At 40.6% G+C, this 288,358-nt stretch overlaps 2 protein-coding genes across 3 annotated transcripts in view; one reads left to right on the forward strand and one right to left on the reverse strand.

Moving 5' to 3' along the window:
* The first annotated feature begins 80,827 nt into the window (after window positions 1-80,827).
* Window positions 80,828-228,005, forward strand: crhr2.S (corticotropin releasing hormone receptor 2 S homeolog). Of its 2 annotated transcripts, XM_018268553.2 has the most exons (13): window positions 80,828-81,006; window positions 123,820-123,913; window positions 165,991-166,110; window positions 206,517-206,602; window positions 209,703-209,809; window positions 211,000-211,117; window positions 211,924-212,077; window positions 214,775-214,835; window positions 216,925-216,997; window positions 220,969-221,054; window positions 223,185-223,320; window positions 223,528-223,569; window positions 226,975-228,005. In XM_018268553.2, exons 1-13 carry the CDS (start codon window positions 80,974-80,976, stop codon window positions 227,113-227,115), a joined length of 1,251 nt encoding a protein of 416 aa, XP_018124042.2. In that variant the 5' UTR covers window positions 80,828-80,973; the 3' UTR covers window positions 227,116-228,005.
* A 45,646-nt stretch (window positions 228,006-273,651) lies between these two features.
* gars1.S (glycyl-tRNA synthetase 1 S homeolog) overlaps window positions 273,652-288,358 on the reverse strand; it is a 23,275-nt gene continuing 8,568 nt past the window's right edge. The window contains 13 exon segments of the mRNA NM_001096451.1: window positions 273,652-273,966; window positions 275,187-275,377; window positions 275,867-275,960; window positions 277,096-277,205; window positions 279,330-279,415; window positions 280,311-280,456; window positions 282,012-282,119; window positions 282,978-283,142; window positions 283,338-283,500; window positions 285,315-285,464; window positions 285,582-285,727; window positions 285,885-285,961; window positions 287,518-287,606. Of these exon segments, the coding sequence (NP_001089920.1) occupies window positions 273,841-273,966; window positions 275,187-275,377; window positions 275,867-275,960; window positions 277,096-277,205; window positions 279,330-279,415; window positions 280,311-280,456; window positions 282,012-282,119; window positions 282,978-283,142; window positions 283,338-283,500; window positions 285,315-285,464; window positions 285,582-285,727; window positions 285,885-285,961; window positions 287,518-287,606 (1,651 nt within the window). The 3' untranslated portion in view covers window positions 273,652-273,840.

Here is a 288,358-nt window from a genome sequence, read left to right on the forward strand (position 1 = left end):
TCGATATTCGAAGTCGAAGGATTTCAATTCGAGGGTCGAATTTCGAAGTATTTTTAACTTCGAAATTCGACCCTTAGTGAATCTGCCCCTAATAGTTTCTAATTTCTAATAGAAATGTCATGAAGTGTAATTATAATTTAAATTTCCGCTTTAATATGTATTTTAGACATTCCAAAGCTATAAGTGGACTAATTTCCCAAAACACATTTCAGAGATGGAACTATTAAGAGCTCTATTTCTTTGCAGTGTGTTTCTATTGAGCCTGTTGGCTAGCGGACACACGAGTCCTGTGTGATTATGAATATAGCGAATGAATAAACAGAACATTTCCACATTGGGTCCCGGGGGGATTGTAGGTCATTTCAGTATATCACGTAAAAACATCCAGATGTGCTCTTTCAATCTGTGGGAATAGCCGCAAATTTACAGTAATCGATGTTTTCTGATGTTGCCTAAAAATAAGGATTTACATACCATGAAGGAGATGTGAGCAGTGTTGGGATTTTACTGGTTTTACTGGTTAGGATGGTCTCCCTGCTAGTGCAACTTATCTCCATAATAATGAAAAGGATGTTCCCTCTGATGCTTCCCATGGGCAGAAATTCAATGTCCCCACTCAGAGTTGCATGGGTGTCGTCCTCTAGGTCAGGGGTCCCCAACCTTTTTTGCCCCAGGGACTGGTGTAAAGCCAGAATTTTTTGCAAGGACAGAGGGAAATAAACTGTGTGCACCGCTTCAAATTCTCGCGCGCCAGTGTCTCGTGTGCATCAGCGTCAAATTCGTTGCGTCCACATCACATTGGGTGAGTCCAAATCAAATTCGTTGCGTCCACATCACATTGGGTGAGTCCAAATCAAATTTGGTGCGTCCAGGTATGTCTGTGGCCCAGTGGTTGGGGACCCCTGCTCTAGGTGGCTGTGCACTTTTTACGTTGAGCATCTGAATGATATGTAGGTTTGGAAGGGCCATTACGGGGGATGTCTAAGTGCCCTTCACAAATAAAGCCCTTTCTGTTATTATGGGGGTTACAAGTCTTTGTGTATTGTTTTGGAGCCCATAGACCTGCATCAGTCTTTCAAGGAGTGGGGCATGGTTGCAAAGTGTAGAAGACATGGTTGATTGTTCCCATACTTTATATCTTGCACCCTACCCTGCCCTACAGCTAATACATCCCCCTCTAGCCCCATACCAGCCCTCAAACTTGAGTATCATTCAGATGCTTTAGTTATTCTTCCATTGTATAGAGCACTGGTAAGGCCCCATCTAGAATATGCCGTACAGTTTTGGTCTCCATCACTCAAACAGGACATTATTGTATTAGAGAGGGTACAGAGAAGGGCAACTAAGCTGGTAAAGGGAAAATCTTAGCTATGAGGAAAGACTGGCCAAATTGGGGATGTTCACTCTGGAGAAGAGGCGCTTAAAGGGTGATATGATAACTATGTATAAATATATAAGGGGATCATATAATAATCTCTCTAATGATTTATTGAACAGTAGGTCTTTCCAGCTGACACAAGGTCACCCATTCCGATTAGAAGAAAAGAGGTTCCAGCTAAATATTGGGAAGGGGTTTGTTACAGTGAGTGAAGATGTGGAATTGTCTCCCTGAATCAGTGGTACAGGCTGATACATTAGATAGGTATAAGAAGGGGTTGGATGGTGTTTAGCAATTAGAGAAAATTTGCACAACACGGGGGTTATTTATCAAAGTCCAAATTTATCTCAATATTTTCTGCTACAAACTCCGATCGAATCCGCTCGGGTTTTTTACTCTTATTTATTATTACATTTTCCCGAAAAAATGTTCTTTACGGAAAAAATTCAATTCAATTTTTTGGTTGAATTTTCTCCAGTGTTATGGAAGATCAACTAGACAATTCTTGAGAATTCTCTTGTAAGGGAAGGAGAAAGCAAGCTGGGGATGGATATAGACTTTTTGTACATATTTTGTGCTTATTTACTTATTTCGCATCTCCAACTGTAGCTTCTGAAGCCCAATCAAATTCATATTTGTGAGACTGAGATAAAAAAAAAAAAACAAGTTTTGTCCTACTGGGAAAGTTCATCTTAAAGTTAAATGTACAATAATGTCAGAAAATGTTGCATCAAAAGCATTTAATGCTCACAAAAGGGACAGATGTAGCAAGTTTAGAAAATTCTTCCTGTGTATGAAAAATGTCATGAGATTTTTCTCATGTTTTTTGGATCATTGTTTGCTTGCATTTTCTCAAACATGAAAACTCAAGATTATTTTTTAAAAATATTTTTGCAGAATTCCTATGGAATTTAATGCCAACCCATTATTTGCATTATCCTTTATTTATAAAGTGCCAACATAGTCACCAGAACTCTTGAGAATTCTTAAGCGGCAGGGACTGCTCTTTTGAATGAGAGATTTTTACATGGTTTTTCCATCTTTCAGTCTTCAAAAGATAGAAGATTGAGTGATAGTCCCCAGTGGGGTCAGGCATACAAGTCCTGCAGCGGGTCGGGTACCCGCAAAAACCTGTGGTACCCTGCGGGTTGCGTTTAGAAGTTCCAGGTGCGGGTATACCCGCGGGTCGGCGTTTCTGCGGGTTTGCGGGTCACGTCTACTTCCAATGATGTCACTTCCGGTTTACAATGACAGCATTTCCTGATTCTTGATGGTCAGCGGGTCGCGGCTCCGGGTTGCGGATAAGATACTTGCGGGTAGGGTTGGTAGCGGGTCGAAGCAGGTAAGAATGTGGGTTGCGGGTCCGGGTTGCAGATTGCAGGTTGCGGGTACGGGTCGTGTTCGGGTTCCAAAAAATGGACCCGCGCAGGACTCTAAGCTGAGACACTAGTAAATATCCAGGTAAGTGGTGATAAAAAAGGCAATGACAAATAATAAGAATTTGATCTAAAAGTTGATTTACATCTTTGATTAGAACTTTGGAAATCTCAGCAGCAGTGATGAAAAAATTTGTGAATTTTCAGCAAAATTCGCGAAACAGCGAAAAATTCGCCAAAAAATTAAATTGATGGTGTAAAAGTCATTGGGCGTCCGAATAGTGTTGACGTGCGGCGATTTTGGTGCGAGCCACTTTTCGGACGCGCGTCTAAAATTTTTTGTCTCAGGCCAATTTTTGCGGGAGATTCGCAAATTTATTCACCGGCGCCAAAATGCGGAAATTTGCCGCAAGTTCATGACAGGCGAATTTATTCGCCCATCCCTACTCAGCAGAATACCTAGCCATATGGATATATAGAGGAGAGGTTACAGCAGAGTGGGAGTAGTGCTTAAACTGTAAACCAAATTAGGAAGCAAAACTACATTTATCTTGTATGTTTTTAGTAAATTGCAAAAATAGGAAAGTTGTGATGGCACCTGACGAAGGATTCACCCCTGAGCAATGACAGAAAGAACATACAGAACACCTTTTGAATTAGCTCCCGTGTTATTTTGTTTTTGTTAACTCTATAAAAAAAATCTGCCTTCATATTCATGAATATTTATTCTAATAATATTAATAGAGTCAGAGGGTCACATTTTTCAGTAAATTATACTGTATTTTATCACAATTCAAGAAAAAATCCTCCACAGTGCCTATTCTTGAGAATATTTTTTTAAATATTTGAATAGTCACGGTTTAGCAAAGAAAAAAGCCATGAAAATTTGCATGAAACTCAGCAAATGAAAATCAATAGGAATTATGTCAAGCAACTTTTTTTTCCAGTTTATTAACCCTTTCCCTGCCAGCCGTTTTGTCCTAGATGCGAACATCTACTGCCAAGCAGTTTTTAGATATTTTGCACTCTTTCACTTTAAGGGCCTTTCCTGGGGTGGTCTTTTAGTTAACCCAGGAAAACAATATATTGTTTTTTTCAGGACAACCTGAACTTTCACAATATGCAAGAATTTTGGTGTAATTCTACTTCTCTAAAAAAATATTGGATTCTAAGTGTCAAATAAAATGAAAAAAATCATGTTGCACGAAGAACAATCACATATATCAGAAACATCATTCATTTTACGTACGAGAACACAGCTGATTTAGAAAGGTCTATGTCTCCTGAACGCGACAATACCAAATATATATAGTTTTATGGAGATTTCTCACTTGTATAGCTCAAAATCTACAAGCAGTACACAACCAAATTTCCAAAGCAACACTCCCCAAACGGCATACTTTTGATTTCAAGGCCAAACATTCCACTAACAGTAGGTTTACCCAAGAAAACTACCCATTACTAGAAAGAACAGATTCTGGTGAATCAAAAATGGGTAGAAATATCTTTGTACTCCAAACCACCAAGTTGCAATTGTTTCCTAAAGTTATAGTGTTTTATAGAAATTGGTGAATTTTTTGAAAAATGACCTCAAAGCTTCCACTCTACAGCAACATATCTCCCACACATCATTAGGTATCAATGTAAAACACCCCAAATATAAAATCCTGGGTCCACTGAACAGTTTGATGCCCAATATGAATAGATGTACCCAAGCACGTGGCATAGGAGGCCCCAAAAGGAAGACCCCCCGTTTGTTCTGTAATTTCAGATACTGCAAAATCAACACATTTACATCGTTTTGGGGGGCGGCAAAGGTAGAAAACAGTACGTTCACCCCAGAAAACCATATATTTTCGGAAAGTACACATTCCCCTGAATCTAAATTGGGTATGCATGTCTTTCTACGCCAAAGTACCAAGCCGCAAATCATTCCTAAATTTGGTGATTTTGGGGACATTTCCAAAAATGACTTCAAAATTTCGACCCTGCAGCATCGTATTACCCACATACTTTTAGGTATCAAGACAAATCACCCCAAATATGAAAGCCTGGGGTCCTCTGAACAGTTTGATGCCCAATATGTATAGGTGTACCCAAGCACGTGGCGTATAGGGGCCCCAAAACGAAGACCCCCATATGGTCTGTCATTTCAGGTACTGCAAAATCAACACATTTACATTGTTTTGAGGGGGGCAAATGTAGAAAAAAGTAAGTTCACCCCAGAAAACCATATATTTTCGGAAAGTACACATTCCCACGGATCTAAATTGGGTATGCATGTCTTTGTACTCCAAAGTACCAAGCCGCAAACCATTCCTAAATTTGGTGATTTTGGGGACATTTCCAAAAATGACTTCAAAATTTCGACCCTGCAGCATCGTATTACCCACATACTTTTAGGTATCAAGACAAATCACCCCAAATATGAAAGCCTGGGGTCCTCTGAACAGTTTGATGCCCAATATGTATAGGTGTACCCAAGCATGTGGCATATAGGGGCCCTAAAAGGAAGACCCCCATATAGTCTGACATTTCAGGTACTGCAAAATCAACACATTTACATTGTTTTGGGGGGGCAAAAGTAGAAAACAGTAAGTTCACCCCAGAAAACCATATATTTTCGGAAAGTACACATTCCCACGAATTCAAATTGGGTATGCATGTCTTTCTACGCCAAAGTACCAAGCCGCAAATCATTCCTAAATTTGGTGATTTTGGTGACATTTCCAAAAATCACCTCAAAATATCTACCCTGCAGCATCGTATTACCCACATACTTTTAGGTATCAAGAGAAATCACCCCAAATATGAAAGCCTAGGGTCCTCTGAACAGTTTGATGCCCAATATGTATAGGTGTACCCAAGCACGTGGCATACAGGGGCCCCAAAAGGAAGACCCCCATATAGTCTGTCATTTCAGGTACTGCAAAATCAACACATTTACATCGTTAGGGGGGGGGGCAAAAGTAGAAAACAGTAAGTTCACCCCAGAAAACCATATATTTTCGGAAAGTACACATTCCAACGAATCCAAATTGGGTATGCATGTCTTTCTACGCCAAAGTACCAAGCCGCAAACCATTCCTAAATTTGGTGCTTTAGGTGACATTTCCAAAAATCACCTCAAAATATCTACCCTGCAGCATCGTATTACCCACATACTTTTAGGTATCAAGACAAATCACCCCAAATATGAAAGCCTAGGGTCCTCTGAACAGTTTGATGCCCGATATGTATAGGTGTACCCAAGCACGTGGCATACAGGGGCCCCAAAAGGAAGACCCCCATATAGTCTGTCATTTCAGGTACTGCAAAATCAACACATTTACATCGATTTGGGGGGGGCAAAAGTAGAAAACAGTAAGTTCACCCCAGAAAACCATATATTTTCGGAAAGTACACATTCCAACGAATCCAAATTGGGTATGCATGTCTTTCTACGCCAAAGTACCAAGCCGCAAATCATTCCTAAATTTGGTGATTTAGGTGACATTTCCAAAAATCACCTCAAAATATCTACCCTGCAGCATCGTATTACACACATACTTTTAGGTATCAAGACAAATCACCCCAAATATGAAAGCCTAGGGTCCTCTGAACAGTTTGATGCCCAATATGTATAGGTGTACCCAAGCATGTGGCATATAGGGGCCCTAAAATGAAGACCCCCATATAGTCTGTCATTTCAGGTACTGCAAAATCAACACATTTACATCGATTTGGGGGGGGCAAAAGTAGAAAACAGTAAGTTCACCCCAGAAAACCATATATTTTCGGAAAGTACACATTCCAACGAATCCAAATTGGGTATGCATGTCTTTCTACGCCAAAGTACCAAGCCGCAAATCATTCCTAAATTTGGTGATTTAGGTGACATTTCCAAAAATCACCTCAAAATATCTACTCTGCAGCATCGTATTACCCACATACTTTTAGGTATCAAGAGAAATCATCCCAAATATGAAAGCCTAGGGTCCTCTGAACAGTTTGATGCCCAATATGTATAGGTGTACCCAAGCACGTGGCATATAGGGGCCCTAAAAGGAAGACCCCCCCTTGTATGTTCTGTCATTTCAGGTACTGCAAAATCAACACATTTACATCGTTTTGGGGGGGGGCAAAGGTAGCAAAAAGTAAGTTCACCCCAGAAAACCATATATTTTCGGAAAGTACACATTCCCACGAATCTAAATTGGGTATGCATGTCTTTCTACTACAAAGTACCAAGCCGCAAACCATTCCTAAATTTGGTGATTTTGGGGACATTTCCAAAAATGACTTCAAAATTTCGACCCTGCAGCATCGTATTACCCACATACTTTTAGGTATCAAGACAAATCACCCCAAATATGAAAGCCTGGGGTCCTCTGAACAGTTTGATGCCCAATATGTATAGGTGTACCCAAGCACGTGGCGTATAGGGGCCCCAAAACGAAGACCCCCATATGGTCTGTCATTTCAGGTACTGCAAAATCAACACATTTACATTGTTTTGAGGGGGGCAAATGTAGAAAAAAGTAAGTTCACCCCAGAAAACCATATATTTTCGGAAAGTACACATTCCCACGGATCTAAATTGGGTATGCATGTCTTTGTACTCCAAAGTACCAAGCCGCAAACCATTCCTAAATTTGGTGATTTTGGGGACATTTCCAAAAATGACTTCAAAATTTCGACCCTGCAGCATCGTATTACCCACATACTTTTAGGTATCAAGACAAATCACCCCAAATATGAAAGCCTGGGGTCCTCTGAACAGTTTGATGCCCAATATGTATAGGTGTACCCAAGCACGTGGCGTATAGGGGCCCCAAAACGAAGACCCCCATATGGTCTGTCATTTCAGGTACTGCAAAATCAACACATTTACATTGTTTTGAGGGGGGAAAATGTAGAAAAAAGTAAGTTCACCCCAGAAAACCATATATTTTCGGAAAGTACACATTCCCACGGATCTAAATTGGGTATGCATGTCTTTGTACTCCAAAGTACCAAGCCGCAAACCATTCCTAAATTTGGTGATTTTGGGGACATTTCCAAAAATGACTTCAAAATTTCGACCCTGCAGCATTGTATTACCCACATACTTTTAGGTATCAAGACAAATCACCCCAAATATGAAAGCCTGGGGTCCTCTGAACAGTTTGATGCCCAATATGTATAGGTGTACCCAAGCACGTGGCGTATAGGGGCCCCAAAACAAAGACCCCCATATGGTCTGTCATTTCAGGTACTGCAAAATCAACACATTTACATTGTTTTGGGGGGGGCAAAGGTAGAAAAAAGTGCGTTCACCCCATAAAACCATATATTTTTGGAAAGTACACATTCCTGCGAATCCAAATTGGGTATGCATGTCTTTGTACTCCAAAGTACCAAGTCGCAAGCCTTTCCTAAATTTGGCGATAAAAGCAACTGTTTTTACATTTCTGAAAATCGCCTAAAAATATTGCAATTGGCCGCATTTATCTCACCCAATTTCTTACATACAATTGTAAAACACCATAAATATTGATGCCAAGGGTCTACTGAACAGTTTGATGCCCAATATGCATAGATATACCAAGGCAGCTGGCATGTGCGGACCCCAAATAAAAATAGTGAATATGAGTTTTCTCCGCTGCCCATTCGCCTTCTGTGAACATAGACCCTTGACTTCATATTATTTGCCTCAAGACCCTCCTAACAGCAATGACCCCCCAAAACCATACATTTTTGGAAAGTACACATTCTGCCGATTCCAACAAAGATAACGACGTCTTTCTACACGAAACTACCAAACTGCAAAGCTTTTCTAAACATATAGGTTTTTACAACATTTCTGAAAATCGCCTAAAAATGTTGCAGTTTGCCGCATTTATCGGACACAATGTTTTACGTACAAAGAAAAATCTCTCTAAATATGGACGTCAGAGGTCTAATAAATAGTTTGATGCCCAATATGTATAGATTTACCAAAGTATGTGTTGTGTATGGACCCCAAATGAAAAACGTAACTATGAATTTTCACGCTAGCCAACTAAGCTGCAGAAAAGAGAACCCTAACTGTACGTTATGTGCCGTAAGACCCCCAAACTGTAAAAAGACCCCCAGAAACCCATATATTTTTGGAAAGCACATATTTTGGCGGATCAAACTAAGTAAAATCTATCTTTCTATACCAAAGCACCAAACAGCAAAACGATACTAAAGATACATAGGGAACAATAATGCAGGGATAAAATTGCAATAAAACCACAAAAATAGCGTAAATCAATGAAATAACAAAATAATTGTTCTGACAGCGTAATTAGTGGCCGAAATCGATTATCCAATAGTCACGCTGCCAAAATAACACGTTTTTAGGCAAAAAAAACAAAAGATAACAGTATAATGAATTCGTAAAAAAAAAAAAAAACACCTGTTTGTGTATACATATTTGTGCACTAATAAAAGTTATCTGAGTGTGCAAATACATGTAAATAAGTGTAAATAAGTGTAAATAACTGTACAAAAGGGACCAAGTGTGCTAAAATTAAAAAAAAAAAATTTAAAAAAATTCCAATCTTTACTAAAATGCATAAATGTACTGTAAGTATGTGTAGGTGCAGGTAAGTGTGTAAAAAAACGTGCACTTACCGTTTTTGGAGCAGGAGAATCGCTGTCTTCTTTGGAGGAGTCCTGGCAGCGTGTCTGCAGAGTTGCTGCGCAGCAGGAAGTGCGTGGGCGGCTCTGCAGGCAGGAAGAAGGTGAGTGTAGTAGCAGACGCTCCATGCGATGCGTCTGCTACTTTGAAGTCGGATCTGCGACAATCGAGTCGCAGATCCGACTTGACAGCCCCCCAGCCTCGTTGCCTAGGGGGCTGTCTTCTCTCCCCACTCTCTGCGGAGGCGGCAAAAGCCGCCGAAGCAGAGAGAGCGCTCAGCTGCTAAAGAACGTACAATGTACGTTCTTGGCAGCCTGAGCATTTGCCTGCCAGCACGTACGCCGTACGTGCTTGGCAGGCAAAGGGTTAAACCATTCAAGATTTTCAGCCTCATTGAAAACTAATGGAACAATGTGATTTTCCTTTGTGTGTGGCTTTTCTTCTGTGACAAAACACAAGCGTAACCATTCTGTGCACGTTTTTAATAAACGTTATAATAACAAACTGTGTTTGCAGAAAATAAACTTTTTTTTCCCCCTCAAAAGCAAAAAAATTATAAATCAGACCCTATTTGGTCAATTTGTTATAATCCGAGATTTTGTTTTATTCTGTGATTTGGAATAATCGGTCTACAAATGCTATCTCCAATTTTTTTTCAAATTTAAATTGAAAATTCGAATGAAGTAACGGTAAGGGGCCGATTCACTAAATTCGAGTGAAGGATTCGAAGTAAAAAAAACTTCGAATTTCGAAGGTTTTTTTGGGCTACTTCGACCATCGAATGGGCTACTTCGACCTTTGATTACGACTACGACTTCGAATCGAAGGATTCGTAGTAAAAATCGTTCGACTATTTGACCATTCGATAGTCGAAGTACTGTCTCTTTAAAAAAAACTTTGACCCCCTAGTTCGGCAGCTAAAAGCTACCGAAGTCAATGTTAGCCTATGGGGAAGGTCCCCATAGGCTTGGCTAACTTTTTTTGATCGAAGGATATTCCTTCGATCGTTGGATTAAAATCCTTCGAATCGTTCGATTCGAAGGATTTTATCGTTCGATCGAAGGAATAATCCTTCAATCGAATTTTCTGCGCTAAATCCTTCGACTTCGATATTCGAAGTCGAAGGTTTTCAATTCCTAGTCGAATATCGAGGGTTAATTAACCCTCGATATTCAACCCATAGTGAATCAGCCCCTAGGTGTGTTTTCAACAATTGTGTTGTTTTTTTTCCAGCTTTGTAGAACTGAATGAAACAATCCGATTTCCATCATGATTGAGTCTCCATCTGCAATGTAACTGCAAATTATTTTTTTCATTGTCAGGTTTTGAAAAAAGACCTGATAATGATAAATCCTTCTTGTCAAAAGTGAAGGCATGGGTTAAGAAAGAGAAGCAGGTTTGCTAATTCCAGTAGAACATATCTGCTTTCTTTGTAGTAGAAGTATAAATATTATTACGATACAGGAATTTGATAGGTCTGAATTTATATATAAAAAAATTGTTGCGGTGAAAAAAATTAGCTTTTTTTTTTAAATTCCACTGCCTGTTTATAAAATGTCTACAATTTAAAATTAGAATGTGATTCTGACCTTGAAAAACAAAAAAGCAAGAGCATGATGGTCTAAGAGTAAGAAAGGGAACGTATAAAGCTTTTCCCCTACTTCTCTAAGGTTACTGATCTCTTTAGGGTGAGCTTGTTAATGGGAATTTACTCTCCAGGCTTTCAGCACATCCAACCCTGGAAATAGATGGAGACCAAAGAGGAAGAGCCAAGTTCTCCCTCCTATTAAATAAGCTGCAGACAAGAACTAGTCACCAGATCCTTGAGCCAGTGGTGGAATTGTCCCTACCATAAGGCAAAGGTAACAGGACAGGGTTTTTTTGAGCAGTAGGGTCCTACATAGTGATGTCCGGATCAGCCCGTCATCCCCAGGAATAAGCGTGCTTAGGCTGATTTCTGCACAAAATTGTTGGGTCGCAGTCGGGTTCAAGTTGAGCTCTTCATTTGATTTTACTGTGGCGGCATCCACCTTCAGCCTCTATTTATAGGAATGTGCCTGGTCCGGTCCCATCGGACATAAGAGATGGGCAGTTCGGGCTTTGGTCTATAAATATAGTGATGGTCGGGTAGGGTTCTGGTTGGGAGGATTTGGGTTGGGAAGGGTTGGGTAGGGTTCCAGTTGGCAGGGATCGGGTAGGGTTCCAGTTGGCAGGGGTTGGCTAGAGTTTGGGTGGGGAGGGGTCTGATAGTGTTTGGGTAGGGTGGGGTCGGGTAGGGTTTGGGTAGGGAGGAGTCGGTTAAGGGTCTGGTGCAGGTCGATTTTCTTTTCCTTTTCAATGGATTAATGATTCCTTAGATTTCTGGTACTCCCCAACTTATGTTACCTGAGTGACTCTCAGCCCTTCTGCAAGCTTTCTTTCTCTCTCTTTGCAATTGTCCCCCAACAAACATGACCAGACATTCACATATAAAGAAATGGAATGAAAAAATAAAATTTTTGTTAATTAATAAAAACAGGAGAAATAATGTTAATATTATAAATATAATGTAATACTAACATAAATATTATAAGTAATATATATGTATGACCAAGATCATATCCCATACACCAGTATATAGTGAATAAAGTACCCCCTCTTGTAAAATATAAGGATATTATTAGTTACCGAGGAGTTTCATGACCATATAAAAACACGAGGCCGAAGGCCGAGTGTTTTTATACAGGTCATGGAACTCAGAGGTAACTTCTAATATCCTCATATTTTACAACTGGGGGTACTTTATTTATTATAATACACAAATTTTAGTAAGTCATGTGACAGAAATGACATCACTACTCACCGTTTATAACTGATGACATCACTACTCACCGTTTATAAGGATATAATTTACAGGATATTCATGGCTTTTGTGTATTATATACATATAATTTATATGTTTATTGATTGTTCCATTTCTTGGTTTAACTTATAGATCTAAAAGAAATCTTCCAAAGGGTAAGGTAAAGGCATCGTTTTATCTGCACAATCTTTATATCGAACAGTCCAGCTGGAATGTAACATAAAAGCCCAATTTTAACATGTTATAAGCCTGGTTAGACAATGTCTTTAGACACTGAGCCATCAACATGGTGCGTTTAAAATCAGTCTAAAAAATCGAATTCCATGTTACTCATTAGACAATTATTACATTGCGGATTTTAATTGAATTGAGCACAGTACTTTTTAAAGACCCTATTGAAGAATTATATTTTATTTTTGTTACAGATAATTGATGGGCGAATGCATTCGTCAGACACAAACTTGCTGCGAATTTCTGTGTTTCGCCACAAGCAAAGATTTGTGAAACTTCAGCGAGAATTCACCGGTACAAAATCTGCCAAAAAAATAAAAATAAAAATAATAAAAATTGTCATCCGTCAAGTATATTTGGACGCACATTGGGGGTCATTTATAAACACTGGCCAAATTTGCCCATGGGCAGTTACCCATGGCAACCAATCAGATTGCTGCATTCATTGTTCTACTTGCAGCTGGCTTTAAAAAGCTAATCGCTGATTGGTTGCTATAGGTAAATGCCCATGGGCACATTTGCCCAGTGTTGATAAATGAGCCCCATTGACTTTAATAAATTTGGACCAAATAGTCACGCGTATAATTATTGTTGCTTTTGTCAAAATTATTTTGATGCCCATTGACTTCAATGGGTTTTGCACATTTTTTGCCGTTTTGCGTATTTCGCGGTATACAGCACAAATTCACCCATCACTATTCAAGATAACATTTTCCAATAATTTGCTGTATAACCTACTGTAAATAAGCCCTGTTATTAAAAGCATCTACAAATTCAAAATGTTTGCATTTGGCCACATTGCTAATTCTCCACAAAAGCTTTGCCCCAATACCATAACAAATCTGAATCCGACTTTGGGGTAAATTTATCAAAGAGTGAAGTTCTGCCACTAGAGTGAAATTCCGCAGCTCTCAATTCATTTCTATGGGATTTTGAAAGGCGTATTTATCAATGGGTGAAAGTGAAAGTTCACCCTTTGATAAATACGCCTATAAAAATCCCATAGAAATGAATGGAGAGTGGCGGAATTTCACTCTAGTGGCGGAACTTCACTATTAACTTCACTCTTTGATAAATATATCCCTTTGTATTGTGAAATTTGAAAGTTAAACTTGCTCCATGCGTTCGAAAAGAGAAGTCTATTTCCTGATCTTATATGACTATTTCTATGGCCTTTCAGGCGAAAGAACAACAGTTCTGTCTTACTTTATGGCAGGAGTTTCGAGATACAGGAGGATCAGATCTTGTGGTTGAAGAGAAACAGACCAGGCTCATCAAAGATACAGCTGCCTGCGATTGTCTTTATTATAGATAGAAGTCTAATGAAGTCTACTTGCAAAGAAAACCCTTGTACCTTTTGTCAGCCAACAATAACCTGGAAACACTGGGCGGCAGGCACTTTTGGCCTCCAGTTCTCAAAAAGGACATTACTGGGGTAGAAAAAAGTACAAAGAAGGGCAACTAAGCAAAACGAGGGAATGGGAAGTCTCAATTTTGAAGACAGGCTGGACAAGTTGGGATTGGTATGGGACCTGTTATTCAGAATGCTCGGGACCTGGGGTTTTCCAGATAACGGATCTTTCCTTAATTTCGATCTTCATACCTTAAGTCTAGTAGAAAATCATATAAACATTAAATAAACCCAATAGGCTGGTTCTGCTTCCAATAGTTGGGATCAAGTACAAGGTGCTGTTTTATTATTACAGAGAAAAGGGAAATCATTGTTAACATTTTGGATTATTTGTATAAAACGGAGTCCATGGGAGACGGCCTTTCTGTAATTCTGAGCTTTCTGAATAATGGGTTTCGGGACAACGGATCCCACGCCTGTATAAGGGGACCATATTCCCCAGTAGAGTGTTTTGAGGAACCAAGAACATCCCACAAGAATTGGGGAATTTTTTCAAAATGCAACTTATCATGTAAGAAACCTGAACAAGTAACGTAACAGAAAGAAAACATCATATGGAAAAGAAAAAAGAATTATAATATGGGATCAAGACGAGTTTACTGTATCCCTTATGTAATAACACGGGGAAGTAAAAAAACCACAATAGTTTTGGCTAAAGATGGTTTTCCTTTTGTTTAAAGAAGACCAGTTGAACAAATACCGTGTAGGCTCCAAGAGCTATACATCAAGGACCATTCCGATTTCATCTGATTTCAATGTTTATTTACATTTCACGCTCCCCTCCTCTTGCTCAGCCATAAAAGAAATCTACTGCCTAAATCATCAGCCGTGTTTCTGCGGAGATTAACAGCTTCGGTCAGTGTTTTTAATGCTTAATATAAACAGCTTCTCTGCTGCAAGAATTGTATGTTTTTTTCTTTTGTATCTCAGCCTGTTGGACCTGCATAGTTGTGTTTCTTCAGCAAGAGACATGAGAAGGGCATAACGTATAGGTTCACCCCTGGGGCCCAAAGCAGTAGATTGGGGTCCCAGGGTGAGATTTGGGGTCAGTGTTGTATCTTGTCCTTAACTATTGGCCTGGACAGCAGTTGAGGTGAGATTTGGGGTGAAAACTTAATTACTATTTACCTTTATAAGCAGAAGACTACTGGTGTAAAGGAAATGAGCAATGATGAGTACGTTATTTGTTGCATTCTACAATGTTGCATACAAGTGGTGTGCAAAACTTGTAGGCTGGTTTCAGGAGAGAGGTTTACTTTTTAGGCAGATGGGTTGCAGGGCCAGGATCTTGCCTATCCATGATGCTAGTGTCCTCACACAGCAGACTATTGTGAAAGGGTCTGGCTGGCCGAATCTGACCCTGTCCTGGCCCATTCTGACATATCTCACTGGCTCAACGTTGGCACATTTAATTTATATACTCCTGTCTACCCCCTCCAATGACTTCAGAGATGGGTGCATCGGTGCAGGTAAATGAGTAATGACCCAGGCTTGGGGAGAGAAGGTTGCCAATTTGTCAAGCTGTGCCTTATTATTAAATACAGTTACCAGAGTTTGAAATTTCTTAACACCTCTGGGGAGCTGAGATACATTTTACCAAATAAGGATTACTCGGCCTGCAAATATTTTACCTGTTTTAACTGTGATTGACTTACTTTCAAATTATTTTCTGATGGGTCTGAAGTCGCTTTTGAGTTGCACAGTGAAATAAAAGAATGACTGAATGGCTGTAATTTTGTCTTGGGACCAATATAGAGCAAGACAATATAGGGCAGTAAATAAACACTCACCCCAAATCTCCCCATAACTGACCTTCAGACGGGGCCCCCTTGGCTCATAACAAGGTTACAGATATATAGAAACATTGGGGTGTCACCCTGCTATAGTTCTAGGGGTACCCAGGGCACAAATAAACACTCACCCCAAATCTCCCCCTAACTGGCCTTAAGACTGGGCCCCCTTAGCTCATAACAAGGTTACAGATATATAGAAACATTGGGGGTGTCACCCTGCTATAGTTCCAGGGGTACCCAGGGCACAAATATGCACTCACCCCAAATCTCCCCCTAACTGACCTTCAGACTGGGCCCCCTTAGCTCATAACATGGTTACAGATATAAAGAAACATTGGGGTAACAGTCACCCTGCTATAGTTCCAGGGGTACCCAGGTCACAAATAAACACTCACCCCAAATCTCCCCCTAACTGTCCTTCAGACGGAGCCCCCTTGGCTCATAACAAGGTTACAGATATATAGAAACATTGGGGTAACAGTCACCCTGCTATAGTTCCAGGGGTACCCAGGGTACAAATAAGCACTCACCCCAAATCTCCCCCTAACTGGCCTTCAGACTGGGCCCCCTTAGCTCATAACAAGGTTACAGATATATATAAACATTGGGGTAACGGTCACCCTGCTATAGTTCCAGGGGTACCCAGGGCACAAATAAGCACTTGCCCCCAAGGGGTGTATTTAGAGAATGAGACAGTTCATGTTATGCCCCTACTCTCAGGCTCTGGAAGTTGTTTCATTAGTAGACAAAAGACATTACATAAAAATAATTACAGATGGACCTGACTTCACACGAGACAATGTTAACAGTCCTACATTTGTTTTCTCACTAAGGCTTAATCCACACAGATGGGACAGTCAGAACATATGTAATACATGGCATATTCTTTGAGGATCATATATCTAACACAATGGTAGGAATGTGAAAGAGAGCAGAGTGGGGCAATTCAGACAGAGGGAAAATAGTTCTCCCAAAGCCCCTGTCTGCCCTATATTAAGGCACATGTGTAGCCATCTTCGTCTCGGCCAGACTGAAAATAAGAATAAATGAATGTGCTTCAGTGTGTAGTATGAGAGCCCTGCAGCTGTCACCCCACAGACAGGAATTAGAGCTACTAGAAAAATATAAATACAGCTAAACAACTGAGGAGTCCGTGACTTATACTATTACTCGTATCTCTTCCATAAGTCTGCTCCATGTCAGCAGGGAAGTTGTTCATTGTTCTTGATTTTCCTACATGTACAACATGTGTGTGTAATGTAGCAAACACTGAGGCCTATGGGAGACTTAACCACCACTTTGTTTAGGTGGAAAAGATCGTAAAACTCACTATACCAGAGCATCCATCATCATCATCATCATCATTTATTTATATAGCGCTGTCAAGATACACAGTGATGCTATCCACATAGTTAAATGTCACCAGCGGGCTGATGGCACCACTGGAGAACTCTAGTGATCAGTTGTCTTCTGAGACCTGCTTTCCAACCATATGAATGGAAAATGTGCTATTTATGAAGGTTGACATAACACAGTTCCAAAGTAGATATTTAACAAGCTCAACAGAAGGTCCTCCCTATGGCAGCCTGAAACTGATATACCTTTATCCAAAGACTCAAAGCAGATGTCAACAGGACAAAAGGATCTACAGGTCCAACAGAAGGTCCTCTCTATGTCTGAAACACTGATATACCTTTATCCAAACACTCAAAACAGATGTCAACAGGACAAAAGGTTCAATAGGTCAAACAGAAGGTCCTCTCTATGTCTGAAACACTGATATACCTTTATCCAAACACTCAAAGCAGATGTCCACAGGACATAAGGTTCAACAGGTCCAACAGAAGGTCCTCTCTATCTGAAACACTGATATACCTTTATCCAAAAACTCAAAGCATATGTCAACAGGACATAAGGTTCAACAGGTCAAACAGAAGGTCCTCTCTATGTCTGAAACACTGATATACCTTTATCCAAACACTCATAACAGATGTCAACAGGAAAAAAGGTTCAACAGGTCCAACAGAAGGTCCTCTCTATGTCTGAAACATTGATATACCTTTATCCAAAAACTCAAACCATATGTCAACAGGACATAAGGTTCAACAGGTCAAACAGAAGGTCCTCTCTATGTCTGAAACACTGATATACCTTTATCCAAACACTCATAACAGATGTCAACAGGACAAAAGGTTCAACAGGTCCAACAGAAGGTCCTCTCTATGGCAGTTTATGGCATGTACAACATATGTGTGTAATGTACAAAAAGTTGAGGCCTATGGGGGATTTAAACTCACTATAACAGAGCATTCCCATACATGTTTATCTGCATTGTTAAATGTCACCAGAAGGCTGATGGCACCACTGGAGAACTCTAGTGATCAGTTGTCTTCTGAGACCCGCTTTCTAACCATATGAATGGGAAATGTGCTATTGATGTCACTTCTTCAACAGGTGGGAATGACTTATGAAGTTTGACATAACACAGTTCCAAAGCAGATGTTCAACAGGTCCAACAGAAGGTCCTCTCTATGGCAGTCTGAAACACTGATATACCTTTATCCAAAGACTCAAAGCAGATGTCAACAGGACATAGGGCTCAACAAGTCCAACACAAGGTCCTCTCTATGTCTGAAACACAGAGATGACATCATCCTGAGATCTAGTTAAAATGTACCAATGTCCCTTTTGCTGTCCCTGAGCTGAATATGTATTTTAGGACACAAAACGCATAAGGACATCATTTTTAATACCATGGAATAAAGGTTGATTTTAATCCAAAACCATTGGTGGAAGGAGTGTGCTCTGGTTTTCTGGATTTGCCATGCATGCACAATGTAATAATGATTCTATTACCCATTATATTTTGTAGCCTTAGGGTCCCTTCTTAAATTTAGAACTCAAGTCAATCGTCCTCTTTTTCCTACCCTAATCTCAATCCTGCTACAGAATTATTTATAAAATTAAAAAAGATAAGGTTAACCACATAGTTCAGACTTGACAGGAGCTAATAGGGACAACCCCACTGCCTACTTCAGATGACTTTCGCAACCTGTTTAATGTCTGATAAATCTCTAATTTTTGCTCTTAACAAGGAGTTATTAATCTGTAAGGTGTCTAGTGGCCCACTCATTGCCCAATACCGAAAGCAATAGAGAAAAGGATTAAATATAATGTGAAGTTACCCTTGAGCTAATAACATCAAGTGCTAAATAAACAACTGAATAAACAATGGGTTTACATGTAATGTGTATTTTGTAATTGACTTGAGGAAATGTTGTCTGCAAAACAACTGAAATATAAACTGATGTCATGAAGGCACATTGACTATACTGTAGATGGTATCAGACTAGACCAACCTGTAACCAATGAAAGCAATGGCATGTTCACAGGAACAAACTGAAGTCAAGTTATTAAAACATTGGTCATTGAAAGGTTCCCAATGAAGGAACAGCAACCAAATGCAGGTCAAGTGCTCTTCACTAACCTACATATATTAAGGGGCTGATTCACTAAGGGTCGAATAACCCTCGATATTCGACTGGGAATTGAAATCCTTCAACTTCGAATATCGAAGTCGAAGGATTTAGCGCAAATAGTGCGATCAAAGGATTATTCCTTTGATCGAACGATTCGAAGGATTTAAATCCAACGATCGAAGGAATATCCTTCGATCAAAAAAAGTTAGCCAAGCCTATGAGGACCTTCCCCATAGGCTAACATTGACTTCGGTAGCTTTTAGATGGCGAACTAGGGGGTCGAAGTTTTTTTTAAAGAGACAGTACTTAGACTATCGAATGGTTGAATAGTCGAACGATTTTTACTTCGAATCCTTCGATTCGAAGTCGTAGTCAAGGTCGAAGTAGCCCATTCGATGGTCGAAGTAGCCCAATAAAAACTTCGAAATTCAAAGTTTTTTTACTTCGAATCCTTCACTCGGAGTTAGTGAATCGGCCCCTAACTGTTCAGTGTTTAGATTTCCAATTCCTTTTTGGCTTGAACAACAGGATTGGAAACAAAAAAATTGAGTTGCACCAGATCCTCCATCAGTCTCCCTTAAACTGTGAACTTTAGCTTGTATGAGGTCTTAGAAGAGGCACATTAACTTCAATTAACTCAACTTTTACCCTCTTTCCGTTATTTAGTTATCAGAGACTCACTTTAATTTTAACTTTAGAAATGGACCAATGGCCATACTCGCTAAAGCCTGCATTTATCTTACCTTCTTGCTAATTTGTGCTACTCTAATAATACTGGCCTTTAGATTTTGGGTTGGACTAATGGATAGAATACATTTGCATCAATGCTTGCCCCTACCTATTGATGGTTTCTCTTAGACTTCCTTGTCTATTCCATGCATGCCTTTGCCTTTCCGCAAGTTGCACATCTCCAACACCCCATCTGCCTGATGTGCCCCAAAATCCAAACCTCTCTCTGAGGTCAATGTTAAAAAATCAGCAAAGCCTACCATAAAGTTGTATGCATACTACAGTATGTCTGGACAATAGACCATTGCCCATATTATCGCAGTTATTAGGGCATTTATTGATGTCTTATGTATATTTAGGATAGGGTTCCTAACAGGGGTTTTATTGCATTTATAGGAACCTTTGAATCTACTACTCAGGATAGGCTTGAGTGTATGGGTGGTCAGTCTAATTGAAATACATGGATTTTCATAAAGGCATAATATTTGAATAAAGTCTGCTTGCAAAATCATACCCCAACTGCATTTTTTTCCATTCTTCCATGTAGCTATGTAAGTGGCATCATAGACATGTGGACTTCTCCTGGGTGTAAGGGTTCTGAGAAGCAGTTACTATAGGGTTACAATGTTGGGATTTCTTTATTAGAAATGGTCCATTTGCCCCTATTTATGGGTCAGCGCATTCACAGCCTGCATTGTTGCGTCATCCCATCATTTAAACAAACACATTCCTTCTCAAAACTGCAATGGAAGTAACATATTTCTGAATAACGTGGGTGGTATCCTTTCTTTTTCTATTGACCAAGATGAAAGGTAACAGAAATATGCCAGATATGAAAGAAAACAAAAAAAATGTTAAATCTGTCTCTTTATAAAAAAGCCAAATACTAAACCTCCTTTTATACCAATATCTATATCAGAAGTTAACGTTTACCCCTGGTTGAAACTATTTGTGTCGTTGATCTCCCTCTCTTTTTCGCAAGTGTTTTGAACATGAAGTACCATTTAATGTGTTTAAAAACAGCCAGAGGGGACTCTTTTGAACAATGCCTGTTCATGTTTAAATATTTACCCATCGCTGCTTCTTTAAACATACGAGAGGGACTGTCATTGTTTTTGACAATCTTTTCAGCACTGTATAATGAATGGGTGAGCACTGAGCTGATTAATGCCTCTCTGTATAGAAACAAATGACGAATCGTGGCCCCTGTGTTGCGGGGTATTTGAAAAGAGGGCGTCATATTAATCATTTTGACAGTTCTCTCTATCGGCTGCTAGGTACATACCTTTCTGCAATGTTCCACGTTACGCTAAGTTAAACCTGCAGGAATGGCAGCACTTGTAGACTAATGACTACCAGTGAGGCAACTCCTTTGAATATTGAAAGGTGGGAAGGGGGCCACAGTGTTATGACAAAGGAGGCTGAGGGTGTGTCAAAGCACCTGATCATCTAAGGAAGAGTCTGAGAATCTAATGGAGGCAAATGAAATTTGCCTTGTGCTTTCATTTTCTCCAGCACCTGTACGGATGTTGCTCCTCAACTTTCTGTTGAGTTTCCCAGAGCTCAGCAACAGTAATTTCCTAACCATAAAAACCAGGCCCAGGGACTAATGGCCAAGCGATGATGGTTTGACATTATTAAGGTGTAGCTAGCCATAAACAGTCAACAGGTATAACCTCAACTGAATACTTTCTCTGTTCTGAGAAGATGAATCCACCTAAGAAGCCACCTTAGACTTTCAACTTGCAAGTTACACCAGGAATGCTTTTGTAGACGGTAAGCTGGAAAAGCAGAAAGAATATATTTAAACAATTACTTCTATTAGTTATAGGGGGCATATTAATGTGTCAGTGCATTATACTCCTCTAAATATACTGTAGGAGGTATGTGCTGAGCAAAGCTGTGTTTTGGGTTGATTTATTGAAAATTTCTCCACAAACACTACCAGTCCCACCAATGAGTTCCACTGACTACTTTCCTCAGCTGTGAAGGAGAGCGGCTCTAGGCACATTGCACTGAAGGATAGGAGCCAATCAGCAGCTAGGCCAACCTGACAGTCTATCTTGAATGAATGCTCAGTTGAGATTGTCTATCCAATATCTATTGTGCTTTTGGCAGTGACTGTTAGGAAATACCCACTGTGCATGCTTTGGGCTGTTTGACATGGATTATACTCAGGTACTTTTTCAAGCCTGGCAATAGCTTTTATTAAACCAAGCCCAATGATATGCTTACTTTAGAATAGAAAGTAGAACTGTCCAACCTGTGGCCCTTTATTTACAAAGTCACGATTTGGCCCTGCTGTCACCAATTTGTCTTGCTCTATTGTCACTTTCTGTAGCTACTGTCATCATCTACTGCCACCATTTTTCTTACTGTCATCATGTTGTCCTACTATTGCCATCATGTTATACCGCCTTGTTCTTTTTTGCTGCCCCATCTTGCGCTACTGTCTTCCTTATATCATCTGTTTGATGCTTGTCTTATAGGTACTATTTAGCCATGCTATCTCTGTCTCTGTCCCAATGCCACCACCTTGCCACTGTTTCAATTTCGTCTTACTGTCACCATCTTGCTCTACTTCATTCCTTGTGTCATTTCTTGTCCTATTTTCTCTGTCTTGTCCTGTTATCATCTTGCCCTGCTGTCTCAATCTAGCCGACTGTCACATCATGCACTACTTTCACTTCCTTGTGTTATTCATCTTGTCCTACTGTCACCATCTTGCTCTTCTGTCCTACTGTCACCATCTTGCTCTTCTGTCCTACTGTCAGTCACCATCTTGCTCTTCTGTCCTACTGTCACCATCTTGCTCTTCTGTCCTACTGTCAGTCACCATCTTGCTCTTCTGTCCTACTGTCACCATCTTGCTCTTCTGTCCTACTGTCAGTCACCACCTTGCTCTTCTGTCCTACTGTCACCATCTTGCTCTTCTGTCCTACTGTCACCATCTTGCTCTTCTGTCCTACTGTCAGTCACCATCTTGCTCTTCTGTCTTACTGTCACCATCTTGCTCTTCTGACCTACTGTCAGTCACCATCTTGCTCTTCTGTCCTACTGTCACCATCTTGCTCTTCTGTCCTACTGTCACCATCTTGCTCTTCTGTCCTACTGTCACCATCTTTCTCTTCTGTCCTACTGTCACCATTTTGCTCTTCTGTCCTACTGTCACCATCTTTCTCTTCTGTCCTACTGTCACCATTTTACTCTTCTGTCTTACTGTCATCATTTTGCCCTACTGTCACCAACTTTCCCAATTGACACCATCTTGCTCCACAGTTGCCATCTTACCCTGTTGTTATAACATTACCCTGCTGTCTCCATCTTGTACTACTTCCTCCATTTTGCTCTACTCCATCTTCTCCTTATGCCTCCATCTTACCCATCAATATTTATCATCCCCCACTCTCCTATCTACATGTGCTCTGTACTATGTGTGCCCCTATATAGACAAGCTATGGATGAGTTTAAGTAATATTAATACAGGTATATTATCCGATCTTGAAACCCGTTAACCAGAAAGCTCTGAATCACGGGAAGGCTATCTCCCATAGGCTCCATTTTAACTAGATAATTCAAATTTTATCTAGATAATTAAAAATTATTTTCTTTTTCTCTGTAATAATAAAACAGTACATTCTACATGACCCAAACTAAGATATAATTAATCCTTATTGAAAGCAAAACCAGCCTATTGGGTTTATTTAATGTTTATATGATTTTCTGGTAGACTTAAGGCATGAAGATCCAAATTACAGAAAGACAACTTAATCAGAAAACCCCAGGTCCTGGGTATTCTGGATAACAGGTCCCATACCTGTACCTGCAAATGACTGTAAATAGTTAGCACTACTGTTTTTACAGTTTACCCATATAATATACCCCCAATTGAAGTCTGTATTCCAAGTATCACAGCCTAAAGCTGTCACTCCCCCACCCCCCATGATATATACTGTACATACTTGACTTAATTTAAGAGGGGAGATTAACAGATTGGTGTTGATTAATATTTAAACATGTTAATGCCTTCAGAATTGATGGTTAATTAAGCGATGTATTTCTAGCAAATGAATGTTTCGCTAAAACGAATAAGAGCTGAGAGTTTTTAACTCAATCATTCCAAGGATTAGAAGAGAAGAGGAGGAAAAGCAATAGTTCCGTTGCCACAAGAGACTTTATATCAAACATTACAATCTGCCTCCATCAATTCTTTTTATGTTTTCTGCTCCAATCCTTTTACTCTAACGTCTGCTAAACGTTTTAATTAATAAAAAAAATATTCTGTATTAAAACTCTCCAGTTCAGGGCTGTACCTTGTCGCCATGTTTAAAAAAAAGGGTAAAAGTTCAGACACTCATATGTTTCACATTGTTTCCACCTATGGACTTACCATGGAGAGGCCTAGACGAGTGATGAGCGACTCCGTCCTGTTTCCCTTAGCCGAAAAATTCACGAAACTCTGAAAAAATTAGCAAAACTGTGAAAAATTAGTGAAATGTAAAGAAGTCAATGGGTGTCAAAATGTGCGTCAATTTTTATGCGAGTGACAATTTTTACACGCAGAACGTTTTTGTCTAAATGCATTAAAGTCAATGGACGTCAAAAAAGTTTTTTTGTTGCAGCAAATTTTTCTACAGCAAATTTTCGCAGCAGTAAATCCATGCCTGACAAATGTAAATGTAAGGGGAAAACAACTGCTCCAACACAGCCTTTCTGTTTTATTAGCTCCATCTGCTACTGCTGTTTTGAGTAATTTATAATTCTAAAGTGCAATTTTGTATATTAATCTAAGAATACAGTTTATAATGGGCAACGTCCTGCTCAGATCCATCCCCAATACCCATAGCCTTCATATTTGTGCTCCGTTACAGGATTATGTGCAAACGTGCCAGTACATGAATGTGAGGCAACTAATTAAGTGCCGATCGGTTAATTGCATTCTTTACATTTTTCTACTGTTAAAAGAACCGCACTGTTTTTTGTCCCTGCTAATAACATTCTTTGCACTAATCAAAATTCTGCTCTTAAATACACAGCGCCTCGTTATTAGTCTCGCCGCTATTCCTGATAATCGCTGAAAGTGAAATGACTGCAGATCCCACTGATCTCCCCTGGAATATCATAAAAACGGGGGGGGGGGGGGAACAAAAATTGCAATTTGTTCTGTTTTGAAGAAAGTGTATTTTTGTCTCAAGTAAGAAATGCTGAAGTGATCAGTTTCAGTACAGTCATACTGAGTTCTGAGCTGGAATTCTTCCATATAAATACATTCTCTTGGTTCTACGTTGGGTAGTAATGATATTTATTATGTTTATTTTCACACTCAGGTATTCAGGTGTTTTTTCCAATTGTTCCATTCATTGTTAAAGGGGAACAGAACCTAGCTGACTTGGGGTAGGCAGAAGAGGCAGTTGGTGATGGGCGCTAGGACCCCAGGCTCAATACCCATACCTGCCGTCGTGTAGCCCTTGTGTTTGTGCTCTGTTACACGATTATGTGCAACTATATCAGTACATGAATGTGAGGAAAGCAATAAAGTGCCGGTTAATAGCGATCTCTTTTAAAGGAATTAGTTAGACAGCCTCCATTGAATATAGGAGCTAAGCTAAGACCCCAGGCTGACACTCCTGTTCTCTAAAAAACGCCCCCATCTGAGGTGCCTCCTACTGTGGGTTCTACGCCGCCATCTTTGTTCAGAGATGTCCTGGGATATCTCAAGGAACCTCTAGATTGAACAAAGATGGCGAAATGGTGCTTACCCCAGCCGGGTTTGTTTTTCAGTAACAGAAGCTCTGGTTTTTGGGGTCTAAGGTTAAAGACTATGTTCATTTGGGAACACCCAACTCATTAGCATCCCCAGTGAATAGCTCTTTCTCTGTGTATTAAATCTAGGCTTGAAGGCTTTCTAGATAAACCTTCTGGTTGATGTTATTAGATGCTTCCCCTCCTCTCCAGTCTCTTGGCAGGGGCGATCCTGGCCCCCCCTCCCCCGGAAATTCGCTCTTAAAGTACCAGGAGCAGCATTTTTGCTGCCCCTGGTACCTAGTGGGGTGCTGCCTCCTGAGGCGACAGCCTCAACTCGCCTCATTGGCGAAGCACCCCTGTCTTTGGATATGATCAAACACGCCCAAAAAAAGGTTGCACTGGTCACTCACATGCACAATGCAGCCAGGATTGGATTTACAAGCAAATTAGCTCTGTATGTTGTCAGTTCTCCATGTTAAATGCAATTGGAATGGTGCAGTTAGAAATCACGGTGCCCCATACAACAACATTTTCGCCAGCCCCCAAGCCCCACCCCAGATCCCGCCCACTCCACATCACAGTTAAAAGACCACACAGACATCAGCATTAAAAAAAGGTAACCCCCCCCCCACACACACAAGTTATAAAAAGCTATTTGGGACCAGGGCCCCCCTATAAGTTAAAAAAAAACATTGGCGCCAGGGCCTCTCATAAAAGTTTTTAAAAAAAATCATTGCTGCCGGGCCCCCCTTTACAAATTAGAAAAAATTGGGGCCCTAAAGAAAGTTTTTAAAAAAAACATTGGTGGCAGGGGCCTATGGAGTATTAAAATAATACATTGGTGGCCAGGGGATTAAAAAAAATAAAAAAACACACATTGGTGTTCAGTAAAATTGAACTTGTGGCTTCAGGACTTCAACTTCACCTCCTTTCATGACTTCGGGTCTTTTCGCCACTTCAGGGATTCAATATCAGCTGTTTCCGAGACTTTGGGTCTTTTCGTCACTTCAGGGATTCAATATCAGCTGTTTCCGAGACTTTGGGTCTTTTCGCTGCTTCGGGACTTCAGCTATTTTCATGGCTTCGGGTCTTTTTGCCGATTCGGGACTTCGGAACTTTCGGCACTTCCGCATTTTGGCTGTTCGGGACTTCGGAAGGAGGCAGCACAGCTTCAGCTCTGCCAAGAGGGGCCCGGTTTTTTTGAAAAGTTCAGCACTGCTGGGCCCCCCTTCAGGCACGGGCCCGGTACACTTGTACCCCCTGTGCCCCCCTGATGGCGGCCCTGGGTGCAGTTAAACACCTATGTTAGTGTCATAGTAATGGTCACTTTCTTGTACATGATTTTTAACATGTGGCTAGCACTAGCTCAATGCTATGGCCACATTGGCCTCAGAACAGTTCCGATAACCTCTCCCAAACTCTGTCTTTTCAGTCATTTCCCTGAACTGTACTTTTTAGTCTGTAGTTTTCTTTACCCTCAATCTCTATCAATCATTTACCTTCTCATTTCTCTGATTCTATTCCCCTGCCTTTCCCTCTGTTCCATTCACTCCAACTTTGTTTTGTTGCCCTTTGCTCTACTATTATCCTCTGTCTGGCTCTTACCCAGCAATCACTCATTACCTGCCCTTCATTCATAAATTCCATCATGTACTACACAAAGAACTAGAGGCATCATCTTAAAGAGTTTCCCTTACTTTATGTTCATCTAATCTTTATTATTTGGTGCAGTGAATAAGGGAAAATAGAACCACTAGTTGCTGAAGGACCCTGTGGTGTCCTGCCTGATGCCCAATGAAATATATCTTTGAGAAGAGGGTTGGGTACCCTCAAAAGCTTTTGCTGAGGAGCCTGGGAACTATCGGTGCCTAGAAGTAGAATCTAACATATTCAGGTGACTACAACACAAAATCAGTCATTTTAATGTTTCATCCTGAATTGTAAAAAGCGCTCCCAGCTGGGAAAGGTGCCTGTAATTTGTACAAGGACATTGGCATCTGCCAGGAACACCGTGCCTTATAATTTTCACTTTATGTCATACATGGTCACATCTGTCGAGGAAACCATTACTGCTGATAGATTGGACCTTGCGTCGCTGTCAGTACAAGAGAACATTCCTCTGGAACCGCAGGATGATTGTTCCGCTGAACGCACATGTATCCGAGAGCCTTGACCAAACTGCCTGGGGAAATAAGGCAACTCTTTTCATTATAGATTCTATTTGTAGCTATAGGGGGAGGAAACTGTGGGCTGTGCATGGGTCCCTTAAATATACTTTGGTGAGGATCCCAGAAGGCAATCTTATCCCCCTGGCCATGCCTCGGACATGAGACAAAGTGAAAGTCTTATCTCCAGCCAGTCTGAAAGAGACAAAAATTTTATTTTCAAAACTGAATTTTGGCTCTTTTAGTGCAGAGAGCACAGTTGCCTTCTCACCAGTAGCAACACAGCCTCCCCCCCTCGCCTTAATCTGTGCCAAATATGCCAAAAGTAGGAACAAGGTGAATCCCTCCGGCATTCTTTAAATGGTTGTTGAACTTTTTTGGCTCAGGTCCCCCCCTTGGAGGACCAACCTTAATTGAGCCCCCCATTATTATCTCATAACAAAGTTACAGATATAGTAATGTGTTGTGTAACTGTCAATCAGCCAGAGTATCAAGAATGTATAGTGTCCTAAATCTCACCATAACGGACCTTCAAACTGGGCATGGGAACATCTGCCTTTTAAACGATTTGAAGAAAACTGAAGGTAGAAAAAACACATGCCCAAAATGAAAAAAAAAAAACATGATGAAAAATGTTTTTAGAATTTATGGGAACAGTTTTCATAAATTAAAAAAAAAATATTATAGAGAGAATTGCTAAATTTTACCCATAGATATCAATGATGCCATTCAGATGTAGGACCTGACCAAACCAGGGTTGAAGTTGGTTTCAATATATAATTCAGTAGATGGGCACACTCATAGTAAAAAAATAGTAGTAATCTATTCATGGTCTTCAGTTCAGCAAAGATCTATAGGCACCAGGCACATACTACGTTCAGCAGTAAGTCCTAGGTCCGTGGTGGGTTCGGGCTAAACTTAAGTCTCCATTCTCCGTAGCCTTCTTTTAAACCACCTCCACCTCTGCAAGTGCCTTTTTACATTCTCACTCAGGCCCCATCCCTTTCTTAATGTCACATCGGGACGGGCACAGGTATACAAAGAGGGGAACGCATCAGGTTAGAGTTGGGTGCGGACTGGGGCTCAGCTAGTTAGGGTGTCAGTTGAGTTTTTATCGACTCGTACATCACTAGCACATACCTTTTTTGTCACCTACCCCTGTCCCCTGTCTCTCCCCTGTACACTCTCCTCACTCGTCCTTTGCATTTTCAACAGACTTGCAATGAGGCTTTCCACGTCTGTGTCCACAGATGGGAACCAGTTCACTCAGGCACGGGCACACTTACATGCTCTTTAGAGGGTGGGAGGCAACACAACCAACCAGGTTCCCTAGGGCTCTCAGCCACCATGGTCCAGCACTGAAGTTACGTTTTGGAAAGAAAACATTTTATTGGTTTCTTCCCAAATTCATAGTCTTACTAAAATACTTGCTCATTTTTAGTTCTGGTGAGGCTTGTGTAGAGGGCTTGGACCTTGCTCTTAATACAAAGCCATTTCCATTTGCATCTTCCGCTTCATCCTCAGATTCACCAAACACAAAGATCAGTCCTCCTTCAGGTAGGACTCTCTGTTGTTCTGCTCTTCCCAACCTGTTGCACTGCTCTTCCCAATCCTTCAATAGAAACAATCCAATATATAGGTTCTTGCGCTCCAAGGTACAGGAGCAGGATGCACAATATTATTTAATCCATTAAAAAGCTGCCTGATGCATTTCAAGCGTCTATCACTTACTCATAGGCACAAAACCTAATATAGAATAAAAATATATAAAAACACATCACAAAATAAAAATCACACTAATCACATTTTCCTGCCTTCTCTGCTGGTCATTGTCACATTAGTATAATACAACCCCACCCCACCCTTCTATCGACTGTCTCCAGACACCTCGGTGTTTAATTAGAATGAATACGGGCTTCTGCGGTGCTGAAAATTGATTTACAAGGGGTTATTGTCAGACAATGCCCAAGAGTGACCCATCGAGTTACATTTCCTTAATAAACTTTGCATAAATACTTACATGGCGATTATTAGACTTCTTGATAACAATCAGTTCCCTTAAATGCAGAGCTGGTACATCTGTAATATGGAACACGCCATTAGATTAATTGCACTGTGCCTGCTTTAAACTTTGGGTGGGCTGTTCCATTTGCAAGGGTTCTTAAGGTGAATCTGCCTCTAGACTGAATTTGTGGACTTCATCTCATCCCATAAGGACTTGGAGTTTTTTTTTGCCACAATGTGTTTTGTTCCAAGAATTCCAATGACATTGTGGGTGCAACAGGGCAATTTGCTTGGCACAACTGTAATGGGTCTTCCACCATTGTGTCTGATTCACAAAAATAGACACAATGGTATGTGTGCTTCATTGCAAGTCTGTCCTGCACCATTTTTGGTGTTCACCGTATGAGTGATGTCTCCATTTCAGGTTTTTTTGCCAGTTTTTTTCAATTTGAGTTTTTTTATTGAGCTTGTTGAAAATCAAAATTAATAACTTATCACCCCCCTTACCCAGTAATGTGTCGAGGGCTGGTTCCCAACCTATGAGGCTTGTTCCCAGAAGGGAGAATGTGGGTTTTCTCTTATAGATTCAACTGGAGGCCCAGCTTGAATGTTAGGGGGAGATTTTGAGTGATTTTCTGGGGTGTTGATGCCTTTGATGTTCTAAGTATAGCTGATTAGTGATGGGGGAATAAATTTGGCTGGCACGAATTTGCGGTGAATTTCCGTGTTTCGCCGCCCGCGAATAAATTCTCGAATCTCCTATGAAAATTCGCCAATTTTTTGGACTTTTCCGTGACAATGTCCGAATTTTACTATTTTTTCTCGAAACTTTCCGATTTCATGATTTTCACGCCAATTTTTTTGAAACAAGAGAAATTCGCCAATCACTATAGCTGATATGCTTGTATTTTCTTACATCTATTCTTTTACATGAGCTAAGGGGGGCCCTGATCTAATGTTGAACCCTAAAGGAGAACTAAAGCCTAACTAAAGAAGTAGCTAGAAATGGTTTACTTTTTGTTTTGGGCTTCTGTACCAGTCCAAGGCAACCACAGTCCTTTAGCACTAAAGATCTGTGTCTCCAAAGATGCCCCAGTAGCTCCCCATCTTTTTTTCTGCTGATTCACTGCACATGCTCTGTGCTGCTGTCACTTACTGAGCTTAGGGAGCCACTCACAATATACAGTACCCATAGAATAGAAATGTCACAATATAAGGCTGATTAGTAATTAATACACATAATTACTACATGGCAGCACAGAAACCAGTGCAATTAGCATCAGAATTTAATAATCAGCAAACCTGTAGCATCAGCTTATATTACAGCCAGGGAAGCTCATTTTCTGCTGGATAATTAGTGACGAGCCCTAAGCTTAGCTTCTCAACAGCCAATCAGAGCCCACTGAGCATGTGAGTGTCACAGACACTTTCCAAGATGGTGACCCCCTGTGACAAGTTTGAAGTCCTGGATCATTGCTGCTATTGACAAGCTCAAACTTTAGCCTCGTGCAATAAGTTCACTATATAAAATATGCCATTTTTAACCTCATTCATTTCTAGGGTTGAGTTCTCCTTTACGGAGGCCATAGATGGAACAATTAGGATCTTTCCTGTGACCATTGGTACAGCAAAGATTTTTGGTTTTCACTACAGACATGTTAGAACTAAATTGTCAGATATACAGGTAGGAACAATAGAATTCTGATGAGTTAACACTTAGGGGGGTATTTATTAAACTTAAACAAATTTTTCTCGTTATTTTTAAAATAAAAATTAGACTTAACTCCCATCCGTGATTTGGCGCAATTTACTGAAAACTATACTTGTGGGCAAGTTTGTACAACAATTTTAATTGTGCCAGAAAAACTCACATTTTTAGAGTTTTTCAGCGAAAGCCAGCGTCAAACAGCCCGAAACCCTCAAAGATCATGAAGGCTAAAAACATCTTCCAGTTGTAAAAAGGGACATCTGCCATTGACTTTTAGATGACTTCTGTAGCTTTTAGCTGGAATATTTTTGGATGCGGATTTTTAGCATAAAAATAATTGGAGCATAATAAATCTTGAACATTTTTAGTTGTTTTTTCCTTTAGAAATTAATTTTTTTTCCCCTCAACCATAAAAATATGATGCTTAATAAAAAAGGCCCCTAACAGTGGGCAATGTTCAGGAGCCTTCAAAGGCGCCCAATCAAAATTTTCCAGCCAGTCTGATTGACGAGCCGCCGGATATCCAAGTTTTCTGCTGATATCGGTTGGCTCGTCTCCCGCCATACACTATTATTGGTGGATCTATGGTAGGGTTGCCACCTTTGTGCTTCTCCCAATCTGGGCAGGGGGTGGGATCATGATGTCACAGGGGCGGGTCTGTGGTCAGGGTGTGATATATCACATGGGCGGGGCTATGGTGTGGGCTACCGGGCAGGATCTCCCCTGATTGACAAGGCGATCAGCCAATCGCTGATCGCCTTGTCAATCAGGGGAGATCCTACCTGGTTTTCCTTATTTGGAAAACCGGGCAAACTGTCTTGACCTGGGCAGCCCTTCTGAAAACTGGACGTGTGGCAACCCTAGTCTATGGCCACCTTTAACATGGACCCAGGGCCAGGCCAAGTAGGACTTAAAGTGAAAAAGTCACTGGTCTGGGGTATGTTCTGCACAACATAAGGACATTGTTTTTAAGAGAATCTATGCCCCACACATGTACAACTCAAACAAATGTATTATTAAAGGACCAGTAACATAAAAATATTTTTTTTAAAAAAATTAGTTTGTACTTAACGAAAAAAAAACACCAAGACACTTTTAACTTTAAATTCGCAAAGTCTTTTCTCCTCTTTAGAAACGGCGACAGGGCGACTATCCATGGTGCGGCTCGATTTCTCCTCCCTGGCTATCTCCTATAGAAGGCAGGGAGAAGAAATTGAGCGCTGCACGATGTCGCTGTTTCTGAAGAGGAGTGCAAGTGGAGTATCGGTAAGTTATTTCTTAATAAAAACTTTGAGAATTTAAAGTTAAAAGTGTCTTGGTGGTTTTTTTTCGTTAACGAAAACAAATTCTTTAAAAAAATGTTTTTATGTTACTGGTCCTTTAACAGAAGCTCAAGGTGCAGTCGAGGAAATGGCAGGTGTTTTGATGGGAAATCAACTTCCTATGCACGTTTATCACTTCCTGTGAATAGGGGATGGGCGAATCTGTCCTGTTTTTCTTCGCCGAATAATTTGCGAATTGGCAAAAAAGTTTGTGAAATGGCAAAAAATTTTCAAACGTATTGAAGTCAATGGGCGGCCGAATAATTTTGAAGCGCAACAATTTTTATGTGTGCAATAATTTTTCTTTTTGCGGCAAATTTTTCAATGCAGTTTCACGAAAACATTAGTGGGAGGCAAATGCGGAAATTCGCCGCAAATTCATGCCTGCCAAATTTATTCGCCCATCACTACCTGTGAAGCATTTCAACTTTCCCTGGACCGTGAACAATTGTTATGCGCCCGACACAATAACTGCGGCACCTCCCAACAAGGGGTTACTCCTCTCCTGTGTTTGGCTACAATTGCACCTGCCATTTATTCATAATATTTAATAAAGATTTATATCTCTGACATTAAAGGATAAACTGTTCTTGAACAGTGACGGGGAATAACATTTAATATTTATGGCACAATGATATGAATTGAGTTTAATGTCCCCGGCGCAGATGTTAGGCACCCACTGGCTTTTAAAGTGAAACAATATTCATACATCAATTTGTGGCATCAACGGCCGAGTCATGATTTGTTTGTGTTAGTGCCTGGGTAATTAGTATTTGTGCTGTCAACAGAAAATTGGTTTGTTTGTATTGGTGGATGGGTAAATAGTGTTTGTGGTATCTGCAGGAAAGGATGAGTGTGTAGATATGATGTGTGGGTAGTAACCGTGTAAGAAGTTTGGTAAAGGGCAAGTAGTGATGAGCAAACATTTTCGCCAGCCATGGATTTTTTTTGCAAAACTGTGGCAAAAATCCCCTGCGAAAAATGCACCAAAAAAGTCACCAAGACAAAATTGTCGCCAAAACAAAAAAGTTGCCACGAGGAAAACGCCCATGAACTTTAAAGCATTTGGAGTGAGAAAAAAAAACTACTGTGTGCGTAAAAAAATTGTCCTGCCTAAATAAATGTTGACGCCTATTGACTTCAATACGTTTTGTGAATTTTTGGCCGCTTCGCAAATTGTTTCTCAGTTTCGCAACTTCTTTGGGGAAGAGACACCGGACAGATTCGCTCATCACTAAAGGCAAGTTAATATTCAATATGACTAGAGTCATTACAAAGTCAGGTAAAGGATACAGGTATGGGATCCGTTACCTGGAAACCTGTTATCCATAAAGCTACGAATTACGGAAAGGCCGTCTCCCATAGACTCCATTTATCCAAATAATCCAGATTTTTAAAAAATGGTTCCCTTTTCTGTGTAATAATAAAACAGTAACTTGTACTTGATCCCAACTAAGATATAATTAATCCTTATTGGAAGCAAAACCAGCCTATTGGGTTTATTTAATAATTTAAATATTTAATGCTGCCACTTTGCAGAGTGATTTGTCTAAGTTGGAAAACTGGGCAGCAAACTGAAAAATGAGGTTCAATGTTGATAAATGCAGGTTATGCACTTAATATGCACAAAATAATATAAATGCAAGTTATACACTAAATTTCAGTGTGTTGGGAGTTTCCTTAAATGAGAAGGATCTTGGGGTCTTTGTAGATAAATGAGCTGGAGAGAGTGCAGAGACTAAGTGCAACTTAGTTTTGTTAGAAGGAGGGAAGAGTTAAATTATGAGGGGAGACTGTCAAAGTTGGGCTGTTTTCTCTGGAAAAAAGGCACTTGCGAGGGGACATGATTAGACTTTACAAGAACATTAGAGGACATTATAGACAAATAGCAGGGGACCTTTTTACCCATAAAGTGGATCACCGTACCAGAGGCCTCCCCTTCAGACTAGAAGAAAAGAACTTTCATTTGAAGCAACGTAGGGGGTTCTTCACAGTCAGGACAGTGAGGTTGGGGAATGCACTGCCGGGTGATGTTGTGATGCTGATTCATTTAATGACTATAAGAATGACTTGGATGATTTTTTGGACAGACATAATACAAAGGCTATTGTGATACTAAGCTCTATAGTTAGTATAGGTATGGGTATATAGAATTGAAGTAGAGAGGGGTGTGTGTATGGATGCTGGGATTTCATTTGGAGGGGTTGGACTTGATGGACTTTGTCTTTTTTTCAACCCAATTTAACTATGTAACTATGTAACTATGTAATCTGCAATTCATTCTGAATCAGCAGTTACATAATGTGCCTTCTTTGTAAACAGTCTCCATTCGCAAGGATGGTGGAGGATGCGGGAAGTCAGCCTCATTGTCTCAATCTTGTGAATAAATATGTGCAATAATTTGCACTCCACCTGCCCTTTGCCATGCATATTTTCTTTATAAACACGTGGAGTCAAATTTATACCTATAGAGCAGCAGAAAAGTCACCATAATATACATCCAGGTAAAAAGAGTGATACTTCTAATGCAAATTATTAGGTGAGGTTTATAATAACACAGGTTTTTACACAGGTTGTTGACTTCAAAGCTGTATTTCAATTTTAAAAGAAAAAGCCTTTAGAGATAGGCCCCTAATCAATATGCCAGTAATTATATGATTGGTACAGGGACCTGTTATACAGAATGCTTGGGACCTTGGGTTTTCTGGATAACGGATATTTCTGTAATTTGGATTTTCATACCTTAAGTCTACTAGAAAATCATGTAAACGCTAAATAAACCCAATAGGCTGGTTTTGCTTCCAATAAGGATTAATTATATCTTAGTTGGGATCAGGTACAACCTACTGTTTTATTATTACACAGAAAAAGGAAATAATTTCTAAAACTATTGGATAAAACTGAGTCCATGGAAGACGGTTTTACATAATTTGGAGCTTTCTGGATGAAGGGTTACCCCCCTAATACCACACTAAGCAGAATGCAGAGATATGAATAAATATATATGTTCTTTATGTGTATATATATATATATACATATATATATATATATATATATATATATATATATATATATATATATATATATATATATATATATATATATATATATGTATATATATTTATTTATTTATTTATTTGGACTCACTTGGAGAACAAAGTCCATTGCTGGATATTGCAGAGCATAGAGCAGAGCGCAGAGCCTTGTAGCATAACCCATTGAACATTAATCAGTGCTTTTAAGATCCATTTTCTCTAATAAGGACAGTCTAGGAGCAGAAATTAAATGGACACTTAGGTCACTTCCTTTACATCGCTATTAGTAAAATAAATTCCATTTCAGCACCCGACTGCCATTTGTTAATGTAGGTAAGCCTCACATTCAGGTTAATTACCTTGACCCCTGTAAGAGCATTTCCTTTTGCCGGGCGTCTCTAAATGGTTTCTTGACTGTATATCTGATCGATGCTTTTAGATGTGAAACACTGTATTTCCTCTCTCTCGGCTTCGGTTACTGCATGATAGATTGCCGCATTGGTTTTTATGTTTCAATTTACAACATAAGCCACGGCTTTTAATCTCTAACCCTTCTCCTTTAAAGCACCTGTAAATGGGCTGCTCATTTTTGCAGCATGTCGCCGGATGTAGCGCCCCTGCGAGTGAGCATTAAATCTTGTTTGGAGTCTTGTTAAGCAAACAAGCACAAAAGGCCATATTTATCAAAATCCGAATTTTTGGGATTTTTTTAATAAAAAAATTCCAACCAAACTAGAAACCACGATTGGACCTTATTTATTGTAAAATAAATGCACAATTTAATCTAAAAAAAAATCTCAAAAAAGCAAGAATTTTTCCGATTTTTGCCTGAAAAGTCCGAAAGAGTGGGATTTTCTGGCTAATTCCAGCGTAGACCACAGAAACGTCCAAATAGGATAGGGACCTCTCCCACTGACTTATATACAACCTAGGTAGGTATGAGATGCTGGATTTTCAGATTCTGACTTTTTCCATCCTCAGGGTATAATAAATCTTTTTTTTTACTAAAAATTTGGATTTTATAGTAAAAAAAATTTAAAGTTTTTGGCAACTGGACTTTAATAAATAACCCCCAATATGTATGCATAGTATTTTAGGGTTCCCTTATTTTCTTTATGCCTGTAATAAGACAGTAACTGTATCATCAGTGATCCCCAACCAGTAGCTCAGAAGCAACATGTTTCTCACCAACCCATTGGATGTTGCTCCCAGTGGCCTCAAAGCAGGGGCTTATTTTTGAATTCATGACTTGGAGGCAAGTTTTGGTTGTATAAAAACCAGATGTACTGCCAAACAGAGCCTCCTGTTGGCTGTCAGTCATATAGGGGCTACCAATAGCCAATCACAGCCCCTATTAGGCACACCAGAGACTTTATTCCTGCTTGTATTACTCCCCAACTCTTTTAACATTTGAATGTGGCTCACAGAACTATCCTATTGGGTTGTTTATAAGTTTTTAGCCTGGTGCTCCACATTATAAAAATGCAGTTTGACTGCAAACATATGTCTTTACTATAGGAAAGGAAATAGTAAAGGAATAGGTTGTATATGGCTAAAATTGAAAACAAATTAAAATTATATATACTGTATATATATATATATATATATATATATATATATATATATATATATATATATATATATATATATATATATATATATATATACAGTATATATAATTTTAATTTGTTATATATATATATATATATAGAGACAAATACAAGAGTCCTCTGCACTCAACCCATTATCAATATATTTAAAACATTTTGTGCATACTGCTACTGAAAAATGCCTTACCCTTTAAACAAAACAGGGATTGTTTGTCCATATATTGCAATATATTTAAGCTGAACAACTACGTTAGTCATCCCATATCTGGCCAGTCCTACGCACAATTTCATCTGATTCATTAAGAATTCTATTGCTTCATTATACATTTTACAAAAGGGACTAAGTTTTACCTGCAACTTACTTGCTGCTTTCAAAGTAAAACTCCCAAACTTGGCTGCCCTTTTATTAGACACCATTGGGATCACCTGACTATAGCTGGGAAGGGTGGGAGCTACAACATGGAGCTGGTCACTGCTCCTGTATAACTATAACAAACAAGGGAAAGTTGTGCTCATCACTCATTTTTAAAACTATATATATATATATATATATATATATATATATATATATACCATTTCCCTGGGGTAATTTACAGAGCACAAAAATGGGATTAGAATTAATTATGAAAGGTATTGTAAGTACTTCTGTGTTGTTTAATACTATTGGAAGAAACTATGTTGCAGTATTAAAAGGGATCACAGAGAGATCCAACCAAAGTGCATGGGGGTGAGTGCATTATTGGGTCCCGACCCAGAGTTTAAGGATCCCTATCTTAATTGTGGCCGATGGACCAGGGTCCTACAAGTACAGTTGCCGGTAGCAGCCAATCAGTCATTCGTTTTGAAAAGTCTACTACAAGCTAGAATATTAAGACAAATACCTGATTGGTTGCTATGTGCATAAATGAGCCCTCTAATTTTAGGAAGAGAGGGTTTGTGCTGCGCCACATGTGTTGTACAACAGTTTAATTGATGCTCTGTGGGGCTCTGTACCTAGAAATCAGATGAGGTTTGACTGTAAACAGACACTTGCCTGTTCCCAAGGTACAAAGAAGCGTTTGGGCAATGCGAGTCAGGAGACATGATATTTTTTTTTCTTTTTTTCGTTTTTTCTAAGTGGGAGATGCACTGACTCACAGCGCAGGGGCCAAGCAGGTAGGAACACTGTATCATTCATGGCAGGATTATAATAGCGAGCACTGTGGGCCGAGGGAACCTTTGAATGATTCTGTAGCTAAGTACAGAGACACAGATCTGGTTGCAGAAGCTTAAGCGTACAATCTTTGTCTAAGGAAGCTTGAGTAAAGGTGGCCATAGACTCACTGATAATGTCATAAGAAACACATTTTTATACAATATTCAGTGCGGGTGGTGGGAGACGACTTCGATATCGGTCGGCTCGTTGATCGGGCTGACCAGAAAATTTTGATTGGACACCTTTGAAGGAACCCGAACATCGGCCATTGTGCTACATCATCAGATACAGGTAGAATTCTATTGTATCTACCTGTATATCTGACGATTCAGCTCTACATTGAACAAACAATCTTTCTTGGAAATATTTTTTTTCCAGGAAAGATCATAATTGTTACATCTATGGCCACCTTAAATCTGGAAGCCCACACAGCATATTCCAATATCACTGGAGCTGCCTACTAAGACCATGCTTTTCCATATATATTGCTTAAGGGCTGTTATTACTAATAGAGCTGGGGCAAATTATCCTTTTTTGGAGCCACATTGATTATAATGTAACTTCAAGCTCTTTAGCACAAGTGGAGACCATCCAGATGTTGTTCAGGTTGATCTAGCTGCTAATATCCAGCTCACATCAGAGTTGGAAGGCTACAGGTAAATCTAAGGTTTCCATAAAGCTTTGTCTTTTCGTCACTGGTAAAATAACTGCATGTTTCCAACAAGAGGGGACTTGGCATTGTAAACCCTAAAGACAACTCAGGTGTAAGATGTCATGTCACTTATTAAGTGTTGACTAACTGTCACTCCCCCAATCTGCAGTGGAGTTTTTCAGCTTCCTTACTGTTACAGCTGTTGGTTCCACCTTGAGGGGCCTGTGGTGGTGAAACCGATTTACTCCCACCAAAAAGACATCTATGCACTGTGGGGCCATATGGAAAGTCAGTTTAAGGTTCATTAATGAGTCTTGAGGGTTTCCACATATACAGTATTAAGCAGACTTCTATTTGCTGCCTTGTGGCATTGTACCTGAAGAAGGTGTTCTTCTGACCTTGGTAGAAGTGTCCCTATCTGATGTTCACTTAGTTCTCTGCAGTAGAAATCTATTCCTAGGTGCCCACCCCCTAGGCTCCAGACACTAAAAAGAAAACACAGCCTTATTCTGCCATATCCTGTCAATTAAAAGTTATTGTTCTGTGTTCTAAAAGAAGTTCCATCAACCCCAAAAAAAGTGTGTTTGCACTCCTGTACACACACATAGACCCACCCAGGGGCCCAACCTTGGAAAAGATACATTCTGTACATACACTCTGTATCCCTCTCTAGAAGGGCAATAGCCAACTCATGGGAACAGATAAAGCAAGATCTTGGCCTTCATCCTTATCCCAGATGCTTCTAAACATTACAACCACCATGATTTCCCCTTTGTGTTCCATTACTGCATGTCCTCCATGCCCCATTACCTTTATTGTTCTGAGGATGATTAATAGATTTATTATGTATTTGCGGTTGCTAAAGAGATAGTAGTAATATTTGCTACACATAGAAATTCCTTGGAGACATGTGTGTGTGTCAGCATTTTATCAGGCTGTATATTTTTGGCCAGACAGTGAGGGATGTTTTTACAGGACGCATGCAGAGCAGAGTGTGCATTGGATAATGACACAACATGAGTGAAATGCTAAACAGAGTCGTTTAGAAGATGACTTTTGTTTTAAGGCAACGTGGGTGGTGAGGTTTCATATCTTTGTTTGGCATGTATATCATCAATAAAATGGAACATGAGTCACAAAGCTAACAAATTCACTGCACCAAGGCCAGTTGTCACTAAGAAACAACAAATCCTTTGCATTTGTTGTTATAACTGCAGTAGACTCTGGTCAAAGCTTTTCTGAGGGTTATGGCCTGGAGTTTCCTCTGTGGGTTATGGACTGGCCAGGATTTTTTGCCATAAGTCAAGGTGAGACCCGCTCATCATTACCCTAGTACCCCAGAATACCTTTGACAATCCATATTCTCAGAGTCGGACTGCAGGGGTCTGGACCCATAGGGGCTGCCACATCAGGGGTCTGCACACACCCCTCTCTGTCACCCGCATGGACCCCACTACAAATCCCCTTCTGTACCTTCTTCAAGGTGCGTTATTTCTTCATGCAGTGTGGGGGGGGGTTGAGAAGGAACAAAGTCCGAGGCAGCAGCTGCAAGCAGGTCTGAGCTTGTGGGGCCCATGAGGGGTGGGGGCTCACGGGGTTTTTTTCTGGTGTCCCGTTGGTTCAGTCCAACCCTGCATATTCTCCACAATTGAGAACGTTGAGACTAAGCAACTCTATGTGTATTGAGACCCACCCATACCAACCGATATCTGTGTACTATGGATATAACTTGGTTTGAAATCAGCTAAGATTGACTATGTTATAGGATGAAGCACCTTCTCAATCAGTGTGTGGTGCATGACTAGAAGAGTAAGTGGAACCACAGCTTTTTACATGAACAAACTTAACAATAGAAAGGCAGACTTGTACACTTTCAATCCATAATGTTAATTTGTAATATAAAGCCACGGTATTCTACTAAGGAACTTTAGATAAACAAATTGAGTGGAATGAGGGGTGACCTTCTTCTGCGGTCCCCAAAGCATTTATTGTGTCCTTCTCTTACCTTGGAATGGAAGTCTCAGTGGAATGTGTAATCATTTTTACCCACTGACCAATGCAATGTCATTCAACCCTTACCATTCCTGCAGTGCAGATATTGGGGTAGTAGTGGGGTTCATTGTGGATCAAAGCAAAAGGAGACCATTAACACATATCAAACATCTCAAAGAAAACTCCAATGACATTTCACACCTGTTTGTTGAGCAGGGTGTGTACATGCCGGGATGAATTTGGTCTCCTGCAGTAGAAGTACAGAAGCTTATAAAGTTGCTTTTGCCCCCTTTTATAAATGACCCTTGAGTTGTCTACAGACAGTACAAAGATGTTTGAAGATCAATTCTTCTAGGACGTAAGGTGTCTCCCCTCTTTTAGGATGCAACCAGTGATGATGGGCGAATTTGTCCAGTTTCTCTGAAAAATTAGCAAATTTCCAGTGAAATTCACTTAATGGGGAAAAATTAGCTAAACACGAATTTTGACGACTGTGTCAATTCGTGACAATTTTGACACTCACGTCAATTTTGGCACCTGCATTAAAGTCAATAGGCATCCGAATAATGCTGGCGCACGATAGTTTTGATGTGAGTGACTATTCCAACACGTGTCCAGATTTGCACTGTAGTTTCGTGAATTTATTCGCAGGTGGCGAAATGCAGAAATTCGCCGCAAATTTGTGCCTGCCGAATTTTTTTGTCTGTCACTAGGTGCAAACCAATGCCAACTCCAAGTGCATCAAACCAAACTTAAATTGAGGGTTCCTTGGGTATCAGCAAGTGCCCCACAGAAAGTCCTACAGAACAGTGACCTGACAGGACTATTCCTACCAGTAGATGTTCTTTTCATTGCCATTATTATTATTATTATTAGTATTCTGTGTATAACGTGCCAACATGTTTATGCCCTACTTCAAAGATACTGGTCATCATTCACATGAAATGTTACCCAGTTAAGTAATGGAACCTTCCTAAATAAGGATAAGTATCCGGTGCACTGAAGGCTTTATTAGGTAAGTTATAAGATATAAGTTATAATAATAAGAAATCATGTAGAACATGGACAGCTGTTTCATTCCACCCTTCCAACGCTAAGACCAAAACATGTTACAACAAATTAAGTTCTGTTAAACGCTTGAATAATCCACAATACACATTCAGATACTGTCTTGTACCAATTTCCCCCCTTTGTTGCTTTACTATATACAACAACCGATCTCTAAATATCTACTGTGTTATTCTTTTCTGGGATGTATAATTCTCTTAATCCCTTTTTACACCTGTTTGCTTCTTCTGAAAGATACACAAGTAAAATTAAGAGGGGCGATTTTATAGATAGAAGGATAGAGAAATAGAGATAGATAGATAATGGATGGATAGATAGATAGATAGATAGATAGATAGATAGATAGATTGATAGATAGATAGATAATAGATAGATAGATAGATAGATAGATAGATAGATAGATAGATAGATAGATAGATAATAGATAGATAGATAATAGATAGATAGATAGATAGATAGATAGATAGATAGATGATTGATAGATAGATAGATAGATAGATAGATAGATAGATGATAGATAGAGGGACAGATAGATGTATTTATAGAAGAGAGGCGAGAGAGAGCGAGAGAGAGAGAGAGAGAGAGAGAGAGAGAGAGAGAGAGAGAGATGGAGAGAGAGAGAGAGATGGATGGATAGATAGATTATAAATAGATAGAGGGAGAGAGAGAGAGAGAGAGAGAGAGAGATGGATGGATATATAGATGATAGATAGATAGATAGATAGATAGATAGATAGATAGATAGATAGATAATGGATGGATAGATAGATAGATAATAGATAGATAGATAATAGATAGATAGATAGTTAGATAGATGATAAATAGATAGAGGGACAGATAGATGGATATATAGATCGCTAGAAGAGAGGAGAGAGAGAGAGAGAGAGAGAGAGAGAGAGAGAGAGAGATGGATGTATAGATGATAGATAGATAGATAGATGATAGATAGATAGATGATAGATAGATAGATAGATAGATAGATAGATAGATGATAAATAGATAGAGGGACAGATAGATGTGTTTATAGAAGAGAGGAGAGAGAGAGCGAGAGAGAGAGAGAGAGAGAGAGAGAGAGAGAGATGGATGATAGATAGATAGATAGATAGATAGATAGATAGATAGATGGATGGATGGATGATGGATAGATAGATAGATAGATGGATGGATGGATGGATGGATGGATGGATGATGGATAGATAGATAGATAGATAGATAGATGGATGGATGGATGGATGGATGGATGGATGGATGGATGGATGGATGGATGGATGGATGGATGGATGGATGGATAGATTGATAGATAGATAGATAGATAGATAGATAGATTGATAGATAGATAGATAGATAGATAGATAGATAGATAGATAGATAGATAGATAGATAGATAGATAGATAGATAGATAGATAGATAGATAGATAGATAGATGGATGGATGGATGGATGGATGGATGGATGATGGATAGATAGATAGATAGATAGATAGATAGATAGATTGATAGATAGATAGATAGATAGATGGATAGATAGATAGATAGATAGATAGATAGATAGATAGATGGATAGATAGATAGATAGATAGATAGATGATAGATAGATAGATAGATAGATAGATAGATAGATAGATAGATAGATTGATAGATAAATAGATAGAGAGAGAGAGAGAGAGAGATAACCCACTGAAAGACACTGTCCGATGGGAACCCAGAAACCTACAAAGGAGGTTCAGTTTTACTCCCTTCTCTGCCGAAAATAATACCTAAGTAATAGTTAATGAGAGAATCTTACCTGTTATGCCCAAAAATTAGAAAATAACGAAAATTATTTTTTTCAACATTTTCCAAACTATGCAACTTTTTTTTCTATACATTAGAGTGCATGGACATTTTTCAGGGCAAAACTTGTTGCCCATTACTAATGTGGAGGATTTTAAAGGGGAACTATCGCAAAAATGAAAATGTAATATAAGCTTCATCATACTGAAATAAAAAACTCTAAATACAATCAATTAAACATTCTTCATGGTTTCTGAAATATAGGAGAACCCCTATAAGATATATTGGATCTAACTGTCAGTGATTATCTGACACCCAACTGCTGCATGAAGAGAGAATGAAGAGAAACAGATGCTGAGAGAGGAATAGTGAATATAAACTTGATTATTTCAGAAACACTACAGAATATTTAAATGATTGTATTTAGAAAGTTTCTTATTTCTATATGATGAAGCTTATATTAAATGTTCCTTTTCATGATAGTTCCCCTTTAAGTATGTTTACAGTATATTGCCCTGCATCAAACCCCTACATATAATTTCCTAACAGATACCTTCAGCGTTACTTTATTTGCATTTGTTTACTTTGAGATTAGAATTAATTAGGCTTTCTAATTCTTTCCATGTGTCACCGGAATTTACTTCTGTCGAGAGGGAAATACGTTTCTGCTATTATACAATTACGGTGAAAAAAAAAATGGCAGGCTTTTTGTCAACTTTGATTTGTGTATTTTTTCTCCAATTAGAAAAGGTAAACCGGCATAGTTCAGTAGAAGATTGAAAAGTCTCAGCACTCAGCTCATTCGTATGCAGGAGTCGCCTCTCTAATTCAACACCCAAGTGAGGTACGTTCTCTCATGGCTACGCTTATATCAAAAACGCATGTAAATGTCCACAGAATCCTGATTATTTTGTTCTTAGAACTATGCACAGAAGAAGCCATAGTCTAGATGGCCTTTGCAGAAGTCTTTTGCCACATCTTATGAATCTTCCCTTCCAACTGGCGCAGTTAGGGATGGGCGAATTTGACCCGTTTCGTGTCGCCTAAAATTCGATGCAGACGAAATGTCGGCCACGCCCATTAAAGTTTTTATTTTGACGCAGGACGCCATACAAGTCTGTAGGCGTAATTTTTTCGGCGAAACAAGCCGAAAAAAATTCACCCATCCCTAGTCGCAGTCCGTTGCATCAGAACCTAAAAATATACTTGGTCTCATTTTAGCTGCGTAGTTAGAGTAGTTAGTAATACTCAGAGGAGGGCATACTAGTTAAAGGAGGGGTGTAAATACTTAAATGCAGCTTAGTTTTATCCATCTGTAACCCTGTTATACATTGTCTTGATGTATAACAGGGTTAAAGATGGAAAAAAGTGGTCCCCAAGTGATCCCCAACCAGCGGTTCGTGAACAGCATGTTACTCACCAACCCCTTGGATGTTGTTCCCAGTGGCCTCAAAGCATGTGATTATTTTTGAATTCCAGGCTTGGAGGTAAGTTTTGGTTGTATAAAACCAGGTCTATGGCCAAAAAGCAGTGGCGTAACTACCGGGGGAGCAGGGGGTGCAATTGGGCCAGGGTCCGCACCCCCCGGCAGCTTGCGCGACACTGACTCGGAGGGGGGCGAGGGCCCGGCTGCACGTCCCGCGCCAGGACCCGCCCCCCTCTAGTTACGTTACTGCAAAAAAGAACCTCCTGTAGGCTGCCAATTCATACAGGACTACCAAATAGCCAATTACAGCCCTTATTTAGCAACCCCATGAATTATTTTCATGCTTATGTTGTTCCCCAACTCTTTTTACATTTGAATGTGACTCACGGGTGAAAAAAAAGTTTGGGGACCCCTGCATTAAAGGAGAACTAAAGCTGAACCTGAGAAGTAGGCTAGAAATTCTGTGCATTACGTTTTGGGCTTCTGTACCAGTCCAAGGCAACCACAGCCCTTTAGCAGTAAAGATCTGTGTCTCCAAAGATGCCCCAGTAGCTCCCCATCTTCTTTTCTGCTGATTCACTGCACATGCTCTGTGCTGCTGTCACTTACTGAGCTTAGGGACCCACTCACAATATACAGTACACATAGAATAGAAATGTCACAATATAAGGCTGATTAGTAATTAATACAGATAATTACTACATGGCAGCACAGAAACCAGTGCAATTAGCATCAGAATTGAATAATCAGCAAACCTGTAGCATCATCTTATATTACAGCCAGGGAAGCTAATTTTCTGCTGGATAAGCCCTAAGCTTAGCTTCTCAACAGCCAATCAGAGCCCACTGAGCATGTGAGTGTCACAGACACTTTCCAAGATGGTGACCCCCTGTGACAAGTTTGAAGTCCTGGATCATTGCTGCTATTGACAAGCTCAAACTTTAGCCTCGTGCAATAAGTTCACTATATAAAATATGATATATTTTTTCGGTTTATTTCTCCTTTAAGAGGACCTGACTAAATGTTTGACCACAAATGAAATTGAGGTATATCAAGAGAAGTAACAAAGAAAAATGCTATCAGTACAATTGGATTTTAGATTAGGGTAGGAAGGGTCCCCAGCCTCAATAGGACCCCTTTTTCTTTGTAATGCCACTTCTCTCTATAACTATATATAATAATTAGTGATGGGCGAATTTGCGACGTTTCACCGAAAAATTCGCGAAATTCGCGAAACTGCGAAAAATTTGTGAAACCGCGCCGGCTTCTCATTTTTTATGCGAATTTTTGCCGTGAATTTTCGCGAATTTATTCGCTGGCGGCGAATCCCGCAAATTCGCCGCAAATTCATGCCTGCCGAATAAATTCGCCCATCACTAATAATAATGTCCACATATAAGATTCCAAAATGCTTCATGTTACAGCATCACTTTCTTCTGCACTGATAATCTAATTATTTGTGCCATTGTAGCTATGGCATTGGTCTCTTCTGCGCAGCACCCACTCACCCTTGTGCACTTGGATTTCCAGAATTCGGTATAACAATTATAGGCCACCGTAGTTTCAACCTAATCCACTTGACTTCCATTCTGAAGTTTACCCTGGTTTCTATCTAAGCAAGGTGTTATTTTTCATACCCCTTCACCACCAGTCTTGATGACTTCTTGACAAGCTATATTGGTCCAAGCATCTCAATGGGTCCAAATTAACCTTGTATGGCTTAACCCAATAGGATAAACTATTGGGTTAAGTCATACAAGGTTAATTTGGACCCATTGATATGCTTACAAAGAACAGTCTATAAAGCTTGTCAAGAAGTCATCAAGACTGGTGGATGGTGGAGGCTGTAGGGCTGGCTGGTTTATGCAGAAGATATAGATAACCTCAGTGAACCCTTGGTTGGAAGACTCTTTGATAAGCTTGAGACACATTTGTCTTACTTTGGGAACTGCAAGTGTTTGTTTTCTAATACTATTACTATACAAGAGGAAGCATAGTCCTCTGTTAACCTCCCTAATGACTTCTCCCTTGGCTTCTGAATTGAGCCTTTTACCCTTCCTGTACATGTTCAAACCTCATTTAGTCCACATGAAGGCGCAATAATGATTCCCTGGCATAAGTGATCCAATAAATCATTATTTCTAGAGTTCCTGCTAAGAGCCGGTCATTAGAACCACGGCAAAGTTGTACTAAACAAACTGTTCAGCACAGAAGTTTGATGAGACTTCACATAAGTAAGAATCTGTTTGTGTGATTGATGCCTCAAATCCAGGCATAACTCTCTGTGTCATTATGGATTATTCAGATTACTGGTTTCTTGGCTAAAACACTTGAATAATCATACGAAGGCAACAAATGCTGTATTTATATATACACGTTCTGTATGGGTTACCGTTCATTTATTTTTCTTTAAAGGGGAACTATCACAAAAATTTTAATTCAATATAAGCTTCCTCGTACGTAAGTAAGAAACTTTCTAAATACGATCAATTAAAAATTCTGCATTGTTTCTCTTAATTCTGTCTTCATGCAGCAGTTGGGTGTCAGATGAATGATCCAACATATATTATAGGGGGGCTCCTTTCCTAGCAGATGTATTAGAGCTCAAATGCCAAAGTAGCAAAGATTGCAAAAGCAGGAAAAGATGGCGGCCTTTGCAGTACCGGGCCAAGATGACTGGTCACCTCTTCTACCCCATGTAGTGGCAGCATGGTGCAAGACATGGTTAAAGGGATACTGTCATGGGAAAACATGTTTTTTTCAAAATGCATCAGTAAATAGTGCTGCTCCGGCAGTGAAATCTGTTTTTCAAAAGAGCAAACTGATTTTTTAATATTTAATTTTGGAAATCTGACTTGGGGTTTGACATATTGTCAGTTTCCCAGGGCCCCCAGTCATGTGACTTGTGCTCTGATAAACTTCAGTCACTCTTTACTGCTGTACTGCAAGTTGGAGTGATATCACCCCCTTCCTTTCCTCCCCCCCAGCAGCCTAACAACTAGGGATGCACCGAATCCAGGATTCGGTTCGGGATTCGGCCAGGATTCGGCCTTTTTCAGCAGGATTCGGATTTGGCTGAATATTAGTGCCTGGCCAAACCGAATCCGAATCCTAATTTGCATATGTAAATTAGGGGTGGGTAGGGAAATCAGGTGACTTTTTGTCACAAAAGAAGATTTTTTTCCACTTTTTCCTTTCCTGACCCTAATTTGCATATGCAAATTATGCATATGCAAATTAGGATTCGGTTCGGTATTTGGCCAAATCTTTCATCTAGGATTCGGGGATTCGGCCGAATCCCAAATAGTGGATTCGGTGCATCCCTACTAACAACAGAACAATGGGAAGGTAATCAGATAACAGCTCCCTAACACAAGATAACAGCTGCCTCTAAGATCTAAGAACAGCACTCAATAGTAAAATCCAGGTCCCACTGTGACACATTCAGTTACATTGAGTAGGAGAAACAACAGCCTGCCAGAAAGCAGTTCCATCCTAAAGTGCTGGCTCTTTCTGAAAACACATGACCAGGCAAAATGACCTGAGATGCACCTACCCACCAATAATACAACTAAAATAAAAAATATACTGGTTGGGTAAGGAATGCCATTATATATTGTAGAGTGAATTATTTCCAGTGTAAACAGTGTCATTTAAAAATAAAATAAAAACTACATCATAAAAATCACAACACAAGTCATGGGGGGGATGGGGCAAATTAGGGGTAGGCAGCCAGACAAGGTCGGACTGGTGGGTGTAGGGGCCTCTTCACCCCCCAAGGGACCCCTGCTGTGCTCCCACACCCCCTTACACAATATCAAGAGAGTAGGACAAGTGGTGGTACTGGAGCAAGTTTGGGAATGGAGACAAGATGGCAAAAACAGGACAAGATCCCCACAGTAACACATTGTATTGATCTGTTGTTAAAATACAACTCCTAAATCCCACTGAAAGATGAAATCATTTAATTTCATGATTCTGATCCAAATTCAGTTGCGGATATATTTAGGACAATACATTTGAACACTCAGCAATGTTTGTTTGAACCTGATGGAGATTTCGATGAATATTCACCCTACCTGTTACCTGTTGCTAATAGCCTGGTAACACTGGTTTTGTTATTCTGCTCCAGTGAATGTCGGCCCACCCTTATTAGCACTCTCTCTGCTATACCGACTCTCTTTGTCCTGACAACTCCCCAGTATTATATCTGATGTGCATCACTTAGTGTCACAGGAAAGTTTCCCTTTGTTGAACTCTTGTGGTTGACAACAAAACTCTCACGAACATATTCATCTCGCCATACCCAGGCTGCTTTGCTCCCAGCGAGAATGAAAAGTCCCTGAGCCGACAAAACCCGTTGTACTGATCCCTTGGCCTCAGCTAATCTCTATGTGCCGGTATCTCCGACAACTCCAATAAACAGTCACTCACTGCTTGTTCTAACTAAGGCTTTTTACCCTCTTTTAGATTTTAACATCAATAACAAGAAGAACAGAGCAGACACTGGCTGAAACCAGTAGGAAAATAAAAGCAGAATAAGTGATGATTATATAGTGAATAAAGTACCCCCTCTTGTAAAATATAAGGATATTATAAGTTACCGAGGAGTTTCATGACCATATAAAAGTACGAGGCCGAAGGCTGAGTGTTTTTATACAGGTCATGGAACTCCGAGGTAACTTCTAATATCCTCATATTTTGCAACTGGGGGTACTTTATTAATTATAATACACAAGTTTCAGTGAGTCATGTGACAGAAATGACATCAGAACTCACCGTTTATAAGGATATAATTTACAAGATATTCATGGCTTTTGTGTATTATAAATGTATATTTCATGAAATGATAAGACTCTCTTTTTTGTGCAGTATTTTCCCAATGTTTCAGCTCATAAGTCATGAATAACCAGCAAAAATACCATCATAAGCAGTGCTCACTGTTATCATCTGGCATCACAAGACTCATTGAGCTTTGTATAGGGATGACCGAATTTATTTCACCGTGAAAAAATTGTCGCTGAGACAATAAGAAAAAAAGGCCATTGACTTGAATACATTTGGACAAAAACGGCACCAAGACAAAATTGTCCCTGAGACAAAAAAATGGTCATTGACTTTAATGCATATGACGTGAGAAAGAAAATGATGCACGCATAAAAAAACATTTTGACGCCCAATGCGTTTCACAAATTTTTTTTTTTGTCGTTTTGCAAATTTTTTGGGAAAACTGGACAGATTTGCTCATCACTAATTATGTATTCTACAAAAATAATGTATATGAGGATATAAAACCAATATGACTTTTTTTTACTTATCTGTCTTCATAGAGACACATCTTTATGCCACTGACGTACAACATGTAATGTAGGGTTTCCCAAAACCCAGAACTAGCAACAAGGTCCCGGTCACGGCTCACAATTCTGTCTATAAACAGTCGCCTTTCGCTTCAGGAGGAGCCCGCCGCTACTCAGGTCTTAAAGTGAGAGGGCCAAGGGGCGAGTTCTGGGCAGACAAGGGAACCAAACATAAACTAGATGGACGGGGAACAGGAAGAGTAGTCCAAGGTCAAGCCGAGTTGGTCAAGCCGGGCAGTGCAGTACAAGATCAGGAATCACAGACGTGGTCTGGGTTTCAGGCCAAGGTCAGAACCAACAGAAGCACAGTACAGTAACAGGATCCAAGTCAATAACAGGCAGAGGCCAGGACAGGCAGCAGACTAGAAATGGTCAGGGACAGGCAAGGTCAGTAACAGGCAAGACAACTAGAAAAACACACCCAGGAACTATGGCGAAAGACCTACGTTGGACAAAGAATGTTTAGACAAGGCCCCTTTAAATTTTGAAATTTGCGCTAAACGCAATGACATCACGCACGTCCAAATATCTGGAAATGAGTGTCAAAGGAGAACATTGTGCAGAAGAGGAGGCTGCAGGCATCTCCGCAATGAGTGTGTCCCCCATCACCCCACTAGACCACCAGGTAGTCTCACAGCCAAAGCCATCAGAGATATCTCACTGTAGATTAATGGAAACCTGTCACCGTCACTGACAGATGGTTTTTAGACTCAAAAAAATATTTTGGACCAACTGTTTATCACAAGCTGAGCTAGAGTCACACGACTGCAAGAGATCTGATATTCCCAAGTATACTAACCAAATAATCCAAAATGATTTCCTTTTCTCTGTAATAATAAAACAGTAGCTTGTCCTTGATCCTAACAAAGATATAATGCATATTTATTGCAAGCAAAATCATTATTTGAGAACTAAACCCTAAAAATGATTATGGTTAAAAATGCCATGTTTTACATAGCTTAGGGTTGTCACAAATTATCCATCAGAAAATGAGCTTCCCCTGTAATATAAGATGATGCTACAGGTTTGCTGATTATTAAATTCTGATGCTAATTGCACTGGTTTCTGTGCTGCCATGTAGTAATTATGTGTATTAATTACTAATCAGCCTTATATTGTGACATTTCTATTCTATGTGTACTGTATATTGTGAGTGGCTCCCTAAGCTCAGTAAGTGACAGCAGCACAGAGCATGTGCAGTGAATCAGCAGAAAAGAAGATGGGGAGCTACTGGGGCATCTTTGTGCAATGGCCAGAAGACGGAGAAAAGGTACGTTTCCGGAAGAGGGCAAAGGGCTTTTGTTAAGGGTATTACAAATTTACCGGGTGGCAACCCTATTTAAGATACAATTCCTTTCTGCCTCTGGAATTGGTAGAAGATCTATTTTCAACTTAGGTAAGTTTAATTAATAATATATTTTATATGGTCAAACTGGCCAATATATCTAGTAATTATTATTGATACACTTAAGGAAATACAATAAATACAATAAGGAAATACAAACACAAGCCATTACATGGAAGCATGGTTACAATTGCATAGGAGACAATAGGTTGAGAGCTCTGCTCACAAAAGGAGAGGAAGTGAGACATATGGTGATGGTAACTAATGTGGTTGTAGAGTTACTGTTGGTTTGGATAGTAATGATAAGAAAATGGGGGGAAATATACAACCAATAGTTATTGTGTGTGGGAGTAGAATAAGGGGGTTAGGAAGGTATTCATATGGCCAAGGGCTTGGGTTATTGAGGGGAAAAGAAGGAAGTCATATGAAGAAGAGTAGTGATGGGCACGTCAGGAAAAACCTCAACCAACATCCGACCCTGACCCTCAAAACCTTGCCCCTAACCCACAAAGTGTTGCCATTGTAGGAACCTTGCCCAATCCATACCCGCGTCTTCTTGCTGTGTATGCAACATCTGTGTGCCCCTCTACTTCCAAGACAGGAAATGTTTGGGAGAAGTGGAGAAGGTGAACTTCATCAGTCCGACACGCTCCCAACCCTAACTTGCAATGGTTACTGATCACCCAATCAGTGGTCAACCCTTGGGTCACTGTGGGTTTTGGGACAACCTGTACATCGCTAGAAGAAAGGTTACATCTGGGGGTGTACTTGGTAGTTAGTTGGTGGTGCCACATCATTGAGTGCTTTATAAACGAGTGCAAGAATCTTGCAGTGAATTTTGTGTATGACTAGAAGCCAGTGTAGGGACTGCCAGAGAGGCGCCGCACTTGTCTAGTGGGGGATGGGGGGAATGATGACCATCACCAGTCCACATTTTTGTTAGAAGACCATTCCTGTCCAAACCAAAGCCTCAACCTTTACAGTCCTCTATTTATCAGTTGCACTGAAAGGTTGTAGTTGCTTAGAAAAAGTGCAATGTGGCATTGGCGCCCATAGAGTCCTTTCTTCCATCTCCATTTTCACCTTTGTTCTGACAGTACCTTATACCTGATGGCGACTAAGCTGCATAAATCCATAATGATGGCAAAACAATCCTAATGGGCTTCCTAATGGCTTCAGTAGCCTGAAGGCATGGACCTCCATATTGCAGAACGACTCCCTACCAGGAAATCCCCTAGTCCCAAAAACGTTTGATAATAGATCCAGTTTCTGTATATCTGATAGCTTTGTACAAAGTTTGTTTATGAGGAACTAATCACGGTCTATGTTTATAACTGGCTGGCGCTGTATAAATCAACGATGATGAGGTTTTCATTGACTTGTGTGTGCGATTGTGAACTTTATGGAAGTTTTTACTGCTTGTCTGGCAACCTTTGTTGATGGAGATCCAGCGTAGAGCTGTGTGTTGAATTTATATGTATATAAATGCATTAGGCAGGGAGTTTAAGAATCGCTTCTCCAACAAGACTTGCAGTCATGGTCTCCTTCATGTTGTTGCTTGTTATATATATATATACATTATAAATTAATACTTATAAAGAAATCATACATTATGGGGCAGATGTATCAAGGGTCGAATTTCGAGGGGTTAAATCCCTCGAAATTCGACTGGGGAATAGAATCCAATAGGCAATTCGGGCGTATTTATGCGCTGGCGAATAGTTAAATGGGCGAATATTCGCCCGGCGAATAGTCGCACGATCGAATATTCGATCAAAGGATTTTCATTCGATCTAATGCCTTTTTATTCGATCAAAAACTTAGAAAACAAGCCTATGGGACTTTCCCATAGGCTTTTAAAGCAATTCGGTAGGTTTTAGGTGGCGAAGTAGGCAGTCGAAGCATTTTTAAAAGAGACAGTACTTCGACTATCGAATGGGCGAATAGTCGCAGCGTTTTTGCGCTCGATCTATTCGAATCATTCTACTCGGGCAAATTTACGCCAATTCGATAGTCGAGGAGCACAAAAAACTACTCCCTCCTTCGAGCTTTTTTCCTTCTATTCCTTCACTCGAACTTAGTGAATGGGCCCCTTAATCTCTTAATAGGAAATACTGATAAAGTAGAGAGGAAAAAAGTATTCATTCGGAAAAAAGGGTAGAGTAATGCGGAGTATAAATAGCTCAGCAGAAAATGCAGAACATATTATTATTGTGCTGTCTTCCATAATTACTCATGAGAAAACCCAGCGCAGCGGGAGAAACAGACTTGGAATGCTGGAATCACGTATCCTTATGCTGCAAATAGGGAAATAGTAAAACTGAGAAAAGAAACCTTATACAAAGGCTGGTAAAGGCGTGGGTAAATTTACTTGCCTCCGAAAATCCGCCAGCGCTGGCTTCGCGCACATCGCAACACTTCGCCAGGCGTAGTTGCCTGGAAAACGCTAATTCACGAAGATCCGAAGTTGCGCACAGGGGAACCGAACGCTTGCGAAGTTGCGCTGCCGATTATACGATCAGCAGCTCGAAGTTACGCTATTGTTCGCTAATTTGCATACGGCGTGCAGTTAAAGTACAATGGACGTATATGTTGCAGCAAATACATTACACTACACAAGCCTGGGAAACCTTAATAAAATAAAATAAAGTTGTTATATTGTCCTACACATGAGCCCAGTGTATAGTTTATGTGCCATATGTTAGGAAATGTAGGGGGGAAGGAGGGAACCCCAAAAAAATGTACAATCTTTTTCAGACTATCACCCTGTAAAAAGTAAAAGACACCAGCATTTTTTTGGGACTTAGAACATTTTTCAACTATTTTTTGAGGAAGTCCTATCTACTCTATTGCACTTCGTCTGGTCTGCGGTGGCGAAGGCAAGTCTGGCGATAGAGGTAACGGTCAGTAGAATCAAAAACGTAGTGAATTTGCGTAGTAACGCTCTTTCGCCAGAGCGAAAATTCGCCTGGCGTTAGAGTGTGAAGTTGCACCAGAGTCAATCTCCTTCGCTAGCGAAATTACGTCAGCGACTGTTAGTAAATTGGCGAAGTGCTAAAATGACATCACATAGGCGAATTTTCATCAGCTTTAGCCACTTTGCCCTTTAGTAAATTTCCCCCATAGAATGAATGACATAGAATGACAATACGGTAAGGATTCAATATAACAATATACCAACTTCCAGTATTATATCAGGATTAATTCCACTTGTTGGTGGCTCAATTCAACACCTAAAATTTCCCTTACAGGAATAGTGGTATCAAAAACACTCAATTAAAACAAAATTCATCAGTGACTGGCCAGTTTATTCACAATAATGTAAATATAAAAAAAAACATTTGTCAGTTAAAAAATATTGTACTTCATGAAACTAAAGTGCATCGTCCATATTAATTCAATACCATCGAGCTATTCACACTTCCATAGGTAAATGTGGTGACTGGGAAAAAACGGATGTATTGAGTTCAGCAACAATCATAATTTTATGAGACGCTTCGATACTAAGGGGCAGATTTATCAAGGGTCGAAGTGAATTCGAAGGGAATTTTCGAAGTAAAAAAATTCGAAATTTGAAGTAGTTTTTTTGGATACTTCGACCATCGAATAGGATACTATGAGTTCGACTTCGATTTGAAGTAAAACACTTTGAATATTCGACCATTCGATAATCGAAGTACTGTCTCTTTAAAAAAAACTTTGACTTCAATACCTCGTCAAATTAAACCTGCCGAAGTGCAATGTTAGTCTATGGGGACCTTCTAGAGCAGTTTTCTACGTTTTTTGAGGTCAAAGAAAAATTGTTCGATCGATCGCTGAAATCCTTTGAATCCTTCGATCGAACGATTTTACTTTGACCGCAAATGGGCAAATTCGATAAAAAAAAAATTCAACTTCGATATTCGAAGTCGAAGTAATTCAATTCGATGGTCGAATTTTCAACTTCGAAATTCGACACTTAGGGGCACATTTACTTAGCTTGAGTGAAGGATTAGAATAAAAAATACTTTTATTTATTGGCTACTTCGACCATCGAATGGGCTACTTCAACCTTCGACTATGACTTCGAATCGAACGATTCGAACTAAAAATCGTTCGACTATTCGACCATTCGATAGTCGAAGTTCTGTCTCTTTATAAAGACTTCGACCATCTACTTCGCCAACTAAAACCTACCGAGCACCAATGTTAGTCTATGGGGAAGGTCCCCATAGGCTTTCTAACCAATTTCTGATTGAAGGAAAATCGTTCGATCAATGGATTAAAATCCTTCGAATTGTTAGATTCGAAGGATTTAATCGTTCGATCGAAAAGATTATTGCTTCGATCGTTCGATCGAACGAATTGCGGTAAATCCTTCAAAGTCGAAGGATTTAACTTCGAGGGTCGAATATATAGAGGGTTAATTAACCCTCGATATTCGACCAATAGTAAATCTGCCCCTTGATAAATCTGCCCCTAAGTGAACGAAAGCTATGACAGTTAAAACAGCTGAATACACCATACACTGCTACACGCTCACCAACCTTGGTGATTTTCAGGGATGAGCAATTTTATTTTATTTTGGTTGATACAGATTTGCGGCAAAATGTGTGTTTTTGGCAAAAATTGTTGTACGCTTAATTTATTTATTTTTTTCTCTGTAATTGTAACAAAAAAATGTTGCATGTAAAAGTCACCCATAGACTGGGGTATTGGGGGTATTTATACAGGGAATTGCCTCTGTGCCATCCTGCTATGAGTTCCTGAGGTAGATCTCATAATGGCATCAGGTGGCAGGAGTAGATCGCGAGTTGACAAAGTCTGGGCACTAGTGATGGGCAAATTTATTCGCCAGGCGCGAATTCGCAGCGAATTTGCGCGATTCAGCGAATATGTTCGCGAAACGCCTGCGAAAATTCACCAAAAAAAAACGGGCGCCGGCGTCAAAAACAAGACGCCGGCGCCATTTCGTGAATTGTTCGCCGTTTCGCGAATTTCGCACAAAATTCGCGAATTTTTCAGCAAAGCGAAACTGCGCAAATTCGCCCATCACTGTCAGTATTAGGAGGACACAATTAACTATTTTGTGTTCTACCAGTGTTGTTGCCGGTTTTATCCTAATTGCGCTTCTCACATAGTTTTATTAGAAGTGTTCCATGGTGTCCATATTTAAATATACTTTTCTATTGCATCAGTCCATTAAGCTGTTAAAGGGATCCTGTCATGGGAAAACATGTTTTTTTTCAAAACGCATCAGTTAATAGTGCTACTCCAGCAGAATTCTGCACTGAAATCCATTTCTCAAAAGAGCAAACAGATTTTTTTATATTCAATTTTGAAATCTGACATGGGGCTAGACATTTTGTCAATTTCCCAGCTGCCCCTGGTCATGTGGCTTGTGCCTGCACTTTAGGAGAGAAATGCTTTCTGGCAGGCTGCTGTTTTTCCCTTCTCAATGTAACTGAATGTGTCTCACATGGATTTTACTATTGAGTGTTGTTCTTAGATCTACCAGGCAGCTGTTATCTTGTGTTAGGGAGCTGCTATCTGGTTACCTTCCCATTGTTCTTTTGTTTGGCTGCTGGGGGGGAAAAGGGAGGGGGTGATATCACTCCAACTTGCAGTACAGCAGTAAAGAGTGATTGAAGTTTATCAGAGCACAAGTCACATGACTTGGGGCAGCTGGGAAATTGACAAAATGTCTAGCCCCATGTCAGATTTTAAAATTGAATATAAAAAAATCTGTTTGCTCTTTTGAGAAATGGATTTCAGTGCAGAATTCTGCTGGAGTAGCACTATTAACTGATTCATTTTGAAAAAAAGTTTTTTTCCCATGACAGTATCCCTTTAAGTACAACATATTTTGCGTCATCGTAATCCTTTCCTGTAATCCATGTGTGGTAATGGAAATTTGTAACCATTGCTTTGCCAGCTTGATTCTGGCTACTGTTAGGATTTGGCTCAGAAGTTTATTTTGGGTCTTTGTTCTTTCACAGGAAGAGCCAGTAATGCTGTGAGAAAGTCCATATGGATGGGTTTGTTGAATACCTTCTCTATTATCTGGAAGATATCTCTCCAATATGCTGCGGCTATGGGGCATGTCCACCAAGTATGTTTGTAGTTCCCAATCTCTTTGCATCCTCGAAAACAAGTGTAAGTTGCGGAAGGTAGTGACGGGCGAATTTGGGGCGTTTTGCTTCGCCGAAAAATGTGTAAATTTCCTGCGAAATTTTTTTGCCAGCGAATTTTTGCGGCAGTTAGGGATGTAGCGAACTGTTCGCCGGCGAACTTGTTCGCGCGAACTTCGACCGTTCGCGTCCGCCGAATTTTCGCGAACGTCGCGCGACGTTCGCATTTTGAGTTTGCGTTCGATTCGAATACAAATCGTTCGACCATTCGACCATTCGAATTCCTTCGACCGCTAAAAATCGAACGATTTCCATTCGTTCGAACGATTGTAAGCATTCGAATGAATGAAAAGCATTCGATCGAATGCTTCGATCGTTCGATTCGAATGAAAATAGTTCGATCGAACGATTAAAATCCTTCAATCGTTCGATTCGAACGATTTTAGCGGGTGTTCGAAGTTCGCGAACTGTTCGCGAACGTTCGCATTTTTTGCCGGTGTTCGCGAACGGCGTTCGTGAACACCAAATCGGCAGTTCGCTACATCCCTAGCGGCAGTTTCACGAATTGCGGGAATCACTAGCGGATGGATCATATTTATGTTTCCTGTGCCATCTCATCATGACCTTGTATGTTGATTCATTTATGGTCGGTTTTGGGGAGATTTTCATTGTAGCATTCCAAATTGAATTCCATTCATTTTGAGAAATTGGATGTCCTATATCTATCTCCCAGCCTTTCATATCTTTTAAAGGGTCTTCTGAATTACAAGACATCATTTGTTCATATAATAGAGATAGAGTTCCCTTAAGTTTTCCTGCCCTCTGGCAACATGTTTCAATTCCAGCAATTCGCCGTTGGCAAATAAATTTGCGAAACCGCTGCAAAAATTCGCGGGTGTCAAAAAAATTTAATGCCGGCGTCTGTTTTTGGATGCCGGCATAAAATAGAAATGGACACCGGCGTCAAAAATGGACGTCGGCGTAAAAAACGAGACAACGTCGCTGCTTTGCGAATTTTTCGCCATTTTGCTAATTTTACGGGACATTTCCGAATTTTTTCGGCAAAGCGAAACGCCACTAATTCATCCATCACTAGTTTCAAGTAATGTGGGTGGTCTTTTGCTGAAGGAAGTATCAATAGCCTTAATAAAATGGTTGAGTTGGGTATATCCGTAGATCTCTTTCTCATGTAAATTTTGTGTATATTGCATATAATACACAAAAGCCATGAATATCTTGTAAATTATATCCTTATAAACGGTGAGTTCTGATGTCATCAGTTATAAACGGTGAGTAGTGATGTAATTTCTGTCACATGACTCACTAAAATTTGTGTATTATAATTAATAAAGTACCCCCTCTTGTAAAATATAAGGATATTATAAGTTACCTCGGAGTTCCATGACCTGTATAAAAACACTCGGCCTTCGGCCTCGTACTTTTATATGGTCATGAAACTCCTCGGTAACTTATAATATCCTTATATTTTACAAGAGGGGGTACTTTATTCACTATATATTGTAAAGATTTAATCCCTGTAGACAATAGCATGTCTTGTACCCCGTTTATATGATTATCTTTCCACCATTGGAATGCAGGGGTTGCATACCCAGGAAGAAAGAGCGGATTATTGTGAATTAGTATGAGAGTACTCTTAGTTTGGGTTCATTTAAATTTCCGTAGTGTGTTGTGACAATTATATATGGTGTTTCACCACTAGAGATCAGGAAGGATCTAACCTGCTGTTTGTTCATCCACAGATAGACTGTCAATTCTGTAGGGTGAGCTAACAATGCTACACGTTGCACCCATTTATTTTTAGGGTGTGGGGAGTGCCACTGTTCTGGGAAAGTCTTGCTGCTTTGTATGTAGAAGGTCTTATTCCTTTAAATCTTTTTCATCCATCCACAAAAACTATTACTGCAAGCTCACGTCTGCCTCCCTTTTTCACCCAGAATGCACCACCAGAAGCCCCAGTAGACCTCTCCCCCTGGCCTACTAAGAAGACAACAGATGTTGGAACAGTAAGAAGCACATTCTACTGGAATACTATATCTTTCATAATCAGAGGCCAGAGCAATTACTTCTGACTTCATTAAGCATTTGTAATTGTTCTTTTCAGTAAGGATTCTTCTGCTTGATCCAAGTAACAACAGTTCATATGGGGTTTGACTAAAAGGTGGGTTTAGGCCTGTTCTGTCTATGGAATGATGATTGTATCCATAGATATAAAATACGCTTCTGGAAAAACAATCTTTGAATCCTCAACCCAACCTTCATTTTCAAATTTGAAATCATTTTAAACATTGCATCATTTTTTTTAAATTCACATGATTTTAAGGGGTTGGATTTGGTTTTGATAAAAACATAGAATTACTCAGATTGGGCATATCTGACTATTTCACATCGCCAAAAATTTGCAAAATGGCAAATAAAGTCTATAGGGGCAAATTCACTAAGATTCGTAGTTGCGCCAGGCATAACTTCGCCGCACTTCGCCAGGCGTAGTTTCGCTAGCGCTCCGCAAATTCAATAAAATCCGAAGTTGTGCACAGGGGTAGCGTAAGGTTGCGAAGTTGCGCTAGCGTTGATTCGCTAAGCGAAGCGAAGTTACGCTAGCGATGATTAATTTGCATACGGCGCCAAATTTCAATGGAGGAATACGTATGGAATGTGCCTGGGAAACCTTCAAAACATCAAATAAAATTTTTTTTTTGCCCTACACATGTGCCCACTGTATAGTTAAGTTGCCATGAGTTAGGAAATGTAGGGGGGAAGGAGGGGAGCCCCAAAAAAATTTTCAGCCTATCACCCATAATATAGAAAAAACGCCAGCGTTTTTTGGGACTTAGAAAAAATGTGAACTTTATTTGAAGCAATCCCTATCCACTCTATTGCGCTTCGCCTGGTCTGAGGTGGCGAAGGAAGTCTAGCGTAAAAGGTAGCGATCAGTACAATGCGCGCGTTAGTGAATTTGCGTAGTTACGTCTTTTGCGAAAATTCGCCAGGTGTAAGGGTGCGAAGTAACACTAGCGAATTTACGCCAGCGTTCGTTAGTGAATTTGCGAAGTAACGAAAATGACCAACGTTAGTGAATTGACGCTAACGTTAGGCGCTTCGGCGCTTAGTGAATTTGCCCCTTTGGGCGGTTTTTCTCTGCAAAATATATTGCTCATCCCTACTCAAATGCTGTTGAGTACTGAACCAAATTCTGAATTCAGTGCAATCCTAATATTTTATGCTGACAAAGTTAATTTTGTCAGCACAAAATACAGTTTGTGTTCAACAAAATATTTTTTCACAAAAAATAATTCCTGTGAACGTAAAAATCATTCATTTTGTAGTCACATTAATATTTCTGTCAGCACAAAAAAACACAAAATCTCAAAATGAGTTTTTTATGTTTCACAATGTGTTTTGTACTCACAAATAATTTTTAGCTGTTAAAAAATGTGTGTTCAAAAACCCAAAAACTGCACAACTACTCAAATGAAATCACTTTATTTAGTGAAATTAAATATATATGTGAATGATGACATTATCCTTTTGCGAACATAAAAATAATTTTGTGGTCACCAAATGAATGTTGTGAGGACAAAATAACATAATTATCCTTTATTTACAAGACACCAATAAGTTACACAGTGCTTTACACACATTTCTAACAGGAGTCTTACAATAATTTCACATGCAAGGGCTACGGAGTAAAAATAAAATCAGAGGGCTCTACTCATAAGAGCTTACATAAAGGTTGTATAGCTAAAACTGAATTTTTTGGGATGATAACATAATTTTAGGCACAAAAATGTTATTTGATGACTAGGAAAGAATTTATATTTAAGGTTGACAGAATTAGTTTGACATTAAAATATGTTTTGTCTTGAATACACTTAGCACCCAATATCAAAAAGTCACCCCCAATATTAAAATGCTCACCATAAACAATTCTTTAAGAACAGTACTTCAGAAAGGGTGAATTTTAAAGGTAAATGCCGAATGCATTGGAATCAATGAGAAGGCGTCCGTTTCTTTTGCAAAAACAAGTTTTGTCACTATGAAGCAGGAGGAAGGCGAGTCCTTTAGGCAAGAACTGGCTGAATGCACAGGACACAGGAGAAGGGCAGGAACAGGGGCAGACAAGGGCGATGATTCAGACTGGAACAGGTGCAGAGCGGAACAGGATGGAGAGGGTGAAAATCAGGACTGGACTAGACAGGATGAGGAGGCAGATGAGTCAGGACAGGAGCAGACTGGGTAAGAGTGGGATGGAGCAAGTGTAGAACAGGAACAGATGGGGAGAGACAGGATGGTGCGGGTGTAGAATCAGAGCAGGATGCTGCGGGCGTAGAATTAGATTAGACTGGTGATAGGGGAGCAGAAAAACTGGAGCAGAAGGACTGGAGCAGAAGGATCTGGAAAGCAGGAGAGGACGGGATAGCAGTAGAGGGGACTGGATAGCTGGAGAGGGAGGAAAAGGCAGAGCAAGATGCAGAGTGAGAGTAGGGAAGATATAAGATAGGGGTACAAGTCAGAACTGGACAGGTTCAGAGCAAGGCAGGACAAGACAAGGAAGGGTTCAGGCAAGACAGCACTGGACAAGGAAAGGAGGCTAGAGCAGGAACCTTTAGCTAGAGACAATGCCACACTACTAGTATAGGAACCAATTCTCAGGCAAAGAGTGTTTTGAGGGCTGGCCTTAAATAGGGCAGAATCAGCCCTGATTGGCTGAGTGCAAACCAATCAGGCTGCTGCTAGGCTAGGGCTGCAAAGGCCAGGTAATAGACAGGCTGCTCACCTGGCCCAATGGTTAAGGCACTAAGCCTTAAGGTTCCTGGCTCAAATCCCAGCCAAGCCTGACAGCTTAATTACATACAATGCACTTCAGCACACACAAAAGGAACTCCTGTTACAAACACAACAAAGTTAAATTCTCAGAATCAGTTCACCCATCTTTTACCTACAAAGCAGTTTTTCCTAGTAGGACATGCTAAGCACATTCCTAGAATTCCCTATTGAAAATTTCTAGAAAAAAATTAAAGTTTAGTGGTTTATGCCAGCTGGGAAAACGTCCCATGATGACTGATCAAGAAGCCCTTGTCCCACCTTAGAAGCTCAGAGAGGATCTTTACTCGTTAGCAGCAACTTATAATAACTGACCGGAGACTGTTTTCTTAGACTTCTTGGTGTATTTCTTTCTCCTTATAGAAAGTCTATTTATGGAGCAAAAAATGTGAAGGATTGTGTAAAGCTCTGATGGAATGCCGAGCAGCAATGCAAAGGATCCAGCCAACTGGCAATTGTGCATGGAAACTGCCATCATTGTTAGCTTAGATGAGATGCCAAGACGTTACAGCTTCGGGTGGCAGTTTACTTGGGTAATGGGATCTCTCTTCGTTCTCCCACGAGTGCACTGTGTTTTGTAAAATCATTCTTCTTTCTTTAGCTTAAAGGGATACTGTCATGGGAAAAACATTTTTTTTTCAAAATGAATCAGTCAATAGTGCTGCTCCAGCAGAATTCTGCACTGAAATCCATTTCTCAAAAGAGCAAACAGATTTTTTTATACTCAATTTTGAAATCTGACATGGGGCTAGACATATTGTCAATTTCCCAGCTGCCCCAAGTCATGTGACTTGTGCTCTGATGAACTTCAATCACTCTTTACTGCTGTACTGCAAGTTGGAGTGATATCATCCCCTCCCTTTTCCCCCCCAGCAGCCAAACAAAAGAACAATGGGAAGGTAACCACATAACAGCTCCCTAACACAAGATAACAGCTGCCTGGTAGATCTAAGAACAACACTCAATAGTAAAAACCCATGTCCCACTGAGACACATTCAGTTACATTGAGAAGGAAAAACAGCAGCCTGCCAGAAAGCATTTCTCTCCTAAAGTGCAGGCACAAGTCACATGACCAGGGGCAGCTGGGAAATTGACAAAATGTCTAGCCCCATGTCAGATTTCAAAATTGAATATATAAAAATCTGTTTGCTCTTTTGAGAAATGGATTTCATTGCAGAATTCTGCTGGAGTAGCACTATTAACTGATGCGTTTTGAAAAAAAACATGTTTTCCGATGACAGGATCCCTTTAAAAAGGAAACGTTCCCCTTTAAATGCCTAAACTATCAATATTCTGATATGTTAGATGCAAATAATCTAAATAAAGATTTTTCAATGTTGCTGCCTTTGTTAAAGGGGATGTAAACACCCAAATGATGGATGTATTTGCTATTGAAAACAGTAACTCTCTATTAGTAGAGAGCATTCCCCTTTGTGTACCTTGCGCAGCCACTCCTATTAGCAACATAGTGGTGTCCTCTCATTGGTCCACCTCTTAAATACATAGACTGATAGTCTATGACTGTTTTATGCTGATCATTAAAGGAAAACTATACCCCCAAACAATGCAGTTCTCTAGAAAATAACAGCTCATATGCAAAACACTGATTCACCAAAAAAAACATTTGCATAAATATATAAATTTTTAGTCGTATGAGCCATTGGGTAATCCAAAATAGAAAACTGACATTTTAAATACTAAGGGCCGCCTCCCTGGGATCATACCATTCACAGTGCACACAAACAAGCCAAGGGTACACAAACATGTTAGGTCACATCAGCCAATCAGTCTTTTACTCCCGCACTTCTTCCTGTTACAGCTAGAGCTGCATTATTTCCTGTCATGTGATCTCTCAAGGACACCGACCATCACAAAAATGGTGGCTCATTGTAACAGATATAAAAGGCAATATATACTGATATGTGTTCTGATTTGGTAAGATTCTTTAATAGGCCACTTAATAGGATATGAACTATCTATTCTTTAAGTATTCATTTTGGAATGCACTTTTCCTTTAAGAGACACACCATTTAAAGTATTGGCAAACCCCACTTCCAACAACATACAGTATGCAATGCACCCAAAACACACAAACCAACACACTGCTACCGTGACCTCACTCATCACATGACTGCCCTGGGGTTTAAGGGAGACCAATTATATTTGACTCTGCCTGAGCAAGGCAATAAGGGATCTGAAGGGATAATGGCAATTTCATAAACTAACACTGCTCTGTACCTGTCACTTGTCTGCTGGTTTCTGTCCTGCAGCCGAAATATCTCTGGCCATGTTTTAGTTACAACTGTCGCGTCTCATGGGCCGAGATTTTCACACTCTCAATCTCAAGATTTGCCTGAAAGGCAAAGCGTTACTTTCAAAGAACACTGCTAGTAAATCGTTCCTTCAGTTCTGTGTTTTCAAGGGGGATTATAAACTGAATTTCCTAAGGCAAATTCTATTTTTTTCATTTAGTGAAAATGTTTTGAGCTTTGAAAGGAAAGTATGTTCTACTCTGCAGCGGGTCCCACGAGACCCCAGTGTAAAATCATTTTACGGGGAAGTTTTTCACTTCCTTTTTTTCTTTTTCATCAAAATTGCCCCTTGTCATCATCTGGAGCTTAAACTGCATCAGTTTCATCATGTGTCTTCCCAAAAAAAAAATATATAGAAACACACACACGTTACTATTTGGATGAATGTTACATTCAAATCTGAAATGTTATCCTTGGGCCAAACAATCTAACTGAAACAAAGTCTTAAATCAACTGAATCAAATTCTTCAATCAATATTCCATTTATTTGCCACTTATTGTCAGGAAGGAAGTGTATGAGAGAGAGAATGTCTTTTATATAGGAAATAACGTACTCCCTGTTGTAAAATATAAGGCTATTATAAGTCACCAAGGAATTCCTTGACCATTCAAAAGGACTAGGCTGAGTTATACAGGGAACTCTGAGTATCACTCATGTTTTATAAGGGATAATGTACCCCCTACTGTAAATGATAAGGATATTAGACATCACTGAGGGGTTGTTCTGTGACCATATAAAGGCACAAGGCTGCAGGCTGAGTTATACAGGGAACTCTGAGTATCACTCATGTATTATAAGGGATAATGTACCCCCTACTGTAAATGATAAGGATATTAGAAGTCACTGAGGGGTTGTTCTGTGACCATATAAAGGCACAAGGCTGCAGGCTGAGTTATACAGGGAACTCTGAGTATCACTCATGTATTATAAGGGATAATGTACCCCCTACTGTAAATGATAAGGATATTAGAAGTCACTGAGGGGTTCTGTGACCATATAAAGGCACAAGGCTGCAGGCTGAGATATACAGGGAACTCTGAGTATCACTCATGTATTATAAGGGATAATGTACCCCCTACTGTAAATGATAAGGATATTAGAAGTCACTGAGGGGTTGTTCTGTGACCATATAAAGGCACAAGGCTGCAGGCTGAGTTATACAGGGAACTCTGAGTATCACTCATGTATTATAAGGGATAATGTACCCCTACTATAAATGATAAGGATATTAGAAGTCACTGAGGGGTTCTGTGACCAGATAAAGTCCTAACTGCTCTTCTGCTCTTTCCTTAGTCTAGATTTCAGATATCATTGTTTCTTGTAGTGATCACATTACTATTACTTTGCTTCTTGTATGAATCTTATTTAATCTCACAATGTTGCAGATGAATGAGCAGCTGGCAGTGCTAAGTTAAGTAGCGGAGGCCAGAAGAATAAAGTGAAGACAAGCAGAAAGCTATTGAAAAAGATGATTGTTATCACCCGCCTACATCCCAATGATAGATACCTGCTAATATTCTGATTGGATACAGGTTGGTATCCTGTGATTATTCTAATGCTCTGATTGGATACGGGTCGGTCTAGTTCTGTGATCATTCTAATGCTCTGATTGGATAATGCATGGTCTAGCCATATGACCATTCTAATGTTCTGATTGGATACAGGTTGGTCTAGCCCTGTGATCATTCTAATGCTCTGATTGGATACAGGTTGGTCTAGTCCTGTGATCATTCTAATGTTCTGATTGGATACAGGTTGGTCTAGCCCTGTGATCATTCTAATACTCCGATTGAATACAGGTTGGTCTAGCCCTGTGATCATTCTAATACTCCGATTGGATACAGGTTAGTCTAGTCCTGTGATCATTCTAATGCTCTGATTGGATACAGGTTGGTCTAGCCCTGTGATTATGCTAATGCTCTGATTGGATACAGGTTGGTCTAGCCCTGTGATCATTCTAATGCTCCGATTGGATACAGGTTGGTCTAGCCCTGTGATCATTCTAATACTCCGATTGGATACAGGTTGGTCTAGCCCTGTGATCATTCTAATACTCCGATTGTATACAGGTTGGTCTAGTCCTGTGATCATTCTATTGCTCTGATTGGATACAGGTTGGTCTAGCCCTGTGCTCATTCTAATACTCCGATTGTATACAGGTTGGTCTAGTCCTGTGATCATTCTATTGCTCTGATTGGATACAGGTTGGTCTAGCCCTGTGCTCATTCGAATGCTCCGATTGGATACAGGTTGGTCTAGCCCTGTGATCATTCTAATACTCCGATTGTATACAGGTTGGTCTAGTCCTGTGATCATTCTATTGCTCTGATTGGATACAGGTTGGTCTAGCCCTGTGCTCATTCTAATGCTCCGATTGGATACAGGTTGGTCTAGCCCTGTGATCATTCTAATACTCCGATTGGATACAGGTTGGTCTAGCCCTGTGATCATTCTAATGTTCTGATTGGATACAGGTTGGTCTAGCCCTGTGATCATTCTAATGTTCTGATTGGATACTGGTTGGTCTAGCCATGTGATCAGTGTAATGCTCTGATAAAATATTCTGAAATTCAGTTCAAAGTTGGATACACAAAGACCCACACACCAATGTTTCTCACACCACAGTGAAGCATGTCTTAAAAACCATGTCTATTGGGTAAAGCTGCAGCAGTGCAAGAACAAGCTTAGTACATGATACACAGCATGGGATATATATATGAGCTAAGCACAGGAGGAAAGAAAAAACACGTGCAAATTATATATATATATATATATATATATATATATATATATATATATATATATACTATATATAGTATATATATATATACTATATATATGCCCCAGTGAAGGTATTAGCCAGCTAGGCTGGGTCCTTTTTCCCATAGGGGAGGGGGGAGTAGTTCCCCAGAGGTTTTAAAAAGGGATGTGTGTTCTGTCTCTGTTCAGTGCACCCATTGGAAGTGGGGTGTTGCTGCTTGGGCCTGAGGTGAAGGTAGGCCTCAATATAGAAGTTAGTAAGTATCAGGACAGAACCTGTAATAGGTCACTATAGGAGTGACAGATCAGGTCAGGAAAGTTAGTGAGCAGCTAAGGCTCCAACAAGGAATTAATGAAGAGTTAGCACCCTGCGGTGACATTGCCGCCCGGTTAGAGACTCAAGTGGTTCTGGCTCAGGGATAGAGAGATCCTTGGAGTGTAAGACCAGCTGTGAGGTCGTCTTCAATGGGGAATGTGCACCAAAGGCAGGAAAGGTGGCTCAATTCACAAAGCTAACAAAGGATCAGACAGTATCTGTGAGTAATACATTTGTGTAAATGACCTGCTGCCACTACTTGTTCATGAAGTGTACCACCAGTTCAATAAACATTCTGCTGTTTTAAAGAACCACTGGCGCCCAAAGTTTAATTGATCAAGAGTGAATACTCTGTGTGCTTATACCAGTGTGGTGATCCCTTCCTACATACCATAAGCGAGGGCCCCGTCTGAGGATAAAGAGTCTAATTATACTGTGCCTATAAGGAGTTGCTGGGAGTTGGAACCCTTGCCCGGGTACCAAAACCAATGGATAGTAACCCGAAGGTTTAGGAAGACCCTGCCCTGTCCACCTGTTACATACATATAAATGTGCTTGTTATTTGTACAAAAATACAATGTGCACTCTATAATTATGTTTGCTACTGACATACACTATTATACAACGGTTTTAGTGGAAATCCTTTCCAAACTCTTCCCATACAATATAAATATTGCGGGTATAGTTGCCTGCATCTGTAGATAAAGTACATGTAACCAAACTCAAACAACCAGACATATAAACAACATCTTGCATTCACTTGAAGTACAGAACCCCTCAACTAAACCTAAAAGAGGAAAGATACGTCTGCAAGTTTATTAATTAATCTGTTTCCATGTTGAGCCGGAGAAATGCGTCCAGCAATATATGACGTATCACAGGTCATTAAAGCTCCTTCACGTGAAATCTGAGCACATACTGAAGTGAGAATTGATTTATTCACAGCGAATAGATTTGTTTGTGTGCAGCCGAGTGCAAGTTTTGCACATAAAGCAGCTTGTTGCAACAGGTGAGACAGCTTTCACATGTAATCTTTATGTTTCTTACTCATCATCCGTATCCTCCGCAGTGACCCTGGTTTGTTTGGGGGATGGTTTTTTTTAAACAGTGAATAGTTTGATTATTTTGTTAAAATGAAGTACTGCCACCTGCAAAATGGCAAGAGTCTGAACAAACCCAAGTGACATTGGGGAGAATGCCTTTTGCTCTCCTACATACAAATAAAAGCCTACCTTGAAGGTCGGAAAGGATGAGATTTGGACGAATAAGTATCTGCTATCCTATATTTCCGGGAAACTAAACCTGAATGACTGAAAATAATTTTCCTATATTTTTACCCATTTCATGAGTTAAGGGGCTCCCTAACCAAAGATTGCACCTTCTATGAAAAAGTTTGAAAACCACTGATTTAGGACAACATTGGGCAAATTTGTGCATTGAATACCAATCAGACAGATATTTGCATTAATTATTCTATCTCCAGAATACTGGTGACACAGTTGCTTTGGGTTACTTCACTAGGTTTCCAGCATGACTAAAGGTGGGCCGATATAAGTATATTGGCCCGTGTGTGTGTGGGACTTTTTCAGATTTGGCGCCCCAAAACTGCAACTTTCCAGATTATCACCTCAAAACCACAAAATCTATCAAAATTATTGAACGAAACCAATTGCAGATCAGGATATCTTCCAATTATAAATGGGACGTCTGCCATTGACTTCTACATGAACTCGGCAGGTTTGAGATGGAGTACTTTTTTATGAAGACTTTTACTACCATCTAGGAAAAATTTGAGATTTTTTTCCTACAAAAAATGTTTTCCCATTGAAAAGTCTGACCATAAAAAAATGGCTGACAAAATAGGCTCCAAAAATCATATATTTTAAATCTGAACGCCATGAGTCTTCTGAGCAGTTTGATGTCCAGTATGTTGTTAAACAGCAATCTGAAAATCAAAAAGAGGAAATGAGGTGCACACAATTTCCCTTAATAACCGTGTCCACAAAATGGCAGCTGCCTGCTTGGTGTGATTGTATAATTCCAAAACAGAAGGAAACAAAATTTAAATAATAAATACAGTGTAAGTAAAGTTTATTTTGCTCAACTGATAGAAAAGAATTTGAAATTATTTCTTAGGGTGACTGGTCCCCTTTAATGGGACATTCTCTACTTGGAGTAAGGTTCTTAGTGGGGTCCCTCAGGGCTCAGTATTGGGGTCACTTTTATTTAACTTGTTCATTAATGACTTAGGGGAGGGTATTGTAAGTAATGTATCAGTGTTTGCAGATGACACAAAACTATCAGCCCAATTAATTCCATCCAGGATGTGACACTTGCAACAGGATCTTGACTAACTGGCAATCTGGGCAGCTAAGTGGCAAATGAGATTCAATGTTGATAAATGTAAAGTCCTGCACCTGGGATGTAACAATATCCACTTATACCCTTAATGGGACTGCACTAGGCAAATCCATAATGGAGACGGAGCTTGGAGTCCTTGTAGTTGATAAACTTGTCTGTAGCAAGCAATGCCAGTCAGCAGCATCAAGGGCAAATAAGATCTTGAGTTGTATTAAATGGGGCAGAGAGTCACGGGAGGAGGGGTCATTCTTCCACTGTATAGAGCACTGGTAAGGCCCCATCTAGAATATGCCGTACAGTTTTGGTCTCCATCACTCAAACAGGACATTATTGTATTAGAGAGGGGACAGAGAAGGGCAACTAAGCTGGTAAAGGGAAAATCTTAGCTATGAGGAAAGACTGGCCAAGTTGGGGATGTTCACGCTGGAGAAGAGGCGCTTAAAGGACAACGAAAGGTTAAAACAAAATGTTCTCATTTAAAAGACATCGTTTGCAAGAACTCACAGCCCATAGTAATTCCTGTGTTCCTGGTGTCATTTGAGAGGAATGACACTCTAAGCGGAAAGCTAGAACAGGACTCCATCTACGTCACAGAAATCTGATTGTGTTTCCTGCTGGCTGCCCGTGGCAGCATTGAATCGCATTAGGAGATATTTCTCGTCTCTGCGCATGCTTGAAACATGAACCTTTCCTTGCTGCGGTCTCTGCTATTTGTTCATGCGCATAATTATTATTGGGGCATGCGCACTATCGAACAGTGAGGGAACAGAAGCGATCATACCTTACACAGGATGGCAGCGGCGTTAAGCAAAACAGGCTGTAAATCAGACATATGAATAACTACTTAAATGTACGCATTAGTGAGCTAAAAATATAGCCATCAAACTCTACCATAGTAGGACTATTCAGGGGTGTAGTGTCTTATATTTGCCTTTCATTCTCCTTTAAAGGGGAAGGAAACCTAGTTGGCGCAAAACCCCTCCTCCCTCCTGTTTGTTGCCCCCCCTCCCTCCTCCCCCCTGGCCTACCCCTCCCGCTGGGCAAATGCCCCTAACTTGTTACTTACCCTTCTGCGCAGGTCCAGTCCAGGGAGTTCACAGACGACATCTTCTTCCACACGATCTTCTTCTTGCTTTGAACGGCGTTTTGGCGCATGCGCAGTAGAAGCATTTCGCCGGTACAGATCTACTGCGCATGCGCCAAAAGTCACGCGCATGCGCAGTAGATCGTACCGGCGAAATGATCCTGCTGCGCATGCGCCGGTCAAAGCAGGAGGAAGATCGCGTGGAAGAAGATGTCGTCGGTGAACTCCCTGGACTGGACCTGCGCAGAAGGGTAAGTAACAAGTTAGGGGCATTTGCCCAGCGGGACGGGTAGGCCAGGGGGGAGGGTGGGCAACACACGGGAGGGGGTGAGGAGTTTTGCGCCTACTAGGTTTCCTTCCCCTTTCATATAATAATCTCTCTAATGCTTATTTACCAGTAGGTCTTTCCAGCTGACACATCACTCCAATTAGAAGAAAGGAGATTCATATTAATATTGGGAAGGGGTTTGTTCCAGTGAGAGCTGTGAAGATGTGGAATTGTCTCCCTGAATCAGTGGTACAGGCTGATACATTAGATAGGTATAAGGAAGGGTTGGATGCTTTATTCACCAGTAGCTCCTCCCAGCAGACAGGAGGGAGCCAATGAGATTAGAGGAGGGAAAGGGGTGTTACAGGGAGAGCTGGGAAGTGAATCAGTGGTACAGGCTGATACATTAGATAGGTACAAGGAAGGGTTGGATGCTTTATTCACCAGTAGCTCCTCCCAGCAGACAGGAGGGAGCCAATGAGATTAGAGAAGGGAAAGGGGTGTTACAGGGAGAGCTGGGAAGTGAATCAGTGGTACAGGCTGATACATTAGATAGGTACAAGGAAGGGTTGGATGCTTTATTCACCAGTAGCTCCTCCCAGCAGACAGGAGGGAGCCAATGAGATTAGAGGAGGGAAAGGGGTGTTACAGGGAGAGCTGGGAAGTGAATCAGGGGTACAGGCTGATACATTAGATAGGTATAAGAAGGGGTTGGATGGTGTTTAGCAAGTGAGGGAATACAGGGATATGGGAGATAGCTCATAGTACAAGTTGACCCATTGCCATTTAGGATTCAGGAAGAAATTTTTCCCCCTCTGCGGCAAAGGAGAGACTTCAAACTGGGATTTTTGCCTTCCTCTTGATCAATTAGAAGTTTGGCGAATTGTATATAGACTTAAAAGGTTGAACTTGATGTGTCTTTTTTCAACATAACCTACTATGTCACTATGTTACTATGTCACTATGTTACTATTTCCTATGTGTCCTTAGGAACAAAGATTCAACGTCACCAGTATGAAGGCTGGTAATCTACTGAACACGTTGATACCCAATATGGGATTACCAAATTATAAGCATATGAAAAAATGAAACTAGTGCATACATAGTCACAGTTCACACTATGCACACTGCTAACAAAGCACAATGCCTGCATTTTATGTGTTATAAGAAACCCTAACAGGAGGTTCCCTTAAAAATATATATATTTATTTCTTTTTGGAAAGTACACATTCTAGCCAATTTAAAAGGGATAAAACACTCAAAATAGGAATGCCACAGTTTAATAACCAATATTCACAAGAACACAAAACTATAAGGCATATAGAGAACCTAAAATGAAAATACTGAACACACAAGCGTCACTGGCACCAACGCAGGCAGAACTTGCACATGGTGTTAGATGGGGGTTTAAAGAAGAAAGTATTTGACATTTAAGTGCATGTAAAATAGCACCCAATTTGGCACTTTGCTTTTTTGCTTCTAACATATACACACTGTACATTGACATCACACCAACATTTTGGAACATTTCCACTGCACTTTGAATTTCTTTTCTCGTATTTTGCTTCACCTTCACCCTCATTGAGTTGTTTATTGTAGAAACAAGGCCACCCCCCTCCTTTGCTCTCAAGTTGGCTTTCATTTATCGGTCATTGGCACTATCCCTTTGACGTGTTTTTCGAGGCGACTGTCATATTTGCTAAGAAGCAGAACCAGCTCTAGGAAGTTTCCATGGTTAAGTTCACTGTTTAGTAAGGCATGAGCGGCTTCATCCTTCCCTCTGTAAGCAAGGCTTTGCCCTGTGTTGAATGATGGCCATTAACCTATATATATATACCATGTTCTCCAACTTAAGGCATTGTTACCTATATCAACACTGAAATGGACCGGCCCCACTGAACAACAACATCAAAACCCAACTTCTAAATAACAGGAGGGCTTCAAGCACTAAATGGATGCAAAATTGGGTTAGAATTGACTGCGAAAAGTACTTGCATCGAACCCACTGATTTGTACATACATGAGTATTGATGGGCAATTTTATTCGTACGTTCAATCTCCACGTTTCGCCGCCCATGAATATTTTTGTGAAACTGCGCTGAAAATTCGCCGGCGAAAAATCCGCCTCGTCAAAAAAAAATTTGTTACGCGCCAAAATTGCTGTGCGCATAAAAATTGGCACTTGTTAAAATTATTCAGCCGCCCATTGACTTTAAGGCTTTCGGATAAAATAGTCGCACGTCTAAAAATTTTCGTTTGCGTCAAAATTTTAATTAATACATTTTGACACCCGTTGACTTCAATGCGTTTCAAATTTTTTTCCCAGTTTTGTGAATTTTTTCGCCGTTTGAGAATTCTTTGACAAAGCTATATAGTGAATAAAGTACCCCCTATTGTAAATTATAAGGATATTAGAAGTTACCGAGGAGTTTCATGACCAAATAAAAGTACGAGGCCGAAGGCTGAGTGTTTTTATACAGGTCATGAAACTCCGAGGTAACTTCAAATATCCTCATATTTTGCAACTGGGGGTACTTTATTTATTATAATACACAAGTTTCAGAGAGTCATGAGACAGCAATGACATCAGAACTCACCGTTTATAACTGATGACATCAGAACTCACCGTTTATAAGGATATAATTTACAAGATATTCATGGCTTTTGTGTATTATATATACATATATATAATAGTTTCCCAAAATTGACGCACTTCTTGAGAAAGGTCCAGAACAAGACCGAAACGTTGACAACAAATTTTCCTTTTTAACTGCATTATGAAGTCCTGGAGTACGTCAATTTTGGGAAACTATTGAAACTTTTTTTTTTGAAGCCAGCCCTATTTACTCTATTGCACTTCGCCTAGTCCGAGAGTCTGGCGCAAGAGGTAACGTTTAGTAAAATGCGCAAGTTAGTGAATTAGCGTAGTCACATCCCTTCGTCGTAGCGCAACTTCGCCTGGCGTAAGGGTGTGAAGTATCGCTAGAGTAAGTCCACTTCACTGGCGAATTTACACCAGCACCCATTAGTAAATCAGTGAAGTTATGAAATGACGTCACGCTGGGGAATTTTCACTAACGTTAGCCACTTCGCCCTTTAGTAAATTTGCCCCATGGTGCCTTTTAAGCGGATATCCTCTTAATATGCACATGAAACAAAGCCCAAAACATCCCCTTATGAACTTGAAAACAACATGGAAAAACAAACACATCACATATTGGCCGAGGGGTGCCACCATTATGTGCAACACAAAGAGGATCCACCCATTTTGTTCAACAACACAATTGCGAATGAATACGGCATGCCCAAGTGAGTGCCACCTCCCATGAAATATTCATGCCTTGAATTATAAGCTCACAATTGAACCACCACTTCAACAGGAGATGAACTGGCGCTATTATTGTGTTCCATTCAAGCCTCATGTTTGAGAACAGACTATACATTTCCATGGAAGTGTAACATTTTCCAATACATATTTTTCAGTTTCCTTGTCATCTCTTTCTGCCCATAACAAGAAAGCTTAAGTTGTTCACATTCAAACACTTTTTAGTTGGTTTCAGATAGTTTACCAGAAATAAAGACTTTTTTCCAATGACTTTCTATTTTCTACTCTTTTTCTAATATTGAAGCGTCAAGTTTTATTTTTCACCTTCGAAAAGCAGCTCGGGGGGGGGGGTTGGGTCGCCGACTGTTGACTGTTTTAAATTGATAAATTTACAGTAATATGAAAAAGTTTGTCATTGGCTGAGCTTTCAAAGTAGCAACTTCCTTTTAATATATAACATGCCTTATAGAAACAGTAGTATTTCAGCAGTGACAAAGTTTATTGGATTAACAGAAAATATGCATCATAACAAATTAGACAGGTGCATAAATTTGGGCACGCCTCCTATAGCCTTTGATGAGTGTCTGGATTCTGGATGTGGATATTTTTGACCATTCGTCCATACAAAATCACACAAGATTTCTGTATCAGACTTCCTGTTTTCAGCTTATACCTCCAGGGCTAGGGCTTGAGCATGCTCAGTTTGCTCCTCTCTCCCTCTTCCCCCTCCCTTTTCCCCTCTCCCTGCTGTAATCTGAGCCCAGAGCTATGAGTGAGCAGGGAGAGACTCAGGCAGGAAGTGATGTCACACCAAGCTAATATGGCAGCTGATATCCTTAACAAACAGAGAGAGCTTCTAGAGATGTTTACTCAGGTATGGTAAAGTATTCTGCAGAATAAATATAGTGTTATAGCTTGTACTATTGTGGCTAATCTATTGGTAATAAACTACTTTGGCAGCTTTCCTTCTCTTTTCAAAAAGGCAGTAAGTATGTGCTCCATTGTAAAGTCCTGCAGCGGGTCGAGTACCCACAAAAAAAGTGGGCACCCTGCGGAATGAGGGGAGGATTTTCAGGTGCGGGTCATGGGTCTGCGGGTTGCGGGTCTCATCTAAATTTCTTATCTTATGTAATATTGTCTATATTTTACTCCTTTTAAAGTTTTACAAAACCTGTTTCTGTCCCGCCTACATTTGATGACGCCACTTCCGGTTTGCAGCAACATCACTTCCTGTTTGATGGTGGTTGGTGGGTTGCGGGTCGGGTTGCGGATAAGGCAGTTGTGGGTCTGGGTCGGGTAGCGGATCAAAGTGGGTAATATGCGGGTTCGGGTTGCGGGCTGCAGGTTCGGTTTAGGTCCGGGGAAATTGGTTCCATGCAGGACTCCATTGTACCCCAGTGTGCTGCACTTTGCACTCTGTGCCAGATGCACCAGCAGAGGAGCAGCAGGAGTGCGGGTGCAGGGTAGGAACACGTGCTTGACGTATGGTGCACTACTGGGTGCAATTCCAACCTCCTAAAAATAAGTCAGTGACAAACATATTAATAAATGTCAATAAATTCAGCTCTCTGTGTACACAAATCAATAGCCATAGTGTTTTCTTTTACAAACACAAACAGCCAGAGTGAGGATACAGCAGAAAGGACAATGGCTTCCCTGGATCCACGGGGGCAAATAATTATAAAATCGCCTATAGTACAACATCGTAAGAAATATTTTATCTTTATACAAGGCAAACCCAACCTGTACATTTACACCTCAAATAAAGTGCAAGCTGCAAAGTGCAAAGTCAATTCGTCATTTATCAGGTGTGCATGTGAGGGGCCCGTGGGTGTCCACATGTACAGCCCATGCACCCCCCTTACTTTTGCATTAGGGACACAGATCCCTTGTGGAGCTAAATTATGTGCTCCATGCCATGCACCGCATTTATTAAAAATAGTGATGGACGAATTTATTCGCCAGGTGCGAATTTGCTGCGAATTTGCACAATTCGCCCCGGTGAATAAATTTGCGAAATGCCCGCGAAAATTCGCTGGCAAAAATTTGCTGGTGTCAAAAAAAAATTGACGACGCCGTCCGTTTTTTGGACGCTGATGAATTTTCGCCAAAAATGGACTCCGGCGCTGAAATCTTTTTTTGGTGAAGCGAAACCACGCAAATTTGACCATCACTAATTAAAAAGCCTATGATGCAGAGTGCAGTGAAATCGCTTAATGTATAGTGCTGCAATGGGCACAATTTTGTCCCCCCTTCACTACAGTGCCTTACCCATAAATAAACTTGTCTTTTTGTGAACACGTATGAGGCCTGTTGTCCAGAATGTTTTTTTTTCCAGATAAGGGATCTTCCAGTAATTCGGATCTCCATACCTTAAAATAACTTAAATATTAAATATTAGGAGAAGGAAAGCTACAGAAGCAGTATATTGCCAATAGATTAGCTACAATAGTGCAAGCTATAACATTATATTTATTCTGCAGAAAGCTTTACCATACCTGAGTAATCAGCTCTAGAAGCTCTCTCTGTTTGTTTAGGATAGCAGCTGCCATATTAGCTTGGTGAGACATCACTTCCTGCCTAAGTCTTTCCCTGCTCACTCCTAGGTCTGGGCGCAGATTACAGCAGGGAGGGGGAGAGAGGAGCAAACTGAGCATGCTCAAGCCCAAGCCCTGGAGGTTTAAGCTGAAAACAGGAAGTCTGATACAGAAGCCCATGAGTACACAATAGAAGGAAAGAAATGTGCTGTTTCTTTTGACAGAGGACTCAGAGCACCATTACTTTGAGGGTTTACTGGTGTATTTATATAGACCTTTCTCATGAAGCTTACTTAATTTTAGCCTTTCCTTCTCCTTTAAATAAACCCAATAGAAATGATTTGCCTTCAACAAGGATTAATAATATCTTAGTTGGGATCAGGATCAAGTACAAGGGGCTGTTTTATTATTACAGAGCAAAAGGCAATCATTTAAAAAAAAAAAAAGTTTAATTATTTGAATCAATGGGAGTCTATGGATGACAGCCTTTCTGTAATTTCAAGCTTTCTGGATAATGGATTTCCAGATAACCGACCCCCATACCTATCTTAGTAACAGGAGAAAAATTCACATGAACTTTTTTTGGATGTTTTATACGAAATCATTTTCTTGCTGAATAGAATAGGGAATTATCGGGGGAATACGTTTCACAAACAAATATTCGCCAAGTCCACGGCAAACATTAGTGACCACAATTTCCATTGTTTTCGTCCTTTTTGATAATGAGCGATGTGATACTCGCCAGCCAACGACTTCCCATTGTGAGTGTTCGCAAAAACAACGCCAATCTAAACAAGGCTTGTAAAATACAAATACATTCTGCCTTATGTGCACTAAAAGCTTTTGGTGGAAGAAGAATCCTCTCTATGGATTAAACATGACCATAGCATACCTCCCAACTTGTCCCGTGTTTCGTGGGACAGTCCCGATTTTGACAACTCAGCCCGGAGTCCTGGGTTTTTTACTGAAATGTCCCGACTTTCTTTTTGATCTTCTGCACTGACTCGAGAAAAAGATACAAAGTTTCTGAAAATTAATTAAAATAAGAGGCTTTATGGCAGAGAGCCCAGAACAGCCAGCAGCTGCACTTAGATACTTTTTTGTAACAATTTAAGATAAGCAAAGAAACAATTGTAACTATTTAAGATAAGCAAAAAAGACAATAACAGTGCCACACTTACGCTGTTCTGCTTGTTGAAGCGTCGGGTGCACAGCTGTGTTCCTCTCTGCAAAGGCAAATCGAACATTGTAGTGCACTCCCAGAGTCAAGGATCACTCAATTCAGTACAGATATGGGACCTGTTATCCAGAATGCTCGGGATATAGGCTGGTTTTGCTTCCAATAAGGATCAATTATATCTTAGTTGGGATCAAGTACAAGTTACTGTTTTATTATTACACAGAAAAAGGAAATCCTTGTTAAAAAGCTGGATTGTTTGGATAAAATGGAGTCTATGGGAGAATGCCTTTCCGTAATTCCGAGCTTTCTGGATATCGGGTTTATGGATAACGGATCCCATACCTGTATGTGTTTAAAGAACAAGGAAAGTTAAATTAAAGAAGTAGCTAGAAATGTTGTACATGATGTTTTGTGCTTCTGTACCAGCCCAAGGCAACCACAGCCCTTTAGCAGTAAAGATCTGTGTCTCCAAAGATGCCCCAGTAGCTCCCCATCTTCTTTTCTGCTGATTCACTGCACATGCTCTGTGCTGCTGTCACTTACTGAGCTTAGGGAGCCACTCACAATATACAGTACACATAGAATAGAAATGTCACAATATAAGGCTGATTAGTAATTAATACACATAATTACTACATGGCAGCACAGAAACCAGTGCAATTAGCATCAGAATTGAATAATCAGCAAACCTGTAGCATCAGCTTATATTACAGCCAGGGAAGCTCATTTTCTGCTGGATAATTAGTGACGAGCCCTAAGCTTAGCTTCTCAACAGCCAATCAGAGCCCACTGAGCATGTGAGTGTCACAGACACTTTCCAAGATGGTGACCCCCTGTGACAAGTTTGAAGTCCTGGATCATTGCTGCTATTGACAAGCTCAAACTCGTGCAATAAGTTCACTGTATAGAACCTGGCGTTTTTAGCCCTATTCATTTCTAGGGTTTACTTCTCCTTTAAAACCATCCGTCTTTATTGTTAAAAAAGAACAGCGCCCAAGGTCTAACTACTTCCTCAATATCAATCAAACAACTTTCATAACCTGCCAAATTTTGGAAAATGGACATGGTAATGTGGCCATAAAGCGGGCATGGACAAAAAATGCATTTAAAAAAAAAAAAAGAGGTTCAGAAAATGTGCAAAAGGTGACAGGTAACTTTAGGGCCCCATCGCCCACATTGGGAGCCCACCCAAGCTCCGGAACAAATCAGAGACAGCTGCCCAAGCCCGGAGCTTCGTTGATGGGAGAGCAGCTTCAAAAACGACGGCGATTAATATTAAACAGTGACTTGTAATGAAAGACTGTGTTGTGTTCAAGTGTTCACATTCGGCTTAATGACTGCCCCCACTATCCCAAGCAGAGAGGCTCTTGCCTGTGTCTTTAAAAAAACTGCCTGTGTGTTCATTCGCTCGCCCCTCCCTGCTCCGCACAGACTGAACCTGGGAGTCACTATGCAGTCTCCACATAGGGAACAGCTCCGAATCTATGTGGGGCAGCCAAAGAAAAGTTTCGCCTGGCTTAGTTAACACTTACCTGCAGAAGTGGGATTAATTGGAGAAGCCTTGGGAGGAGACTATACACACAGAACTCTACAATCCTTGGATCTATGTGATAATGAAACCAGCAATTGTGCTTCTCATACTGCAAGTAAGTTCTGCTTTACCTGCGTGCATCGCTGTCGCCTTTCTGCTCACAACCCGCTAACCTGGATTCATTGGAAACCATTGTCCACCATTGGGTTTTAAACTTTCACTGGGAAAGGGCAGTAAAAAGTGCAATGAGATTGTGTTTCCTTCCCTGTAGATTTAGGGCAGAGACACACGCTGCTATTTCTGGAGATTAGTTGCCCAGCGACAAATCGCTTTATCTTCGGGCGATTAATCTCCCCGAACTGCCTTCCCGCCGGCTAGAATGTAAATCACCGACGGGATGGCACTCGGATCACTTCGGCTTTCCGAAGTCGCCCGAAGTTTCCTCGAAATTCACTACATTTTAAAGATGATGTCAGCCTCTTGCTTCAGACTATAAATACAGGTATGGGATCTGTTATCCAGAATGCTTGGGAACTGGGGTTTTCCGTAATAAGGGATCTTGTTGTGATTTGAATCATCATAGCTACTAATGAAAAACATTTAGACATTAAGGGGCCAATTCATTAACTTCGAGTGAAGGATTCGAAGTAAAAAAACTTCGAATTTCGGAGTGTTTTTTGGGCTACTTCGACCATCGAATGGGCTACTTCGACTTCGAATCGAAGGATTCGAACTAAAAATCGTTAGACTATTTGACCATTCGATAGTCGAAGTACTGTCTCTTTAAGAAAAAACTTCGACCCCCTAGTTCGCCACCGAAAAGCTACCGAACCCAATGTTAGCCTATGGGGAAGGTCCCCATAGGCTTGGCTAAGTTTTTTTGGTCGAAGGATAATCCTTCGATCGTTGGATTAAAATCCTTCGAATCGTTCGATTCGAAGGATTTAATCGTTCGATCGAATGATTATTCCTTTGATCGTTCGATCGCAGTTTTTGCGCAAAATCCTTAGACTTCGATATTCGATCAATATGATAACAAATAGTATGCAGAATAAGAAGATTAAGGGTTAATTAACCCTCGATATTCGACCCTTGATGCATCTGCCCCTAAATATACCCAGTAGGATTGTTTTTGTGTCCACTAAGGATTAATAATTTGCCTTTTGTATTAATCTTCTTATTCTGCATACTATTTGTAATCATATTGATTGTTATGGTTTATTGTGAAAACCAAATAAAATATTTAAAATCAGAATAATTTGCCTTAATGTATGTTGCTTTAATGGGCACAATGTTGTCCCACTACCCCCTTCAGTCCACTGCCTTACCCAAAAATAAACTTGACTTTTTGTGTACAAGTATGGGACCTGTTAATCAGAATGCTTGGGACTAGGGGTTTCTTGATAAGGAATATTTCTGTAGTTTGGATCTCCGTGCCTTTATTCTACTAAAGAATCATTTAAACAGTAAATAAACCCAATAGGTTGGTTTTGCTTCCAATAAGGATTAATTATATCTTAGTTGGGATCAAGTACAAGCTACTGTTTTATTATTACAGAGAAAAAAGAAATCATTTTTAAAATTTGGATAAAAAGTTTTGCCTTAATATATGGTACTTCAATGGGCACAATTTTGTCCCCTTCCCCCCTCCACTCCACTGCCTTATCCAACTTGAAGTTTTGTGTACAGGTATGGGACCTGTTATCCAGAATGCTTGGGACCTGGGGTTTTCTTGATGCTTGAACTTTATGTAGCTTTCATCTCCATCCCTAGAACATCATTTATACCAAATAGGCTGGTTTTGCCTCCAATAAGGAGTAATTATATCTTAGTTGGGATCAAGTACAAGTTACTGTTTTATTATTAGAGAGAAAAAGTATTTAGTTAAAATGGAATCTATAGGAGATGGCCTTCTCGTAATTCAGAGCTTTCTGTATAACGGATCTCGTAGCACTTTATGTACTTATGCTTCTTAATTCCAAGATGCTCCAGGCTTCCTATTGGTACCATGTGTGTGCTACATATCATAGCATTGGAGTCAATAAGGCACTGGCATAATACATGTTTAAATGTTCTCCAAATGAAAAATGTTCTATCTTTATCTGATATCATGTCATTGAATGGGGAAATAAACCATTACATATATATATATATATATATATATATATATATATATATATATATATACACACATATATATGATATATATAGAGGATGTAGTTATCAGAAATATGATTGTGGCTTGTAAACTTGTATTAAATATATGATTTTATAAATGGGCCAAAAACCTTATACTTATTGCTTTATAGGTTTCTGGTCAAGGTTTATAGGATCCAGGTCATGTTGTTTTATTTCATTCTGGTCTATGTTGCTCCTTGTTCCTATGACAGAAACCAGAAAGCCATAACGTCATGTTTTATGCCTTGTGTAGGTTCAATATCAATTGTGGGGCTTCCCCTAAAAAAAGTGGTGTTTGTAAAAAAACAACCAGAATGTCAGGAATGTTTAATGTTAAGAGCCTCTTCTTGCTATTAGTAATATACATAGAGTTTCAGGTTCCTTGCTTTATAAAGAACTCATAAACGTACAGCACGTTGGTGTTCAAAGGGGTTGCACTAGGTTGAACAAGCAACTTCTAGTAGCGGTTGGGTTATATAAATATCCTATGCAAATGGGGCATTAAAGTCCATGATGTTATATTTTTGGGCAGAATGCTCATCAAGGAAGACTAAGTAGTTGACGTTTGCACATGGTGGAGTTTCCTGAAAGCTCCAAATTCTATCGACCTAATCCAATGGCGACTCTTTGCTTGGGGGTCTTTCTCAGATCCATTCCTAAAGTTTCCCAGCCCCAAATAAACTGGAATATAATACATCTCTGGAAATGCTGGGGTTTTGGTTTTTTTTTTAGCTTTACGTTGATTATGGAAGCTATTTTAATGGTGTTCAATCAAATGTCCGCAAATGAAGCGTTACAAAGAATCATAAACTTCCTTGATGGTTTTTGTCGTTAGACTGCAGTTCTAGGAAGTCTAAGTGGACAACGTTACATTGGCAATTCCTGCAGTTGGCTGAGGGGATTAAGATTTTAGCTATGAAATATGCTACCAACTTGTTGCTTTTGTAATACTTCCTTGAAATGCAAGAAGTCTACATAATACAATACCAATAGCTGCAGTTGGTCTAGGGAGTAACTCAGATCTTTTTCTAATGCTTCCAGCTGTCTACAAAAAGTTATACTGGAACAAACCCTCTGCAGAGGTTATTGCTTTTCTGATCAGACTGCAGATTTAAGAAGGCAAAGTGGTTGACATTACTCTAACAAGTGCTGCAGTTGGTCCGAGGGGTTGGAGATTTCAGCAATGAAATATGTTACCAAATCTTCCCTAATGCTTCCTAGAAGCCAACAAAAAGCTCTAGTGTAACCAAACCTTGTAGAGATGTTATTGATATTATTTTGTTCTAGGCTAAGGCTAAGTGGACGGCATTACAATACCAATTACTGTAAATAGATAGATAGATAGATCGATAGATAAATAGATAGATAGATAGAAAGATAGAGAGAGAGAGAGAGAGAGAGAGAGAGAGAGAGAGAAATGGATTGATAGATAGATAGATAATAGATAGATAGATAGATAGATAGATAGATAGATAGATAGATAGATAGATAGATAGATAGATAGATTAGAAAGATAGATAGATAGATAGATAGATAGATAGATAGATAGATAGATAGATAGATAGATAGATAGATAGATAGATAGACAGATAGAGGGATAGACAGATAGACAGAGAGAGAGAGAGAGAGAGAGAGAGAGAGAGAGAGATAATATGTAGATAGATAGAAAGAGAGAGAGAGAGAGAGAGATGATAGATAGATAGATAGATAGATAGATAGATAATAGATAGAGAGAGAGAGAGAGAGAGAGAGAGAGAGAGAGAGAGAGAGAGAGAGAGAGAGAGAGAGAGAGAGAGAGAGAGAGAGAGAGAGAGATGGATGGATGGATGGATGATAGATAATAGATAGAGGGATAGACAGATAGATAGAAGAGAGTGAGAGAGAGAGAGAGAGAGAGAGAGAGAGAGAGAGAGAGAGAGAGAGAGAGAGAAAGAGAGAGAGATTGATAGATAGATAGATAGAGAGAGAGAGAGAGAGAGAGAGAGAGAGAGAGAGAGAGAGAGAGAGAGAGAGAGAGAGAGAGAGAGAGAGAGAGACAGGTAGATAGAAAGATAGATAGAGAGAGAGAGAGAGAGAGAGAGAGATGGATGGATGGTGGATGGGTGGATAGATAGATAGAGCGATAGAAATGTTGGGGACACCTGGTCTAGAGGGTTCAGTTCCCCATAAATCTGCAACCAGCTCAATGCTTTCCATAAGGGCAGAATATGTTAAAAGAATGAAAGTCCTTAATCTATTTTATGCCTGTAGAGACATTCTTTCAATACCTTACTGCATTAGCCATCTTCTTTATGACTTAAGTAATATTTATTCCGACTACAGCTTATAGTTCTTTCCCTAAGGTTATTTCTCTCTACCTCTGCTGGTGGTTTTCTCAAAACATACTTGGCCAACAGAGCATAGAGCGTAATAGAGTGTCATCATTGGCACCAAATCAGTTAAAATCGTTGACTACCCGACTTTTTTTTTTTGTTATATGAAAAAAACTTTTATTTTTCCCTGCAGTGCTCTGTCAATTCTCCCTCATGAAAAGTGCATTTTATCACCATACGTGAGACAGCAATTAAAGAACTTGTAATGCTAATAATGTTTTTCTGATTCCTTATCCGAGAGTTTATTTATACAGTTCACTCCGCAGCAAATGGAACTTGTTTACATAAATCATAACAGACGGATAAATAAATCTTGAGTATTTCGGCCTTTGAAGAATAATTTAGATTCTAAATAAATAACTTAATACAAAAAAAAAAATGGTCCAAACTTTTTCTCTTAAGAGAGTTAGTGTTGAAAGGAGTTTTGTGTTGGAGAAATTAGAAGCAGGCGTTTGTTTACAGAGAGCAGCTATATGTATTTATATTTAATGTCCTTGTGTTTTACATTGGCAAGGGGAGCCCAGTGTAGATGTATACGATTTGTGCGGCTATTTGCCTGCGGTTATGGGCGCGTGCCAGATGCGTAATGCATTTTATTCGGCACATGGACGAGTATAGATGAGCGGATATTTTGCAACGATCCGAGATAATGGTTTGAGCAGAGACTATAAAAGCATAACTAGAACCTGAAGTTGAAATATGAGATGGATTAGAGGTAGTAGAGGAATTTGTAATGTATTTAAAATATAAATGAATACAAAAATTTAGAGTAGATTTAGTTAGAAATATACCTCCCATCTTTGCCCGTAAGGGATGCACCAAATTATTTGGGATTTGGCTGACTCCCCGAATCCTTCATGAAAGATTTGCCCAAATACTGAACCTAGGGGCACATTTACTTAGCTCGAGTGAAGGAATAGAATAAAAAATACTTCGAATTTCGATGTATTTTTTTGGCTACTTCGACCATCGAATTGGCTACTTCGACCTTCGACTACGACTTTGAATCAAAGGATTCGAACTAAAAATCCTACAACTATTCGAAGTACTGTCTCTTTAAAAAAAACTTCAACCCCCTACTTCGCCACCTAAAACCTACCGAACCTCAATGTTAGCTTATGGGGAAGGTCCCCATAGGCTTTCTAGCCAATTTGTGATCGAAGGAAAATCGTTCGATCAATGGATTAAAATCCTTCGAATCATTCAATCGAACGAATATCGCTAAATCCTTCGACTCCGATATTCGAAGTCGAAGGATTTAACTTCGATAGTCGAATATCGAGGGTTAATTAACCCTCGATATTCGACCCTAAGTAAATGTGCCTAATCTGAATTTAGGGACGGGATGGGAAAAAGCATTTTTTACTTCCTTGTTTTGTGACAAAAAGTTGCGTAGTTTCCCTTCCTGCCCCTTATTTGCATATGCATATTAGTATTCGCTTCTGCAAGGATTTGGCCGAATCCAAATCCTGCAGAAAAAGGCCGAAACCTGGCCGAATCCCAAACCAAATACTGGATTCATTGCATCCCTAGCCCATTTACATCTAAACACACCTCAATCCACCCACAACCCAGACCAGTTTCTCCTAAGCCACACCCAGTTTGGAGAGTGCGATTAGCGATTTCATTTGGAACCAATGGGGTATGGCTAATTTATTGTGTAGAACATAAACAAGAGAATTAGTCCTAGAGGAATAGAGATGAAGAAAGCAGGAAGACTGGGGCATCCATGAGGCGATGAGGGTTATGTTGGCATGTTCAAATGGTTTATATTAAAAATAATATAGTGTTTAGTTATAGTGACGGGAGTGTTATTCTAAGAATTTTTGCAATGTACATTTATCATTCATTTTTTTTTAAATTCCAAGATATTAAAGGATACATGTACTGTTAATATGAATGAATTTTGTTACAACAGCGCCACCTGCTGGTCATTTTCTGATCATTCTGACCACCAAGTAGTCAAGGAAGTTGTCAGGAGTTGTCAAGGGGCTGCTCTGATGTTCTTCTGCTTAGGAAAGATTCGAGAAAGATTTCTAATTGTTTTCCTAAGCAGAAGAACATCAGAGCAGCCTCTTTCTTTCTCCTGACAACTTCTTCCTTGACTACTTGCTGGTCAGACTGGTGGGAAACTGACCAGCAGGTGGCGCTGTTGTAACAAAATTCATTCATATTAACAGCACATGTATCCTTTAATATCTTGGAATTAAAAAAATAAAATAATGAATGTACATTGCAAAAGTGCCTAGAATAGCCCCCTCATCAATTTTGCATTCACTTATTTTTAAGGTTTACTTATCCTTTCACCCACTCAAAACAGCTCATGCATTGCAAATACCTTAAATAACAAGGAAAGTCTAAACTTCTAAAAGTTGGAACCTCCTCAGCCCAACCCTCCTCTGGGCAGCATTCTTTCAGCCAACGATAGTGCCGCCATCTTGGCAGATCTGGCTGGCAGACCTCTCACTAAAGAGCAATGTATGTGTTGGGTTTTGTTGTCCTGTGTAACTCTTATGTTTGTATAATTACATTACAGCTCGTGAATTTAAGATTTTCTGTATCCAGGAGACCCCCCCCCCCATTTTGAGATCATATCGGATAAGCAAGAATTTCAGTCTGGAAAGTTAATATGTTGGAATAATTGATTTGATTGATGGGTTTGACACAATCTACAGGAAAATCTGCGTATTTTTTATTAAGGGATAGATAGGGCATTGTTTAACATTTCTCACCAGGAGTTGGATGGAAATTAAGTGTATAAATAAAAAAAAAAGGGGATGTGAAATTTTCCACCCTCCTTTTGAGTGTGGGAATAATTTTGCCTTACATATACATCCCTTTGGAAGCCATTAAACGGAGAGAGAATGGTCGTATTTAGTACAAGGCACAATGCTGTACAGGAGGTTGTATAGACCAGTGTGGTGTCAAATCTGGAATTTGAGCAACAACCAACTCTTTCATATCCTATTGGCCTGTTTGGGAACTCCCTTGTGCCTAAAACTTCCTAAAGATCCTTTGGTATAAGAGTAACAGTTTAATCTGAAATAATGTTTGGTGCTGCTGAAGTTGTAACCTCTACTGGTTTCCTTCCATATTACAAGTTGTTCTTCTTCACACACCCATTGGAAAATCCATGTCAGGCCAATGTTACTGACCCAATGTCCCTTATCTCGCTGGGTCAGTCTACCTATACAAGGCTATAAGCTAGAGAGGCAATAAAAGCCCTTCCGAGAAATATCTTCACTGCTCATACAGTTATAAAAAAAAACCTCCTTATGCTCATGATGAATCCTCCTTTGCTTCAACTTTAATGCATGACTCCATGTTTTCTGAACCAACCTAAGGAAGAAAATCTGTTTTGGTCAGTTTTATTTCATTTGTACCAAATGAAAGCCCTAGAGTTTAATGATGTAAGTACATAATTATTGCACATGAAAAGAGATATCTGCCATGGATCTCATAATGCCTCAGCTTTGAATATCAAGAAAGACTAAAGCTCCCCATAGACACGACCATTCTTCTTGCCGAACGACCGATTTTAGGGACGTCCGACCAATCCTTCGAAATTATCGTGCGGTTAGTGGGATTCAAACGATCGTACATCTTACGATTTTTCGGCCGACATCTCTCAGGAAATTGATCGGCCAGGTCAAAAAATCTTTGTCGGTCCCAGTGCAATCTCTCTATGTTTGCAGGGCCAAGCAGCTCCCCTTTGTTTTTCTGCCAAATTGGTCTTTTTAGTTAATGGTAAATTCATACAATCGTACGATCGTTCTGAGAAGATCGTGGTCTCACAATCAGGATCTGATCTTTTAAAAATCTCAACATCTATGTCCAGCTTAAGAAGGGTTAACACATTGGTTAATAATCACGTTGTTGAGCAACCATCTCTATAAGTGCTCAATAACTACTTCATTCAGTCAAGGGGGGGGGTGTCAATCAGGCAATATAGTCACCTGGGAGCACAAGTTGGGATATAAACTTGAATCTCCATACTCTATAAGGTGGGTCATACCCTTAACTAAAATTACATTTTCTTCTTCTTCTTCTAGAGTGATTAAACAGAGAAATGTTACTAATTCTAAACTGAATCTTGTTTGTTGATGTCACCCAGTGAGTGGATCTTTGCCCATCTGGCCAACAATTGGCTCATATGATAATAAGAGGTTTTTGTAAAAGCCGTCAGGAGAAGTCCTCATCAAGCTGATGTAGTCCTTACCTAATGGGATGTCTAATAAACCCAAAAGATATCTGCCTGAACATTCAGAGCCAGCTAAAGTTGGTCTTTGTACGGCCACTTTATGTCCTAGAATTATTGTGGTTCCATAGAAAAAAAAATTATATTCTAATATAACTTATAATTGTTAAGATGCCACTAAACCCTTTCATTTATCTAACCTGAGAAAGTTGAATCAGAGGATGTTGGATGAAAATCAAAACAACAAAAACAACTGGAAATTACCTCAATATCATACAAATCATTCGCTACCCTTGGTCATTGCTTGGGGAAATGTAATTGAGGTATGGCTATAATTTTTGATTCTCCATTACAAGACGTGATGGATTAGGGAGCACTTTTCTGTGGTTTCTGGTTACAGAATAACTAAGTGGCTGGGACATCATGTCAGTCTGTATCTTGTTCTGCACAGCAAGGAAAGTTTATTTTCCGTAGTATTCGGAGAGTCTGCAGTGGCGTAACCTCTGTCCTCTCATCCATCGTTCTGGATTAATAACCTGCTGCCAAAACATCTTCTATTACATCCCACTGCTAAAGCAACATAGCCTCCGGCAAAGCGAGATGGAGACAAATTTCTCAGTTGTTTAGTTACAGTCCCTGCTGAAGACAATGCTCTGTGGCCTCTGAAGTTAAAGGCAAAGATCAATGCAAGAATATCAAACTAACAACCCTGAATCTGTTTAGATTGGTAGTCAGGCAGAAGACCAAATAACCAAGTGCTGTTTACTTACTTTGGCGTCTATTTAAGGGGACAGTTTTGGCGCCAAACGTCAGGGTGCAGCTTGATCACGCTGCACCCTGAGGTTTGGCGCCAAAACCGTCCCCTTAAATAGACGCCAAAGAAAGTAAACGGCACTTGGTTCTTTTCCTGGCTATCCGAATAAACAGACGCATGCATGTACGAAAAGACGAGCACACAGGCAACAAGCGCCGAGAATGCACAGTAGTCTACACACTCCTGCACCCAGGCAAAGACGCTATTACGTCCAATGGCGCCTTACAGTAAGTTTGGGAGAAAGCTGTTCAACTGGTCTAATGTTTTAAAAGAAGATGTTTACTTAGGGTTTTGACCAGGACAGCCCGTTGTTTTGAAGGGCTGCTCGGGTCAAAACTGCCTGCCTGGTTTTCCAAATTAGAAAAAAACGGACATGGTTCCCTATGATTGACAAGGCGATCGACCAATCATAGTCCTGCCCCTGACATCATAACCCGCCCCCACTGTGTCTCAACTCTACCTCCATTTGCATTATGGCCCCACCCTATGCCTGGATTCAACCGGCCCAAAAGGTGGCAACCCTATGTTTACCCAAGGAATTTACCTTTTTTTGCATAATGATAGAAAATGTGATTCTAATAAATATTAATTCTTTAAAAACGACTATTTATATTTAAGTTATTTGTAAACGTTATTGTTAATAAAAGCAGTGTCTGTGTGTCTGTTCCATTTCCCTCCTCTGGCTTTCCTGACTGCTGGTATCATTGATATATTGTATCTGAAGTCAGCTCTCCTCCAGCCAAGCTTACAATTCCCAAATGGCACTGCATGCTCTGCCAAAAAAGAGGGATATGGTAAGAGAGTATGAGCCATCAGAACTAAATGTTTGGATGTGGTTGGCTATCTCTGTCTGTTAAAGTCAAATAACTTTCCTATAGTTATATCAGTGAATTAGAATCTAAAAAGACATCCTTAAATTCCACCTGTGAGTTAGTGAGAAACTCTTTAAGGAACATGGAAAGTGTTGGTGTACTCCTGGAACCAGTAAAGTGATGTTCACTACTACTGTGTTCCACGAGACACCATTCATGCCATGTGTTGGATCATAGGGCAATCATGGACATCATGGTCATCATGTGCCCTGGTAATTAGCTGCATTATAATTGTTTTATTAAGGATCCCTGGTGCCTAGTTTATATGTGTACGCCTCATATTTCCAAAGTCCTTTCATATATCGAAGTTCTACCTCAGCTCTGAAGGTCCAGTATGAACAAATGCTTTGCCTGGTGACAGCTAATTATAAGGATCCAAAATAAGTTTTACACATGGATAAAAAAAAGACACCAGGACTTTAATAGCCATTTTTTAGCCGTTCCAAATGATCCCAACCCCCAGACGGACAGTTGCCATGTCAACCCCCCGGGACATCTGTACCAATCCCGATTGATTTAATTTAGAAATCATGTTCTTGCTGGCTACAAATTCAACTCAAATCTTTCCATGTGTAACAGTTGAGCCCAGAGATGTATGAAGACAAAGGTCCCAGGCTGGGAAATCATTTAGGCACAATTCTACTTTATTGATGACTAGGGAAAAAAATATGAATTTTGAAATCTGACATGGGGCTAGACATATTGTCAGTTTCCCAGGTGTCCCCAGTCATGTGACTTGTGCTCTGATAAACTTCAGTCACTCTTTACTGCTGTCCTGCAAGTTGGAGTGATATCACCCTCCCCCTCCAGCAGCCCATCAGCAGAACAATGGGAAGGTAACCAGATAACAGCTCCCTGGTAGATATAAGAACAGCACTCAATAGTAAAAATCCATGTCCCACTGAGACTCATTCAGTTGCATTGAGTAGGAGAAACAATAGAAGAAAGCCAGAAAGCAGTTCCATAATGCAGTACTGGCTCTTTCTGAAAGCACATGACCAGGCAAAATGACCTGAGATGCACCTACACACCAATATTACAACTAAATAGAATTAATACAAATTAAAATGGTAAAGTGAATCATTTGCAGTGTAAACAGTAAATAACATCATTAGACATCCAATAGATAATTAGATTCACCATTAAGCACAGGTAGGACAGGTAAAGGGATCTGTAGGATGCCCCAATTGATTTTCAGGCTGGTTTTCGTCACCTTCCCTAAACCAAATGATTAGAGAGGCTATAGATGCACAGAGAGCTAAAGGTTTGTATTATGAGAAATAATTGATTCTTCTTGGGTGTTATCCACTAGTGAGATTAGATCTAAGTGAGCAGTTGTATTTGTGTAACATTGCTCTAAAGGCGTTGTTCATGTAAATGGGGATGTTGTACTATTTTATATGCGTCTTAATTGTTATCAAGTGCTTCAAAATCTTACATACATGGTCAGTATTGGCCCTATCCATATACCCAAGGAGACCACATGGGCCAACCCTGATGTACAGTAGTTTCCTTCAAGAGTATGAAGAGTCTTTCTGTGAGATGTCATTCATTGCCCCTCTCTTTGTTATTTATCCAGTGCTTTGTTTTCATTTACTGATTACTGCTTGGAAGCGTTGTGTGTGGCTTTAATATTATAACCTGGAATATGCAGGAACTTCTAAATATGGCCCCTGAGATTAATAATAGGAATGTGCAAAGCCTCTTAACATATCTGTCCTTATGAACTTGCTGTTGTAGCTGCTTGATGGTGGAGTGCTTTCAGTTTGCTGTTAGGGTGGCCTTGATCTACCAAGATGCCTGGGGCCTCTCTGTGTCAGGTATGAGAGTCCTGCTATCATGTAAGGCTCTTCAGGTTGTCCTAAATGGAATAAATGATACATGTAGAGTGGAGATGGGGATTCCTGGAGCTGTATATTGTATTGTACTTCAACACTAGTTTTATTGTTTAATAATGGTTACTAACTGGTTTCATCCACAGTAGAGCCCAGCATACCTCCATCCGTAGGTAAGAAGATCGCCGGGTTGGACTGGCTTGCCACAATACCAGTAGGCCCAAGTCAAGTCTAGAATCGTTCCCATTAGCCCTTTTTTACTTCCACCATATTCCTATACTGTATAACCTGTTGTGGGAGTTGGCCCTGGAGGTCCAGTTCTCCTGTGGGCCCCTGGAGGCTCAGACTGACATTGAAACCTTGTTTTATTAAAATATTTGATTATTGTAAGGGTTCAGAAAAACACTGTTTTAAGTTCTTAGTTCTCCTTTAATTCTCATACTTAGGAGCGGCAACATATAATGATGGCTCTACTGATCGTCCCTTTAGTAAGTCCTCATCTCATATGTCCCAAAGTCAAACTCTTTTCTCTGGTCAGAACTTCGAAGGGTCATTTCAAAATGCGAGTCACTGTTCAGACCTGTTCCACCCCCTAGTAACTCTTGCCCAGATGTTGATTGACATTTATAAAAAGGGGAAGTAAACACTTGTTTAAATGACTTTAGAAGTCTGCCTCTTTATTAGGTGACTATTTATAGTTGCTCGTTTTTTACGGTTGATCTGGGAAAGGTTCTATTTACTTCCCATGTACCGTGTCCTGCATCTGTGGCTGCTCCGGAGTCCATTTAGGCTCTTTGAAGGTTGAATGAAATTACTATTTCTAAAGGCATGACAGGCTCTGGCAAAAGCATTGCCTGTTGAAACGTGACTGCTGATACACACACATATCAGCACACATATATATATAGATATAGAGTGAGAGAGAGTGAGAGAGAGTCACAAAAAGGGTTCTGCACAAACACAGGAACAAACACGGGGAAATGACACTTTGAGCTGGCAGTTATTGGCTAAATAAAGATGAAATTGAACCGTTTTAATGCAGCGATGGCTGGAGATCCATAAACATTTGACGGCAAACAAAAGAATGAGGCTAAAAATTGTACACTTTATGTAATGGGAATTTTTTTCCAAGCCATAGACCCCCGTTAGCAGGGACCATCTGTATTCTCAATATGGGAGAGTGCTGGGATTTGTAGTTCTGGAACAAGTGCATTGCCCATTCACCATACAATAGCTGGACTGGTGTCTATAGCAAATCTGCTCTTTTATGGTCTGTTTTTTTTATTAAATATGTTCCTGCCAGGCTCAGTGGGTGACAGATAAATGCAATATTTGCTGGATTAATTACATGTACATAGCTGCTCAGTAAGCCTTTAGGGGCTGCAGTTAATGAAAAGCAAAGGGCTGGTGACTGTAGGTACATCCAAGTGCCCAGGTTACCGGCGTATTGAGAATATTGAGTAAAGAACAAATTATTTGTTAAGTGCAGATTATTTTCTCCAAAATGGGATCTTATCATTATAGCAATCTCTTATCATCTTTACTTATGTTTCAATGATGGAAATGCAAGGATTTCCCCAGAGCTAGCAAACCAAAGCAACCGATCAATAGTTTGCTTTCAGACCATTAAAAACGACATGTTGATTGGTTGCTATGGGTTACTAGAACATGGAGCTTCTGCAGGTTTATACATTACCATAAGCCGAATCTCCTCTACTGCTTTGAAAGTCTTCAGTTTGTTACCGATGTCTAGTGGGGCAGTGGTTTCCCCATTGGCCGAGGGGTAGTGTGAACCTAGTCTGTCCCTAGTTATATTTCTACTTTTAAATTGTAAGCTCTTTTGGACAGGGCCTACTTTATCTGTGGCATCATTTGTATTGAATCTACATGTTCTATTTCAGGGGTCCCCTACTTTTTTTTTTTTACCCGTGAGCCACATTCAAATGTAAAAAGAGTTGGAGAGCAACATAAGCATGAAAAAAATTCCTGGGGGTGCCAAATTAGGGCTGTGATTGGTTATTTGGTAGTCCTATATGAATTGGCAGCCTACAGGAGGCTCTGTTTGGCCATAAACTTGGTTTTATACAACCAAAACATACCTCCAAGCCTGGAATTGAAAAATAAGCACCTGCTCTGAGGCCACTGGGAACAACATTAAACATCAGAACCACCTTTTCACTGCTTGTACTGTGTACCCAGTATACACAGTAATCTCCAGTAACCCAAATGAATGCTCTGAAATTAACATACCTGAAAAAAAAAGGAAACAAAAAGCCTCACATGTTCCGTGCATCAATAGTGCCTTATGGATTCTCGTTTGATCTGTTTAAGATGTTTGTGTCTAAATAAAATCACTTTTTACTACACTTTCTCCACTGCTGTGGTCCAGTTCCTACTAGAACTATGTTCCTTGACTGTACTCCCCACCTCAAGCACCTAAAGAAAAGTGGACACCCATAGTCCTATTTCTGCTCTTCAGCCCTTGTAGGTGTAACATTACCCGGCCCTCTCACATTGCTACAACTGGTTCCTTGGGGGGTATTTATCCTGCGCTTTGGTTGGCTAGAGTTGGGGTGGCCTAATTTTCTCAGTGACGGCAAGCAATGTGGTTTTACCCAAGTGAGAACTCCCCTCTGAGCCTAATGCTCTAGATTCCAAAGTATTTCAGTGATTTCTGGATACACCATCAAAACGCCCTCTCCACATTCTCACCACTTTGTGGTATTTGTGTTTTTTGTATGACGGGTGCTGCCATTTACTGTATGTACAGTCTTCAACTAAAATAGACTCACTGTCAGAGATGGATAAAAATAGAATTAGGCCTTAGGTACTGCAGTAAAATAGGGCCCCATACTTCTAATCACAGGGCCCCCCTCCTTAGATGCACGCAGAAATGTATTTAGGGTGTCCAAAGATGGGAATCTGTATGGGCTAGTAAGTAGGGGTCTAGATAGTAAGAGGAAGGCAAGATAGTAACTGCAGGACAAGATGGTGACGGCTGGGAAAGATGGAAACAGTAATGTAATATGGTGCAAGTAGAGCAAGATGGTTATATTATGTTAAGACAACAGTAGGACAAGATAGCAACAGAAAATCAATATGGACATATTAGAGAAATAGGAGATACGGTAACAATAAGACAAGATGTTTGGTAACAACAAGGCAAGACAATTAAAGTTGGGTAAGATAGCAAGAGTAGGGTAAGATAGTAACAGTACAGTAGGATGGCAGGTTACAGTATTGGGAGATAGTAGCAGGGCAAGATGGCAGCATAAGGCAAGATGACAACAGCAGGATAAAAATGATAAAAGTAGGGCAAGATAGTAATAGCAGAAGCAATATAGTAGGATGGGAAAAGCAGATAAAAATGGAAACAGTAGAAAAACATGAAAGTGCTGTGAAAAATTAGTAGGGAAAAATTAGTAGGGCAAGATGGCAACAGAAAACCAAAGGTAAAAATAATATTGCGATATTTTGGCAATATGGTAACAGTAAGGCAAGATATGTTGCTCAACATTCATATATTGTTGAAGTTCATCTTCCACCCCTACCTAGAAAACATTGTGCATGATCTGTATCAGCTCAGTGGAACAATTTTAAGAAATATGGTAGAACATTGGCTTGAGCCTTACTTAACAGTAAGTGCTGAATGGATCATCTCTTAGGAGTGGCAGTACCCTTGCCCTATTAGCTTTCATTATTCCGACGGACCTAGAGCAGTGAGAGCTAACTGCTGGTTGGTTGAGTTGGAGAGTACGGAGGAAATTTGCCTCCATCCCAAGTCTGGTTTTATTGGTTTTGTGTTATTCTGGATAAATCCTATTTGCTTTTCCAAGGGCCCCCTGGGTACAGAGTGGAAGGGAGTGCATGTTCTGGATGTTCTGTACATAGAAGGGTATTGCTGAGTGAATAATCAATCAACCTGTCTCCACCATGTAGTTCACAAGTGGTGAAATTTTAGAGAACTCTACCCATGTCCCGGTTATGGATGATTGCTTCAAGACTATCTGTCAGGCTGGTAATCAGCAGTCATTACAGTTCCATTTAGCAAACAATTTGGGCCGAGCCACAGGGACAACGTTGTGCCTATTTATTTTTCTAAATATGGCTGCTTGTAGGTTGAGTGTAGGGAAATCAATCAAACCCTTTCAAGGAGATATAGAATTACTGGCAGTCATTTGTGCATAATTGCCCCCATTTCATGTTCCAGTGCAACCGAGACGCTCTTGCAATTTGTGTAAATTATAAGATGTGTTAATTTGATCTTGGGGAAAATATATGTTGTGTACTACAGAGTATCTTAACCGTTATGTCTTTGGACCAATGTTTAGATGATGCTGTTTAGGTTTTATTTAAAAGTGACTCCAACACTCCTTACATTGTGCAAAAAGATAACAGCCTTTTGCGTTTCATGCTTACATGGGGCACTTAATCATAGGCTATAGCCTACAGCAGCAAACAAACAACAGAGGTCTAGTTTTGTGCCATCCCATCATCTAAGTATTGGTCCTATGATCCTTCTTGAGCTGAAGGTCTAGGGCATGTACACCTGGAACCACTGTACAACATGATGAGTTTTCTACACTTTTGAATATACAAGTTTCCTAAACTGTTGCATACTTTATCTCTTCGGACCTACATTAGTTTGGGAAATAGGTCTAGGGACCTACAAATCAGTTATTTATATTCAAATATAGATCTACTGTCTTACTGTAGGAAGAAGTTGTCAGTAGAAAGAAAGAGGCTACTCTGATGTTTATCTGGTGAGAAAGATTCATAAGTTTTTTCTAAGCAGAAGAACATCAGAGCAGTCTCTTTCTTTCTCCTGACAAATTCTTCCTTGACTACTGGTTGGTCAGAATGGTCAAAGACTGACCAGCAGGCGCCGCTGTTGTAACAAAAGTACATGTATCCTTTAATATCTTGGAATTAAAAAACATAAATTATCGATATACATTGCAAAAGAATAGCACAGCCATCAATTTTATATTCACTTATTTTTAAGGTTTACTTATCCTTGAAAAAAAATATACGCAGATAGTGAATTGGATTATGATAAGTATTCACTCAAATCTTTTGCGGGAGAACTATAAGTGAAATATTTGGTATAAAGGAATATCAAGTTAGAATTGTTTTCTAAAAGGGAATCCCTTCAGTTCAGGGCTTTCTGGATAATGGAACCCGTACTTGTGTGTCAAATAAATTAACATTTTTGGAGAATCGCATAAAAAATTGCAGACACCAAGAAACAGAATTGCTTTAACAAAACACAATGAAAAAATACACAAATAACAATTTTAATTTGGAGAACAAACATTTAAAAACTTCTGAGAGACTTCAATGTTTTTCCTTCCAATGTTTGGAATATAATAATAAGTCCACATTGTTTTATGTTCTTTTCTTTTTAAATGCCACATGTTCTTTTATAGGAGTTTTCAGGATATACATATAATACACTTCCCCAATAATAGATAGATTATACTGCTGATTGATGCCCTTAATAAAGCGTCTAATTATGTACTCGACTTTTTTTAGAAAGAACAACAACCCCCTGATTATGCCCATTACTATTTTTACTCTTAAAATACCGTTTATTTAAGAGACGTCTCAATAAAAACATGTCGGCCATTTTTTTCAAATTGGAAAATTGCCAACTCGTAAAAAGGAAGTGATTTTATTTATTGCAAAATTGATCATTAAAGCAATTTGCCTGAAAAAAAAAAAATAATACATGTCCAGCATTAGAGTCCGGAGAGGGTTTTGGAGGAAAAAAAACAAATGAATGTGGGGGGTGCCAAAAGTAATCAAAGGAAAGTGGTGTTCAAAAAAGAAAAATGTCTTCATTTATTGAAGGAATTGCATTTTAATGAGAATTCTGACTTATTTTCCAGAATTCTTAAATGACCTTAAACCAATACAATTTAGTGCCGATGTGCTTTCCATTGACTTCGAAGTGCAGAAGGCATGAAGGAATGCAAACATCGACAAATCTAAGTTATGTGTGTTTATTTATATCGGGCCGCCAGTTTATAGGGCCTCGCGCACCGTAGGTAGTGAAAGGGGAGCGACCATCAAAAAATAACGTTTGTATTTGTGCAAATGTAAACGTTTAGCAGAGTGGTGATGAAAAAGTGATGACAGGTATTGAATTCTTTGCATTCGCAGGGAGGTTGTTTAATGGCCATGTCTCCTTGCACTCAGTGGTGGAACTATAGGGGGTCAGCCTCTACTTGCACACCCCTTTTTAAGAAAAAATGTGCACCCCTACTGTCATTGGGAATCCATGATTAGTGATGGGCGAATTTATTCGCCAGGCGCAAATTCACGGTGAATTCGCGCGATTCGCCGCCAGCAAATAAATTCGCGAAATGGCCGTGAAAATTCGCGTCAAAAATTCGCCGGCATCAAAAAAAAACAATTTCGCACATTTTTCGCGCATATTCGCCCATCACTATCCAAGATAAGCAGCTACTCCTCACTGGTGTCACTAGAAGTTTCATGGCCCATACAGCCCATTTAAAAGCCATACATTTTAGGAATAAGACCATTTCTATATATTGAAACTAAATATCACAATAAATAAACATACAAGTAATGGTGTATGGCTCTATCCCAAACCAAAATTAAAAGTCCGAAGTGAAAGAATATAGTAAGATATTATGAAATGGTTTCTCGACAGGACAACCCCCAGTCCAACGGTGGCCAATCAGTTATTTCAATCTGCAAAAATCCAGGTTTTAGCAAATATGTAGGACAACCACTGCTATAGAAGGAGAAGGTCTTGTGATTGTAGGGCTTGATATTTAGCTCCAAAAATCCAGGTGGGATGAGGCCCATTTCCAAGTAAAGCAGTCGCTTAAGTCTTGATAAATTAAAAAGACTTTATTAGGACATGCGTTTTGTGCCTGTGCACTTACTGAAAGGCTCACGAAATGCATTAGGCTTATGCATGTCCTAATAAAGTCTTTTTCATTTATCAGGACTTGAGCTACTGCTTTACTTGGAAATGGGCCTCATCGCAAATATCAACCCCTACAATCACAAGGCCTTCTCCTTCTATAGCAGTGGTTGTCCTACATATTTGCTTCAAACCCCCATTGGAGAACCAGCCTTTGCTGAGGGACCTCCAGCTCATTGCGAGGTTGTAGATATAGGAACATATAGTTCAGCCATAGCAAAAATGTTCTCACTCTAAACGACCTTCTAGATGGGCTTTCAGGGGTATTTACTGTAGTAGAATCAATTGGCAATATCCTCAGATCTCTGAACTGAACTGAAGCCAGTTGAGATATCATTTAGAACGTAAAGTTAAGCTTCTTTCTTTTGTAAAAGACCACCATGTAAAAATATTTATTTCAAGGGTTTTCAGCACATTTTCTCATTTCCATGTGTTGTGTGCAGCTGATTGAGGTGTTCTGCCTCCTTCTTCTCTGCTAACTTGGTCTTTTAACATAATATCCAACCAGAAGCAACACAAGAGGCAGCGAATAGTAGAAAGATCATAAAAAATGGCTTTGTCCTAGGTAACAGTAAGTTTTCATTGAAACATCTGATTGGGGTACAATCACAAGTAATTGCAATGATTGTGTTATTGTGTGAGGATGAAAAAACACACTTTTTTTTACCAGTAGCTAAAATAGGAGCCATTATATGGATGTATATACAGGTCAGCAGTGATGAGCCAATCTGTCCTTTTAGGTTTGTTAAAAAATTCGTGAAACTGCCTAAAAAATTGTGGGACAGCAAAAATTTTTTTTGTACCACTGAAAAAAAAGTTGACTTTTGTGCGTCAAATATTTTTTGTGCGCAACATTTTTTTTCTCCCATTGTAGTCTATGGGGCCTCATTTTTGCAGCGAAACTTCGTAAAAATTAGGCACATCACTAGTAATATCTTCAGATAGTTAATTGACTTCTACATGAACCCGGTCCTGGCAGGTTTTAGGTGGCGAATATTCAACTTAGAACTGTTTCCAGGGTTGAGGTTTGATAAATCTCACATTTGAATTTAAAATCGAGTTGGTGCTTTTAAATTCGAATTTGTGAGTTTTGACCAAAAAATATTTGATAATCCGAATTTACCGTTTTAACAAATCTCCCCTTAGTTTCACAATTACATGGTTTGAGAAAACCTAACACAAGACAAAAGTTCATTTAGTTCACCTCTTTCCAAATGACCCTCCAGTGCACATACAGGTATGGGATCCATTATCCGGCAACCCATTATCCAGAAAGTCCAGAATTATGGGAAGATCATCTCCCATAGACTCCATTTTAATCAAATAATTTAACATTTTAAAATGATTTCCTTTTTCTCTCTAATAATAATAATAAAAACAGTAACTTGTACTTGATCCCAACTAAGATATAATTAATCCTTATTTGAGGCAGAACCAGCCTATTGGGTTTATTTCATGTTTAAATAAAAAATTTTTTTTAGTAGACTTAAGGTATGGAGATCCAAATTATGGTAAGGCCCCTTATCCAGAAAACCCCAGGTCAAGGGCATTCTTGAGATCACTGTAGTCTTGGCTATCATACTTGCTCATAACATTCAGAAGAACATTCCAAATCTTCTCTATTGGGTCACGGTCACAATCTGAAGGACCCCCCTTGTGATCTTGGAGGTCCAGTGGCAGAACTACCGGGGTGCAGGTGGTCCAATCGCACCAGAGTCCGCACCCATTCAAGCCCTCTTTCAGTTCCACTACAAAGACCTCTTCTGGATGGGGGTGGGAGGCCCAGGGGCATGGTCTGGGTCCCGTATCTTGTAGTTATGTTACTGCAAAGGCCCCCCCTCCTAGTGGCCATCTCCCCCCTCCTTATTCACTCCTTATACCTCCTTTGTAACATTGCGGATGGATGGCAGTAATTGGGAGGGGGAGCATTATATTGGGCTTTTTCCTTGTATCCTGACAGCCCAGTAGGGTTGCCAACTTTCCTCCCAAGAACTCTGTGGGGAGGCAGAGCTGTGATGCAGTGGGTTGGGTCTGTGCCATGTTGGGGGAAGGACTGTGACATCAGGGGTGGTGCTATGACGTGGCAATCGGTGATTGGCCAATATCAGGAAATCCGAAGTGGGTTTTCCAAGTTAGGGCAGCCAGTTTTGACCTGGAAAGTCCTTGAAAAAACCAAAACTGGTGGCAAGCCTGCAGTCCAGCGTAACCCTATAAGAGCAGCTATAGAGTGTTAATTTTATCAGGTACAGAAATGGGACCTGTTATCCAGAATGCTTGGTACCTGGGGTTTTCCAGATAATGGCTTTTTCCATAATTTGGATCTTCATATCTTAACTCTACTATAAAATCATACAAACATTAAATAAACCCAATAGGCTGGTTTTGCCAATAAGGATTAATTATATCTTAGTTTTGATCAAGTACAAGCTATTAATTATTACAGAGAAAAAGGAAATCATTTTAAAATGTGGATTATTTGGTCAAAAATTGAGTCTATGGAAGACGGCCTTTCTGTAATTCTGAGCTTTTTGGATAACAGGTTTTTGGATAACAGATCCCATACCTGTATATGGGGCTCCTGAGGATTAAAATGTTATATTTGCCACGACTGTGTATTATTTAACGCTCAGTTGAAAACAGTGGACTTGAGAACTGACTCGGTGGGGGTTTGTTTATGCAAGGGAATACAGATGTCAGGAGCCATCAGCAGAAAAGCAAACACAGAGCAATAAAAACAGGTTTTCTGCTCCAATGAAAGTATTTTTTGCAGGTACTGAATAGGAATAGTCTCAATGTCAGTTCAAATGATTTTCTTTCCCTTGCTGGTTCTTTAAATAGACGAGAGAATTATATTCTGCAAGCCGAAAGTAATTCAACCTACAAACAATTCAAATCATTTCTTTTAGGCTAGAAAATGTAATTGTTATGAAGAAGTTGTATAATCTTGATCTAATATTTAATATTAGTCGGCAACGTATCCCTTTAGCAGAAAATGCCTGACTGTCCCCGTATTAATATATAAATTCCCAAAGCAATATCAGAGTTTGGAAATAGGTTTAGCCGCCCCATCATTGTTATAAAATGAAGTTTTCAAACCATTTATTTGTTGTGTTTGACAGCACATTCTATAAGCAAATTATGGAAACTACCAGGGGTGCCACACGAGCACTGAACTACATACGTCTGGATCTGGCATGTTAGAAAGACCAGGAAAACCAATTTTATAAACACTCTGGTTCTTCTATTTTCCAAAGTTTTCATTCATTATTATTGGTTGGAGATTCTATAAGCAAATTAGGATGACTAATATGGGCGCAATAAGTGCACCAACCTTATAATACATGAGTGATACTCAGAGTTCCCTGTATAACTCAGCCTGCAGCCTTGTGCCTTTATATGGTCACAGAACAACCCCTCAGTGACTTCTAATATCCTTATCATTTACAGTAGGGGGTACATTATCCCTTATAATACATGAGTGATACTCAGAGTTCCCTGTATAACTCAGCCTGCAGCCTTGTGCCTTTATATGGTCACAGAACAACCCCTCAGTGACTTCTAATATCCTTATCATTTACAGTAGGGGGTACATAATCCCTTATAATACATGAGTGATACTCAGAGTTCCCTGTATAACTCAGCCTGCAGCCTTGTGCCTTTATATGGTCACAGAACAACCCCTCAGTGACTTCTAATATCCTTATCATTTACAGTAGGGGGTAAATTATCCCTTATAATACATGAGTGATACTCAGAGTTCCCTGTATAACTCAGCCTGCAGCCTTGTGCCTTTATATGGTCACAGAACAACCCCTCAGTGACTTCAAATATTCTTATCATTTACAGTAGGGGGTACATTATCCCTTATAATACATGAGTGATACTCAGAGTTCCCTGTATAACTCAGCCTGCAGCCTTGTGCCTTTATATGGTCACAGAACAACCCCTCAGTGACTATTTGTTGGACATCATTTTCATACAATCGCTGCCTGTCATGGCGAGAACATCATCTGATTTTTTTCTTTTTACTATTTAGTTAATCTGAATATTTAGTAGCAGGTCAGACATAAGATATGGCCAACTAAGTCCCTTTAAGCTTTTTAATGAATGGAATAGTTTATTGGTTTATAATTGGTTGGGGGGATCCCAAATATGTTCAGGTTTGAAATCTCAGGTCCGCCGACACATTCCCAGTATCCCTGTCAAATCTTCCATCATCTTTAGGGATGTTTGTTCCATCACTCATCAGAAAAGAATGGTATGTGATTGGGATCAGGAAGCCCCTGACAGGAGTTTTCTAAAACAAACGGCCTTGAGGAATTCTCATATTTCCTGCAACTTCGACCCTCTACCAGTCACAACCTGCAACTGTAATTATGAGGTTTCTATGGGGGGCTTAACGGATTAGTGCTCAACCACCATGCGCTACAATTATTCATTATGTAAACAGTCAGTAATGGATACCTTAACCCCCCAAAATGTGGGGCTGGCCCCCCAGGGTGGCTTGGAGCAGTGGTAATGAGCCCCAGCCTGAACCCCAGTTAGGATGAGATTTGGTTGGATGATTGTTTTATCCCCTAAATATTCTTGAAAATAGGGTTTAAAAGGTGATACATGAATATATTCTATATCTGTTATGAGCTAAGGGGACCCAGCCTGAAGGTCAGTTAGGGGGAGATTTGGGGTGAGTGTTTATTTGTACCCTGGGTACCCCTGGAACTATAGCAGGGTGACTGTTACCCCAATGTTTCTATATATCTGTAACCTTGTTATGAGCTAATGGGGCCCAGTCTGAAGGTCAGTTAGGGGGAGATTTGGGGTGAGTGGTTATTTGTGTCCTGGGTACCCCTGGAACTATAGCAGGGTGACTGTTACCCCAATGTTTCTATATATCTGTAACCTTGTTATGAGCTAAGGGGGCCCAGTCTGAAGGTCAGTTAGGGGGAGATTTGGGGTGAGTGTTTATTTGTACCCTGGGTACCCCTGGAACTATAGCAGGGTGACTGTTACCCCAATGTTTCTATATATCTGTAACCTTGTTATGAGCTAAGGGGGCCCAGTCTGAAGGTCAGTTAGGGGGAGATTTGGAGTGAGTGCTTATTTGTACCCTGGGTACCCCTGGAACTATAGCAGGGTGACACCCCAATGTTTCTATATATCTGTAACCTTTTTATGAGCTAAGGGGGCCCAGTCTGAAGGTCAGTTAGGGGGAGATTTGGGGTGAGAGCTTATTTGTGCCCTTGGTACCCCTGGAACTATAGCAGGGTGACTGTTACCCCAATGTTTCTATATATCTGTAACCTTGTTATGAGCTAAGGGGGCCCAGTCTGAAGGTCAGTTAGTCTCTGATAATAACTAGTGATGAGCGAATTTCTCCCGTTTCACTTTGCCGAAAAGTTCGCAAAACGGCGAAAAAAATGTGAAATTGGAAAGTTTCACAAAAAATCGTCAAATTTGGACATTTTCACGAAAAAATCGTGAAAATCAGAAATTTTCATGGAAAGAAATCGGAAATTGGAGCTTGCGTCCAAGCTGAAGTCAATGGGCGTCCCCGGACGCGCATCCAAAAGATTTTTTGCGGGCGATTCGCATATGTATTTGCAGGCGGCGAAACGTGGAAATAATAACCAATATCTCTGTTGAAGCACAGCATGGTATATTTTCCTATGGTCGGCAGTGTTCATTTAAGGTGCAGAAAACAAGGAAATGGTGAAATAAATGTTTATGAAAGTTACAACACACTCATTCACATGAGAGTGACTCGCACCTTAGCTAACGTTTTCCTGTAAACCAGTTTATTTTATGATGTTATCTGGTGGGTGGATTTATTTTCCCAATTATCAGTTCCCTCCTGTTGTGTGTAATGCCCCCAGCACATAATGTTGTTCTGGTGCAGCTGAAAAGGTTTAGCCAAAGGGCCAGTATTATGCTGCTTCCATTTTTTATGGATATTTTAGTCCCTGTACTAAGCACAATTCAGCAGGAACAGTCCCTAAGTTTGCTCATAGTCTGTACAGAGATCCCATAAAACTATGGCAGCATAGGTATTCCCTGTACTAAGCACAATTCAGCAGGAACAGTCCCTAAGTTTGCTCATAGTCTGTACAGAGAGATCCCATAAAACTATGGCAGCATAGGTATTCCCTGTACTAAGCACAATTCAGCAGGAACAGTCCCTAAGGTTTGCTCTTAGTCTGTACAGAGAGATTCCATAAAACTATGGCAGCATAGGTATTCCCTGTACTAAGCACAATTCAGCAGGAACAGTCCCCTAAGTTTGCTCATAGTCTGTACAGAGAGATCCCATAAAACTATGGCAGCATAGGTATTCCCTGTACTAAGAACAATTCAGCAGGAACAGTCCCCTAAGTTTGCTCATAGTCTGTACAGAGAGATCCCATAAAACTATGGCAGCATAAGTATTCCCCTGTACTAAGCACAATTCAGCAGGAACAGTCCCCTAAGTTTGCTCATAGTCTGTACAGAGAGATCCCCTAAAACTATGGCAGCATAGATATTCCCTGTACTAAGCACAATTCAGCAGGAACAGTCCCTAAGTTTGCTCATAGTCTGTACAGAGAGATCCCATAAAACTATGGCAGCATAGGTATTCCCTGTACTAAGCACAATTCAGCAGGAACAGCCCCTAAGTTTGCTCATAGTCTGTACAGAGAGATCCCATAAAACTATGGCAGCATAGGTATTCCCTGTACTAAGCACAATTCAGCAGGAACAGTCCCCTAAGTTTGCTCATAGTCTGTACAGAGAGATCCCATAAAACTATGGCAGCATACTGTAGGTATTCCCCTGTACTAAGCACAATTCAGCAGGAACAGCCCCTAAGTTTGCTCATAGTCTGTACAGAGAGATCCCATAAAACTATGGCAGCATAGGTATTCCCTGTACTAAGCACAATTCAGCAGGAACAGCCCCTAAGTTTGCTCATAGTCTGTACAGAGAGATCCCATAAAACTATGGCAGCATAGGTATTCCCTGTACTAAGCACAATTCAGCAGGAACAGTCCCCTAAGTTTGCTCATAGTCTGTACAGAGAGATCCCATAAAACTATGGCAGCATAGGTATTCCCTGTACTAAGCACAATTCAGCAGGAACAGTCCCCTAAGTTTGCTCATAGTCTGTACAGAGAGATCCCATAAAACTATGGCAGTATAGGTATTCCCCTGTACTAAGCACAATTCAGCAGGAACAGCCCCTAAGTTTGCTCATAGTCTGTACAGAGAGATCCCATAAAACTAAGGCAGCATAGGTATTCCCCTGTACTAAGCACAATTCAGCAGGCAAATGTAAGTGTATAGGGGCACTTAAGGTTCATATAACTTTTTCTATTCCGAAGCTCGGAGCCGGGAGACATTGTTTTCAATAGGGTGAGATCACATGACTCAATGGCTTTTTCTTATTAAAGCAAGACTTGATAATTACAGTCTGGAAAGCTTATCCTTGTTATTGCTGGGCTCCCTGTGTTATTCCAACCCAGCAGGAATTCACCTTGGAGAAACCCAAATATCCAGGTGTGATCCCATTCCCAACCTGCACTGCTTCATGGAAGGGTATGTGGGGGCCCCATGCTTTTTGCTCCCCTCAATCAGTAGATGATTTCTGGTGTCATCTATCACTGTGGGTTAAAGCAAGTCGTTGGGTTTGATGGTGTCAGTGGAAGATAGAATGATTTGTGCCACATCCAAGATGGCAAGCAATTTTTTGGGAGTAGAATAAACCACAGTGAATATGAAAAAAATATGCCCTGGCCAATACCTGGAGTGCTATGGGGAGATTTACTATGGTTCGAATGGTAAACTAGAATTTTCAAGTTGTTTTTTTTTTGGTCAAAACTCACAATTTCAAGTTTAAAACTACCAACTTGAATTCAATTTGAATTCATAAATTCGAGAATTATCATCCCCCTACCCTGGAAGTAACTCAAATTTGATAGGTCGCCACCTAAAACCTGCCGCGTTCATGTAGAAGTCATTGGCAGAGGTCCTTACATTTAGGTTTTCGAATTCGATACGAGTTTTTGGGTCGGTAACATTCGGATTTTAGATGTTCAAGTTTTTTCTTAAATAAGATACCATTCAAGTTCAAGGTCATTCGATAATAAATTAGCTCCTAAATCTCATCACTCAAGGGAGCCCTATTCCTAAAGTCTGTACCCCTTTCTTGGATCTCTTAAAGGAGAAATGTGTGAAAATCAAGAATGTGTCAGTGCATTACACCTAGGGTCGCCACCGGTCTGTTGACCCGGACAGACAGGTATTTTGAGGGGCTGCCCGGGTGAAAACTTCCTTCCCTCTTTCCAGATAATGAAAACCGGGCAGGATTCCCCATGATTGACACGGCGATCAGCCAATCGCCACGTCATAGTCATGCGCCTCTACATTACGGCTCCACCCCCCTGTCTGGTCTCCAACGGGCTAAAAGGTGGCAACCGTAATTATACCCCTCAAGATATAGTGAATGTGCTTAAAAAAGTAGTGTTTTGGCTGATTTATTGAAAATTTCTGCAAAAACCATTCTAGTCCTACCCATCTGCTCCACTTCTTGCTTCCTCCTTTCCCAAGATGTGCAGGGGGGGTGGCTGCACTCAGCACACTATATATAACAAAGGATATGTTGGTATATTATTTTATTTTTTGTTATCAGTGATGTCACAAAAAAGACTTCAGCAGTTCTGATTAGGTCCAGAACTAGGAGTAGGTAGGAAAGGCCTATCAGTGGCGTAACTATAGAGGAATCAGAACCCGCAGCCGCAGGGGGGCCCAGGGAACAGGGGGGCTGTACTGTAGGCTCTGCTTCCTCTTACCTGAGGCGAGGAAGGGGGACACAGTTGAGTCTGGAGTGGGCGGTGGCGGAGGCGTAGTGGGAAGTGGCCGGGAGGATCGTTTGAGGGTATGGGCCCTTGTGACATCACTTGTTTCTGTGCTTGCTTTTATACATTGTAAATTAATGAGTGTATTTGAGCAAACAGATGAAGTTCGGGGGCGAGTTTTGGCCATCCGGGTTGCCTATGATTGACCAGACACTTGTTCAGAACTTATTACAGGTGTACTGTAGCCATAACTAGTTCCCTGCCTCATACATTACATTACAGTATTTTTCTTATACACAAATTGTTCCTTATCATAAATGAGTGATGTCACAGTGGTAACTGTGCTGCACTGATGCCCAAGAAACAGTTCTGTTAATATTATTGTAGAGTAGAACTATTAGGGGGGAAAAAAGTATTAACTGGCGTCATGCTTGGAATTTCATTGTATATCTAATGGCTTCTTGGCTTAGTCACACACTTAGGGGGTTATTTATTAAAATCCGCAAAGTTCTCACTATTTTCTGAAAACTACGACCAAATCCGCATGGACTTTTTCACTTATTTATCAATACGTTTTCGCAAATTTTTCTTGTGCGAAAAAGACACGATAAAAAGGGGAAAAAAAATCTGAATCTTACGATTTGTTCATATTTCACGCTCTAAACCAACGACTCTTTCGTAAAATCGCCCATCCATTTCGGAAACCCAAAGCAACTCAGAAAATCTTCCAGTTGTTAACGAGACATCTGCCATTGACTTTTACATGTTCTCATCAGGTCTGAGTCAGAGTTATTTTTTTTATCTGACTTTTTTCCCCTTTAAAAGTCCAACCAGAACTATTCAGACCTTAATAAATGACCCCCTTATATTTACTAATTCTGAGCTCCTGTGTCCCCTCTCTCGGACTCCCTCCTTGGCTGTTATCTGCCAGCCTTATATATCTCTAATATACCAGGAGAAGACTGGGACATTCAAACCAATTTCCATCTCATTAAAAAATGTTAATAAATTCACTTACAACCAAGTGTCAGAGAACAGATCAGTATTAACATAAACTTTGATGATTTTTCTCCCTTCAAAATAAAAAATATCAGCTTTTTTTGTTTTTCCATTTAATTTCACTTTAGATTTAAGGGGTAACACCATAGGGGGGGGTCAAGGCAAATTTATTGAAAGACCGCATTTTCATTATTATCATTACTATTATTTAGACCCTCTTCTTTTGATATTCTAGTCTGTCATTCAAACGTCTGCTTAGTTGCAAGGGTAAATTAGTCTATAGCAACTATACATACATTAGGGGTTGAACATAGATTTAACTATGTATGTAACTATATGTAACTATGTTTAAGTGCAATTTCAGACACAAATTTACATCACACAATTCCAGAGTCAATGTAGCCAAACCTTAGGTTATTTTTAAGGTGACTGTTCCCCTTTAATACTGTTTGACTCCTGATATTCCTATTGGTAGGAAGGGCCACTTCTTCTATGAGACAAGTTAAGATCCATGCCTCAGGTAGTAGGATACTCTAGGAAGCTACCCTTTGTAATTGAAAGAGCCAGAACCACCTGAAATGGACCTTCTGCAGTTGTATTCCTCTTCCTCAATATACAGTATATATTCCCCACCTGAACCTTGTTGGTCCCTTTGTATGTCATAACTCTAGAGGTGGACATAATGGTAAATGCTAATTAAGACATACATTAACAAGGACATTTTAATAAGGGTATGCAACTGTACTGTTGACACAAAAGCTTTTAGACCCCTATGTGACTCAAGACCTTAATGTCTGGGTATAGAGAACTGCATTGCGTTGGGTACCTGCAGAATACCCGCAGAGTGGTTGGGTTTCAACAGCCGGAAACCTGTCTGGGTTCACAAAGTGCAGAATGGATCCCCCCCCCAACCCTTCCCTGGCAATGTAGATAATTTTCCCCTTTACCCAGTTGATTCAAGCTCCGAAGTGAAGTCACTTTTTGGTTTTGTGTATCCAAGGTTGGAAGGTAAGTTGACCTGTTGTGGGTCGGGTCAGGATCAATGGATCGATTGGAGCAAATTGTGGGTTGTGGGTCATAGGTATGGGTCGGGGACGGGAATGGACCCCTGCAGGACTCCGGGTAGCAGCAATCACATGGTGTTGACCTGGACATATAGTTTTCCTTACATGTGCCTGTGATCTGGCAATAAGAGAAGACACATCTTCTTTCTTTGTGGAGACCACACTCCTATGGAGGCTCATTTTCTTATTAGGGTTTCATTGATTTACTGTGAATACCTTCATACTGTACGTCTTAAGTCTCATAAGTGCTTCTCAGTCTCTGGCGAGTCTCGATGACTAGACCATTCCATTTAGCCTTGGTATGTCTAGTGCACAAAACCAGTGGTTAAGATCATCTTGAGTCCAAGAAAACCACTTCCATGGCGCGCTCAAAGATGTGGAATTGTGGGAAAATACCAGTACAATGGGAAAATAAGTGAAGACAAATGAAGAAGCACCAAACGCCACTCAGCAACAAAGCTCAATACACATTCTACATATGGCCTTTTCTGTAAGAGGAAAAGCCAATTCACCCACAGATACAGTAGATATTTCTTTGTTACATTTACTGTTCATCCTATGAATGAATGAACTATTTCATGGCAGCAAATGTCCTATTTTTTATGAGAAAACATTTTATTCTATGGCTCTGTAGAGATCTATGAATGGCACTTATCTTCCTGTTTAAGAACTAAAACCATTGTATTCTACCCCATGGCTACACACCAGCTTGTTTATATAAACCATATTAGTGTTTGAGACATAAATACCAGCTTTTATCAGTGTGGGGGTACATGACAGATGCAGGGTCAAGTTGGCAAGCTGATCTTTCAAAACTTTCTTCAACACACCCCACTTCCATAGAGACAAAGTAGACAACCAGGTTGGGATACAACAGGCCACAACCTTTCTTGATAACTTGCTATTAAAGAACAAACTAAATTTGAAGACACTAGTAGCATAAACAATATCACATAGATGGAATGCTTGATCAAAATACCCGTAGGTGGGTCACCTGCCATGCAGACAACTTCCCATGGGAGAGATGGGTGGGCAAGTAGAAATAGACAACCAGAATGCTTATTCCCTCAAAGCCTTGTCTGAGAAGATTGTGGACACACTTGGCACATGAAACTTGGCACATGCTTGACAAAGGGGCGTGACCCCGAAACGTTGCACCTGCACTGCATTAAAAAATTGCAAGGGCTCGCCCTGCAGCTTCAAATCCTGTGTGCCGGTGTGCTTTTTCGTATCTACTTTAGAGGTTTGCCGATTCCTCCATCACCGGGCACCAGGTACTACCATATTGGACGGGTGTCGTGGGTGTGCGATTTCCTCTACAGCTACATGAAACCCCCGACCACGACTAAACGTTCCTCCCCAGCTGTGTTAGATGAACCTGACACACTTAAATAACCTCCTCCATAATACTGTCACGGTCGGCACCCTACACCAGAACAGAGGCCAAGCACCCTGGTCTCAGCTCGACTTCACCAGTTAAGTTAAGTTTGGCCTCGGGAGGAGCCCTCGGCTTACTCAGATGCCACCTGGACTTAACGAGAGGTGCAAGGCGTAAGTTCTGGAAGGCAATGGGGCACGACTGTTTACAAGGATGCTGGAAGATAGGAAGCCACCAGGAACCGGCAGGCCGAGCCAGCACAAGCAGATAGAATAGTCAGACAGGCCAAAATCAGGATAGAGATCGCAGAATAGTCAGAGGACAGGCAAAGGCAGGCCCGGACTGGCAATCTGTGGGTTCTGGCAAATGCCAGAGGGGCTGCTGTATGGTTCCATAGAAAGTTACCATAGAGTGGGCTGGTTGGGGCTGTTTGGGCTGGTAGGGGGCTGTTTGGGCCTCTGCGTACTTGGAATGGGAGGGCCTATTTTGACTCCCAGTCCAGGCCTGGGCAAAGGTTTCAGGATTGGAGAGGTCAACGTAGTTTCAGACAGGCAAGGTCAGGGTTGGAGAGATCAGTGTAGTTTCAGTAGTGGCAAGCAGGCAAGGGTCAAACACAGTAGATGAAGACAGGAATCACAGTAATAACACCCAGGAACAAGCTAATTGAACCTAACAATGGGCAAGGTCCTGTAATCTAAATGGGCTTTATATACCTTTGAATTTCGCGCCAATTGCACGCTGGCGTGGTGACGCCAGCGCGACTGCGCCTTTAAATGAGGAAGCGGCACAGGAGAAGGAAGCAGCGCGACGGGCGTCCACGCAGAGGGCACGGCGTGGACCCCGCTGCTGCTAGACCACCAGGGTAAGTTCCTTACAAATACTCATCCCTGGTTCACCACCAGAAAAGTCATTTCCACTTCCCCCGACTCAATATACCTTACTGTCCCCTCCATATAGCTTACTGACTCTAACCCTGCCTTAACCCTATCCTTACCCCAGTCTACCTTTCTTGACACAGCCTGCACTGTTTCTGCTAATTTGAACTGAGACACTTTAAGTTATATTTAACTGCACTGAGGTCCATTTCATTTGTTGGCGTTACTGGTCCTTTAATAGCTAATCTTTAGTCAATGGATGTTGCCTGGCAGCAGTTAACAAAAACTGTGCTTTCTCTGAACTGGCTAATTCCAGTCCCTGCTCATGTCTGTTAGCAAACAGTCCCAAAAGTCAGTGGGAGCGAGTAAATATGACTACATTACTTCATATTATGACATTTTCCTCTAAACATTTCATTCAGAGAAGCATCTGAACTGATCGCAACCCCGCTAACCCTGCTTGGCACCCAGACAATTTTGCTTGGGAAGTAAAAGCTAGAAACTGTTTACATATTTTTTTCGGTCCATCACACCGGGAGACGTGTACCTCATGGGGATGAAGTCTAACAATGTGTTGGTGGTTTTACAAGAAACAAAGCATGAAATCACTTTTGGAGAATGAAACATTTATGGCGTTCCAAAATGCATATTAAATGATAAGCTTGACAAAGAGTAATGCAAACTATCTGTGTGAATTTATGCCTATTGCAAACAGTGAGCCTTTTCTATCCCTTTAAAATAAGATTTTGTTGGTTTGGCTAAATGAAGTATTTCCATATGGTTTTAAACCACAGATGTCGATCTTGGTCACTGAGCTATTATTGAACTTTCCTTATCTCATGTCCCCTTGGTCTACTCAGTTCTTCTCCTGGCTGCTCTGTTTCTCTACTAATTTGAAGGTTTTCTACCTCATTTGAACATTGACCTCTTAAAATGAACAACATGATTACTATGTGACTTTACTACAAGAGTTCATTGTCCAAGTACAGGTATGAAACCTTCAAACAAGCAAACAGGGCAGCTAGGAGGACAACTGATACTCAATGAACAAGTGGAGAATTGTTTTCCATCTTGGTCACTGAGCTATTATTGAGCTACAGTCTCTCCTCATCTCGTGTTCCCTTGGTCTACTAAGTTCTTCTGCTGGTTTGAAGTTTCCCTAACTGCATTTGAACACTGACTTCTTATAATTAACAGCACTAAAATATGTGACTTGGCTACGAGAGTTCAATGTTCAAGTTCAGGTAGTAAAGCTGAGGACAAAAAAAGCTAGGAGGACAACTGAAACTCAATGAACAAGTGGAGTATTGAATATTGATGCCAATTTTGGTCACTGAACTATTATTGCAGCTTCTCCTTATCCCATGTCCCCTTGGTCTACTAAGTTCTTCTCCTGGCTGCTCTGTTCATCTGCTGGTACGAAGGTTCTATAACTCCATTTGAACACCGACCTCGCATAATTAACAGCCCGATTACTATGTGACTTGACATACGAGAGTTCAATGTTCATATTCAGGTAGCTTAAACAAGCAAAAGAACAGAGCAGCTAGGACAACTGATACTCAATGAACAAGTGGAGCATTGATGCCCATTTTGTTAACTAAACTATTATTGAGCTGCAGCCTCTCCTTATCTCATGTCCCCTTGGTCTACTAAGTTCTTCTAATGGTTTGAGGGTTCCCTAACTCCATTTGAACACTGACCTCTCACATCAGCCCAATACCATGTGACTTTACTTAACAAGAGTTCAATGTTCAATTTCAGGTAGGAAACCTTTAAACCAGCAGAATAACAAATCAACAAGGAGGACAGCTGATACCAAATGAACAAGCGGAACATTGATGTCCAACTTGGTCAGTGAGCTATTATAAAGCTGCAGGTCCTCTTATCTCTTTTCCCATTGGTTTTCTCCTCTTCCACTTGTTTAGCCAGAATCAGTTGTTCTTCCGACTGCTTTGTTTTTCTGCTGATTTGAAGGTTCTGCATTGGAAGGCAAGAGTCTAATCTGCTTTGTTTAAATATGATCTAAATATGGTCTCTCTTTGTATCCCACTCGCCACCATCTATTGGTTGTGTTTGACCCTGCCTTGGTCTACACCAGGGATCCCCAACCTTTTGAACCTGTGAGCAACATTCAGAAGTAAAAGGAGTTGGTGAGCAACACTAGCATGAAAAATGTTCTTGGGTGGCAAATAAGGGATGTGATTGGCCATTTGGTAGCCCCTGTGTGGATTGTGATCCTAGATTGAGGCTCTGTTTGGCAGTGCACCTGGTTTTTATACAACCAAAACTTGCCACCAAGCCAGGATTTCAAAAATAAGCCCCTGCTTTGAGGACACTGAGAGCAAAATCCAAGGGGTTGGAGAGCAACATGTTTCTCACAAGCTACTGGTTGGGGATCACTGGTCTACACGTTGTCTCATCATCCTCATTTCTATCCAACAAAACCTGAATTTCATTTGTATCAAAGTTAATGTGAAAAGGCTAGCCTTAGTTGAAGACCCCCTACACCTAATATTGATTGGAGAATGATGTTGATGTTTATCAGCTGTAGTGAAGACTGAGCTTATTGTCTTGGGTTTGTACATCTTAATTACATAATCCCTTGGAATGTAATGGAAGGAGAACTTCATGTAAAAAAACATAAAGCACCCGATTTTGTTTTAAACCATTCAACTCTTGCACACATCACTGAGATTTACAACACTTGTGATCCCTGTCACATTGATTCAACTTCTGCTCCCAGTAATAAAACATGTGGATCGCATTGTGCAGATTTGTTCTCATGGTTTCAATCAGTGATGTAACAATAGAGCAGACCCAACATCTGCAGCTGCAGCCCGGGAGCGCCCAGTGTGGGGCCTGACTGATATTCATATTAATGGTATATTTGAAACATCAGTTCATCTTTCAAAAGGGTTGAGAGGTTGGATGCCCTAATAATAACTGCTGTGGGAAACCAGGTGGACCTGGCTATGTTATTGGTTTCAATATAAGAGAATGGGTTCCCAGGGGAAAACATAGTGATTATCTCACCTCTGTAGGAGATGCAACAGGCTCATGTACAGTCAGACTAACTCCTACAGTGTGTGACATACACAACCAAATGTATAATTTTCTCACTATGGGGTTCATTAACAACCCCACATGATCCAGTTCTTGAACCATTTGTAATGCTTTAGATTCCATCCTTGGAGCTGTTCCACCTGTGTCACTGGTGGTGGGCGTTATCCTGGAACATGGAAGCCAATATAGGGGTCTCCAGACCTGTATAAATTTGTGAACCCCTCGGTGACTTCTTAAATCCTTATCATTTACAGTAGGGGGTACATTATCCCTTATAATACATGAGTGATACTCAGAGTTCCCTGTATAACTCAGCCTGCAGCCTTGTGCCTTTATATGGTCACAGAACAACCCCTCAGTGACTTCTAATATCCTTATCATTTACAGTAGGGGGTACATTATCCCTTATAATACATGAGTGATACTCAGAGTTCCCTGTATAACTCAGCCTGCAGCCTTGTGCCTTTATATGGTCACAGAACCCCTCGGTGACTTCTTAAATCCTTATCATTTACAGTAGGGGGTACATTATCCCTTATAATACATGAGTGATACTCAGAGTTCCCTGTATAACTCAGCCTGCAACCTTGTGCCTTTATATGGTCACAGAACAACCCCTCAGTGACTTCTAATATCCTTATCATTTACAGTAGGGGGTACATTATCCCTTATAATACATGAGTGATACTCAGAGTTCCCTGTATAACTCAGCCTGCAGCCTTGTGCCTTTATATGGTCACAGAACAACCCCTCAGTGACTTCTAATATCCTTATCATTTACAGTAGGGGGTACATTATCCCTTATAATACATGAGGGATACTCAGAGTTCCCTATATAACTCAGCCTGCAGCCTTGTGCCTTGGTGCATTGATTATGACTAGTTTATACTTTCAATCGTTTATTAATTTACATAAATTGTGCATATGTTTTCCAAAAATTCTATGTAAGAAAAAAACGTATATAAAAATATATGTACTCATTTATTGATGTAGACATGATGGGTAAAATTACATCTTCAAATATTAAGGTGGTTAAGACAGTAGAGAGGTGAAGTGTTATGTGTTTAGACCCAGGGTTCCAAGTGCACATCACTATATCCTTGGGGCATAATAGTTTCGGAGGAGTAATGTGGCGGGATAGAACTCAGGGGCCGGAGGGGCAGTATCGGAGTAGTGGTGCGTAGTGAATAATTGATAAAATAAATTATATTAACTTAAATTAAACAAAGGGACATATTATTTATTTCTGTGTTATGATATGGATCAATTTCTGAATACTAATTTGTGTCTTGTTTTTAACTTTTGTGTATCAGTTGATGAATTCTAGAAGTATGGAATTTGTTAATGGTTATATATTGAATTTTATATTTGTATTTGTATATATCCACATTTTTAAAGGTGGTCACTCCACTATGACAGTTAGATACGTCATGGGGAATACTGCTGTTTTCCTGCCATAGCGTGTACTTAAAGGGATACTGTCATTGGAAAAAAAAAATTTTTCAAAATGAATCAGTTAATAGTGCTGCTCTAGCAGAATTCTGCACTGAAATCCATTTCTCAAAAGAGCAAACAGATTTTTTATATTCAATTTTGAAATCTGACATGGGGCTAGACATATTGTCAATTTCCCAGCTGCCCCCAGTCATGTGACTTGTGCTCTGATAAACTTCAATCACTCTTTACTGCTGTACTGCAAGTTGGAGTGATATCACCCCCTCCCTTTCCCCCCCCCAGCAGCCAAACAAAAGAACAATGGGAAGGTAACCAGATAACAGCTCCCTAACACAAGATAACAGCTGCCTGGTAGATCTAAGAACAACACTCAATAGTAAAAACCCATGTCCCACTGAGACACATTCAGTTACATTGAGAAGGAAAAACAGCAGCCTGCCAGAAAGCATTTCTCTCCTGAAGTGCAGGCACAAGTCACATGACTTGGGGCAGCTGGGAAATTGACAAAATGTCTAGCCCCATGTCAGATTTCAAAATTGAATATAAAAAAATCTGTTTGCTCTTTTGAGAAATGGATTTCAGTGCAGAATTCTGCTGGAGCAGCACTATTAACTGATTCGTTTTGGAAAAAAAAATTTTCCCATGATAGTATCCCTTTAAGGCAAGTTCAATGTTGATTAGGCACTTTGAGAAAGGCCTGGGTTTCGGCCGAAACTTTAGTTTTTGCTTTACAATAAAGTAAGTTTAATTTTAAGACCTGTGAGTGCAGATCCTTCTAAAGGGATATATGTATATATATATATATATATATATATATATATATATATACATACAGGTATAGGACCTATTATCTAGAATCATCGGGACCTGGGGCTTTCCGGATAATGGGTCTTTCCATAATTTGGATCTTCACACCAAAAGACTACTAGAAAATCATGTAAGCATTAAATAAACCCAATAGGCTGGTTTTGCTTCAATCTTAGTTGGGATCAAGTACAAGCTACTGTTTTATTATTACACAGAAATTGATTATATCATTATAATGGAGTCTATGGGAGACGGCCTTTCCGTAATTCGGAACTTTCTGGATAATGGGTTTCCGGATAACGGATCCCATACCTGTATATATATTTAAACTCCCCTAAAAATATTAGGAGGATTGTGGTCATCTCTTAAGAAACCAAGGTAATTCCTAAATATATATCATATTTGTATTCTCCTGTTCGCTGTTATGGATAAAGGCTGTCGTCAGCAGACTATAATAGAGGCTTTATAAACATCTATGCTGGGATGTACAAGACATGTGTATTTGAACTGGACGGCAGCCTATCAGAGCGCTAGAAATGTAATGAGTTTTCACAGTGAGTAATACAAATGGACTGATGGAATCCCAGGAGGCTGTGCTGACATGTGTGATTCTAAACAGATTGTACAACTGGGTGACACATGTCACAATCAGATCCTGAGCAAAAATACTTAACACGCCAGATATTCTCATTTGCTGGTTTAACATATTTCATTTGCATATTCCTTATCCCTGATGCTCTCCTGCCTCCTTCTCTTCCTTCTCACTCTTTTGCTGCTCTATTCTCCCACCTTATTGCCGTTCTTTAGAATGTTTCTCTATTTCCTCCTCTCTTCTCCTCCTCTCTCTTGTCTTCTCCTTTTTGTCTGCTTTCTGTTCTGCTCTCATTCCTATTACAGGTATGGGATCAGTTATCCAGAAACTGATTATCCACAGAGCTCAGAATTACAGAAAGGCCATCTCCCATGGACAATAAATATAATATAATAAATAAATATATATAATATATATAATAAATATAATCAATAAATCCAAATTTTTAAAACCTCTTCCCCATTTCTGTGTAATAATAAAACAGTCGTTTGTACTTGATCCCAACTAAGATTTAATTAATCCTTATTGGAAGCAAAACCAGCCTTTTCGGGTTTATTTAATGTTTATGATTTTCTAGTAGACTTAAGGTATGGAAAGATCATTTATCTGGAAAATTTCTGGATAACAGGTCCCATACCTGTACTTTTCTCTTGTTGCATTTTCTTCAGCTATACCTTTGTGCCTTCTTGTATGTTTATATATACAGGTATGTGACCTGTTATCCAGAATGCTCAGGATCTGGGGGTTTTTTTTCGGATAACAGATCTTTCTGTAATTGGGATCTTACCTTAACTGTACTAGACATAAACCCATTAAATTAATAAACCCAATAGGTTGGTTTTGCTTCCAATAAGGATTAATTATATCTTAGTTGGGATCAAGTACAAGCTACTGGTTTATTATTACACAGAAAAAGGGAAACAATGTAAACATTCAATAAACCAGTTAAGTTTCCAATAAAGATTAATGATATCAATATTTATAAATACGGGTATGGGCTCCGTTATCCACAAACCCGTTGTACAGAAAAGCTCAGAATTACAGAAAGGCCATCTCCTTTTCCTGGTGCAAACGTGGAGAAAATACATTTGTTTCCTCCATGTAAACACTAGTTTAATTCAATAACAGGTGAACCACTGTATAGGTATGGGATCTATTATCCAGAAAGTTCCACATTACGGAAAGACCATCTCCCATCAACTCAATTTTATCCAAACAATCCAAATTTTTAAAAATGATTTCCTTTCCCTGTGTAACAATGAAACATTTCAAAGTAGACTTAATATTTGAAAATCCAATTTAGGGAAATATCTGTTATCCGGAAAACCCTAGGATAACAGGTCCTATATCTGTATATTCATTATATCTTAGTTTCGATCAAGGTACTGTTTAATTATTACAGAGGGAAAAAAGGAAATTTTTTTTTCAAGATTTGTATTAGATGGTAATCTATGAGAGACGGCCTTTACATAATACGGAGTTTTCTGGGTAACGGATCCCATACTTGTACATAGAAGACCCTATCAACCTATGGCTTTTGCAGGTTCAGCAACACAAATATGAGGTGCTACTGTTGCAATCTTTCAGCAGCATCAAGACAAGTTGACCTTCTAGTTGTTCCCTGAGATTTTTACACTAGTTCTGGTATTTAAGCCACAATGAAAATAAATGGAAAATATCAGTTTTGGCTGTGATTGAATTTTTATTGCCTCCACTAACCCATTCATGATTTTTCATGAACACATATCAACTTGAGGGATAAATGCAGTTGTGTTTAGTCGCAACTAGTGATGGGCGAATTTGTCCCGTTTCGCTTCCCCAAAAAATCCGTGAATTTCCCACAAAATTTTGACACTCGCATCAATTTTGGTGCCGGTGTTAAAATAATGTTGACGTGCGGTTTTGACACAAGCGACTTTTCTGACGACCATCAAAAATTTTATATCGCTGCCACAGTTACGCAAATGTATTCACCGAAAGGGTAGAAATTCGCTGCAAATTTGCGCCTGGCAAATTTATTCGCCCATCACTTTGTCGTTTTTTTTTTTTGTTGCAGCAAATTTTTTTTTGCGGTGGATTTTTGCTGCAGTTTCACTAAACAATTTACAGATGTCGAATTGCTAAATTTTGCTGCGACTCCATGCCTGCCGAAAAAATGTACTCATCACTATTGTAGAGCTAGAGAATGGTACCAAAAGCCAATGAGCATGAAGCATTGAAGTGTATGAAAGAATTATTATATTAATGGTACAAGCTACTCTCTTACTTTGAGACCTGCTGAATGATTTGTGGAGATTAACTGGCTTCCCCCTGTTGCTGAAAGATGCTGTAAGTTACTTTAGGGTAGAACTCCACAAGCGTTTTTCGTCGGTTCGACAACCCCAACAAAACGCACGTGACGGATGGATGTCGGATGGAGTCGCACGCGTCAAGATATAATTGGACTGAATGAAAAGTTGGAGGTACCAACGACACGGTCCGACTGACGGATGAAGACGCAGCTTTCTGCATCCACATCCAACAGTTGTGTTGCATCGGATATAATGTAGTTTTTACCTGCGACTTTTCATTCAGTCCAATTAGAATCTTGACGCCTGCGTCTCCATCGCGTGCGTTTTGTCGTTGGATGTCGATCTGATGAAAAACGCTCGTGGAGTTCTACCCTTAAAAACATTACAGGCCCAGGAATAGGAGAGTAAATGGTCTCAAGTAAATATTGTGGAAAGCTGGTGCCAACCCAACGCAACTGAAGGTCCACCAGATGTTGATGACTTACAATTTACAGCATTGTTACCAGGGTATCCTGGGAGTTGTAGTTCAAAACCACTCGAGAACTGTTGGCTGCCAAAGCCTTACGTACAGAGGAAGCAGACCCTGCAGTTGCAGGGGGACCCAGGAGTGTAGGGGCCCTGGTGATGCCCTAATTCAGTGATCCCCAACCAGTAGCTCGTGAGCAACATGTTACTCACCAACCCCTTGGATGTTGCTCCCAGTGGCCTCAAAGCAGGTGCTTATTTTTGAATTCCAGGCTTGGAGGCAAGTTTTGGTAGAATAAAAACCAGATGTAATGCCAAACAGAGTCTCCTGTAGGCTGCCAGTCCTCATAGGGGCCACCAATAGCCAATCACAGTCCTAATTTGGCACCACCAGGACCTATTTTCATGCTTGTTTTGCTCCCCAACTCTTTTTACATTTGAATGTGGCTCACAGGTAACCCTGCCCTAATTAATGAGCAATTTTAATTTATCTTGATAGGCTAGGCCAACTTATCAATATTTTGGAGCCCTAAATTGAATTTGCTTTGGGGGCCCCGTAGCATCTAATTACGCCACTGTCAGCTGTGCAAACCCATTTAACATCCAGCTCATATGAACGCATTTACAGTATATTCTGTTTATTTACAGCGCCATGCAAATTATGAGGGGATTTGATACTGTGAACAAGGAACATTCCTTCCCTGTATATTTGCATTTAGACACATGGGTGGGAATTGGTCTTTATTTAAAAAAAAATGGCAGCTACGAAATAAAATACAAAAACAAAGGGAAAAAAAATCACGTCAAAACATTTCCAAAAGAAAAACATCAAATTGCAATATTTACATTTTCCCATAGTTTTACATATTCCTCAGAGGTCCTCAATTATTCCGTCTTGAGAAAAAGAATTCCTAGCATTCGCAATATCTTTCGGCAGAATCTACTGTAATTCCTGAACGGTTGACCTGACATTTGTCACAAAGGAAATCTTAATTTAATTATTATTATTAAATACACCCCCAAAAAAAATCCCAAAACCGACACCCCACGTGAAAACCTCGGAATAACTTAATTTTTAAGCAGAAAACCATCCTCAATTTGTATTCAATTTGTATTCAAAAACCAAAAATTGATCCTGGGTCCATAATCCCACAGACAACTTCTATCCACAAAATTGGAATAGCTGTAAGATTATCTTTTCACAAACAATATTCCATAAAAAAAAGCGGAGTAGAAAAAAACTCATTCTCCAAGGGGCTGAATTCAACTGAATAATTCGAAGAGGCTGCTTTACTAATATTTAAGATTGCAAGTTCAAGGCAAGCCCCTGCTTATCACCCCAATAGCCCCCTTCCACTTGGCACAAAAAAAAATGTCTGGTTATGGAATAAAACTTAAATATTGTCTTCAGTTTTGGAAAACTTGCCTGCAAAGGAATTCAAGCACACAAGACATACATACAGAACGATCGCAAAGAATTCAAGCCAAACTAAAACTTAGCACTTAAAGGATAAGTAAACCTTTAAAATAAGTGAATGTAAAATTGATGAGGGGGCTATTCTAAGCACGTTTGCAATCTACATTCATTATTTATTTGTTTTTAAATCCAAGATATTAAAGGATACGTGTACTGTTAATATAAATGAATTGTGTTACAACAGCGCCACCTGCTGGTCATTTTCCCACCAGTCTGACCAGCAAGTAGTCAAGGAAGAAATTGTCAGGAGAAAGAAAGAGGCTGCTCTGATGTTCTTCTGCTTAGGACAAATTTGAGAGATTTCTAATTTTTGTTAAAGCAGAACTTTCTGGATTCTGTTATGACTCACATTAATAGATTCAACTCTTAAGATTTCACCTTACTTTTTTTTCTTTCCTTGTCAGACAATTATTCGTGGAACGTGCTCTGAAAACCTTTCTTTGACTGCCCTGTTGGAGAGGTACTGTGAGGCTCTGTCTGCTCTCTATAACATCACAGGTAACATCACTGCATCACTACTTTCCTGGGTGTTTATCTTATGTTATAAATACATCAAGGTACAGGTATGGAACCTGTTATCCAGAATGCTCGGGCCTGGGATTTTCCAGATAACAGATGTTTCTGTAATTTAGATCTTCAAACCACTAGAAAATAATTTAAACTTTAAATAAACCCAATAGGCTGGTTTTGACTCCAATAAGGATTAATTATATCTTAGTTGGGATCAAGTACAAGTTACTGTTTTATTATTACAAACAAAAAGGACATTTTTAAAAATCTGGATTATTTGGATTAAATGGAGTCTATGAAAAATAGCCTTTCCGTAATTTGGAGCTGTCTGGACAATGGATTTCTGGATAACAGATCCCATACCTCTGCAGTTCACCTGGTATTGAATAAAGACTAGTGTTTACATGGAGGAAACCAATGTATTTTCTCCACATTTGCACCAGCAAAAGGTTGTTTGTCTATTATCCAAGGTGTTATTTTAGACTTTTTATGTTGAACCAAATATTCAATAATGAAGATACTGTAGGTGCCACCAGGTTCCATCTTGGTAACCAAAAAGGGCTTCATAAGAAGTTGGAGGGGTTTGGGCAGATGGAACAATGGCTTAAACTGGTTAGGAAACACTTGTCTGGTAAATTATAGACTAACACACAAAAATACAGTTGGAGGGTATGAATCTAGAACAGTGAACCCCAACCAGTTGCTCATGAGTAACATGTTGCTCTCCAAACCCTTGGATGTTGCTCCCAGTGACCTCAAAGCAGGTTCTTATTTTTGAATACCAAGCTTGGCAAGTTTTTACTGAATAAAAACCAGATGTACCAAATGGCCAATCACAGTCCTTATTATGCACCACCCAGTAACTATTTTTTATGGTTGTGTTCCCCTCCAACACAGAACATCTGAATGTTACCTTTGGGTAAAAAAGGTTGGGGACCCCTGATCTAGAATTGGATGCCTTACTATTACATGCAAAGTAAAGCTTTCTGAAATCAGAAGGTATTTACTTGTCTCATGCCATACACACAGCACTGCCTAGATACCAAAATAAGAGTTTTGATTCTCCCATAAGGCATCATGGGCGGAGACATGCAAATCACTCCTTTATGTCCCTTTGGCCAACTATGAATCCAGAACCGCTGGTTGAAACTGGTGAAGCACATGGAGGAATGATAAGCTGTACAACGCTAATCATGGAAATTGTGTAGATATTTCCCTTTGAGCTGTTAGCTGGAATCCCCTGAGAACCTCTCAATCTGCTGTAATATTTTATTTCCTAAACTAATGGCAAACTAAATTACGACAAGATGGGGATTGTAGTTGTAGTGGTATGAAGGCACACGTTGGAGATCGCTGGTACAGAATCTAAAGCAGGGGGCCCCAACCTTACCACATTCAAGGTGTTGGGGAGCAACACTAGCATGAAAAAAGATCCAGGGGTGCCATATAAGAACTATAACTGACTATTTGGCAGCCCCTATGTGGATTGTCATCCTACATAAAGCTCTGTTCGTCATTCCACTGGGATTTTTATGCAATCAAAATGTGCCTCTCCAAATCAGAAATTCAAAAATAAGCTCCTGCTTTGAGGCCACTGGGAGTAACAGCCAAGGGGTTGATGAGCAAAATGTTACTCCAGAGCCACTGGTGGGGAAAAACTGATCTAAAGCATATCTGCAATTGAAAAATGGGTTGTGTGGTCTATGCACATGCTGAGGTACAGCCTGATACAGTCCAAATTCACCCGAAACCTTTCTAATTTTTGAAATTTGGCTGAATCAGAGACTGTCCTACCTATATATAAAGATAGTATGTTGATTTCTATGTTTAAAAGTGCAACTATATTGGTTTGTATAGACATGTACGGTTACTTTAAGTGAATGAGATGTGTTGCTTATGGTCTAAATCAAAAAGAGAAGAACCTCAGGTCTCTAGCTGTTGGTGGGAAGCTGGGAGTTGCCAATCAGGAAGGTCATTTATCAACAAAATGCAACAAGGTGCCCCTTGGCCCTAGCCAATAGCACAAAGGGATGAAGTAAAGAGAGCACAATAATTTATATACGCACTATCCATGCATGCACATACATTTTCCACATCATTTCCCCAGCCCCTAAAGCTTCGGCTACAACTCTGTGCAGGGCATGTGACTGGTTTACTTGCCTATCGTGGTCTCGATCTGCGTGACCTTATCTAAGCAAGGTTGCCACTGGCACGCACACACAATAATTGCAAGAGTAGCACAGCTCCCATTGACTTCTAGAAGACCTCAACAACTTTTACTTGGCAAATTTTTGTATTGGAGGTCTTCTTGGCTTGTGCAATTATGGAATTTTTAAGAAATATAGAAAAAATTAATTTTTCATGATTTGTGGAAAAAAATAGAAATTTGATTGTGATATGTTTATTGATAACTGATATGAATTTAGAACTGGAAGCAGCATGACAAGGATGTTAAAGACAAACATTTGTGTAACCAGGTGTCTTAGTGATGGGCAGGACAATGACACTGCCCCTACATCATGGGAGTAATCGAGATCTTTCTCTTTCTCAAGATGGACATCTGTATCTCTAACCCACAGTTAATTCTCCCGGTTCATTCTGTCTCCCATGAGGCCTTTAACCTTGTTATTTGCCCACAGTTCATACAATCTCATCAGATCTTTACTCCATAGTTCATTCATCTCATTTCTTCTCTCTCCCGGAGATGCCATTCATTTAATCATTGTGTTCTTTACTCCATAAATAAGTGCGGCCAACAGCCAGTCATCAGCAAATCTACTTAGTTCCTTCTCCCACAGTCTGTATAACCTCATCAGTGCACTCTGTCTGTAAGAAAATACCTATTAATAAGGCAAATAATCCATGTAATGTAATTCATTCCCTATTGGCTGGTGCAGTTACCCTATTCTCACTGTCTCCTTACCCTGTTCCTCTAAATCTTATTGTCACTCAATAGAATCCATGTTGTTTCCCTGCTCTCCACAGTCATTCTGTATGTTACAAACTAAACTTCATTCCATGCAGATCAACATATGGTACCTGCCTCCCGGAATTAATATAGTATGTGTATATGTGTGTGCTATAAAGTATATATTACACAGTCAAGTATACTCTGTACACTGTCTACAGCCTAAACGGACTGTGAAAAAAATGTGGTTATAGTTAAATCAGAATTCCGGTATAAGTTCCAGTGCTTATCTCTATAGAAGCAGAGTGCAAAAGTGAACATCTTGAATACTCAATAGATTCCACGAATTTCACATCTAAAAGTATAAAACTGTCCTTATGAGTTTAATAATGTGTGTGTCTGAGATCCACTTTTGAAGATTCGCATTATATTACCCCTTGTGCCTTTATATGGTCACAGAACCCCTCAGTGACTTCTAATATCCTTATTATTTACAGTAGGGGGTACATTATCCCTTATAATACATGAGTGATACTCAGAGTTCCCTGTATAACTCAGCCTGCAGCCTTGTGTCTTTATATGGTCACAGAACAACCCCTCAGTGACTGCTAATATCCTTATCATTTACAGTAGGGGGTACATTATCCCTTATAATACATGAGTGATACTCAGAGTTCCCTGTATAACTCAGCCTGCAGCCTTGTGTCTTTATATGGTCACAGAACAACCCCTCAGTGACTTCTAATATCCTTATCATTTACAGTAGGGGTACATTATACCTTATAATACATGAGTGATACTCAGAGTTCCCTGTATAACTCAGCCTGCAGCCTTGTGCCTTTATATGGTCACAGAACAACCCCTCAGTGACTTCTAATATCCTTATCATTTACAGTAGGGGGTACATTATCCCTTATAATACATGAGTGATACTCAGAGTTCCCTGTATAACTCAGCCTGCAGCCTTGTGACTTTATATGGTCACAGAACAACCCCTCAGTGACTTCTAATATCCTTATCATTTACAGTAGGGGGAACATTATCCCTTATAATACATGAGTGATACTCAGAGTTCCCTGTATAACTCAGCCTGCAGCCTTGTGCCTTTATATGGTCACAGAACAACCCCTCAGTGACTTCTAATATCCTTATCATTTACAGTAGGGGGTACATTATCCCTAATAAAACACGTCATTTTTATTTTCTTAATATTGCATTTCTTTAAGATTTACCTGTTGAAGATTTTTATAGACTTGGGTGGACATTTACAGAAGAAGTTGAATTTGGAGTATTATGTTAAATGAGCCCACTGGCCAAGTGGTCAGCACTTTTTACTGCATGGCCAGATAGTATTGAACGTTTTGTTGAGTTGATGGCCCAAACCAGTGAACTTTAACTAAAAGACAGGCTACTCTCGTTCCATATCTGCCAATGCACCACAATCCACATTCACCATGATCCCCAGAAGTGACAAGACAGATCCTTTATTATTGACCAACTATGAGTTGCAGTTGGACATGCAGGAGATATATCATGAAAATATCCAAGATATCCATATATTTTATTTATGACCAGCCCCCAAGTGACCCCTCTGATGTTGGGGGCACAGGAACCTGTCAGCCCTACCTTTTTAGATGGTCATGGCAGCCAATGAGATGTTACTGGTCAGATCTATGGAACTGAAATGGTAACTATCGGCTGGTTGTTATATAATGGGGCCTTCCCATAACCCGACAGCTTGTGTAGTATGATAGATTAGTCAGCAAAGGGGCTTGTATCTGGGAAATGAGAAATATGAACAAACAGACATTTCCTGTATGTACAATTCTCACAGGCCCCTAATTATTTACGTGCTGAACACAAACAGTTTTTGGATCGCTCCTCGCCCGCAGTATGGAAATTTTGTTGTAATTAACATTAAATATGACTGAATCTGTTAAATTCCTGGCAGCAGAAATTAGCAGCGTGGCAATGCAATTCCGAAAAACTCAACCACATACAGGCGACTCTGTGCCGTTAATGTTACTAATTAGCGCCGACTGAATGACCGCATTGATGCATATGGAACCTTCCTGTTTATCACTTACTCATAACAAATACGTTGTGTTCACAGGGAAAATATTGGCCCCTGTCTCATCCCCACAGAAAAGCTGCACACAAATAAATATATATCAGGGTAATCTAAATGTAATGCCCTTGCCAACCCAAAGGAATGACTTAGAAAGCGTTTTATGGGATTTTAATGTACATAAGCACTTCACATTACATGGAATTTTATGTTAATGCCTATTTTTAGCTGATGAAGTACAAGCCTAGCCACTGTGTAAACTCCTTGCATAGGGCTGCTGTGTGCAAGTCTAAATAAAACAGCTTGATGAGAGTGAAGAAATGCTTTACTGGTCGTGTCCATTTTTAGCTCCAGATCTTGCAACTCTTCCTTCTGCCACTTCTGCAGGTGTAATTTTGGCTTACGTTGCATGAATATGTGTGTCTTTGGAAAAGAAGAAGCAGCAGAGAGTTGCATTGATGCACAGGCTCTTTATTGGGTGAGGGTAGGCAGTTGGCATGATGATTGGTCTCCTGCGACCAATTCAAAGCCATCTCTACCATACAAGTATAAAACTCAACTTTATGGACGTTTTTATACAGTCTTATTCCAATGTTCAACCAAATGCTGCAGGTCCATTTGGAGAAGCCCCATGTCACAGTGTTGTAGGTGGTTATTGAGGATTCAGTGTCTTCCAGTGCTCACTGATCTGCCTGGTGGTTGGAGATCAGCTAGTGTTGGACTGGGGCTCATTGGAAAAGAGTAGATCACAGATTTTGGGTTGAAGACCCCTTTGTAGTGTTTGATTTGGTTAAGCTTCCTAATCTCATATGGGGAAAGGTGGTGGCTAAAGTCATCCTATTATAGATCTAAGGGCATCCAAAATAGCATTCACCCTACATTTCACCATTACTGGTTTCCTAATACCCCCAACAACATGGGTAGTCAGGCACAAAGTGCCACAAAAAGATCTTTATTCAAAGCTAAATTAAAACGGTCAACATCTCCATCCATGTATCTCCAGGATGGATAGAGATGTTGACTGCTTAAAGAGATACCATTTTTTACACCTATTCTAATATTGCCTTTCAAAGCTACTTATAACTTTGCCATAAAGTATTTGCACAATGCTTTTTATTACTGATGCCCCATGTTCCTCTAGGAGGGGGCTGCCATGTTTGTGCAGCATGAGTCCGTTAGCATTTAAAACTTTAACTGACATGCTGAGATGGGACAGTCAAGTCGGCAAAACAGTCAGGTTTCGAAATTTCAACGAACAATTACTTCCGAAAACAAACCTCTCAGCAAAAAACGATCAACAGGATCTATAGGTAACTTTTATTACTACAGCACCACCTGCTGGTCACTTTTGGACCAGTCTGACCACCAAGTAGTCAAGGAGAAAGTAAGAGGCTGCTCTGACGGCTTAGGAAACAATTAGAAACCTTTCTCAAATCTTTCCTAAGCAGAAGAACATCAGAGCAGCCTCTTTCTTTCTCCTTGACTACTTGGTGGTCAGACTGGTCCAAAAGTGACCAGCAGGTGGTGCTGTAGTAACAAAATTCATTCATATTAACAGTACATGTATCCTTTAATATCTTGGAATTAAAAAAATAAATAATGAATGTACATTGCAAAGGTTCTTAGAACAGCACTCCCGTCAATTTTACATTCACTTATTTTTAAGGTTTACTTATTCAATAATGTGCCTGACTGCTCATGTTCGTTACTGTTTCTATATTTTGGTCTTTTGAGGGCCCTTTCTCTGTATCTGGTTTATATATTCATGATAGCCCCCCATTTAGTATCATAGCCACCCTAGAAAATGATTGTCTTTGACCCGGGCCCCACAAGTACTTCCCTTTCTTCTCTCTTCCCTTCTTCTTATACAATGTTATTTTCTTCTCTCTTCTGTCATTCACTTTTCCTTTCTGACTGATATTTCTCTCCCTCATTTCCATATGTCAGTTTTCCCTCTCCATTTTCCTCCCTGTGGACTTCTCTTTACCTTCTTCTTTACTCTTTTCTCTGCTTTGTTACTTTTTTACTTGTATTTATTGTTTCAGCTCTATCATCTCCAGGGGGTTTGTGAAGGTTAGCACCTAGGAGTTCAGCCTGTGATTACGCTCTTACTGTATTTACATTTTTATAGACAAGACAAACGTTGCTAGAAATGATCGGAATGACCTCAAAGCAAATCTGTTCCCCAGCAGTTCTCAGGGGATAGACGCAGCCTAAAGAAAGAAGAAAAGACTAAAAGAAGCTGTGAATATCCTTCCACTTAAATAATCCTTTATTTGCCACGACAGAGCTATCAAACTTAATTCCAAGGCCAAATGAGAGTGGAAATCAGCTCTTCTCTTTGGTGTGTGTTTGAGTTACCTTTATTTATTCTTGTTTTGCAGTGTTGATTGAGTTTAAGAGAAAAAAAAATGACTTTTTTTTCAAAGGCCATTAATTAAAAACAATATCAGGCGGATATTTTGCATTGATACTGACAGAGGTTGGTGGGAAATCACTCTCTAATTGTTTTGTTTGCTATTGAATGGCACAGAACACTGATGACGACTGATTAACTGCATGAAACCTAAAAAAATACTTTTTACTAAACTCTAGCAATTTAATATCTCAATTTAAGAGAAATATATCATATTTGATGAAGCTAAGCACCAAAGCACAATCAATGCTTTACACAACACCTTGTGGTTTTACGTATAGGATTACCAAAGACAAGGCCCAAATTGCAGGGCATGAGAATCCAATTTTTGTTTTCTCATAATAAAAGAAATTAAAGTTTTAGCACATTTGAATACATTACAGAGAACCTAAGGGCACACACAGACAATGCTTTCAATAACAATTACAATAACTCTAAAACCACAAAAAATTTTTGAATGTGAAGTGAATGTGAAATGGACAACTTCTTTGATTTGTATTTTCTTTTATTATGTGCCGGAAAAACTCAGCCCGTACCTGATCCTAATCTGCACCCAGCCCTAACCTACAAAATTGTTGAAGGTCCCACACATGACCAATATCCACGTCTTCTTGCTCTCTACACTACTTCTGTGTATACTTCTGGTTCCAAGACAGAGTCTTTGAGAACAGTGGAGGAAAGTACTTCCCCAGTTTCACCCGTACCCAACCCTAACCTTCAAAGGTTGGCCACACTTCAACCCAAAACTGCCCAACTGGTGGTCAACCCATGGGTCACAGAAGGTTTCATGTCAACCCCACATCACTAGTAGACATATATGCAAAGCCTACAATGTGTATATTGACCTGGTAATAAAACATGATAAGGGTCATTTACCTTCCCCGGGGCCCTAGTGCAGGAGAGCTAAAGGGCACAAATGTATGTCCCTAGTGATCATCTACAGAGCACTCGCACTTGACAGCCACAGTAGAAGGAACAGCTTAGCCCTATCCTTACTATCTGCCTTAGGGTAGATGTAAATGGTGCACAAGCTAGCAGTAGTGATGAGTGAATTTTTTTCACCAGGCATGGATTCACGGCGAAGTTCTGCACTTTGGCATCTGCAAATTTTTCATGAAAACTGCAGAAAAAATCTGCCTCAAAAAAATGTTATCGCAACAAAAAAGTTGACCAAGACAAAATTATTGCCAAGACAAAAAAGTGACCATCAGAAAAAAAGCCAATTGACTTTAATGCATTTGGAGTGAGACAAAATTGTCGCGTGTGTAAAACATTTTGACACCTATTGACTTAATTTCATGTTTTGGGAATTTTTTACAAATTTTTACTCAGTTACGTGATTTTTTCGTCAAAGTGAAACATGCAGATTTGCTCATCACTAGCTAGGAGCAGATAGCAGATGGGTGGGGGGCCTACATCCTCACCCCTCTTAGATCAAGTGCAGACTGATGAATTCGATCGAGTGCTACTGACTAATGAACTCCAAAAAAAAAAGTAAAAGTGCACTTTACCCACTGCATGGGGCATTGTAAACATGTCTGGGTGTCTTATATGTATAACCTAAATGCATGGAACTATAACATTGTTATTGTTATTTAACCGGAAATATCTTTTTTATCACCATTCTGCTTCATTTTTTCATGCTTTCAGTGCCCTGAATTTTAAAGGATAAGTAAACATTTAAAACAAGTGAATGTAAACTTGGCGAGGGGGCTATTCTAAGCACTTTTGCAATGTACATTCATTATTTATTTGTTTTTAATTCCAATATATTAAGTGATACATGTACTGTTAATATGAATGAATTTTGTTACAACAGCGCCACCTGCTGGCCATTTTCTGACCATTCTGACCACCAAGTAGTCAAGGAAGAAGTTGCTCTGATGTTCTTCTGCTTAGGAAAAAATTAGAAACCTTTCTTAAAACATGTATGCTTTAATATCTTGGAATAAAAAAAAATAAAAAACGAATGTACGTTGCAAAAGTGCTGAGAATTGCACCCTTGTCAAGTTTACATTCACTTGTTTTAAATGTTTACTAATCCTTTAAAGTAGCAAATCGCTAAAAATTATATTCAGAAATATGTTTTCAATCCTACAATTCAAACTTTTTAATTAAATTATTATTGTTTCAATATTTCTTTTTAATTTTTTTATTTATAGAAATAATATGCTCCTCTGGCCCAACAGCTTACCGATAGAATGCTGTCTCTGCACATTTTTTCAATATTTGTTGGAAGTAATACAATATATGGTTCCCAGGGTAATAATAGTTTTTAAATTACAAACATCATTTTGTAACAAAATAAGTTTCATAATTAAACTGCCTTAGGTAGAAAAGGGATGAGAGATTTCTAAAATCATCTGCACCAATGTTAAAATTTATATTGCGAAACTCATTAATATTTAAACAAAAGTAGTGCCGGTGCTAAGGGGAGGAAAAATGTTGTTAAAACTGAAAGAAACAGTTTATTTTAGCACTGAAAAACCTAATTTATACCTACAAAAAGTCTGCTAATCCCTAAGAAATGTTATAAATTAAATTATATTTGGACTTGATAAAAATTTTAAAATAAATAATCGAAAATCATTTATATTTAATTTAATATTTCCTTATAAGGACTAAAAATGTATATCACCTTAAAGAAGTATATGTAATCAAAATTAATCAAGTCCTCTCTTGGATTAATAAAATAAATTGGAGCAAGACTTTTTAATGAAATTTGAATAGAAATGTATCAATTTTGCAATTTTTATGTAATCCACTTTCTATTATTTCATTTTTGTTTTCTGTTAATGGTCCTTTAATAACATTCTGGGGCAGAGTTTGTTGAAAAATGCCTTCATAATTATCAATTTGTTTTTCTTCCACTGAGGAATTCTTGTGCAAAATCATCGCTGATGTTTTGGTCCAAACATTTATCACCTTAACAAAGTATATGTGATTTAAATTAATCAATTCCTCTCTTATATTCTTCTTATATTGTTGTATTCGTTTTAAAATAATTGGGACAAGTGTTTAATACAATTTTAATAGAAATTGTATAAATTTTTGAGAAACAATTTATTTTACTTTCTATATTTTTCCCCTGTTGGTGGTTTTTAAAAAAAATTGTGGGGCTAATATTTTTTTAAAAACTCTTCTTTTTTTTAAGGGTGTAATGCTTACTGTTACTTGTTAAAAAAAAAACTAATTACAAACAGTGGTTTCCTATTTATCATTCTGTGTTTTTTCCACTAAGGGAAAAAATGGGAGTCTTAATCACCTTATAATACAAATATGGAGGGCTATGGCACAAACCACCAGTACTTGCGCCTGTTGGTTTATTCGTGCTTAAAATAATACGATATTATAGACCATTGAAATGGGCTGAGCAACAGCAGAGGGAAACAGACAAGAGAAGGCAGATACAAGAGAGCCAATTCATTTGCCCGAGTGAGAATATTGTAAATTCAGCAAAAATGGAAATGATTGCATTTCAAATAATTAACTAATCACCTAATTAGTGAGGTGGAAACAAACATAATTTCATTTAATTTAAAAAGAAAAAAACAAGCACTGGCTTGATCCAAAATTTGTACAAATATTATTTCGGTAGAATTTTTCTCTCTCCGAGCACACTTGTGGCTCCTAGTCGTGACAACTTACACATCACACCTGATGGATCTTGTTTCTTCGTGTTCTGTTGTTACATACCGGTGTAGTTCTGTGACCCCTCTAGATCCTGACACTTAATCCAAATAGGGTGAAGACACTAAAACCCAGTGTTACAAAAAATATACATCCTAAACAGCATTTATCGTTGCCAGAGCCTACATCTGTAACCTCTTTGAGCTAATTATACGGCACGCTTGCTTCACAGAGGTCAAGAGACGGCACAACTGTGAACTCATTTGAAAGCTTCATGAAACCGAAGAGAGGTGGCCACTTGTTCCTTAGTTAGACCTATTCATTCTCTCCCTTGTATCTGCTCTTTGCAGAATTTTATTCTGATAAAACACATTTATGGAAGAATTCTATACAATTATGCGGTTCCGTCGAAACACCTCACAAAATTTGCCCTTAAGCTGAACAGAACACTTAAGTCTTGTGACTTTCAAACACTGGACAGCTCAAGATGAAGCCATTTTGGGGGGATTTTGCTCATTTTTGAATATACAAATTCCATTTAGTATTTGTCCAAATATTTGGTGGAGGATTCGGTATTTGACTAAATACAAAAAAGAGCATCACTAAAATATCTATATAACGGTATATATGTTTTTGTTTTGTTTTGAGGAAATAGTTGTTTTATGGAATGTACCCAGAAACAAGAAACACTGATGATTCTGAATTCTACAACAAAGGTCTGATTTAGAACATCTTAATTTTTATCTATTATTTAGTTATTTAGTTCTTTTTACTCAATCAATCCGTGATATAATTTTTATTTTCTGTGGTAATAGTATCCACCATCAGTAAACTTGTTTGGGGAATATGCACTTGCTTTAAGGTGCTGCTAACCCTTTAAAAGCATGTAATTTTTTTGTAGATTGAAAAAAGTGTGTTTTCTTCAAGCCTTAAGGAAAACAAAAGGTTTTCTTTAACTGACAAACTGTTAATTGTGTGCCGCCCTCCTGAAATGCCATATTTGAATTACTCAATTTGCTATAGTTTACTTGTACCAGCACATTGAATTAAATCACCCCTGTGGACTTTGCAGCTGCCATCTTGATGAAGAACGTGTCATATCCTCTGTCTCCTGGTCCGAAACCACTCATGCACCAAATTCAGTTCTCCCTCTTGACCCCTTCACGTCACATTGGACAACGTCGGGATCATTGCTATTGGCAGTTCACAATGAAGGATAGGAGAAGGAGGCCAGTGATGACATTCGCTTTTAACATGTGACTAGAATGTCATCACTGGGCTGGGCGAAGTAGAGTGATTGTTTGCTCATGCACGGAGCTTGAATGATTTATTCTGGGCATTTGCAAGCCCTGATTTATCAGTTTTCGATTAGCAGAGGGATGTCTTCAATATTTTATGCACTCTTCAATATTTTTAACATCAATCTCTACATGCAACTGAAGGGCAATTCGTATAGAGGCAGCATTATTGTAAGTAGCTCTTCACTTAAAGGAGAACTCAACCCCCAATTAAGAAAAGCCCCTATCTACTACCCGAGACAGTTCCCCATCCCTTCTTCCCCCCTCATACTTCAATAGCCCTGAAAATGTCCCTAAAATATTTCTCAGTTTATGGGCGCCATCTTCCAGATTGCCAGTCTTCATCTGTAATAGAGCGCCGTATTTGCACATGTGCAGTTGGAGCAGTCTTCCCTTTTGTACCAACTGTGCATGAGCCCAAAGTGCCAAATAGGACCTGAAGAAATCCGAAGATCAGAAAGATGGTGCCCACAAGCTCCGCTGCGCTTACTCTGCACTGATAGGTGAGAAATATTTTACGGACATTTTCAGGGCTATTGAAGTATGTGGGGGGTGAGCAGGGAGGGGGGCAATCTAGGTTAGTAGGTAGGGGCTTTTTCTAATTGGAGGGTTGAGTTCTCCTTTAAGGGACAATGCAAAGAGCTTTATTTGTATTTTAAACCTTTAATGGTTTTGATCTCAATATGGTATATATATATATATATATTCATGTTCCATTAAAGGATGGATTCCATTGAGATTCACATTCCATAAATCAATTTGACGAGTTAAGATTTTCAAGGAACCTCACAGAATTGAAATTTTGACAGAGAAAAGCTTAAATTCACATTTTCCAGCGGAAAATCTCTCCATGTATATTCCATTTTATCGTTCCCTTCCTATATACCTCCTGGCTACCTCTTAATAGTCAGATTCTAAGTACGATAATAGCTGCTGATGAATGGAACACCTCAATGATGCATGAAAAAGGACTGTTTTGCAGAACAGCCATGGGTTTCTTTAGAACACTGATGAGCTTGAGGCCACTTTAACAACATCATTGACATGGGAGACACTTTCAGCTAATCTGTGCATGCATCAAGGGTTACCATATTGATTTTAAACAGGGCCCATTTAGCATGAACATGACTACGCACAACAGAAACCTGTTAATGATGTGGCTCCAACACATTCGTTAATCTGCTTGCAGTCTCAGTTGTCAAATTAGTGCTAGAGGTTTTCTCGTAAGACTCCCTGACTACTCCATGGCCTTTCATAACTCTGACCTACTTGTGTCTAGAAAGTCCCAGACACTCAGAACTAATTTCATAGGAAAGGAAAACATAAAAAAACATATTTAACATGTCAGGTTGAGATCATTGTCGGGGGTTTTATTAACTTTGACAGACTGTGACGCTAATGAAAACTTTGCTTTTAATTCTGTAAAAACATTTCCAAATGTTTTATCATTATATGCTCCTTTTCCTCTTTATCCCTTGGATGGTCTATACATTTTTCAAAATACACAGGAGGCCCGTCCTAAGGAAATTGCAAACTTTCCAAGGGCAAGGAAGAGCTTTCTTGATTCATGTCTTTCAGTGAAACTCTAGTAGGGACCTTTACTCCTACGGAGCAGGGTACAAAGTGTCATCAATGGGCACAGCCCACCATGTTTTTCTACTTTGCTCTCTACCATGCAGGTAGCAGAATTGCAGGCAGTGTTGTCTTCAAGGATGAACTCCAGAATGGACCTCAGTGGATGGATAGGTATGCATGGATGTCTGGAGGAGGACCCTGTAGATTACGAGCATGACCCTTGAATTTGCAGACCCAATGGGCCACTTACGTCTCAGACCAATGGTGCCTGCATGAGTAATAAAGGTCTTGCTTTATGCAAGTCTTTGTAAAATACCCCTTATTATGTTTTATGCTGTGTTAGAGCTTGGGTGGTGCTGAGTTCTAACACCTCACTAAATTGTTAACACCTGGAAATTAACAAGCAGTGTATTCATATATACACAGTGCAAGTCAATGTTATGGGAGGAGCTGTGTAAGTGACGAAAAAATTTGCTGCGACAAAAAAGTCATGTATGTAAAAATTGACGCTCGTTAAAATAATTTTGATGCCCACTGACTTTAATGCATTCGGACAAAAAAAGTCCCACGTGTAAAAATTTGATGCGCGTCAAAATTATTTTGACGCCCATTGACTTCAATGCTTTTGCAAATTTTTTGCCATTTTGAGAATTTTTACGGGATTTCGCAAAAGACTTGCCCATCGATCTGATGTTTGTCATATGTCAGCCTGTGTCTCTAAAATTCTAAATGGAAATTTAGTAAGCGAGCCTTCTACAGCCCTCTACCCTGCATTGACGTATGGGGAGGGAATATTTAAGGAGAAATGAAGCTTTATTTTGATACATTGAATTATGGAGTTTCCATCCGACGTGTGGGAGAGCTGTCTCATTAGAACACTCCAAATATACAAACCATTTGGAAATGATACATGGCTATGTTGATTTTATCACTCTCTGGAAGAATGGAGGCATGCATAACTAGTGCAAAATGGTGGAGTTTCTGTATGCGACAGGGCACTCCCAGATCCAGTTGTGAGGCCCCGTGATTTATGTAAAATGCAACCTATGATCAGCTGTTGCTCAAGCACAACCCAAGGCTCCTCCATCTTGCCCTACTTTACCTGCTATTTCCACTATTACCACCATAGAAGAGCCACCACCATGCACACACCCTAAACACAAATATAGGGCTGGTGACAGTGATGGTTGGGGGGATGGATCTCTACATCTTTAGAGAAATAGTACTCAAGGCAGAAACTACCACCAGTCACTTCCATTTAGGAGCTCATATATAAAAAAGAAAAATAAGGAGCTATGGTCATTCCTGGCCAGTTGGGATGGTTTGATGTTATCAACTCTCAGTGCTGTTCACTGATACACTAATCACTATATAGAAAATAGGACTTCTGTGGATGTATCTCAGTAAGCCTGCCCTCTATAAGAAACATGCTGATCCAATTCTATTAGCTATGGCTTTCACATTTATAACCTTTTACGAGACACATTAGATGCTGAACGCTTAAAATTACTGCCATCTAAGCACTACACCTCCAAATTTCCTGTAGAACCACTAACAGAATAGATATATGTAATGCAAGAAATGTTTCATTTAATCTCATCTTCTCCATTACATGCAAAATGATTCCATTAAGCTAAGATGCGATGCAGGAAATTTCTGGGCCAGGTGACAAATCACAAAGATATATATATATATTTATATATATATATACTGTGTATATATATATTTCCTGTCCTATCACGATTAAGAGACCTGTTTGCCAACATTCTCCTTTTGCTGGTTTTAAAACCGCAAATAAACTCATTTTCTCTAAAACCACAAACGCAACGCAATTTCATAAAAGATCCTAAATAAAGTACGAATGAAAAAAAAAACACAGAACGTTCCAAATAAAGATACCAAAACCTCTTAAACCTCTAAAAATTCAAGTCTTTTGGGCAACTTCTAGTGAGAAAAAATCTGTAAATCTTTAAAAGTCTGAATGTCTAGAAAATAAGGTCCAATAGGATCAGTGCAGTTCCTATGGACTCCTATGGGGACTCAAATGTTTTTACTTGCTGAAGTTTTGTATTAGATTTTTTAGTGTTTCTTGCATAATAAATCTCCAATTTTTAAAGATATTTTTTTACTAGTTTTAGCGAAAAAATGTATTTGCGCAAAGAAACAGATATTTGAATGTTAAAAAAGAGGAAGTGTCTTGTATAAAATGCACAAATGACTGATATTTTGGAAACCACTGCTGGCCTGAGCTAGAGCTGTGATTGGTGGACTCAAGTCCGTTGTGCAGGACCAGTTTTTGGTCAAAGAATAAGGTTGCAGATGTAGTAAAACATTGGTGTATCAGCTGTAGTTGCAAGAATATGAAGGACAATTCGGTTTTCGCCCTCCATCTTACCCTAATTCATTTTCACGTTGAGTTCCAGGTGTGTCTAGAAGAGAAATTTAGCATTTTCTCAAAATCTCACTCTAACGGGTCTTCAGGCTTAGACCCTCTGCCACCACTCCAGACAAGTTTTGGAATGGCCAGCCTCACGGTTTGGAAACCACCGAGCTAGAGTGATGACACTGCTCAGGTGTCTAATATCTGTAGAAATAAGTCAAACCAACTTTGACATTCTGAATTGAGAAAGCCAGTTGGATGACTGGTGAAACTTCTTCAAGAAACACACAGCAAGACCAGTTGATTTGACTTATTTCTACAGATAATAGACACGTGAGCAGTGTCATCACTCTAGCTCGGTGGTTTTCAAACCGTGAGGCGGGCCATTCCAAAACTTGTCTGGAGTGGTGGCATTTATACCATGACCTGGATGAATGAGAATCTTCAAAATCAGGTGTCTAATCTTACACCAGGAAATCAGATCTGATGATTTTGGCATGGTAGTCTGAAGGAATTGTATCATTGGCCAGGGTTTAGTTTGGATAAAACGGTATATTCCTTGACCATGATGTTAGTTTTGATCATAAATGGAAAATGAGACAGATATCTTTTAATGGGTTGACTACAAATATCAGATAAGAAGTGTCACCAAAGACAGTCATGAACATCTTCACTGAAATGGATTCTGTTGTGCACAGTAGGCAGATATTTTGTGATGGTGCCTCCTTTGGTTTTTGAGTGTAATCTGGGACTCTGAGACAGGTGACTGAAGTTCACACCTAAACAATTCTTTTTAATGTATAAGGGATGGTGAGACCTTTAAAGTACCAGCTCTTGTGATACTGTTATAACTTCTCTGCTCATCATACTAAGAGGGAGGGAGAATTTGAGGGCCATTGAGAAGAGTAGATAAATATAAAACACATACGTAGAAGCGAAAAAGGAAGAGTCAGGATTGTGAATCAGAAGAAGTGATGAAAAGAGAATTCTCAGAAAGCAGAAAGACTTTGGAAGCAAGTTAAAAGAAAGTGGAAAGGGAGGATGAGAGAGAAAGAGCAAACAGTTGGGGAGTATTACTACGTCAGGAATGAAATCATTTCAATAACAAGAGAAACAGAGTAGAACATGATAAACAAAGGACACTGTCATGACAAAGGTCTGTAAGAGTAAATAAAGCAGGCTAAGGTATCATCAAAAAACATTCTGGCACTAACAGCAACCGATCATTAACAGGCCTCTGCTCTGTAAGGTCTGGAATCAGCCATGTGTAAAGTGTGGTGCCCTACTCTAACCTTGGCTGATAACTTACTAATAAGAGCCATTCCATGTGGAGGAGTGGGAAGTCCAAGGAAGGGGAGGTCACAATATAACCTCAAACTCAAACACGTTTATCCTCATAGAACCCTTACCTCTTATTCCAATGCTATAAATGCAGTTATAGGTTGAGTAGGTTAAGTAGCTAAAGATTAGCTTTTAAATGAGTCCAAACATGAGTAGGTTTGGCACTAGGTTCACCAGATGGAAATATCTGGGCAGGTCACACAGCATTGATGTGTCAAATTCATAATTCATAACGAATGAATGTAAGATCATTTCTCCTCCAGGTCCCTATTTGGAGTCATTGTCATTATATTCTTGGCCCAGTCGCTACTCACAGAGGGTCATAAAAAACTCAATCTGTGTCCCATACCCCCTTGCTTTTCTGAGGGACGGGGTGGTCCAGTTACCTGATGCCCATGAACTCAAAGATAAATAGTCAGCTCTTCTTTCAAAACTTTGGATTTACTTGAGAGGATCCATTTCCGTGGGAGTTTATCCCATTTGTTTCCCCTTGCCTCCAGATCAGGAAATTCTATATTTGGTAAAGGTTTTCTGGTTTTTTTTTTACTTTTGTAATATTTTAACGTGTGTGATTTTTTTACAAATGCACTGTTATACCTTTTATAATATTACATATAAAATGTAATACGTTTGTCTTTGATGCTCTAAAAAACCCTAGCCCAGAAGTGTGTAACTTAACCCTCTGCATGCTGGATGAAAATGCTAGTCTGTGTGTTTGCTAGTTAAACTTTTAGTGGCTTTGGAATCAATTGTGTTTGTTTGTTTAACGATTGAAGATGTATCTCAATTACTGAGATTGGTGGCAGCAAGTTCTTTGTATGAAATTTGTGGGGGTTGGTTGGTCTTTGGGGTGCTGTTTTGCTAGTGTAACCTGTGTGCAAGACTGAGTTAGTGACCCCTGATAGCCACACCTAAAGTCACCTTCAGCTGGATATACCGCAATCTTAACAGACACAACAAAGGGTTGCCTTTGAACTGAAGGAAGGCAACAATTACTTATTCTGTGTAACCAGTCTCAGCTCAGGATTCTGCCTCTAACAACTGCCTTTTGCTTCGGGAGGAGCCGTCTGCTACTCAGATACAGCCAGGTCTTATAGTGAGAGGACCAAGGGGGAGTTCTGGGCAGGTAAGGGAACCGTAACATATTCAGGAGGGACGGGGAACAGAGACAGAATAGTCGTGGAACAGGCTGGGTCAATACCAGTCAAGCAGTACAGTACAGGATCAGAACCAGGAGCGTAGTCATGGAATAGACTGGGTCAGTACCAGTCATATAGTGCTGTACAGGATCAGGAACCAGAAGCATAGTCGTGGAGCAGGCCAGGTCAGTACCAGTCAGACAGTACTGTACAGGATCAGAAACCAGAAGCGTAGTCGTGGAACAGGCGGGGTCAATACCAGTCAGACAGTGCAGTACAGGATCAGGAACCAGGAGCGTAGTCGTCGAACAAACCGGGTCAATACAAGTCATACAGTGCTGTACAGGATCAGGTCAGTACCAGTCAGACAGTGCAGTACAGGATCAGGAACCAGGAGCGTAGTCGTGGAACAAGCCGGGTCAACACAAGTCATACAGTGCTGTACAGGATCAGGAAACAGGAGCGTAGTCGGGATAAACAAGCCGGGGTCAAAACCAGTCGGTAACGCAGTACAAAGTCTGGATCCAATAACAGGCAAGGGTTGGTTCAGGCAGCAATACAGCAAGGTAAAAAACAGGCAAGGGTCAGGAAAAGATAATCAGATGAGACTCACACCCAAGAACTATCAGGAAATATGTTGGGCAAATGACTGCAAGATAGAGGTTTCATAACGAGACTAATGACTTACACTGATTACCTGTGGCCAGATGGGCAACAGATGAAACAAGCCATGCCTTCTTGCAGTTACAAAGACAGCAAAAGGAGTGAGCCAGATCCTTAGCTGTCTGCTCACATAGAGCAGCGGTAATGCAGAATGCACAGAAACATTAGGGCCCCCAGTTCAACTCCCAGCAGAATGGTACTCTTCTTCTTTTTGCTGAATTTACCCCTTTGTTCCTCTGCACTTGCCTCTTGTGATTTTATTTCAAGGCTCACACATTAGTATAATGTTGTTTCGAAATGAAGCAAAGACATTGACATGAAGTATTTTATGGAAATATCTAATCCCCAAACAGGATGTATTTGTTCAGATCAGATCCATATTAACTGATTTCTTGGGGTCACTATAAACTCTTTTACCCTGTAGTATTAGGAAATCTGAACAACGTTGGTTTCGTACATAGGACACGCAATTCGCATTAAGCCTCAAGGTATGACATCATTGTTACAAAGAATTTTATGGAATTCCAAACAATGTGATGGTTATTTGCTAATCTGTATTTCCAGAAATGACTGATTGGTCTCCAGGAAATGTTTGCTCCTAAAGGATAGCTGGTGGGTTTCTATAAAAATGATATGGTTTTGGCAAAAACAGACATTAAAAAACTTATGCTTTAAAATAAATAGTCATAGTTCTGTGCATTTCTGTTTCTTATTATACACTCAGATCCTCCTGCTGAATTGTGCTTAGTACAGGGAATACCTATGCTGCCATAGTTTTATTTGATCTCTCTGTACAGACTATGAGCAAACTTAGGGGACTGTTCCTGCTGAATTGTGCTTAGTACAGGGGAATACCTATGCTGCCATAGTTTTATGGGATCTCTCTGTACAGACTATGAGCAAATTTAGGGGACTGTTCCTGCTGAATTGTGCTTAGTACAGGGAATACCTATGCTGCCATAGTTTTATGTGATCTCTGTACAGACTATGAGCAAACTTAGGGGACTGTTCCTGCTGAATTGTGCTTAGTACAGGGAATACCTATGCTGCCATAGTTTTATGGGATCTCTCTGTACAGACTATGAGCAAACTAAGGGTCTGTTCCTGCTGAATTGTGCTTAGTACAGGGAATACCTATGCTGCCATAGTTTTATGGGATCCCTCTGTACAGACTATGAGCAAACTTAGGGGACTGTTCCTGCTAAATTGTGCTTAGTACAGGGGAATACCTATGCTGCCATAGTTTTATGTGATCTCTCTGTACAGACTATGAGCAAATTTAGGGGCTGTTCCTGCTGAATTGTGCTTAGTACTGGGGAATACCTATGCTGCCATAGTTTTATGTGATCTCTCTGTACAGACTATGAGCAAATTTAGGGGCTGTTCCTGCTGAATTGTGCTTAGTACTGGGGAATACCTATGCTGCCATAGTTTTATGGGATCTCTCTGTACAGACTATGAGCAAATTTAGGGGCTGTTCCTGCTGAATTGTGCTTAGTACAGGGAATACCTATGCTGCCATAGTTTTATGGGATCTCTCTGTACAGACTATGAGCAAACTTAGGGGACTGTTCCTGCTGAATTGTGCTTAGTACAGGGGAATACCTATGCTGCCATAGTTTTATGGGATCTCTCTGTACAGACTATGAGGCTAGATAAAGAAAAGTAAAATAAGGAACAGTAGCTTATATTATTCTAAAACTACAGTAGGGTTACAGTATATTATCCCATATAATACATGAGTGCTACTTGAAATACTAGAATTTGCAGGATGACTCTAGCCTGCAGCCTTGTGCCTTTATATGGTCACAGAACAACCCCTCAGTGACTTCTAATATCCTTATCATTTACAGTAGGGGGTATATTATCCCTTACAATGTTGACAAAAGTTTGGAAAAGTGAGGAAGCCGTGTGATGGTAAAACCAAGCTGATCTTGGATTAACACCAAATACAACATTAATGCAAACACTGGCGCCTACTGCAGAACAGCTATGAGTATCTCTATGGTGCCCTCAGGGTTCTGTTTGGAATCCATTAATGTATTTCACCTGTCCTTTAAGTGAGAAACAGTTGGACTTTTACCTCAAGCAAAGTGCTTGTCGCATAGAGTTTCCTGAGTCGTTATTCTCTCCGTGGAAATGAAACTGACAGTTTCGCCTGGAAAAAAAAAAACCCTGAAATGAAGTGGCAGCTACTAAAATAGCATCTGAGCAACAGTGTCTGATTCACATGGAACTATTCCTAGTGCGAAAAGCTGAAAACCATAAACTGATAAACTGAGTGTATATACCCCCCTCCCCTATATATGGACAGGGCTGTAATAGGGAATTATAGGCCTTATCATCTGAAGGGCCCTTGTGGGTAGAATTAAGCACATACTATATTGTATAGCAGCAGATATTTTAATTTTTTTTTGTATCCCACCAACAGCTAAAGGCTGGAGAGCTGCAGATATTCAAGGTCTCATGCTGGAGGGTTGCAGGTCACTATACATTTGCCCCAGCCTTTCCCCTCCAAGTCCAGACTCCCCGTCCTGCTGATGATAAAAGCCCCACGCTGCCTCCAGCCATTAGTCACCCCTCATTACTGAGCAATTAATATGTAAACACCACTTACATGACCGGGCCCTGATAGCATTTTATGCAGATAAAGGGTAAATATTTACACAGATAATTGACAGCTTAATGGAAAAGTCCAACTTGCTGCAAAGCGTTTCCCTTTATTTTCTTCTAAATATCTGATACATATTATTTACTAACAAAGTCAGGGTCAGTGAAAAGCTGATTGTCCAATCCTGTTCCTGCTGAATTGTGCTTAGTACAGGGAATACCTATGCTGCCATAGTTTTATGGGATCTCTCTGTACAGACTATGAGCAAACTTAGGGGACTGTTCCTGCTGAATTGTGCTTAGTACAGGGAATACCTATGCTGACATAGTTTTATGGGATCTCTCTGTACAGACTATGAGCAAACTTAGGGGACTGTTCCTGCTGAATTGTGCTTAGTACAGGGAATACCTATGCTGCCATAGTTTTATGGGATCTCTCTGTACAGACTATGAGCAAGCTTAGGGGACTGTTCCTGCTGAATTGTGTTTAGTACAGGGAATACCTATGCTGCCATAGTTTTATGGGATCTCTCTGTACAGACTATGAGCAAACTTAGGGGACTGTTCCTGCTGAATTGTGCTTAGTACAGGGAATACCTATGCTGCCATAGTTTTATGGGATCTCTCTGTACAGACTATGAGCAAACTTAGGGGACTGTTCCTGCTGAATTGTGCTTAGTACAGGGAATACCTATGCTGCCATAGTTTTATGGGATCTCTCTGTACAGACTATGAGCAAACTTAGGGGACTGTTCCTGCTGAATTGTGCTTCGTACAGGGAATACCTATGCTGCCATAGTTTTATGGGATCTCTCTGTACAGACTATGAGCAAACTTAGGGGACTGTTCCTGCTGAATTGTGCTTAGTACAGGGAATACCTATGCTGCCATAGTTTTATGGGATCTCTCTGTACAGACTATGAGCAAACTTAGGGGACTGTTCCTGCTGAATTGTGCTTAGTACAGGGAATACCTATGCTGCCATAGTTTTATGGGATCTCTCTGTACAGACTATGAGCAAACTTAGGGACTGTTCCTGCTGAATTGTGCGTAGTACAGGGAATACCTATGCTGCCATAGTTTTATGGGATCTCTAAAGCACTGCGTATCTTGACAGCGCTATATAAATAAATGATGATGATGATGATCTCTCTGTACAGACTATGAGCAAACTTAGGGGACTGTTCCTGCTGAATTGTGCTTAGTACAGGGGAATACCCATGCTTCCATAGTTTTATAGGATCTCTCTGTACTGGCTATAATCAAATTTAGAGGACTGTTCCTGCTGAATTGTGCTTAGTACAGATGAATATCCATTCTGCCATAGTTGTATGGTATCTCTGTACAAGTTATGAGCAAAGTTAGTTTTTTTTTTAGATTTGGGGTACCGCTGTGTGCAAATTTTGGGCTGTACCTGCTAAATTAGACTTACAACAGGACTATATAGCTATAAAAGTTTACCATATACACGACTATGTCCCTCCATCCTGAGACTATAGCAGTTTAGGCAACAGGCTGGACCAGCAGAAACTTCATAAACTCGACTGAACACAGAGCAAGAGGAAAGTAATTAGACATTCAGCGTTTCATATTTCTATTAGAGAAATGCAGTTAGAAAAAGTAGAAAATAAGGTTATTGTGCCTTTCAAAGGATCAGGACTAAGTTGACCTTATTTACTGTTACTCCTTGTTTCTCAGCATGAAGCCGTCATTAATAAGGAGTTGTTGGAGCCATAGCTGTTGATTAAACAGAGCAACACTGTCCGACCCTACAGAGAATTTTTCTATCCAGCGGGAGAGAGATTGGGGCGTCACACAAATAATACAGTTATTCATTCCTGTAGATTCACAGCAAGGGGGCATTAAGCACATTATACTGCAGGTGACTGACAGCCCATAACTCAGGGGGTCTGACTCGTTCCTCTGATTTCTGCTTCTGTGATTGGCACTTGACAGCTCTGTTAATCAGTGGGACAGACTAGGTGGGCAGATCATTAATCATGAGGTGAATACACTTACACTTACTCACTGCCCGAAATATTCTCTATCAATTCACTGAGCTGCCTGTCACTTTCCTATTCAGCAACTGGTGATCATTTTCTCCATATGATCTCACCTGAGCTTGTTTATCCCTAAAATGCACTTCCCTCAAACAATTCAATCACCTTGTTAAGATTAAGGATTATTTTAGGAGACCTCCCCAATATGCAAAATATTTCTTCCATCATCTCTCCCTACTGTATTACTGTATATACTATACCTATACTATCTCCCTACTATATCTGCTATCCCACAGTCACACTCCCTTCCCAGAGACTATTATCCACTGTTACTATAGGCACCATCTCTCCCTACTATACCTATTATCCCACAGTCACACTCCCTTCCCAGAGACTATTATCCACTGTTACTATAGACACCATCTCTCCCTACTATACCTGCTATCCCACAGTCACACTCCCTTCCCAGAGACTATTATCCACTGTTACTATAGGCACCATCTCTCCCTACTATTTCTGCTATCCCACAGTCACACTCCCTTCCCAGAGACTATTATCTACTGTTACTATAGACACCATCTCTCCCTACTATACCTATTATCCCACAGTCACACTCCCTTCCCAGAGACTATTATCCACTGTTACTATAGGCACCATCTCTCCCTACTATACCTGCTATCCCACAGTCACACTCCCTTCCCAGAGACTATTATCCACTGTTACTATAGACACCATCTCTCCCTACTATACCTGCTATCCCACAGTCACACTCCCTTCCCAGAGACTATTATCCACTGTTACTATAGGCACCATCTCTCCCTACTATACCTGCTATCCCACAGTCACACTCCCTTCCCAGAGACTATTATCCACTGTTACTATAGGCACCATCTCTCCCTACTATTTCTGCTATCCCACAGTCACACTCCCTTCCCAGAGACTATTATCTACTGTTACTATAGACACCATCTCTCCCTACTATACCTATTATCCCACAGTCACACTCCCTTCCCAGAGACTATTATCCCACTGTTACTATAGACACCATCTCTCCCTACTATACCTGCTATCCCACAGTCACACTCCCTTCCCAGAGACTATTATCCACTGTTACTATAGGCACCATCTCTCCCTACTATACCTATTATCCCACAGTCACACTCCCTTCCCAGAGACTATTATCCACTGTTACTATAGACACCATCTCTCCCTACTATACCTGCTATCCCACAGTCACACTCCCTTCCCAGAGACTATTATCCCACTGTTACTATAGGCACCATCTCTCCCTACTATACCTGCTATCCCACAGTCACACTCCCTTCCCAGAGACTATTATCCACTGTTACTATAGGCACCATCTCTCCCTACTATTTCTGCTATCCCACAGTCACACTCCCTTCCCAGAGACTATTATCTACTGTTACTATAGACACCATCTCTCCCTACTATACCTGCTATCCCACAGTCACACTCCCTTCCCAGAGACTATTATCCACTGTTACTATAGGCACCATCTCTCCCTACTATACCTATTATCCCACAGTCACACTCCCTTCCCAGAGACTATTATCCACTGTTACTATAGGCACCATCTCTCCCTACTATACCTATTATCCCACAGTCACACTCCCTTCCCAGAGACTATTATCCACTGTTACTATAGGCACCATCTCTCCCTACTATACCTGCTATCCCACAGTCACACTCCCTTCCCAGAGACTATTATCCACTGCTACTATAGACACCATCTCTCCCTACTATACCTGCTATCCCACAGTCACACTCCCTTCCCAGAGACTATTATCCACTGTTACTATAGGCACCATCTCTCACTACTATACCTGTTATCCGACAGTCACACAAACTGGTCTGGACTGAGAGTCAAAATAGGCTCTGGCATTTCAGGTACACGAAGACCCATCAGAGGCCCAAACAGCCCCCACCAAGTAAATAGTGACTTTCTGTGGCATCTTATAGGAGCCCCTCTGGCATTTGCCAGAGCCCAGAGATTGCCAGTCCAGACCTGCACACAGAAGCGATTATCCCCACTGCTGCTATTGGAGGTGTTGTAGTATCTTTAATTTAAGCTAATAGGGGATAAAAAGCTAAAACATACATTTGCTTATCGTTTCTATAAATCACTATTGGTATCAACGTTTTGTTTACTTTCCTTTTGGCCTTTTAGTAAATGAGAGGTATCAGTCCCGTCTGGAGGAAACTCCTGGGTGTAGTACTGAAGAGCTCACTACTTTGAAACAAAACACATGGGATTCGGCTCAAATAGCCAATGTATGTTTTCACTGAGGTGCGGTTGAGCCTTTTTTCAAATACCACTCAAGGCTGAATCCGCTCGATGTGCACATTTCTCCAATACCTTCTTACTATTCCCTTCAGACAAATGTGGGTTGTAATTAACATTTGTCTCCGTGCTGTGCCCCCTTCCAGATGTTTTAGTGCAAGAGACATTTTCGGCTGAAGGGCATGGAAAAGGGATACGTAATGATAACAAATCCATGTAATAAGACTAATGGGTGTGAGATTCCACTGAGTAATCATATGCAGCCCTTCTACTTGTGAGCTGTTTGTAATGTCTGTTTGCGTGTTGGTGTAATTTTGTAAACTAAGAAATTGATGCAAAAACACAACAGCCAGGATCTAACTGTCAGGCAGAGCTAATGAAAGAAACATGAGAATACCAGCTGCCATCTCTTATGGGTAATATTAATTAAAGGGCAGTAGGGTTCTTTATGGAAATAAATCATAGGATTGCTAGACTATTATACTACTAGTAGTCCATAGTAACCAATCAGTAGGCAGCATTTAATTGTGAGCTGCTTAAAAGCAAACATCAGTAGGAGCAATTAGTTGTATTAGATGATTACTACGTGTAAGTGCAAGTTTGGAGTATCCAGCTGCCTATCAGCATGAAAGAGTTGTAAGCAGCAGGACTTGGGGGCAGATTTATCAAGGGTCGAAATTCGAAGTAATGGGAGTTTTTTTGAACTCCCATAACTTCGGAATTCGAATAAAAAAAGACCAATCGAAATCTATAAAAAAATTTAAGTTTTTATGTTTGTGAGTAATTAGGCTGTATTCAAATCGATCGAAGTTTTAGCGCATTCAATCGAATTGATCGAATCAAAGGATTTGCCCCAAAAAACTTTAATTTTTCAAGTTCACCAAATGACTCCAAACAGGTTCTAGGAGGTCCCCCATAGGCAGCAATTCGTCAGGTTTTTAGATGGCAAATGGTCGAAGTCAAATTGTTAAAGAGACAGTACATGAATTTCGATATTTGAATGGTCTAAGTTTTTTCAAATTCGAATCGAATTTGGAATATTCCCTAGTTGAAGTACACAAAAATAGCTCAAAATTCGAATTTTTTTATTTCTAATTTTCAAATCGACCCTTGATAAATCTGCCCAAATTTCGATATTTGAATGGTCTAATTTTTTTCAAATCAAATTTGGAATATTCCCTAGTCGAAGTACACAAAAATAGCTCAAAAAATTTTTTACTTCGAATTTTCAAATTGACCCTTGATAAATCTGCCCAGGTCGATGAAAAGTACTAAGAAATAGTGCAAAACGAAAATGTTATAAAACACATGTTGAAACCTTTATGTAAAAGTGAATCAATTATCATTTAGACGGTCCCTTGTAGCCTTTAGTTCTGTAGAGAATATCAGATATCAGACTAGAGCACTGGACTGTCAGTGTCGGAACTACTGGGGGTACACCAGGGCCCGCACCCCCTAGGTGCTGCCAGTGCCTCCAGCATTGCAAATCTGATGCAAACACTGCATCTGGAGGGGGCGGGGGGCTCAGCTTCATGTCTTGCACCCGGGCCCCATCAGTCATAGTTACATTAGCGTGCACTGTATTAGTTTCATGGCATACCCAAGTGCTGCCCTTCATGATGAACATTTTAACAGTATCAGACTCAGACGCCAGAGACTTTAGATGCACATTAAAGTCAATGGGCAAACTTCTGCTGCTAAATAAACTTTTCCTAGTCAGAATCTGTCACCACTCAGACCCTCTCCTGTACCCACGTCCCTGCAGGGTGGGATCCAAGAAGAGAGCCCTGAGCACGTGTGTTCTCCCTTTTAAACACTGTCACCTACTGGGCAAAACCTTGAACTACAATGGACCCAGGAAAAGGAACATAACTGTCTGGGTAAATCAGAGGACCACTTAGGTGTCCAATACAAGAGGAAACTGCCCGAGTAAAACCATACCAAAACCTCAGGGTCTATACATCAACAATGTTGTTAAATGGCATGTAAAGGGAAAAAAATAAAATCCCATTTTTCTTTAATGAAAAAGAAACCTATCTTCAATATCCTTTAATTAAAAAATGTGTACCGTTTTTATAAGAAACCTGACTGTATGCAGTGAAATTCTCCCTTCCTGCTGTGGATAGGAATTGTCAGACGGTCCCTAACTGCTCTGCAGGGAAACAATCATACTTATGAACAGCAGGGGGAGCCCCCGCCTTACTTCCCAGCCATGCAGAACTCAAGCAGCTTTGTTTGTTTCCCTGTAGAGCAGTCGGCGACTGTGTAGAGATTTGTATTGGATTTTATTTTGGCTTTACAACCCCTTTACTGTTTCCAAATCCAGCTGCAGAGACAAAGATCATGGAGCCAGATTTAAACAGATAAACTGAGATTCTATTTGGAGGATTATTTTGCTGCAGCCACTGGTTCTGCAGAGTTGGAGAAAGTTTGTATTAAACAATACAAAAACTATAAAATCCACATTAGATTACATGACAACACAGTCTGTATATTCTGATTATTAATCAGTCTTGCTGTATCGGCTTCTGGCAGATATTATTTGATTTGTGCTGTTTTGATCACTGAAGTAAATGGTTACCTATGTGTGACATCAGTAGATATGGTTGTCCCTTTTTCTGGAAAAAAATACTGGCCTTCCTATATTATTGCCGTTTTTCCTATTAATAACATTGGCATCAAGCATCATATTTAACGGCCAGGCCGGTAAAATACCGACCAGGTGGCAGCCCTATCAGTAGGGTCGCCATCTTGCCGGTATTTTACTGTCTTGGCCGGTAAAAATTATGGTTGAACCCAATGTTATTATTGGGATAAAAGATAAATATATAGGAAGGCCGGTATTTTTTTCCAGAAAAGGAGGCAACCCTAGCCATCACTAATGCATTTGGCACACAACGCTGCACTCTTTTTCTCACTGAAATGAATGGATGGCTACAGTATGTGCGCCAAATGCATTAGCTCTGTCTATAGGGTTAAATTCTTATATAAAATCCATTTAGGCAGTATTTCTATTTCTCTTTCCATTTATTTTAAACAGTTTTAATTAACCCACAAATAATATTTTACATCATCTTAAAAAAAAACTGCTTTTATCATCAATTTTTAAATAATTTTTGTCATCTAGAAGGATAGGCTCAGGCCTCCCATCGATATTACTGTCCAGCCGGGTGGATTAATTATGGATTATGAATGGGAGTTTGAAAATTGCTAAGTGAAAGCTACATTAGCCGAGGGATTGCTGGGAGCTGTAGTAGGTGTGAATGATGCTGCATTTATGATGTATTTTATTGCTAAACTAGAACCAAGTTTCCTTTCAATTCTTCATTTAGCATTGCAGCCCAAAAATGGATGATCAGCATATATCCCCTTGGTTCTGGGATTGGTTTTAGTGCAGGACATACAGGGTTGGTATTAAAGGGGCCCCCCCGCTTTAATTAAATTCAGTGTCCGGTTATTCTACATGATGCCATGTGTTAATATTATGTATTGATGCAGAGATTAAATAAAAAGTCACTGTTGTAGAAGGATCAGCCTGTAGGATCAGTTATTTGGTTATAAGATACTTTTCCTCAGGTAGGGTCATTATATGGGTACGGTGGATTAACATTAGTATAAACCTATACTTATAGTAAACACCCATAAAAATGTATGTCATTCTGTCCAAGCACAAAAAACATTTCCTCCTATCTGCCCCTCACTGTCATATTCCAAACCACAGCTCAGAGTTAATGCTTCCGATGTGATCCCAGGTCGGCCTGTTCTGACTCTCCAGTCTAAGAGCTCCTCTCTATGTTCTGTCATTCCTTACAGACAGGCCTCCTAGAGACCATTCCTCCAACACAGGCCCAAAGACCATTTGTCCAAGCACAAAGCCATAGATCTCAACTCCAAACCCACAATAAAGGCCTCCCCTTCAATCAGAGGTCAAAAGACTTCTCCTCCAACCGCAGGTCAAAAGACTACTCTTCCAAAACAAATCAAGATACTTCTCCCCCAAAACAGCTTTGAAAAACTCTCCTATAAACCCGGAGTCAAAGTACTCTATTAGGCCAGAGACCTTCCCTCTAAGCCCAAGGCCAGAGACCTTCACGATAAGTCTAGGGCCAGAGACCTCTTCTCCAAATATAGGGCTAGAGACATTTCCTTTAAACACAAACCAAAGACAAATCCTTCCACCCATTGTCAAAGACCTTTCCCTTAAGTACAGGCCAAAAACCTTACCTCCAAACCTTGGCCCACAGACTTGTCCTCTAAACTCAGGAGCAGAGACTTATCCTGCAAACAAAAGACCAGAGACCTCTCCTCCAACCATAAACCTGCAAACTCTCCAAATCCAGGGCCACAGGCACAAGTCAGAGACCTCATCTTCAAACCTAGAGCCACAACCCTTTTTCTTTATACACAGACCAAAGACCTTGCCTCCAAACCCAGGGTCAAAAACCTCTCCTCTAAACACAGGATAAGAACTTTCTCTACCTTTCATCCAAACATAGGACTAGAGACCAACCCTTCAAGCACAGCCCAGAGATCTCACCTTCAAATTTAGAACCAGAGACCTGTCCTCCAGACACAGAGCCACTGAACTTTCCTTCAAACAGAGGGTCAGAGACATCTCCCCGACACCTGTCCCGAAACACAGGACCAAATACTTATTCTTCACACTCAAGGCCAGAGATCTCATGGCATGAACACTTCACTTACATGAAGAAGAACTGCACACAATTGCACAATTATCAGCAGACATAGAAGGAAAGGTCACCCATTCCCTGCCAAGCAAGATATTCCAAGTTACCCACCAGATACACTGTCAGAATGGTAATTTACTAACAGCTGTGTAGGTTCGACCAATATAACTTGGCCAGGAAAGAACGGAGAATAAACAAATCTCATAATAAGAACTAACAAGTGGTCACAGGCAGTTTATGGTTCCCTGGAAGCTCAGGATTTCTCTTAAGAGTTTGCATAAATATTGTGGTTTCCAGTATTTTATATTTGCATATTTTTGGTCACTAGGAATTGCTTATTTTAGGAGGGCTGTAAGCCATTCCGCTTATAAATCCTCAGGGTGAATGATTTTTTTTTCCCAACTAAATATTGTGTACTTTCTATTGAACGATACAAGGTCCAAATAATAAATAGAGACTAGAGATATTTTCTTAAAGCTTTAAAAGTCAAACCTACTGGTTAAATCTACTCAGTTTAATACCAGCAAGGCTCAGCAACAGTTAAAGGTATTATAACTATAAATGTCAGCTCTGCTGGCAACTAAACATATCTCCTCTTGTAAATGCCCCCCCAAAAAAATGACCATTTCTTCCCTTGTAATAAATATTGATCTCTTCCAAAGCACTGTAGGACATTGCACAAAAGAAAGGTTTACAGCTTCAGTATCTAATAAATAAAGCCAGTGCCTTGGGAAGAGGAGTAACAGGTGCATTTAGTCTATAGCAAAAAGCAATGTAGGAATCCTATTCCCCAGGGGAGACTCGTAATGACTGTAAATGTGAATTTTGGATCTTCTAATTCTGGAACAATGCGAGGCTATGGGGGGAGTGCTATATGAAATTATTATATACAGGGCCGCCATCAGGAATCACAGGCCGCCACCCTCCCCAGAGCCCACCCACCCCACTAATAGTCAGGGATCCCCTGTACAAGTTAAAAAAATAACATTGGAGGCCAGGCCCTCTTCCCCCCCAATTGGTGGCCAGGGCCCTCTGAACAAGTTAAAAAAAACTATTTTTGGCCAGGGTCCCCTGTACAAGTAAAAAAAAACATTGGTGGCCAGGCCCACTTCCTTTCCCAAATATTAAAAAACTTTGGTGGCCATGCCCCCTTCCCCCCCCCAAAGAATGTAAAAACATTGGTGGCCAGGGTCCCCTGTACAAGTAAAAAAAACATTGATGGCCACATCCCTCTGTAGAAGTTTAAAAAAAATTGGTGGCCAGGCCCCCTTTCCCTCGCAAAAAACATTGGTGGTCAGGGCTCCTACAAGTTAAAAAAAAATTGGTGGTCAGGCCCCCTTTCCCCCAAAAAATATTAAAAAAACATTGGTGGCCAGGCCTACTTTCCCCCACAAAAAATTAAAAAACATTGGTGACCAGGGCCCCTACAAGTTAAAAAAAATTGGTGGTCAGACCCCCTTTCCCGCCAACAAAAATTAAAAAACATTGCTGGCAAGGCCCCCTTTCCTCCCAAAAGAATGAAAAACATTGGTGGCCAGGGCCCTCTGTACAAGTTTATAAAAAAATCATTGATGGCCAGGCCCCCTTTCCTCCCCAAAAATTAAAGATAACTTTGGTGACCAGGCCCCCTACAATTTAAATAAAACATTGGTGGCCAAGCCCCCTTTATTCCCAAAAAAATAAAAAACATTGGTGGCCAGGGCTCTTTGTACAAGTTTAAAAAAACATTGGTGGCCAGGCCCCCTTTCCTCTCCAAAAATTAGAAAAAACTTTGGTGAACAGGCCCCCTACAAGTTAAATAAAACATTGGTTGCTGAGCCCCCTTTTCCCCCCCAAAAAATTAAAAAACATTGGTGACCAGGGCCCCTACAAGTTAAAAAAAATACATATAACTGGTCTTCACTATTCATTTCTCTTTCATGCTTTCAAATTGGGGTCACTGACCCCATCTTAAAAAAAATGCTCTGTAAGGCTACACATTTATAGTTATTGCATTTTTTTTTTACTAGGGATGGGGGAATTTGACCTGTTTAGTTTCCCAAAAATTTGCCACCGGCAAAATGTCTCAAAAAAATGTTGTTGCGCGGCAAAGAAATATGGAGAGAACAAAATTTTAGATTAGTCCATTTGGCATATAAAGGATTTAATTTTCATTCAAAGGACACTAAATTTCTCAACTCCTGTCCTAAATGCGAAGTTCCTGCCCCAAATTCATTTCATCTTCTTTGGGAATGTGTATTAATTAAGAATTTCTGGAAAGATATTAAAAATCATCTAAAGACTATTTTACATTCACAGATTTCATTGTCTCCACAATCTGCCCTCTTAGGGATGACCGACACTTTAAAATTAACCTCAATATCATGGAGATCCAAAGACTTTAATGCATCACGCAATTCAGAATATATAAAACGAATTCTAGCGTCAGCTCGAAGAAACAGCTTCAAAAATTGGTTCGAAAAGTCGATACCAACTATGAGCGAAGTGATACTTGAATTAAAGTCCCTTCGCACCAATGAAGCTATTGGTTATAATTGCCTAAACTTCAATTCCAAATGGAAGATCTTCTCTCAAAACTATAGAAAGAGACAAAATCAACAATATCCTCATAATATATATAATCTAGTCCTGAGAGTTATTTAAAAATGTCCCCTATGTAATACTACAATTCACCGTTATTTGACAAACTTTGTATTATTAATGGGTTTTTTTTTATTCTTTTATAGTATTTACTGTACTTTTTGTTATTTCTTATATTTGTTGACATTTCTTCTTGATTTCATTTAAAAACTAAAAAAAAACAATGTTGCAAAAGTCTTGGTTCCCCTGCAGCAAAGACAGGTCTGTTAATCAGCTGCCTTGTCTTATATTGTATCAACAGTTTTATGGTGGCCATACACGGGCCAATAAAAGCTGCCAACAGACCGAGTCGGCAGCTTATTGACCCGTGTATGGGGCAGTCCGACGGGCTTCCCCGATCATTATCTGGCCGAAAGTCGGACAGATGTCTATAGGACGGGACTCAAAATCCCGTCGGATCACAGCTGCATCTGTTCGTTGATGTGGTCCCACGATCCGACCCCCTGTTAGGATTCGTTAGGATCCGATCTAATTCTTTCATTTTGGGATTGACTTGCCCTTTAAGTATGGCTTGTGGCAAGAATTTTAGGGGGTTGTAAAAGTTCCTAAGTTATACGCTATTATATATATTTAGGATATTTATATATATTTAATATCTTGTCTCCATGTTATGGCTTCCCTGGATGGGGGTTTCTGCTCCGGTGGGAGTAATAGTATACAGGGTACTTTCCAGTGGTATAAGGTTCCTTAGCTGGTTCCCCCCACAATTTTTTTTTCCTGAAATCCAAACATGATGACCCTGCTGCGCTGCTCCCTCACCTTCTTCTGCAGTCATTGGTCTGCACTTTGGGAGGTTAGAGGGGAACAGATAGATGCGGGAGGCACGGGAGCAGACAGAAGAGACAAGTGTAAGTCTTAGGGCTGAAACACACGGCGCGGCTTGGTCCAATCCGACGCGATGAGAGGAAACGAATGCGACGAGACAGATGCGACGAAAATAAGGTAAGTAATAGAAATGTTGGACCATGTCCCGTTTTTCGCAGGACAGTCCCGATTTTGACAGTTCAACCTGCAGGCACAAGGCTGCAGGCTGAATTACACTGGGAACTCTGAGTATCACTCATGTATTATAAGGGATAATGTACCCCCTACTGTAAATGATAAGGATATTAGAAGTCACTGAGGGGTTGTTCTATGACCATATAAAGGCACAAGGCTGCAGGCTGAGTTATACAGGGAACTCTGAGTATCACTCATGTATTATAAGGGATAATGTACCCCCTACTGTAAATGATAAGGATATTAGAAGTCACTGAGGGGTTGTTCTGTGACCATATAAAGGCACAAGGCTGCAGGCTGAGTTATACAGGGAACTCTGAGTATCACTCATGTATTATAAGGGATAATGTACCCCCTACTGTAAATGATAAGGATATTAGAAGTCACTGAGGGGTTGTTCTGTGACCATATAAAGGCACAAGGCTGCAGGCTGAGTTATACAGGGAACTCTGAGTATCACTCATGTATTATAAGGGATAATGTACCCCCTACTGTAAATGATAAGGATATTAGAAGTCACTGAGGGGTTGTTCTGTGACCATATAAAGGCAAAAGGCTGCAGGCTGAGTTATACAGGGAACTCTGAGTATCACTCATGTATTATAAGGGATAATGTACCCCCTACTGTAAATGATAAGGATATTAGAAGTCACTGAGGGGTTCTGTGACCATATAAAGGCACAAGGCTGCAGGCTTAGTTATACAGGGAACTCTGAGTATCACTCATGTATTATAAGGGATAATGTACCCCCTACTGTAAATGATAAGGATATTAGAAGTCACTGAGGGGTTGTTCTGTGACCATATAAAGGTGCAAGGCTGCAGGCTGAGTTATACAGGGAACTCTGAGTATCACTCATGTATTATAAGGGATAATGTACCCCCTACTGTAAATGATAAGGATATTAGAAGTCACTGAGGGGTTGTTCTGTGACCATATAAAGGCACAAGGCTACAGGTTGAGCCATTTTATAAAAGTCACATTACTCACTGGTGATTTCTGAATGTAAGAAGAAAAAAAAAACATTAATTATCCTGTGAAACCTACAGATATTAATTAATGTCAGAATATTGGCCGGTGGTGAAACCCCTGGCAGAATCACCTGCACTTTGCTGCACCAGCTCTCCTGCTGGCACACATTTTATGGCCATACTCTTGATGCCAACACAATGATTCTGTGCCAGCGTATAACCCCCACCTTATAGATTATAAAAACACAAACGTGAGAAACTTGATTCTTTTCCATTTTTCTCAATCGTTTTTACCACAGAACAAGCCAGTGTCTGTGGGCGCAAATGATAAATCAAGGTTGTCAAATAAAAAGGATCAGGGCCTGCAGATCATGTTCCTTATTGCAGAACATTAACTAGATCCCCTAAGGTTTGACTTGAGCTGCTGCAAAGCTCTGACTGCAGGAACCGGCTCCGCTAATGATACAGTGTGTGAGTATCTGATACTCGCTGCTTAGTGACAATGCTGCAACTATGCCCACATAAGTATAGGACTAGCACGGGGCTTATTAGCTATGCATTCTAATGGGCGCACAATGAACGCCTGGAGCAGCAGTAAGCAAAGCGTTTCAGGCGTATGACGCACAAGCAGCGGCCATTTTTAAAGGCTGCTAACTGCCTGCAAATTGGGGAGCAAGGAGCTTTGAGGGGAATAACATCACAATTTGAATCCAATTTGCGCACAAAAACAGTGGCAACCCTACTGACGTCCCACACCCTGATTGGCAAGTTGTGTTTCATGTATAAAGTCCCAGACCTGCCGAGAGCACAAGCAGCACAGACTACTCAGGTTAACTGGTGGAAAACCACAACATAAAAATACATTAATACCTGTACATTTATATTTTGTACGACTAATAAAATAATAAAAAACATGTATTTTTTATTAATATGTTTTATTGTTTCCTTTTAATTTGTCTCATGAATAAGAGATGAAGGTATAACTTCCTTCCTGCCTGGTCTTCCCTGCAAGCTCTTACGCGCAGCTTCCGACATACATGCAACTTTTTTCACCACCCATCAATCTCCTGCACTGTGTAAAATAAATGGTGTTGTTTGCTCATAGTCTGTACAGAGAGATCCCATAAAACTATGGCAGCATAGGTATTCCCTGTACTAAGCACAATTCAGCAGGAACAGTCCCTACGTTTGCTCATAATATGTACAGAGAGATCCCATTAAACTATGGCAGCATAGGTATTCCCCTGTACTAAGCACAATTCAGCAGGAACAGTCCCCTAAGTTTGCTCATAGTCTGTACAGAGAGATCCCATAAAACTATGACAGCATAGGTATTCCCTGTACTAAGCACAATTCAGCAGGAACAGTCCCTACGTTTGCTCATAATATGTACAGAGAGATCCCATAAAACTATGGCAGCATAGGTATTCCCTGTACTAAGCACAATTCAGCAGGAACAGTCCCTAAGTTTGCTCATAGTCTGTACAGAGAGATCCCATAAAACTATGGCAGCATAGGTATCCCCTGTACTAAGCACAAATCAGCAGGAACAGCCCCCTAAGTTTGCTCATAGTCTGTACAGAGAGATCCCATAAAACTATGGCAGCATAGGTATTCCCTGTACTAAGCACAATTCAGCAGGAACAGTCCCCTAAGTTTGCTCATAGTCTGTACAGAGAGATCCCATAAAACTATGACAGCATAGGTATTCCCCTGTACTAAGCACAATTCAGCAGGAACAGTCCCCTAAGTTTGCTCATAGTCTGTACAGAGAGATCCCATAAAACTATGACAGCATAGGTATTCCCCTGTACTAAGCACAATTCAGCAGGAACAGTCCCCTAAGTTTGCTCATAGTCTGTACAGAGTAGGGATGTCGCGGACTGTTCTGCGGCGAACTTGTTCGCGCGAACATCGGCTGTTCGCGTCCGCCGCAAGTTCGCGAACGTCGCGCGACGTTCGCCAATAGGCGTTCGCGTCAAAATCGTTCGACCATTCGGTCGCTAAAATCGAACGATTTTCGTTCGATTCGAACGAAAATCGTTCGATCGAACGATTAAAATCCTTCGATCGTTCGAATCGAACGATTTTCGGATGTTCGAAGTTCGCGAACACATTATCGGCGGTTCGCTACATCCCTAGTACAGAGAGATCCCATACAACTATAGCATCATAGGTATTCCCTGTACTAAGCACAATTCAGCAGGAACAGTCCCCTTAGTTTGCTCATATACAGTGGCCGTATTATCACAAGGATAGTATGAGGGGAATACAGCAGAGCACATGTTCAGTACACAGCAATCAGTCAGTAAGAGATCTCCTATGGATGGAGCTGTATAACATGGGCCACTGGCAGGCTAATCTGTTCTGTGACTAATATATTCTGACTGCCTCACAGAGGCGCAATCACTTACCGTGGAGCTCAAGGACTGATCTATAAGTGACTGTATGTGGCAATGACTGGCGAGACCTATTGCTGTTAATTTCCCCTGCTGAGCATCTAACACGGAGCAGCTATAAACCTTCTGCGGGTGTCTAAAGTATTTCATAGAGCCAACTAGTGACTTCTCACTAGAAGAACAGCAGTAGATCAAATGTAATATATATATATACTGTATATTTGGGATGCACCGAATCCACTATTTTAGATTCTGCCGAACCCCCGAATCCTTCGCAAAAGATTCGGCCGAATACCGAACCAAATCCTAATTTGCATATGCAAATTAGGGGTGGGAAGGGGAAAAATTTTTACTTCCTTGTTTTGTGACAAAAAGTCACGCGATTTCCCTCCCGCCCCTAATTTACATATGCAAATTAGGGTTCGGGTTCAGCTGGGCAGAAGGATTCTGCCGAATCCGAATTCTGCTGAAAAAGGCCGAATCCTGGATTCGGTGCATCCCTAAGACCAAACACACAGTGTCCTGTAAATTATAACTGAACTTGATAATATATTATAGGGCTCTGTTATAAAAAATATATTAGTCTGTCTCTCAGAACCCATTGTAAGCAGCAGTCCTGCCCTGCTTTATGGCAGCTGAGATTCTAGCTATCTGTATAACAGAACATTCTGTCCCAGTGGCTGCACAGATCCTATCTGATCCCCATTGTAAGCAGCAGTCCTGTCCTGCTTTATGGCAGCTGAGATTCTAGCTATCTGTATAACAGAACATTCTGTCCCAGTGGCTGCACAGATCCTATCTGATCCCCATTGTAAGCAGCAGTCCTGTCCTGCTTTATGGCAGCTGAGATTCTAGCTATCTGTATAACTGAACATTCTGTCCCAGTGGCTGCACAGATCCTATCTGATCCCCATTGTAAGCAGCAGTCCTGTCCTGCTTTATGGCAGCTGAGATTCTAGCTATCTGTATAACAGAGCATTCTGTCACAGTGGCTGCACAGATCCTATCTGATCCCATTGTAAGCAGCAGTCCTGTCCTGCTTTATGGCAGCTATGATTCTAGCTATCTGTATAACAGAACATTCTGTCCCAGTGGCTGCACAGATCCTATCTGATCCCATTGTAAGCAGCAGTCCTGTCCTGCTTTATGGCAGCTATGATTCTAGCTATCTGTATAAAAGAACATTCTGTCCCAGTGGCTGCACAGATCCTATCTGATCCCCATTGTAAGCAGCAGTCCTGTCCTGCTTTATGGCAGCTATGATTCTAGCTATCTGTATAACAGAACATTCTGTCCCAGTGGCTGCACAGATCCTATCTGATCCCATTGTAAGCAGCAGTCCTGCTTCTATGGATATATTTAGACTGCAAACTCTACAGGGAAGAGGTCTCTTACAATTTAGCAGTTAATCCTAGTATTTATAGTTATCAACTGTGTATTTTCAATATATACCTCTAGTGCAGTGTTGGCTCCCATGATTGTGCCTTGTTTAATGGGCACCCTTACCTCACCAGTATTTTGTTCTATGAAACATATAATGACTAATGAGCTTTTATATGGGACTAATAAAAAAGAACCAAGTTCCTCTTTAGAGGTGGAAGAAGAACGTCTGCACCCAGCCCTTTATATCTCTTTTCAATGATCATTAAAAAACGGTTCTTATGTAATAACGTGGTGCAGCCAATCAAAAATAAGCAAAATGCAGGCAGAACCCTGGAAGCAAGCATCTGATTGGTTGCCAAAGCACGTAGGGGTGGAATAGGTTGGTTTTGGGGGCAGTTTATGGGAATAGGGAAAGTCCTGTGTCTCAGTCTATATGAGAGAGATTGTACAGCTATTGTCAGTGGCCCTTCTCCCACTAGGTGTCTCTTCTCTCTCCATCTATCTCTTTTGTTATGAATCTATGTATGTATATAAATATATGTATGTATGTATGTATTCAGCCGTATTATCTATTTGCCTCTATTTATACCCACTATCAGCCAATTCACCAACATTCCCCATTGATCAATATGATGTGTGCATGTGTAATGACTCTCTGACTGTATATCAGCAATCAGCATCTTCACCTGTCACTGTCTCTATCATTCTGCGCTCTCTCCTCACTGTCTCTATCATTCTGCGCTCTCTCCTCACTGTCTCTATCATTCTGCGCTCTCTCCTCACTGTCTCTATCATTCTGAGCTCTCTCCTCGCTGTCTCTATCATTCTGAGCTTTCTCCTCACTCTTTCTATCATTCTGCTCTCTCTCCTCACTGTCTCTATCATTCTGAGCTCTCTCCTCACTGTCTCTATCATTCTGCTCTCTCCTCACTGTCCCTATCATTCTGCTCTCTCTCCTCACTGTCTCTATCATTCTGAGCTCTCTCCTCACTGTCTCTATCATTCTGCTCTCTCCTCACAGTCTCTATCATTCTGCTCTCTCTCCTCACTGTCTCTATCATTCTGAGCTCTCTCCTCACTGCCTCTATCATTCTGCTCTCTCTCCTCACTTTCTCTATCATTCTGAGCTCTCTCCTCGCTGTCTCTATCATTCTGAGCTCTCTTCTCACTCTTTCTATCATTCTGCTCTCTCTCCTCACTGTCTCTATCATTCTGAGCTCTCTCCTCACTGCCTCTATCATTCTGCTCTCTCTCCTCACTGTCTCTATCATTCTGCTCTCTCCTCACTGTCCCTATCATTCTGCTCTCTCTCCTCACTGTCTCTATCATTCTGCTCTCTCCTCACTGTCCCTATCATTCTGCTCTCTCTCCTCACTGTCTCTATCATTCTGAGCTCTCTCCTCGCTGTTTCTATCATTCTGAGCTCTCTCTCCTCACTCTTTCTATCATTCTGCTCTCTCTCCTCACTGCCTCTATCGTTCTGCTCTCTCTCCTCACTGTCTCTATCATTCTGAGCTCTCTCCTCGCTGTTTCTATCATTCTGAGCTCTCTCCTCACTCTTTCTATCATTCTGCTCTCTCTCCTCACTGTCCCTATCATTCTGCTCTCTCTCCTCACTGTCTCTATCATTCTGCTCTCTCTCCTCACTGTCCCTATCATTCTGCTCTCTCTCCTCACAGTCTCTATCAATCTGCACTCTCTCTCCTCACTGGCTCTATTATTCTGAGCTCTCTCCTCGCTGTCTCTATCATGTGAGTGAGTCCCTATTCGCAGGCGTCTCTATATTATGAGTGGAGGGAGTGTCTGTGCCAGTCAGAGGGTCATTAGTCTCTATATTCAGTGTATGGAGTGACATGTGGGCTCAGATAGTGACAGTCAGTGAGTGACAGTTACAGCCCCACTCCAGTACATAATGAATCACAGCGGGCGGATTAATTGGGTTAATTGTCCCGTCGGATCCCCCGGTTGCACGTGGCCGGTGTCTGTACCGCAGTCCCGTTCCCTCCGGTCTGTGCACGAGCAGCGTGTCTGTGATTGGCTGCCGGGGCAAGATTTACACACGGAGGGGCGGGGCCTCAGCAGCACATGATAAATCCCAGTATGAGATCTCGGTGTCAGCGCTGGGGATTAACACTTTGTATCTGCTCTGACTGTCAGTTACAACTGCTCCCTGCACCGGCTCCTACTGACTGCCAGCCTGGAGTGCCAGCAGCCCCATTAGCAGCTCCCAGTGTCAGCCTTAGAAGCTTCTATTGCCAGTATTCCCAGTATTCGCTTTAGTGCAGACATGAACTCCAGCTTCTAATGGCAGTGCAACTTATTGTCAGCTTCCAGTGTGTCAGCCTTTAGGGTCACTATTGTAGGCTCAGCTCAGGGAACCAGTGTTCAAGCTCCAAGTACCAGCCTTATATTCCAGCTCCTTGTCTCTCCCACATCCCACAGCTTCACAATGGACAGCACCATCTTTGAGATTATCATTGATGAATTTGATGCCAACTGCAGCCTTTTGGATGCTTTTCAGGACAGTTTTTTGCACTCTGAGTCCTCCTCTTTCTTTGGCTTTGAAGGTAGGACTGTAAGACAGACGACTGGACATTCCATATGGATCTCACATTCATTAATAATCCCCTCCTTTCTCTGCTTTTCTTCCCAAGGTCCCTATTGTAGCGCTACCATTGACCAGATTGGCACGTGCTGGCCCAGGAGCCTAGCCGGGGAACTTGTGGAAAGACCCTGCCCAGATTCCTTCAATGGGATCAGATACAACACAACTAGTAAGTGCAACTGACTTTCCTCTGCTTTGTACTTCAGTCCCACTTGCACTGCCATTGCCTCGGTATTGCCCAATTACATAGTAGCTGAGCTTCATAAAACAATCGAATTCAGCCCCTTTTATATCGTAATGCTGTCGCTGTGTGATGTCCACATACATACGTACAAATACCTCAAATGAAGTCCATCAAAAAGCACTTCCAGAAATAGGGGGCCATTGGAATGCAGTGTAGCCCCATGTGAGGTAAGAGGAAAAATACTGCTGCCTCAAGCTGTGGTTGAACTACAACTCCCAGAATCCATTGTAAGACAACCATAGCTAGAAGGCTGCAGCCTGAGCAATCACAATAAATATTCTAATCTATCACTGCATTGTATTGTAGTAGGGCTTCAAGATGTCCCTTATATATCATTTTTACCTATTCCATACTCTATGGCATGTCTGAGTATATACAGTATTTACAGTAACAATGCAGAAATCACTAGGAGTTAAATATCCAGAGAAGAATAGGAAGTCGCTGATTCTTTAGTTTATTTATTGTACTGCGCCTCCATTATATTGCCCTGTGTATTTTATTATCCAATATAAAACTTGTTTCCCAACATATTTTAATTACTCAGAATGTCATGGCAAAAGCTATATGGGCCAGAGATGGGAAATGTGCGGTTGTTTAACCCATTCATGACAGGGTTTTGCTGTTTATTTGCTTTTGTTTTAATGCTGTTGGCGAATAAATCCTTGCCAAGCAGGTGCCCGTAGGAGTTTGGTGACAACGCTTTCCTACACAGCGAGTGTTTGATGAGGATAATTAATGGCGCTTCCTATACGAGAGCTTTCGGAGGGTGGGGGATCAGCCTGTCTGGGAAGCAGAGGGGGGTAAAGTATGGCTGGGAGAGGTAAAAGAGAGAGCTGTTATAATGGCACTAATTTAATAATCAGCAATGGGATGTGCCCATCTCCTTCCATAACCCAATCTGTACTTTCTGTGCCTGGCAGGGAGAGAGATCATGGGGTGATGGGGAGAGTAATGAGTGGGGTGATCTGAGTGCAACTTGGAGTTAGAATATTCATGACTAATATTCTGCATTAGTTTAGCCATGTCTGTGTGTAAATCCAGCACTTTGCTTTAATTTCACTGACATTTCTCTGTGTATTTCCAACACTATCCCTAATATTATTGTTATGTCCCTGTTTATAACACTATCCCTAATCTCACTGTTCTCTCTGTGTATTGTCACCACTATCCCTCATATAACTGTTATCTCTAACTTTCCCTAATATACTCCCTCTGAGTATATCCAACCCTATTCCTAATCTCACAGTTATCCATCTGAGTATAGCCAAGACTATCCCTAATTTCACCTTAATCTCTCTGAGTATAGCCAAGACTATCTCTAATCTCACTGTAATCTCTCTGGGTATAGCCAAGACTATCACTAATCTCACTGTAATCTCTCTGGGTATAGCCAAGACTATCTCTAATCTCACTGTAATCTCTCTGGGTATAGCCAAGACTATCACTAATCTCACTGTAATCTCTCTGGGTATAGCCAAGACTATCTCTAATCTCACTGTAATCTCTCTGGGTATAGCCAACACTATCCCTAATCTCACTGTAATCTCTCTGGGTATAGCCAACACTATTCTTACTCTAACTGATATATCTATATGTATAACCAAAACTATTGATAATTATACTGTTACCTCTCTGGGTATATCCAACACTATCTCTAATCTAACTGGCATCTCTCTGGTTATAGCCAAGACTATCTCTAATCTAACAGATACATCTAAGGGTATAGTCAACACTTTGTCCTAATCTTGCTTGTTACCTCCCTGGATATAGCTAACACTATGCCTTAATCTTACGTTTTCATGGTAGAGTAGCATCAAACCCAAACTAATCCCCTAATCACCGATGCCTGCAGAGTCTCTTTGATCCAAAGCAAATTCCCATGATTCCATGCAGGAACTCAACCTTGAAAAAGGAAATGAATCAGAATCGGATTCACTTTATTGCCAGGTAGAGTTGCCATACATAACATGCGCATGCTGAATGGCTAATTAGCAGTTCCTATAACCCTTTGTCTGCCATAGATTGTAGAATAGAAGTCTTTGGACATGGAACTGCTAGTGAGCCTGCACTATAGATTCTACTTTTTTGGGTTAAACATGTTCCAGTGCAGGATTTTGTGTAGTTTGGTTAATAACACAGCACCCAAAATGTTAAATGCTTTCTGTCTGCCTGCCCATAAAGCCATGTAGTATGCAGCATCTAAATGAATTGTCAGTTCCTAAGTGCAGGCTGTGGATGAGGCGAAGCGCGAGCACATCTGACTGCCGGGTGCATCTTGCGGTTGCCTAGCAAGTATATAAATCTATTATAAATACTCATCTATTCTCTGTTCCTCTCTCTCCCCCTCCATTGTCACTCCTTGATCATTATCATGATTCACTTACAATTAAGTGCTATTAACTGTGTTATTATAACTGCCGCTGCAGATCCATGCACTGCTATTCCAGTCTGCTGCTGTAACAGTGAGGATCACATCGAAGACCATCTCCCATAGACATTGTATATAAAGATATTTCCTTTTTCTCTGTAATAATAAAACAGTACCTTGTACTTGATCCAAATTACGATTTAATTAATAGGGATGCACCAAATCCACTGTTTAAGGTTAAGGAAAAGTCACGTGATTGTTTAGGTTTCGGTGCATCCCTAATAATTTATTCTTATTGGAAACAAAACCAGCCTTTTAGAGTTTATTTAAGGTTTTCATGATTTTCTAGTAGACTTAAGGTATGAAGGTCCACTAGGTCCCAAGCTTTCAGGATAGAAGAAATCCAATATACTGCAGCACACTGCAATTTGTGTAATAATCAAAAAGTGTACTTTATTGGCTCAAATGTGAGCAGACATGGTCCCATACCTGTATGTCTTTTATAGGGTGCAAAGTGCCGTGGCCTCCAAAAAAAAATAAGGTTTCAAAGTGGTGCAGTTGTATGTACAATAGGAGAGAATGCAGTAGGACCCACATTCAGGAGACCCATTTAATAGGGAAAACTATGTAGAAAGCAGTTGTGCACAGTATCATGAAGTCCTTGTGGCCCCAAAGCAGATGTGTTGCAGCCATCCAATTAAAATAGTGAGACTCTTGAAGACCACCCAAGGGGGGAAGCAGAGATTTCAGTGCAGCTTTGCACCTTTTCAAAGAGGAATGTTGCAAGATGGGGGCAAGTTGTGCACCACATTACTATATATCTACTCACCATGACCTGGAGTCAGTTGTTGGGTTACAGTAACAGTCAGGTGATGCTCAAGGACCCATCTCCTATACATTCTGGCACCTACAGGGTTACAGTAACAGTCAGGTGATGCTCAAGGACCCATCTCCTATACATTCTGGCACCTACAGGGTTACAGTAACAGTCAGGTGATGCTCAAGGACCCATCTCCTATACATTCTGGCACCTACAGGGTTACAGTAACAGTCAGGTGATGCTCAATGACCCATCTCCTATACATTCTGGCAGCTACAGGGTTACAGTAACAGTCATGTGATGCTCAATGACCCATCTCCAATACATTCTGGAAGCTACAGGGTTACAGTAACAGTCAGGTGATGCTCAATGACCCATCTCCTATACATTCTGGCAGCTACAGGGTTACAGTAACAGTTATGTGATGCTCAATGACCCATCTCCTATACATTCTGGCACCTACAGGGTTACAGTAACAGTCAGGTGATGCTCAAGGACCCATCTCCTATACATTCTGGCACCTACAGGGTTACAGTAACAGTCAGGTGATGCTCAATGACCCATCTCCTATACATTCTGGCAGCTACAGGGTTACAGTAACAGTCATGTGATGCTCAATGACCCATCTCCTATACATTCTGGCACCTACAGGGTTACAGTAACAGTCATGTGATGCTCAATGACCCATCTCCTATACATTCTGGCAGCTACAGGGTTACAGTAACAGTTATGTGATGCTCAATGACCCATCTCCTATACATTCTGGCACCTACAGGGTTACAGTAACAGTCAGGTGATGCTCAATGACCCATCTCCTATACATTCTGGCACCTACAGGGTTACAGTAACAGTCAGGTGATGCTCAATGACCCATCTCCTATACATTCTGGCACCTACAGGGTTACAGTAGCAGTCATGTGATGCTCAATGACCCATTCCTATACATTCTGGCAGCTACAGGGTTACAGTAACAGTCAGGTGATGCTCAATGACCCATCTCCTATACATTCTGGCACCTACAGGGTTACAGTAACAGTCAGATGATGCTCAATGACCCATCTCCTATACATTCTGGCACCTACAGGGTTACAGTAACAGTCAGATGATGCTCAATGACCCATCTCCTATACATTCTGGAAGCTACAGGGTTACAGTAACAGTCATGTGATGCTCAATGACCCATCTCCTATACATTCTGGCGCCTACAGGGTTACAGTAACAGTCAGGTGATGTATATGACCCATCTCCTATACATTCTGGCTGCTATAAGTTTATGATAATCCACAGGATCTAACTGAGGTCCCATCTCCTTTACTTTGTGGTGCTAGAACTTTACAGTGGTTTTCAGAAGATGCTCCAGATTCCATTTCCAGGACTTTCCGGCTTTTAGAAGAAATTGTGTTTGGCTTTTTGATAAAGCTGCTATTTATTGACATAATGTTTCACGCAAAGAGAATACACTTAACATCTATTGGGTGGGTGAGGGGGGCTATACAATAAATGAGAGTACTTTCCCTTTAAATGGCTTATCACCTGTCCTTTGTTATTCAGACCCGGTGGGGGACAGTTGGTCTTCATTTTAATATGGTTCAAAAAAAATGCTGCAAAATTTCTGTAAGTGCCAGAAAGAGATTCAGCTGGAACAATGGAGGGTTTGAGACAAAAAGCCGAAACACTCACTGATAAAAGCTATGTGTTCCACAGTGACATTATTTTCTGTACAGTCCCTGCCTAAACACCACTGCTGAATTGTATGACTCTGCTGTGATAATAGACTGAAAGTGCAGTGTGTTCCTCAAGTGACAGTTGGAAGCTGGCAGCCAGACAAGTTCCATGCAAACCATAGCAAATGATTTCTGGAGTAGTGACGGAGCTTCCAAAGATGATTAATGTGCCGGATACTTATAATCGGCCCCTTGATGGTGCTTAGGGTATTGTCCTTGTGTTATTAGTGGATCTATCAAAACAAGACGGTTCCCTTCTGGGTAGTGGTAGAAAAGCTACGTATCAGCTAAGCGTGGGCCAATCGGGTCAACATCTATGTCTTTGGGCGTTACTGGTATGATGGCCGAGCCATGGCTTTCCAACTGCTGCACAACTGTACCAAAGGCATGGAAATACACATACTATATTTTATTATAATGCTGGTATGGGACCTGTTATCCAGAATGCTTGGGACCTGGGGCTTTCTGGATAAGGGATCTTTTCATTTGGATCTTCAAGTCTTAAGAAAATCATATAAACATGAAATAAACCCAATAGGCTGGTTTTGCTTCCAATAAGGATTAATTATATCTTAGTTGGGATCAAGTACAAGCGACTGTTTTATTATTACACAGAAAAAGCAAATCATTTTTTAAAATTTGGATTATTTGGATAAAGCGGAGTCTATGGGAGGCGGCCTTTCAATAATTTGGAGCTTTCTGGATAATGGGTTTCCAGATAACGGATCTTGTACCTGCACACAAAAGCCGTGAATATCCTGTAAATGATATCCTCTCTTATATCCCATGGTTAGTGATGTCGGAGCTTAGAGATGTCATTTTTGTCACATGACTCACTAAATTGTATGATAATAAAGTTCCCCTTTTTGGAAAATAGGAGGATATTAGAAGTCACAGAGGAGTTCCATGGCCTGTATAAAAGCACTTGGCCTTTTATATGGTCACGGAACTATATGCTTTATTTCTTGCGAAATAGCAATATATTTCCCCGGCCTCCCTACTTGCTGGGAATGGAACAAATGAATACGAACAAGGAAAATGAAATGGTTCTGATTGCTTTTCCACTTCCTTTGTTCTGTGATCATTTTTTATAATGTTACCCAAAATGCCGGAGATTTCACATCCATTTTGCTATCAACGGCATAACATTCTCTCATGGATATATACAGTATGGGGGTTATTTTATTTACTAAACTCCGAATGCAAAAATCATGAAAAATTCTTGATTTTTTTTTTATATAATCGGACTCTTAAAAAATCGCGGATTTTTCGGAATTTATTAAATCCCGAGGATGGAAAAGTCTGAATCAGAAAATCCGGCATCTCAGACCTGTCAAGGTTTCATATAAGTCAATGAGACAAGTCCCAATGATGTGCACTGGGTTTCATACAATACCCCGAAGTTTTTGGGCAAAAATCCGAGTTTTCAGGTGAAAAAGCTGATAAAATTTGCCTAAGGCATAGAGGAGGGGCAGACAATATTTGATTGACAGCTGAGATTTTTAAATGAGCTCACAACAGCTATGAACGCTGTAATAAAAAAAATAATTTGGATTTCATGTTTAATATGAAAAGGACTTTTATTTTACAGTTTTTTATGTCTAGTTGACAGGTCCCCTTTAAGTTATGAAGACCCAAATTAGGGAAAGATCTGTTATCCGGGAAATCCCCAGCTCCCAAGCATTCTGGATAACAGGTCCCAAATCTGTACTTTCTTTACTTATCTTACAATTGAGCCTTGATGGAAAAATCCACATACAGTGCAAATCACTCCTTATCGGAATTCTGTTTGAGGCCATACCCACAAGCCACCCAGGCTACCCAGCCCCAATAATATGCCCACACCCTACCCAAGGTTAGGCTAGTTTGCAGTCTGTTACCAGCTTATACTTTTAGAAGGAACAGTAAAAACACTTTATAGGTCAGTGTCCCTTTTGCAGCAGCTTCTCCTTCCCATCGGCAACACCAGGTGCTGCTCCAGATTACCGGAACGACAAACCGGAGAGCTATTGAATAAAAATCTAAATAACTAATAATAACAAAAAATAAAAACCAATTGCAAATTGTCTCAGAATATCAGTCTCTACATCATAATAAAAGTTAATTTCAAGGTGAACAACCCCTTTAATGAGTTGGTTGGCCTTGTTTTCTACATTTTTTCATTAGCCAGAACTTGCAGTGCAGTGAATAGCATGGAGCAGGTAGATACTGATTTTAGTAGCAATTACTGATCAACCTTTGAAATTTTTATAAAATATATATATATGGAAATTGGGAAATCTGTTTAGAGTTTACAGGTCACTGCGCTGTATGGGGGCAGCGGGATGTGACATTAAATGCAGCGTAAAGGGTAAGTCAGCCAGAAAATCCCTGTCCTGTGTTCCTTTGTGCCTGTGGGTACATATAATTGTTTGTCCTACAAATGATACTGAATTATATTTGTTACAACACTGGGTTAATAATCAGTTACACACTGTGTTCCGCAGCCTCATGGCTTATTTAATCATTTCTGGAATGTTTGAAACGTTCCTTGTCTATAATTCTATTATATTCCAAATATTTAGATGTCGTGTCTAGAGAGGGGGGAAAATAATGATTTATTTAAAAGAGGATTTTTGCCCTTTTTACTGCGGAAACGCACGTTTTCAACTTTCCCTCCTCAACAGCTCCAGCCAAAATCCAGGGGGAAAAAATGGCGGTGCTCTTATCATTGTCAGTTGTAAATCAAGCGGTGGAATTTGCATGACGATAGCAAGTAGTAAACAGCAGCCATATTGTGATGGGTCCATTTATGGGGGATTATCTGGAGGATTGTACAAAAACTAACTATAAATATATGAGATTTAACAGTATTCTAGAAGTGTGAAAGATGTCCAATTATTTCAGGTGGCTTCAGCCCTGTTGTCATTCTAATGTTCTGATTGGATACAGGTTGGTCTAAACCTGTGATTATTCTAATGATCTGATTGGATACAGGTTGGTCTAAACCTGTGATTATTCTAATGCTTTTATTGGATACAGGTTGGTCTAAGGCTAAGGGCACACTAGGCGATAGCGCCGCGATTTGACTCGCGGCGACTTTTCGCCGCGACTTTTAATCCGCAATCGCTGTGGAAACTTTGGCGCTGGCGTCTATGGGGAATCGCGTCAAATCGCCAGCGTAAAAACACACGCGGCGATCTTTTTTCTATTGTCGCTCGAAATCGCCTAGCTAGGCGATTTCGAGCGACAATAGAAAAAAGATCGCCGCGTGTGTTTTTACGCTCGCGATTCCCCATAGACGCCAGCGCCAAAGTTTCCACAGCGATTGCGGAAAGTCGCTGCGAAAAGTCGCCGCGAGTCAAATCGCGGCGCTATCGCCTAGTGTGCCCTTAGCCTAACCCTGTGATTATTCTAATGCTCTGATTGGATACAGGTTGGTCTAGCCCTGTGATCATTCTAATGCACTGATTGGATAGAGTTTGGTCTAGCCCTGTGATCATTATAATGCTCTGATTGGATAAAGTTTGGTCTAGCCCTGTGATCATTCTAATGCTCTGATTGGATACAGGTTGGTCTTGTCCTGTGATCAGTCTAATGCTCTGATTGGATACATGGTGTTCTAGCCCTGTGATCATTCTAATGCTCTGATTGGATACAGGTTGGTCTAGCCCTGTGATCATTCTAATGTTCTGATTGGATACAGGTTGGTCTAGCCCTGTGATCATTCTAATGTTGTGATTGGATACAGGTTGGTCTAGCCCTGTGATCATTCTAATGCTCTGATTGGATACAGGTTGGTCTAGTCCTGTGATCATTCTAATGCTCTGATTGGATACAGGTTGGTCTAGCCCTGTGATCATTCTAATGCTCTGATTGGATACAGGTTGGTCTAGCCCTGTGATCATTCTAATGCTCTATTTTGATACAGGTTGATTTAGCCATGTGATCAGTCTAATGTTCTGATTAGATTTGGGTTGGTCTAGCCCTGGGATCATTCTAATGCTAATGGATACAGGTGTCCCACCCAGAGATGTCACCTTTAGGGTTTTATTGTACCCAGAACTTGACATAAAATAAGGCTCAGAATTGATTACCATGACTCCCAATGGTCCCAATATAGGCCGGACAGTCCTTAAATGTGGACCCTCAAAAAGGCAAGGCTAATCACAAAGTGGGCAGATCAGGGTTTAATTAGATGTGTGTGGGTAGATCAAAACGTTTCCACTTTTCAGTATTCAAACATTAAGGGCAGGACTACAGAAACGATTTCGGCGCAATCCAACGCGCTGCGACAAAAATAAGGTCAGACATAGAATTTTCGCATGGTGTCGCCGCTGCACGCTGCGTCTGCATCTGACAGTAGTGTCGCGTCGGATCAATGCATGCATTTTGTCGCAGAGTGTCGGATTGCGCTGAAATCGTTCGTGTAGTTGTACCCTAATAGGTATGCTGTTGACCTATTGGTTTTATTAGGAGGTATGCGGTTGTCCTTATAATGAATGAAAACACACAGGGCTCAGCTTTTATTTTTTTCTTCTGGATGACTAATTTTCGAACTTGGCTGAAAGGAACAAGGAACATAACCCCCAATGGAAAGGCTGCAGTTTATTAATTAGAACTGAAAGATTATTTCCTCTGGAACAGCCTGAGTAACGTTAAACAGCGTACAGGACAGTTAGACAATGAAATACACAATAACGTGCGGCACTAGGGAAGCCGCATACAAGGGACAAGGGAAAAGGTACAGAAATTAATTGTAATAATGGGTAAATTGTGCAGTCGCTGAACTGGAGAAGCAAAGCTCCCTGGATAATATTGCAGGGCGACATTGTGTGTGTGTGAGTGCGGCTGCTGCATTATGGAGTCCTGCTGGTGGGGACAAGGGGAGGGATGTTTTTTTTAACTGCGGATAAAAGTGGAAACAAAGATGATGCTCTCAGTCTACCCCCACATGCCAACCCAATCTTACTGCTTCTATATTCTATTGTAACCATGAAAGCAAGAATATTAGCTAGAGACTCTAAAGCCGCTTACCTTTTTTCATTCCCTAAGTGGAACATAAAGGATTTTGGAACCTACAACTCTCAGCATCTCTTCATTTATGGGGAACAAGAAAATGTTATTGTGGATGTGGGATAGTAGGGAGAGATGGAGCCTATAGTAACAGTGGGATAATAGTCTCTGGGAAGGGAGTGTGACTGTGGGATAGCAGGTATAGTAGGGAGAGATGGTGTCTATAGTAACAGTGGATAATAGTCTCTGGGAAGGGAGTGTGACTGTGGGATAGCAGGTATAGTAGGGAGAGATGGTGCCTATAGTAACAGTGGATAATAGTCTCTGGGAAGGGAGTGTGACTGTGGGATAGCAGGTATAGTAGGGAGAGATGGTGCCTATAGTAACAGTGGATAATAGTCTCTGGGAAGGGAGTGTGACTGTGGGATAGCAGGTATAGTAGGGAGAGATGGTGCCTATAGTAACAGTGGATAATAGTCTCTGGGAAGGGAGTGTGACTGTGGGATAGCAGGTATAGTAGGGAGAGATGGTGCCTATAGTAACAGTGGATAATAGTCTCTGGGAAGGGAGTGTGACTGTGGGATAGCAGGTATAGTAGGGAGAGATGGTGTCTGTAGTATTAGTAATAAGAACAGTCCCAGGTCCATGACAGAAGGTGAGTGACAAGCTGTGACAGGGATATTTGGACACATGACAGAAGGTTGGGTATTGGGCTGTTGTACCTTTAAGTAATAGAACCTGCAGACTCATTTATTATGCTGATTACCTCTGTTCCATCTTCTGGATATTCATCTGGGTGTCCTGCTGTTATCTGTTTCCCTACAATAAACTGCAGAATTCAGCACTAATAAAAGGTCGGAGGAACTACATCAGGCCAATGCCGTCCTCATTCAAAGCTGATCTTGCCATATACACTAATGAAGTAGCCGAACAGACAGTTGTGCACATTAATTAATGCATTATTTTAATATTTGCCTTTGGAAATTAAACATTAGTGGCCACAAAGTAAAAAGCAATTGAAGGCTGGAGTCAGGAAATGTAGCCATGGCACCACACTGTCATCTGGGCACAGAAAATTATCAGTTGGCAGTCGGTTAGTGGGCAGTTTGTGATACATTAGCTATTTTGCCCTGTTAACCTCTCATCCCCAGTGTTAGGCACCTTCAGCTCTGGGACTGTTAATTAAATCAATACCTTTTACAAATATTATTTTCTCCATTAGTAACAGTGTCATAGGATTCCCAGTCGTCTCAGTTAAAGGGGAACTCCACCCAAATAATGACTTTTTGTCTACTGAAAGAGAATATCATTTTAGGCAACTCTCCAATATGAATGCATTACACATTTCCAATGAAAGTTATTTGTAAATGTAAAAAGTGCAAGCTACTGTGTCCAGAGTAGTGAGGTGTGGGTGGACAAAAATTAGACTCACGCCCGACCCTAACCCAGCGAACACGTCCATTTATAGGCCGCCCCCTATCTCTGATGTCATGAAAGGGGGTGGGGAGGGCAGGCATGCACCTATAAATGGAGGCTGCCGGAGCCCCACATGGGCGGGGGGGTAAGAGCAGAAGAAGAGCCCAACCCAAACCCTCCCTCAGGTCACAAAAATTGCAGAAAAAATAGTGAATCACGACAGTTTTTTGCACCTCACCCTATTGACAGTAACTGCTTTCTGGCAGGCTGTTGTTTCTCCTACTCAATGTAACTCAGTGGGACCTGGATTTTACTATTGAGTGCTGTTCTTAGGCTGCTGGGGGAGGTGATATCACTGCAACTTGCAGTACAGCAGTAAATAGTGACTGAAGTTAATCAGAGCACAAGTCACATGATTGGGGGCAGCTGGGAAACTGACAATATGTCTAGCCCCAAGTCAGATTTAAAAATTAAATATAAGAGAATCTGTTTGCTCTTTTGAGAAATGGATTTCAATGCAGAATTCTGCTGGAGCAGCACTATTAGGGTTGGGGCTCACGGCGCTTCGATTTCCGAAGTCGCCAGAAGTTTCCTTGTGAGGCAACTTCGGGCGACTTTGGAAATCGAATTGCAGCGAGTGCATGAGCGCAGGTGATTCTTCATTCAAACAGACAGGAGGCTGTTCGGGGAGATTGTCGCCACGCAGAAGAGGCGATTAGTCACCAGGCGACTAAATCTCCCCGAATCTGCCCGTCTGCCCTAACCCTTAACTGATTTGTTTTGAGAAAAAAAAATTTTTCCATGACAGTATCTCTTTAAGTCTTTCCAACACTCCCAGCTTGATGATATGGTTCATGGACTCACGATACCCACATAACTATGGGAGTGTATGAGCAGGGCCGGACACAACTCATCTGCCCAGTGCCCACGTTGGGTTCAGATTAATTGGTCTCAGTGATTTTACACTTTAGGCATGTTTGCCAATTAGTTGGATCAATTCACAACAAAAGATATTTCTATGGGGACTGTATTGATTCCTGGGTTCCAAGTGACCTGAAAACAAAGGAGGTTAAATTCCAAATCAGTGCAGTCACCTTCCCATTGTTTTATGGAGTCTCATGGAGACCTTCTATAATGGGATTATTCTGATACTATCTGATTAATAATTGATACCAGCTCCTTGGTCCTCCAGAGCAACTGTGGGTGCAGGGAGATGTATTTAATCAGATTGACCCTTCCAATTAAACCTAATTTAGCTTTAAGAAGGGGTTGGATGGTGTTTAGCAAGTGAGGGAATACAGGGATATGGGAGAGAGCTCATAGTACAAGTTGATCCAGGGACTGGTCCCATTGCCATTTTGGAGTCAGGAAGGAATTTTTCCCCCTCTGAGGCAAATTGGAGAGGCTTCAGATGGGTTTTTTTGCCTTCCTCTGGATCTACTGGCAGTTAGGCAGGTTATATATAGACTTAAAGGAGAAGGAAAGTCGTTTGGCACTTGGGGTACCAAATGTTAGGCACCCCCAAGTGAATGTAGTTACTTATTTGAAACCCCGGGCCGGTGCTCCTATCAGCAGAAAACTGCACCGGCCCGGGGTTATTCCAGCGAGCACCACGGAGTGATCTTCTTCCGGCTTCTTCTTTCTTCGCGTGGGTGCTCATGCACATGTTTTTTTCAAAACGCACCAGTAAATAGTGCTACGCCAGCAGAATTCTGCACTGAAATCCATTTCTCCAAAGAGCAAACTGATTTTTTTGTATTCAATTTTGAAATCCGACATGGGGCTAGACATATTGTCAATTTCCCAGCTGCCCCTGGTCATGTGACTTGTGCCTGCACTTTAGGAGAGAAATGCTTTCTGGCAGGCTGCTGTTTTTCCTTCTCAATGTAACTGAATGTGTCTCAGTGGGACATGGGTTTTTACTATTGAGTGCTGTTCTTAGATCTACCAGGCAGCTGTTATCTTGTGTTAGGGAGCTGCTATCTGGTTACCATCCCATTGTTCTTTTGTTTGGCTGCTGGGGGGGAAAGGGAGGGGAGTGATATCTCTCCAACTTGCAGTAAAGAGTGACTGAAGTTTATCAGGGCACAAGTCACATGACTTGGGGCAGCTGGGAAATTGACAATATGTCTAGCCCCATGTCAGATTTCAAAACTGAATATAAAAGAATCTGTTTGCTCTTTTGAGAAATGGATTTCAGTGCAGAATTCTACTGGAGCAGCACTATTAACTGATTCATTTTGAAAAAAAATTTTTCCCCATGACAGGATCCCTTAAACTAAAAAGTCAACTATTTCATTCTACTGCGCATGCGTCTGCCCCGGGAAATTTGAAGAAAGAAGAAGCCAGAAAAGTGCACTGTCTGATTCCCAAACAAGAGAGGGATTGAGTCCCCAAGAGTCCAGACAATTGGACAGGTTAGACAATTTCTGATCGATAACCATAATATCCCTGCGTGTATTGCTTATCTGATGATATCAGTGGGTGACTGTCACTTCTATTTGTCAGATATAACTATAGTACAATTGCAGTCACGGGCAGAACATTGTTTCTTTTGTTCTTTAACTACTTTATTTAATCTGAATAGTTAGTGGCAGGTTGGAAGATTGGGTCGTCCAATTGTTTGTAGGATACAAGGTTAAAATCTGCTTGTCTATGGCCAGTAGTGTTGAGTGTATCTGGGAAATTTCACAGAACACATTGAAGTCGATGGGGGGAGGGGGTTTACTCGCGACATTTTTTCTCGCTCCAAATGCATCCAAAGTCAATGAGCATTTTTTCCTATAGCGACTTTTCTTGTCCTAATTTATTAGTCAATGGGTGTTTTTTTCTTATGGCGACTTTTTTTGTCCTAATGTATTAGTCAATGGGTGTTTTTTTCTTATGGCGACTTTTTTTGTCCTAATGTATTAGTCAATGGGCGTTTTTTTCTTATTGCGACTTTTTTTGTCCTAATCATTAGGACAAAAAAAGTCGCCATAAGAAAAAAATGCCCATTGACTAATACATTAGGACCTAATGTATTAGTCAATGGGAGTTTTTTTTCTTATGGCGACTTTTTTTGTCCTAATGTATTAGTCAATGGGTGTTTTTTTCTTATGGCGACTTTTTTTGTCCTAATGTATTAGTCAATGGGTGTTTTTTTCTTATGGCGACTTTTTTTGTCCTAATGTATTAGTCAATGGGTGTTTTTTTCTTATGGCGACTTCTTTTTGTCCTAATGTATTAGTCATTGGGTGTTTTTTTTCTTATGGCGACTTTTTTTGTCCTAATGTATTAGTCAATGGGTGTTTTTTTCTTATGGCGACTTCTTTTTGTCCTAATGTATTAGTCAATGGGCGTTTTTTTCTTATGGCGACTTTTTTTGTCCTAATGTATTAGTCAATGGGTGTTTTTTTCTTATGGCGACTTCTTTTTGTCCTAATGTATTAGTCAATGGGTGTTTTTTTCTTATGGCGACTTCTTTTTGTCCTAATGTATTAGTCAATGGGTGTTTTTTTCTTATGGTGACTTTTTTTGTCCTAATGTATTAGTCAATGGGTGTTTTTTCTTATGGCGACTTTTCTTGTCCTAATGTATTAGGGTGTTTTTTTCTTATGGCTACTTTTCTTGTCCTAATGTATTAGTCAATGGATGTTTTTTTCTTATGGCCACTTTTCTTGTCCTAATGTATTAGTCAATGGGTGTTTTTTTCTTATGGCGACTTTTCTTGTCCTTATGTATTAGTCAATGGGTGTTTTTTTCTTATGGCAACTTTTTTTGTCCTAATGTATTAGTCAATGGGTGTTTTTTTCTTATGGCGACTTTTTTTGTCCTAATGTATTAGTCAATGGGTGTTTTTTTTTCTTATGGCGACTTTTCTTGTCCTAATGTATTAGTCAATGGGTGTTTTTTTCATATGGCGACTTTTTTTGTCCTAATGTATTAGTCAATGGGTGTTTTTTTCTTATGGCGACTGTTTTTGTCCTAATGTATTAGTCAATGGGTGTTTTTTTCTTATGGCGACTGTTTTTGTCCTAATCTATTAGTCAATGGGTGTTTTTTTCTTATGGCGACTTTTCTTGTCCTAATGTATTAGTCAATGGGTGTTTTTTTCTAATGGCGACTTTTCTTGTCCTAGGGCGCCTGGCCGGGTTGGCCCGGCTCTGGTTAGGAGGTATGTTACTGTAGGCAGGTAGGAGAAGGAAAATGGATACAATTGTAGCACCTAAAAGCTTTATTATTAACATATATTTATAGAACGCCAACATATTTTGCAGCGCTATAAATTATATTATTTTCCGGATGAAACATATTCAGCCCTTTGGCCTCTATGCTGATTTCTCTGTCATCTGCTGGGAGTTGTAGTTTTGTGAACATGGGGAATGATGGGAGTTGGGGTTTGCTGCTTTAATTCATTCTCTGCCCTACTTGGAATGGATAAAGCGCTTGCTGTAAAGTGATTAATAAACGCTGTGCCTGGGAACAGGGTGATGGAGAGGTGGCTGAGAGCAGACCCGTATGCACCTTTGGGCTGGATATTAATTAGGTGGGAGTAAGCGGCTAAACTTGAAGGATTCTGAATAACCACATCCAGGAGTCCCTGAACTGAATAATAAGTGGGAGTAATCCTGGGACTCCCGGCACCCTAATGTTCAGTAGTATAGACAGCGCTGCTCAGACTGTGCCTGGGCTAACAGATGGGGGCACTGGGCCGTGGCCCGGAAATACATTTTATGTTCAGGAAGATTTTTCATTTTAGATAAAGTCAGGGATGAGCTGGCAGCCCTCACATTTATATACACAGCGAGTATATTAATTCATGTTTATTATCATTTATTTTCATTGCCTGTAGACTGACACTTGTAAATGATATGCCCTTACATAGAGCCCAATAAATCAGTCAGGGGCATTTATAGAGAGCTTAATATAGTCCAAAACCCAAAATGTGAGTCTCCCGTTGCTATAGAGACATCAATTTCCTTAAGTCATCTCAGTTTCTGGCCGGGGGACATCTCTAATCAGATTGTTAGACAAGCGGTGCCAGTTAATGAGAGATCTGTGTTAACTTGCCACTGACAGTGCTATAAACAAATGCTTAAATTTGCGGCAGGACACAAAATGCTTAAGGCTGGAGGGGAATAAAACAATCCATTTTATTTACTGAGGGGTTGTTCTGTGACCATATAAAGGCACAAGGCTGCAGGCTGAGTTATACAGGGAACTCTGAGTATCACTCATGTATTATAAGGGATAATGTACCCCCTACTGTAAATGATAAGGATATTAGAAGTCACGAGAGGTTGTTCTGTGACCATATAAAGGCACAAGGCTGCAGGCTGAGTTATACAGGGAACTCTGAGTATCACTCATGTATTATAAGGGATAATGTACCCCCTACTGTAAATGAAAAGGATATTAGAAGTCACTGAGGGGTTGTTCTGTGACCATATAAAGGCACAAGGCTGCAGGCTGAGTTATACAGGGAACTCTGAGTATCACTCATGTATTATAATGGATAATGTACCCCCTACTGTAAATGATAAGGATATTAGAAGTCACTGAGGGGTTGTTCTGTGACCATATAAAGACACAAGGCTGCAGGCTGAGTTATACCGGAACTCTGAGTATCACTCATGTATTATAAGGGATAATGTACCCCCTACTGTAAATGATAAGGATATTAGAAGTCACTGAGGGGTTCTGTGACCATATAAAGGCACAAGGCTGCAGGCTGAGTTATACAGGGAACTCTGAGTATCACTCATGTATTATAAGGGATAATGTACCCCCTACTGTAAATGATAAGGATATTAGAAGTCACTGAGGGGTTCTGTGACCATATAAAGGCATAAGGCTGCAGGCTGAGTTATACAGGTCAGGGACCAATCAGAAGTCCCATGAACTATATATAAATACAGGTTAATTTCTTGGAACTCTGAGGTTATAAAAGCACCAGGCCTTCACTAAAGTGCCTTTATTTACTTTGAAATGTAACTTTTAGGCTTATATGGGACACAACAAATATGCACAGGAGATAATGGTTATAAGTCACAATAAAAACAACATAACAAATATGATGGCCGACTGCAAATTGATTCTGGGGGCCAGAAATATACTTTGCTAAGGGCCCTGAACAGTATTTGTCCCTGTAATATATTCTTGTCCTGTAGATACATTTATATATAAATAAAATAGAAGCGTACGTGAGATTTCCCTGACACTGGCTGTTACTCAGCTGATTGATGATACCTCAGTGGCTAAATAACCTTTCCTTGCCTTATGTATAATGAATTAATGGCTATTTATTGCTCGTCTAGTTTGATTCCTAGCTGCATTACTGGGCCTCGTGTGCAAGTGCTGGGAAATTAGTGAGAGTGGCAGCAGGTCGTTGCGATTATTTCTTTTATCCAGAATGTGATGGGCATTTCCCAGCATGCTCAGCTCCTCACCCACCCTCCCAAGCCCGTCACCGACAGTTTAGATATTGTGGCACTTGTGCTGTCAGGCTGCATTAACACTCACATAACATTAACCACTATTTGTCTCTCACTGCACAAGCCATATAGTTTTATATAGTGAATAAAGTACCCCCTCTTGTAAAATATAAGGATATTAGAAGTTACAGAGGAGTTTCATGACCATATAAAAACATGAGACACGAGGTAACTTCTAATATCCTCATATTTTGCAACTGGGGGTACTTTATTTATTATAATACACAAATTTCAGTGAGTCATGTGACAGAAATGACATCAGAACTCACCGTTTAAAACTGATGACATCAGAACTCACCGTTTATAAGGATATAATTTACAGGATATTCATGGCTTTTGTGTATTATATATATATATATATTTATATATATATATATATATATATATATACTGTATATAAATATGGGACTGATTTACTTTGTTATGACCTAGGTAACTATGACTGTTAGGAACTGGCATTGCATTGTATAATATAGTTACAGCACAATTATTTAATGATACAGGTATGGGATTAGTTATCCGGAAACCTGTTATCCAGAAAATTAAAAATTACGGAAAGGCCGTCTCCCATAGACTGTAAATAATCCAATTGATTTCCTTTTTCTGTGTAAAAATAAAACAGTCGCTTGTACTTGATCCCAACTAAGATATAATTAATCCTTATTGGAGGCAAAACCAGTCTATTGGGTTTATTTAATGTTTACATGGTTTTCAAGTAGACTTAAGGTATGAAGATCTAAATTAGGGAAAAATCCATTATCCAGAAAGCTCCAGGCCCTGAGCATTCTGGATAACAGGTCCCAGACCTGCACCAAAGTTTCAGGTCTACAGTAGCCCAACTCTTTAAATGCAGGGAGCTTGGTGCAGTTTGGGTAAAATATGGAGATAATGCCTATTTGACTGAAAGCCCAATCCTGATGTTCAGTTAGGGTGAGATTTTAGTTGCACACTTATTTGCTGTCCTGGATATAATTGAAATATGACTTACCACTGTTTTCCAATATCTCTAAAGTAGGGATGCACCGAATCCACTATTTTGGAATCGGCCCAACCCCCCAAATCCTTCGCGAAAGATTCGGCCGAATACGAAACCGAATCCTAATTTGCATGTGCAAATTAGGAATGGGAAAACATTTTTTACTTCCTTGTTTTGTGACAAAAAGCCACGCGATTTCCCTCCCCGCCCCTGATTTGCATATGCAAATTAGGATTCGGATTCAGTTCGGCTGGGCAGAATAATTCGTCCGAATCTGAATCCTGGTGAAAAAGGCCGAATCCCAAACCGAATCCTGGATTCAGTGCATCCCTACTTTAAAGAAATGTATAGGCCAGTCCGAAAGGGTCGTTGGGTCGAAGCATGCTGCAAGTGGGCCCAGGGTGAGTCTAATTTCTCTCACCAGCCAGCCTTCTGGTGATGTCACTCGTCTGTTCCTACCTCTCAATGACATCACCATGCTTCACACATCCCCTCCGTTGATGTGTCCACAAAAAGCCTTCCTACGTCTAAGGGGATCTTGTCAGGTTTGGTTATAAATATTTCAGGAAAATATTGGGCTACTTTTGGTGCAAATAGGGTTGCCACCTTTCTTCTACCGGCCAGGGCAGGACAGTAGTGATGTGGGGGTCAGGGTTTTTCTGACCCTCACCCGACCTGCTGCAGCCCGCACTTCTGGGGTCATTTTATAGACCTGCGCCTCCCTGCCGATGATGTCACAATGACGTCACAAAAGGGGCGGGGCGAGCAGACGCAAGACTATAAAACTGGAACCTGGAAGTCAGATGCCGGCATTTGAAGGTGACGAGCAGGAGAAGAGCTCAGGTCGAGGTCGGCCCAGACCCACCTGACCCGCGGGTCCCGCGGGTATTGGGTCGGCCCACACATCACAAATGGGCTGGAGGCATGATGTTGCAGGCCACATCCAAGGGAAAAAAGTGAGCTGGGCAAGCTAGAGGGGAGCTGGGATAGGGGAATGAAGGCAAATTATTATAGATTTACCGTAAATTTGTAATACCAGCCCCAACCCATGCTAGTATTGTACCAGTTAGGCTGGTTGAATATAGGGATGCACTGAACCTAGGATTCGGTTAGAATTAGGCCAGGATTCAACCTTTTTTAGCAGGATTCGGATGAATCCTTGTGCCTGGCGGAACCGAAACCGAATCCTAATTTGCATATGCAAATTAGAGACAGAAAGGGAAATCACATAACTTTTTGTCACAAAACAAGAGAGTAAAACATGTTTTTTCCACTTTTTCCCTTCCGGTCCCTAATTTGCATATGCCAATTTGGATTAGGTATTCTGCTGAATCTTTCATGAAGGATTTGGGGATTCGGCCGAATCCCAAATAATGGATTTGGTGCATCCCTAGTTGAATATGGGCCAGGTGGGAACCCTAGGTGCTGAAGAATTAATTGAGGTAATGTGGCATTAATGAGAATTCTCTGTAATTGGTCTGAAACAACCAAGGTCCTTTTGAGGATAACAAAACAGTGAGAAAATAATAAATTAAGGGTGTATTTGGAGACCAAATTATTCTGAAAGTATACAAATTGTATTTTACTTTTAAAAATTTTCCATTTAAAACCTGGCCGGCCAGAAACCCAACAAATAACAATATAAATACATAAAAATTCAAATTGTTTCAGGTGGTCCCTTAAAATCACCGTAATAGGAATTTTCCAAAATCTCCCAGGTTGCATGGAGTAATTCCCCCAGTCTTCCAACAGAAATTGTGTAGAGCAAAATTGGTGTGAGTTTTAGTTCTCCAATTTGGGAGTATTATAGTGTGAGTTATGGTTGTCCAATTTGGTAATCAATAATTTTCCCAAAAGGGTTGCCAGGCTTATTATGTGGAGATATATGTAGAGAAGGTTACAGAAGGGGTTAAATGGGGCGTCCCCCACACCCCTCTCTTTCCAGCTACACATGCCCCCCAATAATGGACTGATCTCACCAGATTCTGAGTTCCGGTCTTTCCTCAAGGGTACAGTTGGGCACTTAGCGCTGGATCCAATAGCCTTTTCGTGATGTCTCTACTTTACCAATAGCTGTTTCCAAAAATCCAAGATGGCGCCTGATGTATCTTAGCGCGTGCGTTCCACTGCAGAGCGCAAAACATCCGAATTTGCTCACGCCAAATCCCAGCAGTTTATCGATTTTTACGGGTTCGCGATTCATGGAGTGGCGGTAGCTTGCCAATTTTCACGGTTTCATGATTTTGGGGTAAATTTGCCGAAATTGTAGTTTCAACCTTAGGAGTGAGACACCACCTAGATACTGCGACGCAATTCTCGGTGTATTTTTAAAAGTAAAATAAAATTTGTATTCTTTCAGAAAAATCTGGTCTCCAAATACACCTTTAATTAATTACTTTCTAGGTGCAGAAGGTTTGACCTCCAATGAGGACTTGAACTCAAAATTTAAACAACTGCTGCACTAGTTTGTGCTTCACGGGTTCACAGATAAGCACCGACTGCTGACAAATCCATACATCTTCATTTCTATGTTCTTCTTTTTCTTCTGTTGCTTTTCTCTCTCAAAGTGACGGCCTTATCTCCTTATGAAATAGGGTGGGGGTAAGAGGATGTAAAGCCATTAGCGCAGGAATCAGGGGTTTTACATAAATGAACATGACACAATAAATCTTTCGTTTCGCATGATTCTAATTCCAGGCGCTTTGCAAGAACAAACAAGGAGGGACCCGTTTGAAAATGTCACAATCTGCATTTAAATTAATAAGGATCGATACCAAGATAAATTGCTCAGAGAGTTGGTCTCAAGAACTTTGCTTAGGGCAGTTGAGATGGCAAACATTTAGGGGGTTATTTATCAAAGTCCGAATTTATCTCAATATTTTCTGAAAAAAACGCTGACCAAATCCGCACAGGTTTTTTCTTATTATTTATTAATGCACTTTTCTGAAAATTTTGTTTGCAGGAAAAAATCTTGAAAAATATGAATTTTTCAGAATTTTCACCCGAAAACTTCGGATTATTGCACGAAACGCAGTGCAGATTAAAAAATCTTTTTGACTTCTCCCATTGACTTACATGCAACCTCAGCAGGGCTGAGATGGCCGATTTTTGGATTCTGACTTTTTCCATCCTCGGGTATAATAAATTCCGATTCTGATTTTTTTTTTTCACTAAAATTTTTTATTTTATACTAAAAAAAACCCACAAATTTTTTGGGTTTTTGGCATTTGGAGTTTAGTTAATAACCCTCTTAGATTTCACCATAGGATTCAGTAGTGAATTTAATTGGGTAAATATGACTTTGCATTAAATCTGTACTAAGAAAGAGAATGAGTGTTGGAGATAGAAGTCCAGCAGTCTATGGATGGGATACTAAACTACTGTCAGGTGGGAAGACCTAGAAATGGCTACAAAATTCTAGGGGTGGCATGTGTCCCATCTGCAGTCTCCAGTACTGCCAGGAGAAGTAGTGTGAGGTCCAAGAAAAAAGGGGTGGTAGCAGGGTGGGTGGGATATTCCAAAGGTTGCAGACCTAGGGACACCCAACCGTCAAATCCGGCCATTCCTACTGCAGGACCTATGCTGTTTAGGGTGGAGCTCCATGATTCCGTATAATAAAACGAAATTGTTTCCTTCAGTAGAAAACATCAACCTCTATTCAGCCCCAGGGTCGATTTGCTTGAAATCTATTTAAAGTGGTCAATATACAGTATTAGCGTTTTCCCTGACTATTAAAGGATAAGTAAGCCTTAAAAATAAGTGAATGTAAAATTGATGAGGGGGCTATTCTAAGCACTTTTGCCATGAACATCCATTGTTTCTTTATTTTTAATGTCAAGATATTAAAGGATACATGTACTGTTAATATGAATGAATTTGGTTACAACGGCGCCACCTGCTGGTCATTTTCCCACCAGTCTGACCACCAAGTAGTCAAGGAAGAAGTTGTCAGGAGAAAGAAAGAGGCTGCTCTGATGTTCTTCTGCTTAGGAAAGATGTGAGAAAGGTTTCTAATATGTTTGCTAAGCAGAAGAACATCAGAGCAGCCTCTTTCTTTCTCCTGACTTGTTTTTTAGGTTGACTTATCCTTTAAGGTATTTTAATCGGCAAAGAATTTGTCAGTAGAAAGAAAGAGGCTGCTCTGATGTTCTTCTGCTTAGGAATAAATGTGATACCTTTCTCAAATAATCGGCTATATATATATATATATATATATATATAAATATATATATATATATATGTATATTCAGTATATAACAATTAAGTACTGCAGCTGGGCGGGTCCCTGTGGGTTAGCCACCAAAAAAACACATACCCTGTGGGTTGCAGATAGAATTTTTGGGTGCGGGTATAGTTGCAGGTTGCCACTATTATTTATATTTATTGTTTTATGTTATATTATGTATATTATACTCCTTTAACCATTTTTTAAAAAAAAAATTCTGCTCCCATCCACTTCTGATGACGTGATTTCCGGTTTGCACTTCCCATTTAATGGTGGTCTGGTGGGTTGCGGATCTGGTTGTGGATAAGGTAGTTGCGGGTCGTGAAGTGGTGCAAGAGGGTAATAATGCAGGTTGAGGGTCCAGGTTTCAAAAATGAGTTCTGCACAGGACTCTACACTATAGGGTAATCTGTACGGATGCATTGAATCGAGGATTCGGCCAGGATTCGGCCTTTTTCAGCAGGATTAGGATTCTGCCTGGCCAAACCGAATCCGAATCCACATATGCAAATTAGGGACGGGGAGTTAAATCTCGTGATTTTTTGTCACAAAACAAGGAAGTAAAAAACGTTTTCCCCTTCACGCCCCTAGTTTGCATATGCAAATTAGGATTCGGTTCGGTATTCAGCCGGATCTTTCGAGAAGGATTCAGGGGTTCGGCCGAATCCAAAATAGTGGATTCGGTGCATTCCTAGTAATCTGTCTCTCTACGTGCAGCTTTGTGTCAGAGTTGGAAACTTCAGTTTTCACTTTTCTTAACCCCCTGATTTTCAGTTTTCCCTCATTTCACACCGTTTGTTCCCATTGGTCCCACCAATATATAATGCATAGTACATTTCCCTGATTTTACATTTTCCTTGGATTTTCCACCATTTTTTTTCTGGTTCCCTTCAAATCAAAAAATAGGGTTTCTACTTAATTTTGAAAGGCAGTTAGTTCTAATACACCATCTAGGCCAGTACTGTCCAACTCTTTACATTTAGTGGCCCAGATACGGTAAATAACCTACTACATGTTTGTCGGCCTGATGATATCCTAATGAGGATATTATATATTCAATTCCATGGAGCCTATAGACAGGCAGGGGGGACATTGATATACCTAAGAGGTCTACGTCTGGCCCACAGGCTTCCAGGAAGTCTTTTGGGCTCAGATCTGGAGTGTGATGAGAAAAGGGCTGAATCTTTAGTAAAGAAAAAACTAAATTTGGCCTCAGAACCTTGATAAACAACCCCCCCTCCCTCCGTTAAGTCTTGTTTGAAGCATTTGATTTAATTCATTTCAAATCAACGTAAAACAATTATCCAGTTACAAGAGATACAGAAATCATCTGTTGTCTCTTGCTTTTCTTCTTTACGAGGGACAGTGACATTATTACTGGGAAAAAAACATGACTCTGAAGTCTTTAAAATCTCATTCCTCTCCTATTGTAGTATTCACTAGAAAATAATAATAAAAATCACACGGGGAGAATGCTTTGAGTTCAATTCAATCAGCGAGCAGAGCATATGTTTGAAATGAAATTATAGAATATCAGGAGGTATAAAATTGCTCGGGGGATGAACACGAGGTCTAGGGGGAAGGGGGGTGAGCTCAAAAAGCCAATGTTAATAAAGGATAAGTAAACCTTTAAAATACGTGAATATAAAATTGATGAGGGGGCTATTCTAAGCACTTTTGCAATCTATATTCATTATTTATTTATTTTTTAATTCCAAGATATTAAAGGATACATGTACTGTTAATATGAATGAATTTTGTTACAACAGCGCCACCTGCTGGTCAATTTCCCACCAGTCTGACCAGCAAGTAGTCAAGGAAGAAGTTGTCAGGAGAAAGAAAGAGGCTGCTCTGATGTTCTTCTGCTTAGGAAAGATTTGAGAAAGGTTCTAATTGTTTTCCTAAGCAGAAGAACATCAGAGCAGCCTCTTTCTTTCTCCTGACAAAATATATATATATATAGATAATATAACATAAAACAAGAAATATAAATAATACTGGCGACCTGCAGCTATACCTGCATCCAAAAATCTGCAACCCATTGGGTACCCGTTTTTTTGGCAGTACGTTCTTATAGGGGAGTGGTGAAGAGTAACTTTATTTCAAACAGTACAGAAATTTCAATTGATATATACTGAATATGGATTCACCGAATCCACTATTTTGGATTCGGCCGAACCCCCAAATCCTTCGCAAAAGATTCGGTGGAATACCAAACTGAATCAGAATCCCAATTTGCATATACAAATTAGGGGTGGGAAGGAGAAAACATTTTTCTTTTTTTTTTACTTCCTTGTTTTGTGACAAAAAGTCACGCAATTTCCCTCCCCGCCCCTAATTTGCATATGCAAATTCGGATTCGGTTTGGCTGGGCAGAAGGATTCGGCAGAATCTGAATCCTTCTGAAAAAAAGGCAGAATCCCGAACCGAATCCTGGATTCGGTGCATCCCTAATACTGAATATATAAAGGTACAGGTATGGGACCTGTTATCCAGAATGCTCGGGACCTGGGGCTTTCCATAGATCTTTCCCTAATTTGGATCTTCATACCTTAAGTCTACTAGAAAATCATATAAACATTAAATAAACCCAATAGGCTGGTTTTGCTTCCAATAAGGATTAATTATATCTTAGTTGGGATCAAGTACAAGATACTGTTTTATTATTACACAGAAAAAGGAAATCAATTTTGTAAATTTGGTTGTTTTTTTTAGATAAAATGGAGTCTATGGGAGGCGCATTTCTGGATAACGGGTTTCCGTATAACGGATCCCATACCTGTACATAGTTTCCTCTCTTTTGCTCCACAGATCTTGTCCTCACGTCTGTGCTTCTGTTTTTTATTACCGGCCTAAAACAAAAAAAAACGAGATATTTTAAGTGCATTTCACCGCCACTGATTAATGATTTGCTGTGAGACAAACCAGTGTGTGTGTTGGATCCTGACCTTACAGGTCCAGATAAATCAAGTCATGTGGAATCATTTATACACATTTCAACACCCTTGTTTTGCTTGTGGTTTTCACCCCATATGACTAATGATTCATGTGTTGCTGCTGCTATTTACGTACAAATACCACTGAGCCAAATTGCTGTTATATTTTATCTGATTTTTCTCTGTTTAGTTTTTAATATCCTTTAACATTCACATTTGTGTTGTTAGATACACAGAGCTTTTTCCAAAAACACAGTTTTTAAACAAGTGGTTTTTTTGTGGGTTTTTTTTACACCTGTACCTATTTTTCACCTGAATAGGATTTAGCTTTCATGGTGCAATTCCAACCAAGCAATATCTGAAATATCTGCATACCTCCCAATATAGCCTTCATACACTCAAGTCAGGGGATATTCTGTCCTATAGGTAGTCCCACTGGTGCTCTGTCTTTAAAGGAATTAGTCAGTGTAAAAATAAAAAACTAGGTAAATAGATAGGCTGTGCAAAATAAAAAAATTTATCTAATATAATTAGTTAGGCAAAAATGTAATATATAAAGGCTGGAGTGACTGGATGTGTAACATAATAGCCAGAACACTACTTCCTGCTTTTCACTTGGTTTCCACTGATTGGTTACCAGGCAGTAACCAATCAGAGACTTGAGGGAGGCCACATGGGACATAACTGTAACTAAATCTGGGATACTGCTGAGATATCTATTGGGAATAGTCTAAGATATCAATCACAGTGATAACCCTGGCTGCATAGGTAGAGTCTGCAGTTGTTTAAGTTGAGTGTAAAGAGAGGCAATCACAAAAATTATATTTATTTTCTTTGAAATGGGATACTGGAATAAGACTAGGAATTACAATTTAGGTTGAAAAAAGACACACGTCCATCAGGAACTGCCAGAGGAAGGCAAAAAAAAACCCCATTTGAAGCCTCTCAAATTTGTCTCAGAGGAGGAAAAAATCCTTCCTGACTCCAAAATTAAAAAAGATGCCCCAGTAGCTCCCCATCTTCCCTTTTGCCACTTCCCAGCACATGAACTGAGCTGCTGTCACTTGCCTGAGTTTAGTGACCCACTCACAATTTAAAGTATAAATACAGTATAGAATGCATCATACAAGGCTGATTAGTAATCACCAGCCTTGTAGCAGCTTCTTGACAGATGAACATTTCTTCTACTAATGTTTTGGTGATTTGCAACAACCCTTTAGCTTAGCTGTTCAACAGCAGCCCAGAGCTCACTGAGCATGTGCAGTGCCACTGACACACAAACGATGCCTAACAAGATCCAAGATGGGGAGCTGCTGGAGACAAATTAGAAGGGCCGGCTCATTACTGTTATAGGCTGCTGGAACTCTGGGCAGGGTCGGACTGGACTGGAAGGGCACTGGGAAAAAACCCGGTAGGCCACCGGTTCTTGTTGGCCCCACTGGGGCCCGGTCCGCACCCACGTGGTTCTTAATCCTGCTACCCCCTTTGTCGTAGTTCGCGGAAGAAAACTGTGTGTGCACATTTATATCCATATTCTGTTTGCCTTTAGTTCTCCTTTAAAAACAGAAAACCTAGCCTGGTTAGAGTGAGATGGGCTAAAAGGAGCCAAAAAGCATGACTTGGGGCAGCTGGGAAATTGACAATATGTCTAGCCCCATGTCAGATTTCAAAATTGAATATAAAAAAATCTGTTTGCTCTTTTGAGAAATGGATTTCAGTGCAGAATTCTGCTGGAGCAGCACTATTTTTCATTTTGAAAAAAAAATGTTCCCCATGACAGTATCCCTTTAACTCTCACATAAGGCATTATGGGAAGAGACATACAAATTACTCCTTTATGTCCCTTTGGCCAACTATGCATCCAGAACCGCTGGTTTATAGCTCAGATACAGCCTAATAGTTCAGAGCCTTTAAAAACAGATGAGTGTTAAGAATGATGTTTGGCAAGTTTTGTTCTCCTTTAAGTTTTTCATTGCCCTAGATTTGCAGAGATGGAGAACAGGAATGATTTTCATTAAAGAGTAATGAGGAAAAAGGAATATGTTGAGTGCAGCACTTGACTGATGAAAGTATAGCTTGACCTGCACAAAAAACAAACAAACACAGAAGAGGTAACCAGAGACATTCCACTTAGCTGGAAGCAGATACGGCATTAATTCGATATTTATTAAAATTACAGTCTGTTCTGACATACCGTTCCTCTTGGTTGGTGTAAACAGCCTGTTAAAACAAATTGATTATAGTTAATGTTATTTTGGTTTGATTCATTAAACTTCAAACATGAGATAAAAATGAGAGGGAGTCCAGATAGTTTTAAAGAGGTTTCAGATAAATGAGCTGATCTTCATTAGAATGGCATACGGCTTCCATGGCTTGTGCCCTTTTAGTAACGGACATGGTAGAATCTAAAGTGCAGACTGTAAAGAACCATATATTCTATGTTTCTGGTCAGCTGTTTGTCACTCTACAGTTCACCATGTTTTTGCACTTTGTGCCCTGGCCTAAATTCAATTAAAACATTATACCACAAGTCAAGACCAACCTGAATCCAATCAGAGCATTAGACTAAACACAGGGCTAGATCAACCTGTATCCAATCAGAACATTAGAATGATCACAGGGCTAGATCAACCTGTATCCAATGAGAGCATTAGAATGATCACAGGGTGACACCAACCAGTATCCAATCAGAGCATTAGAATGATCACAGGGCTAGACCAACCTATTTCCAATCATAACATTAGAATGATCACAGGGCTAGACCAACCTATTTCCAATCATAACATTAGAATGATCACAGGGCTAGACCAACCTGTATCCAATCAGAGTATTAGAATGATCACAGGGCTAGACCAACCTGTATCCAATCAGAGCATTAGAATGATCACAGAGCTAGACCAACCTGTATCCAATCAGAGCATTAGAATGATCACAGGGCTAGACCAACCTGTATCCAATCAGAACATTAGAATGATCACAGGGCTAGACCAACCTGTATCCAATCAGAGCATTAGAATGATCACAGGGCTAGACCAACCTGTATCCAATCAGAGCATTAGAATGATCACAGGGCTAGACCAACCTGTATCCAATCAGAGCATTAGAATGATCACAGGGCTAGACCAACTTGTATCCAATCAGAGCATTAGAATGATCACAGGGCTAGACCAACCTGTATCCAATCAGAGCATTAGAATGATCACAGGGCTAGACCAACCTGTATCCAATCAGAGCATTAGAATGATAACAGGGCTAGACCAACCTGTATCCAATCAGAGCATTAGAATGATCACAGGGCTAGACCAACCTGTATCCAATCAGAGCATTAGAATGATCACAGGGCTAGACCAACCTGTATCCAATCAGAGCATTAGAATGATCACAGGGCTAGACCAACCTGTATCCAATCAGAACATTAGAATGATCACAGGGCTAGACCAACCTGTATCCAATCAGAACATTAGAATGATCACAGGGCTAGACCAACCTGTATCCAATCAGAACATTAGAATGATCACAGAGCTAGACCAACCTGTATCCAATCAGAGCATTAGAATGATCACAGGGCTAGACCAACCTGTATCCAATCAGAACATTAGAATGATCACAGGGCTAGACCAACCTGGATCCAATCAGAGCACTAGAATGTTTAACATTCAGCTGCAATATTAAATAATAAAGGGGAAAAAAACATTGAAACTTATCTCTCTATTTAATGATTCTTTATACCCATCTTCATTTACTCATATGTCATTTCAACTAAATTACAGTCTCTATTGGGGCGTGAAAGAAATGGAGTTGATAAAAATGATACAGTTACTGTATATTCAGTGTATAATATCGTTATTTAAAGGTACGATATATCTCTGCCTCGTAATATACTTTCCCTCTTTTCCCACTTATTAAAATAAAAGATTTCTGGTCCCAAGTGCAACTCAGTCTGAGATCAAATCATTTTTTTTAATTTACTCCTATTCATATTCCTGCAGCTAATAATGATGTATTTTAGTTATCCCTACAAGTCTTGTGCTGTAATGATATATATCGTTCTGCATTACTTTGAATTCAGCAAAGGTTTAATTGAAATTTGGCCTCTAGCCGGTATTGTTCAGTACTGTTGAGCTTTGGGGGTTTAAAAGCTGAAACATTTCAAAATAGTTGGTTCTCTATATTCTGACTGACTGAATTAGGCCAATCTGTAGAAAATGAATGTAACCCCTTCCTGGCACACCCTTCTACTGCAGGATTACACCCCGTCACACACCTCTGCAGTATTGGGGACATCCACCTAATGGGATCCACTTCATATATAACAACAGCAGCAACATGTGTGTATGTTAGTAAAGAGGAATTCTAATATGAACATCCTCAATGGGAATTTACGTAGGACTGTCCAACTGAATAGCTAAATCCGTGTCACTTCCCACACTCAGCAGCTCTCTGTCACTTCCCACAGCCAATAGCTCTAGGACAATTCCCATAGTCAGCAACTCTAGAAAAATTCCCATAGTCAGCAGCTCTAGGACAATTCCCATAGTCAGCAGCTCTAGGACAATTCCCATAGTCAGCAGCTTTAGTACAATTCCCAGTCAGCAGCTCTAGGACAATTCCCATAGTCAGTAGCTCTAGGACAATTCCCATAGTCAGCAGCTCTAGGACAATTCCCATAGTCAGTAGCTCTAGGACAATCCCCATAGTCAGCAGCTCTAGGACAATTCCCATAGTCAGTAGCTCTAGGACAATCCCCATAGTCAGCAGCTTTAGGAAAATTCAAATAGTCAGCAGCTCTAGGACAATTCCCATAGTCAGTAGCTCTAGGACAATTCCCATAGTCAGCAGCTCTGTTACAATTCCCATAGTCAGTAGCTCTAGGACAATCCCCATAGTCAGTAGCTCTAGGGACAATCCCCATAGTCAGTAGCTCTAGGACAATCCCCATAGTCAGTAGCTCTAGGACAATCCCCATAGTCAGCAGCTTTAGGACAATTCAAATAGTCAGCAGCTCTAGGACAATTCCCATAGTCAGTAGCTCTAGGACAATTCCCATAGTCAGCAGCTCTGTTACAATTCCCATAGTCAGTAGCTCTAGGACAATCCCCATAGTCAGTAGCTCTAGGGACAATCCCCATAGTCAGCAGCTTTAGGACAATTCCCATAGTCAGCAGCTCTAGGACAATTCCCATAGTTAGTAGCTCTAGAACAATTCACATAGCAGCTCTAGGACAATTCCCATAGTCAGCATCTCTATGACAATTCCCATAGTCAGTAGCTCTAGAACAATTCCCATAGCAGCTTTAGGGCAATTCCCATAGTCAGCAGCTCTAGGACAATTCCCATAGTCAGCAGCTCTAGGAAAATTCCCATAGTCAGTAGCTCTAAGACAATCCCCATAGTCAGTAGCTCTAGGCCAGTGCTGAAAGTATATTAACAATGATAAAAATAACGTTACTCCTCCCATGTTACCATGTTACCCTACAGTTTCCATGTTGTTCTACAGTTGCTACCATTCCTTCTGTCCCCTGTACTGCTCAGAGCCCTCTCCTTTATTTGGGCCCTCTAAAGACAGCTCTGAATTAGTTGCAGAAAATGCAAAATGAAAGGCTGGGACCCAATGCAAGCCTGGTTGAGTTGCACAGTCATCATCATCATTTCTCAAGAATATCTTTTGCCTCGGTTTTAGTGAAAACCTGAAGTATGCCCAGGAGAGCTGCCACCGTGTCACCAGTGATAACAACATTGTGTCAGATAAGGCGCCGCCAGTATTAACTAGCAGAGCGTGTGCCAAAGAGCAGATGCTGCGGAGCTAATGCTGTGCCCTCATATCATGTCCCCTTTTTCTCTTTTATCCCTTATTGTTCTCCTGAAAACACACCAGTGAGCCGAGAATTTCATGTTGCTCTTGGCAGAAGGACAGTCCGTGCTGCATTTTCACAGCTCAACAGACCACGGCAGGTATTCCAGTGCCCGAGTTCATAGTTTGATCACAAAGAGATGGCACGTAGACTAATATTTTCTTTGCTGCTATTAATAGAGAACCATATCCGCTTCCAGCATCGCACTTGGTGACATGTAGAAGATCTGGCACATGCTGAAAATATAGAGTTTATATATATCAGGTTAGGTAGATGTAATTTTTTATATTTTTATGGTTCTTTCAAAATCAATTCAACTTGTATCAATGTTATATGGGAAAAAAATCACATGTAGGAGTATAAACTAATAATAATTAATAACTACATATTCATTTGTAGTAGCAGAAGAGCTTACAGCAACCCTGTTCATGATGTTATGTCCTGCCAGTATCTTTGCTTCATGTCACAGAGAGGACCATGTTCCAGTCCCCTAGTGTATATAAGGAAGTGATGGGGATGATCTTTATTAGTCTCTTGGATCCACCTCAAGTTTGAGGGTATATACCGTATGTATGGCCAAGATCCTGTTGGCCAAGATCAAGTGTAGTATCTGTTCTTAGGGGACTTCCTCAAGAATAAGCACACTTGATTCTCTAGTGGTTATGAAGCCCAAGGCATGCTGTGCCCCTGGATTGGCAACCTAGGATGAGTTTGCAAACCACACTAAGAAGGATGGCTCTCAAGTGTTCTGATGGCACGTTGCACTTTTGACTGTTAACCACTTTGACTTCTTTTGTTCCACCTTCTGGCTGGGCAAAGAGATTTTCATTTATTTACTATGCCCCATTTGTATGTCATCTGCACCTTTTACTTTTTTTTTTCAAAGGGTTTGTGAGTGCCAATGCCCTCAAGGCTGCAGTCCTGAAGCCCTAGGTGAAGCTGTGAGGCCATCAGGCTCCCTGTATCTCCTGCCTTGGGCCCCTTTTGTAGACATGTGTAAAGGGAACCTTCCCTAGCTGTAGGCAAAGGGGTGTTAGAAGTCACGGTACATGGAAATGTATCAACAAGGTGACTTCTGTTTCTGAAGGCTCCCTGGATTTACCCTGAGAAATATATATATATATACCAGTAAGAATGTTTTCCTCCTAGAACTGTATGAAGCTCATTAGTGCTTCCTTGTGGAAAGTAACGTGGACAGTAACGTGACTAAACTTAGTCTATAACTGATTGGGATGCCCTGAGTCCTGGATTTGGGTCAAGATTCCGCTGAATCTTAGCTACTTCTAGCAAGATTTCATTTAGGCAGAATCCAAGAGCCTGTTCGAACCAAATCTAAACTGTATCTAATTGAAAATTTTTTGCGTACATTGGGTTTTTCCGCCCATGTATCCGGCACTGCACGAGGGTTTGGATTTGATTCAGTGTTAGGCCGAATCCCTAATCTCTCGTCCCAGAGATAATTTACATTCCAGGGAGCATCCGTGTAAGTTGTGGAATAGATTGTAAGCCTATAATTAGTCACCATTATGGAATATATTTTATTTAGGTACTTTAAGGTACTCTTTAAGACCCACTATTTTAAAAACCTAAAATCAAACACAACTATAAAAGAAAATCAGCAGAGAGGGACTGGTACCTTGCCTCTACGCCAGTGCTTAAAATGCTATCCAACTTTCAGGCTTTTATTAGCATCGGTAGGTACTATCCCCATGTATCATTTGTGGGTACTATCCACTTGTACCTCCCAAGATCTCAATAACATCAGTGGGGGGCATTATACATTATACCTTCCAGACTCTCAATAGCATTTGGGGGTACCTTCCACCTATACCTCCCAAGATCTCCCATAGCATTGGTGGAGGGGCACTATACATTATACAACCCACAATCTCTGTAGTATTATTGGGTACTAAATATTAAACCTGTCAGGTCAGCTGAGCCACTAACTGTCCATGCATTGCCTGGTATCCTACAATACAAAGTTCTAAGAGCCGCCGGCTCTCCTGAATTGCAGAAGCTGATTAGTTGGCTGGTGCAATTAAGGTTCTTCTTGTTCTTGATGTCAATAACAGCAAACTCATGTATAGCAGGCCTTTGTGTACCTGAAATGCCAGGGCCTATTTTAGTTCTCAGTCCGGACCTGATGTATAGTCATAGGAGCAAAGAATTGTTTACTCTCTCATGCATTATTTTGGATGATGACCCAATATTAAAGTAGAAGGACACACTTCATGCACCCATTGGCTGAGCCCTTTGGATCTTAGCAGATGCATTGCAACAGAGCTGTCATCTTAGTATTATCACAAGATGTTGTTTGTTGGAAACACACACAAACAATCTGAGTTCTGAACAGGCTGCTCGCACACAATGACATTTAGGAGATCAGTGGGTCAGTGCGCTGAGCTCTCAAAGAACACGGAATGTTCTGGCAAGTTCTGCATCAATGTCTTCTTTGGCGTAAGTGCATCGTCCAACGCAGCAGAGCGTGTCGGCGAAGATCAAACTGCCCCAGTGATAGGCGCACACACCCTCGCTGGGTTATTGTCTCCTTGCTCTGCTGGGTTTGTTTGCGGAACGAGCAGGTTGCTAATTACACAAACCATCGGAAGTTCTCAGTAACAAGTCTTGGAACAAATTGACTTTTCCACAGCTGAAGAAACAAAAAACACATTGTCTGTTCCAGTGTGAAAAAACATTGCGTTGTTGAAAATTCCGTCAACACAATATATTATTACTAGTAACATTCAAACTTTTCAATTTATTATAGAAATGTTTCTGAGAAGGGAATGGAGGAAGCCACTCCTGTGTTCAACATAAAAAGCCATACTTAAAGGGGTTGTTCACCTTTGAATTAAAGGAATACTGTCATGGGAAACCATGTTCTTTCCGAAATGCATCAGTTAATAGTGATTTTCCAGCAGAATTCTGCACTGAAATCCATTTTTCAAAACAGATTTTTTTACATTTAATTTTGAAATCTGACATGGGGCTAGGCATATTGTCAGTTTCCCAGGTGCCCCCAGTCATGTGACTTTTAAAAAAATCACAAATCTTTTGGAATTTATTAAATCCTAAGGATGGAAAAGTCTGAATCTGAAAACCCGGCATCTCATACCTGTCGAGGTTGCATATAAGTCAATGGGAGAAGTCCCAATGATTTTTTGATGTGCGCTGGGTTTCGTGCAATACCCCGAAGTTTTCCGGTGAAAATTCTGTGAAAATCAGATGGAAAAATCCAGAAAAATCTTGAAAATCTGATATGATGTAATAATAATAAATAAGTGTTAAAAACCCAAGTTTGTAGTAGAAAATATTGAGATAAATTCGGACTTTGATAAATAAACCCTAGGTGTGTGAGTGCAGAGTAAGTATTTTTTTGCATTTATACAGTCATTGATAAAATAATGAACACTTTAAACCAGACATCAAGGCAACCGAATCCCCAGCAATCTGCACCCTGCTGCCCCCCTCAGTTACAAAAACGCTGAAATCACTAACAAGAAGATTCTTGGAGATTCTTTACGTTCTTTCAGAACATTCAAAGATGAAACTGCTTGTAGTTGCCGGAACGCCAAGCTTTCTGTGTCTCAGCATCAACCCTGCCTCGGCTTTCCCAGATAAAAGAATTCTTCAAACCTGGAATTTAGCTTGTAGCTTAAAGACGCCCTACGCTAAAATGAGACATTTTTATGCTCAAACTCAAGGAACAAAAACAGCAAGTTTTCATGCTTGCAGCTCGGGGAGATGAATGGAATGTTTTAAAGCAAAGTATCTGCTTGAGAAATATTTGATTCCAAACAAAGATGACAGAGCGGAGAATGAGTGTTACAAAAAAGCAAAAGAAATGGAAGATACTGTTGGGAAATTTCCACGTATAAATAGAAAAAAAAGGAAAATAACCACTTTTTAGAACTTAAAGTCCCTGTGTAGTGATGACCGAATTTAATCGTCAGGTATGGATTCGAGGCGAATTTCCACACTTCGCCACCTGCAAATGTTTTCATGAAACTTCATGAAAATTTCACCACGGAAAAATTAGCTGCGTCAAAACAAGTTAGGCGCTGAATAATTGTTTCATTTAAAAAAAAAATTGATGCCCCTTGACTATAATGCATTTGGATAAAAGAGTTGCGCGTGTAAAAATTGACGCACATGGAAATAATTTTGACGCCCATTGACTTCAAATAGTTTCACAAATTTTTTGCCATTTCGAGATTTTTTTCGGAGTTTCACAAATTTTTCAGCGAGGCGAAATGGGACAGATTCGCTCATCACTAGTCATCCGTTTTGCTAATCCTATTACTTCTCTCTGCCGCATGAGAACATTCTGCCAATTATTTAGGGGAGCTCGAGATTATGAAAATGAGGAATTTGCAGTCGCGCAGATTGATATTTTTCTGATGTTTATCCATTTTCTTACCTTTTTTATCCACTAGTGGTTTTTTTGAAACACACTTAGGGAAGCCCCAATAAGAAATAAAATAATTTAGCAACATACACAATTAAATCTAACAATAAATTGTATAAAGTATAGAAAGGAACAACATAACTGGCACCCAGTAAACAAAAGCAAAATAATAATGGGTCCCTTCAGAACCAACATAACCCAACAGAGCCTACAAATCGTATTGACTCCAATAAAGTCCATTCAGGGCCGCTCCGGCCATGAGGCAAGGTGAGAATCTTGCCTCAGGCGGCACGGAGCGGCCAGTTACCAGGGGCGGCAAAAAGCCGCCTCTGGTAACTTTAAGAGCCGAATTTCCATTTTTTAAAACGGAAATTCGGCTCTTCTAGCGCAGCGAGCGCAATAGCGCTCACTGCACTAGCGATGCGGCCCCTCCTCCACCCGCTCCGACGCTGGTAGTTAGAAGAGCGGAGCAGGAGGAGGGGCGGCATTAGGGCTGCTGCCTCAGGCGGCAGCAGCCCCTGAAACGTGCCTGAGTCCATTCCTCATCCAGTCCATGGCTCAGGCTTACACATAAGGAGGAGTTCAGTTATACAAGCGGTTTAAGCAGGAGGTAGAATTCCCTCTTATTAATACAAGCCCCGTGTATCTGGTTCAGGTAAAAATAGGAGTATTTTGCAATTTTAAGTGTTTTTCTCTTACTGTACTTTCCAAGAAACATGTAAGATTTCAAGATAATAAAAATAACAACTCCGTTTTCCTGCTAGTTCTGGTAATAGAATTCTTTGCTTTTGGAATTCTGTCTAGCGTAGTTTTTATTTCCAAACTACACTGTTTACACTGCAAATAATTCACTCTACAATATAAAATTTCATTCCTGAACCAGCAAGTGTATTTTTTTTAGTTGTAATATTGGTGTGTAGGTGCATCTCAGGTCATTTTCCTGGTCATGTGCTTTCAGATAGAGCCAGTACTGCACTATGGAAATGCTTTCTGGCAGGCTATTGTTTCTCCTACTCAATGTAACTGAATGTGTCTCAATGGGACCTGGATTTCACTATTGAGTGCTGTTCTTAGGCAGCTGTTATCTTGTGTTAGGGAGCTGCTATCTGGTTACCTTCCCATTGGTCTGTTGTTAATTTTCTGGGGGGAAGGGAGGGGGTGATTTCACAACTTGCATTACAGCAGTAAAGAGTGACTGAAGTTTATCAGAGCACAAGTCACATGACTAAGGGCAGCTGGGAAACTGACAATATGTCTAGCCCCATGTCAGATTTCAAAATTAAATATAAAAAAAACTGTTTGCTCTTTTGAGAAACTGATTGCAGTGCAGAATTCTGCTGGAGCAGCACTAACTGATGCAGTATCCCTTTTAACAGATCCCTTTCCCATTATTTACTTTGTTTACCAATTGCCCTGAAAACATCAGGCCTTTAAATAATTCCTATTAGAGGCACATTTATCAAGGGTCGAATTTCGAACTTGAAAAACTTCGAAATTCGAATTCAAAAAGTCTAACTGAAATTTATTTGAAAAAATTGTAAATTTTTTGCAGGTGAATAGTCCGTTCAAATTCTTCTGAATTTAAATTGTACAAATCAAAGTAATAGTGCTTTCGAATAGTACGAATCTAAGCATTTTAAAAAAAAAAAAACCTTTGATTTTTCAAAGTCTACCAATTGACTCCAAATAGGTTCTAGGAAGGCCCCCATAGGCTAAAACAGAAATTCGGCAGGTTTTAGATGGCAAATGGTCGAAGTTGAATTTTTAAAGAGACAGTACATGATAAATTTGGATATTCAAATTACGATTTTTTTTTCAATTTTTAATCGAATTTGGACTATTCCCTAGTTGAAGAACACAAAATTTAGCTCGAAATTCAAATTTTTTTAATTAGAATTTTCACCTCAACCTTTGATAAATCTGCCCCTTAATGTTCACTTCATCAAGTCATCATTCTGCATGAATATAGTTGGGTTTTCGGACCTGATGGATTAGGGGGATATTAGCAAACCCACAGGCGGCATCGTTGTGGGGCTAGAAAGGAATTCATATGCTTTCTGGATATTCTCATAGAAAAGGGACTAGAAACACATTTGTCTGGGTTTTATTTTCAATCACAGAGATCTAATGTAGTTTTGCATTTTTTTGGGGAGAAATCTATAAAATGTATTTTGTTTATTTTCTTTTACTTTTGTTGGTGGTGAAAAAGAGTGTGCATGAGTTTTACAGATGACATTGGTCTAATACAGGAATATTTTTTCAGGCACTTTTTTTCGTTAATAAACTGTGGCCTCTAACGGTAGATATCCAAAAGTTTAATCTCGTATTTAAAGGGGACCTCTCACCCTAAAAAATAATTCCGAATCGTATTTTAGGATCTTGGTCGAGCAAAATAAACATATCTCATACAATATAAGTTGTTTCAATCTTGTTTATTTTAATCTTGAAATCTAAAATCACATCAAGCAGGAATCCACCATTTTGTGGACATTGTTATTAAAACAAGCTTTAAATCATGCCAAATTCTTGTTTATGCACAAGAATGTTACAGTTAATACCCAAGCCCATGTACTGGCTACACAATTAGATGCTGAGGAGGGAAGGGGCGTGTGAGAAGTGCAAGACATTTAGAATGTGCAGAATGGAAAGTGAAAGTAATTGACTGCTCCGCCTCTATGCCTAAGGCATAGAGGAGGGGCAGAAAATATATGATTGACAGCTGAGACTTTTAAACACGTTTATAACAGGTATGGATTTTATAATTAAAAAAAAGAATTTGAGTTTCATATTTCATTTGAAAAGGACTTTTTTTATACAGTTTTTTTGGGGGTAACAGGTTCCCTTTAAAAAAAATTTTTTTTCTTATTTACATCTTGTTAAGTAAGAATATTTACGTACCTAAATATACAGCGCTGCGCTATATAAATAAATGTTAATAATAATAATGTAAATTACATTTAAAAAGTAAAAATTTCAATTAAAAACATGTATGAATGAAATGAATGAATTTTTTTGTTTAAAAAAATCAAATATATATTACTTTTTATTTACATATTTGTTTTACATACAGTATTTAAATTAATGTTTTTTTAATGTTTTTTTTTAATTTTTTCAATTGTCAAAAGATTTCAAAGTTTTTGAAACAACGACTTAATTCACTTTTTCTAAAACCACGAATGTCTTGAAATCTATTAAAACATCAGAACTGAAAAAGCAGAAACGGGAAAAGTTGCAGAAAAGTTGCGAAAACGGCAGCTTTTTTGACTTGTTGCACAGTAGCTACAACTAGTGATGGGCGAATTTATTTGCCAGGCGCGAATTCGCGGGGAATTCCCCGTTTCGCAAATTTTTTCCGCCCCAAATTTGCCCATCACTAGCTACAACTATTTTGTATTGTTGCACAAAAGGCATCGTCAAAAACACCTGAAAACCAAGAATCAAAGAAAGATCTTCCGGTTGTAAAAGGGACATCTGCCATTGACTTCTACAGGTGTAGGACCTGTTATCCAGAATGCTCGGGACCTGGGGTTTTACGGATAACGGATCTTTCCATAATTGGGATCTTCATAACTTAAGTCTACTAGAAAATCATATAAACATGAAATAAACCCAATAGGCTGATTTTGATTCCAATAAGGATTAATTATATCTTAGTTGGGATCAAGTACAAGTTACTGTTTTATTATTACACAGAAAAAGGAAATCATTATAAAAACGTTTATTATTTGATTATAATGGAGTCTATGGGAGAGGGCCTTTCCGTAATTCGAAGCTTTCTGGATAATGGGTTTCCGGTTGACAAATCCCATACCTGTACTTGATTTCCACAGGTGGTTTTAGCCGGAGTATTTTCATATTCAGTCTTATTGCACATAATAAATCATGGAAAAGCTGCATTTTTCCCCGTTTCGGATTTTTGGTGTCAAAAAGCCTGACCCGACAAAGACGTGATTTAATAAATCAGCCCCCAAGTTTAATAGTTAATAGTCGGCTTTTGAATCAGAATCGAGGAGCATTCATTATACTGCATACTGTAGTGCTACACATGTGCCATTGCTTGAGTTTTAGTTACCCTTTAGCATCGTTGAGACCTGCTTCCACGTGGTATAACTTGTGGTGTGTTTTAATTTTTTAGGAAACGTCTACAGAGAATGCTTTGAGAATGGAACCTGGGCGTCCTGGATGAATTACTCTCAGTGTGTGCCCATTCTGGATAATAAGGTACTTCGGCTTTATTCGAAAATTCGAATATAAAAATGTATCATGGCCTGTCTCTAAAAATGTGACTTTGACCATTCTCCATCTAAAACCTGCCGAATTGCTGTTTTAGCCTATGGGGGACCTCCTAGAACCTATTTGGAGTCAATTGGTCAATCAAAGGTTTTTTTGGGAAAAACTTTGAATCGAAGTAGATCGAAGGCGCTATTCTACTTCGATCGTACGATTCGAAGTAGGCCGAATACGGACGACTTCGACTCCCAAAAACCTTCGACCTCTATTTGATTGATCTTTTTGAATTTGAAGTTCGACGTTTTTTTAACTTCGACCCTTGATAAATCTGCCCCTAACATAATTTATAAAATCTCCCCTGAAGTCTCTACATTGTAACAAAGTAACATAGTAAGTTAGGTTGAAAAAAGACACACGTCCATCAAGTTTGTCCTTTTAAAGGGATACTGTCATGGGAAAACATGTTTTTTTCAAAACACAGTTAATAGTGCTGCTCCAGCAGAATTCTGCACTGAAATCCATTACTCACAAGCACATACAGATTTTTTTATATTTAATTTTGAAATCTGACATGGGGCTAGACATATTGTCAGTTTCCCAGCTGCCCCCAGTCATGTGACTTGATAAACTCTGATAAACTTCGGTCACTCTTTACTGCTGTACTGCAAGTTGGAGTGATAAAACCCCTCTCCCCCCCCCCTCCCAGCAGCCGAACAACAGAACAATGGGAAGGTAACCAGATAGCAGCTCCCTAACACAAGATAACAGCTGCCTGGTAGATCTAAGAACAGCACTCAATAGTAAAATCCAGGTCCCACTGAGACACATTCAGTTACATTGAGTAGGAGAAACAACAGGCTGCCAGAAAGCAGTTCCATCCTAAAGTGCTGGCTCTTTCTGAAATCACATGACCAGGCAAAATGACCTGAGATGCACCTACACACCAATATTACAACTAAATACACTTGTTGATTCAGGAATGACATTTTATATTGTAGAGTGAATTATTTGCAGTGTACACTGTCATAAAAATCATGACAGAATCCCTTTAAGTGTATTTTAAGTCTATACATAACCTGCCTAACTGCCAGTTCATCCAGAGGAAGGTGAAAACCCCATTTGAAGTCTCTCCAATTTGCCTCATGGGGAAAGATTCCTCCCTGACTCCAAGATGCAATGGGACCAGTCCCTGGATCAACTTGTACTATGAGCTATCTTCCAGTGATTTTATTTCGGGTGACTGACAGCTGGGACAAAGTACCAGATGACAACATAAATATATATAAATATTCTAAGTGACCAAGGAATAAAAGCAGCTGGTTGTCCCGGGGTCCAAACAATCCCACTTGAAGAAGCTTTGGTCTTAAGAGGTCAATGATCACAGGGAATGATATTTCTATTTATTTATGATATTTATATGAATGGATTCTTGGGGATGAGCCTACGTCTGTGTTCCAAGGCACATAGCAGCCCTGCTTTATTTATAATCATGAATAATCACGTGCCATTGTCCAACGCTTGATAGAATAATGGGGAAATTAAAGTACACAAATCAGATGAGAAGGCTCTACGGTTTAATCCTGATGAGATTGGACCATTTTCCTTAGTGGTGGAAATGATTTAATGAAACATGATACGGATGTGGGATCCGTTATCTGGAAACCATAAACTCCACTATAATGGAATAATCCAAATTTTAACATTTTTAAAATTACTTGGTAGCCCAGTCTTCCCCCCACTGCTGTAAGGGCAGGAGAGCCGGTAGTGATGGATAATGTTGGCAAGAATGTCAAACAGTTCAGCAGTCGTGTTGTGTAAATACAGCAAATAGAAGGGACGATGATTGCCGTTTATATACAATGTGCTGTTGTGATTCGGCTTTGACAGACAGGTATTTGTTTGCTGTATTTCTCTGCTAAATAAACGCACTGATGTCTTTTCTGGGCTGCCGATGGAATAAAGGAAATGAAAAGAGGGGTAAAAACGTGGAACTATTGTGAAAATTAAAATATAATATAAGCTTCATCACGCTGAAATAAGGAACTTTCTTAATATAATAAATTAAAGATTCTGTAGCTTTTCTGAAATAATCAAGTTTATCTTCACTATTCCTCTCTCAACATTAGTGATGGGCGAATTTGCACCTTTTCGCTTCGACAAAAAATTATAGAAATTCGTGAAACGGCGAGAAATTTGCAAAATGGCGCTGGCGTCTCGTTTTTGACGCCGACATCCATTTTTTGGATTAGAGAGACAGAGATAGAGAGAGAGATAGAGAGAGATGGATGGAGAGAAAGAGAGGGATAGATGGATGGAGAGAGAGAGAAGGGGGATGGATGGATGATAGAGAGAGAGAGCAATGGATGGATGGATAGAGAGATCGATAGAGAGAGAGAGAGATAGAGAGAGAGAGATAGAGAGAGAGATATAGAGAGAGATGGATGGAGAGAAAGAGAGGGATAGATGGATGGATGAAGAGAGAGAGCGCAATGGATGGATGGATGGATGGATGGAGAGATCGATAGAGAGAGAGATAGAGAGAGATGGAGAGAAAGAGAGGGATATATGGATGGAGAGAGAGAGAAGGGGGATGGATGGATGATAGAGAGAGAGAGCAATGGATGGATGGATGGATGGATAGAGAGATCAATAGAGAGAGATAGAGATAGAGAGAGAGAGATGGATGGAGAGAAAGAGAGGGATAGATGGATGGAGAGAGAGAGGGGGGATGGATGGATGATAGAGAGAGAAAGATCGATCAGTAAACACTTTTTTATTGTGACATACAGTATCCCTCTGCGATCTGGAAAATATATTTGTATTTGTCAACAAAATACTATTACTTTGGTCCTTAGAGCAAAACATCCTGAGTTTTCAGTATAACATCATATGAAGCCATTTATAGTATGGGCTGGTCAGATTATGACTTTTCTTGTCCATAAATTATACTCCAACCAAAATAAATTGGACTGTTCTTATGAGATTATCCTGCAGTCTATGAAGGTGATTACTGTTCCTAAACAGATTAAACCCTCTGTAACATTATAGCCCAGCCCTTGATAATATAATCACGTTCTTCTCTTCTCCCTAGAGGAAGTACGCCCTTCATTACAAGATTGCTCTCATCATAAACTACCTGGGGCACTGCATCTCCATCTTGGCTCTCGTTATCGCTTTCTTGCTCTTTCTGTGTTTGAGGTAAGTGCTACTTTGTGCCGAGCCAGCATTTCATGAAATACCACACTATGGTGACGGCTATCAATTCCGTAGATAAAATGAAGGGACTGATATGAGTTGGATATATATATATATATATATATATATATATATATATATATATATATATATATACAGTAGATATAACTTTCCTTTCATTAAAATATCTTAAAGGATGAATAAACCTTTCAAATAAGTTCATGTAAAATTGATGAGGGGGCTATTCTAAGCACTGTACATTCATTATTTATTTATTTTTAAAAGATATTAAAGGATACATGTACTGTTAATATGAATGAATTTTCCCACCAGTCTGACCAGCAAGTAGTCAAGGAAGAAGTTGTCAGGAGAAAGAAAGAGGCTGCTCTGATGTTCTTCTGCTTAGGAAAGATTTTGAGAAAGGTTTCTTATTGTTTTCTGGATAATGGGTTTACTATACCTGTACAATAAAACTAAGCCAACATAGATATTCCATTATGATCACAGTTATAAAAGGGGTGGTTAACCTTTGACTTAATTTTTAGTATGTTATAAAGTGCCCAGTTCTATGCAACGTTTCAATTGGCCTTCATGTTTTTCTTTTTTTATAGTTTTTGAATTATTTGCCTTCTTCTTCTGACTCTTTCCAGCATTCAAATGGGGGTCACTGACCCCATCTAAAAAAGAAATGCTCTGTAAGGCTACAAATTTAGCGTTATTGCTACTCAATCAGAGCTCTGGGCTCAGATTAAATCAGGGAGGGGTAGAGAGGAGCAAACTGAGCATGCTCAAGCCCTAGCCCTGGAGGTTTAAGCTGAAAACAGGAAGTCTGATACAGAAGCCCATGAGTACACAATAGAAGGAAAGAAATGTGCTGTTTCTTTTGACAGAGGACTCAGAGCAGCATTACTTTGAGGGTTTACTGGTGTATTTATATAGATCTTTCTGATAAAGCTTACTTAATTTTAACCTTTCCTTCTCCTTTAAGGATAATTTGAAAGTATTGTAGCTTTTTAAGGATATTCTCTAGATATCTCCAGTCCCTGTATTGCAAAACTTGACTTATTTTTGTCAAGAAGCCAATTATGTCTCCTCATTTCTATGGGCCTATGTGATGTTCCCGCACCCCGCCGACCTCATTTTGGCTGAACCGGATAATCCACTGACTGGTTCTCCTTGCTTCGTTCCCGTAGGAGTATAAGATGCCTTCGGAACATTATCCACTGGAATTTAATCACTACTTTCATCCTGAGGAACATCATGTGGTTCCTGCTGCAGATGATTGACCATAACATTCATGAAAGCAACGAGGTAAAGTTATAGAGAGCAGAGTCTTCGTTTTTATCTGCTGTCGGCACTTTCTTATTCCATCAGGACTTACTGTATTTTAGCCCCCAACCCAGTGCAAGGAGCTAAAGGAACATCGTTTATTTCAGAATACACCAACTACTCCAGGGAGCTCTACCTTATGTAGGACATGCCTATAGTTTGCTGCTGTATAGTTCCTCTAAACCAAGAAGTATCCATTACTATCTGATGAGCCCAGATACAGTTATACAGTATTCATGCTCCTTGCCTTGCTGCATTCGTTAGATAATTTCCCTAATTAAACGAAGGTGAGGATCATTGGCAGCCGCTAATCCCTTGCAGGTTTATTTACATAACTACTGAGACATCATTGTGTCCGTAGGAAGCACAAATTTGGGATAATTACATCCCTAATTCTTTTTACTGCTGCAGGGCCAGTTCTAGAGAATATTATAACAATCAGCCGGGTCCTTGGGAGCCGGTCATGTCGATGTTTATATGGTCGGGAACGGAGGAGATTTTACTTACTGCACATTTCTTAATCAGCAGCAAATGCACATTTGGATTGGGAAAAATAAGCTTATTTGGCTCTACATCGCGGTTCTTGTATTTAGATGGGATTGTACTCATGTGCTGATTGTGCAAAGATTTTCCTTTGTGTCTATTTTAATATGTTTACATAATCATAAATCCCAGTTATTCCCGTTAAGTAGATGTATCTGGGTGTCCCCAATGCAAGTATTGTATGGGCAGCATTTTGTATGGTGTCAGAACAGTTCTACAACTGCTTGTGTTTCTCCAATTCCCAGGTCTGGTGTCGGTGTATCACAACTATTTACAATTACTTTGTGGTGACCAACTTCTTCTGGATGTTTGTGGAAGGATGTTACCTACACACAGCTATAGTGATGACATACTCAACGGACAAACTTAGGAAATGGGTGTTCCTCTTCATAGGATGGTGTAAGTCTCCTCTATTTTTTACTCTATCTGTCCCATAGTTATGCTGCAATCCAGGTGCTGTCTTTCTCACTACTACTATAGGCACCATCTCTCTCTACTACCTGCTATCTGACACACTCCCTTACCAGAGACTATTATCCCACTGTTACTATAGGCACCATCTCTCCCTACTATACCTGCTATCCCACAGTCACACTCCCTTCCCAGAGACTATTATCCCACTGTTACTATAGACACCATCTCTCCCTACTATACCTGCTATCCCACAGTCACACTCCCTTCCCAGAGACTATTATCCACAGTTACTATAGGCACCATCTCTCCCTACTATACCTGTTATCCCACAGTCACACTCCCTTCCCAGAGACTATTATCCACTGTTACTATAGGCACCATCTCTCCCTACTATACCTGCTATTCCACAGTCACACTCCCTTCCCAGAGACTATTATCCACTGATACTCTAGGCACCATCTCTCCCTACTATACCTGCTATCCCACATTCACACTCCCTTCCCAGAGACTATTATCCACTGTTACTATAGGCACCATCTCTCCCTACTATACCTGCTATCCCACAGTCACACTCCCTTCCCAGAGGCTATTATCCCACTGTTACTATAGGCACCATCTCTCCCTACTATACCTGCTATCCCACAGTCACACTCCCTTCCCAGAGACTATTATCCCACTGTTACTATAGGCACCATCTCTCCCTGCTATACCTGCTATCCCACAGTCACACTCCCTTCCCAGAGACTATTATCCACTGTTACTATAGGCACCATCTCTCCCTACTATACCTGCTATCCCACAGTCACACTCCCTTCCAAGAGACTATTATCCACTGTTACTATAGACACCATCTCTCCCTACTATACCTGCTATCCCACAGTCACACTCCCTTCCCAGAGACTATTATCTACTGTTACTATAGGCACCATCTCTCCCTACTATACCTGCTATCCCACAGTCACACTCCCTTCCAAGAGACTATTATCCACTGTTACTATAGACACCATCTCTCCCTACTATACCTGCTATCCCACAGTCACACTCCCTTCCCAGAGACTATTATCTACTGTTACTATAGGCACCATCTCTCCCTACTATACCTGCTATCCCACAGTCACACTCCCTTCCCAGAGACTATTATCCCACTGTTACTATAGGCACCATCTCTCCCTACTATACCTGCTATCCCACAGTCACACTCCCTTCCAAGAGACTATTATCCACTGTTACTATAGACACTATCTCTCCCTACTATACCTGCTATCCCACAGTCACACTCCCTTCCCAGAGACTATTATCTACTGTTACTATAGGCACCATCTCTCCCTACTATACCTGCTATCCCACAGTCACACTCCCTTCCCAGAGACTATTATCCACTTTTACTATAGACACCATCTCTCCCTACTATACCTGCTATCCCACAGTCACACTCCCTTCCCAGAGACTATTATCCACTGTTACTATAGACACCATCTCTCCCTACTATACCTGCTATCCCACAGTCACACTCCCTTCCCAGAGACTATTATCCACTGTTACTATAGACACCATCTCTCCCTACTATACCTGCTATCCCACAGTCACACTCCCTTCCCAGAGACTATTATCCCACTGTTACTATAGGCACCATCTCTCCCTACTATACCTGCTATCCCACAGTCACACTCCCTTCCCAGAGACTATTATCCCACTGTTACTATAGACACCATCTCTCCCTACTATACCTGCTATCCCACAGTCACACTCCCTTCCCAGAGACTATTATCCCCACTGTTACTATAGACACCATCTCTCCCTACTATACCTGCTATCCCAAAGTCACACTCCCTTCCCAGAGACTATTATCCACTGTTACTATAGACACCATCTCTCCCTACTATACCTGCTATCCCACAGTCACACTCCCTTCCCAGAGACTATTATCCCACTGTTACTATAGACACCATCTCTCCTTACTATACCTGCTATCCCACAACCCAAGTTCCTTCCCAGATGATACTCTCTACATTTCTGATATAGGTGAAATTATGCTGTTATACCCAAGACATTGCCTATATGATCAAATATTAAATTAGTGGTGCATTATTGAACTTTCCTACTCACTATCAATAGATCACAATAAAAAAATATCTTTTTTTATACTTTTTACATCACATTAGCTTTCTACCAAAGGGTTTTTTTATCCATTTTCTAGAAGCACAAAATTATTTTGCTGAAGGATATTTTACAGCTGTCAGAACAAATCAGAGGCCCCATCTTTGTGTTTAGATTTAAATAAGATCAAATAATTGTATTCCCGTACTTGGCCGGCTCTGTATACTTCACCACATGTAAAATAGAGGTTATTATTAAGTGGCACATTCATTTGTGTCTGCGCATGATAAACTGAAGTCATTTCAGCTCTGGAAAATGCTTTCTCGGGGCAGATGATTCTTCTCTGAACTCAGGTTTCCAATCTGAAATGTTTCCCATAATTCCCATGTGTTGGTAGAAGGGAGATGTGCAAGACACATGCTGATATATATATGGGGGATACGATTACTTGACTCTCTTTGCATTTAGTCAAAGTATAGTTATTGTGTACTAGTTATGTTTCATATTGAATGTTTTGCCCTATATAACTGAAGGAGACAACTAAAATTAAAATTTGATTTTCCTTATTTGTCCTTTTATTGACAGGTATTCCATCTCCGATCATTGTCACCTGGGCCATCTGCAAGCTTTTCTATGAAAATGAACAGTAAGTCAGATGTGTATCTGATTTGTAACATACAGAATCCATGAATAACTTGCAAATATTATAACTGGTGCCAAATGATGTCATGGTGTCACATGACTTGTATATGTTTATTATAATAAATGATATCACAAGGGTTGCCATTAGTCCGGATTTCACCTGAACAGCCCAGTTTTTGGAAGAGCAGCCCGGGTGAAAAGTTCCTGTCCGGATTTCCAAATTAGGAAATCCGGACAGGATATTGAAGCAAATGACATGACAGTCAGCCAATCGCTGATTGCAACATCATCAGTCCCTCCCCTGATGTCACCTGCCCCGCCTCCCCACATCGCCTGCCCCTGATATTACTGGCCCACCCCCCTATGTCACTGGCCTGCCCCCCTGCTCGTTTTCACAAAAAAAAGGTTTCAACCCGAGATATTTTCCCCTAATTTATTTTAAAATGATATTAGAAGTCACCATGGAGTTCCATGAAGAGCATGAAAGCTATTGAACTGCAACTGGGTGCTTTATATAGTCATGGACTTGTAATATCCTAATATGTGGTGTCCAGATTATATATATTATAATACACAAAAGCTATGAAAATCTTGTAAATGATATCCTTATAAATGGTGAGTTCTGATGTCATCAGTTATAAACGGTGAGTTCTGATGTCATCAGTTATAAACGGTGAGTTCTGATGTAATTTCTGTCACATGACTCACTGAAATTCGTGTATTATAATAAATAAAGTTGTAAAATATGAGGATATTAGAGGTTACCTCGGAGTTCCATGGCCTTTGGCCTCATGTTTTTATATGGTCATGAATCTCCTCGGTAACTTATAATATCCTTATATTTTACAAAAGGGGTACTTTATTCACTATATATCTGAAGGCTGCATAAATTGCAAGGCATTGCCTCTTAAAATAGCTAGGCTCTAGTGATGTGTGGAGCAAACAGTATTCTCGTCACTATCGGCGCTGATCCAGGACACGGCACACAGACAACGGCATCAATGCAAAAAGGTTGGCTTTATTTGAACACACACATGCGGTTGTGGATTACAGCGGTGGAAGGTCTAGTGATGTGTGGGCCGGCCCGAAACCCGCAGTTTGGGTGGGTTCGGGCCAACTCCTGCACAAAGGTCGGGTGCGGGTCTGGGTCGAACTCTACTTCAGCTCTCCCCGCCCGCGACCTAGCACTTCCGGATTCTGGCGCTGAACTTTATAGCCTTATGCCCGCTCCGCCACCTTTTGTGACGTCACTGCAGGGCAGGTTGGGTGCAGGTCTATAAATAAAGGGGCAGCAGCGGCCAGGGTGCGGATTGGGAGGGGGCGGGTTAGGCTCGGGAGTGGGTCGAGAAATTCTCCACCCGCACATCACTACTAGGCTCATGCGGTGTGATATTATGGCAGCTAGGTTAAGGGTAAACTCACATGTAGACTTTCTGCACTGAAGAAGAAGTCCAACATTGGAGAAACACTGGGACAGCTTCCCACTGAGAACCATATGGAAGTGCAGGTGAAGTCCACGAGATGTATTCATGGGGAGAGGGTTCTTCGCAGCAGAAAATCTGCCACATGTGCTGCGTTTGACTGGGGGCAGGGGGGGCACCAGGTCTGCTACTTCAGGGACTTGCACAACACCCCCAGGCCTCCCATCCCAAACAAAACCTCTACTTCGCTTGGGGCAGACAGGCCCGGATTTGCGGCAAGGCCGCACAGGCCCGGGCCTAGGGCGGCATGCCGCCCAGCCACATTATGGGGACGTGTGCGTCCCCATTCAATTACAGCAGCTGCGCCGGCGTTTTTTTGCCGGCGCGCTGGGAAGGGGAGGAGGCGGTGGGCGCTAGGACCGCGCAGTCCGATCAGGGGGTGGCCGGCAATGAAATCCGGCGCTGGGGGCAGAACCCATAATCTGAACTGAGGGGCGGGTCTGGGTCGGTAAGGCCCACTAGGTTTTTCCCGGTGTCCCACCAGACCAGTCCAACCCTGCACATGTGACATTAGCCTAAAGAATTTCATTTATTTTCTGCTTCTGCCCCCGATGTAGAGAATCATTTAATGGTGTAACTGTCGCATTCACAGATCACATTCTTTTTCTGCAGGTGTTGGATTGGGAAGGAGCCCGGGAAATACATTGATTACATTTACCAGGGGCCGGTGATTCTCGTACTTCTGGTAAGTATGGGGCTCATTGGATGATGGAGCGTTTATGTTCCACCTCCTACAAACTAACCAAGGGCATCACTGTCCAATTTTCATTTCTAGGTCATTTCTATTTAGAGATTTATAAAAAGGTGAAACATATCCACTGCCATTAAGCAATACAGGACTGCGGTTTTAGTTTCACATGATCACATAATACTGGAAACATAAATACTGGAAACTTCCCACTCCCCAAATTACACTTTAGGACACTATATACAGACACAGATAAAAGTATCCCCTTAAAGGATAAGTAAACCTTAAATATAAGTGAATGTAAAATCGATGAGGGGGCTATTCTAAGCACTTTTGCAATGTACATTCATTATTTATTTTTATTTAATTCCAAGATATTAAAGGATACTTGTACTGTTAATATGAATGAATTTTGTTACAACAGCGCCACCTGCTGGTCAGTTTCTGACCAAGTAGTCAAGTCAGACTGGTGGGAAAATGACCAGCAGGTGGCGCTGTTGTAACAAAGTTCATTCATATTAACAGTACATGTATCCTTTAATATCTTGGAATTAAAATTAAATAAATAATGAATGTACATTGGAGAAGTGCTTAGAATAGCCCCCTCATCAATTTTACATTGACTTATTTTTAAGGTTTACTTATCCTTTAAAAATTATTTTGTGCTGAATGTAAGTTTGTCTGATTGTAAACATGTGCGGGTCATAAAGGGACACACATCCATTATCTTCCCCTGCAAAATATTTATTCCTTGAGATGAAAGGATTTTCTGTTCTGCAACATGCCTCATTATAGGAAAGTAATGAGCCTCTCTCTCTCTCTCTCTCTCTAAGTACACTTTAGAGGTAGATGTTTTTCCTGCATTCGTTAAATAAAATATATTCACAAAGTGGTTTTTATAGAAATATATATAGATAATGCTGAATATCCTCATTTGTTAGGATGGAAAACATTATTTTCTCTGCTACTTTCTGTTTTGTGAACAAAGAAAAATTCAAGAATCTTTGTACATTTAAAATAATCAGATCCTATAGAAATATCTATGGGTTGTTTGGGTTGAGTCAAAATATTGTGTTTCATATATATATACACACAGGTATAGGATCTGTTTTCCGGAAACCCGTTATGATATTATTATCTCCCACAGACTCCACTTTATTCAAATTTATTCAGATTTGTAAAATTAATTTTATTTTTTCAGTGTAATAATAGAACAGAACTGCACTGGTGTGTTTGCTTCAGAAAGACTACTATAGTTTATATAAACAAGCTGCTGTGTAGCCATGGGGGCAGCCATTCAAGCACAGGATACACAGTAGATAACAGATAAGTACTACTATAGTTTATATAAACAAGCTGTTGTGTAGTCATGGGGGCAGCCATTCAAGCACAGGATACACAGTAGATAACAGATAAGTACTACTATAGTTTATATAAACTAGCTGCTGTGTAGCCATGGGGGCAGTCATTCAAGCACAGGATACACAGTAGATAACAGATAAGTACTACTATAGTTTATATAAACAAGCTGTTGTGTAGTCATGGGGGCAGCCATTCAAGCACAGGATACACAGTACATAACAGATAAGTACTACTATAGTTTATATAAACAAGCTGCTGTGTAGCCATGGGGGCAGCCATTCAAGCACAGGATACACAGTAGATAACAGATAAGTACTACTATAGTTTATATAAACAAGCTGCTGTGTAGCCATGGGGGCAGCCATTCAAGCACAGGATACACAGTAGATAACAGATAAGTACTACTATAGTTTATATAAACAAGCTGCTGTGTAGCCATGGGGGCAGCCATTCAAGCACAGGATACACAGTAGATAACAGATAAGTTCTGAAGAATCCCATTGTATACTACAGAGGTTTAAAGAGATACTATTTCCCTCTAAACTTGAGCTGAATTAAAAGGAGAAGGATTTCATTTATATTCATTAAATGTTGAGGCATTATTTCCATCTGCCATAGAAAGCTTTGGGGAAGAACCACGACCAGACAGTGGCTTTTAATCACATCTATCATTGCTTTTGTTAAATTCAATTATACCTTGTACTCAGTCTCAGCATGTCAGCTTGTGATTCACATGTGTATCTTTATCTTCTAATTCACATATGTGGCCCAGCTCAGACATGACTCCCTGATATGTACAAATGGGGGTGTATAAAGGAGCTCAGCGTGTGGATGTTACAGATAAATGTGCTGCTTGTGTCTATATCTCATTAGCTCTTACCTGACAGAGGTCTGGACTTTATAATTCAGCCATTAGTCCGACTGAATATCTGTCACACACTGAGTATTCTTTTGTCTGTTAAGACTCAGCATATATATATATATATATATATATATATATATATATATATATATATATATATATATATATATATATATATATATATATATATATATATATATATATATATATATATATATATATAAAAATACACACATATATACACACATATATATATTATTATTATTATTATTATTATTATTAACATGTATTTATATAGCGCCAACATATATATATATACAGTCAGGTCCATAAATCTTTGGACAGAGACAACCTTTTTCTAATTTTGGTTCTGTACATGACCACAATGAATTGTCAATGAAACAACTCAGATGTTCAGCTTTAATTCAGTGAGTTGAACCAAAAAAATGTGAGGAGCAAATGTATTTAATAAATTTATATAAAGATATTCCCATTTTTTCAATACCGCTACTCTAATTCATTTTAAACAACAGCGCCTGCTGTTCATTTAGGCTGATGGGACACAGTTGGTAGAAAATAAAGTTAGCGAGAAGAGCAAAGTCTTGTGATGTTGCCCAACCTTTGTTTTTTAAACCTGTGGGCTGAATTTAAATATAAAAAGAACAAGCATGCAAAAAGTTCCTGGGGGTGCCTAATAAGGGCTGTGATTGGTTATTTGGTAGTCCTTGTGTGGACTGGCAGTTACAGATGACTGTTGGCAGTACACCTGGTTTTTATACAACCAAAACTTGCCTCCAAGCCTGGAATTCAACAATAAGCACCTGCTTTGAGTCCACAACCAAGGGGATGGAGAGCAACTGGTTGGGGATCACTGACTTAGAACATAAGATGACGCTTCTGTGCTTACAAACATAATTTTCTGCATAGAATAACATTGCAAGACTTTCCTTTTCTCACTAATTTAACTATTTTTTTGCACTTTCTGTGAGTAAGGGGTTATTTTGCACTTGACTAAAAGTTTCTATTAAAGCCCATATATTGTATAATTGTATGTGGAGTTATTTCCCTGGTATTTAGGTCTCTGAATCAGGCTGCTACTTCTGCAGTGGTATAAACATTGGGCTTCACGCATTATCTCTGACCCCCTCAGTGCGAGTGCTCGGATAGCTGAAATCTCAGCCGTAATGACAGCTGCACCGGGGGGTAATCTCCTGCCTGGCACATTGTCAGCAGATAATTGGCCTGTAAATGCCTGGGCTCAAATAGGGGGCAGTGTGTGTGTGTGTGTGGGGGGGGGGGGGGGTTCATGCCGCACTGAGGGGAGTTTTAAAAGGTGGTGGCAAAATATCTGAGGTGGAAAGTATGTTTACTTTATACATAATACAGGTATGAGATCCGTTATCCAGAAAGCTCTGAATTAAAGGGTGGCCATTTTATCCAAATAATCCAAATTTTTAAAAATAATTTCCTTTTTCTCTGTAATAATAAAACAGTTCATTGTACTTGATCCCAACTAAGATATAATTAATCCTTATTGGAAGCAAAACCAGCCCATTCGGTTTATTTCATGTTTATATGATTTTCTAGTAGACTTAAGGCATGAAGATACAAATAACGGAAAGATCCGTTATCCAGAATACCCCGAGTATTCTGGATAATAGGTCCCATGCCGGTACTGTGTACTCAGTGTGGGTACTGAGAAGCTTATGCCTATTCAAAATGTCCACCCCTTTTTATTTTGCAGATAAATTTTGTGTTCTTATTCAACATTGTAAGAATTTTGATGACAAAACTGAGAGCTTCAACTACATCTGAAACGATACAGTACAGGTAAGAGATAGAGACATGGTATGAACTGCCTGTTGAATTTCTTGTGCTTCTGTGAAATGGTATCTGAGTTCCACAACTAATGATACATGATTAATCAGAATACAGACTGGTCCCTTACTATTAGCTAAGCACCCTGACTAGTTCCTGAGTATCAGCAAAACCTCTTGACTGGTTCCTGACTGTCAGATAAGCACTTCCTGAGTATCAGACAAGCACCCTGACTGGTTCCAAACTGTCAACAAAACACCTTAACTGGTTTCTGACTGTCAACAATGCTCAGTGACTGGTTCTTGATTGTCAACAATACACCCTGGCTGGTTTCCGACTGTCAACAAAGCTCAGTGACTGGTTCCTTGCTGTCAACAATACACCTTGATTGGTTTCTGACTGTCAACAAAGTTCAGTGACTGGTTCTTGACTGTCTTAGCTAAGCACCCTGACTAGTTCCTGGGTATCAGCAAAACCTCTTGACTGGTTCCTGACTATCAGATAGCACTCTGTCTGTTTCCTGAGTATCAGACAAGCACCCTGACTGGTTCCTGATGGTCAACAAAGCACTGTGACTAGTTCCTGACTGTCAGCAAAGCACTGTTACTGGTTCCTGATTGTTGACAAAGCACCCTGACTGGTTCCAAACTGTCAACAAAACACCTTAACTGGTTTCTGACTGTCAACAAAGTTCGGTGACTGGTTCCTTGCTTTCAACAATACACCCTGATTGGTTTCTGACTGTCAACAAAGCACCCTGACTGGTTCCTAACTGTCAACAAAACACCTTAACTGGTTTCTGACTGTCAACAAAGTTCGGTGACTGGTTCCTTGCTTTCAACAATACACCCTGATTGGTTTCTGACTGTCAACAAAGCACCCTGACTGGTTCCTAACTGTCAACAAAACACCTTAACTGGTTTCTGACTGTCAACAAAGTTCGGTGACTGGTTCCTTGCTTTCAACAATACACCCTGATTGGTTTCTGACTGTCAACAAAGCACCCTGACTGGTTCCTAACTGTCAACAAAACACCTTAACTGGTTTCTGACTGTCAACAAAGTTCGGTGACTGGTTCTTGACTGTCAACAATATAACCTGACTGGTTCCTAACTGTCAACAAAGCACCCTGACTGGTTCCTGATTGTTGACAAAGCACCCTGACTGGTTCCAAACTGTCAACAAAACACCTTAACTGGTTTCTGACTGTCAACAAAGTTCGGTGACTGGTTCCTTGCTTTCAACAATACACCCTGATTGGTTTCTGACTGTCAACAAAGCACCCTGACTGGTTCCTAACTGTCAACAAAACACCTTAACTGGTTTCTGACTGTCAACAAAGTTCGGTGACTGGTTCTTGACTGTCAACAATATAACCTGACTGGTTCCTAACTGTCAACAAAGAACCCTGACTGGTTCTTAACTTACAATAAAGAACCCTGACTGGTTTCTGACTGTCAACAAAGATCAGTGACTGGTTCCTTGCTTTCAACAATACACCCTGATTGGTTTCTGACTGTCAATAAAGCACCCTGACTGGTTCCTAACTGTCAACAAAACACCTTAACTGGTTTCTGACTGTCAACAAAGTTCGGTGACTGGTTCTTGACTGTCAACAATATAACCTGACTGGTTCCTAACTGTCAACAAAGAACCCTGACTGGTTTCTGACTGTGAACAAAGCACCCTGGCTGGCTCTTGACTATCAGCAAGCACCTTGGCTGGTTCTGGTTAACTTCTATAATAGTAAGGACCACAAATTTGCAAAACACGTGGAAATTCGCTAAATTTTGCAGCATTAAAGTTAATGGTTGTTTTTTTTTCTGCACAACTTTATTTTACAATACATTGGTGTGTATGGGCGTTTTTTGCAGCAAAGACCGCAAAAAAAAAAATTGCTCATCACTAATGTAGATTATAGAGTATTTTATATGATGGAAGACATAACTAGAACCCAGTAGAACAACTGCCTAAATCCTATCAGGGGATTCCTACCCCAATTTGTGCATCAGTCACTAAACCCTTTATGCTCCAGCAGGTGCAGGCTCTGCCTCTATCTGTTAACCTCCTGGTCGCAAAGTATATACAGTATATATATATATATATAGTGTAGAAGTCTTTGCTCATTGCTGTCTCTTGCAGGAAGGCTGTGAAGGCAACGTTAGTCCTTCTCCCTCTTCTGGGAATCACCTACATGCTCTTCTTCGTCAACCCTGGAGAGGATGACGTTTCTCAGATCGTTTTTATTTACTTCAACTCGTTTCTTCAGTCCTTTCAGGTGGGTGATTTTCCTGCTTCTTTCTATTTCTAATCACGACAGCCAGTTTATGTGTGTGGGGGGTTGAGTTTCAGGGATAATAGGGACGGTGGCAGTTTCAGGAGATGTTAAATTCCACCAATAGTTGCCCGTGAAACTCACATGTTTATGCATGATGTTGTCATACATGGGCTCGTTATTAATAAGCTGTTATGTTTTTATTTTTAGGGTTTCTTTGTGTCAGTATTTTACTGCTTCCTTAATGGGGAGGTAAGTACCTTATATGGAGTTTCCCTTGTATTCGCTTTACTCCAATGGTTTTTAAGACCCTGAGGCTAATGTTAAACATGAAGGATCTTGATTGGTTTCCAAGATGTATGAACCATTTATGGCAGCACTGACCAACCAGGAGATCACCAGCCCAGTAGGCAGGTAGGTTCTCTTGGTTTGCACCGCCTTTCTACAAGAGACACTTTACATTACGTAAAGGAGGCAATAGATATGGACAGGTAAAAGATAGAGAATTAAGCTCATTTTCTGCTGGATAATTAGTGACGAGCCCTAAGCTTAGCTTCTCAACAGCCAATCAGAGCCCACTGAGCATGTGAGTGTCACAGACACTTTCCAAGATGGTGACCCCCTGTGACAAGTTTGAAGTCCTGGATCATTGCTGCTATTGACAAGCTGAAACTTTAGCCTCGTGCAATAAGTTCACTATATAAAATATGTCATTTTTAGCCATATTCATTTTTAGGGTTTAGTTCTCCTTTAAGCCTTAATCAGTTTAAGGAATCCAGTTGCTAAATGTGCCCATGAACCGGCCCGTCTGCCTGTATCCAATCAATTGGCCCTTTTATGAACACAAGGGCACACAAGTTGACCCAGTTGGATGCAATTACACTGGTATTCCAGGAATTGGGGTGAGAAATCAAGGCAATTTGCCTCCGGATTTTGCACTTTGCACATTTCATACCTTGCTGTCCTATCTATCTATCCACATGGTTGGCCAAGTAAGAGGAGAGAGTGTATACCTCCCAACATTTTTAAAGGGACAAAAAGTTTTTCCATGTGCAGCGATTTTGACCACGCTTATTTTATGACCACACCCCCTAATTACCATATACATTAAACATATTTCTGGGGGTTTAAGGGTCAGGTTTTATGTGTTTTCACTTTTGCTAATGAAGGTGAATTGCCCTTTAAGCTGCAAGTCACAGTTTCCCCAAGAGACCTGCTTATCTCAAATTGTTACAACTGATTCTTTGCTTATCTTAAATTGTTACAAATGCATCTAAGTGCAGCTGCCATGTATTCTGGGCTCTCTGCCAAAAGCCAATTAATTTAGAAACTTTGTATCATTTACTGGCTGTTCTGTGCAGGAGATCAAAGAGAAAGTCGGGACATTTCAGTAACAAACCCGGGACTGCGGGTCGAGCTGTCAAAATCGGGGCTGTCCCGCGAAAAACGAGACAGTTGGGAGATATGAGAGTGTTTATTTTCTGCTTGGAATATCTGCAACATGCTGGCTACCAGTATTCAGATTAATGATAGTATTTCCAAGCCATTAGCAACTTGCAGTCATTATTATGGCTAAATAGAAGCTTTATTGACAGTGACAGGGCTAATTATGGAGAAAGATCGGATTATTAGCAGCATCTGACTTGCAATCAGCTTGAAGAGCAGAATTTTTTTATTTTTTTGGAATTTCAGACTATGGGTGGGCTTTCCTATGCAAATGCGATGGTATGACAGCACCATCTGTTACTGACTCTCACCGTTGAACAGACAGAATCATAAGCAGTTATTTTATTTTATTTAGTTTATTTAGACTCACGAATGACCTGGACACAAGACTCTACTGTGCTACTAAATAGGGAGATGCCAGTCCATTTAAAACATATGGGCAGAGGTAAATTGGTAGGACATCTTTTCATGATTTCATGATTTTAAAAATCCCCAAAATGTGTTTTATAATCTATAAAGTATATTCCCAAGTAGCTGTGGCCTCTTGTGCTGCACTGAGGAGCCCAGTTCTTCAGTTATCTCTGTGCCATTGATACTACTATGGGCAGGACAGTCACACTATCTGATCAATGTCTCTTTGTTGTAGACTCACACCATGTGATTGATACCACATACAGTACAGCTTTGTTATAGGCTCACACTAAAAGATACCACAATTGTCAGTATAGTCTGTGCTATAGACTCACACTAAGTTATTGATATCACTATTGGCAGTATAATTTATTACAAACTAATACTATAGAGCTAAGATTTCTTTTGGCAGTACAATGTTTCTTATAGACTCACACTAAGTGATTGATACCACAATGGGCAGTATAGTCTGTGCTATAGACTCACAATAAGTGATTGATATCACTATTGGCAGTATCATTTGTTACAAACTCATACTATAGGGCTAATATTCATTTTGGCAGGACAGTGTTTCTTATAGACTCACACATAGGGGCAAATTCACTAAGATGCGAAGTTGCGCCAGGCGCAACTTCGCCGCACTTCGCCAGGCGTAGTTTCGCCAGGGCTCCGCAAATTCCGAAGTTGCGCACAGGGGTAGCGTAAGGTTGCGAAGTTGCGCTAGCGTTGATTCGCTATATAAAGCGAAGTTACGCTAGCGAAGGCTAATTTGCATACGGCGCGAAATTCAAATTTCAATGGAGGAACACGTATCTGCACTACAAATGGCTAGAAAACCTTCAAATCAGCAAATAAAAATTTTATTTTGCCCTACACATGTGCCCACTGAAAATGTAGGGGGGAGGAAGGGGAGCCCCAAAAAATTTTCGATCTTTTTCAGCCTATCAGCCATCATGTAGAAAACACGCCAGCGTTTTTTGGGACTTAGAAAAAAAATTGACTTTTTTTGAAACAATCCCTATCTACTCTATTGCGCTTCGCCAGGTCTGAGGTGGCGAAGGAAGTCTAGCGTAAAAGGTAGCGTTCAGTACACTGCGCAAGTTAGTGAATTTGCGTAGTTTCGTCGCTAGCGAAACTTCGCCTGGCGTAAGGTTACGAAGTAACACTAGCAAAACTACGCCAGCGTTCGTTAGTGAATTTGCGCAGTAGCGAAAATGCCAAACGCTAGCGAATTAACGCTAGCGTTCGGCGCTTCGCGGCTTAGTGAATTTGCCCCTAAGTGATTGATACCACAATGAGCAGTATAGCCTGTGCTATAGACTCAAATTAAGAGATTGATATCACTATTGGCAGTATAATCGGTTACAAACTCATACTACAGGGCTGAGGTGCCTTTTGGCAGTACACTGTTTCTTGTAGACTCACACACAGTGTTTTTTATAGACTCACACTAAGTGATTGATACCACAATGGGCAATACAGTCTGTGCTAAAGACTCACAATAAGTGATTAATATCAGTATTGGCAGTCTAAATTGTTACAAACTCATTCTATAGGGCTGAGATACGTTTTGGCAGCAGTACACTGTTTTTTGTAGACTCAAACACAGTGTTTATTATAGACTCACACTAAGTGATTGATACCACAATTGTCAGTTTTGACTCAAATGATGGGGTACAAGAGGTGTGGCCAAAATAATCAAGTTAAAGTGGAGAAATATGCTCCTCCTAAATGAAAAATAAATAGATGATAAACCCTTGTGTTTTACAAGTTAGCTGACATGCCCTTCATATCTTTCAGGTCCGGTCGGCTGCAAGGAAAAGATGGCACCGCTGGCAAGACCACCATTCTCTGCGGGTTCGGGTAGCCAGAGCCATGTCCATACCAACATCACCGACCAGAATCAGCTTTCACAGTATAAAGCAAACGGCAGCCGTCTGATTGTAATACCGCAAGAGACCACTAGGTTTCACGTTCTTTGCCCTGAGGTTTCTTTTTTGTTGTTTGTTTTTTGCACTTTGAGGTGCCCTTGCGTGTTTGGTGGCCACACATTTACATTCGTACATGAAGCTTTAGCGCCGCGAGGTGGACAACATGGGAGATGGACTGAGAACAAACGGCTGGAGGGCCGAGCGCCTTCTTCTGAAGAACCATAGGGTGGTGGAAGCACAAACTACAGAAGGTGCCTCGGTGCCACAGCCATTGAGTTTCTTCTTCTTTGTGTTTTTTTTTTAATTTAAATGTTGTGATTGGACAGTGACTTCAGCTCCTTTTCATTGGTCGGAAGGTCGTTTCGCTGCAGATATGACTGTGTTTTTGAATATTTTCATAGGTGTGTATTTATAAATCTCTTTATGGACACCGACGGAAGCGAACCAGAACCTCTTGGTTGTTTTCTCAGCGCTGTTCATTGTATTTGCTGGGCTGCTTTTTTTAGGGAAGGGCAAACGGGGGAATTTGCTCTGGGGGCCCCCCAGCGACACTGGTGGGAAATCGGATAAAAGTGCAAAGGAAAGGAGTGGGATATGTTTAGTATATACATCAAGTGTGGCCCTCAAGTTGTTATTGAACTGGACCACCAGATGAAAATCCAAGATTTACGTAATTTCCCCTCCCCCCTTTCAGATGGGCCCCAACCTTCCTTTATTGCCAGGGGCCTGTTTATTTGCTGTTCTGTGTTTTTAGAGCTAATGGTTTTTTTTGTTGTTTCAAGATAAATGATAATGATTTCTGCTTTTTGATCAGATCAGTAATCAAGTTTATTAATTACAGGTATGGGACCTGTTATTCAGAATACTCCGGACCATGGGTCTTCCAGATAAGGGGTCTAAAAAAAGTCTACTAAAAAGACATTAAATAAACCCAATAGGCTGGTTTTGACTCCAATAAGGATTAATTATATCTTAGTTGGGATCAAGTACAAGCTACTGTTTTATTATTACACAGAAAAAGGAAATAATTTTAAAAAATTCTAATTAATTCTTTAAAATGGAGTCTATGGGAGGTAATTCAGCATTTTCTGGATAACGGGTTTTCGGATAAAGGATCTCATACCTGTACCAAGGATCTGTGCACCTTTAAGAGTCTTTTTTAAACAATAATGGCAGAGTTGCAGTTGGTCTTTATTTACAATTTCTATGCCTGCCTCTTTCCAACATAGAGTATAAAATAGCTAAATTCTAACAACCAGCAAGTAGATGAAGTGCAATTTATATACAGTACAAGCATTGGTTATGGAGATTAATGGGGTTCCCTCCGGATCTTATATACCAACCAATCAGTAGGCAGCATTTACTGGTCTGTTGTTTCATAGCAAACATCTGGTTGCTATGGGTTAATAGGCCTGGAGCTAAGTTTTGCAGAACAACAAAGTTGACTTTCCAGGGAAAGCTTAAAAAGATGCAAATGCTTTTAGATCCCTGTGTTCTTTTCTACATCATACACGATCATTTAAAGGTCGACGCCCTGTAAACTAGTAATGGCCGCCCGCTAATTAAATAATAATGTATAATTAATGTCCAAGTGGAGCACTCCATGTACAGATGGCACCCTTGGCAAAAACAAGAGAGACAGCGAGAGAGTGTTTGGACCAGCTTACAAACCAACAATCAACTGCCTCTAAATAATGAAGGAAGACACCTAAATATGAGCAAATTAAGCTTAAAATAGGAGAAATTGCGCCTACTTTTTGGGTTATTTTTTTTATTATTGTATAGAGTTTGAAATACGCCAAAGGGTTATTCTAGCATCAAAGACTTTATTGTCAGATTTTGGCCCTTCCAGGAATTAGTATTTTCCTGCTCAGTGTTGACTGTTCTGCTTCTCCTGCCTCCATCTCATTCTTCTATCCACCCACTTCCTGTTTTTTTTTCCTACTTCCTCACCTTGCTCCACCTCTCTATATTGATCCAGTTTAAAGATGGCAGCTTTATATCGTTGTGTATTTTTAGGTTTCCTGCATTAATATGGGATTGTGTTGGGTTTTCATTATGAATAGCCACAATTTCATGGGACTGAAGCTCAAGTTTTGGTCTCCCAGATGTTGTTGAGCAACAACTCTCAGCAGCTTAATCTGCCACGATTGCTTGGAGTTGTAGTTCAACCATAATCTGATAGAGGTTTTTTGAAGCTAATTTAAACATCAACACTGGCGTAGATAACCTATTGCAATTGGGTTATGTGGAGCTCCAACTCCCACCGTCCAGCAGGTGCGGTAAATATACAATTCCGAGCATCCTTTAGGATCTGTCGTTTTATAAGAATAGGAAGGAACTGAGAATTGAGTCAACTAATATGAAATCTCTTGAGATCTTATCTCCAAAAAAAAGCAGAAATAGACAACAAAGCACAGACTCTGTGTTTGCCTTTAAGGGCAGTGGCCCTTGAGCGATTATAGGTGATTTTTAGTGGCTCAAGGGCGACACCAGATCACCCCAAATCCCTGTACATGCACATATTGTTTGCTATGGCAACCAACTGAAAGCACTCTTGCTTATCAGCCAGCTGGGAGCAAATCTGAACAATGAGGCACCGCCCCCGAGGTACTAAAAAGAGAGGATATTGAATGATTCTCTGTATAATTGCCCCTTAATTCTTTATCCTGTTTTTTTTGTAAGTCTGTTACAAGATGAAGTTTGTGTTTATTTATTAGTTGAACTGTTTCCGTCGTTGGTCTGCCCCTGATTTCTTACAGGGCCAGTAGGAACCATGAATTCAAAATATCCTTCAGGTGGCTGCATCACACTATTTATACACCTGAATATTTACTATAGAGACTTCTACAACTCAATGCAAAAAAGGGGTCTTTACCCTCCCCCGTCCCCCCTCTGCCAATGTGTGTTGCCCCTGACAAGTGCTACGCTATGCCAAAATGGTGGCAACAGCCCTCCTTGGGCATATTTTTCTACTTTATTTAACCTGTTTCTTAAACAACAATGCAATTGTTCTCAAAAGATCTTTATTTATTAAAAGTGTGATTTAAAAAAAAAACTGTGGTGAGTTTTTTTGTTTGGGGGGGGCTGCTTGTTCCTGACCTGATCTGGTTTAGTATTATACTTTTGAAATTCGGATGTTGCTCAGAGAAACATGAAAGTTATCAAGGCACACCCCCACATTTCTATACAAACATAATCAAGAAATCAGGGATGAACACTGGTCAATTAGACCTCATCCAGTAGACTTGGAAGAAAGTGTCATAATTATTTTTTTAAATATACACTCTGCATAGCTTTGCAAACCATAGAGAGATATGTAGTGAAGATGACAGATTTCAGGCAACTGCCTGTCCAACATCTCATTGTCAAACCAAGACCATTGATATGAAGTTATCCCTCCCTTTGCTGCTATAACAGCCTCTACTCTTCTAGAAAGGCTTCCACTAGATGTTGGACCATTGTTTGCTCTCTTTCAGGCACAAAAGCATAAGTGAGGTTAGGCACTGATCAACCCTGGCTCATAACTGGAGTTTTAGTTCATCCCACAGGTTTTCAGTTGGGTTGAGGTCAGGTCTAGAGAGGCCAGCCAAGTTCTCATCTCAGTAAACCCATTCTGTATGGGCTTCACTTTGCACATGGGGGCATTATTACAACCAAGTTTTAGCAACCAAGACTTTTCCATCAGCCAAATAGAGAAAGGCTATATCTCTCTCCAGAGGATACATTTCCACTGCTCCAGAGTTCAATGGCCCTTTACACAACTTCAGCTTATGTTTGGTTTGCCTATGATCACCAGAAAACCTTCATGAATAGTTCTTGTGCTGACATTGCTTCTGGCAGGAACATGTAATTTAGTAGGAGTGTCCAAATACTTGTGACTAAGAATGTATCTGGATACTTATTGTATAGTTTATAAATATATGTTGGTGTTTCAATAAATACAGAGAACAGAATACAGCACTGAGTAAGAAGACTGAGAAGGATTTGGGGGGGTTGTGGATGACTAGCTTTGTAACTGTAGGCAGTATCAGTCAGTGGATACTAAAGCAAATCAAGTTCTGTCTTGCATAAGTATCAAGGGATAAAAACATAATTCTTCTTCTTTATAGGTCCCTAGTGAGGCCTCACCTGGAGTATGCAGTGCAGTTTTGGGCTCCAGTCCTTGAAAGGGATATAAATGAGCTGGAGAGAGTGCAGAGACTAAGTGCAACTAAACTGGTTAGAGAGAGGGAAGACTTAAATTATGAGGACTAGACTAGAGGAAAAGAACTTTCATTTGAAGCAACGTAGGTGGTTCTTCACAGTGAAGACTACTATAGTTAGTATAGATATCTGTATATAGTTTATATATGTGATTGTATCGAGGGGTCAGTGTGAAGGTGTGTGTGTATGTATGGACACTGGGGTCCATTTGGAGGGGTTGACTGTGAATTTTGTCTTTTTTCAACCCAATTTAACTATGGAACAAAATTATGGTGTCCCTTTAAATGGAAAATTGTGTGTTGAATTCCATTGTGCCAGTATCTTCGTTAATTACTTTATATATTTCCTGGAAATCAGAATCTAAAGAATCAGCGTCCAGTCTGTAAACCCAGAACTGCCCCAGATTTCATCCCCTTTTTATCTCACCATCTCTTTTTTTTACCCCTCTCCTAATCTCAGTCTAACTTCCAATGTCAGAATCTCTATGAGAAGAAAAAAGAAGTTGAGCAGATTTATGCTCGATGAGGGCGAAACAAATGTACACTAGAAATATAAATTGATTAGATTGATTGATGGTCTATTTGTCAGGCAGACCAGTGTTAGTGATTGGAGGGGCCTGTCCTTTCTGACACTAGAGAAATGGAATCAATCACAATCTGGCACCGACTAACCACTTCTTATCTGATACTTGGTCACAATCAGCCTTGGAAACTCTTGGCAGAGACAGATTAGTCTGTCATTTACTCTGGTGCCAAGGGGAACGGCAAGGTGATTGCAGACGTTATCCTTCAGTTGTATGGAAATAAGCCGCACTAGACGCGCTTCTAAACTAATTCCAAATACTGAGATCCCTTATATTTATCGTGGCGTGGTTCTCATTTAAAGGATAAGTAAACCTTAAAAAATAAGTGAATGAAAGTGAAAATTGATGAGGGGGCTATTCTAAGCATTTTTGCTATGTACATTATTATTTTTTTATTTTTAATTCCAAGATATGAAATGATATTAAAGGATACATATATTGTTAATACGAATGGATTTTGTTACAACAGCGCCACCTGCTGGTCATTTTCCCACCAGTCTGACCACCAAGTAGTCAAGGAAGTTGTCAGGAGAAAGAAAGAGGCTGCTCTGATGTTCTTCTGCTTAGGAAAGATTTGAGAAAGGTTTCTAATTTTATTCCTAAGCAGAAGAACATCAGAGCAGCCTCTTTCTTTCTTCTCAACTTCTTCCTTGACTACTTGCTGGTCAGACTGGTGGGGAAAAAAGGTGCTTAGAATAGCCCCCTCATCAATGTTTACATTCACTTATTTTTAAGGTTTACTTATCCTTTAAAGAGCTTTTTCATATGAGGCACCCCAAAAATTGTGGGGGCCAGATATTTCAAGTTACACAGTTGCCAGAAGCACTGACATTGACATAATTATACCCTTTCTGTGCAATCCCAAATTTAATGTATATGCTGAAAAAAATGCTAAATAAAGGATAATAAAGCCTATTGAGGCACCGCTAGAGCAAGAATGGGGAATTGACAAGGTGCAAAAGTGAGTATGTGTTTATTGAGACTTTATAGGTCCAACTGGGGCACAACTAGAGGCACAACTATGTCCCACTGGCCAAAGTGGCAATGGACAACTAATGCCCATGTGCACCCCCTTCTGTATTATGTGGCCTCCATTCCAGAACTGCAAAAAGGGAAACCACGAAGCAGCTCATGAGGGGCCGGTGCATGGTGAGCATGAAATCTTCCACTATACTTTGCCCCCCAATAATTAAAATTTCCCCTAAAGGGCCCTGTGATGCAGAGGCTCTTTGGCAAATGTCATCTCTGTTTTAATTTAAAGCAATGTTGGCAAATCAGCACATGTATCTGGAATCAGATAGGGAAACCGTGGAAGTTAAACGACTACATGTGGTTTTCATGATCAGGCACACGAGAACTTTCTGCAAACCACAAACTCAATCAGTTATAATGACCTGAATGTCAGGAATCAGTTATTGGTAGGACATTGAGTCAGTGCTAACGTGCCCCACACACACTGTTATACCCAATATGGTTTTGCAGGTGATTTGAGATGCAATGTTGTGAACATCACAGGTCACCCCAATTCAGCTGGGAGGGACCCTGAAAAAACATTTCCCCAGTACCCCTTTGTTACACCCCTGCTAGACCAAGATATAGACCCACCAGTCAAAAACTGGCAGATACCCACCACCAGATCCAGTTTCAGGTTGAAAAAAAGCAGAATACGGTCACTTATAATTCAAAGATCATGCAAAATAATAATGAAGACCAATTGAAAAGATGTTATGGTGGCTTGTCCTTCGTATGACATTGACCAGAATTTTTACTATAGCTATGTATTTCCACCCATTCCAAACCAGCGGATGAATAGCCCTAGCTCCTTGTGCATCAGAAACATTAGCCTCAGTGTTGTTACTCTTTCCTCCTGAGTTTTATTATACTCCTAAATACTAATTTCCCAGGATTACACGCTCCTTCCAGTGGGTCACACACCCTCCCCTGTTTAAAGCGACTCCATGTAGAAATGAGAGGGTTTTACTTACAGAGATGACCCTGATCTTGAGGGTAACAGGTCTCCATATGGCAACAAGATGATATTTTCTGCTGCATGGAGGCCACCCAAGGAACTTTTGTCAAATAGAAACATTTCATCACAAACATTCCTAAAACATCATGCCGAACAAATTTTCCATTGAGGGAATGCCTTTATCCGTGTAAGCACATTGTACATGAGATGTTGTACTGAGCTCCAGCTGTGGAGTTGTCTCTCCTGCCTGAGATTAGTAACATCCCCGTGGTACATAATGTGCCCTGTGCTCGGCCCGGTTCATATAAGAGAGGAAGCAAATAATAACTATATTCTGAGTATTCTGAAATGCTAGAGACCTGCTACTTTGTAGATAAAGAGCGACATCAAGGGCAAGTATTCTCACTTCCAAAATCGCCATTCAAAGGAATTGTAGGATTGAAAATTAAACTAGAGAACTAAACACTGTGTATTCTGGGTTTTTGTACCATCCCAAGGTCCCCAAAGCCCTTTAGAAGTAAAGATCTGTATCTCTGAAGGTACAATATAAAAGTCACAATAAAAGGTGGATTAGCAATTAATTCAGATTTATATTGCAGCTCAGAAATCAGTGCAGTCTGCATTCTATGTATTCTACGACAGATGCCTTCACTTCCTGCTAATGGTTTGACGTTTTCCAATGACCTCTAAGCTCAGCTTCTTAGCAGCAGCCCAGAGCCCATTGAGCATGTGCAGTGCCACTGACACATAAAAGATGCCCAACAACATCCAGGATGGGGAGCTGCTGGGGGATCATTGGATCATTACAGTTAGAGGGCTGCTGCACCCCTGGGCTGGTACAATAAGCTCATTGTATACATTTGGTTATATATCATAGAGTTGACATGTTTGTTGAAGCTTTGTCTTCTTACTGTTCTCCAGTGTCCAGGGTGTCAGTCTGGGTAGAGGCAATGCTTATTTTTATGCATTGCCTGTAGAAAATGGGCGGCTCTGGTAGGCAATTGCTGCGTTCAGTTAGTTCCTCCTGCCTTTCAGAGAAGAGGCCAAACCCTGCCCATTATGGCACCACCCTGCGTATTTTCCAAGTTTTGGTATTTTTTTATTTAAGCCAACCCAACTTGGACATAGGTGGCACAACATCATATAATAATACTCTTGACAATTCCATACTTCCTACTTAGTCTCAATAATTTGGGGAAGGAGCTTTCTAATCCAGCAGGGGTAATAACCCAATGTACAAAGTGAGGTCCATAGAGAATGGGTTTGCTGAAATGGGAAAGGAAGAATGTCACTGGCCTGACCGCCCCCCCCCCCCAAACATCAATGGAATGAATTGGAACTGTGAGCCAAACTGGATCCTCAAAATCAGTGCCCAACCTCTTACACATAAATGGCAGCAAATGTGCTAACAATGATCCAACATCTAGCTCAGTGATCCCCAACCAGTGACTCATGAGCAACATGTTGTTCTCCGACCCCATGGATGTTGCTCTAAGTGGCCTCAAAGCAGGAGCTTATTTTTGAATTCCAGGCTTGGAGGCAAGTCTTGGTTGTATAAAAACCAGAAGTACCGCCAAACACATCCTTCTGTAGGCTGTCAGTCCTCATAGGGGCTACCAAATAGCCAATCACAGCCCTTATTTGGCACCTCCAGGAACTATTTTCATGTTTGTATTGATCTCCAACATTTTTTTACATTTGAATGTGGCTCATGAGTAAAAAAAGGTTGGGGACCTCTTCCAGAAGAGTAGGGCCTCTTACAGCAGAGGGAAGGACAACTTATTAATATGAATATTATAATATTAATCACCTTTGGTTTGGGAATGAGGTGTTGGACAGGCACCCAGTACTTTTTGCCATATAGTATATTGTGCACAAGTTTGGGCTGCCAGTCATAGCACCTGGTCTATGGTGTGTAGGTTGACAAGAATTCTTTACATCATTTTATTTTCCTTTTAAAGACAAAACAGGACCTTCATGATTAAAATATAAAACGTAAGGAAGCACTGAGCTCAGCTTGTGTCTGTGTTTGCTCCGTAGCTCCGTTCTAGGTGAGAAGATTTATGGCACAATAATACTGCTGAATGCCGGAACTGTCAATTATTGAATTTTCTATTTGGGCAATATCACATGAGCTGCCATGAAAGCGTCCAAAATGTACTAATAAATATATATATAAAGTGTTGTTTTTTTAACCAGTAAAACTGATATAGGAATTTCTGGCCTGAGCTCTTCCCAGGAAATATTTTGACTATTCAATTCCCTTGTTCAGAAGAACTTATGAATCCCAATTTAGTTAGCAATTCCTTCTTGGGTTTATCAAATAACATCTAGACCATAAACAATGAAAAGAATAAGAAGACTTTTCTTTCTCAAAATTATATCTAAAAGCTTCTTGCGAGCATAACTGACCCAGCGAATAAAGAACTTCCTTCTGTAAATGACCTTTTTCTGTCTGAATTGAAAACCGTCTTGTATTGTGCAAAACCCTGAATAAAATGGCGCCCACATAACACTGTATTGTTGTCTCCTCCATTGGAGAGGTTATGTAATAAAAAAGACTCACCCTGGAAGTCTAGTGGGGGGACGGCTGGGATGCACCCTCTGCGGGGATGCCCGCCACAAGCTGCATCCTTGTGCGCACGGTTAATCTAGAGTGCGCGTGCCGCGCCTCTGTCTTCTTTATGTGCGCATACACGCTGGTGTGCTTACGTCAGCGCGCAATGGTGCGAAATTTGAAAAGTTTAAAAGTGCACTTTGGGCTGTAGTTCCTTGCCCCATTATAGGACTCGTATCCTGGTGCTTCTGAGCCTTGTGCTATTGTGTTCTTGATTCCTGACCTGATTCTGATTTCCTGTTTTGACCCTTGCCTGGCTTTCGACTATTCTACTCTCTGAAACCTGACCCTTGCCTGTTATCTGACACCGATCCTGCTAAATCCCTTCTGATTGATCACCCGGTTTGACCCTTGCCTGCCTGACTACGCTTGTACTCTGCCTGCCCAGACCCGGCCTGTTCTGACTACGATTCCGTCTCACGCCTTGTGCAGCGACCTACTGCCCAAAGACTTTGCTTTCTGGTTGTGCCCCTCTGCTTGCTCAGAACCTCTTGCCTTGCACCTCTCGTTTTAAAGGGATACTGTCATGGGAAAAATGTGCTGCTCCAGCAGAATTCTGCACTGAAATCCATTTCTCAAAGGAGCAAACAGATTTTTTTATATTAAATTTTGAAATCTGACATGGGGCTAGACATATTGTCAATTTCCCAGCTGCCCCAAGTCATTTGACTTGTGCTCTGATAAATTTCAATCACTCTTTACTGCTGTACTGCAAGTTACAGTGATATACTGTAACCCCCCTCCCTTTTCCCCCCCAGCAGCCAAACAAAAGAACAATGGGAAGGTAACCAGATAACAGCTCCCTAACACAAGATAACAGCTGCCTGGTAGATCTAAGAACAACACTCAATAGTAAAAACCCATGTCCCATTGAGACACATTCAGTTACATTGAGAAGGAAAAACAGCAGCCTGCCAGAAAGCATTTCTCTCCTAAAGTGCAGGCACAAGTCACATGACTGGGGGCAGCTGGGAAATTGACAAAATGTCTAGCCCCATGTCAGATTTCAAAATTGAATATAAAAAAATCTGTTTGCTCTTTTGAGAAATGGATTTCAGTGCAGAATTCTGCTGGAGTAGCACTATTAACTGATGCGTTTTGAAAAAAACATGTTTTCTGATGACAGGATCCCTTTAAGACCTGGCGGAATCTGAGTAGCTGAGGGCTCCTCCTGAGGACAAAGGCGGCTGCTACAGGCGGAAGCACGAGCTGAGACCAGGGTGCTTGGCATCGGTTCTGGGTTTTGGGTGCCAACCGTGACAGGTTATAACCTCCTCTTCCATTTCAGTGAACCCAAACAACATGCACATTAGTCAGCACCCAACAGACATGGGCTATTTTGTGCCGTTTAGCATTTTATAGCCAGAATGTGGTTGAATGTACAAGTTAGAGGAAGACTAGGGGTCCAGAGGAGGGATAACTATACGCCTCCGTCTCCCACCACTCGTGAATACATCGCTGCCGTATCCAGACTGCACTGTATTCATGGGGCTGCAGGGCGCTGCCATCTGAAAGGGAGGAGCCTATGACTAAGGACTAGTTGAGTCCGAAACGCATCAGGTAGTGATATGTCTACATGTTCTTATGTAACTTTTTCCTAATAGTCAACAATAAAGGAGAAACGCTTTTAATGGAGATGCGATCTACACATTTCTGATTTTGATCGGTGCAACTTTATTTTACACACAGCACCTACAGAGGAGCACCGGATATGAAAAAGGGGTCTAGGATAATGCGGCGTGGCTGGAGCGCTCTTTCTCTTTGAAAGGGAGGAAGGCAGTGTGAAGAAATTGTGGATTGCACACATCTTTGCACTTTTTGCACTGCCTGCCCAGCAGCAAATGGCCCCTTATATATAAAGACATAAATGAACATACCGGCAGAAATACATGACAAACAAAACCACATTTCTGAAAAATTCGCAAAAACAAAAGGCCTTCTGGACTCTGTCTGTCTCCACAGGTGGATCAATGAAGTGCCCCCCCCCTGCATCCAACATATTTCACTGTAATTACTTACCTAATAGCACCAACTCTAAGGAGCATCACATGCCTTACATAGTGGAATCCTTTGTAATTATTTGTGAAATTTACAATTACAACAATTAATGACTTTCTTTCAGGGGTTTACACTCATTAAGCCTGTTTCTGCATGATATTTCTTTCCTGCGGATATTCCCTACTTATGAACAATTCAATTAAAATACCAAATAAACATAAAACAAGTTTAATCCATGCGGAAAAAAAAGGCAGCAAATAGTTTTGTAAGTTTGGAATCTCCCCTCTTGTTCTATAATGCGCCGCACAATAAACTGCCGCCCCAAACTGCCGCCGCACAATGATGTTCATTCTGGAGCAGCAGGAGAAGTACTTGCCTAGTGCACTTGCCCTTTGTACTATTGTCATCATGGGATTTTACGATATAAACCATAGAACTAGACGGGAATTCAGCACCATTTTTTAATTTGTTGGTGAAAGCATCAAAAGCAAGTTAAATGAAATCGCTGTTCCAGAGGTGGTTACTGTACCCTGATCCCCTGCCATAAAGTAGGACAAGACTGCTGTATTCTTGAAGGTCACTAGTGATGGGCGAATTTCCGGCGAATTCCAGCGATTTGCAAAACTGCAGCGAAAATTCGTCGGCGGCAGTTTCGACAAAAATTGAACGCCATCATCCAAAAAACGGACGCCGGCGTCAAAAACGAGATGCCGGCACCACAAATTTTTTGCCGTTTCGCGAATTTCGCGGGAAAATTCGCAAATCTTTCAGCAAAATGCCCCAAATTTGCCCATCACTACAAGTCACATGACACATGAGTGCACCCCCTCACCCATATACAAGCAAATACCTTCTGATATTGCTCATTGTACTTGGGTAAAAGCAAATGGGCTGAGAATGTGAGAGAATAGTGAGAGTATCAGGGAAGGGAATGCCGATTGCCTCGCCTTCTAGCCTGAAAGAATTGATGAAACGACTGCAGAGGAGAATGTTTGGTGCATTTGTCCTTTTCACATGTCGGAATCTCATTTCAATCATACAGAGAAAATGGCCTTGGAGCCTATAAAATGCATAAAATTCTTTGCAGATAAATACATCCTCTCGCTATTGGCAGCCAATTAGTAGAAACTCAAGGCCCTGGGCTTTTTTCTCTCTCTCTCTCTCTCTCTCTCCCTCCCTCCCTCCCTCCCTCCCTCCCTCTCTCCCCTCCCTCCCTCTCTCTCCCCTCCCTCCCTCTCTCTCTCTCTCTTTCTCTCTCGGAAAGAAAAGTATATTCACTTATAGCATCAGTACAGTGTGAGCATGAGAATGTCTATCAACAACTAATTATTAAAGAGGGACAATTTAACGAAAGCATGAGCTGAAAGGGGAAGCAAAGCCCCCCCAAAACACCAGTCTGGCATGCCTGCTTAAAGGAGATGTGAACCCTTATAACAAATAGGAGTAGAAATGCTGTATTTTATCTACTGAACTTACTGCACCAGCCTAACATTTCCGAATCTCTATAACAGCAATGATTCAGGCCTTCAAATCTGTGCATAGGGAGTCACCATCTTGGATTGTGTTAGGATTGTTAGTGGCACTGCACATGCTCAGTGAGCTCTGGGCAGCTGAAAAGCTTGAGGCTTGTTTTCAAGCAGAAAACTAGTTTCTCATGGCATAAAGGCTGATGCTACAGAGTTGATTATTAAATTCAGATGCAAAATGCACTAGTTTTCTGGGGTGCTTTAAGGATTCTGGGGGTTGTAGATCAAAAGCAAAAGCAACTGGAGATCTCTAGGTTGAAAGTCCTGTCATTATAATCTGCCCCCAACTCCACCACGATTGAAGAAGAAGGTTTTCTTTAGTCTCTGGAGCTCAACAGTCAATGAAGAACTAGGGGCAATTTATTCATTTCTGATTTGTCATTTTGCTGCAATTCATGGGAATAGTGGCAAAATATCCATAGTATCTTTCATTTGCAAACTTGTTTTTTCATTCATGGTCACTTTTCTTTTCTTTTTAACCATGAGCCGAAAAAAAAAAAAAATCTGCCAAGATTTCTTTTCATTAAACTCAAACAAAAAAAAAAAAACTTTGGGGGAAACAGGGCCACAAATATAAAAACACCAATGAGAAAGTTGCCCACTGTGTTTCACAGATCCACATTCAGGGTAAGGGCAAGGCCAGAAGTGGCGTTTTTATGTTGCGTTTTTAAAAAAGCTCAGTCGGGCATAAATACTCATAACCTGCACTACCACTGAAACTTATAGAAAACACACTATGGCTATTCTCACAGGGCGCTTGCAAGCCGAAATCCGCTACGGGACGCCAGTATTGGCGTTTTTCAGCAGAAACGCAGATATGTCAAGAAACTACCAATCAATAGACTCTATGGGTATATTTATCAAAGAGTGAAGTTAATAGTGAAGTTCCGCCACTAGAGTGAAATTCCGCCACTCTCCATTCATTTCTATGGGATTTTTATAGGCGTATTTATCAAAGGGTGAACTTTAACTTTCACCCATTGATAAATACGCCTTTCAAAATCCCATAGAAATGAATTGAGAGCTGCGGAATTTCACTCTAGTGGCGGAACTTCACTCTTTGATAAATTTACCCCATTATGGGATCTGCATGTTGAAACCACATTTTACGTAAATAAAGCGTCCAAATTCTCGCGAGATAAATGACGCAGATACGTTTTTACGGCATATTAGGCCTGTGATGTAAATTCGTTGTGTACTGACAGTCATTCCTGCTTCATTTTGCATGTAAATAGCTTTTCTATTTTCTAGCCAGCGGAATTGTGTGGAACGAGAACAATGAGAAGTGCATGTTGGGAAAAGAAACCACGTGCTGAAAAACGCATGTTGATCGTCGCGTGTGGTTTCAGTGATCGAGCTTTTTTAAAAATGCTACATAAAAATGCCACGTCTGGACTTACCCTAAAGCACCTAAAGGAAGCACAAAGGGGCAAATTCACTAAGCGCCGAAGCGCCGAACGCTAGCGTTAATTCGCTAGCGTTTGGCATTTTCGTTACTGCGCAAATTCACTAACGAACGCTGGCGTAGTTTCGCTAGTGTTACTTCGCACCCTTACGCCAGGCGAATTTTCGCAAGCGACGTAACTACGCAAATTCACTAACTTGCGCAGTGTAGTGAACGCTACCTTTTACGCTAGACTTCCTTCTCCACCTCAGACCTGGCGAAGCGCAATAGAGTAGTTAGGGATTGTTTCAAAAAAAGTCAAAATTTTTTCTAAGTCCCAAAAAACGCTGGCGTGTTTTCTACATGATGGGTGATAGGCTGAAAAAGATCGAAAACATTTTTGGGGCTCCCCTCCTTCCCCCCTACATTTCCTGACTCATGGCAACTTACCTAGACAGTGGGCACATGTGTAGGGCACAATAAAAATTTTATTTGATGATTTGAAGGTTTTCTAGGCATTTGTAGTGCTGAAACGTATTCCTCCATTGAAATTTGAATTTGGCGCCGTATGCAAATTAGCCTTCGCTAGCGTAACTTCGCTTTACATAGCGAATCAACGCTAGCGCAACTTCGCAACCTTACGCTACCCCTGAGCGCAACTTCGGATTTTAGTGAATTTGCGGAGCGCTGGTGAAACTACGCCTGGCGAAGTGCGGCGAAGTGTGGCGAAGTTGCGCCTGGCGTCTTAGTGAATTTGCCCCAAAGATACCAATCCATTGTAGCCCGCCGGCTAAATAATGCAGAAAAGACTACAAATCCCACAATGCAATGTTACAATATGTATAACAGAGAAGAGCAGCAGATAGACGTTACACAACTGACTTCAAGCTTTTCAGCACTTAGATATTTTAGTTTCTGGATATTCTAGTGATATAAAGATTTAACAGCCATAAGAGATTTCCCCTAGGCCTGGGCAGTAGGACCCTGCTATTAAACAGCACACGGACTCTTCTACACCAATAAATCAGTGGTTAGAAATAAACAAGCACCACGTTCCTGTGAATTAAAGCCTGAATGAAGTGAAGCTTGTCAGCACATTGCTGCAGTAGCTAAAAGATATCATATTATCATCTGCAGAGAGATCACGATAAAGAGGTGTGACAGGATTTGCATATCCATCTGTCCAGTTTGTACACAATTTATATGTATATCTGTAAAGAGGTGGAATAGGGAGTTACTGTATTTCAAATATAGTTTGGTCAATATGACAGTTGACGCCTATGGCTGGCCTACAGGGGAATTAACCTTCAGAAGGCTATAAAAGGGGGTAGAGAAGCAACATCAAACAGGCAGGACTAAACCTGTTGTGGCCAGACCAGGTAGGAGACTGTTTTCTTTAGGATTGGCTCCTGGCTAGTTGTGAGGTGTGAGCTCCGTTTAGGGGCATGTGATAGAGAGGCTACTTAGCAAGAATAACCTGTTGTCCCAGTGTCGGACTGAGACACCAGGGGCCCACCCAAAAACCTTAGACCAGGGGCCATTCTCAGTACTATTATTCTTCATCTCCTCAATCAACTTTTATTCTCCAAGTCTGTTTTCTTTACATACTATAATCAAATATTCCATCTATTTAGCCTCTTTGTTCTCATAGAAAAGGGGAATGGCCATGAAATTGCCCAAAAGTTTAGCAGCATAAGGGCCCACTAACACCTTGGCCCACCGGGAGTTTTCCTGGTATCCCGGTGGGCCAGTCCGACACTGGTTGTCCCGATGAGGAGTGAGTATTTTGGGATTCTGGGCGAGTGTGCGCCAGTTAGGGAACTGAGAGTGTTCAGATGTAGGTTAGAGGGAATCTAAAGGGGTTGACACAGAGATTAGGAGAGAAAGCCCCCTGAACAATTAATGTCTCTCTGGCAGTGCACGTCCACATGACAGGGGTACTGGAGACTTTGCTAGAGGAACGCTTGTGAGTGTAAGAGAATTGTAGAGTGTTTATTGTATAACTATCATCATTGAGTCAGCAACCAGGGTCCTGATCTGAAATCTGCCCCAACAAGAATCTGATTTCAATAAAAGTCTGCCCTGGTTCATCGCAACATTGTGTACCATGTCTACTTCTTAAACAAAGGCTGTGTATCACGATCAGCACCCTAAATCCAGAACAAGTGCTAGGCTCCCTGGTCTCCGCCTGTAACAGCCGCCTTTCACTTCTGGAGGAGCCCTCCGCTAATTGGATGCCGACATGTCTTCATAAGAGAGGAGCCTACCAAGAGTTCTGGATGAGCAAAGGGGCACGATTGTATACCAAGAATTTTAGAAGGAAGGACACAAAACACAGGAGGAACCAAGCGTGGTCAGACAGGCCAGGTCAGTACAGGCACAGTTCAAGCAAGGTCAGACAGGCCAGGGTCAGGATTGGAGGGTTGGGAATAGTCAGGCACGGGTCAATACCAGTATAACAATCAGGATTCACAAGGAATAATCACCCAGGAACTAAACAAGTTAGACCTAACAACGGGCAATGAATTTGAATCCGAAATCCCTTTAAATGCATTTAGATTTCGCGCCAATGCCTGATGATGTCATCACGCCGGTTCATAAAACCCGGAAGTGCGCACCGCACGCGCCATAGGAGAACCGGCACCAGAGGAGTTTCTTACACCGTGTATCTGTTTATGGCTGTAATAGGTGTCTACCAGCCACAGAAAGCAACTTTACATATTCATATAGAGGCAGAGAAGGAGTTCTTTACTAATACATAGTAGAATGATTATCAAGGAGACATTGGCAGGATTTGATGGCAGCCTACAGTGTAGGAGAGGGGGCAGCAAAACTCTATTTACAGCTTCTGAGAGGAAGGTGAGGAGCAAGGGAGTCTTTAACGCAACAAGTGGGTTGGACTTAAACACTCTAATGCAGGGATCCCCAACCTTTTGAACCGATGAGCAACATTCAGAAGTAAAAGGAGTTGGGGAGCAACACTACCATGAAAATGTTCTTGGGGTGCCAAATAAGGGCTGTGATTGGACATTTGGTAGCCCCTATGTGGATTGTCAACCTACATTTAGGCTCTGTTTGGCAGTGCACCTGATTTTTATATAACCAAAACTTGCCTCCAAGCCTGGAATTCAAAAAAAAGCTCCTCCTTTGAGGCCAGTGGGAGCAACATCCAAGGGGTTGGAGAGCAACATGTTACTCACGAGCTACTGGTTGGAGATCACTGCATCTTACAGCTGGAAAGGGTTGGAGCAAGAAACTCCTGATAGAACTTTAGGAATCTTAAAAAAAATCAAACCTGCTAAGATGCAGTAGAAGTCAACAATAACTATATCTTTAGCATTTAAGCAAAATGATAACTAAGGGTTTTCCAACACAGTTTTACCCCAATTGTGATTCCTCAAACCTTGAATAGAGCATTCCTACTCTGCCATTGAGTTACAAATACAGCAGAGATACCTTCTGTTAGTACCTTGTGTGGGTGTTTATACAAATGGCCAGTAGATGTCACTGTGCCCAGACTTATACTGTGCATACTTCCTTAAAAGTGAAAGTTACTGTTGTGTAATGGCTGCACGAGCCTGCTAATAAAGCACTGTTATACTCTACTCATCCCAAAACATAACACCTTGTGTAATTATCTTTGCATTTTACAAAATGCAGATAAAGTTAATGTTGAATTACTAAATATCTTCATTTAAGTGGAACAAACAAAACCAATTCAAACTGAGTTTCTCTTTGTTTGTGCTTATTGTTCCCAATCCCTGCGTTACGAGATGATTCAGAGGAGTAAAATGTTGTATTTCCAGATGATTACGATGTATCCACCGCTCAAATCTGCTCTTCTGCCATATCAGGAACCAGCGTTTTAATCCCGATGCATGAGATACGTGTTAGTAGATAGGATTTTAACGTCCTCTTAATCTCACGTTTCACTTAGTGCAGATGATTAGATTTTTGCTGGCTAATGAAACGGGATGATTTATCCTGGAAAGATTGTTTTCAGTGCTGTTAAAGCTACAGCATTTTGTACTTTTGCTGCAAATGGGTTTACACGTTAATAGCAGAACACTCAAATATTATTCCCATTTCTGTTAATGCAGTTTCCCCAACTGGAAATTATATTATTGTCTAAGCAATTAGTCTATTCAAATAGGTATAAAGGGTTTTTTGTCTAAATGTCTGCAGGTTAGGGGTGCCTATAACTATAGAAACCTATAGATATAACCATGGCATTATTATGTACAGGCCGGAGATATAACCTATAGATATAACCATGGAATTATTATGTACAGGCCGGACATGGAACCTATAGATATAACCATGGCATTATTATGTACAGGCCAGAGATGGAACCTATAGATATAACCATGGCATTATTACGTACAGGCCGGATATGGGACATACAGTATAGATATAATCATGTCATTATTACATACAGGCCAGAAATTTAACCTATTGATAGAACCATGGCATTATTACATACAGACTAGTAATGAAACATAACTTTGTCAGATAAAATACTAGGCTGGAGATGGAACCTATAGATATAACCATGGCATTATTATGTACAGGCTGGAGATGGAACCTATAGATATAACCATGGCATTATTACATACAGGCCGGAGATATAACCTAAATATATAACCATGGAATTATGTACAGGCCTGAGATGGAACCTATAGATATAATCATGGAATTATTACGTACAGGCCGGAGATATAACCTATAGATATAACCATGGAATTATTACGTACAGGCCTATAGATATAACCATGGCATTATTACGCACAGGCTGGAGATATAACCTATAGATATAACCATGGCATTATTACGTACAGGCCAGAGATGGAACCTATAGATATAACCATGGCATTATTATGTACAGGCCGGAGATATAACCTTTAGATATAACCATGGAATTATTACATACAGGCCGGAGATGGGACATACAGTATAGATATAATCATGTCATTATTACATACAGGCCAGAAATTTAACCTATTGATAGAACCATGGCATTATTACATACAGACTAGTAATGAAACATAACTTTGTCAGATAAAATACTAGGCTGGAGATGGAACCTATAGATATAACCATGGCATTATTACATACAGGCCGGAGATATAACTATAGACATAAAATTATGTACAGGCCCAAGATGGAACCTATAGATATAATCATGGAATTATTACGTACAGGCCGGAGATATAACCTATAGATATAACCATGGCATTTTTACATACAGGCCGGAGATATACCCTATAGATATAAACATGGAATTATTATGTGCAGGCTGGAGATGGAACCTATACATATAACCATGGCATTATTACGTACAGGCCGGAGATGGGACATACAGTATAGATATAATCATTATTACGTACAGGCCGGAGATGGAACCTATAGATATAACCATGGCATTATTATGTACAGACTAGCAATGTGTCACGGCCGGCACCCAACACCAGAACAAGTGCTCGAATCCTGGTTCTGAGCTAAGCTTCACCAGTGGTGTGACCACCTTTGAGCTTCGGGAGGAGCCCTCAGCCTAATCGGGTGCCACCTGGTCTTACGAGAGGTTCAAGCAAGTGTTCTGGCAGGCAATGGGGCACGGCTGGTAGCTAGAGTCTTTGGGACCGAGGATCACGGTAACAGACAAGGATAAGGCAGAAGGATCGTCAGACAGGCTGGGTCGTGGCAGGCAGAAAGCAAGGGTCGTCAGGCAGGCAAGGGTCAAAACCGGGTATCAAGCAGGAAGGGTACAAGCAGAAGAGTAGTCGGATATCAGGCACAGGTCAGGATACAGAATTCAGGATGGTCAAGGTACAGGCTGGGTCAAACACGGATAATCAGATTCAAACAGGCAAAATAGCACAAGGCTTCAGAACAGAGCACCAGAAACAAGTTCTATCACGGGCAGTTTGCTGGGAGTGGAAGTGGCCTATTTATACCCTGTTTGGGCGCCAAGGTTTTCGCGCCAAAATCGACGCACACGCGTCAGGATCGACGCGCGCGCGTCCGCGTCAAAATAAAGGAAACGAGACGCGGGCGCGCGCGTCCTAAGGAGGCAAGATGGTGGAACCACGAGGCGGGCGTCCCCGCGGCCGGCGTGGCGGGCGTCCCCGCGGCCGACTTACAGCACCCCCAATCCCAGGTAAAACAGATTTCCTTACATTACCCCCCTCTCTAGGGGGGGACACCGGACCCCCAGGCTTCCCAGGAAACTTTAAATGGAACTGCTTCCTAAGACGATCAGCCTTGATGTCATCAACTGAGACCCAGGAGTTCTCCTCAGGACCGAATCCTTTCCACCTAGTGAGGTACTGGAGTTTGTTACGTACCATTCGGGAATCAAGGAACTCCTGGATCTCAAATTCAGGCTGACCGTCAACTTGCACTGGAGGGGGAACAGAAGTAAGGCGAGTATTAGCGGCAGGTTTAAGTAAAGAAACATGAAAAGAATCAGAAATCTTGAAATTAACAGGCAATTTAAGGCGAACAGACGAAGGGTTGATAACAGTAGTGATGGGGTAAGGACCAATGAAACGGGGACCCAGCTTAAGGGAAGGAACCTTTAGCTTGATGTTTTTGGTAGAGAGCCACACCAAGTCTCCCACTTTATACTGGGGTGCTTCTCTACGTCTTTTATCAGCAGCCCTTTTCTGAGCAGAAGTAGCAGTAGACAAGGAATCATGTACCTGGGACCAAATCAAGGAAAATTGTTCGACAGAGGAATTAGCGGAAGGGACAGAAGAACCAGAATTAGAGAAGGAAAAGGCTTTTGGGTGTAACCCATTAACAACAAAAAATGGAGACTCCCCAGTGGAGGAGTGGGTAGCGTTATTGTAGGCAAATTCTGCCCAGGGTAACAGTTCTGCCCAGGAAGATTGATTTTCGGACACAAAACATCTTAAAAATTGCTCTAAAGACTGGTTCACTCTTTCGGTTTGCCCATTGGTTTGTGGGTGATAGGCGGTTGAAAAAGAAAGATCGATCCCCACTAACGAGCAAAAATGCGCGCCAGAACTTAGAGATAAATTGAACACCTCTGTCTGAAACAATATTACTGGGAAACCCATGCAACTTAAATATATGTTGAATAAAAAGTTCGGACAAAGTTTTGGCAGATGGGAGGTGGGGAAGAGCAATAAAATGACCCATCTTACTGAATCTATCCACCACCACCCAAATTACTGTTTTCCCCTGGGACACAGGCAACTCCACAATAAAATCCATAGAAAGATGGGTCCATGGTCTTTCAGGAATAGGGAGGGGAATCAGTAACCCTTGGGACAAATTTCTAGAAGTCTTGGAGCGTTGGCAGACAGGACAAGAATCCACAAAAGATTTAACATCTTGTTTACAGGTCGGCCACCAAGCACTTCGAGTAAGTAATGAAATAGTTTTACTTACACCAGGATGTCCTGCCATCTTGGAATCATGAACCTCTCTTAGAACCTGTTCTCTAAGATCTTCAGGAACAAAAAATCTCCCAACAGGAGTGTTAGAGGGAGCGTCTGTCTGAACAGGGGATAACAAAGAAGAGAGGTCAGATTCCAAAGTAGCCACAATGACTTCACCCGGAATAATTGTACTACAGTCATCAGTTTCAGAATATATTGAGTCAAAGCTTCTGGAAAGAGCATCTGCCTTGACGTTCTTTGTACCAGGCCTAAACGTCAAGGTAAAGTTAAACCTAGAAAAGAACAAAGCCCACCTTGCCTGTCTGGGATTTAGACGCTTTGCTGACTCAATATACAACAGATTTTTATGGTCAGTGTAGACCGTAACCTGGTGTTTAGCCCCTTCTAATAGATGCCGCCATTCTTCAAAGGCCCACTTGACAGCTAATAGTTCTCTATTCCCTATGTCATAATTTGCCTCTGCAGGAAGAAATTTTCTAGAGAAAAATGCACAGGGATGTAACCTATTAGTAGTCGGGTGCCTTTGAGAGAGAATTGCCCCTGCTCCCACCTCAGAAGCATCTACCTCAACTATAAAAGGTAGTGTTGTATCGGGATGGCGGAGGATTGGGGCAGAACTAAACTCCCTTTTGAGGAACTCGAAAGCTTGGATAGCTTCCGGAGGCCACATACTGGGGTCAGCACCTTTTTTAGTAAGATTTGTGATAGGAGCCACAATAAGTGAAAAATTTTTAATGAATTGCCTATAATAGTTGGCAAAACCTAGGAACCTTTGGGTTGCACGTAAAGAATATGGTTGGGTCCACTCCAGGACAGCTCTTACTTTGTCTGGATCCATTTCGAGACCCTTGGAAGAAATATTAAATCCCAAGAACTGTACGGAAGCAACCTCAAAAATACATTTTTCCAATTTTGCATACAGGTTATTAGCTCTAAGCCTACGCAATACCTCACAAACATGAAGACGATGATCAGACAGATTGGCAGAGAAGATGAGGATGTCATCTAGGTAGACCACTACGTATATCCCCAGCAGGTCCCGAAAGATGTCATTGACAAACTCCTGAAACACTGCTGGGGCGTTACATAGACCAAACGGCATAACAAGGTACTCGTAGTGGCCATCCCTAGTATTAAAAGCCGTTTTCCACTCATCCCCCTCCCTGATCCGAATGAGGTTATAGGCACCCCTCAAGTCAAGCTTGGAGAAGATCTTAGCATCCTTGACCTGGTCAAATAGTTCGGAGATTAATGGTAAGGGGTAGCGATTTTTTACAGTGATTTTGTTAAGCCCCCTGTAATCAATACAGGGGCGTAAACCACCGTCTTTCTTACCCACAAAAAAGAACCCTGCCCCCGCAGGGAACAGGAGGGCCTAATGAAGCCCCTGTCAAGATTTTCTTGTATATACTCTTTCATTGCCTGGGCTTCGGGCAATGAAAGAGGGTAGGTTCTACCACGTGGAGGAATTGACCCAGGAACTAAATCAATAGGACAGTCATACTGCCGATGCGGAGGTAAGGTCTCAGCTGCTTTTTTGGAGAAAACATCAGAAAAAACAGAATATGCTGTGGGTAACCCCTCAAAAGAAGTAGTGGCTACTACAGAGGGAAAACAAACCCCACTACATCCTGTACCCCATTGAGTCACCCCCTTAGAAACCCAGTCTATCAGAGGGTTATGCCTCTGGAGCCATGGTAAACCAAGAATAAGAGGAGAGGAAGCTCCCTCAATGAGGTATAGAGCTATCTCCTCACAGTGTAGATCATTTGCACACATGGAAAGATTTGTGGTCTTTTGGGAAACCACCCCTGATCCCAGGTAAAACAGATTTCCTTACATTAATGTCACGGCCGGCACCCAACACCAGAACAAGTGCTCGAATCCTGGTTCTGAGCTAAGCTTCACCAGTGGTGTGACCACCTTTGAGCTTCGGGAGGAGCCCTCAGCCTAATCGGGTGCCACCTGGTCTTACGAGAGGTTCAAGCAAGTGTTCTGGCAGGCAATGGGGCACGGCTGGTAGCTAGAGTCTTTGGGACCGAGGATCACGGTAACAGACAAGGATAAGGCAGAAGGATCGTCAGACAGGCTGGGTCGTGGCAGGCAGAAAGCAAGGGTCGTCAGGCAGGCAAGGGTCAAAACCGGGTATCAAGCAGGAAGGGTACAAGCAGAAGAGTAGTCGGATATCAGGCACAGGTCAGGATACAGAATTCAGGATGGTCAAGGTACAGGCTGGGTCAAACACGGATAATCAGATTCAAACAGGCAAAATAGCACAAGGCTTCAGAACAGAGCACCAGAAACAAGTTCTATCACGGGCAGTTTGCTGGGAGTGGAAGTGGCCTATTTATACCCTGTTTGGGCGCCAAGGTTTTCGCGCCAAAATCGACGCACACGCGTCAGGATCGACGCGCGCGCGTCCGCGTCAAAATAAAGGAAACGAGACGCGGGCGCGCGCGTCCTAAGGAGGCAAGATGGTGGAACCACGAGGCGGGCGTCCCCGCGGCCGGCGTGGCGGGCGTCCCCGCGGCCGACTTACAGCACCCCCAATCCCAGGTAAAACAGATTTCCTTACACAATGAAACATCACTTTGTCAGATAAAATACTAGGCTATAACTGTAGAATTAATATATAATGTAGGATTCTGGCCGATACTGGGGGCATATTTGTGCCCTTGAAATTGCAGCTTTTTTGGGTCACCTATGTCAACTATGATTTCAGCCACAAGCTAATTGCTTCCTCACAACCAAGCACTGAAGCAGAGCATTGAAATATCATTTTTTTATGCTGCAGCAAAAAAAACTGTACACTCTTTATAATTAGAAAACCTTCCAAATATGTTTAAAGGTGACATTTTACCCTGGAATTGTTCCGGCTTTGTCCAAATAAATACCACCTGCGTTCCAGAGGACAAAGGGAAGAAGTGAAGCTTTGAAACAAAATGAAATGGGTGATATTCTGAGCTCCAGCCTGTGGCTATTGTGGAGGATGACGGATCATTTTATCAACTCTGACCCTCTAATGGGTAAAGCTTTGAAACCTTAAATAGAAAAAGCACTGGGAATACTATTAAATCGTTCCTGAATGGGAGGCCATTTAATTAGAATTACTGGCACTGGGGCTTCTTTCTGCTTGAGTTTTCAGAACAATAGAGATAATTTCCAGATTTACCCTGAGATAAAAAATGTGGAATTGTGGGGTAAAAACACCCTTGTGTATTGTGCAACTCCCATTATAAAGAGGTGCCGCCTCTCCGCTGGTACAATGGCTCCTGGGCGCGATGCTTCCAGAAGATAATGGCGCCACAGTCGGAGATGTTGGACTTGTATCCACGGTAACATAAAGAAATTATAGCAAAGTGCAATTTGACTTCTTTTGTCCTATAACTCGGTAAATATGCATCAAGCAACAAGAGCGTGAAAAACACCTGATAAATAACAGCCTACTACTACATGAGCCAAATGCATGAATTTATAATCATTTTTGTTTCAAACACGATTACAAAACTGAGTCTTTCAATAACATTTACTTCTTAAAGGATAAGTAAACTTTAAAAATAAGTGAATGTAAAATGGATGAGGGGGCTATTCTAAGCAATTTTGCAACGTACATTCATTATTTATTTATTTTTAATTCCAAGATATTAAAGGATACATGTACCGTTAATATGAATGAATTTTGTTACAACAGCACCACCTGCTGGTCATTTTCTGACCAGTCTGACCAGCAAGTAGTCAAGGAAGAAGTTGTCAGGAGAAACAAAGAGGCTGCTCTGATGTTCTTAGGCAAAATTTGAAAAAGTTTTTTAATATTTTGCCTAAGCAGAAAACATCAGAGCAGCCTCTTTCTTTCTCCTGACAACTTCTTCCTTGACTACTTGCTGGTCAGAATGGTCAGTATATTTATTTTTTTCAAAATACATCGGTTAATAGTGTTGTTCCAGTAGAATTCTGCACTGAAATCCATTTCTCAAAAGAGCAAACAGATTTTTTTTTATATTTAATTTTGAAATATAACGGGGATATCTAATGGGGACATACATATTGTCAGTTTCCCAGTTGCCCCCAGTCATGTGACTTGTGCTCTGATAAACTTCAATCACTCTTTACTGCAAGTTGGAGTGATATCACCGCCTCCCTTTCCCCCCAGCAGCCTAATAACAGAACAATGGGAAGGTAACCAGATAGCAGCTCCCTAAGACAAGGTAACATACCCTCATACTAAGAGGTTGTGTGGAGTGTGCTGCTGCAGTGGGAAGTTTCCCCAGGCCCCTTGAGGGTCTGGGGGTTGGTTTTCAGTACATTAGGGTAAAACCTGGTGAGAGTTTTTGTTCTTTTCTTTGTTTGTTTTGCATTTTGATGCAGGAAAAAGCCTGATCCAGCTTCTAAGGTTCAGGAGGCTAAAGCCAGTGGGCCCAGGACTCGGCTGGGTGCAAGGAAGAGTGCAGAGCAGACTGGAGAGAGAAGCTCCCTGTGTGGGAAGATTAAATTACAATTCCCCAGTGATGTTCCCCAGTGGCACTGAAGAGGTTAATTCAGGTGCAACACAGAGAGAGCAGAGTGTTGGAGCTGCAGGAGAGGTGATTGCTGCACCTGAGACAAGCAGCCTGAGCCAGGTATGTTGGGGTTAGGGGGCAGCAGTGCAGAGAGTGGAGATGTGGGGAGAATGGATTCTCCCTGGGACTGTGACTTACTGGCTGCTGATATGTCAGAGGGAGAGCTGGAGGAACATGGAGAGCGGCAGGAGGAGCGCTGGTGTGCGGCCAGAGCAGGTATGTCTGTGCATGGCCATTATACTGGCATGGCTGCTGTGCCCTGTGATTTACCACTGTTTTCCCACTGAGACTGTGACTGATACTGTAACTGCTGAAGTGCTGGTGTCCAAGGGCTGTGACTTACCCTATGTATTAAATAAGGGCCAAAGCAATGTAATGCCTTCTGACTCTGCAGCACCTGGTGTTTTTCTTTCCACTGATAATAGTGGCAATTCTGATGTTATGGGCCTTAAAGGCAAGGATGTACTTTCTGCTTCTGATTTACCATCTACTGCTAATGTCATGGTTCTTAAAGGGAGTGGTTTGCCTTCTTCATCACACATGGGGCAGGGTAAGATCTCCCCTCATGGCCCTGCTGGTCTCTGTATAAAGACTGGTGCCCCCGGTGCAGGCAAATCCTCAGGGCAATGTCTGGTGACTGATACGGTCGTTACTGCATTAAGGAGTATGGAGTTGCTGCAAAGTAGGAAAGTGACACTGAGTCAGGAGATCATGAGGGAGATAAAGAGTGGGACTTTTGCAAGTGGCTCTATAAGGGTCCAGGGTATGAGGAAGGCTGCGGCTTTAAATAAAGAGCTGGAGGACATTGAGCTGGAGATAAAGGAGACAATGAAGCAGATAAAGCCCTGGGAGGAATTCTATGCCCATAAGGACAGGTGTAAGCAGATAGGGGGGCAATAAAGAACTGCCAAGTGGGACTCTGAGTCACATGATTGAGAACTTGAGTCAAAATACAGGTAAAGCTGCAGGTACAGAATAACATCACAGGCATCTCCCAAATTCCTTCTTCATAGGGAAAGAGAGAGGCTCCTGTTTTTACCCAGGGCAGCCCCGCCAGTGCTTCAGGTGAGGCTCAAGGGAACATTTGGCAAGTGACTGTAAAGTTAAAGCATGTGCGTTGTGTGGGGCCCAGGGCCATGTAAGTAAAGAATGTAACCGAATCCGCTGTAACCTGTACATGGCCTTGGGTCACTCACACCGCAAATGCCCTGAGGCCTGGCACAATATCCTCAGTGCTTGTCCCACGGTGGAACAGAAGCTATTTCAGTCTGGGGAGTCACAACAGCAAGTGCTCAATGCTCAGGAGGAAATGCAGGAGGAAGTGCAGGAGGGACAGGAGGAAGTGCAGGTGGGATAGGAGGAAGTGCAGATGAGACAGGAGGAAGTGCAGATGGGACAGGAGGAAGTAAGTGCGGTGCAGAGAGAACAAGAAACACCTAGGGAGAAGAGCAGCATTGAGAGGACAGAGGAAGGTGGCACAGAGATGGATATCAGTGTAAGAAACAAAAGGAAGAAGAAGAGATTTACATCCAAGGCAAAGCCAATGACATCAACAAAGGTTGGGGGGAGATGATGGAACAGGAGGAAGAGGAACTAAAACGGTTGGAGAGAGACGAAAGCAGAGACAAAGACTTGGGGGATTCTGAGGAGGAAATAAAAAGTGATTGGGGGGCACTTTAGACTCCCCTGTAAAACAACAGGTTTCAGGAGGTTTGAATAGGCTGGAAGAGGATTCTGGGAAGAAAAGGAAGGGAAAGTTGGAGGTTTCAAGTGAAGGGCAAAGTGTCTTCCTAGAAGAGGATGAGGGATCCCCAGGAATGAGTGGGGTTCAGGAGGAAAGATCAGGAGAACAGAGAACATCAGCAGCTAAATCTCCAAAACCCTTAAAGTAAATGGATTGAGGAATAGAAAGTTAAACTTAAATGATAATATTGACAGTTACAGATTGATTATTTGATTTGTTGTTATTTTTAAGTTTATTATTCTGTGCTCTGTGTAATGTTTATTTTGTATTGATCTGTTACTTTGTTATAGTAGTTAATCAATAAACAAAATTCCCTAACACAAGATAACAGCTGCCTGGTAGATCTAAGAACAGCACTCAATAGTAAAATCCAGGTCCAATTGCGACACATTCAGTTATACTCAGTAGCAAAAACAACAGCCTGCCAGAAAGCAGTTCCATCCTAAAGTGCTGGCTCTTTCTGAAATCACATGACCAGGAAAAATGAGCTGAGATGCACCTACACACCAATATTACAACTAAAAAAACACACTAATTGGTTTAGGAATGACATTTTATATTGTAGAGTGATTTATTTGCAGTCAAAACAGTGTAATTTAGAAATAAAAACGACATCATAAAAATCATGAAAGTACATGTATCCTCACCTTCATTTTATTAAAAAAAAAATGAATGTACATTGTAAAAGACATGAATATCTTAATTGCTTCTGATACTTTTTTTTAAATGCTGTTGAATTAAATTTGCAACATTTTGATATTGTAATAAAATTTCCAGTACATCAAAAATCCCACCAATAAGGAATTACTGACATCAACGTAAAGTCGCAGAGCAAATTAGCTAAAGTTTATTGAAATCCCACAAATTTAGTAGAATTTCAGTATTAAATACCAAGAACGTTCTCTAACAAAAAGGATTTATTTGCCCTTCCATAAGAAATTAGAAGATCTTCAGCTTTACTTCTTCTTTAGCTTTATTTGAAGTGTTTCATTGTAGTTAGACTTTGACTAATTACAATTAACATTTCATATAAAGCCAAAGAGGAGGCAATTCTAGAAAAAGGTGTCATCTTTTAAAACTTTAGTCATTTTTTTCATCTTCAACACTTTATAACTAGTTCCTTTCATTTAGCAATTACCTGCTGTTTTCTGGTCACATTTGAGATGGATTTTGGAGAAGGTGGGAAACAAGTACTTCTGGAGTGGTGCCTTCACCCTACCCTACATTAGCTCCAAAGGGATATATTTATTGGTCAGATCTCAAGGACTAAGTTCAATTAAATGTCTACCAGGCAACCTACTAAGAATGGTAGTGCTATTTAAAAATCAGCTCTGTAACTCACAATAAACAAATAAACCTTCTTTGAAGAAGGTGGAAAGCAAGTACTTCTGGAGTGGTGCCTTCACCCTACCCTACATTGGCTCCATAGGAATAGTTTTATTTTTCTGAGTTCAAGGACTAAGCTCAATCAAATGTCTACTAGGCAACCTACTAAGAATTGTATAGCAATATAAAAATGAGCTCTGTAACTCACAATGAACAAATAAACCTTCTTTGGAGGAAGTGAGAAGCAAGTACTTCTGAAGTGGTGCCTTCACCCTACCCTACATTGAATCAATAGAGATAGATTCATTGGTCTGATCAAGGACTAAGTTCAATCAAATGTCTACCAGGAAACTTACTAAGAATGGTAGAGCAATATAAACATGAGCTCTGTAACTCACCATATACAAATAAACCTTCTTTGGAGAAGGTGGAAAGCAAGTACTTCTGGAGTGATGCCTTCACCCTACCCTACATTGGCTCCATAGGGATAGTTTTCTTTCTTTGAGCTCAAGAACTAAGCTCAATCAAATGTCTACCAGGCAAACTACTAAGAAGGGAAGAGCATCATAAAAATGAGATCTGTAACTCACAATAAACCTTCTTTGGAGAAAGTGGGAAGCAAGTATTTCTGGAGTGGTGCCTTCACCCTACCCTAAATTGGCTTCATAGGGATAGTTTCATTGGTTAGATCTCAAGGACTTCGTTCAATCAAATGTCTACCAGGCAACCTACTAAGAATGGTAGAGCAATATAAAAATTAGCTCTGTAACTCACAATAAACTTTCTTTAGAGAAGGTGGAAAGCAAGTACTTCTGGACTGGTGCCTTCACCCTACCATACATTGACTCCATAGGGATAGTTTTATTTTATTTAACTCAAGGACTAAGCTCAATCAAATATCTACCAGGCAACCTACTAAAAATGGTAGAGCAATATAAAGATGAGCTCTGTAGCTCACAATAAACACATTCATACTCTCTTGAGAAACCTTCAGCTTTTCTGTGGGCCACCTATAATTAAAAAACAAAACATTTATCATTTGTCTTTCATACAATAGCATTTTTATATTACTGCATAAGAATCCACTTAATATTTTTGAGAGGCAGAAAAAATGATGTTCAACTTTTTGCTGTATGTAAACATAATTTCTACTTTTTTGCCCTGGAGATATGAAAAGATTATCCAGCAAAAAAAAGACGTTCCTTGCTAGAGAAAATGATGACTGTACTATTCCTTCTCTATTGAATTCAATTATTCTGGAACAGCACCAAGAAGCTAAACAAATTGTTAATAGAGTGAAAGATGAGGTTCACCGTAAGATGTTCTTCTACTTTTAAAGAAGCAATGCCACTGAAATTTCCATTAAATTCTTGGAAAACCAATAAAAATGCTGTTAAACAAAACAATAATAAGAGCACTGAGCAGAATGGAAAATAACTGAAGCTCTGAGGGTTTCTTGCTTCCAGTTTCCAGAATGACTAACCGCATAGAACTCCAACTTCCAGATTTCAGAGATGCAGAAAAACTGACACATTATTCAAGGATCAACTAATGATAAATATAAAAATGTAGATTTTTTTATCATTCATTTATTGATTCCATATTATTTTCAATGGAGCAAGAAAAAAAATCTTTCTCACTAGTAAATATCCAATGTTCTATGTGACCTGTTATCCAGAATGCTTGAGATCTGGGGGTTTCCAGATCATTTCGATCTCCATACTAGAAAATCATTTAAACATTAAATAAACCCAATAGGCTGGTTTTGCCTTCAATAAGGATTAATTATATCTTAGTTGGGATCAAGTACAAGTTACTGTTTTATTATTACACTGAAAAAGGAAAAAGTTTATTAAAAAAATTTAATTATTTGATTAAAATGGACTCTAGGTGAGATGGCGCCTTCCCATAATTTCTGGAAAATAGGTTTCCTGTACTTGTATTTGTAAAGTTTCAGGAGAATAACAATTTTATTTGCGTTTATGATGGATTATCAGTCATTGCAAAAATTCAACAGGGACCTGAAAAGATCCCATAGCAGATCCCATAGAATAGAATTCTTCATGCTACCGCTTTAGGAAGCAAGCAATTTCCTAGCCAAAAATGGCCAAAATTTCTTTAAAAAAAAAAATAGCATGCAAAGATGTGCAAATAATAAGAACAGGAGAAAACTGGTAGCTAGGCAAAACCATAGATTCTTTTTTTTAAAAATAAAATTGAAAATTAGATTAGATAAAATTAGATAATGTATGTAAAATTGCACTTTTCAAAATGTGAAAAAAGCTATTAACATTTATAGTTGCATCGCTACGATCTGGGCCGCCATCAGAAATCACGGGGCCCCGTACAACAAAATTTTCGGCCCCCTGGGCCCCACCCCGGACTGCACGCCCCACCCACAATCCCGCCCACTTCAAACCACATTTAAAAGACTACACAGACATCAGCGCTAAAAAAGGTCACACACAAGTTATAAAAGGTTATTGATGGTCAAGGCCCCCCATAAAAGTTTTCTTTTTAAAATTGTTGGTCAGGGCCCCCCTACAAGTTAAAAAAAAAACATGGCCCCCCTTAGAAGTTAGAAAAAGGGGCCCAGAGAATATTTTTTTTTAATACATTGGTGGCCAGTGGATTAAAAAAATAAAAAACCCCACATTGGTGTTCAGTAGAATTGAACTCGTGGCTTCAGGACTTCAACTTCGCCTCCTATCATGACTCTTCAGGACTTCAATTTCAGCTGTTTCTGTCGCTTTGCGTCTTTTCGCCAGTTCAGGACTTTAATTTCGGCTGTTTTCATGACTTCAGGTCTTTTGCCCGATTCAGGACTTCAACTTCGCCTCCTTTCGTGACTTTGGGTCTTTTTCGCCAATTCAGGACTTCAATTTACGCTGTTTTCGTGACTTTGGATGTTTTCACGGCTTCGGGACTTCAGCTGTTTTCGTGACTTCGGGTCTTTTCGCTGCTTCGGGACTTCGGCTGTTTGGCACTTCAACATTTCGGCTTTTCAGGACTTCAGAAGAGCTGGCACGGCTTCAGGGCTGTCAAGGGGGCCCGGGTATTTTGAAATGTGCAGCACAGCAGGGCCCCCCTTCAGACCCGGGCTTTTTACAGTAGTACCCCCTGTGCCCCCCTGATGGCGGCCCTGGCTAAGATAGTCAAGGTTGGCATTGTGGTTAGCACTGCTGCCTTAAAGCCTATGTATACAAATACAGTAGGATCTGAAAAAAAATATTCCTGTAGACATTGTTTAGCTTTAAACGACCTGTCTCCTACACTACCTGGGAATTACACGTCCATGATACTAAAATTATATGTTAGACCGAGGTGTGTTTTTATAATGGATCTTTCCAGTATTCGGAAGGCGAGCGCAAGCCCAGCAATTACCTTTAATCAAGGGCAAGCGATGAAACGAGTGATTAACATTCAGCACATTCACAAAAGCCACATATTATCTGTTCCTTAGAAAGGGAGATGATTTAATATCCCTGGCAAATGATTGGATGGAATAAGCAGATGGATTTATATAATTCTCTACTTGTAAGTTCCGTTGTAGGAAAATACGGGACGTGTTCATTTTGGCACTTGAATCCCTGTGTCGTGGATAACTGAGAATCAATATTTTCAATTATAACTGAAGCTTCACCAGCAGTGTTTGTATAATTGTGTATAGATGTATATGTTTCCTGGGGAAGTATAACTAATTTATACATAAAATGAACTTTCATTGATGTCTTTATTATCATTTGCCTACGTGTATGGACAAGCATTCAATTGCACAGCCAGAAAGGAGGCAAATTGGAAGCAAATCAAAGGGCCACCTCCTGCACAGAGATTCATTGGCCGCTAGTGCCCGTTGAAATAGGTTTATCCAATTCAAATCTAATTCAATCAAATGTTGAGTTTGTTATAGGGCAGTGGTCCCCAACCAGTTGCTCACCAACCCTTTGGATGTTGTTCCCAGTGGCCTCAAAGCAGGTGATTATTTTTGAATTCCAGACTTGGAGGCAAGTTTTGGTTGTATAAAAACCAGATGTACTGCCAAACAGAGTCTCCTGTAGGCTGCCAGTCCACATAGGAGCTACCCAATAGCCTTATTTGGCATCCCAGGAGCATTTTTCATGCTTTTGTTGCACCCCAACTTGTTTTAAAATTGAATGTGGCTCACTGGTAAAACAGACGGTTATCTGGGTTATCTGTAACAGACGGTTATCTGGGTTCTCCTGCAATGTTACGGTTAGATGCAATTTCTAGAGTGGCCACTGGAGGACAGCACCCATAGGTTGGGCCTAGTTGGGAGAGGGACCAGAATGAGCATTGTGGACGATGAGGGTATTGGGTCACGGCTTATTACTGCCTCCTCAATGGCTGTGGGGTCAACTCCCCACTAGTTGCACCACTGGCTTCACTTGGCAGGTTTTGAATTATCATCTGTCCCCCCCCCCCCAATGAGGTTGTTAGTGGCAAAATAACCCCAGTGGTTGTATCTCCAGGCAGAGACAACAGCCAAGAAGTCTGGATTATGCTGGGAACCTTTACATTTGCAGTGGGCAAGGGACATTACCTTGTTTGTTTTCGCTGCGATAGAGAAGGAAACTGGGGGTACAAAAACAGCTCTTCTGGGTCAGCCATACCTTCAGTAATGTCAGACCAAGTCGTCCCATAAGCTTGTCGAGGTCCCGTCCTACTGTATTTGTTCCACGTAACTCATATAGACAGGAGGAGGAGTTATCCAAATAATTTTGTTGCATAGCTTACAATTGGTCAGTTGAGTCTCTAGCTATGTCAGGTGCTCAAGACTATGACACTGGAAAGTAATGCTGAAGATAGATAGAGATCCTGAGTGTGAATCTATCCACGTGGTACACTATCTCCACAGGGGAATCACAAGGTGCTGCTTCTGAAATGCTGTGATGCTACCTGACATGTATGTGATAAACCTCAAAGTTTGTGAGTATGAAAACCCTCATTTGCACTTTGAGAGAGTAAAATCTGTAGCTGTTGAACCTTCTCATTTGAGAAATAAAAGCAAGGAAATGGAAAACAGTTAAGAGGTGGAGAAGTCCCGAGAATCTTCTATGCCCTGGGACCCCACAGGGGAGAAAGTAGGAAACTGGGGACTGTGGTCTCAAGTCTAACTTACTATCTTTGAAGGAGAGCTGAACTTCCCTATAAAACCACAAATCCCACAGGGACTTATAGTAAACGAGATTGAAGAAATACAAATGCGGTCAAAAAGGTTAAGATATCCAAAGTTAGAAAAGATTATTAAAAGCAATCTTTGGAATCCAATCCAATTGCTAAAATGCTAGCAGTTTGCTAGAGTTACAATGTACTCACAGATAAAAATCAGATACATGGCCAAAAGTGCACAAACACTAAACTGTGTAGGTTTAGGGAAGGCTCTCTTGCTTCTTCTCAACAATGCACAAAGCAAGGTTCCTACAGAATGGGTTTCCTGAGATGGGAATGGGAGAACTTGACTGACCTCTACAGAGCCTTGACCTCACGCGTTTCGTATCCTGTCGATACGAAACGCGTTAGGCTGTGCCGTAGTGCACTTCAATAAACACTTTTTAATTGAAAAGTCTGCCTGGAAGATTGGTTCTTGGAAGTGGCTGCTCAAGTTCTCTATACGGTTATCTGCTCCCTCAGCTAAAGGTTCAGGGCGGTGCACCTGGACCCCTTCATTATACTGGTGAGTGTTTTCACTTTGAGATCTGAAGGATTTACTGCATCTACCCATCAGTGTTTTTGATTCTAATTCGAGAGCCCTGACCTCAACCAAGCTGAAAAACCTGTGGGATGAATGGGAACCCCAACTTCGAACCAGGCCTGATCCCCCAACATCAGTTCCCAACCTCGCTAATGTCTTTGTGGTTAAAAGAAAGTAAATCCCACCAACAATGTTCCAACTAGTGGGAACCTTAACAGAAAAGTAGGGGCAGTTATAGCAGCAAAGACAACTTCCTATTAATCACCTTGGTTTGGAAGTGAGATGTTGGGCAATACTTTGGGCTAATAGTAGAGCTGATGAAATTGGGCCCAGTGGCCATGGGGGTGCTCAGGTCTGGTCCTATGGGTGACACACAACACAAACAAAATCAAGGGTCAAGTGTGATCATTTTCACATCATGGGTGACCCACAATTTCTTGTGCGCCATTGGTCACCCACGAGTTGAGCAGTGGCGTAACTACCAGGGGTGCCCCGATAACGGTTATCACTGTCGGCTGAGCACTGTGAGATTTTGATTAAATTCTTTGGCTCTGGAGCGCAGAAAGCAGAAACAGGAGGAGGAATGATAAAAAGGCAATTTCACATTTAACATATGTTCCCTACTATTAAAATAGCCGAGATAAAAGTAGAAAAACAATAGAGTCCTCTGAATGATAGGAAGAGGTATCAGGTATTGTTACAGGGGAGCAAATTGCTTCCAGGAGGGAAAGACAACTGCAATGAAGATAAATTGCTTTGAGAATGAGACGTCTGTGCATCAGATGTGCTGCGTGTCAGGCAGAAGGTATGAAGGTATGGCGTAGTGTGGAAAGGGGGAACTTCTTACCATATACAGTTAATAAAGAAAGAAATCGTATAATGCCATCGTTTTATTGTGGAAAAAGCATAGTATAGATAGGGGGTCCCCAACCTTTTTTACCCATAAGCAACATTGAGATGTAAAAAGAGCTGAGGAGCAACACAAGCAGGAAAAGTCCCTGGGCTGCCAAATAAGGGCTGGGATTGTCTTTTGGTAGCCCCTATATGGACTGACAACCAAAACTTGCCTCCAAGCCTGGAATTCAAAAATAAACACCTGCTTTGAGGCCACTTTGAGCAACATCCAAGGGGTTATGAGTAACATGTTGCCCAAGAGCCACCAGTTGGGGATCACTTGTATAAGTAGAGGGGCTTCATGTTTAAAAGTACATACAAAGAGTATTTCTCCCCCCAGTAATCCAGTATCCATCCATTCTTCTCCAAGCTGGGGTCTCCAAATCTTACCATTCCCCTGCCTTAGGTCTAGGGGCCACTTACCTGACACACCCACACATATATAACTAGTGAGGTTAGTCTAGCTTTCCTATTCTTTATTCCCAAGGGGAAACAGTAGATTTCCCTGCTGAAAATGCAACAGCCTCTCTTGCATTGAAGATAGAGGTTAACGCTAAGAAGACCTCTAGGCTGGGCATTCAGAGCAAGGTTCCAGTTTAGAAGTCTGGCTCAGGGGATTTATTCTCTGTGATGTCAAGAGTGGCTCATAGCCAGCCCCTCCCACCCGTACATTGAGGTTGGACATCCCAAATTTATATAAAGAATGAGGACTGAATCATTGCTGCAGAGGAAGGGACCTTGGGAGGTGGGAAATCCATTTTGTAAAACAAGAAATAATACTGAAAAGCGAATGTCCTCTAATCATTCATTCTTCTCATTTGTAGTGCCAGATTAAGGAATTTCAAGCATTTTGGGGAAAACATTTCTAGAGATATAGTAGTGCCACCTAGTGGAGTAAGGAGTAGTAATTTGACAGCGTTGTAGATTAAAGGGATCCTGTCATGGGAAAACATGTTTTTTTCAAAACACATCAGTTAATAGTGCTACTCCAGCAGAATTCTGCACTGAAATCCATTTCTCAAAAGAGCAAACAGATTTTTTTATATTCAATTTTGAAATCTGACATGGGGCTAGACATATTGTCAATTTCCCAGCTGCCCCAAGTCATGTGACTTGTGCTCTGATAAACTTCAGTCTCTCTTTACTGCTGCACGGCAAGTTGGAGTGATATCACCCCCAACCTACCCCCCCACACCAGCCTAACAACAGAACAATGGGAAGGTAACCAGATAGCAGCTCCCTAACACAAGATAGCATCTCCCTCGTAGATCTAAGAACAACACTCAATAATAAAATCCAGGTCCCACTGAGACTGATTCAGTTACATTGAGTAGGAGAAATAACAGCCTGCCAGAAAGTAGTTCCATCCTAAAGTGCAGGCACAAGTCACATGACTGGGGCAGCTGGGAAACTGACAATATGTCTAGGCAGCCTCAGATTTCAAAATTGAATATAAAAAAATCTGTTTGCTCTTTTGAGAAATGGATTTCAGTGCAGAATTCTGTTGGAGTAGCACTATTAACTGATGTGTTTTGGACAAAATATGTTTTCCTATGACAGTATCCCTTTAAGGTATTAAAGGGAGGTTAGTGCTATGTGTGGGTACCCATGTTACAGGGTTTTGATCCGTATAATGATAATTGTCAAACTGAATTATACTGATCCCTAAAAAACATAAACCGAATTCATGTTAAAAGGTGCAAGCAGTGCTCCCTATAACGTGTTTCCTATTTTTCATGCCTCAGAACCATTAAATACCGGTGGGGAGGTACAGGGCTTGTTGCTGTAATTAATTAATTCATTTCTCAGTTGGATTTCGGATGTGCTTAAATTCTAAAATAAACCCACTCTCTGAGACGATGAACCTGAGAATTAGCTGGTGGGTCGGCAGTAACTACATGGTACTGTTTTGCATAAACAAAGGGGGTGGAGTTTTGGTAATGCTCTCCCTATGTTAAAGGTGCTAAGGTACACCTTAAAATTAATGAGGCTCTTAACACTGTTGCTCGGCCATACTTGTTGGACTACAACATCAAGGTTGTAATCTTAAAGCCGTATTACTCAATAGCATATTTACAGAGCCAGTGGCTTCATTAAAATGCAAAATAATGCTCCAATGAGAATCCTTCGTGTGTAAATCGGACTCTGTGTGCTCTGTACCTGCATTTGGAGTTGGATACACAGTTCCCTAGCCCCACACAGACATGTCCTCCCATGATATAATCGGTCTCTAATCAGTTCTGAGAAGTTGGGTCTCACATAGCAAGGAGGGAAGCCAAGGTGAAAGCGTTTCTGAGAAGTCTTTTGTCCTTCAGACAATGGCACTATAATGCGCATTTATTGTCGGAAATGCTGTTTGACCTTAGTTCGTTTTCTCTCGTATGTCAGCTCTTGTTGCTTAGTAATTAGCCGTTACCGGGCAGGTTAACACCGATGATCTATTGATGACTGGGAGGTGGAGATGAGTTCCCCTTATATCACTCCCTCTGGGATACATTCATAGGAAAATCGTTAGCATTTTAGACCCACTACAGATTTCTTATAACGGCAACAGTTTCCCTTTAAATAAAAGCTTCATAAATTCCAGATTCATCAACCTGAAGGACAGTTCAGCAACACCAGGGGGAAGAGAATCCTTTTGTTCTTCGCTCTCTTTATCTTTCCCTGAATCAGATCATCGGCCTCCAATCACCGACATCTGTTTCTGCGATGAAATTCAAATCCGAACCGTATGGGATTCTGAGAATCGGCATTAAATGCTCATTATAAATACATATTTTTGTCTTTCCAGTTCAATTCAGATTTATAACTTTATCATGAATTTAAAGGTAATTTGTCATATAATAACCTGTAACATTCTAGGGAGCTCATTAATCTCCTGGCGTCATTCCCAATGAATAATAATATAGTCATTCCTCTTCCTGTATTTTTAGTTCCTTCTCGCCATCAGCTAATAATGGTCTTAAAATACAGGCAGGGGCATATGCCAAACTCGCCTCAGAGGGCGAATTTCCAGGTTTCAAACTGGCAGAGAGTGCAATTGAGCTTTTTGTGCTAGCATCCTGGGCCCCCCTGGGCTGGACCCACCCCCAACGGCATCATGAACCCCTTCCTGGACCACCTCCAGCCAATACGGTGAGTGCCTGAGAAGGGGGGGCAGCAGGGCCAGGATTACCCCACAATACAGGGAAACAGCCATGTCTCTATGTTGTAACAGCAGCACTCATGCTTCGGAACCATATGGGCCAAGGGGGGCATGACCCCCCCTAGAATTTCCACACCTTCCGTTCAAAAGTAAGGTGGTCTGGGTGGGGGACCAGAAGATGGGCAGGGTAAGGGGCCAGAGGCGTGGGGAAAATCCCCACTAAAAATCATCTTCCACATGACTGGCAGCACCAACACACTTTGCTGCGTTCAGCCATCTTTTATCTGTTGTCTACCAGGCCCTACCCATTCTGAACTATGGAATTTTAAAAACATGTAAACCCTAGAAACAAATTAATGTAAAATTCTTCTAAGCACTTTTACAATTTACATTCTGGCTTTCAAGATTTTACATTTACAGTTTTCACATTGCTAAGAGAATGCAAGTGAAACAACGGCACTATGTGGTGTTCATTTTTTTTTAGCATTTAAACACAGTGAGAAAAGTCTTGTGATGTTGTTATGCTTAGAACTGACCAGACAAACATCTTCTCTGCTTTGTAACTTTGTTTTTGAGCAGAACAAGTTCACACGACTTTCCTCTTCTCGCTAACCTAATTTTTCTGCCGATGAGAAGCTGCAGGATTCTCCTGTGGAAACACAACCCAATGCAAAACTTGTCCATGTTGTGTAAACTTAATGGGATGCTCTGCTTAGAACTGACCAAACATCAGATGTCTCTTGTCTGCTTTGTCATTTCATTTGTGAGCACAACAACATCACACGACTTTCCTCTTCTCGCTAACTTCATTTTTCTGCTGATTATAAGCTGCAGGATCCTCCTGTGGAAACACAACCCAATGCAAGACTTGTCCATGCTGTGTAAAGGGACGCTATCATCACATAGTTTCATTTTGATCTATGCCACCCGATGCAAATTGGAAAGCACAATTAGAAGACTTTGCTTAAAGCACAAGGCAGCCGGCTGAAACATGAATTCTCCCACTGGGAGACCTCCCTTGCCCCTTGTGAATTACAATATATTATTTGTGTTACAGCCTTACTTTGGCTGTAATTCTTCCTTCTTAGTCTTCACTGCATGTCTCCGCTCGGGTGCCATCTTTGATCCGACTGTGTCATAAAGATGGCTGCCATCTACACATGTACATTACCACAAACCCTATGTCAATATCTCTTGTGCTTCATGAAGAAGGCTGAGCTTTTCAGAAGATCAATGCACATGTGCAAGACTCCAATTGGCACGGACCTCATTGCCTTGTTGATATAAGCATTCGATTTATCATCGAGGGGGCTGACGTCTTTTTAAGCAAAAGGACATTTATTAGTATTGCCATTGACAAAATGGGCATTGACGTTCCTTGTCCCAGAATCATGAGTTCCAGGTGGAGATTATACAAGAAGAATAACTGATTGGTGGAAGAAGTATTGGAGGCCATTCCCTTTGAGTGCAGATGTTCCCCAGTGTAGCCACACTTACCATACAGTAGTACAGCAGGCTCTCCTCACACAATTAGTTCTACTGTACCATTCAATGTGTCATTAGAATGAAATACCACTAAGATCATTTCTATCAAGGCATCAGTTCTTCATACACAATCACTGCCGAATATCTGAAAATGAATGATCATTGCCCCTTTGAAAGGATCCCGCTGCTCGGAGCTAAGCCTGTTAGAATTTTAAAGAAAACCTGCCGACGCCACGGGGGAATTCATCAATTAAAAATGCATCTCCAGTTGAAGTGTCGGCCTCGTATGAAGCCATCAAGCTTTATTGCTAATCATCGTCTCAGTAATGAAGCACTTGTACGAGGGGGGGGAGACGTCTCGCCGATTGATAGGAAGATTGCAGCCATCTAAATGTTAATGTGAGCCGTATCCATTAATAATTTAGATGCAACGGGTGCAGGTGTTGATAGGCAATTGCTTTTTAATGACTCTCCCGTTCCACATTTGGGTTCATTTTCATTTTTAAAAACCTGACTTAAATAAAACAAGGTTGGACGGTATAATTGACTCCGCGGGCGAAATGCGTGATCCTCACATGGGGTTGATGTAGAGCTTTGCTAATTTCAAGACGGCTACATGGGGGGGTCGTTTGTTAGGTGATCTAGTTACAAAGTGATTTGGTGCAGGATTTGACCACTAATCAAGCCCAATCCAACGGCCAGAAGACGTGTGTGTTTTTCTAGCTTCTATATTGGCCAATGAAACCTAATAGAAGTCTAGGTCAACCCTTAGACTTACCCCAGGCAGTTAGTTTATTCGTAACTGGGTGGGGGGACTTTGAGGCAGTGGCCCCTAAAGGGCTCAGAACACCCCAGTCTGGACGAAAATAAAGTTTTCATAAATCTTTGAATTTTTTCTGTTTTATTTATATTTTGCAGATCCGTTTTTTCTGTCTTTATCTTTGTGCCCCATCCTCCATCCATAATATCAATCTTGTTGGTGTAGAACCAAGATGTTGCCCAGTTACTGGTGAGTTTGGGGTCGTTGTCCCATTTCAAGGGCATTTCCTCTTGGGCATAAGGCAACATGAGCTCTTCAAGTATTTGATGTATTGAAACTGATCCATGATAAATAGGCCCAACACCAACATGTTTTTTTCCCAAAATGCATCAGTTAATAGTGCTGCTCCAGCAGAATTCTGCACTGAAATCCATTTTTCAAAAGAGCAAACAGATTGTTATATTCAATTTTGAAACCTGACATGGGGCTAGACATATTGTCAATTTCCCAGCTGCCTCCAGTCATGTGACTTGTGCTCTGATAAATTTCAATCACTCTTTACTGCTGTACTGCAAGTTGGAGTGATATCACACCTCCCTTTCCCCCCCAGCAGTCTAACAACAGAACAATGTTAAGGTAACCAGATAACAGCTCCATAACACAAGATAACAGCTGCCTGGTAAATCTAAGAACAACACTCAATAGTAAAATCCAGGTCCCACTGAGACTGAGTCAGTTACATTAAGTAGGAGAAATAACAGCCTGCCAGAAAGTAGCTCCATCCTAAAGTGCAGGCACAAGTCGCATGACTGGAGGCAGCTGGGAAACTGACAAAATGTCTAGCCCCGTGTCAGATTTCAAAATTGAATATAAAAAAATCTGTTTGCTCTGTTGAGAAATGGATTTCAGTGCAGAATTCTGCTGGAGTAGCACTATTAACTGATGCTTTTTGGAAAAACATGTCTTTCCATGACAGTATCCCTTTAAATAAGGGCCGGAATTGATTCCTGTTTATTCCCAGAATTAATGAGCTCACTAATTTAACCCAACACTGCTATCATTTGGAACAAGCTATTACAGGTATGGGACCTGTTATCCAGAATGCTCGGGACCTGGGGCTTTCCGGATAACGGGTCTTTCTGTAATTTGGATCTTCATACCCTAAGTCTACTAGAAAATCATGTAAATGTGAAATAAAGCCAATAGGCTGGTTTTGCTTCCAATAAGAATTCATTATATCTCAGTTTGGATCAAGTAGAAGCTAATGTTTTATTATTATAGAGAAAAAGGAAATAATTTAAAAAAAATTGGATTATTTGATTATAATGGAGTCTATGGGAGACAGCCTTTCCCATAATTCTGAACTTTCTGGATAACGGGTTACCGGATAACAGATCCCATACCTGTATTATATGGAACACTACTATTATTTGGAACAATTAATGAGTCAATGACACAGAATCAGTAAATGACATGATGTTGGGTTTCTATTACTCTACTACACCTACTAGTAAATGATGTGCCATCTAGAAACAAATTTCAACCAAAACCAGTGATTGATCAGGTTAGTGATGTCACACTGATATTATTCTTAACACAAATGTATCACTTATAATTCCAAGGGATCCTGCCTAATTCTGGGGTCCCAGCCCACCCCCCTTTTTCTAATGCCAACCCTGGTGGATATCTCACGACATCATTGCCGGTTTATTCGCTGCAGCCGGGGCCAAGATCTCTCTGCCATAGACAAACACTGACAGTTTTGTGCCGCTCTTATGCAGACAGAGAATAAGAGCCTCTCATTAGCTGTGAAGTGAAGGGGCAGATCATGTGTATAGGGGGGAGATGAACACAACTGAAGGGGAGGATTCCTACCCCCAAGTACCTGCATGTGGATTATGTCTCAGGCATCAGCTTAAATCTGCCTGGGAAACAGAAATCCTGGTTATATTTATATTCTCTCATTACTGTCCATTAAAAAGTGAAAGCTGAAGTCTTTATTACGAGTATAAATATTAATATATTGTTCCCAGGCAGCACCAATTTGCACTCAATTATCACCTGAACACACAATCTTCCTCCTGTCAGACCCGCAGAGCTTACAGAGAGCTTAGCTGCCTCCGACTGTATCACCAACTGTATCTCCTGTTAATGGATAATGTGCGGGACTGAGAGATCCCATACTGCTTGCTCTGACACTGTGAATAGTCTGATTATCCTTATTGTGGCAGCGGGTTGTCTGCACTATTTTCTACAGTTAGCAAAGTAATGCTCCTCTTATCCCTGAAGTGGGAAAAGAGAGGCTCAATTTGCAGAAGTAGTAAAGCAAGATTTTCAATAAATATGTACTTGAGTCGCAGAGATGAGAGACTCCGGGATGCCTCGTCTGCTGCAACACCGATAGGGGTATATTATCCCTTATAATACATAAGTGATACTCAGAGTTCCCTGTATAACTCAGCCTGCAGCCTTGTGTCTTTATATGGTCACAGAACAACCCCTCAGTGACTTCTAATATCCTTATCATTTACAGTAGGGGGTACATTATCCCTTATAATACATGAGTGATACTCAGAGTTCCCTGTATAACTCAGCCTGCAGCCTTGTGATTTTATATGGTCACAGAACAACCCCTCAGTGACTTCTAATATCCTTATCATTTACAGTAGGGGGTACATTATCCCTTATAATACATGAGTGATACTCAGAGTTCCCTGTATAACTCAGCCTGCAGCCTTGTGCCTTTATATGGTCACAGAACAACCCCTCAGTGACTTCTAATATCCTTATCATTTACAGTAGGGGGTACATTATCCCTTATAATACATGAGTGATACTCAGAGTTCCCTGTATAACTCAGCCTGCAGCCTTGTGCCTTTATATTGTCACAGAACAACCCCTCAGTGACTTCTAATATCCTTATCATTTACAGTAGGGGGTACATTATCCCTTATAATACATGAGTGATACTCAGAGTTCCCTGTATAACTCAGCCTGCAATATTAGAGGGGAATTGTGGAAGCACTCAAGGCTAAATCAAAATATATTCAAATATAATGGAAGTGCTACTTACAATGCACTTCCCTGGGCCCCTGTCTCATAAATAATTCAGTATAAATGCAAGTGTATGTTTACAAAACAGGGGTTTTTAGTTACCAAAGTTATGATCATAAAATTGAAAAGCCACCATACCACGTCAAGGTAAACCCCATATGGCGGTCCCTAACTTACTTATTAAAAAGAAATGTTTCTCTGCATAATAGCATTACCTGTGTTCAGTGTATGTTGAGCATTGGTTTCAATTTGAAGGCTGAATCCTCCCCCGCCAGTAAAGGCTTTTAAGAGAGAGAGATTGCCCAAACCAACGCCCATATTTAAAAGCGTAGGACCACCATTAATTTTAAGGGGGGGGTATGGGGTGCTATTGAAAAACCACATAAAGCTATGCCACAGCTTCAGGCCAATATACAATATTAGAGCCTTGAGTGCTTCCACAATTTCCCTCTAATATAGTATATTGGCCTGAAGCTGTGGCCTAGCTTCATGTGGTTTTTCAATAGCACCCCATACCCACCCCTTAAAACTAATGGTGGTCCTATGCTTTTAAATGTGGGCGTTGGTTTGGGCAATCACTCTCTCTTAAAAGCCTTTACTGGCGGGGAGGATTCAGCCTTCAAATTGAAACCAATGCTCAACATACACTGAACACAGGTAATGCTATTATGCAGAGAAACATTTCTTTTTAATAAGTAAGTTAGGGACCGCCATATGGGGTTTACCTTGACGTGGTATGGTGGCTTTTCAATTTTATGATCATAACTTTGGTAACTAAAAACCCCTGTTTTGTAAACATGCACTTGCATTTATACTGAATTACTTATGAGACAGGGGCCCAGGGAAGTGCATTGTAAGTAGCACTTCCATTATATTTAAATATATTTTGATTTAGCCTTGAGTGCTTCCACAATTTCCCTCTAATATAACTCAGCCTGCAGCCTTGTGCCTTTATATGGTCACAGAACCCCTCAGCGACTTCTAATATCCTTATCATTTACAGTAGGGGGTACATTATCCCTTATAATACATGAGTGATACTCAGAGTTCCCTGTATAACTCAGCCTGCAGCCTTGTGCCTTTATATGGTCACAGAACAACCCCTCAGTGACTTCTAATATCCTTATCATTTACAGTAGGGGGTACATTATCCCTTATAATACATGAGTGATACTCAGAGTTCCCTGTATAACTCAGCCTGCAGCCTTGTGTCTTTATATGGTCACAGAATAACCCCTCAGTGACTTCTAATATCCTTATCATTTACAGTAGGGGGTACATTATCCCTTATAATACATGAGTGATACTCAGAGTTCCCTGTATAACTCAGCCTGCAGCCTTGTGCCTTTATATGGTCACATAACAACCCCTCAGTGACTTCTAATATCCTTATCATTTACAGTAGGGGGTACATTATCCCTTATAATACATGAGTGATACTCAGAGTTCCCTGTATAACTCAGCCTGCAGCCTTGTGCCTTTATATGGTCACAGAACAACCCCTCAGTGACTTCTAATATCCTTATCATTTACAGTAGGGGGTACATTATCCCTTATAATACATAAGTGATACTCAGAGTTCCCTGTATAACTCAGCCTGCAGCCTTGTGTCTTTATATGGTCACAGAACAACTCCTCAGTGACTTCTAATATCCTTATCATTTACAGTAGGGGGTACATTATCCCTTATAATACATGACCTTACCCACCGATTGCTTCCGGCTGTCTAATACGCGCTGCATTCACTTGGCCTTTTTGGGAAGAGAGTGGGTCTGCGGCTGTACCTGTGACTTATTAGGGCATTAGGTTCTCATTGTGTCACATGGATTTATAAGGCACAATTACCGGCATTAATAAATGTGCCTCTGCCCCTCTACAGCATTGGGGGAGGCTTCTCCATCTAGTATTTAAGATTTAGTTCATTCACTGCTGATATAAATGTGAATATCTTATAATTCATGCGACGGCGCCACCTGCTGGTCCGTTGGACTGTACAACCAGCTGAAAATGACTGAGGCAGAGAAAGTCTCCTTTTTCTCCACTAAATGAAGAGAAGTCGGAGAACAAGCAAAGCAGCATTTCTTTCAATTCAAAGAGACGTTCCCGTGCCTCAGTCAGAGCATTACCCACGTAGAAATAAACACGGGAGAAACATTATCTGATATTTCAAACTTTTTTTAATATGACAATGGAATCGGGTTGTGGCGACAATTAAGGAGAGTCCCTGTGAGCATCGAATAATGCCGTTATTTTCCCTTAATTCTTATGCGGATACAAGGGGGAGTAGTTGAATATTAACATCAATGGTAAAAAGTGGCGGCCATGTTCCTTAGCGCAGGAAGAAGCATTTAGTCCTCGGAGGTGTCCTTTTTGCTCGTCTCCTGTCCCTCAAATACCGGGTATTTACTCTCCACTTCTGCCCATGTGACACAACCACTGGCCAAGTCTCGGACAACCCCCGGGAGCTCCGAAACCTAAAGGCAACAAGATATTGACTCGCATTAAATCAACTCATTACATTGGTTTAAAGGAGAAGTCTAAAATAGAATAAGGCTAGTAACTTTGTTATACATCTTTGCAAGACCAAGACTGTGCACATGCTCAGTGGGGTCTGGGCTGCTTAGGAATCGTAATAAATGATCAAAACAGCACAAGTCAAATAATATCTGCCAGAAGCCGATACAGCAAGACTGATTAATAATCAGAATATACAGACTGCACTGGCTCCTGTGTTGTCATGTAATCTAATGTGGATTTTATAGTTTTTGTATTGTTTAATAGAAACTTTCTCCAACTCTGCAGAACCAGCGGCTGCAGCAAAATAATCCTCCAAACAGAATCCCAATTTATCTGCTTAAATCTGGCTCCATGATCTGTGTCCCTGCAGCTGGAGTTGGAAACAGTAAAGGGGATGTAAAGGCAAAAATAAAATCCAATACAAATCTCTACACAGTCGCCGACTGCTCTACAGGGAAACAAACAAAGCTGCTTGAGTTCTGCATGGCTGGGAAGTAAGGCAGGGGCTCCCCCTGCTGTTCATAAGTATGATTGTTTCCCTGCAGAGCAGTTAGGGACCGTCTGACAATTCCTATCCACAGCAGTAAATGAAGGGAGAATTTCACTGCATACAGTCAGGTTTCTTATAAAAACAGTACACATTTTTCTAATTAAAGTATATTGGAGATAGATTTCTTTTTCATTAAAGAAAGTAAAAATGGGATTTTATTTTTTTGCCTTTACATGCCCATGACTCCACTGGGTCTGCGGATACAAATCTCTACACAGTCCCGGCTGCTCTACAGGGAAACAAACAAAGCTGCTCAAGGTGAGGGAAGTAAGGCGGGGGCTCCCCCTGCTGTTCATAAGTATGATTGCTTCCCTGAAGAGCAGTTAGGGACCGTCTGAAGTTTCCTATCCACAGTAGTGAGAGCAAGTAAATGAAGGAGGAATGTCACTGCATACATTCAGGTAGACATTTTTTAATTAAAGTATATTTTCATTAAAGAAAGTAAAAATGGGATTTTAGGTTTTTTTCCTCTTTAATATCAGTTGCAAACACATTTGGGTTCTTTATTTATGGAAGCACTAGGCAGGCCGTGGCCATTATAAAGGCTCGGGCAGGCGGTACAGATTATATAGATACAGTACAATTCATACAGTCTGATGGAAAGAATAAAAAACGTTTCTCTATTACCGCAGCTCGGATCTGCCTCATGGAGTCCCGGTCTCGGAGAGTGGCTGAGTGGGGCGTCCGGTTCACTGTATCGAAGTCAATGGTGATCCCAAAGGCCACGCCGATCTCGTCTGTCCGAGCGTAGCGCCGACCAATGGAGCCGGAGGAATCGTCCACTTTGTGGGACACTCCATTCTTAGTCAAGGCGTCGGCTGCAGAATCGAGTTTAGTCGAATACAATTCAAGTTTTTGAGTCGGTAAAATTCATGCATGTTTTAGATATTCGATTTTTTTTTTTTTTATCAAATAACCCTCCAATCGAATTTCGAGTATAATAAAGTTAAAAAAAAAAAAACTGACATGAATTTGAAATTCGACCTGTAATAAATGTGCCTCCTAATCTTCCTGCATCTGGAATGAAGGTCAGAAGCAGAACTACAGGGGGAACAGACCATAGGGCCTGGTAAATATATATTATAAATAAAGAAGCAGCCAATCACAGAGGACATTCCCTCCATATTGCACCAGGGTCTACTAACCAATGCCACTGGCCTGCACACTGTGTAGTCACAGCTGGATACTTACACTGCATGTTTGGAACTGTAGTTCTGCTACAGAGAAGCTCCAGGCATCAGGCAAATGGCAGCAGCACATTTAGCACCCGGCATAGAATTTCAGGGAAATGGGAAGCATTTACTTACACAGCTCTTTAACAAACGGCATAAACTCCAGATTCTGACTCAGCGGCAGCACGGAACACTTGTACGGGGCCACTATGGCCGGGAAAGTGAAGTACTGAAGGAATAAAAGCAGAACTGGTTAAAGGATAAGTAAATCTTTAAAATATGTGAATGTAAAACTGATGAGGGGGCTATTCTAAGCACTTATACAATGTACATTCATTATTTATTTATTTTAATTCCAAGATATTAAAGGATACATGTACTGTTAATATGAATGAATTTTGTTACAACAGCGCCACCTGCTGGTCATTTTCCCACCATTCTGACCAGCAAGTAGTCAAGGAAGAAGTTGCCAGGAGAAAGAAAGAGGCTGCTCTGATGTTCTTCTGCTTAGGAAAACAATTAGAAACCTTTCTCACATCTTTCCTAAGCAGAAGAACATCAGATCAGCCTCTTTCTTTCTCCTGACAACTTCTTCCTTGACTACTTGGTGGTCAGAATGGTCAGAAAATGACCAGCAGGTGGCGCTGTTGTAACAAAATTCATTCATATTAACAGTACAAGTATCCATTAATATCTGGGAATAAAAATAAATAATGAATGAATGTACATGAATGCCAATTAGATTCATATTAATCTTAATTAAGAGTATTTAAAACAATATGATGAATGTCAATACTTCAAATAAAAACGATATAAAATATCCAAGGTCCATTATCCTCCCCCCTTATTTATATTTCTAATTTTTAACAGACCATTGCCACTTTTATTGATACAAATAAATAATGTTTTTAGCAGTGATAATGATGATGACCAACAGAGGTCGCCATAGACCAATTGTATATAATGCACGTGTACGATTCATTATGTAAGCCTATGACTAAGGGAGTGTGTTCCCAAAACGCGTAAGGCCATGTATTTCTGCAGCACCTTGCAATAAAAACCTGCCTTTTTACCGGAGTGCCGTCCTCCTGTTCGTGTATCATATGTTGGCAGTGGGGACGCTGCGGACTGAGCACCTGGTAATACAGGGGAGCAGCTAAGAGGTGGTGAGTTTGGAGCGGTCCTAATTGGTTTTTGGTGATCACTGTGTAGGGCCACCTAATGGTCAGCAAAGTGTACAGCAGCTAACGGTATCAAGCAACATGGCAGCTTCCTTTCATGCGAGGAATACGTTAACAATTTTAGCAGATGCAAGTTAAATGACGTTGGGTACAAACAATATTGCGGGGGGGGGGGCTTCTTACCGTTCTCTGCTCGTCTCCCTGTCGGACTTGGAATGTGTGTTCGAAAACGGTGTACATGATCCTTCCCAGGCCAAACGACGGCTCTATCACATTGGGCACGATCTCCTCAACTGAGAAAAGACGCAAGAAGAGACACATTATTAGCAACGAGTGAGATAATGAAGCCTGGCGATATGTCCCCTGGTATCGGCTCAAACAAAAGCCTACGTAGGGTCGCCACCTTTTCAATCTGGCCCTACCACCGGTGATGCAAGGGTGGGGGCGGGCCAGAGAGGGGCAGGCTGTGCAGGTCTGGGGGCGTGGTTGTGTTCATCCAGGGGCGGTGTTATGACATTCCATGGCGGGATTATGACATTTTGGGGCGGAGTCACAGAGTTTCGCCAGGAAGGACTGTGCCCTTGGATTAGGTGAGATGGGAGAGGGGCTGGATCTGATGCAGGTCAGGGGCGGAACAATAGGGATTACAAATTTACCGGCTTATACATTGACGGTAAATATGTAATACCGGCCCCGGCTTTTGCTAGTATTTTACTGGCTAGGCCGGTGAAATACCGGGCAGGTGGCAGCCCAACGGGGCAGATTTACTAAGGTTCGAGTGAATTTTCAAAGTACAAAAACTTCAAAGTAATTTTTTGGATAGTTCGACCATCGAATAGGATACTACGACTTCGAATTTACTCCGACTTCGATTCGTTTGAACATTCGACCATGCGATAATCGAAGTACTGTCTCTTTAAGAAAAACTTTCGACTTCAATACTTCGCCAAATTAAACCTGCCGAATTACTATGTTAGCCTACGGGGACCTTCTACAAACTTTTACACATCGAATAAAAATCCTTCGATCGTGCGGTTCGAACGATTTAATCGTTCGATCAAACGATTTTTATTCGATCGCAGGATTCCCAAATTCTGTGTAAAAACCTTGAATTTGATTTTGACGTTGTTCAAGTCGATGGTCGAATTTTGACGTTTTTTTGTACTTCGAAATTCGACCCTTGATAAATCTGCCCCTACGTGTACCTACACTTAATTGCTGCTCAAGGGGGGGGGGTCACAATGTTAAAACACAGGTCCCTCATTCCAATGCCACCTGTTCCCATGGTAACGAGTGAAAAAGCCTATTAAATGGTCCATCTCAGGCGCTATATTATCCAGCCAAGGTCTGCGCTATTGTATTGTGCCGGTAAAGTTGATCCCAAGTGTGGGAGGCAGAACAGGGAACACAGAGTAATTATTCACTATGTTCTACAGTTTGTCCTTGCCTTGTATTCATTCCATCACTCGTGTACAGAGCAACACAATGTCTCCAATAAACCTGCTATTTAAACATAATGGGATGTACCAACAAGGCTATAGGGGGGTGGGGGCAGCTCTGCGTATAATACAGAATCCATCATAAGTACAAATTCCAGTATTGAAAACTGCCATTGTTTAAAGGGGTTATTCACCTTTAATGGAGAACTAAAGCAGTAGGTAGAAATGTTGTACATGATGTTTTGTGCTTCTGTACCAGCCCAAGGCAACCACAGCCCTTTAGCAGTAAAGATCTGTGTCTCCAAAGATGCCCCAGTAGCTCCCCATCTTCTTTTCTGCTGATTCACTGCACATGCTCTGTGCTGCTGTCACTTACTGAGCTTAGGGACCCACTCACAATATACAGTACACATAGAATAGAAATGTCACAATTTAAGGCTGATTAGTAATTAATACACATAATTACTACATGGCAGCACAGAAATCATTGCTGCTATTGACAAGCTGAAACTTTAGCCTCGTGCACTAAGTTCACTATATAAAATATGGCATTTTTAGTCATATTCATTTTCAAAGTTTAGTTCTCCTTTAAGTTAAGTTTTAGTATTTTATAGAATGGCCAATTCTAAGCAACTTTTCAATTGGTCTTCATTATGTATTTTTTATTTATATCGTTTTTCGTTTATTTGTCTTCTTCTGACTCTTTCCAGCTTTCAAATGGGGGGTCACTGACCCCGTCTAAAAAAAAAAACCAAATACTTTGTAAGGCTCTCTTATTCATATTCCAGTCTCTGGTTCAAATCACTGCATGTTTGCTAGGGGGATTCGGACCCTAGAAACCAGATTGCTGGAATTGCAAAGGGAGAGCTGTCTCTATTTAAGATAAAGAGAATAATGAGCCCTCTATGGTGGGAGATTTTTTTGAAATCCCTGTTCGTCTGAGCAACAGAAAATTTGTATTAAAAACAAAACAATTACCATAAATGGTTTTCTGGGATTTTTTTACCGAGACCATGTCCTTAGTCAGTACGAATGTCTTCCCTTCTGTTTCAATGGTAAATTCCCTGCAGAGAGATAAATATAACAACAGTTGGTCATTCTACTATTCCTCTAACAGCCCCATCTTATTCCTGATTGGCAGACAGCCCTTAAGCCAATCAACGTCGATGCACAAATTTAAACGATAGGTAAACCTTTAAAATAAGTGAATGTAAAATTGATGAGGGGGCTATTCTAAGCACTTTTGCAATGTACATTCATTATTTATTTATTTTTAATTCAAAGATATTAAGGGATACATGTACTGTTAATATGAATGAATTTTGTTACAACAGCGCCACCTGCTGGTCAGTTTCCCACCAGTCTGACCAGCAAGTAGTCAAGGAAGAAGTTGTCAGGAGAAAGAAAGAGGCTGCTCTGATGTTCTTCTGCTTAGGAAAACAATTAGAAACCTTTCTCAGAGCTTTCCTAAGCAGAAGAACATCAGAGCAGCCTCTTTCTTTCTCCTGACAACTTCTTCCTTGACTACTTGCTGGTCAGACTGGTGGGAAAATGACCAGCAGGTGGCGCTGTTGTAACAAAATTCATTCATATTAACAGTACATGTATCCTTTAATAACTTGGAATTAAAAATAAACAAACAATGAATGTACATTGCAAAAGTGCTTAGAATAGCCCCCTCATCAATTTTATATTCACTTATTTTTAAGGTTTACTTATCCTTTAAAGGTATGATCTAGGTGCCCGTCCCACACATTGAGCAAAGAGAGTATCTGTACCGGAGCACAGCAGGACCCGAGCAACCACATGACAGTTTAAACTATTCCAAACTGCATTGCCACAAAAAATAGGTTAGAAATTTCAAAACAACCCAAAAATGTGGTGATTTGCAATGGCTGCCCTGTATGTACTTGCACCAGCCTACTCATTGGTTGCTAGAGTAAAACATAAAGCACTTACCCCTTTTCTTGTAGAAGTTGTTCCATTTCTAAGATGAAACGCTCATCACAGATGTTGAGGTACTCGAGCACCAGCTTGGCATCTTTCTTGTACTCTTTGCCTATGGCTCCTTTGCTGGCCACAAACTCGGTTACATTGACTGTTTTGTGCACGGCTGTCAAGGAATCCAAGGGAAAGCAGAGTTTGCCAAGAACATTTAAAAATGGGTTTGCATAGACATGGCGGCCATTGCATGATGCAATCCTTGTGACTTACGGGCAAGCGAATATCACACGCTGGACCCCTCCCCCCCTCTCCAAAATACAACAATCACTAATGGATAAGTAATAAGTGAATGTAAAATTGATGAGGGGGCTATTCTAAGCACTTTTGCAATGTACATTCATTATTTATTTACTTTTAATTCCAGGATATTAAAGGATACATGTACTGTTAATATGAATGAATTTTGTTACAACAGCGCCACCTGCTGGTCAGTTTCCCACCAGTCTGACCACCAAGTAGTCAAGGAAGTTGTCAGGAGAAAGAAAGAGGCTGCTCTGATGTTCTTCTGCTTAGGAAAAATATTAGAAACCTTTCTCAAATCTTTCCTAAGCAGAAGAACATCAGAGCAGCCTCTTTCTTTCTCCTGACAACTTCCTTGACTACTTGCTGGTCAGACTGGTGGGAAAATGACCAGCAGGTGGCGCTGTTGTAACACAATTCATTCATATTAACAGTATATGTATCCTTTAATATTTTCGAATTAAAAGTAATGAAAGTGCTTTGCAAAAGTGCTTAGAATACCCAATTTTACATTCACTTATTTTTATCATTTACTTATCCTTTACGGAAAAAAACAACAGGAGTGCCTTTCACCACTTAAAGGAACAGTTCAGTGTAAAAATAAAAACTGGATAAATAGATAGACTGAGTAAAATAAAAAAATGTTTCTAATATAGTTAGTTAGTCAAAAATTTAATGTATAAAGGCTGGAGTAACTGGATGTGTAACATAATAGGCAGAACACTACTTCCTGCTTTTCAGCTCTCTAACTCCGAGTTAGTCAGTGACTATAAGGGGGGCCACATGGGACATAACTGTTCAGTGAGTTTGCAATTGATCCTCAGCATTCAGCTCAGATTCAAAAGCAACAGTTATGTCCCATGTGGCCCCTCCTCAAGTCCCTGATTGGTTACTGCCTGGTAACCAATCAGTGGAAACCAAGAGAGCTGCAAAGCAGGAAGTAGTGTTCTGGCTATTATGTTACACATCCAGTCACCTTTATATATTACATTTTTGGCTTACTAACTATATTAGATACATTGTTTATTTTGCACAGCCTATCTATTTACCCAGTTTTTATTTTTATACTGAACTGTTCCTTTAAGTGGAAATGTCTACTTATATAATGACCAGCACTTCTTTCTGTGCACATGAACTTCCCTAAAGAATATTTCCATGGCCATGGTTGACATTTTAGCTGTAGACAATCATAGGCAGGGTGATGCCAGATATATGCACAACTGGAATATGAACATGCTGGAACAAGATGGAGTCAGCGACCCCTGCTAAGGAACACCCGCATCCCTCCAGCTGTTGTATAAACGCAGCTCTCAGCATCCCCTGACATGCCTGTGTCCATGTAGCTGCAGTTAGAAGGCAGCAAAGAAGTAGTGCACTAAAATCCAAATCCTACTTAAAGTCACCGCAAAAGGATATTGGTTCTTTGAGGGGTTTTTCAGCAACAAGGGGGACTTTGGTAGCTCTGGCGTGGCAAGAAAGATCATAACAGGACCGGTCAGCGCAGCCCACGATTTCTATCCAGCCCTGCAAGAGAATAACAGAGTCAGATGTAAGTCATTTCCAAAGAGAGTCAGAGGTAAGTCATTTCCAAAGAGAGTCAAAGGTAAGTCATTTCCAAAGAGATGGAATGAATCTCTCATACAGTTTTCTCATGAGCAGGGCCTGCTTTAATGTAGAGAAGAGGGGGAGGATTTGCCTTGGGATTTCAAATGTAACTGTCGGAACATGCAATACTTTTCCCCCTAATTCAAAGCATGCAAGGCATTAAAGGATAACTAAACCTTTAAAATAAGTGAATGTAAAATTGATGCGGGAGCTATTCTAAGCACTTTTGTAATATACATTCATTATTTAATTTATTTTTAATTCCAAGATATTAAAGGATACATGTACTGTTAATATGAATGAATTTTGTTACAACAGCGCCACCTGCTGGTCATTTTCCCACCAGTCTGACCACCAAGTAGTCAAGGAAGAAGTTGTCAGGAGAAAGAAAGAGGCTGCTCTGATGTTCTGCTTAAGAAAAATATTAGAAACCTTTCTCAAATCTTTCCTAAGCAGAAGAACATCAGAGCAGCCTCTTTCTTTCTCCTGACAACTTCTTCCTTGACTACTTGGTGGTCAGACTGGTGGGAAAATGACCAGCAGGTGGCGCTGTTGTAACAAAATTCATTTATATTAACAGTACATGTATACTTTAATATCTCGGAATTAAAAATAAATAAATAATGAATGTACATTACAAAAGTGCTTAGAATAGCCCCCTCATCGATTTGACATTCACTTGTTTTAAAGTTTATTATCCTTTAGGGATTTGGGGATAGGATATAGACGGTACTTACATCTAATTCTAAAGTATTAAGGGAAGCAAATGAAACTTACGTAGGAGGTTTTGGTTTCGGCATCCCAGCAGTCACAGGCATAATGAGCCATTTCATTCTCCATGTGCTGCCTGAAGCGCAGTTTATCTGGGGAAATCCCAACTTTAGTAAGGTACAGGTAGATCCGGCCGATGAAATAGCCAAGAACGGAGTTATTGATCACGCCCTAAAAGGACAATGAGAGATTATTGATCGAGGCCACATTGGTTGCTATGGGTTACTAGACCTGCTGATTTTTATTGCATTACCCCATTAGTCTGAAGGTATAAACACTGCTTCTTAATATCAAACACTCACTCTACATAAATTCCTCCTTACGAGTAAACGTAGTCTCAGAGGGATCATTCCATGTTCCTCTTACCTGTTCAACCGCATCCCCCAGCCGCATTTTCCGTGCCGACTCCCCACTAAGTTGAGCTTTGGAAGAATAGAGATTGAGGTTTAAATCAGCCACGTTGCCAAACTTGGGGTGAATCTTTTCATTGGGATCCACAAAGTGTTCTATTTCTGCCATGGTGAATTCTCTGAAAGACAGAAACAAGACAATGGTCAGCGCTGACAGTTGCTTGGCGCTTTTATTCTGTTGAGAATTATATCATAAGTCACTTGTGCCTACAACAACAAACTATAAAAAACAAAGAAATACTTGTTGATGATGCTATATACAGTGTGGTGACTTTAGATGTGCCCACACACTTACCATAATTACACCCTGCATAATAATAGTTTTCCGGACTATCAGGTTCCAGCTTGGAGTAAAGCCAAGTAACAAAAAGGAAGATCTTTAAACAGGCCTGGCACAGTCATTCTATACTTTACCCTACATTCAGTAAAGGATAAAATAAAGCCTTTGACTGGCTTCCATACCACTTCATACGCCACAGATATTTGCAGTCTGACTCAGTAGATTTGGTGCCAAATAAAGGCAGACATCTATAATTACGGCTTTTAATCAGATTATCAGGTTGTCAAATTAGAACTAATCCATAGTAAACCTTAAAAACAAGTGAATGTAAAATGGATGAGGGGGCTATTCTAAGCACTTTTACAATGTACATTCATTATTTATTTTTAATTCCAAGATATTAAAGGATACATGTACTGTTAATATGAATGAATTTTGTTACAACAGCGCCACCTGCTGGTCATTTTCTGACCACTAGAGGAAGAAGTTGTCAGGAGAAAGAAAGAGGCTGCTCTGATGGTTTTTCTGCTTAGGAAAAAAAATTAGAAACCTTTCTTAAATCTTTCCAAAACAGAAGAACATCAGAGCAGACTCTTTCTTTCTCCTGACAACTTTTTCCTTGACTACTTGGTGGTCAGAATGGTTAGAAAATGACCAGCAGGCGGCGCTGTTGTAACAAAATTCATTCATATTAAAGGGATCCTGTCATGGGAAAAACAAATCAGTTAATAGTGCTGCTCCGGCAGAATTCTGCACTGAAATCCATTTCTCAAAAGAGCAAACAGATTTTTTTATATTCAATTTAGAAATTTGACATGGGGCTAGACATCTTGTCAGTTTCCCAGCTGCCCCAAGTCATGTGACTTGTGATCTGATAAACTTCAATCACTCTTTACTGCTGTACTGCAAGTTGGAGTGATATCACCCCCTCCCTTTTCCCCCCAGCAGCCAAACAAAAGAACAATGGGAAGGTAACCAGATAACAGCTCCCTAACACAAGATAACAGCTGCCTGGTAGATCTAAGAACAGCACTCGATAGTAAAATCCAGGTCCCACTGAGACACATTCAGTTACATTGAGAAGGAAAAACAGCAGCCTGCCAGAAAGCATTTCTCTCCTAAAGTGCAGGCACAAGTCACCTGACCAGAGGCAGCTGGGAAACTGACAATATGTCTTAGCCCCATGTCAGATTTCAAAATTGAATATAAAAAAATCTGTTTGTTCTTTTGAGAAATGGATTTCAGTGCATTCATTTTGAAAAAAAATAATTTTCCCATGACAGTATCCCTTTAACAGTACATGTATCCTTTAATATCTTGGAATTAAAAATAAATAATGTACATTGCAAAAGTGCTTAGAATAGCCCCCTCATCAAGTTTACATTCAATTATTTTAAAGGTTTACTTATCCTTTCAACTGCCCAAGCCAAGCAAAAGGCGGATATTGGATCAGAGTTAGTCAGGAATTGTGAAGGCTGGAAAATGATACCAAGGTGGCAGTTCTCTCCCTATGAATCTAAATGGACCTCCCTTGTCTCAAGGACCTACAAGTCCCACAACAGACTTTGTATAAGGTGCTGAATATAACCAGGAATACTTTCTTGCTCTCTCTCTATGTAGCTGGCAGCATTATGGGAGGAAATATTTACTCACCGTACTCGGATGAGCCCGGAACGCGGAGAGATTTCATTCCTAAAGGAATTCCCAATCTGTGCAGCAGCAAAGGGCAACTTTCCCTGATTAAATTCCAGAAGGCGTTTGAAGTTGAGGAAGATTCCTTGTGCAGTCTCTGGCCTCAAATATCTGCAGCAATGGGAGCAGAAGGGAAAGTCAACCAAGGAAATCTACAAAGGGACCTGTTCTTATGCCGTATCAGGACAATGAGATCCAAACTGTATATATAGTCACGCACATACATACCCGGGCATATTCCCTCCAGGACCGATAGAAGTCTGGAACATCAAATTGAAAGAGACGGGAGGTGTCAGGTCATTTAATGTAATTGGAGATTTCACATTGTACTTGACAAAGAGGTCGGCCAGATCTTGCTGGTTGTAGTTGTCCATCTGTGAGGAAGGGAAGCAAATCCTAAATCAGCCATAATGCAGGATCACATGTAAAACAATCACACTCTGATAAACATGCCTGATAACAATGTTTGTCCCAAACCCCTTCGAGATTTCGGTGCTACCGAGTTGCGCTGCGTAATTGCATTATACTCGCCTGAGTTAAAACACTCTCCATCTCCTGCTTCTTCTCCGCTGGGCACTTCTTGTCAGACATGAGCTTCTGCAGATGAGCTGCAATATAAACAGTCAGTGAGTGGTTACAAGAATTCATGGAATCCTTCTGTTTTTCTGTGTTTTCTCAGTTCCAGTCTGATTTCTTGTAAAGAGCAGAGTGTTTGGTCAGTTTCATTGATATCTGGGTTAAGGCTCCCATACACGGGCCGATAAAACCTACCGACAGACTGAGTGGCATCTTATTGGCCCGTGTTCGGGGTTATTCCGACGGGCGTCCCTGATCGATAATTGGCCAAAAGTTGGGCAGATGTCGTTCGGGCAAGGTAATAAATCCCGTCGGATTACAGCCGCATCTATTCATTGATCTGGTCCCGTGATCCCACCGCCCATATTGCCTCCATTCTGATCTGATCATTGGGCCATAGGGCCCAAAATTGGTTCAGCCCGATATCGCCCACCTCAACATGGGCATATCGGGGAGAGGATCTCCTTGTGTATGACCACCTTAAAGGAAAAACGACCCCCCCTCCCCCCACACACAGACCCCTCCCTCCACCCCCGAGCCTAGATGCTATCCTGGGCAAATTCTCCTAAATTTTTACTTACCCCTCAGTGCAGATTCAGTGATCGCAGTTCACGGCAGCCATCATCCGGGTCGCCGGAGCAGCGCATGCGCGCTTGGAGCAATTTACCAGTTTGCGACAACTGCGCATACGCCATAATGGACGGAAATTGCCGAAGCGCCGGAAGAAGACACGAAGACCCGGAAGATGGCTGCCGTGAACTCAGATCCCTGAATCTGCGCCGAGGGGTAAGTAAAAACTTGGGAGCATTTGCCCGGGGTAACAGCTAGGCTGGGGGAGGGGGGTCTATGTGGGGTAGGGTTTTTTTAATAAGTGGTTTTTTTTCTCCTTTAAGAGCTGGTCGCATATTTCTCTTCCCATACTCCTCCCCCCATCATACCCGAGAATGTAAACTCTGTTATAAACTGTATTTTGCTCCAGTTGTACCAGTCACTGAGGCTCATTTATCAGCACTGGCCAAATTTGCCCATGGGCAGTTACCTATAGCGACCAATCAGTGATTAGCTTTTTATAGCCAGCTGCAAGTAGAAAAATTAATGCAGAAATTTGATTGGTTTCCATGGGTTACTGCCCATGGGCAAATTTGCCCAGTGTTGATAAATGACCCCCACTGTCTGTAGGTGCCATTCTAGTCAATATCCCAACAGCACATCTAAGGGTCAGACCACACAGGGCATTTTGGGGAGATTTGGTCGCCTGGCGACTAATCGTCTCTATTTGTGGCAACCAATCTCCCCAAACACCTTCCCTGAATCTGCGCCGGCTAAAATGAAAAAAACGGTAAACAAATCGTTGCGTGTGATTAGCGCTGGCGTTTTTTAATTTTAGCCAGTGCAGGTATCAGGGAAGGCATTTGGGGAGATTGGTTGTCGCAAAAACGAGGCGATTAATCGCCAGGCAACCAAATCTCCCGAAAACGTCCTGTGTAATCTCAAACTTCTCAAAAAATTGGTCATACTATCCCAGAGGATCTGCAGCTTATCGTAAAACATAAAGTTCATCGACTATGATGATTATAACAAAGTTCACCTTTTAGGAGATGGTCAGCCCGGAAACACTCTCCGTTCTTGACATCCTTCACCATAAAATCAGCGAACTTGTCCACGTGCCCGGAGGTTCTGCAACAGGACGGGAAGGGTTAATCAGACAAGTGACAAAAGTGTCCGTTTAGCATTTATTTGCTTATTTCTGTATTCAGTGGCTCAGGACCCACGCTGGGATTGCAGTGCGTAATACAGAGGTCACAGATCACACTTGGATACCATCAATTAGGGTCACTAAACATTTAGGGGGTTATTTATCAAAATCAGAAGTGATCGCATTATTACACGGACCTAAACTGCATGGGCTATTTCCCCCTGATTTATCAAAAATTCAAATTGTGCAAATTTTTACAGATTTTTGCCCAAAACCATGAAATTTTTGGATTATTGCACAAAACCTAGCGCAGACCAGGATATCTTCGGGACTTCCCCCATTAGCTTATATACACAACCTCGGTAGGTCTGAGATGCCGGATTTTCTGACTCTTTTTCCATCCTTGGGGTATAAAAAAATCTCAAAAAATTTGTGTTCTCTTTTTTCACTAAAAACTCAGATTTTATAGTAAAAATTTTATAGTAAAAAAAACCTCAAAGTTTTCGAGTTTTTGGCATTCTGACTTTAATAAATAACCCCCATAGTATCCGTCTCAAAGTTTTATTGTCCTTTTGCTACTTCTCCCTGCTCATATGAAGGTTCTACTGACCTTGCCTGATTAAGGCCGGCACAATTATCCCCCATAGGCCTCCTATTGTTTTATTTCCTTGCAGCTAATAGGATGGCACTCATCATGTGACACAATCATGTGATCAGACACTTGCCAGCTTAC

The sequence above is a fragment of the Xenopus laevis genome, chromosome 6S (assembly GCF_017654675.1).
Source record: "Xenopus laevis strain J_2021 chromosome 6S, Xenopus_laevis_v10.1, whole genome shotgun sequence".
Taxonomy (NCBI): domain Eukaryota; kingdom Metazoa; phylum Chordata; class Amphibia; order Anura; family Pipidae; genus Xenopus; species Xenopus laevis.

Bases quoted from the DNA above. Each gene is read 5' to 3' on its own strand.
- crhr2.S (XM_018268553.2), top strand. From the start codon at position 80,974: ATGAAACCAGCAATTGTGCTTCTCATACTGCAA. The intron at 81,007-123,819 runs GTAAGTTCTGCT...TTTCCTTGTCAG, and splicing joins TTGTGCTTCTCATACTGCAA to ACAATTATTCGTGGAACGTG. The intron at 211,118-211,923 runs GTAAAGTTATAG...TCCAATTCCCAG, and splicing joins ACATTCATGAAAGCAACGAG to GTCTGGTGTCGGTGTATCAC.